Here is a 288,358-nt window from a genome sequence, read left to right on the forward strand (position 1 = left end):
CGCAATCTCTTAGTATTTCTGCACTGTTCTGTAACTCCGCCTCCCTATGCTATCCCTGATTACTCGTTTAGTTTCAGCGAAGTGTTTGCACCTGTCTCTAACTATCACTACTTCTTCTAACTATGCAAATGTCTACTCCCTAATCGGGAGCCGTATGTTTTACATGTTTTGTTTCGTGCATCCAGTCCGCGTTTTCGTCTCCCTCCCGTTATTACGTTATTACCCTATTATGTTTCCCCACCTGTTGTCTATTTGTTTAGTCCACCTTTTTCCCAGCCCCGCCTAGATTGTCACCTTCCCTCATGTGTTTAAACCTCTCTGCATTTTTAAAAGTCTCTGCATTGTTCTTTGTCAGAACGTTGATCAGTTTTAGTGCCGAATACCTCGTAAGCCTAACTCTTGAGATTCTTGATAGACACCCCTTTGCCTTTTGATTTCCGAGCCTGCCTTGCCCTTTTGTTTTTTTTGCCTTTCTGCTTTTCGACATTCTGCTTTGTTTTCTGGTTTTGATTCTTGCCTTCGTCCTTTTGTACTTTAGCCTTTTGATTTTCTGGATTTTTGACCCCCTCACCTGTTTTTTTCTACTATTCTTTTGCCTTTCGTTTCTGTCTTTGTATTGGATCTCTTGGCTACGATTTTGGACTATTAAACACGATTTTTGGATTATCCTGTGGTCTGTGTTTGGGTTCTCAGAGCGGTACATAACAGTATCTATTGTCGATTTGGTTGGCAAATGGTTGGCATTTATATAGCGCCTTTATCCGAAGCGCTGTACAATTGATGCTTCTCATTCACCCATTCATACACACACTCACATACCAACGGCGATTGGCTGCCATGCAAGGCACCGGCCAGCTCGTCAGGAGCATTTGGGGGTTAGGTGTCTTGCTCAGGGACACTTCGACACAGCCCGGGCGGGGGATCGAACTGGCAACCCTCCGACTGCCAGATGACTGCTCTTACTGCCTGAGCCATGTTGCCCCCGACATTGGTGCTTGATTGTTAAAAGACTGTTGTACTGTGATTTAAAGGTTCAATTTGCTCAATTATATTCAACTGAAAATATGCAAGCACTGTGTATTACAAGTTACAAGACTGCAAACATAATCATAATATGGGAGCAGAAGTCAAAAGAACAGAGAGAGAAAGGTTTCAGAACATTCCATTGCTGTACAAACACTGATTTGAAGAGCAATTCGTTTCACTGAGTAAAAAAACATTTCACATTTTTGCGTTGCTCCATCAGCACTTATCAGCAAATTGTAAAATATTTATGAGGAAAAAGCTGTCAGGAAGTATGTGCTATTCAAAAATGATCCAAACACCAATGGCAGGATAGGTAAAAAAAAAGAGTATCTTCAAAGCTTTCTTAGGTCTACTGAAACAGGAGAGATTATAGTGTTGTATGTGTTGTCAAATGCGATGTCAAAATCCGAACAACGTATTGAACATGGCATGATTATGACTATGTTACGGCACTTATCTCCTTTCCCTTAACCTGTCACATTTGCATTTCAATAGTCATACAGGTACGATGTGTGCAATGATGACATTTTACCCCAGTTGGTAGAGCCACTGGTGAATGAGACTGAATTACTTAGCTCAAAGAGATTACTCCCACACCCTTCATATCTTATTACACTGTCTCACTTTTAAATAATACAGGGGAATATCATTTTGTAAAAATCCAGAAGCTGAAAGTGACTGAGTCAGAAAGACATAATTTTTGTTGTGTTTTTTTTTTTTTGAGGCAATCGCTGCCTGCAGATATGTTATCCTTATATCATTATTGATGTCGGACATGGCTAAATAGAAAGGATCGTCCATTAACAATGTTAATTTTCTGTCATTAGTTAGTGTAATTGTGAGCTATTGGGCAGGGATCATTTTCATTAACAGTGACTGCTGCGCGCTTTAGCAAGTTAACTTAATCGATTACTGTGAGTGTAAACAGACCACTGCTACACCATTGCACGAATTACAGGCAGGTCTTATTTTGGATACCCGGAAGCGATTGTTGCTGGAAGATAGTTCAATGGATATTGTAAACTTAACTATCCATTTTAGAACATTCCTCTGATGTATTGTGTCTTTACAGTGCAAGCCAGACCTATCATATTGTTTTCATTATCTGTTGCATGGAAATATTTCAATTTTAGTTTAATGTTATGCCCCAGATTTGGAAGGATAGTTATCAAATAAATCAATAAAAAATAATATGCAAGTGAGCCACGGTGGCGCACGGCTAAAGTAACGGACCGTGATGCAGGCATCAGTTTGTTATGGTTGCACACCGAGGACTGAGGTGAGCTAAGTTTGGCCGGCTAACGTGAAGCTGCATAATTGGCTTGTTGCTGAGGGAAGGACTTGGCACTGTACATGCCTCCATTCACATTCTTCTATAAAATAGCCCAATAGCCTTTCTATTTATAAGTGAAGTATTTGTGAAGCAATGGGTTGGCTTATTACATGATTTGTTTTACCAAAGGAATATCAGATCCTGTATATCAGTGAGAACTCATATCCATTCTGCTAAAATGAATTTCAGGGATAAAAACCCATATGTAGTGCTTCTTATCCCTGCACTGATGGGCTGCATAACCTCAGTGAAAATTAAGGTTCAATGATTGCTTCGCTGTCTGGGAGTGAAGCCAGTTGCCTTCAAAAGCATACGTTGCAACTTAGATCAGTCACTGTTGGATATTAATGTCTGGGGATCAAGTGGATTATAAAGAGCTTAAGATATTACATTTTGAAAATGGTTTTATATCTGGAAATCTCAAAGTATTGAAATTATTTCACAGTTGAAGAATACTCAGATTGTATTTACAGTGCTGCATACTGGGTCAGCATACACCAGTTAAATGATGAGAATTTTTGGTGATGACCGCTGATTTGGAGAGAACAATGCAAATATGCCATTGTGTTTCAAGAAAACTATGAACACACTATTATATTTGGTTGCTAGCCAACTTTGGCAGTGTATGGAAGACAAACCACTTTGATTTGATTGTTCTTAGAGTGTTTTTTATTAAAATTGACATTTTAAATGAGGGTTGACAATTAAAACCTGACACGTTTCTTCATTTTGCAGTTAACATAAAATCCTCCAAATCATAACAATTTATGTGGGAACATTATGTGATTGTAGTTATAAAAGGGCGGTTGTCATTTTATTTCTTGTTCTAATTAAATTTCCATGGAAAGAGAAGAAAAAAATACTAATATGCAATCAAACAAAGACTCTCTTTACACTTGCGTCTCGTGTCTTGATTGTATGTAGATGTGATGTAGCCTGATTAAATTTACACGTGCCATTAACCACTGTCCGCCTTGAGATTCTCACTCCCTGCTTAAACTGCATACGTGATGTCCTGTCCTTTCAAAGATATTGTAACTGATATGTAGACTAATTGCTGTTATATTTGCAAACAAACAATGAAAGGGTCCCTTAAAAGGTAACGCTAGCCGTCCATGAAGCAATGTGAACACGTACATCTCATTGCAAAGTTGTTACATGAGGATTGAAGACACATTTGCACTTGTGTTCAATGTCGTCATGATGCGTCACTGACCACTTCCAGAGGTAGGTTGGGCAATCAGAAGACAAGCCGTCCTCTGTGTGTGTTGGTTACATTTACAATTGTATTTTTCATGTGGTCAAGCACTGTCCAATTACAATCCAATCACCTGTTAATGCCAGGTGTAAAGAGGTCAAGGAGTTGGCATGTTTAAGGAGCTTGCCCATGACATTACATTACATTACATTATTACATTATTGGCATTTGGCAGACGCTCTTATCCAGAGTGACATACAGTTGATTAGACTAAGCAGGAGACAATCTTCCCCTGGAGCAATGCAGGGTTAAGGGCCTTGCTCAAGGGCCTAACGGGTGTGCAGATCTTATTGTGGCTACACCGGGATTAGAACCACCGACCTTGCGTGTCCCAGTCATTTACCTTAACCACTACGCTACAGGCTGCCCCATGACTGATGATGGTAGATGTATCTCAGATGCATCAGTGAAACCCAATTGAAGTGATATTGTCTTGCATAACCACTCAGTTTTAAACAATTAGTGACATAAATCACAATTAGCTAAAATAAAAATGTATAAACTAATACAGCCACATTTAAGCCTGTGCACATTTTATCTATACTGAACTGAACGCATTCCGCATCCTCCTCCTCTTCTTTGCAGGCTGTCTTCATAACATTTTCTCAAGGCTCTACACTATGTTTGTGAGGCGTCTCTGTACCTTCTGAACAAGATATTGTTTACCCTTGAGAGAAGCACTCCTGACAAAGCCTCTCATAACTTGTCATTGTCTTCTCAGAAGACAATGAAATTGCCAGTTAATAATGCCATCAGTACATTGGAATTTAAGGGGGAAAAACTGCTGATCCCGTTTTAAAACTGTGGTGTACTGTAGGTGGCGCACTACCATCTCTGGTATTTTGGTTCTAATCACTGAACAGGGCTGAGAATATTTACTTTTTGCTCAGTTATATACTCAATATTATGTTTTTATAGGCAACTACTAGTTATCACATCACAATGGCAAATACTTCAGCATAACTACATTTGAGAATCATCCATCATCAAATATTGATTAAGCCACAAATATTTTTCTTTTGCCCTAAATATACTAATAGGTTTTCTACAAAGTAGCAGCCAGCATACTTTTAAGTGTATCTAAAACTTCCAATTGACCAATTTCATACAGTGTAAGAAACACACTGTCAATATCCAGTCAGTGATTCCTTTATTAGGTTGACCTGTACACAAGTTTTTAATGCAAATATTTAATCAGCCAATCATGTGGCAGCAACTAAATGCATAAAAGCATGCTGATATGGTCAAGAGGATCAGCTGTGTTTCAGACCAAATATCAGAATGAGAAAGAAATGTGATCTAACTGACTTTGACCGTGGAATTGTTGGTGCCAGAATTTCATGCGCAAGAGTCTCGAGTTTGCAAAAAATGGTGCAAAAAACTAAAAAGTGAGCAGCAGTTCTGTGGGCAGAAAATGCATTGTTAATGAGAGAGCTCAGAGGATAAGGGCCAGACTGGCATTACAACAGTGGTATGCAGAAGAGCTCTGAACACAGAGTCAAAACTCTAAGTGGATAGGCTACAGCAGCAGAAGTAAAAAAAAAAAAGAAAAGTCTAAAAAACCTAATAAAGTGCTTGATCTGCATGTGAAACACATTTTTGTAACACTGTTATGAATGCTTTTGCATGACCAATGATACATTTGTCATAGTTTTTGGCAATAGTGATCATTACCATGGGTGCCTACATTGATTTGATCCCCCTTTTATACCCCCTGTAAAAGGTTATGTTTGTAAAAACCGCATAGTACAGTAAGGCATTGTGGGACATGTATACATCAGGGCTGACCCTATTAGGGTCTACCTAACTCTTAACTCCCAGTGACAAGGGAAAAGCCTTGAGAAATCATGCTATCACAGTTATAGCTTAGGAGTGGAAAAGATAAAAAGTGAGAAATATTACAGCTGCCAATTAAGAAAGATATGATAAACCAAACAAGGGCAGTGGATGGTGTGCCCTCATATGTTTTGCTTTATCCAGACAGCTAAAATGCAGAGAGGGTGACAGGAAGAGAAGTGACCACAGCTTTAGTATTTCTTGCACTGTGCTTCAGTAGAGTGCTCTTTGTCATTATCATTACAGCTGTCAGAGAGTGCTGGCCATGTCCATGTGATTTCTGCTGGTCAGACCCTCTGTTGATAGACATATTTTAGTTTGGACTGATTGATTGCTCTCAGTGGCTAATCAAATCAAATGACTGGCCTTGGAACTGTGGTCCATGGCCTTGCTCTGTTCACTTTATTGAACAGAGTGGGTGGAGGTGAAACTGACCCTGTCATTTAATAAAAATGGGCCGGCCTTAGTCTCACCAAAAGGATCTTTAAAAAATATCCCAGCTAAGGCTTTGATGTTAACTGACTATTGGAAGATTGTGTGGCCCGGTCAAACTAACCTTCGAATATGCTGTGGTGCTGTAGCTTGATCAAACGCGATGGAAAAGTGGTAAGTCCTGAGAGTTTAAACTTTTAGTCTTGTTTCTCATATTTCTCTGTTTCTCATATTTCTCTCCCCCTCTAGCTCTCTTGCCTAAAAAAAAGAATTTCTCAGCCAGGTGTCATAATGCTCATTATTTTGATTGTCCAACACTGCACAGACTGTGAAATTTCAGGCAATAAACTTGCACCGATTTATTTGATTTGTTATTTTATTGAATTGAAAACAAACATACGTCAAAGCTGCCTAGACATTTTGCATTTACGACAAAATTGTTCATGTAAAGTGCATAGATTGTTATGTATGTTGGCATCTGCTTGTGACAGGACTGTATTATTAGCAGCAAAACGGTGAGAAGAAACCTGCCAGGAGAGGTTGTGTTGTTATAATTTCTTCTATTTCGAATGTGTTAAGAGCTAGTGTATGTATTCATGTAATCTTTACTTGTGGAAGAAATTGTAAAAAATCTAAATGGGTGCAAAATGTATTTCTCCAAATCATCCTTGTCACATTATGCATTTAAATATGTGGCAAATACACAAGCTATGTAATACTATAATGAATGAATGAGTAGTTCATGTGAGACTAGTGAAAATTATTGTTCTCATGTTCTCAGTAAGACGAAGGGTTATTACACATCAAAAACTAATACACAATGTTCCATTGTAGAATGGTTTCTTTAATATTCCGATCTGTTTATTGTAACAAGTTTTGCCGACAATAGTATTTTTTAGTTCATCTGCATTGGTTGAATAATTACATTTACTGATTTACTAATTTACTTTATTTTCAAAAGTATATTTATATTCATATATTCATTCCTATATTACCTCCAGATCATTGAAAATCTGTCCGTTGACATGGCTTTGGGTATATTTGTTTGAAAAAGCCACTTCTTCTGTTGCCGGTAGTCTTTCCTCTCTGGTAGCTGAAGGATGGCCATTGTCACACACAGCCCAATGAAAGGTTTCATCTCTTTCACTGAAACCGGTATCCACTTGGAGCTAGGGCTCCGGCTAAGTGTAGTTCTGCTCCTCTCTTGTTTCGCATACAAATTTGTCTCTGTCACAAGTCGTGTCCATAGCTCCTCCGTGAAAATTTGGGAAAACACTTGTAACGGCATTGCACCTGATTAATTTCAAATAGCAAGGCCCCTGGATGGACTGCAGAAATGACAGATTCTTTGTAAAGGTCAGACGTAACCATACAAAGTGTTGGGACTGATCAAACACCTGCTGGACGAAACCCACTTAGGAGTACGGATATGGATACAGATAATATAGTTGGTTGAAAGGATACATTACATTATTTGCATTTTGGCAGACGCTCTTATCCAGAACGACATACAGTTGTTTAGACTAAGCAGGAGATAATCCTCCCCTGGAGCAATGCAGGGTTAAGGGCTGTGTGGCTCTTATTGTGGCAACACCAGGGACCACCAACCTTGCGGGTCCCAGTCATGTACCTTAACCAATTCGCTACAGGCCACCCCTTTAGATAGATACAGACACAGATTTAGGCCCTAGTTCTATTAGGCCCTATAACGGTATTCTAAGAAACACAATCATGAAAAGCCACCCACTAATTTCCGACCACTCCCGCAATGCAAATGCAGTTTAAAATGCAAATGCACAGGCCACGGCTATTTGAAACTTAGGTTAATTTTACTGTAGCTTAGAATCATAGGTTTTTAAGAGAATCTGTAACTCTCCAATTTATATTTTGACCATGCGACTTTGTATGATAATAAGTCTGTCCAGGACATTGCTGTTGCTTCTCATAGCTTGGATGTGAGGTTTCCTCACAAGATTGTGATGGACAGGTGGACACGTTTTAAGTTATGTTTTAAGTTCAGTATTCTTTTCCCATGAAGGCTACGTTCACAGTTCAGGCTACATATGCAATGTGACAAGCATACTGGCAACTGTTCACAAAACTTAGCAAAGATAAAATATCTTTAAAAGGGGTTTAGCTGGCAAGCTGAGTCTAAGATTTTATTTAGGTTTCAGAAAGTCTAGTTTGAATAAAATGAACCTAGCCTGCTGTCTAGGTGATCAAACATTTAGCTTGGTTGCTAACCCAGAATAAATTGAGACCCCAACAATGGAAATTTCATATTTTTTTCATTAATATGGAAATGTATTTGGAAAACAAATTGTTTTATTTATTTATTTAATTACAGCTGGAACGTTTGGTCAGATAAAGAAAGGAACTGGATGAATTCAAGCTCTGCTCCTAACACCTCTACCTAATGTAATGGTGGATTTCCACAGTCAAGAACTCCCTGCAACCAATCTAATCAAGGGAGAACCACTTGAAAATCACCCTATGGACAGGACTATAGTACACTCAGCTAATTGGAGAGTTGTCTTATATTCATCTCACTTGTGCCAAAGGGACATTCATTTTAACAAATGTAATAGAAAGGTCTATTTTCCTTTACCTTTTCAATCTAGACTCTTTATCCTATGAGACTTCAACATGCAGGGAGATACTAATTAAAGTCTATATCAAATGCAAGGAGGCAGTATTGATCTTTGTGATCTGCCGGAGACATTTATGTGTGTTGGAGGTGATAAATGCCACAGCAAGCTGAATTCTGTTGAATCCTGGAAATATGAAGAAGCAGAACTGAGGTCAGAATAGGGAAGGTAATTTATCAGAAAGGCAGTCCTCATGGTATTAGACAGTGGCCCTTAACTCCTTAAGTATCATCCCTTTTCTTACCACGCGCTTGAAAATGACATACCCAAATAAAAATGGTTACTATTCTTCAACCCTTTTGATGGTAGGTGTAATCCTGGTCTCTCCTCATTCAGAATTACTCTAAATATTACTAAAACAAAGTTACAGAAGCTCAAACACAGTAAAAGTGTGTTTTTTTCTCACTGAAAAGATTTTATATTTTTGATTGGATACAGGTTATTGTAGCTGTGGCTGGTGTGCTTAGAAACACAACAGTCAGAACACTGGACAAATCCCAAAACGTTTGCAAAAGTTTGGAAATAATCTGATAATGTTTTGCAGTGCTGCCATCTTGTTCAAGATTCAGCCAAAGATCTAATGTGATCATAGACATGTTTCTCTTCTACCCAACCTTTTTACTCATCTAAGGGGGAGGAACCAGGGAGGAACTGGCCTATCACAAACCAGTGTTAACTTCATGTTATGCATTTGTCACTGAACAGCTACTGCAGCCAATGTAAAAAAAATAATAATAAAGCCGACCAATTCTCCGATCATGGATAATGATCCAATTACTCATACAACACTCATGCTCAGAAAAAAGTCAATACTTGTTATGGGTACTTGTCTAAAATGAGTACTCGGCTTACCCCTATCCATTAGGCTGCCATCTAAGGATAATTGTGGGCGTCCACTGGGTGGAGTCGTAATGTTCATTCTCGTGAGCACATTTTTAGGAATATTTGTGATTCATAAATTAAGCGTGTATATGTGTGATTTACGGAACTTGTTTCAGCTGTACGCCCATTTGATGAATCATCAATATGCCAAATTTAGTAACTGGTCAATAAAATGTAGGATGAGAGATTAAAAGATGAACTGACTTCTAGAGACTTGCAAAGCAGCCATGACTAACATTTTGTCTTGGCCATTAGTAAAAAGCCAAAGCTATGTGTGTGCATATGCGTGTGTGTGTGTGTGTGTACAGTAGAACCGTACTCTTTAGGAATGAGTTGTTCAGAACTTTATTATTTTGTTGAAATTGTTATTTGCAGTACACAAGCCATTTATTTATTTTCTTTTTTTTTCAGTTCAGTCAAACAGGCCACAAACAAGAGTTCATGAGACTATTAACTTTTTATGAAAGCTCTTTTAGCAACATAACAAGATGGAGCATAATAACCTGTCTATAGGCCGCAATGAAGGAGCTCAGTGTCTATGCTTTTTTTTAAAAGCATCACAGACCTTCAGTTGAAGGGCAGAAAGTGCCAGTTACAGAAGAACTCAAAGCTTGTGACTGAGAAGAGTGTTTTGTAGAGCAATACATGACATGGACTGTGAGTTCAAAGCCAGCCAGGGGTGATTCTTGTCCTGTCATAAAGGACATGGCATTAATGAGGAAACACTGAAAGGAGAGCTGTGGTCTGTGAAGAAGCAGATGGCTTCTGACTACACAGCTCAACAGCTCTCATCTGTTCGCACCCTTGGTAAAAATACACACAAAATACTGTAAAATAAAAATGTATACAGTTATTGACATGAGCTTTATTTTCCAACATGTGTAAATTAGTATGCTTTGTTCATTTTAATACTTTAATACTTTAATACTATGCAAACATCACTGGCAAAGATGATAGCCATGAGTCTTTTACTGTAATTTGTGATGAGGTTAGAGAAGAACATTTCAGAATAATTAATATCCTTGGGTTTGCACTTATGTGGACCCCCACTGTAGGTTTTTTTAATGGGATTTAAGTCTGGAGACTGAGATGGACATTGCAGAACATGGATGTTGTTTTCACTTAACCATTTCTTTGTGAATTTTGATGTACAGTGGTGTGAAAAAGTGTTTGCCCCCTTCCTGATTTCTTATTTTTTTTGCATGTTTGTCACATTTAAATGTTTCAGATCATCAAACAAATTTAAGACAACACAAATAAACACAAAATGCAGTTTTTAAATGAAGGTTTTTATTATTAAGGGAGGAAAAAAATCCAAACCTACATGGCCCTGTGTGAAAAAGTGATTAAAACATAACTTAACTGTGGTTTATCAAACCTGAGTTCAATTTCTCTAGCCACACCCAGGCCTGATTACTGCCACACCTGTTCTCAATCAAGAAATCACTTAAATAGGACCTGCCTGACAAAGTGAAGTAGACCAAATGATCCTCAAAAGCTAGACATCATGCTGAGATCTAAAGAAATTCAGGAACAAATGATTAAGAAAGTAATTGAGATCTATCAGTCTGGAAAAGGTTATAAAGCCATTTCTAAAGCTTTGGGACTCCAGCGAACCACAGTGAGAGCCATTATCCACAAATGGCGAAAACATGGAACAGTGGTGAACCTTCCCAGGAGTGGCCGGCCGACCAAAATTACCCCAAGAGCGCAGCGACGACTCATCCAAGAGGTCACAAAAGACCCCACAACAACATCCAAAGAACTGCAGGCCTCACTTGCCTCAGTTAAGGTCAGTGTTCATGACTCCACCATAAGAAAGAGACTGGGCAAAAATGGCCTGCATGGCAGAGTTCCAAGACAAAAACCACTGCTGAGCAAAAAGAACATTAAGGCTCGTCTCAATTTTGCCAGAAAACATCTTGATGTTCCCCAAGACTTTTGGGAAAATACTCTGTGGTCTGACGAAACAAAAGTTGAACTTTTTGGAAGGTGTGTGTCCCATTACATCTGGCGTAAAAGTAACATCACATTTCAGAAAAAGAACATCATACAGTAAAATATGGTGGTGGTAGTGTGATGGTCTGGGGCTGTTTTGTTATTAGGTTTAGGGGGCAATCCCTTTTTCACACAGGGCCATGTAGGTTTGGATTTTTTTTCTCCGTTAATAAAAACCTTCATTTAAAAACTGCATTTTGTGTTTACTTGTGTTGTCTTTGACTAATATTTAAATTTGTTTGATCTGAAACATTTAAGTGTGACAAACATGCAAAAAAAATAAGAAATCCGGAAGGGGGCAAACGCTTTTTCACACCACTGTATGTTTGGAGTCTTTGTCTAGCTGCACAATCTACCCACAACCAAATCTCAGCTTCTTAGCAGAGACAACCAGATCTTCTGTCAAAATGTACTAGTACTTTGTGTATTCATTGTGCCATTGATCTTAGATGGACCACTGGCAGCAAAACATCTTCAAAGCATCAATGACTGAACTCTTTCAGATATTTCTCCTTGCATGCATTCCTCTTTTGCCGCCAAATTTGTTGGTGGTGTGTATGGACAAAACTTTAAACATTCCAGATGCTTGGTATTGTTTGTTGTCTTCGGTTTGGGCTGTATTCGTGCCAACCTTCCAAAGAGTTGGCATGGCTTAGTTTTATGAATAACGCTTATGTCCGTTTAAGGAAATGTGTTTGTCAAAGTTAAGTTTTTTTATTTTTTTTTATTTTTTTATTTATTTTTTATAAATGAGGACCCATGAGCACTGTCTGCCATGTTGAATCTCAAAAATAAACAAAACTGTCCATGATTGTCTGCTTTTAATTATTTTATTTTATTTGTTTATTACAAGAAGTAAAGTCAATACGTAAACTTGCAGACCTGGAAAGTCCCGGGTCTGGTGTGGATCGACCTATGATGGCTCAAACACCGGTTGATCGGTTTTGTGTGAGAAACAATATAATTAACTAAAACTGAATGAGAGTACCAGCCATTTGGTTGAAACATCATTTGAGCCATGACCCACAGCTATGACCATTATGTGGTTGCAGTATATATGGTATAATGATACCATACATACTTGAAGTGCATTTTATTGACTGTGAAACTGTAAGTAACTTAATTAAGGATGATGATGATTATGATTATTCTTTGTTTTAATTCTGCTAAAATGTTTCCTTGCTCTCGGCAACTAACTTTGTGCTGAATTAATACCTGCCTTTTGGTAATCCCATTTTTAATGGGCTAAAAGTGTCATGTAATTAGTGTTGACCTTTGTGTATTAGTTGGAATAATGAACCTAAATTCCACAATCGCCTACCCCTTTTGAGTGGGAATTGATATGCAAATAGAATTACACATTAATCAACTGCAAATGCACTCTGTGTACCTATCAGTGGAGAATGGCCATTAATTTCAACTCTGACTCATTGCAAAAGCTTTGTGAATCCTCAGTTCATGTTTTTTTAAATTTTATTTGTACTTGATGTATTTATTTGTATACACTGCCTGCTTTTGAGAACCCATTTCTTCATGAATAACCTAGTGCTGTAGTCATACTCTTCTCACACTTATATACATACACTCAGTGAGCAGTTGATTAGGGAGACGTGGACACCATCTTGTTCGTGCAAATATTTAATCAGTTTTTATTAAAACAGCTTATACCCTTAAACAGCTATTATACAACGGATAGGTCCGGTCCATTGTCTCTATTGTTCAGTTCCAGCCGTGCCAATATCCAAGATATACGCACGGCTAAATGGAATGTTCACACATCTTTTAATATTACTCCGCGTTTGTAGATCACCGTTATCTACTTTATCTAAATGAACATAACTTAAAGTTATCATCATCTCGCCGCTAGTAGCCTACCAAATTAAATAAAATGAGTTAGTCTAAAGGGTCCTTTGATTTGGAAAGGGGTAGGAACAAAAAAATACAACATAGGCAACATCCTCAGATCGAAATAGCAGCAAGACCACCAAACGCCGGCAAAGCAAATGATGACTCATAAGAGCAATGAGTTATTTCAATAACTGCATGTTATCTGGCAGTGTCCTGATAAACGCCTACAACAAAAACAAATTACTTGTGTGTGTCAGTGTCGTCTGGTGTAACGTAAACTAGCAAGGTAGCTAACGTTAATGCAGTGGGGATACATTATTGCAATAGCGTTGCTTAGCTAAGGTTAGAGCAGTGGGGATACATTATTCCTACTAACGTTAGCTAATGTTAGTACCATTGGTTTGATAGTGAAGTGGGGGATACATTATTGCCAGCTGACATTCACAATACCGTTGCTTAGCAACCAATAAACTACTGTTCAGCATAAGAATACATTTAACATAGAACATAGTTCCATTAAAAATACATTAATTTAAAGATTGTCTTGTCTTCCTTTTGTGAAATTTATAAAGATAAAAGTGGTAACCGTTGTATAAAAGCATTATGGAACTAAACCTGTGGTATATTGTGGATATTGGCACAGCTGGGGGGAGTAACAACACTCTGCTTTGCATTGTGCCTTACCACCCCACTAGCTGTGCCAATATCCACAATATACCACGGGTACTCGTTCCATAACGCTTAAATATCCTTGCTTTAGTTTTGATCCCTTGGTTTTATTGTGTAAATCTGTCAGTCGGTGAACATCATTCATGTCAATTTTTTGTTGATCTTGAAGTAAAGATGTGAACTCCATCATCTTACTCAGCAAGATGACCCACTGCAACAGGAAAAATGTAAAAACACCAGTTTTTTCTTTCTTTTCAATTCGCGTTGAGAAACGGAAAACTTCTTTTTTTTTACCAGCGTAACAGAATGGTACAAGAATGCATGTTATGCATGTAAATGGATGTCATACCATGTCATTAAAGTTTTTAGCCAGCTGGTCATGGCAAATTATCTTTGAAAGTCATCTTTGCTGCACAAAAGCTATTTGGGAACGTTAACGTTACATTTGGAAATATAGCCGAACACAGATACTACTCACTATTTCGGCATAATGTCATACATTATTATCTATGGGTGGCATGTTATTATTTTGAAGCATATTTATATTTCTTAGTTTTTCCACTGAAACATTTATGGCAGCTGAAGTACCAAGATGTGCTGTGCTATTTATTGTATGTCTGGCTGGAGGGCATGGAAAGAAGCAGGGAAAAATGACTGTAAATCTGCCTTTTGCCGAAATCTCATGTATCTACTACGTATTGCTATGAAAATATTCATCCTTTCTCTTGTGCTCTTTTCTTGAAGTCAATTAGGTCTGATTAAGTTCTCAATGGAGACAGAGTGTGGTTTGGTTTGCCAGCCTCATTCACATCTCCCTCGCATGAGAAATCAAATATGCTGTACAAATCAGGCATGTTTGCAGTTAGCTTTACATGTCTGGCTAATTGAAATAATTCAGTAGAATAGATGAGAATACAACAAACAGAAAATCTACATGATCAGAACAGTACATCATGCATATATTTCAGTGCAAGCCTGCAGCAATGAACTCTTATCCTTGTAAATAATGTTTGTTGGGACAAATAACACCCATATGTGCGTGTATTTTCAATTAGAGGCAAATCTTTTGAATCAATGTGTCTACAATGCAAGGTTTCCCTGCAATATACATACAAGTTCCTGAGTGAAAAACTAATTCTCGAAGATTTTGTGTGCCTTTCACGTGCGTTTCATGTGATGAAATAAAATGTTGAATATGTTATGTATTTTCTTTGAGATGCATGTAAGATTAAACAAAAAAAACCCCACAGCATTAAGAGTATGTCATCAATAAAACATACACACGAAAGCACAATATAGTTCTGAATTGTTTTTTTTAAATCAGCATTTACACATTTACACACATTTTTAATTAGTGTCAGGTTGCCTGTATGAGTAAAGCTCTTGCGTTGTGGAATGTCAGGAAGAAATAAATTGCCTGATCTCATTTTGAGTGCAATATGTATGGATTAACCTTTCTCTTCTTTTTTCAACAATAATGACTAGCAGACACAGCGGTGGCAATGAAACTAGCTGTAAGCAATAGATTTATTAACAGTGTCAGGCTGTTTGCTGGTTTCATTACAACTGTCTGAGTGTCCTTTAGGTTTAACTTTGGCAGTATATCTATTTAACATTAGCATTATTGTGCTATTGTTTGTTCCATAACGCTTGTGAAAATGGATGATGGTAGTATTGTTGGTGTAAAACATTCCAGTCAAAACCTTACAATTCATTTCAACACCAGACCGGGCAAAAATAGCCATATGGCAAGCATGTCCCCACCACTACTTACATGTGCAACACAGTCATTGTACTCCGTTAGTAGTCCCATCTGAAAATTATGTAAAATGCTAAATGAGTATTCCACAGAGGCGATCGACACTGGCATGCCATTGTTCACAGCATCTTCAACAGTTTATAATTGGGTAGAATTCTGCCTTGCTGCTGGCTGCTGGTTGAGAGCTTTCACTGTTATCCCAGAATGTATTCCAGTTATCTATCTCTAACTTCCTCCTTTTCTTGTCCAATTGAAAGATATTTATGTTAGCTCATTATTAGTTTTTCTCATTTCCTCATAATTTAAAAAAGTATTGTTTTTGTCCTAGCATACAGTTGAAAGCTTGGTATAGTCTTCAATTTCAGTAACAATTTTCAGAATGTTTTTGTTTCTTCTCTTTGAGTTTATTAATATAGTTTGAGAATTTCACAATATAGTTTCACTATAGTGTCAATCTGGTTGATATTTCAGATTTGAAGATGATGATTTTTTTTCTTATTGATTTGGTTCTATCAGTGGGGAATTAAAAGTTAAAAACAACATTATTAATCCCAATGTTAAGCTACAGTTCCAACTGGATCCAGTAGTATAAAAATTGTATAAATAATATTGTCTATATTAGGCGTACGGGTGACTAATATAGATTACTAAGCGGGGATCGAGTGCCGTGGAAAGGAGGTACACACTGCTTGCCTCCAACTTTGACAGCTTCCATTCGGTGTCAATCTCGTTGTCTAGGGTGCCCTTCAGTGCCTTGATCGCAGTGCTGTCAGTGTCAGCTTCTAGCAGTGTCAGGTGACATATTTTGATGTTGTTCCGCATTGGCACGACAGATGACAGTGACACACCATTCTCCTCCCGAGACAGCAGTTCGGTGAGGGTAATTAACGGCCCCAACACTTTGGCAGTATCCTGCGCCAGATTCCAGTGGTCTGATGTCAGGTCCAGGGTTCGGTCACCTTTCGTACTGCTGTCACTGGCCATCTCTGCTCTCTGCTCTATCTAACATGGCATGCATGGAAATGGGAATTTCTGCCAGCTCTTACTGTCCAGTGCATCGGGTCTTGGCACAGCTGCATTGGCACAGTTTCTGTGCACAGTGACATTTTGCTTGCATTGTCTTGAACAATGGCAACTTGTTTAAAATTGAGTCTGCAACCTCCAAGTCTGTGATATTTTCTCCAGTGTGGCTTTCCCTCATCTATTTTGTTTCGAGCGCATAGGCCGGCAGCTCCCAGTCTGCATTAATTAAATGAGTAGTGATTTTCATGTATTCCTCCTTACTGACAGAAGTCCAAATGTCTGTTGTGAAAACCGCGGTACAACTCGTGACTTGCAGTAATACTTGGCTCCACAGTTTGCGGTGCTGAAGTGTGAGGGCTTCTGAGATAGTTAAACGTTTGGGGATGGTGCAGCTGGGCTCGAGCAAATTAACTAATTTCGCCTTGCCTTGGATTATGTTGATGGGCCTCATGTACATCACTACGAATTCTGCTATTTTACCTGTAATGTCTCTCTTTCTTTTGTCGGAGATTGGCTTCACAAACTCAAGGGTCCTTTGGGTAGCTTTTGAGGTTGATGCCGATGGTTGCGATTTAAGATGATGGACCTATAACATGATGATAATATTCTTTTGTAAACTCTTATAGTATTAGGTTATTATATTATCATAGGTACGTAATACTTATAAAGCTATTAAATGTGGTTGACTAAGCTACACAAACAAATAGGCTAGGGCTAGCATAGGCCTAATGCATAGCATAGCCTACCGAGCAGATACACTTACATATTTGAGATGATTAATGATGCCGTTCCTCCTTGATATACCAATTTTTTTTGCATATTTGCCACTGAGCATTTTTTAATCATCTGATCATTTAAAATGTTCCCACACTGCTGATTTCTTCTTCATCTTCAGCCAGCCTTTTTAACGGGCAAGTGGAAAGCAGTGGTTGTGCTTTCGAATAGTAACGAACCTAACGAATAGTAGAAAATTCTAATTAGCCCTATAGGCACAGAACGTGACAGGTAGGCACAGGAGGTGCATCAAGAGTTTGGATTAGGTAGACAATGCTGTTGGTGGTTGGGGAATCATCACCGTCTTCAGGGTCAGTTGAGGTATTCCCTTAATTTTGTCTGCCTCCCTTAAAAATATCTCCTCGCTCCAATATTAACACTGTTGTGGTACAAGGTGGGAAATTCTGGGGCTGTCATCTGATTCTCCCGTTACAATCTGTCTACCATGATAGATGCTTTTTTTTCCCACATTCTTAAAGTGATTACATAGAGCTGTGTGCCAGGCCGTTGGGTGTTATGTGTGGAAGATTGTGTTGTTTTTTAATTTTCCTATCCTTCGTGTAAGCACAGTACAGAGACTCAGGCCTGTTCTTGAGTGCGGACAGTTTATACTGTTTCCTTGGCGTGGGCATTGGTGACTTCTGCAGGGTGCTGTATCTCTGTGCTGCTGCCTACAGGCTGCTGCGTTGTCATGGTAACCAAGAATTGTTACACTGTAGAGGCACTCCAACTATAATTTTCTTCAAGTGCCTGTTGGCTAATGTTTAGCTTGCTAACTTCTTTTTGAGACCTTAGTTTTATTTGTTTCCTGTATTTTTTACTGTGATATTGTGTTTATTGATAATATAGTTGAGGCCTACCTTCTGTGTCCGTCTGTTTTGTTCTATTTTATTCTCCTTTCTTTTCAGCTGTCCAGTCCAGTTCGGGTTGTCACCTTCAAATGGAAAAAAATAAGGGACATCCCCGCCTGCAATGGCCCCCATCTTTAAAAATGTAGCCATTTTTCCAAATTCTATGGTATTATATCAACATCTATCATAGAAGGACAATGATTGACATTGTATAAGGTATAGAAAACACAAACCCATACAAATTTGAGGGGCTTCATTCCAAGATAAAATAACAAAAGCACTGAGAATTATCACGATTTGTAATACTGATTTTAATTGTTATTTGATCAGATTTGTAACTGATTTGTATTTGTAATACCGATTTGCTGACCTTGTAAATGGTTGGCATTTATATAGCGCCTTCATCCAAAGCGCTGTACAATTGATGCTTCTCATTTACCCATTCATACACACACTCACACACCAACGGCGATTGGCTGCCATGCAAGGCACCAACCAGCTCATCAGGAGCATTTGGGGGTTAGGTGTCTTGCTCAGGGACACTTCGACACGGCCCGGGCGGGGGATCGAACCGGCAACCCTCCGACTGCCAGACGACTGCTCTTACTGCCTGAGCCATGTCGCTCCCGTAAAGAATTTTTTCATTAAAATATAGGATAGAATAACAGATGAGATAGCTATTATTAGCATGATCATTTGCACTGAAATCATAAAGCTTATATAGCCTAATTACATTATTATTTTCTCTTTGTTGGTTCATGTTATTCAGAAAAATCCTTATCATTAAATACATAGGTATTCCCAACAGTAACATTGCATAGCCTAACATAAAATCAGCCCAACCAACATACCGTAGGCCTATCCTCAGGGGACGTCTGAGGTAGACTAAAAGGAATTGAGCGATTTCACTCTTCTGTTCATTCGCTGCTCTAAACATGCTTGTCACCTGCCGCATGCTGTCTCATGTCAGACAGTCCACCTTGGGCGACAGAAAAATCTCTACGGCAAACTGTACAATGTGCCTTATTTTCGTTTCCACTGAAAGGCCACTCAAATTCTGTCTCCCATTCAGACCTGTACCAGCATAGCCTCAATCTTGTTTCATGGGTGGACTTGCAGGCATTTTTTTTTAATCCCGCAACTGAGTCTTTGTAACTAGGGCAAAAAAGACATTGGCATAGAACGTGTATGTCATTCTCTTCTGATTTGGAGCTTCTCTGCTGTGTCTCGTTAAACTATTTTGGTTTTATTCAATATCATGTTATTCCCACCACTGTGAAGTCTAAGTGTACGTATAAAACAATGTGTATGAAAATACAAGACAAATCGCAGCCATTATTGATTAAAAAAGGGACGGTGCATTTCATTTTTCAATGTGGGACGTTCCCGTATTATAAGTGATGGTTGGCAACTTTTCTGTTTCTGATTTTTTCCAACTCGGTTACCAATTGTACCCTGTCTATTTCAGTTGCCAATGTTAGCCGTCCCCCGGCGGCCAGAAGGACCACCTTCTTCAAGTCACATCGCCTCAAGCTCACTCTTGACCGTCATTCCGGGACACTTTTTGTATGCGGCAATCCTACCCACCTAGCCCCTCCTCCCACCCTCGGGGGGTTTTATACAGCTCCCATGTGCGCCAGCTGTACTCGGCTTTGGCTGGACCGGGGCGCTTACCCCGGCCCTCGGCGCGCAACTGCACTTCCTGAAGCACTCTGTTGCTTGTATGTAGCATTTGAGTCACCTAACTGGGCACAGGAGATTCTCCTCCTCTGCACTCTGAAAGGGGGAGGGCAGAATGTAGCCATCTCTACAGGCTGGTTGATATAGAAAGGAGACAGAACTTTCGAGAAAAAGGCGGGGTTGGCCATAAGGTCACCCCTAGACCATCTGCTTTCCATCTTACACAAACTGTGCTCACAGAGAGAACATGTAGTATTGCCAAGAGAAATGATGTTTTCATGGGCAACCATTTCATGTTATTTCACCAATAGGTTCAAGTGGGGGCTAACCCAAAGCTTCCAGAACCAAGGGCAGATCCCAGGAGGGTGTCTGAGCGGTTCTTAGGTCACATATCCATCGGACCCCCCACAGAAAGTGGGATACACAGTGGGCTCAGAATTATTGGCACCCTTAATAAAAATGGATCTACAGTATATTTTATGTTGAAACATAATGGGAAACTTAAGAAAACTATTGTATTTAATAATCTATTTTTTTCTGAACACCACAGGTGCCAAAATTATTGCCACCCCAAGCAATTATCGAAAATAAAATCTAACTAAGTGAAATTGCCAATACAAACTTAGTTAATCGTAAGGAGTCTAAAGGAACTATATTGTGTCATTCCATCACTTCCTGTAGAAAGTAGAAAATGATGTAACAAGTATGCAAAATCCCTTTGTCAACCATCAACATGGGAAAATCCAAAGACACAGATGGTAATTGGGTACAAAAAAATACAAAAACGGCTAAATATACCACTTGGTATTGAGTAACCGAAGGATTGCAGTTTAAAAATTGCAGAGATAGGTTGTGTCTTTGGGTCACCAATTCTAAAAGAATATCATAAAATAAACCACAATAAACAAAACCAAGCATCTTGAGTTTACCAAACCTCATTGGAATTATGACTGGAAGGGAGTGCTATGGTCAAATGAGACCAAAATTGAACTTTTTCGCCATACACACCATCTACATGTTTGGCGGCAAAATGGAATCCATACAAAGAGAAGTACCTCATATCTACTGTCAAATATGGTAGTGGGTCATTGTTGAATCCATTGTGCCATTGATCTTAAATAGTCCCCCTGGACCACTGGCAGCAAAACAACAAAGTACCAGGAAATCTTGGCATAAACTGTGTTTCCCAGGGAGCTGAGACATGGTCATAGGTAGATTTTACACCAGTACAATGACTCCAAACTGTACATCAAAACTGTACATCACTGTACATCATTAACCAGAAATGGTTAAGTAAAAACAACAACCATGTTCTGCAATGGCCATCTCAGTCTCCAGTTGTACATCCCATGAAAAACCCTGATGATTGGTCAGGTGTGTTTGCAGAAAGTATTAAACCAGGGGAGCCAATCATTTATAATATTTTTTTATTTGAAAAATGTAAGACTTTGTTTGTTTCTTTTGAATAATATTTAATAAAGCGCACATACTGGAAAATTAATGTGACTGAATGTCACTATTATTTTTTATTTGAAAGCATTTTTTGTGCATATTTATCAAGGGTGCCAATAACTCTGGAGCCCACTGTAACATACTGAGACCCTATTCTCCAGCATTCATTTTTTCAGTCCATGAAGTCAAGGTCACAAGTCTACAGAGAGTCTTCTCTAGCCTAAAACCATCTATGAATAAAGATCTGCCCAGCAAAGCATAAAAGAGGAGTTATTGTTGTAATTTTCATTATTATTAGTATAATCAATTTAGCTGATGCCTTTATGCACTGCAGTGCGGAAATTTAGTAGATAATTGAGGGCTCTTAGAAGGGAAAGATTCCAGGTAAATAACTTTTCTAGAGGGTATGCAGTGTGATCTGGGGCTACACTTGCCACAGGTCTATTTGTCAGAAGCTTAACATTTTTGAAGCATTACCACACAGTGCCCATAAAGTGACCATACAGACAGGAAAACACTGTGTGTAATCATCTGTGGAGTGTCCCTCTACTTTCAACTCCTCAGTTCCTTTCCTCCACTCCCCCACTCCCACTAGACTTCTATCCAGAAGTATAGTGTGGTCTGTAAGTATTTGGACTGTGGTACAATTTCTGTTCTTTTGGCTCTGTACTCGCACATTGGATTTAAAATTAAACAATGAGCATGAGGTTAAAGATCAGACTGTCACCTTTAATTTGACCTAGTCCCTCCATTTTAGGGGACCAAAAGGAATTGGACAGTTGGCTTCTCAGCTGTTTCTGATTAGTCAGGTGTATTCATTGGCTTCCATAGTGCAGGTTGAAGCCAACAAAGCCCTTTGCCTGTGTGTTCTGGCCCTCTAAAAAGGTTATAGAGTCACTGTCTCAATAATGGGTTTGTGAGTAAATGCCTGAGGAACATAAGTTTTAAATCCTCTCGATGAAAGCTAGCTGCATTATCATCCAGTTCCTTTCATTAGATGGAATAATATTTACAAGTAGTCAAAGGTTGCTTTCCCCACAAATAGCTTTTCCACTTAGACATCAAGAAAGATTCAGAAACTTCATGTGACCAATGCTCACATTGAAAATCCTGCATAGGATGGCTTTAACCCATGACTGGACCAAACGATTATGAAGGTAATTTTCTTTATCCAAACTCAATCATTTTAATTAGGTGAAAACTAAATTTATTTTAAATTTGGCCCAAAAATATCACAATAATACACTATAATAGTCCTCAGCTGCATCAAAATAAAGGTCTTAATGTGCATAAATCATCATTCTGGCCACCATTTTTTTAGAACTATTGTACTTTACTACTGGGCATTCACAGTTGGCAGTTTGTATTGGCAGAATTGGCAGAAGATGAGCATTAACATAGAATGTGGAAATAAAAAACAACGGCAAGAAAATCCTTACTTAATACAAAAAAAATCTAAACATTAAGCTCCAATTTGTTCAGAATTGTCAACATGGATGTTCCTTTCCATTCAAACTACAGTGACATTTAATGTAATAAGAGGGAAAAAAACCTCCTGACAGCAGGCATCCCCACTGTTGTTTGACGGTAATAAATCAAAACCCAAAAGGGAAATACTGAAAATCTGAAGCAATCTTTCTGCCTATCTACAACCGTCAATTTCAAAGAGACTTGTAAAACACATTCATCTTTCTATTGTTTATAGGCAGACAGATAGTAGATACAATATGTTCCGTTGAACATTGACACAAGTTTTGCACAATACTTTGTCCATATTATGATTTAGGCTGCATATAAGACAGGATTCAGATTTTGTAATACCTTACAAAATCAGAACAATTCTAATTTATAAAAAATCTTTAATGAGTGCAACATGTTTAAATAAATCTTTGCTGTACCAGAAATATGTAAACTGAAGGACATATGTTACTGAAGGACAAAAATGGTTGCATAGTAATCTGTATGTACTCTATATGTACGAGTATAGAGAAAAAACAACAAAACTGTCCAAATACTTAAGGACTGCACTGTATGCAGTCGCTTCAGAGAGTATCCAGACCCCTTCACTTTATTGTGTTGTAGATTTCATTTTAAATGGATAGAATTGTCCATTGTTCTATACTCAATACCCCGTAAATTTTTGCTGATTTATTATAAATCAAAAACTGAAATCTCTCATTTATATAGGTATTCAGAACATACAGAAGTCTGTGCAAATATCGAGTTTTTCTGGAGGTATAACCACAGCTTTTCAGCTTCGGGATGGATTGAACATGCCAACTAATAGAATAGAATGCACTGAGGTTGTAGTGAGCGACAAGCACATCAGGTTTATTTCATCACTGCCACAAATGTTTATCTAAACAGAGCATTGCATTTGCTGTGCTACTCAGACTGTTCACCTTTCAGCACGTCAATGACCCAAAGCATACATAAAACAATGCTGGAATGGCCAACTAATAGACTTGTAGAGTCTTACCCAGGAAGACTCAAAGCTGCAATTGCTGTCAAGGGGGCTTCTACAATGTACTGAATTAAGGGTCTGAATACTTATATAAATAGTTTTTGATGTCTGCTAAAATAATGGGTTATTGAGTGTAGACTAATGGGCAAAATTATCAATTTCAAATGAAATCTACAACACAATAAAGTGTCAAAAAGTGAATGGGTCGGAATATATTCTGAAGCCACTGTATGTGGTTCTTTAAGATTCCATTGCTGTGCTGTGTGTTGGATTTGGAGTGCATGTGGTTCTTTAGATATCTTTATTAATCATCATCAATCACTTTTATTGGTAAACAGAATTAATTACACATGTTCCCAACAGGTTTCTGATTGTAAAATACAATGAATATGAAAAGTATATTGTAAAAGTTTTGTATGTATTATAAGTAGGGGTGTGCTAAACATTCAAACATTTAAACGAAACTGAGTTGAACACGTTTAGCAAAAATGGACAACTAATAACAGTTTTTTTTTTCTGAAGCTGAAATGGTAAACTCAGTTTAATTAAATAAATGCGCTTTCACCGCACAAAATGCACAAATTGGTTGGACAATTGAAAGAAAGATTCTGGCTAATACCTTCCATCAGGCTAGTCCGAGCAAGCAGTCTTTGGCTATTTCAGGGGGTTAAGTATGCAAACACCATAGGGAATTGAATGCTGCAGTATTCAATGATTTCTGTGATAAATCTGTAGCCGATCATATCCATTGGATATTGAAAATAAAAATTCCCTGCTTTAAAAGGACCACATTGATCTTGTCACCACAAACACTATAAAATCAAATTTGCTAAGTTTTCTATTACAAAAAAAAGAAGACTATCTGTACACCATTTTCATCGAATTCCCTGCATGAAATAGACCAGATTTATCATTCTCGGTATTATCATGTTACGGTATAGTAGGGCTGAGTGAGTAGTGCATTACCCATATCCGTTCCTGTATCCGTTAAACCATTTTAATTATCCGTTACTCGTACTCGGAAATGTGCGTACCGTAACCGCGTGTATGTGCATGAACGATTTTACAAGGAACACTTTCGGCTGAGCCGCCTGCCCATTCACAGTCACACTTGCCTCTTTAAACAACCACATTTTCTTAAAGCACTATACTGTTAAGCAACACATGTGTCAGTTTGTTACATAAATAAAATAATACAGATAGAAATCACTCAAATAATATACCGTAAATCACAAACACTTGTGTGAGCAGCGACCACACTCTCGTCCAGATCCCCGGACTGCTAACTCTCATGGCAATCTGTGACAGAAGCAATGGAGGCAATACACTTAATTCAATACACTGGCCTTGCATGGATTATCGGTATGTTTCAAAATAAGTAACGTCGGAACACAACTGCCCCATACCGTGCTATCGGGTGACGTCTATCCATCTCCCACACTACAGTACAGTCAGCCTAAAGTAGCCGACTAGGCTACCAACCACTAAGGTTACAATAAACAAGCGTATTTCAATTCAGCTACTTCACCACTTTAGGAGCTAAAAATTTATTAATTGACATGATCATTAAAACACTGTACTTACAGGTATGATTGATTTCTTTAGCAACCCCGACCGGAGAATGCAGCATGTTTGGGCCGTTATGGGTTTATTCAGAGCAGTAATCCTGATTTGTGAAATACCACCAGCTATACATGCATGTAGCAACAACAGCAATAAGCCAAGGTCCACCAAGATAAGTGTTTAATGTTATAATAGATCAACTGTTGGATTAACTACCATGATGGACCAGAAACAGTATTGAGTAGTTAAACTTGAATGGCTAGACATTAAGGATTTTCAGCCATCCTCACACATTAAAGTGTGTGATCACAGGTAATCTGACAGAAAAAGGGGTAGGACATAACAAGCAAGATCACTAGCTAGCTACATTAACATTACAACTTGAACAAACAAATCAACCCAATGGCAATCGCCTACACGTTCAGCACAATTGCAATGCCCAGCTAGCTGCCAAGTAAACATGTTTAAAAGTGAATAACTAAATAACTAAAATCACCACCACAAAAAAGCAAAATTTACAAACAATGTTCATGTCCACAAAATTGTGACTGCATCTTCCGTCCTTGCAATTAACTTTGGCATTTGAAATCCTGGATCATTTTTGTTTGAACGTAGCTCTGTACCGTAGCTTGTTTGAAGCACATACACTGTTTTTTCACATTTTTTGAAGAAGCAATATTTAGGCTTGATACAACTTGATTTATTTATGTGCATTCACAGAAAAACATGTATACATGCACACATACACACACACACACACATGCACACACAAGCTGTATCACCTCATATCGTCACTCGTTTCATGTACACTCCAGAGTGTTAAGAGAAGATAACTGAATCATCGCTCTTGCAAAAGGTCACTGCTGTATGTTAATTAAGGATGATTTCAACTGATAACGAATCCAGTCAGACCTTGTCAGATAACACCGTATCACCTGGTTTTCATCCCTGTTAGACAAATGCTCCAATCTCCTGATTGTAAGCTGCAGATGGGATGAGCTGACATATGGTTCACAGTTTTTGAACTAGCAATCAGAAAGTAATAGTGGATAAGGGTGTCAGTAAAATAAATGATTTCTTAGTGCCATATATGTAGTCCTAGAAATTCTGCCCCGTCTCTTCTCTTGGTACTTTGGTACTCTTCTCTTACCAATGCCTCATTTGTGCCCCATCTTTTCCTTCCGCTCCCTCTGCATCTCCAAATCCTTCTATTTCCTCTCTTCCCCAGTATTCATCTTGGTCCTCACCTCTTTTCTGCCAGCCCATGTGTTCTCTTTTGACATCCCGCACGCCCCCTGGTCCATCTTCCTTGCTTTCATATCTGCCACAATCTCTAATAGTCCTTGTATTCAGTCACCCTGTCCCTCAGTTTAATCCTCACCCATCTTCCCCTTCACCTCTGACTCACAGCCAATCTTTTCCTCTCTTTGCTGGGACTAAGCAATGCTTGAACTATACCTACTCTATCATGTGAGTTATAGATGTGTATGTGCTGTCTTGCATGTTGGTGCCCAGGTTGTCTGTTTCCAACCTGTGTTTGGTTTGCTTTGTTTCTCTAATGCCACTGATGTCCAGTAAAAAAATGAGCTACAGGAAAAGGACAAAGGATAAAGTGTCCACTGGGTGGAGTAGAAGCATAAAGAAGAATTATCCTGGGAGGCATTGATGAATCTAGTGAATGGAGCCCAGAATTCTACCCTGACAACTTTGTGTCCGTTGAGTTCAATGAGATTTAATATGTCAAAGAAAAGAAGAAAAGAAAATGTTTTTAAAAAGGTACAGATGAAAATCAGTTCAGCAATCATGACATTTAAAAAATGCACCATAGTCCAATATCAGGAAGAATTATCCAAAAAAGGAATATGTATTCATCTTTACTTGTTAGTTAATTTAAGCAAATTGTGTTATTATACTTCCCCAGATAATTCATTGATACATTCATACTTTTTTCCACATTTTTGTTTTATTTTAATTATTTTGTGACTCCAAACAATCCACCACAATATTCAAGGTGACATTGCTGTTTCTTTTAGTTAACATTATACTCACACCATGTACCACTAGATGAGAGCTAGGGTTATTAAGCATTTGATGGAACCACAAAATACAGTGGTTTTGTGTTTCGTTTGGCAATGCCGCCTCAAGTTATCTGCCATGCAGCAGCAAATTAGAATATATTTATTTGTTTTGCTGCGGTAACTACTTGTTGTTTACTGTGGGAACTCAGCAACTTTGTTTTTGCACGCTAAAGTTTGCGCTGAAGCGCACCAGTATTCTGGGGCAAACTGTTGTCTTCATTCTGTGACATGAAGGGAGTTCCTATATTGTCTTTCACGCCCGGCAGAGGCCAATCGAGGGAGTGAGCGGAATATAGATCAGTCGTGAGACGTGAATGTCAGTGCAGTAGCGCTGCAGTGTCCTATATGCTCTTACAGGAAGATGGGTGCCTCCTTTAGCATTGAACGTACTACTGTCTGTCAAAGCCAGACTTTCATCAGAAAATAATGAAAGACAATTCTACTTGCCCGGACACAGTTACCGAGTGCCCTCCGCAGAAGAAATAGTTGTTGATAAAAAAAGCTCTACTGATGTTTGCGAGTAACTGTGATATTATATTTGGAAAGAGATGTTCCTATTGAGTTTTTTTAAATGTAAATTGTTGGCTCATTGTTTACCAGAAAAGATCAGGTCCATAGAGGTCCATTATATCACTGTGAACTGCATCTAAAAATCTTGTCAAATTTTAAATATTGTGACATCTCAGCTAAACGATCTGGATGGATAAATAGTACTCTGTATAAGTGGAAACACACTTTAATTTCATTTTTGGATGAACTACCCCTTTAAGAGGTTTGGTTCTGTGTATTCTGTGTATTCTGGCTTAAACTGGATGTGTCCTGATGTGTTTCTCCAGGGCTAGCACATTCTGACCTTGAGTTCTTGTACCTATGATTTCCACTTGACCAGGCTACACACCCAGGAATCAGAAAAAAAGGTGCGTGTACAGTGAAATTACCAACAAGCTTGCATAAGGACTCTGCAGTGTTGGTGCTGGGCCAAAAATAGAATCTGACATCAGCAGTATATTTAACCTGTGTTTCCCTGAAGGTCATCTCAGTGGTGTTTTATTGCAGTGTCTCAACTAAATAAATATGTTCTAGGGGTACATTTGGAGTAGCCTACGGATCATTTTTTCAGAACCGATCCGAGTACCAAGTACTTCATAAAGTGGATCGGCCAAACCCGAGTACCGTTCCTAGTACTTTTTTTAATTCATCTTTTATGTTGACATCATTAGAAATGAAATGAAACAGTTACATGAATGTGTGCATCAGTTACATTTATTCAATTAATACAGTCTGCTAGGCTATCCTAAACATAAGAGGGTAACATAACACACTTGTTGCATGTGGTTCTCTGACCGCAAGGCTTTTTTTGAAAACAGCAGAATGCGAAAGTAAAAAAATAAATAAAAAAAGGTACATGGGCTGACATACAGTTGTTTTTTTTTTAATTAACTAAACTAACTGAAATAACTCTTCTATTGCCGATGGTAATGCCTTAGCCCTAAACATTAAATGAGTCTGCAAGTACATTAACTTGAAGCTATTTCATAGGCAAAAGAACGGTGTGGTATTTAGCCTGAGTAGCCTGGGCTCCTCTCCTAAACAATAGACTATCCATCCATCCATCCATTATCTGAACCCGCTTATCCTGAACAGGGTCGCAGGGGGGCTGGAGCCTATCCCAGCATACATTGGGCGAAAGGCAGGAATACACCCTGGACAGTTCGCCAGTCCATCGCAGGGCACACACACCATTCACTCACACACTCACACACTCATACCTACGGGCAATTTAGACTCTCCAATCAGCCTAACATGCATGTCTTTGGACTGTGGGAGGAAACCAGAGTACCCGGAGGAAACCCACGCAGACACGGGGAGAACGTGCAAACTCCGCACAGAGAGGCCCCGGCCGACGGGGATTCGAACCCAGGACCTCCTTGCGAACCCAGGCGGCAGTGCTACCCACCGCACCATCCGTGCCGCCCAACAATAGACTACGCCTGCATAATAGCTGAACTTATAAACTTACAAACAAGCCAGGTAGACAGTATTTAGCCCAATGAAATAGGGTATGGGAAGAGGAAGATTGTGAGAGGAAGATTTAATTTTTATGAACAGCAGCATTTCAGCATTTTTGGCAGTCAAGTTGCTTTGCCTCTCCTCCACAATGCAAGAGGCTTCACTGGACAGTTTCTCGCTGTCAACAGTGCTACTCGGTGGTGTGAGCAATCTCCCTGCCCAACATTTCTCTCGCTTCTTATGCTCTTTCTGGGCAGGAACAGTATTGATCCTTGTACCCGGAAATGTTAGTGTAATAGCCTATTACAGGCAGGACTTATACAATTAATAACAGAAATAAAAGAAAGAAAGAAAATTACAAGGCACGTGAAAACATTTATTAGTCTTATTGATCAGTTAGCATACTTAGGCACGGTAGAATCTTATTAAAACATTGTAGCCAGCTAACTAGATTTATTTCATGAAAAGATCAATCAAAACCATGTGTGTGCCATCAGGCAACAAGTCCCAGACCCCCGGTAGTGACAACTATCAGCTAAACAATTTAGCCTGTAACGCTAATATTACTTAATTGTTTTCGAATACTGTAGCTAAAAAGAAAACACACCTGGGGTCTAAGAGCATAGCAATGCAATATAGCATAGTGATGCAATAGGCAAAGCTGCTTTGCCTGGCTAGTGCTCAGTTGCTGCTGTTTAATTTCAATGAATTCAACGTGTTCATTTAGGTGACAAACTTTCAGATGTTTCATTAGGTTCAACATGTTGTGGTTTCTTGCATTGCCCACAGTATTGGTCCTGGTATCTGAAACAGAGAAATTAATTTGCTGATTTACATGTGTTCTCCACAAAGTTGCTGTAATCTAAATCTTGTCCCAAAATGCTCCCAAACATAATCCTATTGTACTTAGGTGCTTTATCTATGGTACAGATGTGGTCAGATTTATTGGTACCCTTACAGTTCATTGAAATAATGCTTCATTCCTCCTGAAAAGTGATTTAATTAAAAGCTGTTTTGTCATGTATAATTGCATGCCCTTGGTATATCATAGAATAGAAGCTGTGAAAAGAGATGAATTATTGCTTATTCTACAAAGATATTCTAAACTGGCATGGGCACATTTGTTAGAAAAGAAAAGATAATAAATAATTGGATTATAGTGATATTTCAAATGGATTAGTTTCTTTAATTAGTATCACGCATGTCTCCAATCTTGTAATCAGTCATTCAGCCTATTTACATTGAGAAAAGTAGTCTGTGCTGCTTGGTATCATTATGTGCACCACACTGAACCAGAGAAAGCAAAGGAGAGAGTTGTTGAGGAGATCAGAAGGAAAATAATAAGCAGGCATGATAATGCTAAGCGCTCCAAGCAGATTGATGTTCCTGTGACAACGATTGCAAATATTATTATGGAGTTTAAGGTCCAAGGAACTGTAGCCAACCTCCCTGGGCGCGGCCGCAAGAGGAAAATCGACCCCAGATTGAAGAGGATAGTGTGAATGGTAGGAAAAGAACCGAGGATAACTGAGAGATACAAGCTGAACTCCAAGGTAAAGGTACCTCAGTTTCTGATCGCACCATTCGTCGTTTTTTGAGTGAAAGTGGGCTCCATGGAAGAAGAGCCAGGAGGACTCCACTTTTGAAATAAAAACATGACAAGCCACAATCCTTTTGGGAGAATGTCTTTCGGATAGACGAGTCAAAACTGGAGCTTTTTGGCAAGTCTCTATGTTCACAAGTGAAAAAATGAAGCTTTCAAAGAATAGAACACAATACCTACTGTGAAGCATGAAGGAGGCTCGGTTATGTTTTGGGGTTGTTTTGTTGCGCCTGGCATAGGGTGCCTTGAATCTGTGCAGGGCACAATGACAACTCAAAACTAAAAACAGGCATTCTGGAGTGAAACGTACTGGCCAGTGTCAGAAAGCTCTGTCTCAGTTGCAGGTCAACAGCATAATGACCCAAAACACAGCTAAAAGCACCCAAGAGCGGATAAGAACCAAACATTGGACTATTCTGAAGTAGCCTTCTAGGAGTCCTGATCTGAATTCAATTGAACATCTATGGAAAGAGCTGAAACAGTCTGGAGAAGTTTGCTCAGGACAGAGTGGACCAGTCACCTGTTTACAGGTGCAGGTCTCATTGAGAGCTACAGAAAACATCCAATCATTTGTCTGTCTATTAAATATGGAATAAACAAGGGTGGATGCCTACTACTTTTTCCAGTTTCAATTTATTTCAGAGAAAATTATGCATTCTTAGTTTGTGGAGGGCTACCAATGAATTTGACCATGTCTGTATATCTCCTCTGATATTAGAATCTTGTTCATGCACGATTTTTTCATTTAAGTGCTGCTGCATACTGGGTAAAATATTATAGTCCAGCCTTTCCATGAAACTCGCTTTCCAATTACTCAATATTGTATTGGATGACTAATCATTTGAATGAGATATTAGATCGAGGTCCTGACTCGGTGTGCCCATTAACGATCCCATGGCAATTTAAAAAGAGTTGGGCTGTTCCCAGAGTTCTGGCAAGAGTCTCAACTTGGCAGTATAGAAATTGCCTAATCTAATTATCTTCAGGTTAACTTGCTAAATAAATCTTTCATTCTCTGCCTCAGTGTTTGATTCATTCTAACACAAAATAGATGAGGTGTATCACCCAGGTGGGCGCTACATGAGTGGCAGTGGTTGATTTAAGTTGAAATACTCCACCTCATTGTGAAACTCGCAAACACTTTATAATTGCAATTATATTTGGGATGCAGAGTACACATAAATCTGACACAAGGGCAGAGTGAGGATCTATATCTGCATACATTTTGAGATTCTAATTTAATAGGAATCCAAGGGGATGATAATGTATTGTGTGCTGTATTTTAACTGGTACACCAAGAAAACACCCAAATATTAACACTTAGCTGAGCAGACCACTGAATGGTTAAGAATAAATAGTACAAAAAATATCTACTTTATTATAGTGGCTCATCCTAATTCCGATAAATTCCTGACTATTTCAGAGGGGGTGTCCTGTAAGGCCATGCATATTTGGCTGTCTTCACGTAGGAAGTCGACTGGGTAAAGTGGATACTAAAATGGATACAGTCATTCAAAAATGACTGGTTGGTTAATTGGATGCCCGTACCTTTGCTGTGGGCATCCTGCGAGGCCATGCATATTTGGCCATGTTTCCTCACCTAGGTGCTAGTTTTGCTGTCTTTTCATGTAGTAACTGCTCAGCTGAGAGATTACAGAGGGGCTGCACGTAATTCAGAGGATGTATGTGTTCAAGTTTGCCCTACAAAATATACAGAGGACTTCATACACATTACATAGGCTGACAGTGATGACTTGCACATTTTGGGAGGAAGTAAAATGGAGAAAACAGAGAGCCAAAATTCAAAATTGTATGCTTGTGTTTTTGTTGAGAAACTATAGCAAGCTTGGCAGTAATATTGCCTATGAAAATAATAATAAAACAGGCTCTACCAAAGGGTTACCATGACAAATTGAAATGTAGCTTTTATTATTCTTATGTGTTCTTCTCCCAACAAACAAAAGGAAGTATTAATTTAACACAACAGTGACAAAAACACATGGAAGCCTTGTCATGAAAATAGTAATAAAATCATATTTCTCAATTTAAAAGAGTGTACAAAAGCATGCAAAGACACACATCTATACTCCTGTGTTGTCTAATCAATCCATATTGAGCCTTTGTGGGGGCAGGTTTTTGTTTTAGCCCACTACAATGACATCAGATTCAACTTATCAAGGCCTTGATAGAAGACCATGATTAGTTAATTTGGGTGTTGTAGTGCTGGACTATAACATAAGCCTGCACCCACACTGACCCTTTTTGAATACAATTTGACATCCCTGGTATGCCCACTTCAATGAGATCTTTTCATTTCAGCTATGTTTGCCTTCACGGTGTTCTGTGTTTTTTTTTTATCCCGGTCTTTACGGCCCATTCTTAAAGAAGACATAGCACGGTCTAATTAGGTATATCAGTGTATTCCATGTACTTCTCCTCAATCCCTTGTTCTGGTCATTTCGGGACAATCGCTCCATTGTGTGGCAGGCAGTGTAGCCTCGGGAGAGTGCATCTCAATATTGACCATATCAAATCCAATCCTACGGTGTCGGGGCGACCCAGCCAGGCCATTCTCGTTCTTAGGTTCTCTTGTGTCTTGCCCCACAGAAGATAGAGAGGCCTTGTTTTTCTCACCCCTGCTGGTTGCCTAAATCACCTCAATTTGTTCCAACAATCAGCCAGAGTGCAGCTGCTGGGGGGATGGGACAAAGTAGAGGGTGTTGGAGGGGGGTGGAGACAGGGTGGAGATTTAGGTTATGTGCGTATGTGGAGGAGAAGGGGGGGTAGGCTTTGTGGCGAAGGGAAGAATGTTTGTCCCCACCCATCAAACATGAAAACTGTCGCACTGTGGGATCGAATGAATGCAACCGGTCTCCCTTTTTTTAGCTTGGCCACCGATGCATGCATGGACACATCCCCCGGCAGCAGAGGAAGCAACCATGATGAAAAGCTCAGCATCCCCGCCCCTCACCCCCTTTTTTTCTCTCGGTGCTCAATGGGAGTTAAAGCTCGCGGGGTTCCACACAGTGCAGACCTTGCTGGCACAATCTTAGCAACATCTGTTATCTTTCAGCCGAGCCATGATTGAGGACAGTCTCTCACTTGACAAGAACTGCAGACAAAATGCAAGGGGGAGGATAACAAATAATGCTGACAGTTTTGCAGAAATAATTAAAAAAAACATAAAATAGTGTTCTCTTTTCTCCCCTTCTGAGAAAGTTACATTTGCATTTTATTTATTTTTTTAGAACCTCTTATGTTGTTGGGATTATTGTCATGTTGCTGTAATTATAAACAGAATTTTCAGAGACAGAGAGATAATAAAACAGAATAGCTTAAGGAGATGGAAAAAAAAAAACCCTCATATAATTATGAAGCTTAATAAACCGGTCTCATGGGGAATACACATTTTTGCTTCCTTTAGGCAGACATTTTCTCTTACACCCATCAAGAAATGTTTTAAACATTTTCATATTGTGGACAAGCGGAAAATAGGAAAGGCCGATTGAGCTATTATTTAAGTATTTGTCTCATTTCCCCGTAGCACAGATAAATTACTGATTGTCCTCTGTGCATTTGTAGGTTTTTGCAGAACTGCCTCAGTGTTCCCAACAGCTTGCTTTCACTTCATACCGTGCAATTAATCAGCCAAATAAATCTGGCTTGCAGCCTTTGGTGTGTTGGTGCTTTTCCTTTTGAATGCATGCCTCCTGTGGCACGCCGTTTTGAATGCCCGATGAGTCGGCATCCGGGAGATGCCTCGCGGCTAATACCCCTGAAAGACACGCCACAAAAGGCTCACATTGTACTCTTTTTCTTGCTTTCTCTTCCTTACCTTCTGTTCTCAATAGCATTGTGGCACAACAGCGTATTGTCCTCTAATAAGGCCCTCCCTCACACATCTATTTAGAAGCCACGTTTAGAAGTGCGTGGAGCGTGAGCCCATCACCGCCACGAGAGGCGTGGGGCCTCAGAGCCTTTTGTCATTATGATCAATAACTGAATGTATGTCTGGGTCTGTGTGGGTATGCATGTGTGCTGACGTGTGTGTACACGTGATTGTTTGGAACACTGCAAAGACATATTCAAAGAGTATAATTGGATTATAATTTATAATTAAAACACAAGTGCAGATACTTTTGAATCGTTCGCCAGAATAAAGTAATCGTGACATACTTGTGATTCAATTGTAATTAATCATGACATATGACTTGTAATGTTCATATTCGGTGGTGTCATGGGTCATTGAAATGCTTTAATTTGATGAGTATAACTCAATGTCAAACCTGGTCTCAGAACTCTAAAAAATCACTACAAATAACCAGTAACGTCACGTGACTTTACAAGACTCCACGGGCCACATCGAAATCATACGAGACGCTGCCATTTTTCTATCACCAGTGAATCAATACAGGTAAGCCAAGGTAGATATTTAATTTCAAACGTACATTTATATAAAATCTTTCTTATTGCATTTTAATGAGATATGATGAATCATTATCTAGCTTTGTCATGGCTTTTATTATGACATACACTCACTGAGCTCTTTATTAGGAACACCTGTACACTTATTTATTCATGTGATTATCTAATCAGCCAATTGTTTGGCAGCAGTGCAATGCATACAGTCCTGTAGGTACGGGTCAGGAGCTTCAGGTAATGTTCATATCAACCACCAGAATGGGGAAAGAATTTGATCTAAGTGACCGTGGAATGATTGTTGGTAGCAGACAAGGTGGTTTGAGTATCTCAGAAACTGCTGATCTCCTGGGATTTTCACACACAACTGTCTCTAGAGTTGGTGCGAATGGTTGCAGATGTGTGTATGTTTTCAATGTTTTTCCAATGAGAGGGAGCGGTGGAAATTGCCGGTAAAGGTGGGGAAGGAAGGAGGGAGGGAGGGAGAGGGAGAGAGACGGATCTTGCAGCCCGCTCAGTTTCCTGCCGGGTTCGGGCTTCAAGTGGCAAGCATTTTCACAAGGACTGGAGTGCCATTTTGTCTCCTTGCTAAACACAGACTGGGGGAGGGTGTGGGGGGTTGGCTGTTTTCTACTACATCTGTTCAAGGCCACCACTCTCACTCGACCTGACACCCCCCCCCCCCTTCTTTGTCACCCCCCCTCCTTCATGCACAGCTTAGAAATTCTCGTACATCCTCACAAAACAACTCAGGAAAACAACAGGAACAGGAGAGGATGTTAAGTTTTGACTCACTCTGTCTCTCCCTCTCTCATTCTCTCTCTCCCTCCCTCTATCCTTGTCTTTCTCCCTCTCTCATCTTTTTCTCTCTTTCACCCTCTTTCTGTCTCTCTCCCCGTCTCTCTCTCTCATGTCTCACTTTCTGTTACTTTCACTCGCTCTCCCTCTCTGTTTCCTCACTCTGCAGATGAAACAGGAATCACGTGTTCCCCGCCAGGCCCTGCCACAGCCCGGAGAATACCTCTCCTTTATCTCACGCTCCCTCCCTCTTCCTCATTCGCCAGCTCCTCCTCCTCTTTTCCCTCTACCTCTCTCCTCGCCGTTCTCCCGCTCCCTCGCCCTCTTTTCTTTCCATTCCTCCCGCACATCCCCTGCACTTCTCCATCGTTTGCTCCTCCTCTCCGTCTCTCTCAGAAGGCCTGAAGCGGGCCCCTCCCGTGTTAAACATTTCCAGTCAGTTTTCCTTCTCCTCCCCAGCAGGCAGCTGGACACTGCTCTGAGGCACAAACTGCTCCTCAGCTGTTGTTCAGACCAAATGTCAGAATTGTGAAGAAATGTGATTTAAGTGAGCGTGGAATAATTGTTGATACCAGACAGGGTGGTTTCAGAGACTGCCGATCTCCTGTGATTTTCACACACAACAGTCTCTAGAGTTTGATAGAATGGTGCTGAAGACAAAAAACATCCACTGAGCAGAATGTCAATTAATGAGAGGTCAGAGGAGAAGGGCCAGACTGGTCAAATCAGACAGGAAGGTGACCAAAAAGTCTCAAAAATAAGTCTAATAAATGCCTAATAGAGTGCTCACTGAGTGTAGGTATGGTAGTCAGTAAATTATAATACAATGTAAATGATACAATAGATATAGTAAATACAGCACCAAGATGGATACAAAGACAATGTAACAGTGCTTGATGAAGATAATGTGCAAGAAGACAAACATTCAACATGGTAGACAGCAAGGATCTTTTAAAAACAGTGTAGATTTAAAAAAAGACAAGTAATCAACAATAAAAAGTGCTTTCAGCTCACACAAAACATGTAAATATCGAGGGAAACTAATGTGGACTGTTTTCTATATCCAAGATAATTAGCCTGGCTCATAAAGCACACATTCAAATGTAAACTCATGCAGCATCACGTATTAAATTACACTGCTCTCTTCCAGATAAAATATTGAAAAATTACCTCAAGTACTACTTTTCCTTCACTTGTGATCTTTGAATTATAAAACAATGAATAAAATTGACTCTTACTTATGTGGTTTATTTTTGCTGTAATGTTTTCAATGGTGGGATACATGACTTGTATGTTTAGCCAATAATTGTCATACGAATGTGACCTGGCATAACACCACTCGATTACGCCACCTTGGGAATTACTCCCAAGGAAATAGTTTGTAAGAATGGAGGATTGGTGATCAATCCCCACATAGGTGTGTTCAACTAAATGAACAAGCAGAGACGTGGATTAAAAACAGAGTTTATTAATTACACTCCTAAAAACACAGTAAATACAACCCACACAAAAACCCACAGGATCCTCGAAATTATAAAATGAGCCGGTAGGTCTTCCCCGCCACTAGGGGCGCTACTGGGTGCGTGCGGGTACGGATCCGTGGAGGGTGGAGGACTCACCGGAAGTGGAACCGAAAGGTCACTGACTTGTGAAGGTGCCAGCAGACTTACACACACGCACTGTAAATCGGTGAGATACGGACACGGTGAATCAAAACATGCAGTTCCGACGGCGCTGTAGTGACCTCCACGCTAAACCAGATTCCAAACCACGCACTGCAACGTAAACAGTAAGCCGCCCCAAAGCCCCAACTCGATCAACAGTTGGTTTGTCAATAGTACGGGTATTAAAACTAGAAATAAATATGGAATCCCAGGGAAAAGGCGGATACAACACAGTTTAAAAACACAAACGCTCCACGTAGCCAGTTACCGGCGTATTAATAGAACTGGCGCCCCGCTATCCACGTTCCTTAGCTCTTTAATGAGCCTACGCCAGGGGTCGGCAACCCTGGTCCTGGAGAGCCGCAGGGTGTGCTGGCTTTCGTCTCCACCTTAAAATAAGCAACCGATTGAGACCCAAGAAACCAGGTGAGGTGAGTTAACTGTGTAATCAACGGCTTTCATTGATCAATTAATGCCAAGTAACAACGAAAGCCAGCACACCCTGCGGCTCTCAAGGACCTGGGTTGCTGACTCCTGGCCTACGCGATAAACGCAAATTCCTAATGTCGGCAAAACAGCAGCTAGCAATGCCCTATAATGGCAGAATAACATTTGTTAGTAAACGCGATATTGTCGCGCATTTTAACCATGACATTACCTCGGAAGCTAAATGATTAAAAGATTAAAAGAAATACCTCAATAGGCTATGCGCGTGCTGAGCCTCAAGCTCCACCACTTTGTCTATGGAACTTAAATGGAACATTACGTGGCTGCAAGTAACAGAGCAAACTGCGACATACCTTGAAGCCAGACAGGAACTTACACACAAGCAGGGAAGAACAAGAACCCCAACAGGTAAGGCATTTCCTTGTACCCAGTTGTTGCAGGCTATTTATAGGCCCCCAGAAATTAACTGCTGTGTACAGAAGCATATTATCTGTTAAAATTCAACCAAATGCCTCCACACTCATTGGACGGCGCATCAATCTACATCAAGACATTGATCCAAAATGTATTGCTAAAGCAACAAAGCTAAAAACTAGAAAATTCTTGACTCCACAGGTCAATCACTTGAACTGAATCCAATTGAGCATATGCTGAAGAGAAAAGAGCACGAGGCCTTGCAGAGCATGACCAGAGAGGACACTTGGAGCCGGGTGATGCCTATGGGTCTCGAGCAGTCAAAATTAATCTCATAACGCACCATCTTTAAAGGTACAATAGGTCATTTCGGACTCCTAATGGTCAAGAGAGGAATTGCAGTAACAAACACCCTCAAACCACAACACGCACTATTTTGGAAAGTTGACAGTAACAAAGGCGAACAGGAGACTTTATGAAATGAAATGTGGACTTTAGTGTGCTGCACAAAATTATTTATATGTTTTGTCTTTTTGAAGTTTTCACTTTAGCTAACCAACTATATTATGAGCACTCATTTGGCTATGGAACTAGCTGGCCATATAACTAAGATATGATAGTGTACCACACATGATGCAACTGCAACTTTGAGGCAAATAAAGGTTTGGCTAAACACACATGATTCAACATGTAAAGAGATAAAAGGAACGTGTAGCTGCCCAAATTGCACTCCAGACAAGCTATCACTGAAATTCTGTATTCTATTGCTTATTATCCAAGCAAATAATACATATCTAGGTATAAAACTATACCAGTTTGTTATCGGTAGCAACAAGCAAATTAGCTATTAGTTAGCTTGCCGTATTTACAAATATCCACCTAATTTGGGCAGCTTCACACAAACAATCTGAATAAGTCCCCAAGCCATTGGCTGTGTCAATTAGAACCATTCTTAAACCAATGAGCTTGAATTATTGTACAGCTGTGCAAGGTTTTGGTGAGTGACGGCCCATCAACTGTATATTTTGAATTTAAGGACTATGAATTTAGAGGGTGAGTCAACATGTCAGTGAGACAAGTAAATACAAAGTATGTCAAAGTGTGCATCGACAGCACCCAACAACATGGCTGAAAATCCTTTTTTTAAATAAATGTTTTCTTTCATTAGAAGTATTTTCAATTTGAATGAAAGCACTTCGTGCAACTGCACTTTGTACAAAAGCCTTTGTTAACGGCCTACAAACATTGTCGAAGGGAATCTTGAGGGTCGGTCTTATCATTCATTTATCAAGGCTATTTCCCTCCAGTATATTAGACACTTTCAATTAGCTTTTGGGTATGAAGGTACCTGACTTGCATGGATAGTACGGAAGTCACATTCCTGTGCTGAAAATGTGGAGAAAGTCCCAATGCGAGGCCAAAGACCGGCAACTCTGATTCAATAATTAAGCACGGGGCACTTGTAAATGTCATTTCTCCTCCAATCACGATCGGTGTCATCTTTTATGAAGACACATTTTTATGTCCATGTTTTACATTCAGATTTTTTTAGATTGTTTGAAGAAAGAAATTATCACCCCTAAAAATTATATAAATCAGATTGGCCAAGCAATTCAATATGAATAACCCCAAAAATGAATGTCGTACATAATTATTAGTTTCTGATTCACTTTATAACTATTCACTGACTGTGTTGTGTAACATTATTTGTTTCATACAATGCATCTCTCAAACTTGCTAATCATTACAGCAAGGCTTTTGCCGTGTCCTGTGATTACTGACAGCAATGTGAGATGATGTTCATCTCCAGATTCCCAAACCTACAGGTACAGGGAATGGTATGATGGAGACAAACAGCCAAATCTTGTTTTATAATGCTGAAGTGATCTTTTTATCGGTACTGCACTGTAGTTCTAAACTGTGCTCTGTTATGGTGTTCTTTGGAAGCATTGTGTAGCTTTCTACTTGGACAATGCAGACCTTTTTAATATTGGCATTGTAGGTTAAATGAACTGCATTTGGCACAAAGACTTTAAGGGTTTCCTGGCATGCATTAATCACACAACTTGCATTATCTCAGACAAATACAGTCACATTGATGAAATCCACCTCAAAGCCAAACAGATATTTCTCGATGCAATCTACAAATGAACAGAAATTTAAGGTTCACATTTGATGTCATTAATTATCCTTGCAAAACAAATGAAGCATGCAGTAACGTAATTGTCTTCGCCATTTTGACCCATCTGTGACTGCAGATAGGCTGCGGGCTGACTTGACCAGTTTCTTTTTATTTATTTATGTGCAAGTCCTTTTACAAATGGGGTTGCCCCTCAATTTATTGCATGCTTCTTGAGAAAGGCGTGTATTTTAGAGTTATCCAATTTTTTTATGAGAATGTTAGAACTCAGAAATGCATTGGTCAATTTGTGGATGACATTTATTCACCACTCAAGGCTCTGTTGTGCCTGTTAACAGATTATTCCCCTTTCCTGCTGGTCTCATTATTTTATTTTATTTTTTATTTTTGCAAATTTTGTGCGCATGAAAATGAATAGGTTTTTCTGAATGTCACAATTAATTGCATGATTAGTCAGGTGACTATATTAAGACAGTGCCTATGGGGACCCCATGAGGATATTGATTGCAATGGCAATTTTAATCACAAAAAGTGATGTCTATAGCCACAGGACAATATACACACTTTTGATATTATTTGTGTGGGCTGTCACTTACAGTGGTGCCATTGAAGTAGAAAGCAGGTTTTTACATACACTATAAAATACTTATTCTTACTTAATTTATCTCTTCTGGGAGGAAAATAAACTATGTCTATATTATTTTATTTAAAGGTCAAAATATTCCAAGAGACAAAATGCGAACTCATAATTATCTTAAGTATTGGTTTAACATTTAACAGTCATTTTAGTAATTCAATAAAATACTACAGTGTCTACAGTTTATGAACTAAGCTGTTCCTCTCTTTCTTGAGAAATGTGTTCATGCTTAACACTGTTAAAATGATACAAAGCACATAATAGTCTTCCAACCTATTACTCTGCACTTATTACTGCTTTTTTATTTATTTTTTATTTTTTATTGAATCTGTGAACTGGCATTTGTATGCCCAGTAAATCTGACTCAGCCAGACCAATGTTTGCCTTAGATTTGTTCAGTAACCCAAGGGCTGACAAGAATCTAAATTTCCCCATTTGACCTGGCTTATTTTTTGTGCTGGACCATTGGGACAACTGGGCTAAACAGTTGAATGAGACATATACTGTACCTAGGCTTGCTTGAACATCATGGGCCAGCGTCACACCTTCTCAAGCTGTTGGAGTCATTTGCCATATTCTTCCAGTTTTTAATCAAAATTCACAAACACTTTTTTGAACATCATCATGAGTTAAGGTGGTTAATTGCCATGGCATACTATTCATGTCAAATTGCATTTGAATCTTTGGAAGATCCACCTAATCCAAGCAATAAAGCAGCACATCTGCTGCTAAGTATAAAGTGATTAGATATTTCCTAGCCACATTGTTTATCAGTGAGATATCCTAATTGTTGCACGGGAGTTAGTCTGTGATTTATTCAGTACAAAAAGGAATAATCAAATCAGCATTAACCGCTTAAGTCTCACCGGGTTTTTTTTGCATCCATACCCTTTTTTAACGGTGGAATTTTTTATCACTATGGTAACAGGATATACCGTTTGAATGTAAAAACTCATGGTTCTATCTTTATAACCTATTTTAACATGCCATTGCTTTAACAGCAACAGTTCCTTATTTTGATTATGTGGGTGGCAAAACAATTGTGGGGGGACCTTGCCTTCTCTGTACTTTGGAAGTCAATGTACAACATAAAATAAGGGAATGTCAGAGTCCCTTTCATGGCAAGGGTCCAGCAAACCAAATGCGTACCAATGCAATTCTAAAAAGGTGCTAACTCCGAGAAACATCAATATTGGAATTATCATTGTTGTTCATTTTGCCATTGCATACTTCTACAAAAGTACTTGTACATAAGAATGCTATTATCTAAGTTTTGTTTGGGACTGTGGAACAAGAAGATCCCATATATGAGCTTATCTGACCAGTATTGGAAATCTACTGTAGATGCATAATTCCCACCTGTGATCAAAAAATACAGTATAACTTCTGCTGATCCAAGAACCGGCTCGTGGAATGGTATTGAAGTAATGACTGAGAAACATTTTAGCTAATGACATTACATTTCCAATGGTGTGTAGTATGGCGGCATTGGCTCAGGCGGTAAGAGCAGTTGTCTGGCAGTCGAAGCATTGCTGGTTCGATTCCGGCCTGGGTGTGTTGAAGTGTCCCTAAGCAAGACACCTAACCCCTATATGCTCCTGATGATCACCGTGAATGACGAGCATTGATTTGACAAAAACATTTTTTGCCTGCGTAACAAAATTGTAGCATTTTCAATACACATGCTCAGACGCTTCGGTAAAAACTGATCTTGAGATTTTATGCCCAAAAAGGTTGACATTTTACAACAAATTTTTGATGCCAAGTCTAAATAGAGGACTTTCTTTGGGGGACTTCCAAGGAATCTCTCATCTCTCTATCCTCTTGAGTATTCTCAAGTGAATATTTCTGAGGAAGACAGTGAAAACACCTTTGGCTCCACAATAGAGAGCATTTTCATCAACGTGAACCCATTTTGTATTAGTGATCATCTAAATACATTCTCAAAATATTGTATTATTATTCAGTATGCGTACAAATAAGGAGCAAGCCTGCTTTTGAACAATAAATAGCCTGTGTTTGACTATACATTGTGGGATGTGTTTGAATTGATATTGGGGGTTGGCTATTTGACAAAAATGTCAATCAATAGACCTCAATTAGTATATTAGTATACAAGATGTTATTATTGTGATTATTATTATTATTTTTACAATCTTATCAGGGGAAGTACAAACACTTCTTTTTCAGGATAAAAAGGGTTGTATACTTTAGTAAGCTTAATATAGTATTTTACATAATATAATTTTGTTTCCATGGAGCCTCCAAATGTACTTTAACTTAGAAAAATCATTGCAGAATGCTATTTTTGGTGATATTGTCATCAAATGTGAAAGGGGATTTCTGCAGTGTTTTGGGTGTAGTGCCATTATCTTTCTGAGCTCGCCAAGCACCACTACAATAATCTGCATCCAGTGAAAAAGAGAAAATCTTTTCAATGAGAAAAAAAGCTTCCATTTTCACTGTGTTTAACCTTCAGTTACTTTGTTTTTGTAATATGTGGAGTAATTCTGACTCTTGGAAAACAAACCCCAAAGGGTTACCTTTCAGACACCATGATTATGCCTGTAACCAAAAGGGTTCAAGAACAGTAGCCATTTTATTGTGGGTATGTCATTTTAAGCTTGTGTAAAGAAAAGGGGTGATACTTAAGGGGCTATGCCAAAACCCTTTATTACTGAGACAACAGTCAAAATTCAAAAGTGCAATCCCAGACACTTTAGGCTTGCTAATGGTATGGCTAATAGTTTGGGCACCATGCTAATGAAACTTTATCTCATTTTAACACAGTAGATGCAGGATGCTGAGGAATTAATTAATGTTTTCATTTCTAGTTCTTTCTTGGATTACCATAATGCCCTACTCACTGGCCTTCCAAAAAAGTTATAGAGAGACTACAACTCCGCTGCAAGTCTCTTAACAAAAACCAGGAAGAGAGCATTTCTCCTGTTTGAACTACCCTGCTGTGGCTCCCTGTTTATTTGAGAAATTATTTCAAGGTTATTTTACTTTGTACAGTATACAAAGCTCTCAATTGTATAGCACCTTCTCATATCTCTGACTCTCTAACTTTATATCACCCAGCAACGTCCTCTGATGCAGGTTTTCTAAATGTGCCCGGTATACTACACAAAAAAGCAGAGAAGCAACTTTTACCCACTACACCCCTTTGGGATACCTTAACTGAGGACATTAGAAAAACAGGCTCTGTGGGGATTTTTAAAAGCAAACTGAAAACCAACCTATTTATAAAAATAAAAAACAATTTTTTTTATCGTTTTCTATATAGTATATATATTTTTACTTTGTGCTTTTTTTATATTCCATTTTATAATTTAAGTCTGTTTCATCTTTCTTTATTTGTATTTTATTTGGTGCACTATGTAAACTTTGACCTACATCACTGAATCAAAACTGCTATACAAACAAAGCTTAAAGAAAATAAAAAAACATTTAATATACCTATTCTTTGTTGCATTCAACTGTCTGTCTTCTCAAGCATCCAACAACTCCTGGTACTTTTTTTTACCAGACACACCAGGGCACTTTCTGAGTCCACAGCTCTTTCCTCCAACAAGAGGAAAAAAACAAACACTTCACAACGCAGTGAAGCACAAAGCTTTCTCGCCCCCAACTTCACATACAGGATTAAAACAATCTAAGGATGGTCAAACCTTGACCACACTAAACACACCACAAAGAAATCATGTGTTCAGTATAGCGAAGAACGTAAACTGGTGCCTTTTAGCATTAATCAGTTTCATAGATAAAATAACTATAATATTTGTGGGCTGGTGAGACATGCCCCATCCCCATACAGCACAGAGAGTTTGGAACTTTTCTGGGTTTCAAATATGAGGATAACCACTCCTCGTGTTTACTTATGTATTGGCCCTGAACATTTTGATTGATTTATTCAACATATTTTAAGATGAAACGACCCTGAAGCTGTATCACTCAGTGACAGCTTACCGAGATTCTTAGTGTAGAACATAGGGCGATGGCTCTACAATAACATGCATCAAGGACCAACTATGGCACGCCCAGCTGATTTTCTGTGCCACCAACTATTGTTGGATGGTTGGCTGGATGTGCCCAGAGCTTTATGCCATGACAGAGAATTAGAGAAACAGAGTTAATCCAGATGGAGCCAAGACCTTGGAGGATGAGCAGAGGTAATGGGATTGTGGCTTTTCGGGCCCATGGATGGTTTGGCCAGCAGCAGGACTCAAAGTGAGGAGGAGGCATTGTACAAAGCACCTCTGGCACTTTATGACTCCCTGTGATTGATAGAGGGGAGCAGACCAGCAGAAATCCAATGTCAGTTTCCAATTAAATAACTTTCGCCACTGAGCTGCTCTCTCTGGCTCTCACTTTCCCTCCCTCCCCCTCTCTCCCGCATTTTAGTTCTACCGGAGAGAAGCTTGACTTTAAATTGGTTTCATTTTGCTTTTTTACATCAGGTGACTGCTCTTACATTAAGAGGTCTATGCTGGAACACAGTTGGCAGGGGTATAGAGGTAATAAGAGCAATGGCCATTACTTCATTTAATGTATAATTGTCTGATATCAAAACCACTATACTATACGATTCACAGTATATTGAAAATTATTGAAACACACAGAAAACATTGTGATTATCATAGGAACAGCTTGTAGAGTTGAAGCTATGAAAAAAAAAGGTTGGACTGGACCCATTACTTGGTGCACTATCAACTGCAGTATGCAGGCACGACACTGAATAAGTGGCATACCTATCACCACACAACACTAAGGTTTACAGGCACACATTCAGTTACCCGCAGGCTACTGTCAATATGACTGCCTCATTTTTGCAGCAAAAACCTTTTTTACACTTCTCAGACATGACTTCCAGTGCAGTTTAAGAAAGATTACAGAAAAGGGTCCTGGTATGGAAGGGTTTTAGTATATGAAAAGCTCAAACACACATAACAATAACACATTTCAACACACTTATTTTATTTCCATATAGCTCTATCCAGGACAAATCTTTCATTTGATTTATTTCGCTATAGGTCGCAGCGGATTTATGGCAATGTGTAGTTTGGTCAGTACCCCAAACAATATTCAAATTTGGAACCTTCTGAACACTTGTACAGATCCTTATATATTGTCCTATACTGCAACTAGGCTGATATGATTTCATCAATACTTGCATATGCATCCATTCAGGCACATGTGCATGTGCAGACACACACACACACACACACACACACACACACACACACACACACACACACACACACACACACAATTATACACAAAATATATCAGTTGTGTCAATACAATAAATTACTATGATTATTCTTTTAAAACTTTGTTTGACTCGACATTAGTAAAAAGGTACATTTCAGTTCAAATGTGCCAAACTGATTATCAGTGCCACTTAAGTTGTTTGTTTACATATGCACACTGGACCAATGCAGTTAAAGCAAATGTGGATGTTGTCTGACATGCTGACTGCATGATAACAAAATAAGATTCTATTCGGCAGCTCTGTTTATGGGCAGATTTTGAACTTCACAGTTCCCTACATATGGTAATGCCTAAAGAAGTGGGAGGGTACTTCATTCTAAATTTGGTTATCTGTTTTATAATTATTGATTCCCCCACCACCCCCACCCCAAACTTTGTTTTCTACCCTTGACAGAAAGGAGGAGTGAAAATCACAATACACGTTTAAAGTATTGTGAGCATTTTTTGAAATAGTAAGTTACTGTTTTTCGATAGTGTTAAGAAATAGTTTGTTTGTGGGTAGCACCTCATCATCCCACGGTGCTGTAGAAAGGAACAATCTCGTGCGTTGTGCAGCCGGGGGGCAGGGGGAGCTTAATTATTTTTCTTCTTCCTTTACTTTCTTGTTTTCTTTATTATAAAGGTCTAGACTGAAGTGCATTAGGGCGCCTGAAAATGTTTCGCTTGCAGCGGTCAGGAGCTTAAGGAGGTCTCCACTTCATCAGGCAGTTCCGTGCGTGGAGTCCGCTCGCTGCAGCTGCTACTTCTCAATGGAGCCAACATCAGCGAGAGTGCGTATGTAAAAAGGGACCAGCGCAGTCATTTCAATCACCATAGACGCGGTGCTGTCTCCAGCATCCTCCGAGAGAGAAAGAAGGAACCGGGAACGCAGAGGTAAGGGACAGTTTATAAAATATTTTTGTTTGCCGCTTATTAGCCTGTTTAATCGATTGCCTTCTGATTCGAATATACACATTTTGGATTTTGTCATCATCATTGATTTTATACAGTATTAAATGCTATTTGTATTTTGTGGGGGAAAGTACCGCGCGGAACAGGGATCCGCCAGCACGTAGAGCTTCCTGAAGTGCTGGAGAAGCAAATAGCATACCAAGAACTCAAGTTTTATAACCGTCAGATCTGCAGCGTTTGGGATGCACACGGCGTATGTACATTTCGGAAACAAGGAAAGTTGACATTCCATAGGCGCATAGGATAGATAGAGAGAATTACGAAACAAGTAAGTTAAAGTTGGAAAGCAACCACATTGTTTGTAGTTTCGGGAAATTATTGTTATCTCATGCGTTTTAATACGCGCTGGGTCCTTGCTAATGTTTCATCCCTGAGCGTATACTGACTCGCTAATGTATAATGCATGAATAAAGTGTTAAGTCGTTAATTCTTGAATTAGTAGACCGTGTACAAGAGGTTTTTCCGCAGAGGTGGCTGTTAAATGAGACATTGGCAGCCTTGTTTCTTTACTTTGTCATTTTTCCCCCGTCGAGGGTGTTTTAACGACTAAATCTTGTGGATCACTGGTTATATCCTAGGTGAAATACAGTTACTTGATCCCTTTTCCTGGTTATTTTGTCTTTCTCATTTTCAATTTGATTACCATCAATGCACGTATCCTACCAATTTTGACATGCAATTTGAGATTTTAATGAACAGAACGGCAGGTGCTTCGTGTTTTGTCAGAAGGATTCGCTGTATTCGCTCGACTGCAAGAGTGGAATATGTATTTCTTCAATGTGAGCGAAATTAGTAGCCTATCGTGAGAAAACTCTGATATTTTAAATGGTTTCCGCGCTTCAGACTTAGCTTCAGAAATATGGTTTGGTTCAATAGTGTTGGGTCTATCTGCCTGGAGAATTTAGTAGGTTAACGAATGTGATTGATTGTCCTACAGTACTGTACATAGAGGATATGTGATAACGGTTTTCCACAAATTCACTTGGTTGAAGTACACTTGTGTAGCCTACATGCTTCAAAAGTTAAGACGACTTTCGCGAGCTGTTTCTTGAATACCACCTAGGAAACCTACGAAATGATTCGCTTGCCATTCAGTCCATGCTATAGTTAAGCCAACATAAGACACAATTTATTAGAATGAAAGTAGGCTACTTAATAAACAATTAAATAAACAATATAATTGCTTATAATCAATAAATAGACTATACAGTAATACGAAATATGATTAATTGTGGCTTGGATATTATAAACTGAAATCACAATAAAAAATATTTAACAGATACAACTAACAAGCATAGTGCATTGCATTCAAGAAAGCTGAATTATATAGCCTATCGTATATAACATGTTTTTTTTTGCTGTTACGTTGGAATATTGATGCATAGGCCTATTCGTACTACAAAATACATCTAAGGAAAATATATTAATTGCAATGTCCGTTCGACCTACCGGTCAGAGATTATAGATTCTTTTTAAAAAAAAATGGTGTATTAATACTGACAGTCCTTATTTCAGATCTCGCAGTGATGCGGAATACATTTCACCTTAAGTGAGAAGTAACCATTGACACAGGGCGATCCCTTTTTAGTGGTTTCTGACAGAGCATCTGTCCAAACATAATGTCTAATATTGCCACCAGGTGGCGCGGATACTGGGTAGTGGTTTCGGGTATTTACATTCTTCAGCGTTTTTGATCCAGCTGCACACACTGCACACAATAGTAGCATCCGTTCATCGTATATAAAAAAGCGATATAGCCTTGTTATAATGTATACAGTACATTTTGTGCTTACAATTTCAGTTGTATTCATATGATATGCTAATTGACTTTTCGCAGTAGTCTACATTTGATGATCTACTTAAAAGGCAGTTTAATAAAGACAAATTAAATATCCCACTGCTGAAATTATCTGAAGCACCTAGGTTATTGTATTGCATCAGCTATTCCATATAATACACTCAAAATTAAGGTAAAGCTTCAGGTTATTTGCAGTGGATATTGAGATGAATTGAGTGAAAATGTACAGTCCTGATCAGTGGTAAAGCTTTTTGTTTTTTTGTTTGTAAGTGGGACTTGCCAAAGATCGGCAAGTCTGATTTAGAGTACTGTACTGTGTGCATTCTGTCTGTATTCAGAATTTAAATCTTTCAGCTCACAATCTTTATACTTTTCTTTCATGCAAAATGATAAATTAAAGACTGTTTAGGGTGAATTCAGGTAATTTGGGACACTTAAAAAAAAAAATCTGTTTCAGTCCGCTCTCACCACTCACCACCATCAGTCTTAATAGGATACCCATAACACTGCACATTTTTTAAATACTCCTGTTCTGACCAACCCATATATACTTTATTAGGTATTTTTCAGACTAATTTTTTGACTTATTAAGTTTTCTGATACTGTAGTCCATGCACATAGAGTTTTGACATGTTGTGTGTTCAGAGATGCTTTTCTGCATATGCATGGTTATTTGCATTACTGTCACCTTCATATCAGCTTTGACCAGTCTGGCCCTTCAACCACTCTCATTAACAACGTGTTTCTGCCCACCAAACAACTGCTCACTGGATGTTTGTTGTTTTTCGCACCATTCTCTGCGAACCCTAGAGACTGTTGTGTGTGAAAATCCCAGGAGATCAGCAGTTTTGGTGATATTCAAACCACCCTGTCTGGCATTCCATGGTCAAAGTCACTTCGATCACATTTCTTCCCCATTCTGACATTTGCCTGAAAAACATCTGACCCTCTTTACCATGTCTGCATGCTTTTATGCATTTAGTTGCTGCCACATGATTGGCTGATTAAAGTGATCAGCCAAGAGGTCTACCTATTAAAGTGATCACTAAGTGTATCTCGGCAAAATTGTGATATTATAACATGTGAAGGTATAGGAATCACTGGGCCAAAATACAATTTTTCCTTCACGTTTGGTAATTTGGGACACCATGTTAGATCATTTTGGACACAGCATGAAAAGACAAACATAAAGATCATCGACATTATTCATGCATCAGTCCTTTCCAAATGATTTCTACAGTTCCTTTACCATTCAATGTGTGATGTTTTAGGCTGTTTTAGGCCCATACTCTTTTATAAGTAAATTAGAAAAAAAACTATGTGAATAATTTGTGTCCCAATTCCTTGCAGTGTGATACATTTATTCAGATTAAAAAAGATTAAAAACACAGACAGATGTCATCAAACATTTCAGAAGCATTAGTCATTTGTGTCAAGCATCAAATTTTTAGATACAAATCAATTCACTTAAAATGTATTTACAAAGATTATTAACATCATACTTGATTCAACAAAATAAATTATGAATGTCATGATAATGAGCAAAAGTGATTCTTTTCAAAGTGGTAGCAATAGTTACTGAAGATCCCACATCTTACATTTGCAAAAAATGGACCTGGATAAACTCTAATTCTTTTGGGATAATGGATTTTGTGTCAAAAGTGGAACTTTTTGGATGGCACATGTCCCGATATGTCTGGTGTAAAGCAAATACAGCATTTCACAGTGAGAACATCATACCAACAGTCAAACATGGTGTTGATAGTGTGAAGGTGTGGGGATGCTTTGCTGCTTCAGGACCAGGACGACTTGCCATCACCTGAAAATTCGGAAAAAGAAAATCAGATGGTGTTCCCATTAGCTACTGTTAGGAACCATGGAACAATCTGATCTGTACCAGAAAGTTATTTTGGAGAATATCCATTCATCTGTCCGTGAGCTGAAATGTAATTTGGTTATGCAGCAAGTGGGTTTTTAAAAAAACAATTTTTTAAATTTAATTTGCACATAAAGTAAAAATGCCTGAAATTCAAAATAGGGCATAAATTACAATAAATAAATGACAATTAAATAATAATAAAACATGTTTTGTGTTGAACTCTAATGTTTTTTTTCTAATATTACATTTTGTCTAAAGATCTGAAACCATTCAGCGTGACAAACATGTAATAATGGTGGAAAACAGGAAGGGGACAAATACTTTTTTCACTGCAGTGGTATGACAGTAATCTAGGGACTACATTTTAAATTATGTCCATGTTATGGGATTCCATAGCCTGAATAATTCTGTTGTTTAATATTCTGGTTGGAGGCTCTGCAGTTATAGATTATGTTATATTGGCATTAAACCCACCGTGGCTTTCTTCTTGCAACTATAAACCTTTCCAACTGGAGCACAGTGTAGCTCCGTTTCCACAGGGGAAAGGGGCTTGTTCTTGAAGTCTGTTCCCATCCTCTCATGTCTTCTAATCCTTGCTTCCTGTTCTTGAAGAAAAAAAATGTGCAGCTAGTGACATTCCTGGATACCTGTCAGCTAAAAAGCTCCCCTAACAGTAAAAAAAAATGCACAGCTACTGTAAGTTGATGTCTGTCTCAACGCCTCTCTTGCCAGGCTAGGCTTTTTTAGTAGCGAGTGCGTGTTAGGTAGCAACGATATAGAGGCCATATGCCACCAGCCCTCCCTGCGTCACGTTGGATGCCCAGATGCCAGGAGCAGCATGCTCTCTCTGTGTTTGAGTGCTCTCCCTCAGGGACGGCAGGGCCACTCTAACTGTGGGGGAGGGCTCTGGCAACCATGCACTTCTTGTCAGATGGCACCGGAGGCTAATGAGACTTCATCATCCTGTCCCGGGCCATTTGGTCGAGCCGCACAGAATGTAGAGATATATCTAGATATTTATCCAAGGCGTACGACCACAAGATTCTGGGTTGGGGTCTTTGCAGGGAGGGGCAGCAAATGTGGCTTCTTTGATTTACAGTTATGATATAAACATAAAAAAACAGTTGAAATAATATGAAAAATATCAGACTAAATATAATAAGCAAGTATTCTATTTGGCTAAAGTAGCAATTTCATTTTGTAACTCCAGTGGAAGTAATAATTATTCAAAACTAACACAGACGGTACAGCTTCCCTCATTCACATTAATGCTAATGATTACCGTTGCAATTAATGATTATCTTTAGATACATTTCATGTATCAAGCTGGTTGGTGCCTTGAATGGCAGCCAATTGCCATTGGTGTGTGTATGAATGGGTGAATGAGAAGCATCAGTTGTACAGCGCTTTGGATAAAGGCGCTATATAAATGCCAACCATTTACCATTTATGTACAGGCCAGAATGATTGCTAATAAAATACTTCAGTGTTTTTAAAATGCAGTTTTGTGACATGCCAGTATGTGGAATTCTAACTTAATAATGTCTTTACAACACTTTGCACAGATGTATTTCACAGAATGTCGAAATATTGACCTGAAAAATGAAAATTAAAGCTGTACTGTAAATATATCACATATGCCCTAATTGTCACTGAAGTGATATGAGGTGTAGCCTTGAACCTTGATCTGAGGTGTAGCCTTGAACCTTGCTTTCACAGGAGATCATTGGTTGAGAATACATGTAGCTTTTATTCTGTTCGTATAGTGGAGATGGTTGTGTGCTAATTGACTGCGATGGGTAATGGAATTGGATGAATGGTACATTTGTGGATATGATTGAGGAGATGTGGTTATTTATGACCACAACAAGTTCACATTTAGTCTTAGTCCACAGGTTCCTTTGTCTTTTCTGTATAGGCTTGGGGTTTACATTTAGACACTAAATTCAAGGAAGAAAGGACATGCTCATCTCTCTCTCACACACAGACACACACGCACACACAGAATACTTTTGTTTCCGGAACAATGGATATCATTTATTTTGCAGCGGCAGCTGTGTGTATCAGACTTAATTTGAAATTGACAACATTATCTATTTAGAGTGGTGTAAAAGCAGAAAGAAACATGCAATGCCACTGTTCCCTAAAAAAAACATTATGATAATGCTTTTTCAGATATTCTCGTCAATTTGCCATATTTATTCTGATTCTATGATTTAAAATAAACCTCCATATAAGAATTCAGTTCATGCAAATGTGCAATTCCTTATTTTCTTTAGTCTCTTTCGAATTTGTTTTATTTTTCATGATCAATCTCATATTCATAGCCTGTTTCTAAAATGGCAAGAGATTATTTATGGATTATCTATGGCAACTTGAATATTTTGAGACCGCATATTTTGTGAATATTCTTTTTTTATGTTCGACAAAGAGTTAATACATTTTTAATAACTGTGATTGATCTCTTTTAACAATAGAAGTGCAGAATAAATCTGTATTCAAACATATTTGGTGTTCCCGTGTTTATATTGCATACAAAGTGAGAAAATGAATGTTTCAGACACTGGAGATTAAAAACCTCTCAATAAATTCATCAAGGTAGATAATTCAGAAATATGTATTCTCTCAAGGTCATTTGGAGAAAATGATATGGAAGTCTGGCACATCATTGGGCACAAGATGTATCTTAAAAACAACCATCCGCTTTGACTGTTCCTCCTTTAATCAGCAGTTCAAAACCTTTGTCTTTTGATTCGCACCACACCATCTGATGTTCATGTGCAGCTGAAAATTTCATTACAGAGTAGAATATATTAATTTTCATTTTGATGTGCACACACTGTAAATTGATCTTGATGAGGCTGATGATATTAAGACCGCAGGCCCCGGAGATCTAAGCTTGACAATGACACTTGATGAAAGAAAGCAGCCACTGTTGGAAGACCCTTGCAGTGAGAGATGTGTATGCAGGATGGCAGAGGTTGGGTGATCAGTCAAAGGGGATGGGAAAGGATGGAAGCGGTATGCTCTCTTTCCTGAGATCGAAACCGTGGGAGACAGGGAGCAGAATGGAAAGGAGAGGGGGGGGGGGGGTTGGGGACTTTTCCCACTGTACAGCTCTCCCCGGACTCCAGCTAATGCTTATGACTGATAAAAATGGGAGGAAGCACCATGTCACAAGGTATTAGATAGCGGAAGGTAGGATGAATAGCTGAAAAATACTAAATCCCCCAAAAATGCCAAACACCCTCCTTTCTTCTTACCCGTGATACGGGATATCTGGAGAAATCAAATTGGCCACTTGAACTAGATGCAGCCGCCAATGTCTTCTGTCAAGCATGAGCAGAACTGACAGGGAGGAAAAAAATGTCTTTGACTATTCCTGGCGTTTGGGGATTGAAGCGAAACTGAGCTATGCAAATCTCTTTTGGGTTCACACTTCATTCGTTCTCTTTCTTTTCCCTTCTACTTTGTCTTTTCCTTCCTTCCAAACACTGCGGAATACACTGACCAAGCTTTGCGGGACGAATGTGAAAAAAAATAATAATAATTTATCAGTTACTAAGCACTTGTAATCCTGCTGTAAAGCAAGGCTTGCAAATGAGATTAGAGGGTTTAGATAAGGCATTTCCCCCTGCGCCAGCATCAACCTGTCTCTGTTGTCTGGTCGGGGAACTGGGAGAGCCAATTCCTTCAGTCAGTGGCAGGATCTATTGTCTAATTGAAAGGGAGAATGATGTCGTTCCCAGATGGTTTCTCAGGGAATTTTCCAGGCGATAGTGTAAGTTCAATTCTCTCTCTCTCTCTCTCTCTCGCTCTCTGTCATGTGTCTTCTGTCATATTCTGTTTCAAACATAAATCAAGTAAACAGGGTATAATAAGAATGGTTGTGCTTTAAGATGTCTGCCTTTCACACAGGTCAGTTTTTTTAAGGAGCGAATCTTACCAGCAGATGCATTAAAGATAGACGGAAAAAAACTTGTATTAGAAGTGTTCTCTTGCCTCAGAACCTGAACTCTAGAAAGGAAGCCTACTTTGATAGTTCCTCCTGGGAGCTCAAGTGTTCTCAGTAATGCCTCTCTCTTTTTTGTCTGTTAGCATCGACTAAAAAGGTTCCTCAAAACACCTTAAAGGTTTCCGCATAGCAACGGCCCCAGGGACCCCTTAGGAGGATCTCGGAACAAAACCTTCCGCTGTTTAAAACAGAGGTTTTAACAGGGTTTTGCATTCACACTGCTGTTCGCAAATTGCGTGGCCGACCCGCTTTACTGTATATTCTCCCGAAATGAGTCTAGCCATTTCGCCACCCCAGCCAGATTAGGAGGAAATAAAAGGGCTTTACGGACAAAACTTTCTGCTGTCTGCAGCAGCATCAGTTGCAGAAAAAACAAAAATTGCTTCGAGCTCAAGGTTGCAGGCAGCTGTTTTGCTCCTCTTCTGCGTTAATGCATTATGCATTTTGTGGTCCCTGTGCTTAGACTTTTTTTAGGAGGGCTCTGGGTTACATGCAATAAGAAGCAATCATTTTCCTCCCCCCCCCCTTCCAAAGGCTGACCCTCACTGCAAGGTCCACCCGGACACAATAACACTACCACACGGCTTCCACAGTTCCTTATCCTCAAGCCGATTTCTGCTGCACCGATTTCCTCCACCTCCACTGGAACATCAGTGTCTTTCGTTTTTGTTCCCCTGCATTACCTGCAGCAGTGTTTGGCCCTGCTGTCTCCAGGCAGACGAGTCACCTTGAAAGTTTAACAAAGCGCAGAGTATAACCAGGAAAAAAGCTGATATGAGAAAGAACTTATGAAACACATCACCATGCCTTTGTCTCGTTGTGCTTGTTGGACACTCGTCTGCCATACTGTTCAGGCCACTGAGGAGGTGGTTTTGGGAACTTAACTCCAGCCAGTCGGAGGTGCGATTCTCTGTTAAGACAACCTTGTACAGATCCTGAAATTTCACAGTAAATAATCAGATGTAATCAGTGACTATAGGGTTGTGCCTATCCATGATTGATCAAGGGATTGATGATCTTCATGAGGGATCGACTATCTCTACTCCTAGAGTTGATTTAAAAAAAAAAAAATATATATATATATATACACTCAGTGAGCACTTTATTTGGTATTTTGTAGACTTATTGCTCTTCTGCTACTGTAGCCTATCCACTTAGAGGTTTGACATGTAATGCATGGTTATTTGCGTTACTGTCAGCTTCCTGTCAGCTTTGACCAGTCTGGTCATTCTCCACTGACCTCGTACACCATTATCTGCAAACTCTAGAGACTGTTGTATCTCAGAAACTCCTGTGATTTTCACGCTGTGATTTGTACAGGTCTACCTAATAGGTCTTGCGTGTATATCTATGGTGAATATGAATACTATGTATCCAAAGCAGATTACCTTATAAAAGGCGGCTTGTAGCGTAGTGGTTAAGGTATATGACTAGGCCCCGCAACGTCAGTGGTTCGATCCCCGGTGTAGCCACAATAAGATCCGCACAGCCGTTGGGCCCTTGAGCGAGGCCCTTAACCCTGCATTGCTCTTGGGAAGGATTGTCTCCTGCTTAGTCTAATCAACTATACGTTGCACTGGATAAGAGCGTCTGCCAAAATGCCATTAATGTAAGGTAGTATTCAGATATACAGGATTATTGTATGAAGAAAATTGTGCATCTTTTTTCTTCTGGCAAGTGAACATAATGTTCAGAAGATATTTGGAAGATGAGATTAGAGAAATAACAAGGCTTTACATGGAAAGTGAAACAAAGGTAATTTGTTGTGCACAATAAATATATGTTTGAATGCACCTCTTGACACATTGACAGATGCATGTATTAAATAACAGTGTGAGACAGACAGATAACTCACCCCTCCCACCACCCACATCCTTGGTTGACAGTTTGTCAGCACTGCTCCTGCTCTGAATACAGATACAGATCATTTTGTTGGTCGAACAGATCCAGACAGTGTTGTCTCAGCATACCCCTAAAACATAGTACACCATCATCCTTATCAGAACATGTGTGGGTGAATGTGCTTGCAACGATTTTGAGTTCCGAGTTCAGAATAAACTATTCCACAAAGAAGAAAGGTGCCTCCTCTGTGAACGTGATGTCACTTGCATAATCATAAGCAAGCAAACCCAGCGGAATCTGCGTCATCGTAAGATGCACAGATGGCTGAAATGAAAATAAATTTGGAATCATTCACACTAGACCCAGTGGGGGTGACATGCAGGGGGGCCGTAATTATTGCAGCCACTGACATGTGCAACCTGATTCTCATCTATGTGGATGTGCGTGTGCTAGTGTGTGTGTGTGCACGTTTTACTCAGTCCTAAATGACAGAAAAAGAAACGTGTGCACTACGGTGGTTTATCACTTCAAGGCATTTATCGCTGCTTGACAACCTCTTCGTTAAGACAAGTGGAATGTGCAGCATGAACCTATCACAGGATGTGATGTTGGCTGTTTTTATTTGGCTTCTGGGGAAAAGAAAAGTGTGAGGTTACCGTGCGCAGGAGCAATTATCTCACAGACCTCGACTCCTATCGCAGAGAGAGAGATAGAGAGAAATTCCATGAGAACAGCAACAACAGCAAGTGAAGGATGAACTTCTGAGCTAAATGTAAATGATATTGTATTCGAGTGGGATAGGATGGCATAAATTATAAATATGGACCAATATATCCAGGCAGAACACACAAAGAAAATCAACAACAACATTAGGATCAAAGATTCATACATTACAGTGAAGGCTAAAGGCTTGATCAAATGAAGAAGATAAAACAACACTCAGGATCTAAAAACTTTCCCAAACTCAAATAAAAAGGAAAAATTAAGTTGTAAGACAAAATTATATAAGGTAAGAAATACATTTTGTGAAAATACTTAAGGTTGAAAACATCCCTACACAAAAGTAATAGCCATTCTACTAGATTGTTCAATTCAGACAATAGCCATTTTGACAGTTATGAGCTATGAGCAATATGTTATGGTTTAACAGAGGAGGAAGGTAGAGGCCTAACCTGGACTGTGATCAGGTACCCTGACAATGTCACTAATGCTAAGGCCATAAAACATCATAAAGTACTGATGGAGAAAGTACAGAGGAACTGCAGACTGTGGTTATAATGCGGATAAGATGACTAAAACAAACCTGCTGTTTTACACCAACTATCCCAGTGCCTGGCACACACAACTTTTGCTCAACTTATAATGCATGTTATTTCTAAAGGATCCAGCTATGTAAGGGATAATCCATGATCTGCTTTTGTGGAATAATGACCTCAGTTCAGTTTGGCGGCCATCACATTATAATTATATAAGATTTTTATCGTTCAAAATGGTAAAAACATGTGTCTGGGGTACCTGATATAGTGATACAGTATACCCCAATTGTGGCATTGTGTTTTTTCCTTTTCCCAAGTAAAATAACATTTTCACAAATATGTTAAAGATCCGGGCGGCATGGATGGTACAGTGGGTAGCACTGCCGTCTCACAGCAAGGAGGTCCTGGGTTTGAATCCCCATCGGCTGGAGCCTCTCTGTGCGGAGTTAGCATGTTCTCCCCGCGTTTGCGTGGGTTTCCTCCCACAGTCCAAAGACATGCAGGTTAGGCTGATTGGAGAGTCTAAATTGCCCGTAGGTATGAGTATGTGAGTGAATGGTGTGTGTCCCCTGCGATGGACTGGCGACCTGTCCAGGGTGTATTCCTGCCTTTCACCCAATGTATGCTGGGATAGGCTCCAGCCCCCCTGCAACCCTGTTCAGGATAAGCGGGTTAGGATAATGAATGAATGAATGAATGAATGTTAAAGATCCCCCAGGAACTTTTCATTTTTAGAGTGTAGAAGTGGAGATTGATAAGTTTAAAGAGAGCAGACCGATGGACAATGACCAAATAAATCAACTCAGAGAGGAGATAAAGCCGGTAAAAGAGGAGGCAAGAACAGCCTCCTCACAGTTGGGCATTACGGACCTTTAACAGACAAACAACACCCTAGCACAATCTAGCCTTAGAGAGGAGCTAATGCAAAAAGTAAAAATAATACAGAGCCTGAAAGAGGAAATAATCAAACTCAGTGCCACCACACTACACAGTCAGGCACACTGCCAGCCACCCAGCCAAGGAGAGAACCACCACAGGCAGGGGGAGAACCAGCACAGATAACCACCCAGCCAAGGAGAGAACCAGCACAGGCAGGGGGAGAACCAGCACAGATAGCCACCCTGCCAAGGAGAGAGCCAGCACAGGCAGGGGGAGAACCAGCACAGGCAGGGGGAGAACCAGCACAGATAGCCACCCAGCCAAGGAGAGAGCCAGCACAGGCAGGGGGAGAACTAGCACAGATAGGCACCCAGCCAGGTCTACAGCCTGCAGAAAAACCAGCCAGATGCCCAACACAGCCAGTGAGAGAGCATAGTATTATGGGGCGACATTGGCTCAGGTGGTAAGAGCAGTCATATGGCATTTGGAGGGTTGCTGGTTCAATCCCGCCCTGGGTGTGTCAAAGTGTCCCTGAGCAAGACTCCTAACCCCCAAATGCTCCTCGGAAGCTGGCTGGTGCCTTGCATGGCCACCAATCGTCATGTGTATGAATGGGTGAATGAGAAGCATCAATTGTACAGCGCTTTGGATAAATGCCAACCATTTACCATTTAGGATTACCGACAAGAAGGTCGGGTACAAATGCCACTGAGAGACCCTCCATCATCTCATGGAGGAGAGAGACAGAGAGAGAGAGAAAGAGGGCAAGGCAAAAATAACTTTTACTTTTTGCAATTAAATTATTGAGCATTATTGAGCAATTATTGTAGATTGACCGTTATCCTTTCCAGAATAGCATTTTAGTTTGTCGGCCTTTCTGAAATTGAAGTACCATTGAGATTTGACAAATGTAAACACCGTCAAAATAATATATAAGGTAACTTGAAGTTCAAGTGGTCATTTAATCATAACATTACTTCACTTGTACATTACGCGTTTTACCAGGAGAGCGCTAAGGGAAAGCGCTATGGGAATGATCTTGATGCAGTCCCCTCATGTCCCTGTTTGCACTGCCCCGTGCTTATGGCATTGCCCTGGTCAACTGCGGCACTTTGGAGGCAGCAGACTTAAACTGCAGAGTCTGGAGGTCAGAAAGAACCAATCTTTTTATGTCAGTGACAGCTTAAATTTATTTCAGATCTTGTAGATGTGGCTCCACTACACTTATCACCTGGCTTGTTATTCTTGCATGAAAGGATATGGGGATAAGATTTTTTTTAGGTTTGAATGATAGAGAAAAAAAAAAAGAATTCACAGATGACCTTGCATTTAACTGAGCATTTTATTGGGAACACTATACTGATACTGGTGAGGACCTCCCTTTGCTCTCAAAACAGCCTCAATTTTTCGCGGCATGGATTTCACAAGATTTCCTTTGAGATTTTTTTCCATGTTGATATGATGCAAATCTCCCATTTACCACACCCTAAAGGTGTTCTATTGTATTCAGATTGGTGACTAGGAAGGCCACCGAAGAACATTGAACTCATTGTCATGTTCATGAAACCAGTCTGAGATGACTTTTGCTTTGTCACATGGTGCATTATCATGCTGGGAGTAGCCAAGAGAAGATTGGTACATTGTGGCCATGAAGGGATCAAAGTGTGTCATGAAAACATCACACATTATACATTGCAAGGAAAATTTGAGTGAAGTACAGAAAAACCCACCTATAACATGATAAGTGGGGTCCAGAAAATGCAATCGCATAAAATATGAGGTCAAGTTATTGTGAAGTTAATGAAAAATAATATTTTTTCAGTTGGTCTTCCAGTTACTGTGTGAAAAAAGGTGAAAAAGTGTTCACACATTATTTCCTGGTTTATAAGGCCCAACTCAAAATGCACATACACAAGATAAATTTATCTTGTGCTTTATAAGGCCAACCAGCTCGTCAGGAGCATTTGGGGGTTAGGTTAGGACATTTTGACAACTAAATACGTGAGTTGTCCTGACTGAAATATAATCATGCATAAATCCTTGCCAGAAATGGCATTGTTTTGGTTTTCTAATACAGTACCATAATACTGTATCTCTAATTAGCATACTAAAAGAGAGATGTTGGGTGAATTATAAAAACTTTTTCTCAGATATTAAATATCTTCGTCATAACATGTACTGAAATCGCATAATACTCGCAGCAATATAATTGCTTAAAGACATTGTCTAGGGTTTATCTGCTACACTGTTGAGTCCATGCAAAGTCAAGAGTGCTTCACAGCTGATGAACTTAAACATTGGATGGCAATCAATGCAATGATCATGCCAAGCAAGGATCACATGTATCCAAATTTGTGTCTTAATGGTGGGGCTTTGTGGGGGGTTTCTCCGTATCTTCTAATCTATTTTACAATCATTCACGTTTATTTGTACTTAACAGTAAATGATACTGAACTTCCTCTGTGTTGACCATTGAAAGTGGCCGCTTCTCTTTCTGGGGCTGATATTATTATATCAGCTGACACATCACCTATAAAGGGACTGTGGACACCAAGGTTATTTAGCTTATTTTGCTTTTGCTCTCTCTCACAATTTCTCACTCTCTCGCTCTCTCTCCTGATAGGTACCACTTACCGCAACGTGTGAAGAGGCCAATTTTGAAGCCACTGACCTGCGTCCCTACTGTGGCCACCTGCCATGCTTATCGCTTCATCCCCAAAGTGACAGGAATCACCCTTTGACCTGCGCTCAGAAGCACCTTCATCCGTCCTCCAGACATTCCACAGGGTTTTTGGCGTCGCCCTCGTCATCGTTTTTTTCCCGTGGCTTTTCCAGTCCAGGCCCAGATGCGGTTGCGCGGCCCGCCTGTGTGCAGCTTGGTGGGCGTGGTGACTCTACTGCTCCCCCTGTGGGAGGCGGGCTGCTTGGAGCTGAGCGTCGACTCGAGGCTTCGGCCCCTGACGGAGCCCAGGGGACACGAAGGGACTCTGCGCAGGCATAAACGCAGCTGGGTGTGGAACCAGTTTTTCGTGCTGGAGGAGTACACAGGAAACGACCCCCTCTATGTGGGCAAGGTAATGCTATCTTCATTTAGCAGGTTGGGGTTTTGGTCTGATCCGTGCGATTCCGGGTAGGGAGGCTTTGTGCCGTGTGGGCCTTTGAGCGTAAGGATTAAGCAGCCTGAATAACAGCTAAGTGACGCAGGGAATGCCAGGAGAATGCAATATTCCACCAGAGATTCTCTACTTTACATTATAATTGCACTACAGTATTCACAACACTGTACTTAAGGATACTTTTAGTGCACAGGAAATAGGAAACAGTTCCCAAAAGAACTGTATTGTACAGAGAAATGATGTTATGAAAGCTAGCTTTTTGAAGCTATAATTTGAATTGACTCTACTGTGGCAGGCACTAGTTTTATCTTCTCGGAGGGGTATCTGCTGCTTGATGCTATGTGTTTAATATTGAAATTCTCACTGATATTATAGTATATAATAGATACTACAGGTATCATTACAATTGCAAGTATCATTGAAGCCTCTATCAAACAAAAAGCACTGTGTTCAGTCATCATTATTATGCTATCAGTTACATAATGGAAAACAAGCCTGAGGGACATTCCTCTTTAAAAATCAGTACACACTGTGTTTTATAAGAGGTACATAATGGTGGATAGAGGGCTCCGAATTGGTTAAGTTGGCATAGTTCTTCCTCTGAGCTCAGACAGTTCCCTGAACATTATAAATGGTTATAGCTTGAGTCTGGTTAAATGTCATTAAGCATTAATGGTACACAATTGGCTGCATTCTGTTCTGGTAGGATGGGTTTAAATCAGCATGTTTTTCATTTTTATCCCCTAGAGTAGCATCTTCTATTGACTCATCTGACTTTGAGTGACTTTACAATGCTGGCCCCTGGAGAACATCGCTGAGATAATTAGTTGTTTATAGTATCACAGAGGACAATGTCTTCAGTATACTTGAAGTTATAACATATTCTATTTTCTTTTTTTTTCTTCTGAAAAACATGTTATGTATTCAACTTTATTACTGCACTAAAAAGGTTAATGCCACTTCAGATGTCTTTCCTTGATAATATCAGGTAAAGATAGGTATATAGCAAAGTTGTAGCTAGTTTTCTGAGAGTGTTGCTATTAAACAACTGATTTCTAACTCACTGTTGGTTTTGTGTATTTAGATTTTCATAGTAATAGCTAGCTGATAAGAAAATTCTGCATTACTATTGTATTGAATAGTATTTATTCACAATTGTTGTATAATATATAAACCTAGCCACTTGTCATGGCTGGTCATTATTGTTGACGATAGGTAGTTAACTATCTTCAACAATAATACTCTAATTTGATTATAGCTAACTAGCTACCGTCGACCTATTATTCTTTATTTACATATTTCATACTCCATACTTTAGGCGGCACGGATGGTGCAGTGGGTAGCGCTGCCGCCTCACAGTAAGGAGGTCCTGGGTTCAAATCCCTGTCGGCCGGGGCCTCTCTGTGCAGAGTTTGCATGTTCTCCCTGTGTTTGCGTGGGTTTCCTCCTGGTACTCCGTTTTCCTCCCACAGTCCAAAGACATGCAGGTTAGGCTGATTGGAGAGTCTAAATTGTCCATAGGTATGAGTGTGTGAGTGAATTGTGTGTGTGCCCTGCGATGGACTGGCGACCTGTCCAGGGTGTATTCCTGCCTTTCGCCCAATGTATGCTGAGATAGGCTCCAGTCCCCCAGCGACCCTGTTCAGGATAAGCGGGTTAGGATAATGAATTAATGAATGATACTCCATACTTTGAAAGTTGTACGCTGCTCAGTAAACATATGGATCCTGATAGTGTCCATACTGAGGCAGAGCTTTTCAGAGCCACTTTATGTGCTTTAAGATGGGTAAGCAACGTGGCCTGTCTGTCGCATGAACATGGTTCCATGGGATATATATGTCCACACCTGCTTCAGTGAGTGTGGGAGAGCTTCTGTGACAGTGTCAAGTGTAGAGACCCAGGCTGCATGCTCACACAGACACACACACGCACACACACACTCACACATTGGAGTAAATGGAATTGACTACTCACACAGGCTGCAGAGACTCTGAACATTAGCTCAGATTAACTTGTTTTCCCGTTATAAAGCAACACTTGGAACAGCAAGGAGGCATTTCGGCACTGTAGTTAAAATGGACAGCTCCCTTGTGGTTCTGTGCCCAGTCAATTGTTCTGCATTCAACTGCAACCAGCAGTAATAGTACAGTGTGGACACTATTCATTTATAACATACTTGAGAGCTGTTTGCCAATTGATCTCTATAGTTATGGTGAATTGTATACTCACATTTTGTCTTCCTTTGGTGAAATCTTAATTTGAGCACAGAGAAGTACATTGCTAAATCTTTAAAAGGTTTTTTTTTCTTCTCTGTCTTTCAAAGTGTGTATTCATGAATAGTCTTCAATTTTACATTTTATAATAAAAAAGTAATTATGAGCACCTTCATGGATTGAGCTTGATGTCCAGGGAAAAATTCCTGGCACTGCCACTGATGAGTTCAGAACAAAAGAGTTCAACTTCAATTGATCGTTAATGTGCCTGTACCTTTGTGCAGGTGTGCCAGTGCCTTGTGCTCTCAAGGTCCATTCATAGCAGTATCTGAGCGTGTTCTCTTTATGTTCTCCAGAAGGAATAAGGTTCTCTCTCTCTCTCTCTCTCTCTCTCTCAACACATAAGGGAAATCACACATACGGATTACTTTAATCATAATATTTAATAATGAAAAGACAAACCATGGTATAAACATTGAACAGAGTGTATGTCAGTCCATGTAATCAGTAGTGAACGCAAGTGCATGGCTGAAGAATGTAATATTGCATGTGTGTTGTATGCAATATATAAATCTAAAGACTGGGAGCTCTCTCCATAGCAGTCCGCTAATGAGAGAGAGCACAGTTTCCCAGAGAGCCTTTTAGCTGCCTGGAGCCCCAATGCACAGCAGGTGATGCCTCTGCCTACCCCACCCTGCAATCAATAACTTGTGGGAGAATATGAAAGAGAGAGAGGCGCGACAATACAGGCTGGGCCTCTCTCTCTCTCTCTCTCTCTCTCTCTCTCCTTCTGGTTGTGTATGTCTCTCGTTCTCATTTTCTCACTCATTGTCAGCTGACACCACAGCTCACCGTCGCTGGGCATGTCACACAAGCCCACTGCCAAATTGAATATCGAATGCAGTGCTGTGTACTGTATATCAGGTGTTTGATCTGGGATTAAATAGAGACAGATGTAAGGCTGGGCTCACTGCCCACTCTCAGGACTTGCGTTGGGGAAAGAAAAGGGAAGCCCCATTCAGCAGTTGGTCTGAAAAAGTATTAATGAGCTATTATTAATCAAGTTTTAAGTGTGATCAAAAATGTTGAATATATATCCAGCATTTAATGAAGAGGGACTATGCATATTCATTGTTATTGTTTTAAACAATAATCTGATGCACTGTACAGTAGCAATTATAGTTTCCCTGCATTTTAAATTGTTGTCACAGGCTTCTAAACAGATGTGAAATGCAGCCAACAAAATCAAGAAGATAACACACAACTTAGCATTGTAACAAATGCATTAAATGTCATTGATTTAACATACAATGAGCTCCATAATATCTGGGACAAAAGCCTTATTTTTTGCCATCTGTAGCCTATGAATTTGTAATCAAACAATTCACACATGCAGATTCTCAGCTTTTAATAAACACATAGTAAGAAATGAATTGAACATTGTTTGTATGCACATCCCACCCTGTTTAGCAATGTCCATGAGGTGACATATTTACATATATGTGTGGGCTTGTTCTACACGTGGATTTATTCACATTTGCAGTTCCATTTATGTATCATATCCTAATCCACATGAGATCAGTAGGCTGCATGTCAGAACAATAAGTCTATTCATACACTATTATATGCATAATTCCCTGCATGTACTGGTTTTCAGTCATCACTGTCCCTGTTATATGGTAGTTCTGTTAGTTGTTCCGGAGAAGTATGTTCTCTCATACTACCATATTGCATTAATATAAGCTTTATGTGTGAAGATCATTATAGTATTTAGTCACAGTTCATCTTCAGCAAGGATACAGTATATGCAAATGTCTTAAATGCTTAAGTGCTGAACATAATTGTATTTCATTGAGTGGTTGACAAAATACATTTTCAGACGTAGCCTACTATGATTACAGTCATGGTAAATAGCAGCTTAAGAGATGTGGCATAAAAACACTAATTTCACTTCACACATCTTTCAGATAGCTCTTGCTTTCCCACTTCTGTTTCAATAGGTCATGCAGGTAAAGAGCAGCCAATGTATCATGTGCTGCTCTCTGTGTGACTATGAGCATTTTTCTATGAATGTATCATGTACGTGCACAAGTCATTGGTGGAGTCTTAGCTTTATGGAACATTTTCAGGAAAAAAGTGAAAAGCACTCGAAAATGCAACTGTTTGGTGCAACGAGCACATACACCTTGTAATTCTCATTATGATTGTTTGATGCTGTACACCTAGATAAAGATTTTCACAGGGCTTTATGTTGTCATATACTACCCTCGGTGACATTTAATATAGGGGATGTGTGCTTTTTGATTTGACAAGTTCCATTACCGTACCTGAATTTGTTGGCATATTTATTTATTTGGTCCAGAGAGACTTACAAGCCATCAAGGCAAGATCATTTCAATGCAGAATTAATTTTATGATGGAGACAAAAGGTGAGATTCCATCGAATTGTGTGCTTCACTTTTGTTTTGCGATATTGACCAAGGGGATATTGACCAAGATCACTGAGACTGATAAGATTATAGGTATTTACTCATTAACTAATTAACACCAATAAAACAAAGCTATCCCCAATTCCAGCAACAAAGCTAGGGACAAGGGTTCACAAAAATTTTTAGGCCATCGTACCTTCATTAACAAATAAATCTACAATCTTAAAAATTGTCCAACAGTTTATTTCTGCTGTGGGAACTAGGCTACGCATTCTAGAGCTCCTAAAACTTAAACTTGTTACAAGATATTTAAGATATTCCTGAAGCCAAAAAATTTTGGTTTTTTGAGAATCTAGCCAATTTCTTGTGTATAGTGTAACCATGGAGAAAGCCAGTCGAGTAATTCAGTCTCCACCCAGCGAAAACACCCCCGAGCTCTACTTGAAATTCCTGGAAAGTCGCCCCTTTCCAGGGAGTAGATTGGTCAAAGGGCGGTGCTTTTATATTTTCAATTCGATAGCCTCAACATAACCTGCCCCGGACCAGGTTAGTCGTGGAGCACACATTGCCCCGGGGATATACCACGATTTAAAGTAGTCAGCTTCTTATACTACAGTCGTATGCAAAAAAGTGGGCACCCCTGGGCAAAAACATGATCTGTAAATGTTACAGAGTTAAACATGAGACCTTTCTGCTCATTTTAAAGCAAGATTGCTTTTTATTTTCATTTTTACTGTTTATAAATCATAAAACAGGAATATTTTGGATTATTCTAACTCTGACTAAATATCCTACTGCAGTGGCTGTTCTGTCCAAGTTGTCCAATGATATGAGAATGAAGATGGTTGATTTCCACCAAGAAGGTAAACAACTTTCAACATTTCAAATTACCTATTTCCACTATTAAAAATATTCAAAAATTGGAAGATAAATGGAACAGTTGAAGTCAAGGCAAGGTCTGCAAGACAAAATAAATGTTCAGATAGAATGGCCTGAGACCTGGTGAGAAATGCTCAAAAGAACCCACAAATCACTGCAAAAGAGCTGCAAAACGTAGCTGCAAAAGAGTAGCAGGCACAGGACAACAACACAACATACTTCAAACAATAAAGACCTACATGGCAAGAGTTGCCAGAAAGAAGCCTTTCCAAGACCTCAACACAACATTAAGCATCTGAAGAATGCAAAAGAAAACAATGAGAAGCCTGAAGCCTTTGGAACAATGTGCTTTGGCTGACGAAACCAAGACTGAACTTTTTGACCACCACCAAAGAAAGTATCTTTTGGAGAAAAAAGGGTGAAGAGAAGAACACCTTGCCAACTGTGAAGCATGGAGGCGGATCCATTATGATTTGGGGTTGTATAGCAGCTGGGAGCATAGCAAGTATTGTGCCAGTGGAACGAAGAATGGATCGACCAAATATTAAGAAATTTTAGAGTCGAATGCTTGAAGGTCAGTCCAGACGTTGAAGTTGAATAGAGGTTATTCCATCAAGACAATGATCCCAAGCATACCTCAAAATCAACCATGAAGTTCATCCAGGAAAGATGAAGGTTTTGGAATGGCCACGACAGTCCCTACACTTGAATATTACTGAAAATCTGTGGAGAGATCTCAAACATGCTGTACATGCAAGGAGGCCAAAGAATGTTTCTGAGCTAGAGGTGTTCTGCCAGGAAGAAGAATGGGGGAGAATTCCAAAAGCAAAAATTGAAAGTCTCTTTAGCTGGCTAGAGGAAGCGCTTGCAAGCTGTTATAGTACTAACTGGCAGGGTTCCCAAACTTTTGAGCAGGACCTTTTTCCTTTTTTATTATTTTGTAAAAATGTGTCAAAACTTATGTAAAAAACAATCAAAAGAATAATGATCTTGCTTTAAAATGAGAAAAATTGTGTCATGTTTAACTTTGTACCATTTAGTTAACTTCTGTTCACCAAGATATGAATTATATCTATATAATTATATAACGGCTTTTTTACCAGTTTGCCGAAATCTTTGCATATGACTGTATTTGTTTCATATAAAACTAAAAAAGTGTTCCCTATCAAGCCAAATAATCCTTTCAGAAACCTTTTCTTAAGAGTTGAATATGGAAAACCCAGGGTTAGAGCTTAGGTTAATAGTCCATAGTTCATAGTAAACCCCCCACACACACACACACTTATGCATCCGGATGACAAGTTCCCTGTTATGGTTTAGTAACTATAATGGAAAATTAAACATAGGTGAACTGTATGGTTGGACATAAATATCAAGCCAATGGCCTTCCATAGTTTGTTTAGTAAACTGGTGAGTCTACACAAATACTATCCATTGTTTTTATTTTCTTTATATCCACAAAATGTGCTGTATGACACACATGCCCTCTTGAATCAGCAGGAATTGTGAATTTGGCAGATTATCAATAAACACACTAGAATATCTGTGAAGAAGGCAAGAGAAATATTGAATCTTACTGAGGATATTTAAGAGCATTATCTTTTAGTCAGGTTGATATCAGTGAATCCTGTGTAGCCATCTTAACACGTTCTCTCAAACTCTTAGGTGTATTACATAGCTGAATAAATATGTGTGGTTTGCTGAGATACTAGAAAACAGATATTAAACTTTACATTTGATTCCTGCCACAGAGCTCTGCTGTAAAACCCCATGGAAACTGAATAAACCTGAACCCAGCAGGCGGCAAATAATGAAACCACCTCACCTCTATAGAGGCCTTTCTCATGACAAAGTCCTGTTGTAATACACTGTGGTCACAGCTACGCCTTTATGTTGTTAGAATCATACTGTACTGTGACATATAGAACAGAGCCTGATATGGCTTATGTTTAATTATAGAGCTAAGGACCCATCAATAATAAAGTAGCCAACTTCAGGCTACCAGAGAAAAAATATCTTTTCTATCTGAGAATCAGAAAGACAAGAAGAAAACGCACAAGGATCCATCACATCCACCTTTATTATGCGCCCTTCAGATTCTTGCAGATTTTTGCTGTGAGCCCTTTATTGTTTGACTTGTTCTGTGGGGGTGAGGCAGAAAGGGCTTCTGCAGTAGAAATTAAAAAAACGATCTCATCTTTCGGGCCAAGCTTATCCTTTCGCAAAAAGGTGGGATGCTCGCCTCTAGCGTTAACTGTCAGATTTAGAATTTTGGAAACGATGCTTCATTAAGGTCGAGAAAACTTTGCAGTTAGACTGAGGCAAGTCCACTGACCTCAAATTTTGGTTCTGCCACAATGTATGATAAATAGCATGTAAGAACTGAGGAAAAAGTCAGTGATTGACATTGCAAACATAATAACCCTCTAATTTAAGTGTTGATTAGGCCATGAGATAAAGCTTTTTCAAATGTATAAATGGGAAAAGAACTTCTCCAACTGGAGAATTGGAGGACTCATGGTGCATGTCCCTACTGTAAATAAATATTCATAAATGTACCTTTGAAACCTTTGACGTTAGCTAGCAGAGCATGGAGAGTTACAGGTATATGGAAAAGGTCACCACCTGACAGCAATGACATATAAGCCAACCAAATCTGAAATCTGGGTAGCTTGCTATATAGGTTTGCAATGTATTGATGTGTGGCAACTCAGGATGACATATAGCCTTCTACTACTACTTCCAGTAATGAAAACTAAGTTAGATCATTTAATTTCAATCTGGTAACCATGTCATACTATATCATATTTTTGAACCTTGGTGACATTGCTTGACAACTTGCCATATATTGACATGGTATAGCATTAATCAGCTAATTTAGTTTTCCAAAGATTTGTTCCTCCTTGCACACCTTTACATTATGCTTAGCCCATGCAGCTGCTCATACAACAAGCCATGCTGCAAGTATGGGCCCTATGGTGCATTTATCAAAGAAAGCAGTATACGTACTGTGTAAGCTATAATAATATGAAAGTTGCTGCGATGAGTGAGTAATCTGCAAATCCTTTTTGAAGTAAACATTTCTAGACTTCCCAAGCACCATGTTCTGAGCCCAAAGGTGTTTTGATCCATGCAAGCTTATGTGGTGCAGCTTGACAAGAAACATTTTGCTCGGTGATGATGTATGTTTTTTTTCTTAAATTTATTTTTACTGCATTCATTAGCATTGTGCCTTTTTTTGCTTTTTGAAATGCCCCAGCATGGCAGTCAGTCTGGATGCTCAGACAGTGTCCCTCTCTGACCCACAGTTGGATGTTCACGTTCCAGTGGACACAGTCTCTCCTCACCCCCAGGCAAAGAGCTCCCACACTGTGACGGGTCACCACCACACACAGCAGGCAGCACCTCTGTGCTGTGAATAAGTTATTTTTAGTCTTTGATTCTAAGGAAATGATGAAAAGACAAATAGACACCAGTTAAAGTTGGATGTTTGGAAGTTTAAAAAAGGTTGCAATTCCTACACAGAGCACCCAAGATAAATACCATCAAATTAAAGGTGACAATGTGCACTTCACCTCATAGTCATTGTTTCATTTTAAATCCAGTGCTGGAGTACAGAGCCAAACAGAAATTATACCACTGTCCAAATAATTATGGAGTGCACTGTATATCACCCCTGGCTTTAATATTCAAAATTCCCGGTATACAGAGCAGTAGATTAGCAGGATTACATAATGGCAAGAACAGGCCATTCAGCCCAGCAATGCTTGCCTTTTCCTACCACTAAAGTGTACCCACTGCTTAGGTTGCCTAAAAGCTAACCACTTCCCACAATACTCTGCATTACATTACATTAATGGCATTTGGCAGATGCTCTTATCCAGTGCGATGTACAGTTGATTAGACTGAGCAGGAGACAATTCTCCCCTAGAGCAATGTAGGGCTTTGCTCAAGGGCCCAACAGCTGTGCGGATCTTATTGTGGCTACACCGGGGATCAAACCACCGACCTTGCGGGTCCCAGTCATGTACCTTAACCACTACGCATATTCTTACCATTCTCATTTTGATAATGAGTTTGTCTGGTGGTACCTTATCAAATGCTTTTTGGACATCTAAATATTCAATATCATAAGCCCTGCTCACTTCAAAACACTTGGTATCATCCTCAAATAATTTTTATCATGCATGACCTGCTCTTACAAAAACCATGTTGGTTGTAGATATATAACACTGTCCTTGTTATATATCTTACACAGTTTATTTCTTTTTTCATTTTTCTTTTTAATAAAGTCCCTAGTTTAAATAATCCTGCGCATAAGCATACGCTGACCCAGTGCAAAAGTTCAGGTGCTGCCCATCACGTTCGTACAGCTCACCCCTGTCCTAAAAAAAGTCCCCATACCCCATAAATGTGTACCCCTCTCTCCTACAAACATTTTGCAGCCATGTGCTAAACCTGCAGATAAAGTTTGGTTTCCCTCCACTTTTACGTGGTACAGGTAGAATTCCCGAGAAGGCTACCACAGAGATTCTGCTCCTAATCCTTTCTGCTAATTCCACAACCTCAGAACTTCAAACCTGCTCTTACCTATGTCATTGGTCCCTACATGGACCATGACCACTGGATCCTTCCCTAATCTGGCCAGGGGCTTGTCTACAAGCTCCAAGAAATCTCCTACCTGGATACCAGGCAGGCAATTTACCATGCCAGATTATGCAAACTATGCTGTCTACGCCTCTATTAATTGCGCCCGACTATCACCCAACTCTCTCACCCTGCCTGGTTTGATGTCTCCCCCCTCCCTACTGGCTGTGACCTGCACACTAGCTCCTCAAAAGACGTACTATGTAGTTCCTGGAACTCTTTCAATTCTGAAATATGCAACTGGCCGGTGAGCTGGCCCTCCAGATCAACAGTCTTGCTCTGGCAGCTGACAGTGATGATAGATGAATGGCTGAAGGAAAATCGCTCATTCTACACCCCTCGCCTAGCTTAGACCACATTTTACCCCATCTCCATCTCTCCCCCTAAATCAACAAAGTTTCTGCCCAGATGGCGACACCAAATACCACTGCTTAAAAAAGCATGAGGTGGATCCAAACAATTAGTAGCAGTAAACTGGAGAGATAAAACGCCTCTTAGCTTTATAAGTTTAACTGGCTAAATTACTGCACAAAGAGAATGATTAGGTGCTAATGCTAAATCAACAATATCTAACTTAGTGTTGCTGCTTAACAAAGGCCAGCTCACCCAAATAAAATAAATCTTTGTACTAACTAGGTAGCTAATATTTTATATGTCACAGGACCAAATACAACCAACAATTTATCCGGAATCCTTTTAAAATATACTACAGCTAACGTCAATGTTACCTAGCCTAGCACTTAACAATGGAGGTAACCTATCCACAACAGTTAGTTAAGACTGGACAAGAAAAATGCCTCTTAACCTTTTAACATTATCTATACACTTAGTTTGACACAGAAGGATGACCAGATGTGGAATAAATGTGGTTACAGTCAGCTAACTAAATGGTGGTAGGTTAACTAAAATAAAATAACCCTTGTACTGGGTTGCTAACTAATTAGCTACCTAGTACTTTTATTTATCTCAGGACAAAATATACCCATTCATACATTTATAATTGACTACAGTTAACATTAACACTTAATGCTGGAGGCAAACTATTTGTGTCCAAGACGGCGAACAACCTCCCAAAAAACCTTGTTAGTTTGAGATCAGTTGGATTATCTAAGTGGCTTGCAGCCGAGAGCTTAAGGAAGGAAAAAAACGGTGGAAAAGTCCCTCTCTGTCCTCTAGTGGGAACAAAGATTTTCACTTTAAAAGTAAATACACTTGGCCTTGTTTAGCTATAATATGTTTTTTTGAAATGCAAACTACTATTAGCCTCCCACTTAAAAGCACAAGACAACTCCACTCAATGTCACTTGTCTCCATCAACCATAAAACTATATAACTCGATAAAACAGAATGTGCATAAGGGCATAGCTCGCACTCTATGAATTAGCCTATATGAGAGTTTGAATCTTAAGCAGTCTGCCTAGTGGAGAGTACATGTGGACAATAGGCTATACAGGGCTGTAGCAGTTGTGGACCTGTGCTCATACACCCTGATGGAGAGCAGGCTGATGTTAGCGCGAGGGCTGATCAATTTAATTTGGAAAACACAAACATACCTTAGGTGTGACATTTTCTCAGAGTGGCGGAAATAGTTGTGCTGACACAGGAACAAGTGACACAATTCATGAATTTCCAATGAGGTAGTTTTTGCCACCTTCATCTACTTTGAAGAAGCAATCTTTTCTGAATTGCCCCAGATTCCATGTGGTAATTAAATTGTGAAGTTATATTTAGTTTCTATTGATTGTGTGTGTGACTTCACTGACACAACAATAATATTTGCACCAGAAATATTTATGAAATCTTGACATATATGCATACATCTGCCTTCTACATTACTACAGGTGTTTATTTTTGTTTTGTATTGTATTAATGTTGTTTAATTATGGATATTATTGCTGTTATTGTTATGCAGCCACACCCCCACAGCACAAATGAGCAGCTATGGCATTCCCCGCTGCTTCTAAAAAAACCTATTGTGCTTCTGTGCAATATTTAAAAATACAGCAGCATGCCCACGGTAGTAAGTACTCAAACTGAATTCAACATGTGAATGGCACTTGTAAACATCACTGTCAGTCATCATCAGTGCAGGATTATGACTAAATACGGTAAAGTGGGTATCATTGAAAATGATGCCATTTTTTATCATTTTACATAAGATTATAAGATCAGAGCTACAAAATGAGTCATCACATGTCGGGATTGACCAATTAATTTTGGTGATATGGCTGCTTACAGTAAATTACTGTATATGTGTCTGACAGAAGTGGTTTTGAGTGAAAACCGGCCCAACAGCCACTATTGTGAAGGTTGGGAGCAGGACAGTATGGCTGCCGGTACTACTGTGGGTGCGAAATGTCGGTGGGAGCTTAAGATGGGAGGTTTAAGCTGTGTTTTCTTTTTTTTTTTGCTGCAAAACTGTTTCATTGAAATAAAGGACACAACTGAATACATTTTACTTTTTTATTTCTAAAATATTCTGGTTTGGTTGTATAGAGGTATGCTAATGAAAAATGTCATATCATACTCACATTGAGAAAAACAGTACAAAACTGCACTATTTGGAGTGCGCTTTTTAACTCTCTCTCATCTTAAAAATCGAGATAATGCACAGCTGGCTTGCTTGAGCAGTGACCACACACAAATCGCAGGGTTGCACTTCATGCATTTACCTTTAGCTTTATTCTGAGTCCATTTGCAGGCCTGATGCTGCATTTTCTCTCCAGGAGTGGGTGTGCGAGCTACCTGCGACGGTAACTTCATAGCTGCAGCTGCTGCCTCAGCTTTTGACTTCAAGCTAATTTCACGTCAGGTTCATTATGAAGTCTCCCCTACTCTCTGACTTGTTAAGACATGGTTTGAATTGCAAGAGAAGGTTGATATTGTAAAAATAAAACAGTATCCAGCATGAGTGGCTTTTCCAGTTAGTAATCCAGCTTGGTGAAAAACTCCCTGGATCCTTAAAATTTGGCTCAGGCTACTGAAAGAAGTAAAGCAACGCAACTATCTTAAAATCAAATATAGTTTTGATCAGTGGAGATGTTTTAAAGGAGCAAAGAACGTATATACTATATGGATAGATTTCCAAAATAAATGTCAACAGCATGTTCAAGTTTAATGGGCTATATCCAAACTCGTTTCAGGTATGAGCATATGTTTTGCGCTTGCTTCTGATTATGTCGCTTGGTAATGATGATCTAGAAAAAGAAACCAGTGCTACCCACAATAATTCAAATATGGTCATTTTAAGGCCAAATATTTAGGAAAAGTGGAAGGAGGAGAGTGTTGTATTTACAATGCTGCAGTAATTTCTATTTTAAAATCTAAATGCCATGGCATGGCCTCCAGCTTTTCTATTGTTAATGCAGAAAGTCAAAAGGGCAGCGACAACAGTGACTTTTCATCACCACTTAACTTGAATTAATTTTCACAGCTACAGCTGTTCCACCAACAAAGAAGAATGTGGCAGACCAGCAGGAAAAGCGACCAGACTCGGCTACATTTATATGATATTCTTTTTTTCCCATATGTGCAGATTGTGACATGTAATGGGTTTATAGCTGAATGATAGGAGAATATTTCAAGATTCCACATCTGTGCTTATCTCATTTTTGACCGAAATCTAATTTGACAATATTTTTCAAGCATTATTTTAAGCTGAGAGCTGTGCATTTGTACTCCCTTTACAATCACAGTCACAATTTAGTGTCAATTACGTTATCGGGAAAGACGATTGAGGTGATGCAAATGGGATAATTGTTTGTGAAGGGACCTAACAAAGAGCCTATCACGACCTGTTGGCCCTAGTGATGACACTTGCATAACAAGATGAGAGAGAAAAATATGTTTGTGTTGACTCTATTCAATATATGACTTTGTATATTGGACAGCAGTAAAAAATATATATGCCAAGCAATGTTTTGGTAAACCCACTGGTATGTGGGTAAGCCTGATGATGACCACAGGTGAATACTTTTCACACATTTCGGATTTTGTTAGCTGTTCCTCTGCAGGTGAAAAAAAAGAAAAAGAATATCCCCTTTTGTAGAGGAAGGGTAGAAAGTCACTGTTTTTTATTCATTTTTTTTTTTTTTTGAAGAATGACTCAAGCCTGACCTTTACTTTAGGACAAATATGTGAATAGGGAAGGAACACGGATATGAGGGGGTGGCAGTAAAAGCTTGGAGTGCTATATAGAATAAGATCTTGACAAGTTGGTGGGTGTACACGATTGGATTACAATGCAATGAGGTGAGAGTTTTAGAGTTTTAGAGTTGTCAGGTTGTCAATGAAAGGAGACTAATGTGATGTTTTTATTATTGCTGAGGTAATTTGTGGGGTGTACAGCTCTGTTTGGAGGACACCGGGTTGTGATGAAAATGTGGACAATGACAATTTTTGAGAAAAAAGGGAGAATTGTCAGCAGTGAGCATGTCGTTGGAAGGAAGACAGTGGGAAATAAATTGTAGGCAGGAACCGAGTGTGATATTACATGTCGAAGATAACAGAGCAAAAGAAAAGGACTGAGAGGAATATTTGTGGCAGTATTGGTTAATATACAGTTTTCATCAATGACTGTGCTTGATGCTGACTCTTTCTGGAATGTGATAGAATCTTCAGAAAGTCTCACAAAAGAGCCTTGTTAAGGCAAATATGGACTGTATGAAAAACGTCTTCTGGGATCTTCTGCAGCATTTTATCAGTAGCCAAGACTCTAGCAGCTGAAATTCAAACTGCAGGCTAGGCTCACAAGAGAATTTGAAGTGGTAGAGCCACAGAATGTAAGTGAAGGTCAGGTGCTGAGAAGTGGTGGTCATGGATGAAAGAAAGGAGACTGACAGAGCGGCTTCTTCTTCTTTCGTATATCGTCAGATGGCCAACTCAGTGTCATGCAGCCACGCCCTCGTCTCCGGTCCTAAGTCGAACAGGCCAGCTTCTGAGGGTGGGCTGTATAGGGGGCAGCCGGTGATTATGTGCTCGGCAGTCTGTTCAGGCTCGCCACACTCGCATGCCGCACTGTCCGATAGGCCCCACTTCTTCAGAGATGACTTAAATCGTCCGACGCCAGAGCGCAGACGGTTTAGTGAGGTCCATAGATGGCGTGGCATGTCTTCTCCTTTTACACCGCCTCCTGGGTCCCGGATGTATCGTTGCATGCGGGAGGGCCCAGCCGTCTCCCACGTCTGTTTCCAGGATGCTGCCAGCCAGGCGTCTCTGGACAAGTCCTCAGGGATAGACTGTAGCATCTCCTGTGCTGCCTTGTTGTAGGGGTGGCGAGACTTAAGCCTGCATGGTGGTGCCGGTGTTGTTGTGGCTTTGTGTAGGATGTGCCAGTCGTGCTTCTGGGCTTTTCTTGCCAGGGCAAGGGTAGCCGCATCCCGTCGGAGACTGGCTGGGGCGATTCCAGCTAGGACTGGCAGGTAGGACACAGGGGTGGGTTTCAGACAACCAGTAACTATACGGAGGGCGCTGTTGATGACCGCATCTACCTTTTTCACATGTGGACTTCTGCTCCAGGCTGGGGCACAGTATTCTGCTACGGGTAATACCAGGGCTTGCGTGGATATGCGTAGGGTCTGGGGGGAAGCTCCCCAAGTCGAACCCGCCAGGCGACGGATGAGCGAGACCCTTGCTGTTGTCTTGGCCTTCACTTCATCCAGGTGTTGCTTGTAGGACAGTGTCCGGTCCAAGCATACGCCGAGGTACTTGGGGGCTTGCTGGAACTCCAGGCGCTTGTTGCCAACATGCACGTCCAGTTCCCTTCTTGCTTCCCGATTGTTAAGGTGGTAAGCTGCAGACACTGTCTTGCCCATGCTGAGCTGAAGGTGCCACTTCTGGAGGTAGTCTGCCAGGATGCCCATGTCTCGGTTGAGGCCATCTTCCATCGCCTTCCATGTTGGGCGGCGAAGCGTGATGGCCAAGTCGTCCACATAGCCATACTTGGTAGATGTTGTATCTGGCAGGTCGTGAATGTATATGTTGAACAACATTGGTGAGAGGACGGAGCCTTGCGGGACACCGTTCTTCAACTTTCTGAGCCTGCTGGTCTGGCCATCGCTGGTCTGTAGGATGAAGCTACGGTTCGATAGCATCTCCATAATAAACCTCACCATGTGCCGGTCCGGGATTGTCCTCAACAGTTTCAGATGTAGTCCACGGTGCCACACGGTGTCATAGGCGGCTGTCAGGTCCAGGAATACTACTCCAGCTTTTTCGTTATCCTGAAAGCTGTCCTCGATGTCCTGAGTGAGTAGCGTTACCTGATCCACTGTTGACCTGCCTCGGCGGAAGCCGGCTTGTTCCGGTGGGAGTTGTGGGTCCACCACTGGCTCGATGCGGCTGTGAATCAGCCTCTCCAGGATCTTATATGGGACACAGAGCAGAGAGATGGGCCTGTAGGACTTCGGGTCTTCGGCGGGTTTGTTTGGCTTTGGCAAGGCTATGACGGAAGCACGGCGCCAGGTCTTTGGGAGCTTGGACCTCCGGAAGCATGATGAGAAGAACGAGCATAGCCAGTAAGATGTTCTTTCACTTTGGTGTATGACAAACTCTGGGTGGATATTGTCTCGACCTGATGACTTGCCCGGCTTCAGTTTGTTGATTGCTGCACTTAGTTCGGCTACTGTGAAGTCTCCTGAGAGGTTAGCATCGACGCTGGCTGCCTTGGAGAGAGACGATACCTCACACGAGGTCAATCGTGTGACGTTTCTGTCAGCATCAGGGAAGCGACCATTTTTCAGGAGCTGGGAAGCAATGGCATCTGCTGTCACTGGACACCTGCGGGGGGTTGTTTTTCTCCCTGAGAGCAGGTTGATGGTCTGCCACGCCTTCCGGCTAGAGTGGGTGAAGTCGATAGCTTCCACTACTTCAGTCCACCTGGCCCTTCGGGTGTCGTCCAGCTTCTGCAATAGGGTTGTTGCTGTTGCGTCCATTTCTTCCCTGGAGCTTGCCTGCTGGTGTTGGCGCAGCAGGCAGCTGCACTCCTCATCCCAGCCCGGGATGTAGTTCTTATTGTAGCCACGTGGGATGTTGTGCTTTGCTGCCCTGAGGAGGACTTCACAGTAGGCGGCGTATGCAGCATCCACATCAGCTGCTTCTGGGTCCAGGAGACCAGCAGTTCTTCTTTCCGTTTCCGCCATAAACTGCCGCCAGTTCGCCTTCCTGAAGTTCCATCTCCTGACCGGTTTGCCAGATACCGGCTGTACCAGTGATGGTACTTTGATGATGGATGGCCGGTGGTGTGAACGAGGGAACCTGTCCAAGACACGTCTCTCCGGTTTCAGGTCGTTACTGCGGCATACGGCAAAGGCCAGGTCTGGGTTGGTGTGAGAGTTCCAGCGTGCAGAAAAGAAGCTTGGGGGCTCCTTTGGGTCGAAGAGCAGCAGTGCCTCAGCGTTAGAAGCCCACTCACTCAGCGCTTCACCATCCTGTGATGTGTGGTTGTAACCCCAATCTGTATGTTGGCAATTGAAGTCACCTGCATAGATGGCGGGAGGAGTCACAGATGGTAGTGATGATACAGTCAGCACAGTTGGTGGGGGCTTGTATACATTCACAACAGATGTTTCTTGGATTTTGGTGACCAGCCACTCAATGTTGCAGCCGGGTGGAGATTGACTGGTGGCTGACCAGCTCAATCCTTCCCGGACAAAGGTTGCCATTCCATGCTTCTTGCTGTGGATGGATCCGGTGAGGAAGAACCCAGGCAGTTTGAGGTTGTCGTCAGAAACCCAGTGTGTCTCTTGCAGGAGAATAGCTGCCACTTTGTTGGAATCGGCAAGATGCCTGATGACTTCGAGTTTGGCGATGGTAAGGCCCTCGACGTTGAGTTGGAGCACCGACAGACCTTGGTTTTCGACGGTGGGGGTGTCCGCCCGTCCTGGCGAGGACGTTCTCTGCCTTGGTCTTGACCTCGGCTTGTACCTTGGTCCGCCAGCTCGACGATTCTTTGGCGACATTAGTTTCATGAGTTGGTCTCGCACCATTTCTCACTACTCACAGGAGAGGCCGCGTGAAGGCTGTCGTCTTCAGCGGCTGAGGCTGTCAAGGTGCACAGTGTCACAGAAAGTCACAGCCAGGATCACTGCACACAACCAGGAACACTGTGTAGGATTACTGGCGTGTCATCCAGAAGAACACAGTGAAAGCTCATCAAGGAAGGTGATGAGTGGCATACCAGTTGATATTTTACTGGTGGTGCAATGTAAAGAGCATAGGAATCAAGTGAGGGAGCAGCCAAGGAAGATGGAGAAGAAAGGAATAAGACAGCCAGGAGAGAGGAGCACAGCTGTCTGAGCAAATAAGTGACGTGAGGAATAGACAGAGGGGTGAGCTGCCAGACTTTCCAGTGCATGGAGGTTCTCAGGAAAGGGCAGTGTCCATATCTATGTGAGAGCAGGGATCTTAAGGGGATTGTATTCCTTCCTGCCCTCAATTAATCCTGGAACACCACACACACCTTATAATCACCTCGAACCCGAAACTGGCCCAGAAGCAGTGCCTTTGAATCTATCTGCATCAGTCTGAGCAGAGGTGTGAGTTTTGCCTTGTCGAATGCTGATTGACAGCCCTAAACTCTCCTCAAGTGAGCGACTGCGAAAGCAGAAAGCGAGCCAGGTTAGAATGATCGGTGCTGCACGCACTGACAGATGGGACTGGAATGACAGAAAAGAGGACAGAGAAAACACATTCGGCAGTTTGTGCATAACCAGAGAGGGAGACTTTTTAGCAAACTGTTTTCTTCAAATAAACTGTTCAAGCCTAAAACTAGGTATGTCAGACCTATTTTGAGAATACATTGTATTAGTGAACACATGTCTCCATAGCATTGATATATCTAATGAAATATTCGCAAATAAATACTCAATGATGATTCATTAATCTACTCATTTATCATCAAATTGCCACCCTGCACAACCATAATGTAAAAGCTAATAATATACACAAGGCACAAACATATTTTTTCTCTTTCAGGGGAATTATACATAATGATATGAATATTTCAACAGTCAGGCTCACACAATGGCTTGGGAGAGAGGAAAATGGGGTCGGATTGAATCATTCTGCCGAGCCCACCTACTCTAAAGCCGCTTTCACATGACGAACGCTGCATTCAACAACAAGTAAGGCAGTGACTACACAAGAATCGAGCATGGCCAGTTGTTGAAACTTGTTGTTATCCAACCAGGAAGCTGTTGGTTTGTTAAACTGTAACAAGCCACAGCAATATGCGATAGTAGTAGATTGTCTGCAGTTATAAAAGGCTAAATTGTGTACTTGCTTTGCAAAATCAATAATTTTGAGTTTATCCCAAAACGTCAAGAAACTAACTGGGCTAACTCAGTTAGCCATGTAGTCTATGTGAAACGGCTCTGTGTTGCTCGGTAGCACAGACCTGCTTTAAACAAGGTCAAAGTTTAAACAATTTGAACCCTAATGGTGCTCAACTTGGCTCTATTTTCAGCTGTGCACTATACCAGGCTTAACGTTACTGCCAAGTCTGACTTCCAACGCTCCCTCTGTAGGAATTTAATGGTTTGACGTTTCAACGCTGATGATATGAAAGCAGCTTTACACTTCAGCAAATCACTCTTGGCTTTGAGGGCATTTCATACTGTCCAGGTACATACATCTTCCAATTTGTAACATTTGTAACAAAGAAAACGAGGAGTTATAGATCCACAAGATACCTGGTGAGAGTGAGTTTACAAGGATGGGAAAGGAAATGAATTGTCTGAAGTTTACGGCCGGCTATTCTCAGTCCCAATCCTTTTCCTCACAGCGTCAACTCGAAGTGAAATATCTGTCATTAATGCATGGACCCAAATGTGGAATGGGTGTGTTTATTGTTTGGTTGGATACTTCAAGAAAATGTATGCAAAATGCATATAAATATCAAAAATACACTAAATTGGAAAGCAGCTCATATTGTTATTATTACTGATAATTAAACATTGCTCTTTATGTTTTAAAATTTAAAACATATTTCCCTGTCAACATTAGCAGTGTGCAAAGCGTGCTAATTGATTTTCTGTGGAGAGTCAACATCGCACTTTTGAATGTGATGTGTCTGCGTTTGAGCCATTTTACTGCAGCCTGCTTATTTAGAGCTGCTTTGAATGGGAATTGGTTTTCAAATAAAAAAGAAAATTCCTCTTAATGAGTTGGCCCTGAGAATGCTGCACCCTAATTATCAAACCACTTTTTCGATATGAATACAATCTTTCTTAGGCCATGCTCATTAGGAAAGGTAGACAGGTCTTGGGCACCATTTCAAGCTTGGGCACGGTTCTCAACTTTGTAATGGTTGTATCTTTATCTGTATATTTTGTCTGGAAAACAGAAGCTTACACTGAAAAGCCAGTGGTCACACTTATGTTCCACCCATACTAAAATAACGGTATTACTTTGGAGCATTGCTTTGGATGATTTTCACAGACTTTGAAAGTGTTTGTTAACTTGATTTCTTAACGCTGGGATTTACGTTTGGGAGGGAAAGAATAATATGAAACAAATGGACACACTAGAGTGTTCAGCAGTACATATTATAATATTATTTCACACTGTGTGCACATTTAGTTTTTCATGGCTTCCACAGGAAATCAGGAATTTCCATAGCAGATTATATTCATTACACTTCAGATTCACTGTCATGCATTTAAAGTTCCAAATAAAATATGAACTTAAAATATAGGCAATTTCAACTTATTTGAACCTCTTGAAATCTTGAAATACTGAACAGTAATCTGTTAGTAATAGGTTTATAGGTAATAGGTTTATCTAATTACATTTTGTTGAATTATGCTATATTCATGTTAAACATTTGAATTATATGGTTGCACCAACAAAGCGGCACAGTTGATATTTCAGTTAACATATTTACTGTAGGTAACTCTGTGGGGAATAATGTGCTTTATCTCTGTTAAGTCAAATGAAGTACAATCAAAATGGTTATAAATTTGGTTGTTATCAGGTGTATCTGGCTTTACATGAGGGATTTCATAACATAGGCAACAGTAGACCGTTGGTATAATTAATGCACCTGCCTGCCTCTGATTTTATCTTTCCTTAACCTGATTAAAGTATTTATTGAAATGATTGTTGCCTTCATATTTATATCATACAAAAAAACAAGACAAGAACAGCAGTTTAGATGCTTATCAGCCTCTTATTTGCAAAGCAGGGCAATAAAACTCCAGCTTTCCTCTTGCCACGCTCACAGTTTATGACCTTGTATCAAAAAATCTGTTTTAATAGAAAAATAATCAATCTTGTGTCTGAACAAAAAGATATGCACATGTTTTGTATTTGGAGAGATTTGGGGACACTTGAGGACATCTGGGTGTAGTTTTGGGAAAACTCATGTGGAATTTGTATGTCTGTCGATATCTTTTGGAAACCACAACAGCATCGGATTTTGTACACAAGTTGCCATCAAGTTATCTAAAATATAACTTATAACTAACAAATATCTAAAAATACAAACATTCTTCTTGTATTTCAGTGTATCTTTTGTGTACACTGTATGCACATGCCCTGGGTGCCGTTAATCAGGGCTCATAAGGGGGGGGGGCAAAGTGGAAAGGGTTAACTGTTCTGTGATGTCTTGTTGCAAGTGGAAATTTTCTGTTATAGCGTTGTGTATGTAAGGCGTGCATTTCATGTACAGCAAAGGAGATACAGAGGGTCTAGCATGTTCTGAAATAACAAGGCTCTTTTGTGAGACTTTCTGAAGATTCTATCACATTCCAGAAAGAGTCAGCATTCAGCACACTGTCAGCTCTGCTGTCAAATGAGTTTTTATGCTTTTCCTTTGACCAGGCCTGTGTCTGAGGGTGCTTGCATACCTGAGCATATGCCTGTGTGTATGTGCATGCTTGCTTATATATTTTAATTGCCTTGTGCTTACTGTATTTGTTCAATGGCCAATTACAGATAGTTCCTGTTTGCTGCTAATTTCACAATTAGCTTTACGATGTTTTGCTTTATCAAATGAATATTGGTTAAGGTAAATGACTGGGACATGCAAGGTCGGTGGTTCTAATCCCGGTGTAGCCACAATAAGATCCGCACAGCCGTTGGGCCCTTGAGCAAGGCCCTTAAACCTGCATTGCTCCTGAGGAGGATTGTCTCCTGCTTAGTCTAATCAACTGTACATCACTCTGGATAAGAGCGTCTGCCAAATGCCAATAATGTAATGTAAAGTAACAATTGAAGGCTGCTGGTCATTCTTAAGTGCACCTTTTAGTACTCATTGCCATGCTGTGTGGGCCTCTTCTACCATGGCTCATTGAAGAATAGCATTTATTGCATGAAGATGTGATTGAGGAGAAAAAATTGTCACCATTGTCAAGCTCTGTATACACTGGAGAAAACACCTAGTGATGTGAACAAGCAGTAGAAGCACAGTGAAGCATCTATTCATGGCCTGGATTCAATAAATATGTGTGCCTTAACTTTGACTTTCAATAAATGCAAGTGTTCTTTTTCTTCGCAAAGACAATTTGGCAACTTTTAATGATCACTGAACTCGCCAAACTGTAGTTTTGAAGAAAAAAATACAGCAATCACATTTATGTTTAAATCCAGAGATGTTTTGATTTAATTCAAACGTTTAGTTTTTTCAACATTTATTGCTTTGAAAAATCACCACGGGGGAAAGCAAGGGTACAAACGTATACTAGCAGATGTGTTTCTGTTATCGTGTTATTCTGTGTCCGATGTTGTTGGCACAATATTTAGTTGGGGAATGTAATTTCTCACACTATCTTACACTGAGGAGAGAACTTTTGCTGGATCTGAGACAGATTTTACACTCTGAGTTACAGATTGTGGCTCAGACTAAGAATAGCACAGAAATCTGTAAAGACCACATGGGAGGAGTGGGATCTTCTGACACTGCCAGGCATTTCTTCTCAGTATTATCAATAAATGAACATTTCACATAATATTACAATTTAAGTTCTCCCTTCAGATGCACACGTCTTAGTTCTTACTTCATTTACATCTAAACTGTGGCGATGCATTCCAAATAGATGGCAAAAAAATAGATGGTGAATCACGGTGAATCAATAATTTCAGTCAGTTTATTACTGAATGGCACAAGGCATAGCATTCCGTAATAAATCTGACAGGTTGTATTGTATTGTTTTGTATGATGTTAAGTAGCTTAGCCATTGACTGTTTGCAGCAATGGGCCTGGCAGCATAGTTTTCCTGACTTTGGTCTGTTCGATACAGACTTTTTTACAAACTTAAAAACAAACATTTTCTCTTTATTCCATCAAACCCAATGGCACCAAGTGCAGATGAACATTGTATTATATGCACTTTCTGGATTTCACTTTCCACACAGTTTCTGGATTATTGGGCCTCATGCAACTTAATGTCCGATCTTGTCAAAATGAATGGCTGCTCTGGTGGGAGTTGACTTAATGGGCAGTTCTACTTATGTGCTCTCGTATGACTTTATATGTCATGTCACTTTGTATGTCATTTCTGTCAGTTGTCTGAACAGGCCTGAGTGACAGGCAATATTTTCAATAGCTTACATGATGAATCCCACCTTATTATTTAAACATCTTATTGCTTAGAATAATAGGAAAACAGCATTAGCCATGATTCAATAAACATTTAAGCATTCTATACTGGTCTGAGACTGTTAGCATGTTAATGTGAGTTTAATATTCTGTGCTGCTAAAGATAAGCAAATGGTTTCAGATAGAACTTTTGATAAAATAAGTAATGTTAAATATCCGTATTTGTAGGCTATTCCTTGCAATGGGCTTCTATACTGACTCGCCAACTATGTGTCTAGTTCTCCTACACACACTGCTGTCAACCTTTGAAAGATCCGTTTTGTCACCCTTACTGTTTTTTCCCTGTCTGTTTGTTCTCAGCACTGCCTGTACATTCTGTCTCATACCTTGTGGCTTTCAATATTAGGCACAGCAGTCCTTGATTCACCGTAAATGTTTCCCCATAAACATGCCACTTTTCCATATACTTTATCTCACTTTCAACCAGAGATATCACTGTTGTACAATATGAAAATACAAAACACTTTGATTTACAGAGACTTTTTTAAAATTACAAATGCATGTGCGAGGGAGACAGGCTCCGGTTGGGAGATAGGAAATGTCTCTCTTGCCCTGCAATGAAAAATCATGCACAAATTATACTGCCATCAACTGAATCTGTTATTGCAAGCAGCCGCAACAGCATCTTTAAAATGCAGATAGATATGTATTTGAATGGGGCTCAATAGATAGGTCTTGTAGGAGAGAGCCTGATGCGGTCTCTCTGAAGGAATCATGCTGAGATGAATTATGCATGTGGTTTCAAGTCTCCAGGGTTAATTTAGTTATGTCAGCAATTATTATGGATGACCACAGTGTCTCCTTGGCTGCCACATCTTCATTAGAAAGCTAACAAGTGTTGGAGCTTCTATGATGGGTGCACAGGAACTGCTGTCCCTCAGTTAATTGCTGTAGCACTTCTCCTTTTGAGTTAAGCATTTGGTTCTTTTTAAGGTTATACCCACAGTGATCACTTTATTGGGTAGACCTGTACATCAGCTTTTTAATGCAAATATCAGCCAATCATGTGGCAGCAACTAAATGCATAAAAGCATGCAGATATGGGCAAGAGGTTCAGCTGTTTTTCAGACACTCACAAAGTGACATTGACAGTGGAATGTTTGTTGGTGCCAGACGGGGTGGTTTTTTCACGCACAGCAGTCTATAGAGTTTGCCGTGTGAGAAACAACAACAGTGAGCAGCAGTTCGCAGAGATTTGTTAGACCAGGCATGTTTTTTCAATCTTCACTTGTCATGTTTTGGTGATCATATGTCCACTGTAGCCTCATCATCCTGGTTCTTAATTGATGGGAGTAGAACTTGGCATGGTCTTCTGCTGCTGTAGCCTAACTGCTTCAAGGTTCAATGTGTTGTATTTTCAGAGATTCCCTTCTGCACACTACTGTTGTAAAAATCTGTTAGTTTTTTGTTATCTTGAACAAGTCTGCCCATTCTCCTCTGACCTCCTTAGTGCTTTGTCAGCCACAGAAGCACTGCTCACTGGGTGTAATGCCTAAATCACGATCACTCATCTTGCTCATTCTAATATTTCGTCAAACAAAAACTGAAGCACAACTCTTCACCATATCTGCATGATGTATACTGTATATTGAGTTGCAGCCACATGGTTTACTGTTTGGAGGAGCAGGCTATTAGCATTAAGCATGAGTACCTAATAAAGTGGCACTTGTTTCAGTATAATGCATCAAATTCCATTGGAATTCAATACAGGTCAGAAACAACCTGGCCGATGTAAACTTTGGGTAGTAATGAAAAACACATCTTTACGAAAAGAAAGTTTGAAAGAGCTTATTTTTTCTAACAACAACATGCAAATGGGTCATTTTTGACCAACATATGCATTTAAGGGTTAAGTATTTTCTGTAAAAATTAATTTCATTAATGTAGTTTTTGTCTTGCCTGGGAGCTAATTCCAAGATATAATCAAAACACCACCGTGCCAAGGAAGAGCAGACACAAAGGTTCAGACCTTTCTCCCTTCTCAGAGTCCACCTTTGATCTGTGCATTCCCAATGAACCGTTTGGCCATATTTTCATCTCTCCTTGCCTGCCCCCCCCTGGAGCATATCCTTTGAACCCCAATATAATTGGTATGGATCCTTTGATGAACCTTTGCTGAAGCATCAGACAGTGCCGTCCTGCTGCTGAGATCCATTGACACGATCTTACCATGGCTGCCAAAACCCAAGAAGAAAAATGTGGCTTGGACTCTCCTTTTATTAACCCCCTTCATCCAGTTTATAAAATGGCGTCAAGTCAATTGAACGGTGGGGAAGAGAAAGATTTAATGTTGGCAAAGATGGCCCTCAAGTCCCACTAGGGGGCTGCTCATGACAGGTTTTTTTTTAATTGAAAGTATGCAGGAGGGCCTTGCTTTTCCCTTTTAATCCGGTTCTTCAGTTTTGCGATGCTGTGTCAATTTGTCACCGATGCAGATGAAAGTCACCGTCCTGGCAATCAGGATGCTTTTCTCCTGGCTAGCCTGCTGCTTTCGCAACCATCTCAAGAAGCACAGAGGAATGGAGAACATGAATAGGCTCCCTTTCAAAGAGTTATGGAAGGCAAATCAAGCCTTTACTGCTAACCGCCTCCTTCGATACAATCTGCCCAGCTCCTTCTCCCGCTCTGACAATGATACAGCCAAGAGCAGACATCTCGGATTCTATTGACGGAGGGGAAAAAAAGACCTCTCTGAGCAACAGGACGTGCATGGCTGAGAATGGCAGTGCAACACAAAGGAATCAGATACCATTAGCATTTACATGGTGCAGTTCAGATATTGCGAAGCTCGGTGCAGTTCAGTTATTGTGAAGTCAGGTTACTTCGCAATAAAAGCAAGGTTCGATGGGAAAAGACTAAGTGAGAATCAATGTGAAATAGTCAGTTATTCACCGTAGACAGTTAACATAACCATTTATTGCAATGGAGTGCCTTTTATATGAAACACTTATACAGTGTATCCCGATCATTTTACAACATTAAAACCACCTGCTTAAACCAGTTTTTTTTATGATTGAGAATGCTCTAAAATGTATAAATATGTCAATAAACACTTAATATTTAATTATATGATATGTCTGTTTATATAAGCCTATAAACATAAGTGAATTGCATTCAAAAGTTTAATTTTTAAATGAAAATGGATGTGCTTTTCATTTAAGGGGGGAGCATTGTTTTGTTATTTATATATCTTGATACATACTGGTGTTCATGATGTTGTCTATTTTAACAGATGCTCCAGGACCTGTACAATTTTTCATATTTAAAAATAATAATATTTCAAAATGCATGGGATCTATTCCTACATAAGTTTCACCACATGCAGTACCATGTAATTCCAATGGAGGGAAGAAAGTTGAAACTGATTTCAGAAAAAGTGAAAAAGTGCATGTGCCACATTAATTCTTTATATTCATCACTTTTTTCCATCGCCTGATTGCAGAGGTGGTTTAGACATTCTTTGAGGATTACAGTTTAGGTATTGCAGAGATTGGTTTTCTTGGGGTCACCAAGTCAAGTCATAAAATAGCACCTCCATACATAACTCTTTTGAAGGGTTGTATGAAGACAGCCCTTACTGAGCACAATAAAAAAAAAAAACTAAGCATCTTGAGTTTTCCAAACTTCATTGGAATTATGACTGGAAGAGAATGTTATGGTCAGATGAGACCAAAATTGAACGTGTTGGCCATCAACATGTTTGGCAGCAAAATGGAATGCATACAAGGAGAAGCACATCATACCTACTGCCAAATATGTCAGTGGGTCATTGATGTTTTGGAGATATTTTGCTGCCAGTGGTCCACTGGCACTATTTAAAGGTACAATAGGTAAGATTTTTGTGTTAAAACATTGTTACAAGACCATTAAATCCCGTCCTATCACTGATAAGGCTCGCTGACATGTTGACTCACCCTCTGCCTGTGTTTATAGTCCTTAAATTCGGGTTTCGAAGTGTACATTTGTCAGGTTTAAAAAAAACCTAAGTATGAAAAGGATATACAGGGTTTATGTAAATTTTTACAAGCATTGCTAAATCTTGGTGTGCAATATTGCCTACTTTCTCATTAATAATATTTTGAGCATTAGCCTATCTTTTTAGAAGAAAGGAACGTTTTCTAGTTAAATAGCTTACCACATAAGGTGTCATGTGGTTAGAACCCTGTTTTTCTCCAAGGGCATGAGTCATTTTATGGAAAAGAGTGAAAGTGTAAATTAGTCTGCTGAATACTACTGTTGCTCTGTTTCCTTGTGGGGGTGCATGGTTGTGCAGTGGATAGCAGGACAAGCAAGTTGAAATCCCTGGGCCTTTCAATGTGGAGTTTGCATGGTCTCCCTGTGCGGAGTGGGGTTCTTTTGGGTAGTCCGGTTTTACAGTCAAAAGACATGCAGGTTAAGTTAATTGGAGAGTCTAAACTGGCCCTTGGCAAGAGACCATTGGTTTCTCTGTGGACTCTCTTCTCATTGCAGTGCATTGGATTTGGGGCACCTGTGCCTGACATGAAAATTTGGTTATGGGATTGCAGATTAAACAACGGCCTGAAGTTTCTTGCAAGCCGTTATATTATATATATAATTATATATAATATTCTGTTCAATAATGCTTTCATTGCAGTGATAAAAAGTGTTAAAAGCCCAATCAGAAAACGAAATAAAACCATGACAGCCTTACAGCTTGGTATAGGGCTAGTGGCAAATTCGTTTACGAAGTGTCTGTGTTTATTCAGTATTTTTTTCTTTAATTATTTAATTAGTAATTTTTAAAATACATATTAGTAATTGTTCCTTCATCTCCACCTGCGAGTCTGGCTGATTACAAAGGTGCCTTTTTGGTAGGCGAAAAAAAGGAGGGGGAAAGCACTCAACCAAAATTTCAGGAAGTAGAACATTCCGGATACTAGAGGATACACTGTAATTACCTTCCCCGAATACTTGACCTTAGTGCCGTCTATGGACACATCTCCTCACTGTCAGGTATATTCTATCAATCTGTTACTGTCTAAATGCATTTCCTCCACAGGCTGTGTGTCATGCTCGGGTCATCCCAAACAGCTGTGTGCAACACCTATATAATGATCCAGCTCAGCTGTCTCTGGTCCCCTCCGTTTCTGTCACGTCAGTAAATTCGGCAAAAGACCCGCATCCTGGAAGAAGGTACGGCCACGGTAGCGGGTGCCAGATACACACTCCCGGAGCTGTGAAAGTGCGCATAAATAGTAATCAGAATTTTGAAAATCAATCCTGACTTTGATGGAAGGCTGATTCAGTGATGTGAGAGCAGGGGAGCAGCGAAGCCTGCTTTATTCTCTCGCCGGCTGCCTGCATATCTTCCCCAATTCATCCCGGAGAAGGATTACCCTCTGACTCACTGTCGCTTCTACTGTATCAAGCTATTACATGCACTGCATGCACAGCTTGCTGAGCCTTCAGCCCATTGCCGTGCATTTCGCACATGCTGAAAAAAGTTGTTGTGTCTTCGGTCTGATCTTTTCGAATTGTGTGCAGCTTTTTTTAAGCCTTTTTTAAAAATCAATTTACCCTTATTTTTCATTTTCCATACCATTTGGAACATCCAGTCATGTCTGTGAGCACATTCCCCAGTGTCCTGTGTCAATTTGGAAGAGCGCAGACTGTCATGTGATCCCCTAAGGGTGTGCTATAAGCCAGGGGCTCTAAGCAAGGAATCTGGGGGTCCCTATCAGTAAGTGAACTGGGGGGGATTGCTTACTATGGGCTGGCATGTTGTCAGTATGATTTTCGACCCCCCTACATTATCTCTAGTTGAAAACTCCATGGCAACTCTATGACTCTATGCAACTGTGACTTCTCACTCAGCAGTGCATCAATTCTTTTCTGCATTCATCACTGGGGCGAAATTGTCTCAAGCGGTAAGAGCAGTCGTCTGGCAGTCGAAGTGTCTCTGGGCAATTCAGCTAACCCCCAAAATGCTTCTGACGAGCTGGTTGTTGCCTTGCATGGCAGCCAATCGCTGTTGGCGTGTGAGTGTGTGTATAAATGGGTGAATGAGAAGCATCAATTGTACAGCGATTTGGATAACTATTTACCGTGTACCATTCATCATCTCGGAGCGCTGCACTTGCGTATGTGTCTCAGGCAGTCTGCCGGTGTCTGACTGAACTGAGTTGCACAGTGAGGTGGGGGAAAGGCAGCCAACTGACACCCTTCAATCCATGTAATGCTATAGCTAGTTTAACAGTTTGTTTCCCCTTTTCTCACATTGTACTTCAGTCCTACCGGAATATTCTATGCTATACGTAAATCGTCTCTAACAGGTTCTTATTGACAGCAATGTTTACAAGCGATGCTTATGTGTTAAATTCAATTTGATTACTTACTACCGTGGACACTGCAGTATTTTGTACAGGAGCGTGATATGTTTTGTTAGAAGCAGTGGGAAATGCCCCCCATTAAAAATTGGAGCAGTTAAAACATTTAACTTGCACAAAAAAGTTAAATAAAAAAAAACTATTCATGATTCAGCCAATTAAGTAATCATTGTCTTAAATCAAAGATTTATCACCAGTACCATTTTTCATTTTTCTAGAAATGTCAGATTTTTCATGAAGAAAAATTTAGAAATTTCTGGATCTAACAGTTAGATTTGTGATACTGCACCTGCCCCATTAACATGAAATTAATTGGCTCAAAACACTCTCCTGGATATGGAGTAAAGGTTTCATGATGATAGGATGACTATGCACTGAGAAAAATGGTTTGGAGTCCTGTGATATCGTCCAAAATCTGGTTTTGAGACAACCGACTCCAGAAATAGAAACGGTAAATAAGTCTACAAATTTTCCCATACAAATGGCATATTCAAAAGGTGGTATTATCTTGAAAGTTGAATAATTGACGGATGATTTGCAGTAGTAAACAGAAAAAGATACATCTGACTGAAAATGTCAGGGCTAAAAAAAACAGGAACCAGTTGCAAGACCACAAGATTGAATTCAGAGTTTTTATTGTAGACTTGGCCGCAGAGTATACAGGCGAGGGTCGATTGCCAGCAAACAGAATCAGCAGGGAATTGGCAGTTTGTAAATAAGTGTCCAGGCAGAGGGTCAGTGCACCAGCAAACAGAGATAGCTGGGATAATCCAAAATGAAGTCAAAGGCACAGGCAAAGATTCAACAACAAACAGGCAAGCCAAACAAAAACAGAATCCGGAAATCCAAAAATCCAAAATGGGTCGATAAACTACAGTTCCAAACAAGACAGAAGTCTAGGACAAAACAGGTCGTAACAGGAATCAATCAGAAAATAATGCCGGAGTATGGTCAGGACACATAACAATCTGACAACAAACTAAACTAAATAATACAATCATACAATCTGTTACGACCGGCAGGCAAGCTGTCAACAACAAAACATGGAGACCAGACCATAAATCCAATCAGGAAATGGGAGATGGGTGAAACGAATGACAGGGAATTAATGAGCTGACAAGACAGACTACGGTGTGCACAGAGGGTAACAATGAATGAAAAGGCAAAAGACTTAGAAAAAACAGATAACACAAAACCTGACAGAAAATGTGATTTCTTGGATTGTAAACTTGGGTTTCAAGGAGGGCTGGCCCCTCTCAGGCCGCCAACAGTGCCTCCATTCTGCTTTCAACAGCAGCTTGGGCTGCTCAGGATGACTCTCATCGAAGCCTCAACCTAACCAACCCATTCTCAGCTTCAGTCATCTGGTGAAAGTATGATACAGGGTGGTAAGGCAACTGGTAGTTATGGTGGTTTCAATGCAGATATCTTCTCTGTTTAAAAGTTCTTTCAGTTGGATCATTGGATGACCCAAACATGGCTAATATTGAATGAAACTTCTGACTATTCAGGTGACTAACATCCATTAAATGTTAATTTAATCAGTTCTGCCTTTTTAAAATAAAATAAAAGTTCTCTCACTACCCGGAGGCTAAATAATTGCCATTTTCATTGTCTCTGCAGTACAAAATGAGCATGAGCACGTTTCACACAGCCTTCAAATGCTGTGTGACAAAAGCTACATCTATAAAAGATCTACAACCATAGTTACATTCCTCAACATGTTTAGTATATATGAAGTATAATTTGTATAATTTGTGACTGTTACACAAATAATACAGCCATAATAAAGAGAATGGCAATTTATACCTGCGTGATGTGACTAGAAATAGTTGGCTTTGGCATGTCTCTGTATGGAAATATATGCAAATGCAATAGCATCCTAATTAATGCAGAGATGTTCTGTAACATCATTTTCTGTAATATTCTGTAATATAAGTTTTATCCTCTTAAGTTAGCTCAGCCTTCTGCAAAACACTGAGCTTCAGACTGTGTGGGATTAAGAACATGCGAAAGAACATTTTGCGAAAGGTTGGTAAAGGGGAGTTATATTTTAAAAAAATATATTTTTTAAAGCTCTTTGATACAAGTTATTATGAAGATTTCACAGTATTCCGCACAGAATATACAGGGCTGATTCTTTTTCACATGGAACACCTGCACATTTGAAAACACATATTGTTTGTTCTTAATTATTTAACAGTTTCCTTAACAATGGTTTCCTTCTCCACCATGTTGGACAAGCAGCCATTGGAATCTGTTTATATTGGTGTCAAGCTAATGCTGGATTAGATGGCTTCAATTAAAAATGATCAGAAAACATTAGAAGGTGAAGCCTATATATTTAAAAAAAACAGTTGACACAATTCCAAAGAATGGGTGAATCTGAAATATTGATGAATATCCCAGAATATCAAATCCATTAGGCCAGTGCCCCATTACAGCGCTCAATGTCCCTTAATTACATGTACTGTAACTGAGGTAGCTAAGTGTCTTCTGATATGCATCCAGAGGCTCACAATGACACGTTTACTGATGATGACTGTCATATAGAACTCAGGACCCACCTGCCTTTTTCTGCCTTTTCTAATTCATTAATAATTGTTTGATTTGTTATCAAACAATATGTGAATTGTGGTCAAAGTGCAGATTCTCAGCTTCTCAGCTCTCAGAGTATTTTTTAATATTTTGATTTCAATAAAAAAAATAAAACCATGTTCCGAATTGTTTGCTGGTTTAAACATCCATGCAGAATATACTGATTTGAAAATTGGATTGAAATAATGCTGATTTCTGGGATAAATCTTTTATTTTAATCTTTTAACCGTAGGCTTTGTTAATGGAACTGCATATTTAATGGCGTTCGGACAGTGACATATACAAGAAATAGGCCAAACATTGCCGTAATAATGACAAAGTCATTATATTACAAAATACTTTGGAATCCTGCTTAATCCCTTAAACCGCACGGCCAGAGTGCGTTTATATCCATTCAATCATTTTTAACAGTGAAGGCAATAAAACGAATGTTTCTGTTTGTATACACTATTTTACAATACCATTGTTTTAGCAACAAGAGTTCCTTATTTTATGATATGTGCGGTGAAAAAAAACAACTTCTAAGTGTGTTATTAGAACTTCACAGACGACATGAATCAGGCTTAAACCCTTTATTACAAACATGTTTTCTTTATTAAACCTACATATTCATGCGATTATTTAATCAACCAATTGTGTGGCAGCAGTGCAATGCATACAATCATGTAGATACGGGTCAGGAGCTTCATTTAATGTTCACATCAACCAGACTTCAAATGACTTTGACCACAGAATGATTGTTGGTGGCAGACAGGGTGATTTGAGTATCTCAGAAACTGCTGATCTCCTGGGATTTTCACACACACTAGTCTCTAGAGTTTGCAAAAAATTCATTGAGCAGCAGTTCTGCAGACTGAAACGCCTTGTTAATGAGAGACGTCAGAGGAGAATGGCCAGACTGGTCAAAGTTGACAGGAAGGTGACAGTAACGCAAATAACCACACATTACAACAGTGGTATGCAGAAGAGCATCTGTGCACACACAACGCATCACAACTCTTAGTGGGGAGGCTACAGCAGTAGAAGTCTAAAAAAGGAGCCTAATAAATACCTAATAAAGTGAGAATGGAGGCAAACATTTACTTTAATCAGAAAACATGTCTTATAGTATATGTAATTGCAGTTTTACAGAATGTCACAATGGTTATGCTAAAGAGTAAAGAAGTTAATTTCTGTGATGAAGGCCATGTGATGAAACATACAAGCATATGCCTATTTTTGCATACTTCTCTAGTGGATCTAGAGGTCTCATTTTTGGGCGAGTCATAGAAAGGCACCTGTGATTGGCCAAGAGAGATCCCGTAACATGCATGTTTAGGATATGAGCAATGTACCAAGCTTCTTAGTTCTTCACCTTTTCTTCTAGACACATCAATCAACCCCCTAGCTACTTAATTTTGTATGCAGACAGTCTGCCTTTGTATCAGAGCATCATACCTATAATGCATGATTTGTATGACAGGTTGTATGAAGGCCCCATTAATTAAATAGTGATAAAACTTTATTTGCATATATTAATGATGTTACCATTATTTATTTGCTTTACAGTGCGTGTTGACATTGCTCACCCCCATGAATGCTCATCAAATATCAATTAAAGCTATAAAACCATACTTGATTTATGAATATGTAATTTATGTATTTATTTATTTTTGCAGTGCTCAAGCTGAAGTCATATTCACTTGGTGAAATGACGGTTACATTTATGTTAAATTAAGTTTACATTACATTACATACATATTTTTCATGTATTAATGAATAGTAAGTCAATCAAGCCTGTTACTCATAACATGCTGAAGATATACTCATCATATCATAAAAGGCATCTCAGTTTTTTAAGATTAACTATGACAGGGTATCAATATATGTTTTTGATATATTGTCAAACAGTCCAACCAGATTATTGAAACTGGTGAAATCTGGTTTGTCAATGACAATGTACGGTTAGACAGTGAATGCAATTATATAAACTGACTTAATGTTCTGTATTTGAGAGTCCGAGCATATTACTCTATTACGATTCCCATTGTTCGCAATTATTTTAATTCAGTCTGAAGTGGAATGAGCACTTTTCACATTTTCAGATTCAATTTCTAAGGCCTGATTAAAATAGATCTCTCCTGTGAGGTTTTCAGCACAATACTACACAAAGAACTGAAAATGTCCAGTTTTGTGCAACATGATTTTGTGCCTAGCTCCACCTTCTACACGAATAAGAAAAAAATGCATTCTGGGGTGGGTGTCATCTGCATGAAGTATTCTCTAACCAAAGAGGTTCTGGCAGTGTTCAGAGTAGTATTGATCCATAACAGATGGCTTTCTGATAAAAAACAAACATTAAAAGTAAACCAATTTGTGGACATTAACAATTTTCCGACTGGATATCCATATATGAAAAGGGTACTGTGACATCATGACTTCGGTGAGGCCAGAGGTGACTGAGGAAAGCTTTTTTATGGCAGTAGAACATGCTTTTCTACCACTTTCTTATGAAATGATATTATTTCACAAATGTTACAAACATGTTTAGAGCTAAAAATAGTATGTGATATTAAGTGTAATTATGTGGAGGATGTTATCCAAACTCCACATATCACATTCAGACATTGTCACTGAAGTCAAAGTCGCTCTGGGTAAAAGTGCTAGGTGACTGTAATTTGTCACCATGTCACCATGTCAATGGTGTTCAAAAATTACGACTTTCGCTAATGGTGAATACAGTGTTGTATTGTCTTGAAAAATCCCAGTGTCTTTCCAGTATATGAACAGAACTGCTTGTGCACTATATTGGGACAGAGGATAGAAAATGCTGACTGACATTCTTACATTTTTCAGATTATTGTTGTAGAACTATTTATTCTATAGTTTACGGTTTAAAAAGGATCAAAAGGTATTTGCTACAAGAGTGTATTATACCATAGGGTATGTGATGTGATTTTCTAATGTACCTTAAAATTTCACCATAAAAGTTGACTACTGGGTAGCTCATCTTTTCACTGTACTGTTCCAGTGTAAAAGATCCAGTTTGGCACTGATTGCTAGATTGTGTCAGCCTAACAACCCAGCAGTCCAGAAGGGGGTTACGTAATTAGATTTGCCTGGGGAGAGATTGCTCACTAGCAAGAGAACTTGTCAATCAGACTCTCGGTATGTATGATAAAGCTACACGTGAAGTGTTTTCCTCCACATCATGTCTGTGCATGCGTGACCTGGGACCGCAGTATGGCCTGAAGCTTTGGCTTCAGTGACATGTTCCAGAAAACAACATGCTCTACATCTGTGCTCTCCTGAATTGATTTCAATGGCTGCAGCCGGTGAATGCTGGCTAATATGATTAGAAATGAGAGATTAGAAGAAAAAAAAGGGGGGGGGGGGGGTTAAATATGTCAGCATATCAAATTGATATGGGAGTCTTCTACACAGGAGTAAAATTTGAGCTTACTAGTAATTACAGAAAATGAGCAGTGGCACAAATGACCCTGCCTCTGATGATTCCTCACCCTCATATTGCAGAGCCACCATGATTTTTTCTCCTTGTGTAATATAGTATATCTTAAAACGAGAAACAATGCCCTGGCTGAGGACCCCTGTTGCATAAGTAGGCAATGCTTTCCGGCATATCAACCAGCTCAGGATTCATAATGCCAGACAGCTTTCAGAGGGGACAGGAGCATTAAGGGCTCTCCGCTGGATGATGTGAGCCTGATAGATGAATGCTGAATTACACAAATATAAAACCAGCGGTACTGTATTTACAATTGGTGGCATAATTGCCTCCGTGACTGCCAAAGAAAAATGACATCATCCTGCTACAGGGTTGTAATGGCATTCTTCGTTTGTTTTATTTATCATAGCACAATATGTTCCTGATAACCTGTCTGCTTTTCCAGAAATGCAGAGGGATTTGAGGACCTTTTCCTCTAAAGCAAATTCTGCTTTGTCCAAAGTTGGTTGGTGAAAACCAAGTAATTACAATATCATGGTATTCATGTTGGGGATCTCATGAATACCTTTATAAAGGCAGTGACAAAATAGATTCTAGTAAAGATACAATATAGTGCTGAATATAATTACACTTTCCATCTTTTCTCATTTACAGATATCCATTTTTTGTTCATATTCTTGAAATGCACATTTAGCACACAACGTGGACTGCATGTCTTACTGGACAGCATTGCAAAAGAGAAATTAAGGAAGAGAACACATACACAGGTGGCATGGATGGTGCAGTGGGTAGCACTGCCGCCTCACAGCCAAGGAGGTCCTGGGTTCGAATCCCCGTCGGCCGGGGCCTCTCTTTGCATGTTCTCCCCGTGTTTGCGTGGGTTTCCTCTGGGAACTCTGGTTTCCTCCCACAGTCCAAAGACATGCAGGTTAGGCTGATTGGAGAGTCTAAATTGCCCATAGGTATGAGTGTGTCGGTGTATGGTGTGCGTGCCCTGCGATAGACTGGTGACCTCTCCAGGGTGTATTCCCGCCTTTCGCCCAATGTATGCTGGGATAGGCTCCAGCCCCCCTGCAACCCTGTTCAGGATAAGCGGGTTAGGATAATGAATGAATGAATGAATGAACACGTATACAAAACTGAAACGTTAAAGACAAATGTAGTACAAAGTATGGCTGCAGAGTTATAAATAACTATGACAGTGTTATTTAGCAGAGTAGAATCTTCTACTCAATCTGCATCCATTCTGTACTCATTCATCTTCAGCAGACCTCCGTGTTGATGCATGCATATGGACTTGATGCTTCACGGGTTAAGAAACCCGCTCTCTGATCCATCCGTACTGTACGAGGCAGCTCACGAAGACGGTGCAGCCGGACATCTATTTACCGCAGGGAGGACACAGATTGATGGACGGGGAAGACCCAAGCCGGGCTCCCATCTGGTCCCCTGGGGGCAGGGTAATTGAAGCATGCTTACAGAAGAGGAAAAACTCGTTTTGGGTGCTGTGCCGGGCACCAGCACCATTGAAAATGAGAAAGCGTGAGGGGGAGAGTTGGAGAGAGAGAGAGAGCAGTGGCAAACCAGTGCCATTCATCCAGGACTTCTCTGCAATGCAATGCAAACACCGTCAGTCGTAAAAAGAAAAACGAGGGAGGGGAGAAAGTGAGCATGCTGTGCCAGAGAGCTAGTCCCGGGCGTAGGGCTCTGTTGAGGCCCACAGGGAAAGGTATAAATGAATATAAAAAAAGCCGAGCACAGCAAGCGCGGGGCTGAAACGACTGCACCATTGCCCTTCCTCGCAGTTGCATCTCTTTCTCCTTTCTATTTCCTCACAGCAACTCTTTCATTTTGTTATGAAAGTGTTTAGTGTATGATGGCGATTGGTAACCACTGGCTCAGTAAAGGGTCATTCCTGGGCTGGGGGAAATTCCTGGGCTGTGTTTGTGGACTTTGATTAATTTGTGGCCATGAAGTGTATGCCTGTTTAAGCCTTAAAATACAGCGTAGTTTCCATGTAAACAAACAAGCATGTAAGTAAACTGTATTATATTGCACGTTTCTAATCACAAAGTGCTTCACAAGCAAAACACGGATAAATAAACATGGATGAAACATGATAAAATTATAACAGAAAACAATTACAGACATAAAGGGAACTAGACAAAAGCCAGTATGAATAGATAGGTCTTAAACTGTTTTTTAAAGCAGTAAATACAGTCCACAGATCTTAGTTCCGAAGGGCTGTGATTCCAACTATTTCAAATGCTCGATCACCTTTTGTTTTTGTCTAATCAGAGAGACAGCCAACAACTTTTGGTCAGAAGACATAAGAGACCTACTAGTGAGGTTTGAGTAAATCACTAATATGGGGAGATGCCAGGCCATGCAAAACTTTATAAGTAATAACATACATTTAAAACTGAACTCTAACGCTATTTCACTTGGTCAGAAGCCTGGCAGCAGAATTCTGGACCACTTGTAGACAGTCTAGGGATGACTTGCTGAGGCATGGAAAAATGGAATTACAATAGGGGCAATCCATAAATAAATGACTGGATAATCATCTCCAACATGGGTTGTAACAAAATAGGCTTGAGTTTTCCAATGTTCCTCAGTTGTTTAAAAACAGGAACGAGCCAACCACTTAATATACTGATCAAAGCTCAAAGCCTCGTCAAAAATGGTTTCTAGGTTTCTTTGGCTGGACTGAACAGATGAAGAAAGGGAACCAATACACTGTTTAACCTTGGGAGCCATTTTGTCTGGAGCAATAATAAGAACCTTGGTTTTATATGCATTCAGCTGCAGGAAATTGTTTGCCATCCAACCCTCAATGGCAAGTAAGCAATCATGCAAAACAGTCAGCTTGTCAGGTTTATCAGGCTTGAAGGAGAGGTCTAATGGAATATCATCTGCAGAAGCATGGTAAGAAAAACCTTTAAAGTGACTAATAACCTGCCCAAGGGAAAGCATGTGTAATGCAAGCAGAGTAGGGCCCAAAACAGGTCCTTGGGGCACACCACAGTACAGTGAAGCAGATGCAAACATAAAGTTACCAACTGACACTGAAAAACTCGTATCAGAGAGATATGAGGAAAACCACTTCAGGGCCATCCCAGTGATACCAAGCGGCCAAAACTGGTCTTATTTTTTAAGGCTAATTTCCTGGTTGGCTCTAGTATAGGTCATTGAGACCCGTTTTCATTGTGAAGTCAATGATACAATTCCAGTGAAAATACGAAGCTAATCTTTTTTTCCCCGAAAGAAAATGTAGTCACAATTGGTGTTTTTTTCTGAATCTAATGTCCCATGTACTAATTTTCTTTCATGAAAATAAAACGCAATCATTTGTGGACGAGTCAGGGACATACTGCATTTACGATAGCCATACAAAACAGAAATTAGGTTATTATTTAATGTGCAAATAAATTACTAAACCATTATGTGAGCAGCCGTGCCACCATGCACTGCTCCTTACAACTGTAGCTCAGCAGATGGGCTCTGGTTCATACATGGGATGGGAGACCTCCTAGGAATACTAAGTTGCTCATAGAAGTGGTGTTGGTGGGCCGGTAGGGGGTGATCTTCCCTCTGGTTAAATGAACGCCAATGTACCAGTGCAAGGTTGGGGCACTACACTGTAGGAGACACTGTCTTTCAGATTAGACATTAAACTGAAGTCCTAAATGTGGTCACTTATCGAAAATACTAGATGATTCCCTAGTGTCCTAGTCACATACATTCACAACCTGGTCTGTTACCTAATCATTCCCCAGTTTAATTGGTTTAAACTTCTGAGGCAAATTGGCTGCTGTTCATCACCCAGGTAGATGCTACACATTGGCTACTCATTGAGGCATGTTTCTCCCTTATCACTGAAAAGATATTTGAATGTGAGAAAAGCACTACATGCAGTAAATGCAAGACTTTATTACTTCTTATTACAGAGGGCAACGCTTCCCAGCCATTGTATTCCCAGCTACCTGTTGTCAGCACCAGCATTTTGCAAATCAACACTACTTTTCACAGTCAGTGCAGAGGCAATGCAGCTGAGATGAGAATTGGCTATTCAGAGAACAAAATAGATGGCTAATGGCCCTGACTCTACTGAACTGCTGAAGTCCTTATTTGCAAAATGCTGTCAGGCCAACACTGATGGTGATCCAGTAGGCGTTAGGGTTTCTGGGTTTGGTCTCAATAAAAATTGTTGGTCTATTGCTCTTAAATTAACCAGGAACAAAAAAATTCCTTGACACAATAACAACAGATAATCTAATTGTTTTTATTGAATATCACAAAAAATTCCTGAGTGTAACATTTTGAATAGTTCATTTTATTTATCTTGGATTTTTGTAATGCATTTCGAAGCAGTCATGATAATGACTCATAGCTGTAAATCAGTAGAACATATGTTTTGTGTTTAATGCCACCCTAATGGAAGGCCTAACTGCCACTATCTCAGTCTGGAGAGTCTGAAGAGTTCAATTTATTTAAATTTATTTAGAATAATTACTTTCAGTCAATATTGAATTTGTGAAATGTCACATCCTAAACATAATTTGTTTTCCAAAATCTGCTTCTCTGTGTTTTCTCTGTGTTAGACCCATTGCAACGTGACACCTTTCTTGCCTTTGTCCAGATTATGTGCCCTTTTCTCTCTGGAGTTTTAAGATGCCCTTTTATACAAGCGCCCAGTGATTGTCTGGTTTTTCCTCAATATTAAATTGCATTGATTTCAACAGGAATTATAATGAGGAAAAGCATATCTTAGTTTGTTTACCATTTCATGCTTTGCACTAATGTCAATCAAAGCCCTCAGAGCAAGTAATTATTCCGGTAAAAATTGATCAACACAGAAATCTGCTGTCTCTTGATAAGATCAAAACACCAAATTACTACACTGGCTTAGCAAACTGGTCTGTCTACCGTGTCTTCCTCTTCTTTATCGTGCATTTTATGAATTATTATTTTGCTTTCACAACACAAAGGAGCGCAGGTGTTTTTTGTTGGGTAAATGCTTTTCCCAAGAATTGAGGAAAGCCCACTGTGTAGTGTACATAGTTCTGGCAGGCATTTGTTCATTAAGGGCATTGAGCAGTTCTGTGGAGACCAGTTTGGTGTAGTGCTGCCAGCCTTGCTTATAGGATGCTGGTGGGTATGGACTATTTTCACTTTGCTCAACACTGTGTACACAGTTTGCTGAATAGAAGAAAACCTCCTCTCCCGAGAATAGAAATGAAAGACTTTTAAGACTTTTATCAGACATTTTTTTTTTCAAAGCCTGGGGCCTTCTTTGCAGCTAAGGAACCTCTTGAGACCACTGTTAAACAAAGTTTGCAAACCACAGAGTAGATTTGATAAAGAACAATGTCTCAGTCGACAAAGTGGAAGTAGAAATTACAATCATAAGCGCTGAAAATTGGAACCAAACAGTAAAAGGATGGTAGCGTTTCGTAATTGCCCGCTGCGGTAATTTGAATATGCCACATGTCACAAGGAATGAATTGCAAGTTAGCAAGCCCGCTTATTCTTTGAGTTTCGCCCTGTGTCTGATGCGCAAGAGCAATCGCATGAACATAAACACATGCTGCCGTTTCCCTTAAAGATTTGTTTATGCACAAAGCAGTGAATCACTGTCAGCATCGATTTGACCGGAATTTTATTCCATTCACCTTCTCACACCCCGATGGTGCTTTCAGCAATGTGTCCCTAAATAGCGCTTGTGAACTGTGCTCTGTACTTCTCACGGGAATCCAGAGGAAGAGTCATGTCCCGCTATTTATGTTTTGCAAGGGAAGCAAATGTGGCACCTGATGACAATTCAGCATAACGCAACCGGAAGTTTGAGACATTGGCGCGCCAAAGAGCAGGTTTTTATTAAACTATGCATAAAATATTTATTCCAATGAGAAGCATTTTGCTGTTTGTTTTTGTGAAAGCTCTTCAATTTGTACTCGGGCAATAGGGGCTCTTCAGATGTTGGGCTCATTCAATATTGATTATGTTTTACAAGAAACATTTGTAAATTCGCTTCACATTTATATTCATAGATCCAAAGGCTCACACAAGGCTCATGTTTCCGTCATTTTCTGATAAACAAAATAACCCATTTGTAAAAAATAAATTCATAAATACTACTTATAACCTCTGTCTCCGGTTTTCCGAAATGTGGCATGTCTTCTTTATAGCCTTATAAATATTCATGTACAGTATTAATGGGATTCGGCACTTCAAACAAGGAAGCTGCAGTTACAGTCCTGCTTTCTATTTTGAATCACAGATTGGAAATCCTAAAATATTCTGAAAGTTTTAAGTTACAGTATGTTTTTTCCCCCATTCTGTTTCTCATTTATGAACCTGTCCCTTCCTTGTAGCTTCATTCGGATGTGGACCAGGGGGAAGGAAACATTAAGTATGTGCTTTCTGGAGAGGGCGCCACCTCCATCTTCACCATCGATGAGAACACGGGAGATATCCACGCCACCAAACGGCTGGACAGAGAGGAGCAGGCCTACTACACTCTGCGTGCCCAGGCCGTGGATCGAGCCACCAACCGCCCTGTGGAGCCAGAGTCCGAGTTCATTGTCAAGGTCCAGGACATCAATGACAACGAACCAAAATTCCTGGATGGGCCGTATACTGCTGGGGTTCCAGAGATGTCTCCCCTTGGTGAGACTCGCTCCTCTATGTCTCTCTCTCTTTCTCTCTTTCTTGCTCTTTCACATATAAGCACACACATACAGTACATCCATGCATCCAAAAGTGCATCCATTTGCACATGTACTTCCCCTTTCACAGACATGGACACACACACATGTACACACCAATGGCCACAGTGAAAATGATAAATCTTTTTTATAATGGTCACAATTAAAATGTCAGTTAGGCTTAAAGATTGTAATATGTCATAGTCAAAGATTTTGCAGTGGTAGAGAGGGTAATAATTGTAATAGCAGCAGGTCAGAGTGATTAATAATCAGCGATAGCATTTTCTGCATTAGGATCTTATTCTTGTTCTTTAGCAATGGCATTTTAAGTACCTAAGTTGGCTCAATCAAATTCATGAGCATCTGTCATTTTGTAGTACCTATCCATACTTTTTATACAGAACAGTCTCTATATCATAGCAGGTGAGGACAGAGAGCATAGAAATGGCAGTCGTTGAAGAGTAACACCTCAGGCCTGTTTCATAAAGCATGATTACTACCACCTGCCATATTTAAAAATGCATTGCATCTAATCCTACATCAGTTTCACCCTTCTTCCCTCCATCGGAATTACATGGTGAAACTTTTGCTTAGTGTTACTGTCACCTTCCTGTCAGCTTCAACCAGTCTGGCCCTTCTCCTCTGACCTCTCTCATTAACAACGCATTTTTGCCCACTGAACTGGTGCTCACTTGATGTTGTTTTGTTTTTCGATATTCAGATATTCAAACCACCTTGTCTGGCACCAACAATAATTCCACGGTCAAAGCCACTTAGATCACATTTCTTCCCCATTCAGAGATTAGATCTGAAGAACAGCTAAACCTCTTGACCATGTCTGCATGCTTTTATGCCTTTAGTTGCTGCCACATATTTGGTTTATTAAATATTTGCATTTACAGGTCTACCTAATAAAGTGCTCAGAATATGCCTTTTATTGTCTGAGTCTGTGGCGAGGTGAGGGTTGTAAACCGTGAGTGTGGCATGGGGGAGGCTGGAGTTTTATTGCCCTGCTTTGCAAATAAGAGGCTGATAAGCATCTAGACTGCTCCTCTCGCTAGCGGAGAGTCTTTTTAACAATCTGGCATTGCCGTTTTGTGGTTTTATCACGTTGCGGTTTTTGTATTCTATAAATGTCAATGCAACAATAATTTGGGACATTGACGACTCAACCACAAGGGGGGAAAGTGAATAGGGTTAAAGCATCAGATCTGAAGCTGTAAGAACAAGAGCAGATTTCTTATAGCTTATTTCAATATTACTATATCTGAGGCAAAAAAGCATTCGACCATCGAAATGTACAATTACATTTTCTATTATTAATGATAATTAAAATATCCGTTATTTACTACACTTTACTACAGTACTACTTTTGCACTTTGCAAAGCTGATGGCAAGTCAATGTCATATTTTGATATAAGCACAGCTTGACAAAATGATTAATAGTAATAATACAACTCACAGACACCATGTATATGGGGACATATACAGCCTGAAATATAATCACGATATAAGTGCATAATAGAACTGCCACAGAAATACCAGGAAACAAAATGAATGTTTCAAGCTGGATACTTAAATAGCAGATTTAAGTAGGGCAGTATGTGTAAATAGCACCTCCTGTGGTATTCATGACAGACAAAAAAGCACAGCTTACTTCACTTCAAGATCTCTCTGCTGTCTGCATGGGAAAAAAGGATTATGCATCCTTTTGAAATGCATGTGATATTCTGCCCAGAATAGGATAGCAGATATTGCAAGCTGAAAGAGAGACAAAGTTTGTAAGTCTCAGGGTAAAGTAAAGGTCGCTAACACATTGGGCACGGTACTAATTTTGTTTATGGGAGGAATGACATTTTGTGACTTTGGCAGGAACTCCAGCGCATTTCAGACTTTGCATAGATGGATGTTGCTTTATCTGAACAATTAAGTGCAGTAATGTCTGTGTTTCCATCCAAGTACTAACCTAATACATACCTACTCAGAATCAACCACAGCAAATTGTTCACATAGAAAGGATGCTAAGTTAGAACAAATGTAATGTCACAATAGCCTATATCTCAGAGAAAGCACAGGAATACAATTCAAAATCAGATGTGCCTAATTTTTTCGGTAATTCTGCCTTATGTTTCTTCAGTTTGTAAAATTAGCACATCCTTTCAATATTTAAGTAACTACAAAGTGTTTTGGCTGAGACTGAATATACATTAGAGCCAGTTTGTATTACAATTACAGGATATGCTAAGGAATAATATATAAAATATGCATACTTAAAATAATTCCTAGCCTGAAGTAGAAAGAGCTGTATTTCATGGTAATGATTTGCATTACTGAAGCATCAATAATCATTGAAGGTGTGCTCGGATTGTTTATTGAGAACATTATACAATGGTTGGTTTCACTGGTTTGTCAGGTGCAGGGACCGAAGAACCAATCGCAGACCCAGGAATAAAGTGAAACGGCAGGCTTTAATCAAGATCGACAGAATTGGGTCAGGGCACAGCAGAACAGGGCAATATGGGTAACCAGAGTTTGTGATCAAGTCCAGGCAATGGGTCGCAATCCAAACAAAATGTGTACAGTAGATAAAGCAGGTGGTCATCAATGGACAGGCGGAGGTTGAAGCCGGGAGATCAAGAAACGGGATGGAGAATAGGTCTGGGGCAGAGAAAGAGGTCCAGGATGATTGAGGGTCGGATCGGAAGGGATGAGGAGCAGGCAAGTGGCAGGATGGGATACAAAAACAGGCAGGGGAAAAGGGCAGGCAGGTCAACAGAACAAGGAGGCAGAGGCTAGAATCACTGGGAACAAACATAAGCAAGAAATAAGATGAACTAGTACCGAACCAAGAATCAGGCAGGCTTATATGCCACACTAACAGCATGACAACGAGAAGCAGGTGAGACAGTTACCAAAGAGGAAATACGTATATGGGAGAAAGAGAAATCATGGAACAGAGCACAAACACAGAAAACACAGAAATAGGGAAAGAGGGAAAATAACTAAGACAGAGACACGGGGCGTGACTAGGAAAACATGAAACGGAACAGAACTAGATTCATAAATTCATAAAACAGGGAAATGAAGAGCTGACAAGAATCAGAGACAAAGGCACAGAACGTGAAAGCTTTTATTATAGCCAATACAACAAGGAGAAGGAAAATATGGAGTACTTAAAGTTAATAAAGAAAAACACATTAGAAGTTTAATGTTCATGAACCAACTCTCAACATTATCCAACTGAAATAATTCCACAATTTGTAAAACAAATTGCTGTGATATTACAAATTTTGATGCAGTTATGCATCTGCGTGAATCAGTTGATTTTACTTCCACACACACACACACACACACACACCCTACAATGTCTTTATTTGTAAAAGCTCTTGTGAGTCATGTTCAGGTTATATGCAGGAAATTAAACTCGTAAATTAGTTCAAGATTTCTTATATAACAAATTCCTACTAACATTTTCATTTAAAGTCTTATTAATGGTGTATGAATAATTGATTTCATCTTTATAAGTATCCATATAAAGCAATTTACAGTGTCATAAACTACAAGAAGGGTAGACAACTCTTGTCCTCAATGACTGTTTTATAGATGTGTTTAAATCATTAACGGTTGCAGAACTGGGCTGAGTGATAAATGGGCTCAATTAAGAGGGGAATAATTAATTTAATTAGACAATTATGTGCAGATTTGACATGTAAATGCAGAGACCCTATAGGTCTGAAGACTGTGCTCTATAACTATACTTCAAATACAAGGTATACATCTATTAATTGATAGAATACGTTAATAGATGCATTTGAAGAGCAGCTGCAGTGATCAGTGCAATTTCAACATAATGTCAACTCAAGGCTGGAGGCCTAAACCCTAGCCAGATATTATATTACACCTATGATTTTGGCATTGATCAAATAATAAATAATAAATTATATATATATATATATATATATATATATATATATATATATATATATATATATATATATTATTTATTATTTATTATTTGATCAATGCCAAAATCATAGGTGTTGTGCAGTGACAATGGCCATACACGGTTCACTGTAAAACCTGTGAATAACAGTTGAGCTATGAGTATTTATTTACTACAGTGGTTAAGAACGGTTGGATGTTTTCCCATTGAAACCAATGTGAAACTAGCCTCAAAATGATTAGGTTATTTCTGAATCTATATACATTTTGTAAGTTACTTTTTTTTATGATAGCAAAATATTGCGTTTCCGGTTCACATGCAAGGCAGGAAACTTGTTACATGTCTTATATTTATATTTTCGAAACAAAACCTAGTCAAAATCCCACACTAATCACAGTTCAGCTTCAAAGTCAAAGAAAGCTCTATTTCTTGGAATTGCAGAGATAAAATAAAAATAAATAAAGAATACAAACGGCCTTTATGTGACTTCATGCATTCTCCAGTTGTGGTTTTCAGTGGTAGGTCTATGACATAAACTGGCTCCCCAAACCTTTAATACCATCTTTATGACTGGAAAAAGGGAGTTCAGATCTATATTTTCTGCAAGCAATAAATTTAGTGAAAGCCAAAAATACAGTTCTTGCAAGTGACTGACAGTTCTTATTACCCACTTTACTGTAAAAGTAAAATATAACCTAATAGTGAGACCAAGCCTTCTTTTATGTGCTATGAGCTTCAGAACAGTTAGTGACCCATTAAAATACAAGTTTTTATCATAGTATCATACAAAACAGCAAAGGGCATTTTCAAAGAGTCACACACTTGTCAAAAGACATTTTTATGCAATTGCCTCTTTATCTATCATTTTTTAACAGACTCTGTGGTACAGTAACTGATTCATAGTATAACTAAGTGGCATTACTGTATGTGTGGATTGCTTTTAGTGAAGGTCATCGAAGACAGGCCTTATTTTTTACTATACAATCTGAAATGCTATGGTTAACAAAAACAGGTTCACAGTTGCTTTAGCTGGATTCATTTTGGTTGTGGCCAGACTGAGAAACCAGCTTAGATTAATTCATTAATCATTAAAAATGAGCATGAACACATTAGTTGGCAGTTGATATCATCTAAATTCCTGTCGGTATAAAAAGGTTTTCAAGTGGTGTTTAAAAAGTTTATGGCCCACAGCACATATCTAATGTCCAAACAAAGACTATTCCAAAACGTAGGAGATACAGTGGCAAAAGCCCCTTTTTTAAAATGGAGGAGAGTGTCCTGGGGATGGCCAGTAAAACCGGATCAGTTGGCCTAACAGTCCAGTCCATGAGATAAGGGGGACGGCCTGTAGTGTAGTGGTTAAGGTAAATGACTGGGACACGCAAGGTTGGTGGTTCTAATCCTGGTGTAGCCACAATAAGATCTGCACAGCCGTTGGGCCCTTGAGCAAGGCCCTTAACCCTGCATTGCTCCAGGGGAGGACTGTCTCCTGCTTAGTCTGATCAACTGTACGTGGCTCTAGATAAGAGTGTCTGCCAAATGCCAATAATGTAATGTAATGTAATGTAATGTAATGTATAAGGAGAGGACAGGAGTTCAGAAATATAAGGTTAGAGGAAACTCGAGCATGGAGCGCCCTGAAAGTGATTAGCAATATATTAAAATCAATCTTTCATTGCAGCAGTACCCAGTGCAGAGGCCAAAGTGGGGGCTATGTGAGCTATAATGCTAATCCTACACAGAGCCGTGCTGCAGCATTTTGAACTAACTGCAGTCTCTCCGGAGCTGATATGTTGAGGCAGATGAAAAGAGAATTACAGTGATCCTGTTGGGACAAAACAAAAACATTTAAACTGATGCAAGTTCTTGATGAGAAGAAATATTTCTTAGATAACAAGAATCTTTCCTAAATCAAATGGAAAAAGTAAACAAGAAAATAAGGGCCTGAAGAAAACATGAGAGGACGTTAACATGACAGGTGCACAGGAAACTGGAGAGAGTAAAAGATTCAGGAAACATGGGGAGCTGGCAGTCTCACAGGGAAGGCAAGACAAAGACTCAGTGAAACACAAGAGCGGGGAACATATAAATCCTGGGAAACAGCAGACAATAATGAACGAGACAAGGGCACGCGGATGAAATCCACTAATAGATTAGTCATGAACAATTAACGAAAACGAGATAAGGAAACACAGGAGGAGGGAAAACAGGCGGCCCCCTGGTGGTCGCCAGGAGCTCTGATGATAACTATGCAGGACTTTTCAGCCTTGCTGTGGTGCTCTGTTTACAGTTCTCTGAGCTCAACCCCACCCACTCACCACTTACCTTTTTATATTTCAAATCCATTTCGCCGTTTTTATCTCAATTTCACCGTTTTTCAATTTCTGTCACCAGCGAGGAAAAGCAATTCCTAGGTTGACTCCGGTTTTTGAACAAGCCCTGTCAGCTTGTGGTTTTGCTTCGCTGTACTTTTGCTTTGTCACCTCCATCATTGTCGTAGCTACCTAGCCATAAATGCTCTGCTGAAACCTGATCCCACCCCACAGGCTCTGTAGCCACACATAGAAAAGAGTGGCATGTCCAGAAACGTCCCGCACGTGTTTTAGAATAACAAATACACGAAAGGAGCACGAATTTGGCAAAGGTGCGTGATGACAAAGATTGCCAGTACATCATACGTATGCCTCAGTTCAGTATTGTCCATGCAACAGTGGTAACAGACATATTTAAAGCTTTTAAAATAATCTGACCTTGAGGAAGTATTTACATAGTGAACAGGATTGGCCCAAGAACTGAACCCTGTGTAACTACATGAAACTTAAGTGGAGCAGGAGATGAGAAGTAGTCATATATAGCGATTGAGAAACTCCTATTAGAGAGATAAGTTGAGAACCATGGCTATCCCCACAATACCCATCAACTGCCTAAACCTCTCAATGAAAACACTATGATCAATCATGTCAAAAGGCACACTAAGGTTTAGCAACACCACACCTATGCAACTGCCCAGGGTCTGCACCCATTAACACATAATTACAGAATCCGATTCATTGCAGTGCTTCTGATTGAAACCATTTTGGAATTTCTCAAGGAAATGATTAATAATAGACATTAACCAAGGACCAAAGAGAGGACCAACTTTTAGACCTAGTGTAAGCACTAAATCAAGTGTATGGCCCCTTACATGAGTAAGACCAGACATGTTGAGTAAAGTTGAACAACTCAGTGAAATTTAAAACGTGGCTCTTAAAATCACCAACAATGATGACCTTATCAAGCCAAAAAACATAGCTACTGTAATTAGATTTGAACTCTCCAAAAATAACTGAATTGTTCACATAAATATCATGGTAGGTTTAAATGAGCTGTCCTTCATTATCAGTTTTAAATACTGTATATACAGTATAGATTGTCCTGTGCTCTGGATTGTAACGCACTTTGTTTTGTATAAAGGGAGGTATGGTATTGGAGATAGATTTTTAACAGAATATACAGTATCTGTCACAGATTGCAAAAATAATAGTGGGAAATTACATTATAAAACCAACGGAATACTTTGCTGTAATCACAGCTACAAATAAGCAAGTCTTCTGAAACTATTCCAACAAATATATTATAATATAGATTATCTTCTCAAAGTTTCTCACATACATAATTTCAATCCAAAATGTCAAAATCTTAAAAACTGTAATCAGTGTTCCTATGATTTTCTGCATATTCAGATGGGGTTTAACTGAATATGAAAGATTAGGCATTTTGTTGCAGATCATTCATAATTGCCTTTCATATACCATATTTGGTATATTTTTAAATACTTAATTGCGACAAGTATGATTTGCATTCAAGTAAACAAGGGGCAAATGATTACTGAAATAAAAACAAAGTACGTAGATCCATATTTATAAAATTTGAATCTGTATCTGGAAATGGTTTCGAGTTCCATATGAAGCTGATTTTGAATATCAATTTAGCCTTGAGAAATGTGTACTGCAAGTGGCTGTCAGAATAAGAAGCATTTTTCTCTTGCATGCAGAACATCTACGTATATTAAGTTAATGTTTTCAGGATGTTGTTAATGTTTTCAATGTGGAGAAAGGAATGTAGAGTAGGTAATGTATGTTCAATTAGAAAAATCATTATCATAGACATGTACTGTATGTAAATGTTTTGTTGAGGGAGTGACAAATCAATGTGATCTGATTACAGGAACGTCTGTAGTCCAGGTGGCAGCAACAGATGCTGATGACCCCACATATGGAAACAGTGCCAGAGTGGTCTACAGTATTCTCCATGGACAGCCCTACTTCTCAGTCGAACCAAAGTCAGGTAAACAAGTGAAGAACTCTCACTTTTCTTGTGCGCATGTTACTCGGGTGAAAATGAATACTCATACATTTGTTGTAGCAAAGGTTTTGCTGCAAATAAACCGTTGGGTCCAAAAGTCGGAGACCACTAGCGAAAATGCGAAAAAAAGTTGAATCTGTGAAAGAATGTCAGCTTTGATGGCAACGTGCACTCGAGCTGGCATGGACTCCACAAATGTGTGCAAAATCTGACGATCCATGTTATCCCAGCATTATTTCCTAGTATTCTAAAGACCATTTTGTGATGTTACTGAATCCTTGACTTTTATTAGTCTTCGAGTGTCCTCATAAATGTTCAGTGGGGTTGAGGTCAGGTGATTGTGGATTGTGCAGCACTCCTTGCTCTTCTTTGTTTTTCAAGTAGTTCTTGCAAAGCTTTGAAGTAACTTTTTAAATTGTCGAAATCCTTTATTTCCATGATTACATGAAAAATAAGTCCCACATTTTCAATGTGGTCTCAGACTATTGGACCCCACTGTACATACAAAAGGGGAGCTGCTTGTAGCATGAGTAATTTAGATTTTGTATCAAATATGTAGTCAAATTGGCATTCTTGACATTCTAGTTAATGTCTCTGATACTGTATTGATGACAAGAAGCCAGAAGCAGAAAATGAAAGGACTTATGGCATATCTTTATCACACTTAATATCAATGTATTAGGAACTGAAATAACGATAGCCTTTTGGGGAAATGACACAGTATTGCCTTTGTATTTTTTCCTTGTTTTGGGAGATGACAGGATAAAACATAGCTTTATTTCCTATCTTCATCTTTTCTTTATCTTTACTTTGTTATATCTTGCATCCCCTGTGACAGGGGAGAGGACCAAAAAAATTGCTAACTCAGCCAGTTAAACATCAATTGACACCTTTTTTTGTTCTTCCCTGATGACTCATGTGGTCTGAATTTAACAACGCTGTTCTAAAAATGTTAAGAGGCTGTTGTCTGGAATAAAAATGCATCTCAGTGAATTAAAGCGGCCCGTCATGAATACTGATGCGCCTCTCACCTCTGAGCCAAAAGTGAGGGAGAGGGGGAGAAATCTCCCAGAAGCCCTGAAAGCAGAAAGGTTATCCTCCTTCTGTCTTGTTGAAAGTTGATTCCCAGTATAATTGGAGAAGGGCACTACACACACACACACACACACACACACACACACACAAACACATGAATGCGCACACACACACAGACGCACAAACACTCAAACAAAACACACCAGTGAATGCTGTTGGAAATGAACCATTTCTGATTTGTGGGTGTTTGTTGCTCAGAGGAAAGCACCAATTTATGGCGCATTTCCCAGGCTGGTGACGAAGGTTGTTCCATTGCCGGGTTGTCACGGGGTGGTCGATGAAGCAGTCAGAACAAGATAGAGAAATAAAGTGTCCGTTGTTAAACACGCCAACAGCTGTGCCATTCTCTGCCAATAACGCTGTGTAGAAAACGACCCTAATAAATGAAACAGAAAGTCTGAGAGAAGAGTACTTTGGCCTTGTTCCAGTCAACTCCAGAGTTATGGCAACGGTTTTTGTCAGTTACTGTATAATTCACTCACCTGTTGACTAATCATAGCTTCTCAAAAAGTATCTATAGTAGAGAGCAAAGCTTTACAATAAGGTTACATTAATTGGCATTAACTAATGCAATGAATGAACTACTGAAAAGTTGATAAAGCTTTGTACATCATTAATTAATGATTCATCTTTGCACTTTGAGATTGTTCACTCAATTAATAGTGCGTAATAAATGCAATATATTATTATTATTATTATTATTATTATGTTAACAACTGTATTAGTTGATGACAGTTAGGCATGCTCTTTTTCATACTTGGAAGATTGTGGCTTTATAAAATAATCACTGTCCACACGCAGAACACATACTCCTGGGGTCCGTTCCTGAAAGCAGAATGTCTATTCCGGAAACCTCGGAAAAGACATTGGACCATACAAATTCATTAGAAACTACCAGTAAACTTCTTGATCTATCTCTATCTATCAATAAATAATACGTATCCATAACTGGACTCTCTTCTCTCTCACTAGCCTTAACCCTTGTGTAGTCTTAACATTCTGTACACTCCCCTTGTCCGAAGGGTAAAAAATGACGGGCCTTCACTAAACCCCTAAAGTAAATAAGCTTAATTGAATTTATTGAAATTGAAATCTATTTTGCATGAAGAAACAACCTGTCACTCATCACAAATTTCAAGATTAAAAAAGGGGTTTTCTCTGCTGTTAAACATAGTGGCAGATCATTTTTGACCCTTAAGAGAACACAAGGGTTAAACACACTGGCACTTGGATTTCTGTATGTAAAGTAGTGTCTGACTCTGCTCTGTACTCCCACATGTCTCATGGGGTGTGTGTGTGTGCATATGTTCAAGAAAGAGAATGTGTCTTTGTGTGAGTGAGTGAGTGAGTGAGTGAGGGTCTTACAGGAAAATAGTAAGGACCCATTCTTTCTCTGTGCAAGTGAGTGACTGAGTGAGTCACTAAAAGAAAAATGATTACAGGGAAATGTATCTATGTATGTGTATGAGAGAGAAAGAGAGAGTGAGTGCGTGAGTGTGTGAGTGAGTGTGTGTCACAAGAGTATTAAATTGGGTGACTCAGCCCCGTTGTCATAGTACATAGACGGACCCCATCTGGTGTTGAATCCACACTGTGCCAGGGCCGACTGTGGCTGGCAGTCCCGCTCTCCAAAAAAGTCTTAGCATGTGTTTTAGTCTTGTCAGGAGACTTAGGGCCAGTTTCAGACGCAGATTAGGCCTAGTAGGCATGGGACTAGATTCCTAGATTAAATTAATTGAGATTCTCCATACAATTCTCAGTTTAGTCTAGGACGAAGCTTAATCTGTGCCTGTGGAATTGGCTCTTAAAATCATATTTCTTTCTCTCAAGAATAAAATAGGTTTTGTTCGAAGTTACTTTTTTTGCTTGACAAGTGAAATTGTCTCACCGCATTGGCAAATCTTGAAATTAGCCAAACTGTCACACCTCATTGGCAATCATTTTCAGAATAGATTCCATATTTCTTAAGTATAGCATTGTTATCTGATTATGTGCGGCAGAATGCTGAGTTGTAAATAGTCAACATGGTAATGTTGTAATGAAGTTACTCTCCCTCAACAGAGCAAAAATTGTCAAGTGGTGCAACATGACATTAATTACAATCAGAAAAAAAGCCTCATTTGATTAAGGGAGATGGATTCTTAATGCACAATCAACACCTTTCCTGCATGCTGGCCCATTACATTTCTGGTGGAGCCATTTTCACTCAAGTACCCACTAATTAAAACAATAGGGCTTAATTGAACACTTTTGAGCTATGAGTATATATAGCTCCGGAGTGGTCAATTAAGGCTTGTGTTTTAATTAGTGGGTACTTGTCTCTTGATTTTTCATAGATGTTCAAGAGCCCCTTGTGATTGGTGAAATGCATTATATAAGGCTAATTGACAGTGGCACTTGATTCTTGATTTCAGTTAAAAGTATGTATTTTAAAAAAGAGAGGAAAAAAAACAGACCTAAGTGAATATGAATATATGCATTGTCTCGTCACGCATATCTGCATCTGTCATTTTCTAATTAGGTTGTTTCTGAAGCTTATTTCACACATTAAATGTACAGAATGCAAGTTACACACACACACATACACCACACCACTCACAAACTTTTTCCAATCAGCTTGACTGCTCCTTACCTTAAAACTACCTTCTTAGCAAACAGATGACCATCTGTCATTCAGCGAAAAGTCAAAAATCACCTCGCTTTACCCACTTAGCTTTCAGATCTTAATGAAAAGAGTATGAAGAAAGGCCAGGCGGCTCTGAGGGAATTAATTATCCGTTAAGGGGATATTTAAGTGGGAAAAGCCATGCATTTCAATTTGACATACATGATATTTCTAAAATGGCAGAGCTTAATGATTCTGATTTATCTCTGCCTGCTCCCATCGTGTGGAAAAAGGACTGTTTAATTGAATGTGAAATACTCAAATAACGAGAGTACGAGGGCCAACAAAGGGAAAAAGTGAGAACAGGTCAATCCTGTTTAGATTTCTTCAGTACAAGACCTGGCTTTCTGGCCATCTTGTCATAGAAGAGCAAATAACAAGCATGGATGATTTTTGTACTAGAGTGACTTCAGTAATAATAATCCCATTCTAATTAAGGTATACGTATGCCCTTTCAGTCATTCGGCAGTGTGATTGCTGTAGCTAATCCATTTTGTTCATGAAGCGCTGATGGTTGAGAGGTAACTCACAGGACATGTAAATAAGCTGGTTACATGCACCAATTCTGAAATGGAGATAAAATAATGCATTGAACAAAGGGATTGTTTCACATTTGCATCCTTAGTCAAGCACTAAACTTTGGAAACTCAATTTAGTTTCACAGTATAGAATGTGATAAAACAAATACGTTATGTGTAGTTCTCATGTGCAGACTTCCTGTGACTCTATTGTATGTACAGTAACCACACTCACTGAGCACTTTATTAGGAACACCTGTACACCTACTTATTCCTGTGATGATCTAATCAGCCAATCGTATAGCAGCAGTGCAATGCATAAAATCATGCAAATATGGGTCAGGAGCTTCAGTTTATTTTCACATCAACCATCATTTCAACAAGTGACTTTCACCATTGATTGATTGTTGGTGCTGGGGTCAGGGAAACTGCTAATCTCTTGGGATTTTCATGCAGAGTTTGCAGAGAATGGTACAAAAAACAAAAAACATCCAGTGAGCAACAGTTGTGTGGGCAGAAATTCCTTGTTAATGAGAGACATCAGAGGAGAATGGCCAGACTGGTCAAAGCTGACAAGAAAGTGACAGTAACACAAATAACCACACATTACAACAGTGGTATGCAGAAGAGCATCTCTGAACACACAATGCATCAAACCTCTAAGTGGATAGGCTACAGCAGCAGAAGACTTAATAACTCAAAATAATACATTGAATATATACCTAATTAAGGGCTTACTGAGTGTATATACAGCATATTTAGACTTTTATGTGGACCTTAAATAGCCCTTCTATTTCAAATTATTCCAGTGCCTAAATTATGGAAGATGTTATGAATAGTTAATTTTGGACGTAGCTCAATTTTTTAAACACTTTAAAACATTCTCTTACAAACTATGGCCTAACTGTTTGTCCTGTTGCAGAATTTGTGTGACCACCTGGGCAGGAAAACAACGGTTGTGTTTCAGATTGAAAAGCGTATAGATCAAAAGGCTTCGCCGACAGCATCTGAAGCAATCTTCTGTGCTGTCCCTGAGAGCTCAGGCTTGTTTGCTGGCATGAGTTGCAAGTCATATGCAAGCTGACCCGCATAATCACATTAAAGTGCCATCTTCCCCACCCCATCCTTGATAAATGTGACAGAAAGAACAGAATGAAAGAAGGTGCTTTGCAGCTAAGGTGGTTGTGCTCTGTATCACAGCGAATCTTATACATGCTGATTGCAATTAGTTCCTAAGTTCCCAGTTCTCGATTAATGTATGGGAGCACTGGGAATGGATGTCGGCCCCTCGATTCAAATGTGAACCCACATTTGTCTTCTCTGAGTCTTTCTACATCTGGAGTTTATACCGACATACATCAAATTAAGTTTCAATGCATTCATATATTTTTGCGAGGTTCAGGTTTGTACGCTATTAGCATAAATGGTGGCCATAATTGCTGCCCGGGCCAGGTAAATAAAAATGCGGTTTGCACCAGAGGCATACTGGCATGTCACTGTGATGCACAGGCTGGGAGTTTAATCAGTATGTTTCAGTGACAGTGACTAAAGGTGCAAGCAAAACCAAGGGGAAGAAATTGGGACGGGGCCATAGCCCTCACTTTGACAGCACAGAACATTGAAGCCTTGTGAGGGTTCAGCTGTATTGGTAACACTGTGTGGGTCTGTCAAGGGTCAAGGGCTTCTGGCACCATTAAAGCATATACAGTAATATCTAACTCAAACAAAGCTGTCTTCAACATGTCATGCAGGTTCCCAAGGATTTCAAAATCTTTCCTCAAGACTCTCAACCTTAGTGTGTTCATAAAATGTTTTATTTAATTTGAAGTGCACATTCATCTTAGGTCATCAATAGATAATAATTGAAAAAGAAACAAAAATAAAAAGGCTGAACCAACGGTTCTATGGATTCGGAGTTAACAGCGGTTCTATGAATTCTGGATGACCATCAGAGGACAGTGCTAAAAAGCAGTGAATCTTGTCACGCCCATATCACGTATGCGCAGGTTACGATCTTGTAACCACAAAGTAACCTTTGAAGTACATGACGTAAGGCAGTACACCTCCCATAAATACATAATCTACGCACCTATTCATACAGAATCTTCTAGCAAGTCTCAGAGCGACAGGGAACTCTTAATTGTCTTCCGGAATTCATAGAACCATATTTACATGCATAACTCTGGCTCTATTTCCTTCCCCCTGATCTTCAGAGAACACAACATAGTCACAAGTTAACTCATCCATCTTATGCAAAAAGGCTAGGGTAACACAGCCACTGCAAGCTCATCATGAGCAGCTACGTTGACCCTATAGGAACAGGCTAGGGCACATGGTGAAGAACAGGTAGCCGCAGTGCATTTATCCTTCCGTGGTAAGTCATCTGAGACAGCCTCGGCAGGGCTCTGACCTTACTCTGACCATCATGACAGACAAAAAGGTTGTCAGGCCTACGAAGGCTGGCAGTTCAACGTATGCGTAAGTGCATACACTGGCCGGTTTTTCCCTGGCTTTTTGGAGGGCTTAGATGCTGTGGTGCTGGGAAAGGTGGGTCGGGAGTTGGGGGGGAACCCCAAAGAAAATTGTATGTTATTTGATTAAAAAGATCAAGTACTTATGGTTTTTGAAAAATATCCCGCCAGGTTACACTCTTGCCCACTAGACAACGCATACAATATACTGTATGCTTGAATACATAACAGATTACAAAATAAATTGCTAACATTAAAGGCATTACTAATGGCAAGCGTGGTCTTTATTGATACATAATTTAGACCAATCGTGCAATTAAAAAATTATAATGAACAGTCAGCAAAAAGTCGGAATGAACATTAACAGTCGCAAATCAAGTATTTACTCACCTGGACATGAATTGGATGTTCAGAGGATTTGAAAATGAAATCCGTCGCGAGGAATGAAATAGAACAAATAGTTTCAGTTGGATTCATGTAATTAAGCCGAACGTTACAGCTTTGCTCATTTGTTTATTGTTTACTGAGACATACTCTAGCAAACATTATGTCTGGCAGCTCTTTTCTCGTCCCGTCTTTGTTGAAAAATGACGGAAATTGACGGTAAATTTAGGTTGAGGTTTGCTCATGCGACTTGTGTGCAGCTTGCTTGTCTGAAAACGGGAATAACCTCAGTTGGATGGAAGCCGTGTGCTGTCTAAACTGTTTCGGCATGGTTCACAGGCATCACAACAAGAAAGGAGACACTATTGTGCAGATGATATTTAATTGGCACCTGGGCTACACTGTGCAAAAACAGATTGATGTAAAGATGGATAGGCAGATGACAGACAGATGGATTGGTATATAGAAAAAAAGTCTGGAGAACTTATTGCAAGAGAGCAGGAAAGAAAAAAGTTATATTCACAAGGGGCATGAAGGTGTAGAGACATAGCCAGTCACAAGCTATTGGTGTTTTGAATTCTTGTCTAAAAGATGTGAGAAAAGGAGAGCAGCTGTCAGGAATGTTGGGATGAAGTGTCAGATTAACAATGCCCGGTCATCTTGAGAGTGTTGAAAGTTTTTTGCATTTATAATTTATGGGATGATTTACATATTATCACTTAAGACTTTAATACTTCTCAATTTTTTAAAGCTAGCCATTTGCATTGTATAAATTGAAATTTCACTTTCAAACTGTCAACCAAGCTGCAAGGTAAGTAAACTATGTCTAGTGAAAATATATTAGCACAGTGACTTGTCTTTTGCAACAAAGGGTTGCATATCCAAGGAAAATATTATTTCATGAATTGAAAAGTTTAGCACACTGGCACCCTTTATCAAATTTATCTAAATAGAGCCGTCAATTTCAGAGAACTCCTTCAAAGCATAGGTATGTGCTCTATCATCAATGCTGACTCTTTTTTGAAGTTGATGGAGATGCCAATTCTGTGCTCTGAAAAATATCCTTCTTCAGCTCAGGATAATGGTTTAATGTAGGTTGTTGCTGTTCTATAATATTGAGTATACAGTATTATTTACAGTCTATGGGGTTATACAGTCTTAATTTAAATTTAGTAATTTAAAATGTACAGTGAGACAAAGTTCATATATTTTTTCTTGATTTTGCTCTGAACATGCTCTGATTTTTTATTTTTAATGAAATAATTCCGATGTGGTTAAAGGGCAGATCATCAACTTTTATAAAAAGGTGTTCTTATACACCTTATCTGGTTTCATGTAGAATATACAACACTGTTTATCCCTTCAGCATGTTTTATGAGCTGACGATGGCTGCAGTACAGGTTTGGCATAGTATCATCAAAGATGCCTGAACACCTGGTGATGATCAGTCACAGACTTCAAGCAGTTATTGCATGCAAAAGATATGTGACAAAGTGAAAAACACTTTAATTTAAGTAACATTACTATGTCCCAAACATTATGGTGCCCTGAAATAGGGGGGCTATGTATGAAGGTGCTCTAATTTCTACATGGTGAAACCAAAGATATATAAAATACTCTAATAAAAGCTGAGAATCTGTACTTTAAACACGCGTGAATTGTTTGATAACAAATCTAAAATTGCGGAGTATAGAGCCAAATCAAGAGGCAAATAAACTTTGTCCCAAACATTATGGAGCTTACTGTGTATGGCTATATAGCTGGAGGTAAGAATCACACAGGGCAGGTTATCTTTTCTTAGTTTGACACAGCCTCATGGGCTCAGCTATTTTCCCTCTCATTTCATTCATTTCGCTCCCCTACACCCCCCCCCCCACCACCACCACTACCCACGCCCTCCTTTGTCGCAGTCGACGGCATGCACTTTAATGAGCTCTATATCACCTATTCGGTCTCGCCGAGGGCGGGGGACCGCGGGGAAAACAACCTGCTCCATAATGATTCCCCCGCTCCGTATCAGAGGTCTTGAATAAAGAGCGAGAGATCAGTGGCGCTCTCTGTGTAATTCCCATAATTGTTTAATTTGGTAAATTTGCCAGCAGTGCTTTTCATCTTAATGGCTTCTATGGCATCAGCAGAAAGATAAAGAACAGGAATGAAAAATCACTGAGAAGAGCAGCAGTCGATTAACAATGAAAGACAGGCACCAGTGGAGAGATACCTGTTTGAAAGACAATCCTCCCCCGTTTTTGTGAATTTAGTCCGACGCCATGAGTGTGCCGTGGATCATTTGCAGCCACAGGTCTGGCTTCCTTTGGAAATATCATAAGAATGCAACGTGTGGGTGTGAGATTTATCACTCTTTGTGGTATGCTGTAATTTGCGGCATTTTATTAAGGGAGATGGCGGGAGTAGGGGTACAAACCAATAAATCGTGCTTGCTGCCTTTTGTCAGTTTTCAAATTAACGCAGGCCCTGATCCTGCCAGGAATGGTGTTTACTGCTTCAATTTGACTTTTTTTTTTATCAGTGGGGTTGGCATATACCAAATAGGGACAGAGGGTGGAGGGGCTCTGTCAACCATAAAAGGTGTGACCAGTGTCTTCACACCTTATAATTTTCACTCTAGTGAAAGTACCTTTTAACAGAATTTACCAATTTTGCATTATCTCGAGTTAAGGATAAGTGGGACCTATGAATATGCATAGACGTTTTCTAAGCTTAAGTACATTGTTGTTATCGTGTTATGTGAATAGGTATAATAATTTATACACACAAACAGGTAATATTAAAATGAGTTTACAGTATAAGACTACACAGTTCTCTCTTTGAATCACACAGTTTATGTCAAAAACAGTTCCCCCCCCCGCCTCCTCTTTCTTCTTTCCACAACAGGCATAATCAGAACGGCGCTTCCCAACATGGACCGGGAGACTCGTGACCAGTACGTGCTGGTCATCCAGGCCAAGGACATGGTGGGACAGATGGGGGGGCTGTCCGGCACCACGTCCGTCACTGTCACGCTCACAGATGTGAACGACAACCCGCCACGCTTCTCTCGCAGTAAGACCGCCCCTCACCGCCGATGTGTGACCTCTCCGCGTTTTCCGAAGCTTGCCGCCTCCGGCTCCCGCCCGGGGTTTATAAGCGAATCGCACTCTGCTCTTTTTACAACGTTAAATCCAATCCTTTTTTACGATACGCGCGCGCTGTGTGACCTGTCACCCATTTTAGAGATCAATAAACACTGCATCCTGTGCCTGTCACTAATTCCCTGAAATGTGAATTCACCTTGTAAAACTTTATTCTGAGACAACATTCATCTGACAGAGTCAAGATGGTTTAATCTCCTGATTCATAGCTACAGTATCTCCTTCCGCTTTGCAGTGTACATCATTGGCCAGAGTTATTGGATTGAATGTATACTAGCATTTATGTTTTTATTAAGTAGAATGTGGCCAAATGATATGTAAATGATTGATATAGATGCCTCCTATTTTTATTTTCGTGATCCTTTTTAATTTCTATTTGATAAATTTATTTGATCCAGCACCCATTCAGCTCTGTATTTACAATGTTTATTTAAAATATCCTTTGGCGTGTTGTGGTTTTCATAGCCAGAAAAAGATGCTTTTATACTCACTGTTTAATGCAAAGACTTCAATCACATTTCCCCCAGGAGTAAAGGCCTTTGCTCTCTCTCAGTCAAAGCTTCAAGGCTCTTTCTAGGAGAGCTTGAAAACATGGATCAATCAGACACTTTTACCATCAACCTATGTAACCCCCCTTCTAATAGCCACCAGGCTACGTGTCTGGATTCAAAACAACAAGGTGCCTGTGTTGATAATGTGGATTACCAAAAGTCTCAGTAGTTTTGACCACAGAACTGTAATGAAGTCAATCGTCGAACTTCTGGAAGGAGAGTCTGGCTCAGGAAGTGGTAGACACTCTTTAAAACAAGTGCAGACATGTTGTGGTGTGGGTTTTCGTGATGCCCACAAGGTCTCTTGGTGCCCAGTGACCAGTGCTGATTGTGTCTGAGAATCCACACACGGAGCCAAGGTCAAGTCAAGTCATATTTATTTATAAAGCACATTTAAAATGACTACCATCTACCAAAGTGCTGTACAATTTGTAATTACTGTACATGTAAAAAATAAAAACAGTGGAAAAACGAAACCCACAGTACTGCAATAATGATAGTAATAGTAATAGTGATAATAAAGATACAACAAAAACAACAACAAAGACAGTTCTCATGGGGAATTAAAAGCAAGGGAAAAGAAGTGAGATTTGAGCTGGGATTTGAAGGTGTATATGGATGCTGCAGACCTGATGGAGAGAGGCAATTTGTTCCACAGTCTCGGTGCGGCCACAGCAAAAGCCCTGTCACCCTTCAGCTTTAGCCAAGACTGAGGAAAAGAGTGGAGCAGCTGGGTGGAAGACCTCAGTGACCTGGGCGCGAAATATAGGTAGAGATCAGAGATCAGAGATGTAGGAGGGGACCACAATGGCCCAAACAATCCCGCGTGTGACATTGTGTGCCCGGGTGTGGGAGGGTGGGAAACAGGAAAACATGGAACAGCCATTAATTCCATGGTAAATTAAAAAACCATCACAAAGATTACGCACAAGCGAACAGCATCGGCAGGATATTAGCACTGGGAGTGCGACTGATGGAAACGCCGGTGTAAATAACAGGGAGACGAGCATCGCTGCTACAATTGGGCAGAATATGATTATGAATATGATTTAGGGGAAGAAGGAGCATGTAATCCTGTTTGTGGTGGTTCAGGATACCAGGTGAAGGCCTCACGAAAACAAATCCATTCTCTGTTCGAAACTGCGGGCAGGCTCTACTCATTCCCTTTTACATTTTTATTTATCCAAAAATGTGCAGGTCCAGCACTCAAAGCTGTATTTTCTGGTTATCTCAGGTAGTAGATAAGGGGGATAAGGTGTTAAGGCTTCCACACTCATTCATGGGCAATGTAAATACAGCTTTTCACAGCCACAGAGTAGAGACAGAGCAATAAACACCCGGGGCAAGCGAAATGGAAATTATTTTGTCTTGCGATGGACGTGCGTTGCTTTCACATGAACTGTATCGCATGAGTCTGGGAGTGCAAGTACTCCTGATCAGAAAGAACCCACAGAAGCCCTACAGCAGTAAGCCAAATGTGAATGATGAATGAACCTGTAAATAAAACGTACTGGCCCCACACTCCTCTCTCTACCCGAAACAGCACACCAGAGCGGTACTGTATTTGGATTGTTCAAAGTCCCCGTACGGGAAAAACTTTTTTAAAGCGAATAAAGGAGGACCGTCAACCGATTACTCTGAGCGATGTGTACAAATAGCTTTGAGAACATGTGACCAAACGAGCAGAAGGCATCTAGAGCGTGGGAAGGGAAACGACGTCCATCAATAAGACAGGTCCAGTCTTGTGGAGAAGAGGTAAAAATGAAGCTAGCATGGACAGAGTTTAATAGCCGTGTGATAAAATAGTCTCATTGATAACTGTGTTGTGTTTTTCTGCAGAGTCCTATCAATACACAGTACCAGAGACCCAGTCCGTGGGATCCGTGGTGGCCAAGATAAAGGCAGCCGATGCCGACATTGGCTCCAACGCAGAAATGGACTACAGGATTATTGACGGAGACGGTCTCGGGATGTTTAAAGTGTCCACGGACAAAGACACGCAGGAAGGAGTCATAGCTCTGCAAAAGGTATGGATTGTATGTAACTGAGTCCCGGTAAATAAGCATAAAATATTTCTAACCTTTCTGAAAGATTTCTAACCTTTCTGAAAGGGCTCGTTCATTGCAGAAGATTGTTACTGAAATGAGCAAATAGATAAATAACCAATATGCTCTTAATAAATGCCCTTAATACTTAGAAAGTGCAGTTTGATTGTTTAATACCCTAGGGTATCTGGGATCCCATCCATTTATCTATTCAGACTTATTCATTAGTTGGTATTTGCTACAGCTGGTAGCATACCTGTAGTAATGCATTGCTGGGCCAAGGCCAAATGCCTGGATGGCACAAAAGCATTTATAGATCAGCCAAAGTTGTTGAAATAGATTGTAAAATCAACCACATCCATTCGTGCTATGGATGATTCAGCACCACCAGTAACCACCGACTATGTCCAAGGGATTTAAGATGATGAAAACGTCTCTCTCTGCATTACTCATTCTCGCAGAAATAAAGGCAAGTTTATTAATGCAACAGCTTTAAATCTGTGACCTCCATCTTTGAACCGCTGCCAAAGCCGTTGACTCCCTCTGCCCATCTTTGTTTTATTGCTGAAAGCAATGAATGCGACTGGCAGAATGAATTGCTAATGGTCGCAGAAGTCATGTCTCAATGTTCTCATTTCAGGCAATTCCTGCCGAGATGAAAGAAGACCCTAGAATATCATACCGTCAATTGTGTCACATTGCCATGTATGCAATCTCAAAAGCATTTATTTGAGATTCATGAATCTAACACAGGAAACAAATTAAAGCCTCAATTAAAATATAAATGTTTGAGGCTTTCTCTTTAATAACTGTCCATGTGTTTCCTTCTTGCCACACAAGATAATACAAATATCTGGATGAAAAATGCATTTGCATGAGCTAGTGATACAGTACATTGGTCACTATGTACTCAAATACTGCCAATGATACTGGGAGGCTGTCTGCTATGCATTTGGAGTGCATCAACTGAAGAATGTCTTTCCTTTCCAGATCCAGATATCTTTACAGTCTTTTGCCTTCTTTGACCTTTTTTCATGTGTGATTTTTCTACACACAAATCTATAGCCCATGGACTTTGAGACAAAGGCAGGCTACTCCCTGCGGATCGAGGCAACCAACCGGCACATTGACCCGCAGTTCCTGAGCCTGGGCCCGTTCAGCGACACGGCCACTGTGCGGGTGACGGTGGAAGATGTGGACGAGCCGCCCATCTTCTCCTCTCCGCTCAGCAAGATGGTGGTCTCCGAGGCCGCTAAGGTGGGCACCATCATCGGGACCGTCTCTGCGCATGACCCCGACGCCTCCAGCAGTGCCATCAGGTGAGATTATTAATATTTCTATTGCTCAACCTTTTCTTTTATTGAAAACATATTTTGTGTTTTCAGACTCCCTATTTTGAATGCCAAATTTTTAATGTATTTTAAGAGTTGTGCCATCCTGGCAGCAACCTCAATTTGGTAGAGCACAGACTATTTAGAGTTTTCAGACTCCCTATTTTGAATGCCAAATTGTAATGTATTTTTAGAGTTGTACCATCTTGGCAGCAGGCTCAATTTGGTGGAGCACAGACTATTTTGAGTTTTCAGACTCCCTATTTTGAATGCCAAATTTGAATGTATTTTTAGCGTTGTCCCATCCTGGCAGCAAGCTCAATTTGGTAGAGCACGGACTACAGTAGCATGAGGGACCCCTTAACCCGTGTGTAGTATTAACATTCTGTATACTCCCCTTGTCCTAAGGGTCGGAAATGACCCGCCTTCACTGAACCCCTAAAATAAAGCAGCTTAATTGAATTTCTATTTTTCCATTTTGTCATCAAATTTCAAGTTGAAACTGTTAAACATAGTGGCGGGTCATTTTTGTTCAGCCTGTTGCCTTTATCTTTCATTTTGAAGTCCATACCAGCTGAATTGTGGAGTAATTTTTTTGGGAAGATTAGCACACTTCATGTTACTGGTACAGGCACCCTGCAAGCACTCGATTGACCAGAGTAGCCGTTCTTACACGATGAGGTGGGGGATAATTTATCGACTGAAACCCTTGCTCCTTGGGAAACACTAAAGCTGATTATCGACTGCGGGTGGAGCTGTCTTCCTCAGTCGATACTGGCATGGTTTTGGCTACGTCACTCCACAAAGGATTTGTGCTGTAGGCGCATACATCACCTGACTAACCTGTTCCCTATTGACTGGCGCCTGCCTGTTCTTTTCTGGAAGGACTCATGAATGTGTTATTCGTGCAGGATAACACCATGGACTGCTTCAGGGCCAGTTACAGATGAATGTGTAATGATGGTGATGCCAAAAACAGCACACACTGCTTGTTTTGTTTTCTCAAAAAATAAATTGTTTGGGGGGGGGGGCTGCTGTTCTATTACACTAATCAGCAACAACACTTTTTTTATTTTGCTTATGATGAAGCATCATACAAAAATGCTTTCACAAAAAAGCTTCCACTTGCACTGTGTTTGAGCTTCTGTAACTTTATTTTTGTCATATTTGGAGTAATTCTGACTCAGGGTTATGCCTGTAGTCAAAATGGTTCAAGAATAGTAACCATTTTATTTTGGGTATGTCATTTTCAAGCTTGTGTCGAGGGGCGATACTTAAGGTGTTAAAATAACAAGTATGTGATTAATATCTGAAGGTCTAATCCACATAATTACAGCTTTGGCAGCATTGACTCTGATTCAAAAACTGGATTTTGGCTGTCAGAATTGGACACATTATGTCTTTGGTGTCCATTCAGTATTTTACATTGTGGAACTCTTGAAATACAAGCCGAACTTGACCTAAAAAATGAATGCATGTATTCCTATTGAGTTACTGAAATACTAAGAATGCTAAAAGCTGTCTGGGGCTTTCAGATACTCCATAGACCGCAATACCGACCTGGAGAGGTTTTTCAACATTGATGCCATGACTGGAGTTATTAGCACAGCCAAACCTCTGGACAGAGAAGTCAACGCCGTGCACAACATCACCATTTTCGCCATGGAAAGTCGTGAGTACAGAGCATTTCTTTTGTCATACCAACCACTGCCCACGTCACCCCCCCATCTTCACCGACATTAAGATGCAGAGACATGTAGGTTGCTATGGGAACCTTGGGGCTCTATCACTGTCAGTGATGGGGAATTTTAATTTGTCCACTTAAAAGTCACTTCAAGACACGGCAGCCCGGGAGAAGGCTGAGTCAGAGCAGGCTCGCACTCTGAGCGAGCTGAGCTACACAAATAAGACTGCTGCCCCTTGGCTGGAAACTCATTGAGATGTCATAAAAGGTGCCTTTTGTGCTCTGGAACTGGGCAGATATCCATCTTATGTCGTAGTGAAAGCAGCACTTTATAAAGATTTGTTTCAAAAACAGGCTTGGACTATTGAATCTAAAAGATGCGTCCAGTTGTTACACGAGAAAATAAAGCAGGTTTGACGTACAAAACTGTTATAATCAGCCTTTTAAAGGAAATTCATGTGGAATGCATTTAGGCTGGTTTAACAAATGTCTTTACCAGGATTCATTGTCTAGTAGTTGTATGTGAAATGTTGTCATATTGGGCGGCACGGATGGTGCAGTGGGTAGTACCCTGCGACCCTGATCAGGATAAGCAGGTTCAGATAATGGATGGATGGATGGATGGATGTTGTCATATTTCATTATAGACTCGGTGAGCACTTTATTAGGTAGACCTGTACACCAGCTTGTTAATGCAAATATTTAATCAGCCAATCATGTGGCAGCAACTAAATGCATAAAAGCATGCAGATCCAGCTGCAGTTGTTCAGGCCAAATGTGAGAATGGGGAAGAAATGTGATCTAAGTGACTTTGACCGTGGAATGATTGTTGGTGCCAGACAAGGTGGTTTGAGTATCTCTAAACTGCTGATCTCTTGTGACAAAAAAAATAAGCAGCAATTTTTTGGCCAAAAACGCATTGTTAATGAGAGAGGTCAGAGGAGAAGGTGCAGACTGGTTGAAGCTGACAGGAAGGTGACAGTAATGCAAATAACCACACCTTACAACAGTGGTATGCAGAAGAGCATCTCTGAAGACACAACACGTCAAACCTCGAAGTGGATAGGCTACAGCAGCAGAAGACCAATAAGTCCTAATATAGTCCTAATACCTAATAAAGTCCTCACTGAGAATAACTTTAAGTACACTTGTTAAATGATAATTGTTAGAACTGAGAACAACAGTATTTCCAGAGAACAGCTCTCAATATCCATTATGGCGTCAATAAGTTAGATACTACTCTGAAGAATATGCCTTTTTTTGTCCCTTTCTTCTTTGAACATTCGAACATAAAAAGGTGAGACGGCGATGAGCCATTTAACCCAACTTGGCCCGTCGTGTTCTTTTTCATATTCATTGTATAACATACAGCACTGTGCGGAAGTCTTAGGCACCGGTATTACATTCAGCAGGGAGGTTGTTCCAAGCATGTTTGAGAACTTGCCACAGTTCTTCTGCAGACTTTGGTTGGCTCCTTGCTTCTGATCTCAGACAGCCTTGATCAAGTTTTTATGTAAAAAGTAGTTAATTGCTTACAGTAATACGTTACTTTTTTAAATGAAATACAAAAAATGTCAAAAAATTACATCTTTTGGAAAATGAATATTTGGAAATCCAAAATGTGGTCTTTTATACTAACACATACAAATAAATTAACATATACAGTGGGCTCAAAAATTATTGGCACCCCTGACAGAAAATGAACAAACAATACTCAAAAAAAGTCTAAACAATATATTTATAGACTCGAAATACCAACATGTGATAAATACTGTGCTATATTAATGTTTCAATGGAACCAACCAAAATCATTTACTGATTTAATTAAAAATCAATTTCCACCAAATCAATGTTTCACAATTATTGGCACCCTTAAAGATTATTGTAAATAACACCTACCGAAATTAAACCAGGTATTAAATTCTACTTATTTAAGTTTATCTATATGTAAAGGAACTGTATTGAGTGATTACATCACTTCCTGTTTCACTAGGGTATAAAAATGAGGTAACACACATGCAATATCCCTTTGTCATCCAACACCATGAAGAAAACAAAAGAATTGGCAGTTCAAAAGAGGCAGATGGTCGTAGACCTTCATAAACGTGGTAATGGCTACAAGAAAATTCACAAACAATTGAATATGCCACTGAGCACTGTCAGAGCAATTATAAAAAAGTTCAAAAGATATGGAACTGTTGGAAATCTCATGGGTAGAGGACACAACTGCATTCTGCCCCCCAGGATACTGAGGAGAATGGTGAGAGAAGCAACAAAATCCCCAAGGATCACAGTGAAAGAATTGCAGGCCTTGGTGGCATCTTGGGGTCACCAGGTTTCAAAAAGCACCATCAGACGCCACCTCCATAACCACAGCCTCATTGAAAGGGTTGCCAGAAGAAAGTCTTTTCTGACCACAAGACACAGAAGAAAGCGCTTGGAGTTCGCCAAACGTCATTTACATTATGACTGGAACAAGGTTCTCTGGTCAGATGAGACCAAAATTGAACGTTTTGGTCAGATACAGCATCGGTATGTTTGGCGTAGGAACAGAGATGCATACAAGGAGAAGTACCTGAAATATGAAATATGGTGGTGGGTCAGTCATGTTTTGGGGCTGTTTTAATTCCAGAGGTCCAGGGGCACTGGTTAGGATTGATGGCATAATGAATTCCAGCAAGTATCAGGCAATTTTGGCTGAAAATCTGGTTCCCTCTGCCAGAAGTCTGGGACTTGGTCGTAGGTGGACTTTCCAACAAGACAATGACCCAAAACACACCTCAAGATCCACACAGAAATGGTTCCGTGACAACAAAATCAACGTTCTGCAATGGCCATCTCAGTCACCAGATCCAATCCAATCGAAAACCTGTGGGCTGAGTTGAAGAGGTCAGTTGATAAGCACAAACCCAAGAACGTGAAGGATCTTGAAAGGATATGCAAAGAGGAATGGTCCACAATCCCTCCAAATGTGTTCCTTAATCTTGTCAAAAATTACAGGAAGAGACTCCATGCTGTTATCCTTGCCAGAGGTGGTTGCACTAAGTACTAGGTGAAGGGTGCCAATAATTCTGAAACCTTGATTTTGTTGAAATTTATTTTTTATTAAATGATTGTTATGATTTTGGTTGTTTCCATTGAAACATTAATAAAGTACAGTATTAGGCACATGTTGGTGTATTACCTTTCTCTATAATTATATTATTCTTTATTTTTAAGCCTTGTTTGTGCATTGCTGGTGAGGGGTGCCAATGATTATTGAGCCCACTGTATATAATAAAGTCTAGGGTGCCTAAGACTTCTGCACAGTACTGTATATGTTTGATATTGTTTATATTCTGCTTAGCGTCATTCTCTTCCTCACCTCACTTCTTGGTGTAGAAGTAGTGGTTGTGGGGAGATGCGTGTGTGTGTGTGAGGGGGGGGGATGGGTGATGGAGGGAGTGGCGGTCAATATTTTACGTGTGGTAACCGCTCGGCTCATTTGCCGCACCTCATCTCCCTCTGCGGCGAAGCGGATCTGACAAACCGAGAACAGATGCTTTTCCCGCAGAGCCGCCCGGGCGGGGTGGCTGGGGGTTGGGCATCGGCGGGTGGGGGGTGGGCCGGCGGTCGGTTCTCTGCTCCTCCGGAGGCCGTGGAGTTTGATTGAATCTTTCCCTAATTCTTCCGGATGGTTCAGGCTCCCCCTTTTCCCCCGCCGCGCGTCTTCAGCTTTCACCGCCGACCTTCGGCGGAGAGACCCGCGGCCCCTCGCAGGACGCCTGCAGCGGAGGCTGGGAGGAATATCGATTGGGATGATAGGCAGAAAAAGCGCCACTTAATTGTTATTTATTCTCCTGTTTCCTGGGGCGCTCACGTGCTCGGCAGATGTTCCAAGGTTTCCAGCTCCGCTGTTGGGGGCCGACTGCTTCCCTGCATGTAACATATAACCAGACATGTTTCTTTTTACACACACTCATTCATGCACACACACGTATGTATATTTGTACATATGTCACTTATGTATGCATGCATGATGCATGAATGTAAAAAAAATTATCAGCATGGAAGCAGTAGGCATCCAAGTAAGCTTAAAAACCTTTAAACTATCACACATGTGCATCTTACTTTGACTCCATTCAAGTCTCCTCTAGCTTAGATGTAGTCCACAGAGTGATCTGGAGAGGTGATCATGAAGTAATATTTGTGCTAGCCACCTCCCAAGTAGTGCACAGGTATAAGACAAAAAAAGTGCCCCCTGGCAACCTCGATGGTTAAATAGAATCTCAACCATGCACAGCAGGGTGAAACACTGACTTACTTATTTGAAGAGGTTGTGGTCTTGACTTTGGTTAGAATGTGTGATGTGACATTCAGCTGACCTGCGAATCACATTTTGGACCTTTGTTCTGACTGGATAACATATATTTTGGCTCCAGCAAATCCTGTCACATTACGGTTGTAATAAAACACAGATTTTGAAGTGCCTTTGTGCAGTGAAACCATCATTAAATTAAACCATTAAAATGATTCAGAAGCAGAGAATTTAGTTGCATTCTGCTGCCTTCTGGGACAAAACATGCAGACATGACCAGCATATGCACTCATCAGCCTTTGTGTTCTGACAGTGGCTTTTGTCCTAGTGTACAGAATGCCTTAATATTTATAGCAGTGTTTTTTTCTCTCAAACAAAATATCCCCTGTCTGGCAGAACATGCTGATTCAAGCTGGGATATAACTTACATTGACTTTCATCTGCATACAGCACAGCAGAAACAACAATTCTATGCCCTCAGGTTGCACTTGTCTTTTTTTATTGCATCAATGCAAAAGGCCCATATGTCAGTGTATTGTCTATCATTGTAATGTCATGTAAGTATATCATTTCCTGTGGGTATATTTTAGCAGTCACAATGCTCTCCAACCGCTGCTATGCTGGAAAAAAATTTTTTTATAATTAATCACAGCAACTCCTCCTCCACCTTCTCAGGAAGCAAGCAGGAAACAAACTGAAGCTGTTCTTGACATTTATTTAGTTGGTTTTTAACAATAATTAAAATCCACATATGAGTCATTTTCATTGGAATCTGGAAGTGTATGTGTACTAAGGGTATGGCTTTGAGCTGGTTCAAAATATGGCTGTTGCACATTTTGTTTTGTACTTAAAATAGAAAACACTATTGACTTTAGACTATTGATATGCTGTCATAGGCTTTGGTTCAGACAGCAGGGGAATGTTACGTTGGCACTAAGGGGAGCCTAATGATTACCAGAGTCACAGAATGACTTAAAAAGTGGAATTGCTATGAGATTGTCCTTGTCTGTTGATCCCGTAGCAGTTTGTCATATGGACATATCAGTGTGGTCTTAAATCAGAGTAAGAAGGAGGTTGGATATCCTAGTGCACATACACAAACATGTATGGTGGTTCAGTTCTGAAGAGCACAAACCAAAACAGGTCCTGGTGGCAGGTTCAGTGGTGTTTTGGATCTTACTACCTTACTACCAAAGATATGGTCTCACAGGCATTTGAAAATGGCATTGGTGTTTCCCTAGTGAGGTGAGGCAAACAATGGAAGTTTTCACTCAGGGTAAGCCAAGCTTGATATCACTGCGCTTAAGCATGTCTGTAATGGGCCCCTTGGGGTGACATCACCCCTTGGGTTTGAATAAAAAGTGCAAGTTTCAACCTTCAAAGGCATCCATTTTGCTACCCAATGAATCACTCTAAAAGGGCATTTGCCATGTGTGTAGTGGAAAGTGAGATGCGCTGAAATCAATCACAACCTAGCAATAAGGTCTACACATGGGCGATGTGTCAGTATCGCCTACGTGTATCCACTTTAGGAAGGAAAGGGGGAAAAAAAATCTCCATTTCTGTCATGCTCCAGATGGCTTGCTGTTAGCGCAGTCAAATCCGTCAGTAATGCTGATGAAAATGACATTGTAATGCTGTTAATGTGGATATAGGGGCATCAATCACACCATGACACTGAATCTCAATTTTCTCGCGAGATATCTACTGAGGCCTGCCAGTAAAAAAAAGTGCTCAGCTTGTAGCTGAGTGTACTTGTGTTGGAAGATATTTCAAACGTTATTCTCTAATAGAACGAATAAAGGATTTGGGGAAGAAAATGTCCTGTTTGTGACATCATGAAAAGATTAATCATAATTTTGAGAAATGTATGCAGAAAAGAGTAAACCTGATGAAAACAGGCTTGCGGAGAGCCCAACCGTGCTTGTCTTCACTCCTCAAACAGCGAAACCTGACGCCCGCCTGCCTGGCTGGCATCTTAATTAGAACGCTCCCTTTGGAGCAGTGACTTTCTGTGTTTTATAATGATGAATTAGCTCATGCAGCTCTATCTATATTTCCTCCTCCTTGTGTTCTTCATTGCAGAGGACCCTACCCAAGTTGGAAAGGGCATTATTGTTATAACGGTGATGGACATCAATGACAACGCCCCTGTCTTCGCCATAGAGTACGAGACCTTCCTCTGTGAGAATGTCAAGCCGGGAAAGGTACAGTACAACTGAACCCTTTCTGTTTATTCTGTCAAAGGTATTCTCATTGTCTTCCTCTATATTTATTCTTAAGGAAGGGCAGAATCAATATTCAGGTAAAAAAAAAAAAACGGCTACAGCTATTAAATAGTTCCCATATGGTATTAAAATAGTGGCAGCTTTGTGTTATTTTATCCAGCATAGAATCCATTTGGACTTTTCATATGTAGCTTCCTATTTTGAGATATCAAATTCAGAAAGATATTGCTGTATTTTGTGATAATCCCTGGTGTTAGTCAAAAACTCTCCTGTTGTGTTAATGTCTGTTGATGTTAATTATTAAAGAATAGCATTTGAATCACACCAACTAGCATTTGCATTGGGCCATTCTTTGTGTTGTATATTTGGGGTAAGTGGCACAATGCACAATCCTTGCTTTTCAATAGATCCAACTGTATAAACAGGAAGAAAATGGCGTCCAGTTCTAGCTGATTTCTGATTCTAGCTATTGTAATTAGGACACAAAAAACACTGCATGATGAGATAGAAAATGCATTACTTTGACATGAAAATGGGACGAGGTGACTGTGGCATGAAATTGGCATTTAGTTGTGTCAAGTGACCAGAGTCGCATAGCAGCCTGTGTCACTTTCCGATTTAGCGTAGCCTCACGCGTAGCTTCATGACCAGAGTGTAAATTTCATTGATCTACACCTCCGCAGATGAAATGCTGTTGCAAGAACTCTCCGACTAAGAAATTAGTTAAACAGAAAAAATTGAACAAAGAAACAAAATAATGTATTCATGTCATTCAGGCTTTCACACAACGAAGAAAAATGAGTTTTGTGTCATGATAGCCTGCATTCAAACATCAAGGTTTCATTTTTCTTAAATCAAAATATTTTTGCCTGCATGTTCACTCTTTGGTAATGTTTGGAAACAACTAAAAGGTAATGTTTCATTCATGGCAGTATGTCATTTTGAAACATCAAAGCATAGGCACTAGTTTGTGTTTGTCAGGAGCGCTCACCATTTAATGCTCGGGAACATTTTGTATGTTTTCAGACAGCATGTCACTTTGACTTGTCAAAGCGTAGCCACGCGTCCGTGTTGTCGGAAGCCCTCGGCATCTTAAGCAGATGGCTATGCAAATGACCGGAAAGCAACAGCATGTCAAAGCACAAATGCTGCACTGCCGCGTTCAGGACTTTGCTGTCAAACGTGATGTTGGCCGTGTCGCTTTGTCCTCAGTGGCAGTTTGATCCATTTCCGTCTGATGCGGGCCGCCCTGTTTCACTCACCTTTGATCTCTGAGATCGGCACCGCAGCCCCTCCAGCAGAGCGACCTTCATTTGTCCAATACGATGTCCTCGATTGTCCTTGTCACATCATCATACGCTGTGAAATGAGGCTTGTGTTTACATGGAGACTCTTTCAGCCCCGCGCGTGTGCAGAATGCATTATGTGGGGCCGGTGCTGCTCGCTGTGTGCTGCTGGCTCACAGGCTGGTCTAGCCACCTTCGTTAAATGAGCCAAGTCGGCAAAGCCCAGTTTTTTCAGCTCCTGAAGTTTGGATAATTGAGCCACATTTTGGGGGGGTGGGTGCAGTTTTCACATCGCCACCAGTAAACATTACGCGGCGGTGCAGCCCTATCCCAACAGCCATGTCCCCTGAGAACGATCTTTGCCAGCAAGGTTGTTTCAGATGTTCCTGGGCTCGACACCGGCCGCTGGATTGCGCCAATCAAGAGAAATAATAACATTACAAGCCAACCGCTTCGCTGTCCTGACTCTGATTACAGTAGAAGGGATCGTGAGTCTAATAACCTGTCATCTTTCACCCTAATTAAGCCCTGTGCATGGTAATGGCCGTCCCTGGAGACGCTTCTTTTTATGGATTGTTGGCGTGTCTGTCCTCTGCCATAATATTAATTGATTTTATGTCCAGGGTCACGCACCGTGATAATTTCCACCGATGTAGCCATTACATACTTCAGCAAACTCCTTAAGCGTGTCATTTCATGAAACTTCCTGCCTCGGCAGTGTAAACGGTGAGACTGCCTGAATGTAGATGTGGGAGAATGATTGTGCTGAGTAGGTAATGTTGCACGTCTACCTCTGGAAATGCAGATAGAGGACAATGGGAAACAGCTCAGTAGCATGTCAAAACATTTTATGTGGCTCTGTGTTTTCCCTGTAATTGTATTGCCTCTTGCTAATTGCTGTAATCCCTCTTTCATTTGATTTATGAAGATGGAGATGACACTTTTGTGTTAGCATACAGTCTATACATGTATCACAGTACGGATTACATACACTTCTGATAAAGTTAGTGCAGAAGCTGAGTTAGCCTCATTCGACTTTAGTGTCTGTGGGAAAGATTTGATTATTTATCATGAAAAAAAAGGAAGAACGCATTTCTAGGATCTTAATCAGAGAGAAAGAATGGTGTTAGACTCGATGGATGGTCTTTCCAGAGAAACAGTGTCTGCGGTGACCTCTTGAGGTCTTTGTATTGAGCTCAGAGTTCCACGGATTGCTCTTTTCGACTGGGAGAGTGAACACACACCTCTGGGCAGCAATCTGCTGGCACTTATTGTTCCGCAACTGACTGGAGTAAAACCAGTAAAGCATCCTTGAAATGGTCATTGTGCATAACAAATTGTGTAGAATTATTCTCCGTAATGGGACTGGCGCTGCTGGTTAAACCAAATAATTCACAACATGTCATAATTTCACATACATATACAATTAGCACAATTGAAAGGATGTCCGATAAAGTGGTCATCATAAAAATAAACAAACACGTTAATCGGATGTAAAATCCAAATTAACATACACAGTAAACAATGATATATTACTTGAACCCATCACCATAAGGCTGACATGATACTGTCATACACATGACATAACAGTAACAAAATGGCATGTTTTGTCAAATGACATAAAACTGTCATACTTTTATCGGTAAATGGTATGACAGTAACATCTGCGTATGTCAAAGTATGACACTTTTATAAAATACTAGGAAATAAATGCTGAAATTCTGAACTGTCGTGTCGTGTTCATCTTTTTATCTCGAGCCCAAATGTATACAGTGTATTGCAAAACAAAAAGGAATTGGCCTTGCTGTTCGAATACTTTCGGAGTGGACTACAGATGTTTGTGTATACTCAGTTTCCATTTTTTAAAATAAATTGAAATATATGAAACCTACGGACTCCCTAAAGAGACATTGCAAAAAAAAGAATTAACTGCGCTGGTGCACACAAGTTAGTAACTGCTTTGCCTTATCCACTAGGCCAAGTGCTTGACCACGTCTATTTAATCATTTTAGTATCTTGTGCCCACAAGTTAGTTTTCTAACGAGAAGCACCCTTCATAAATATGCACAAATATAACAGTTATTTACATCTGCTTTATTTTACAACATGATTTAATGATTCAATAAAAGAATTTCCCCAAAAAACAAGTTCCACCAGATTTTCTGCAAAGATTTCCTACTACTGTGTTCAATTATTTAAATTTCGGTCTCATCTGACCATAGCACTTTCTTCCAGTCATAATTCCAGTGAGGTTTGGCAAACTCAAGTTGCTTGGTTTTGTTTATTATGCTCAGTAAAGACCGTTTGTGCCCCTTGACAGGGCTTTTCCCATGCTGATGGTTAGAATGTTGCATGCTTATTACCTCATTTTTATAATCTAGTGATGGAATGACACAATATAGTTCCTTTAGACTGAGATTAACTAAATTAAAGTAAGTAAAGTTGTATTGCCAATTTCACTTTATCTACAATAAATGTTGGGCGTGCCAATAATTTTTTGACCTGTGGTTTAGATTACTAAATCCCTTCCTATCATTTAAAAAGGCTAACTGACTTGAATTTGGGTTTCAAAGTGTACATTTGTCGGACCGTCACTCTGTATCAAAACATTGTACAGCTGTACAACAATTCAAGAGTTTATTGGTTGAAAATGGGTTCTAACTGATACAGCCAATGGCGTGGGGACTTGTTCTGATTTTGTAGCTGCCTAAATTGCACTCCAGACAAGCTATCACTGAAAATCTGTATACTGTATGCTTATTATCAAGCGAAGACTACATATCAAGCGAAGACTACAAGCGACATGGCTCAGGCAGTAAGAGCAGTCGTCTGGCAGTTGGAGGGTTGCTGGTTCGGTTCCCCACCCAGGCTGTGTCGAAGTGTCCCTGAGCAAGACACCTAACCCCCAAATGCTCCTGACGAGCTGGTCAGTGCCTTGCATGGCAGCCATCGGTGTGTGAGTCTGTGTATGAATGGGTGAATGAGACGCATCAATTGTACAGAGCTTTGGATAAAGGCGCTATATAAATTCCAACCATTTACCATTTACCATTTATATCTAGTTATACGACTGATAGGTCTGGTCCATTGACTCTATTGGTCAGTTTGCGTTCCATCTGTGCCAATATCCACGATATACACACGGCTAAATGGAATGTTCACACATTTGCTGATATTACTCTACATTTGTAGATCACCGTTATCTACTTTGTAATCAAAATGAACGTAACTTGACGCTATCATCATCTCACGGCTCATAGCCTACCAAAGTAAAATAAAATGAGTGAGTTTAAAGTGTCCTTTGATTTGGAGAGGAGTAGGAACAAAAAAAATACAACTTAGGCAACATCCTTGGATTGAAATACCAGCAAGACCACCAAACCCTGGCGAAGTAAATGATGACTCATAAGGGCACTGTGAGTTATTTAAATAACTGCACATTGTCTGGCAATGTCTTGATAAACGTCTATACAAATATGTGTGTCAGTGTCGTCTGGTGTAACGTAAACTAGCAAGCTAGCTAACGTTAATGCAGTGAAGATACATTATTGCAATAGTGTTGCTTAGCTAAGGTTAGTGCAGTGGGGATACATTATTCCTACTACCGTTAGCTAATGTTAGTACCGTTGCTTCGATAGAGGAGTGGGGGATACATTATTGCTAGCTAAAGTTCACAATACCGTTGCATACCTACCAATAAACTACTGTTTGGCTGAAGAATAAATTTACCATCATGGATATTGGCACAGCTAGGAGGTGTAATGGCTAGCTGTGCGAATATCCACAATATATCACGGGTTCTCATTCCATAACGCTTAATTATAAAACAATACCAGTTTGTTATGGTAGCAACAAGCAAATTAGTTATAGTTAGCTTTATGAATAATTTTACAAATATAAAATATAGGCAATACGAACATAGTAGCGATTGCACAAGCATTGTGCTTCAGGTGGATATTTGTAATTTTGGGAAGCTGAGTAGTAATAGATAATTTTCTTGTTGTTACTGAAAGCGAACTGGTAGTTTCAGTGATCGCTGTGCAATTTGGGCAGCTACTGGTTCCTTTTATCTATTTACGTGTTCAATCATCTGTGTTTAGCTAAACCTTTACTTCTCTCAAACTGTAAGTTACAGTTGCATCGTTCATGGCGGACTATCATATCTCAGTTATATAGCCAGCTAGTTACATAGCCAAGTAACTTGCTTGCTCACAATACAGTTGCTTAGCTAAAGTGAAAACTCCAGAGTCAAGATTTCATAAAGTCACCTGTTTGGCGAACATTTTCTTACAAGAACACTACAAAAAGATGGCAGGCTATGTAGTGTTTGTTACTGTCAGCTTTCCAAAATAGTGCATGAGAACACTGAACTGTATAATAAAGCTTTATATTAGACTTTATAGTCATATATGTTGGGAAGCATAAACCACAAACGATGAAACTGTAACTTACAGTTTGAGACAAATAAATATATATATGTATACTATTGGTTATTATCGAAGCAAAGAATACATATCTACTTATAAAACGTGTTGTGGTTTGAGGTTGTTTGTTGTTGAAATTCCTCTCTTGACCGTTAGAATCCAAAATTACCTATTGTACCTTTAAAATAAAAGTATATAGTTTTCCTGTAGCTTCCTATAAAACATATATATCACTATCCATGTTGTTTATTAAATGCAGCCTTTTTCTCCCACCATATGTTTGAAGCATGTACTATGTGTATTCATTCTCTTTCATGTCATGCTAAATTGGTAAACGCATGCTCTCTTCCAAAATGTACAGTGCACTATGCAACTGACTCTGGTAAATATATCAGAATTTCAGGATGAATGAACTTTATACGGTTGACTCCACCTGCAATACAATGGTTTTAGATTAATCAGTGTGAATTATCACATTTATCTCTCATAATTATTCTGAAATTAGCAGGCTACTGATTATAGCTTAATGTCACACATTATCATTGAATGGACCTGGTCTAATAGTTTTGATAGAGTCATCACACATTGTCACCAAAAAGCCGTCTTCTAATATTTTTGATACGCTTCAAATCAGAACAATTCTCTGCCAATGAAACCTAAAGCACAGGCAGACAATATAACCACTGGCTGAAATGGTTTGATGAGATTGGTTACATTTGTGATTTTTTTTAACTAATTTTTTTTACCAAATGCACCAAATGTGTAACAATGGCAGCTTTTTTTTACACGCCAGATTTACAAGAAGTCCCAAATTGGGAAATGCATAGTTTTAATGTTAACTGAGGTATTCAATATTTGGTACACCAAAACACCAAAAGACAAACTGTGGCTGTTATAGTGTTAAAATGGGAAACTACATTGGAACTAACTTAGAAATTACTTTAAGAAGACCAATTTTGCAGACAAAGATACTTGATTGTACTGTTGATTGTAAGCTGTAAAGTAGTTTTAAGCAGCCTTTAATATAATTACATTTCCATCAGCGTTCTCTTCACAGAGAGAGAGAGTGAGTGAGAGAGAGAGATGTATCTCTCCAGAAATATTACAGTAAATTGTAGGCAAGATTATAAATGCACACCAGCTTCAGAGCTGTTATGTGGGAGACTGTATCATTTGATCATTTAAAAAGTGGGTTTTAATAATCATTGGAAACAGCTGTAACAAAGTATAATTGTCTTTTGAATACCTTATGAATCAGAATGAATCAAAAGCCATTTTGAAGTGAGTCTAAATTTGGTTTCTATTGAGACCTGAATACTGTCTATGTTTGGCCTCAGGATAATGAGGAATACCATTAAATAAAGTATGACATTGCTCTATGAATACGTTAGTCACTTACTTCAGGCAGGTATAATTGATATTTTTGTTAATATTTGTGAGGTACAATATTTTTAAATTGAATCTGTAAATGAAAATTAAATTCGAAGTCGACTGAGGGAAGTACTCTTTACTCTGGTCCAGTGTTTTAGTTGTGAGGGAGAATGCTTCTCTGTTGCCTCTGCCATGCCTTTCTCTGTAGCCGTTTGTGATAATGAAATGATGGCTACAATAAAGACTTAGTCATTAATTAGAAAACCAGCAATGCCAGACAATTCTGTCATTAGAGCAAATAAACAGATGGTATGTTTTAAGAGCAGGTCCCCACAGCTTTAAAACATGCTACCTTGAGAGCAGTAATTTATATTGTCTGCCTGTACCTTATGTTTCCTGGTTATGGTGTTTCCATTCAGTATAAGTGGTGCTGCTGATAGAACTCAGTTGTGTCATTTTGTCTGGCAATGTGGTTTTGGAATATGATGACCTGTAACCATATGGGAAGTTTGGCCTTTTTATTTCATTTATTTACTTTCTTCAGGTGTTTACTGTCTGTAGCATTTGTAGTACCTATGGTAAATGATAGTCGGTATGCCTATTTGTTCTTGTACATTGTAGTGTGTAAACAAAATCCCATTACATCCATGATTTGTCTTGCTCCTGGGAAATGGCTTCTCAACATTAGGGGCCGGTCGTTTCTGGCCCCACCACTAGTTGGCGGTATTGCGTTCTTATCTCTGGGTGAGTTTCTTATCTCTGAACCACTGCAGTTCATGAAAATTCATTTTGAATCACTTAACCTTTGATAGATATTAAAGGTTGGGACCCCTCTATTCAGAAAATATTACTATCACCCGAGCAGGAAAGGATACAACTCGTAATTTCAATCCGGAGTGGTTCCAGAAATATCCCGTCGGGCTGTGGTAGGCTAGAGTAGCTTGGTCAAATCCTTTACAACATAAATTTAAATTTCACCACAAAAAAAATAGACTGATTTTGTAGTCTATTTAGCAATTAATTTGCTGTTCTTATTCTGTGGGGTAGCCTAATATTTGACTGTAATAAAGCGTACTGAAATGACTGTTCATCTGCTTTAATTGTCCACATTTATTTCACCTTTTCATCACTGCATAGTGCAGTTTCAGACCAGTTTTCCCACAATATAGGCAGGTAATTATACCAGCTAACTTGATGAACTCATATTTATGCCAGCTTGATTACCCTCATGTGTGATCAAATACTTACCTGGCAATCAGCAAGCCAAATCTTGAACCACGGTTCATGTTGCCAAATTTACATTTGAACGTAATTTAACGCTAGGTCTATCTGTGCTCCCCGGGTAGGGTACCGTCTTTTAGACCTATTTTGCAAGTGAGCAGCTAGTGATCTAAGTGTGTGTTCTAAGGGTTTCAACACTGTGTCAAACTAGCAAGGTTGAGGCTCACAATAGTCACTGTTCGGCTTGACAAGCTGATTGGTGCCCCACCAGAATTGATATGCCAAAAACACCAGGGCTCCTGGGTCTCATACCAACAGGAACAAGCTAGCAGTAAATTTATGCCTGTTTGTAATTTTATGTCTCTATGTAATTCTCATTTCGCCTTGCCTCACAATGAAATCTCTTCGAAATACATCACAGAACTCATGAAACAGGCACATCTGTGTTTCTCTAGTGGCACTGCACTGTACCTGAGAGATTGGAGCAACATTCATATATGTATTGTGCATACTTCAAGGCCACTAATACATTCCATGAAGCATAGTAATTAAAAGCAAGTTCATAGATGGGTGATCACAACTGATCTGCTATAGGCTCATGGGTGGGTTTTCTTCAATTAAAAGAAGTGTTGTTATAACAAGGGGAAGATAACGTTAAGCAGCTAAGAAATTTCACCTGAACATGTGCCTTATTATAGAGTAGTAAATCATTCAGAGGCCTATTATTTCTAGTGGTAATTAAAGAGGAACTTGAAATACCAAATGGACATAATATATACATAGGTATTTTTTATGAAAATGTCATTCCAAATGTTTAAAATAACATATTGCGAATATCATCTCTGTATAGATAGTAGGCAGCTTTTTAAATCCTTGATGTCCTAAAATATATTGCTAATATATCTTGATAACCACAAGGTCATATTTGAAAATAAAAAAGATAAGCCTATTTTTTCACTCATAGTGAGAGTTGATCATAGGTTGAGTCTGTGCTTAGACCAGCACTTTGAGATAGAGGTCAAGGCCCGACAGATAAAGTGTAAAATCTACTGAATATGATAAGCATTTGTATCACCCTTTCAGCTCTTTTTATATTCTGAATTTTCAATTTGATACTAAGCTATTGATGTCATTACATACTCTATGTGTGCTGCACAATATGTTTCACTACTCACACATTGTATATGCTCCGGAATGTAGATTCTCACCAACTCACATTCCAATCTTGTATTGATAATGCATCTGAAATACATCCTAAGGAGTATGTTGTAAGTTGTCAGTAAAAAAAGCAAGATGAGTCAACTGCAAACCGTGCTCTTATGGGAATAACATAAATAAAGTGTAGTATTTCTGGAAAATACTTCTGTTCCAAGACTTGTTTACTTCATCATTGAGTTGCAACTGAAGTACCAGTAAATGACATGAAAGAAAGCAAGCTAGAATACCTTCTGATTGTGCGATCCGGTCATAATCTTGCTTATGGCTGCTTCCTTGATATTTAATTCCAATTTAGCTGCTCCAACTTGGCTGCTCCAAATTTCAACTGGACATGGCAGACCTAGCAATAATTAATTATTATTATTATTATTATTATTATTATTTATTCAATGGCATTTAGCAGATCCAAATGCAACATACAGTTGATTAGACTAAGCAGGAGACAATCATCCCCTGGAGCAATGCAGGGTTAAGGGCCTTGCTCAAGGGCCCAACGGCTGTGCAGATCTTATTGTGGCTACACCGGGGATCGAACCATCGACCTTGCGGGTCCTAGTCATGTACCTTAACCACTTAAATGCTTAAAACATCCAAAGTTATTTCGACAGTGCTATTTATTATGGAACTGAAAAGTTTAATTATGGTGAACTGTTTTCCTTTTGGCATGTAAGCTCGTCATCTTAGCGAGTGCCAAATCAATCACCACCAACAAGCGTGATAAAATGCAAAACAGGGTGATCACCTATCCAACAATCACTTTAACGAAACACTGTAATAAGGTTCAGCCATAACCAATGAAATGAAGACATTTCAGTTTGTGTTTGAGTTTGAGCCCCCAAATGTTTTTTTATTTTCAATAAGATAAAAGATCAGGCTAATCCATTGTAGCAATGTTTCTTCCATTTTGACATTTTGATTCACAAATCAAATCGTAGTTTGCTTAATTTGACATGATACGCATCACATTATCGCGGATTGTTTAAGCGCCCTGGGCCCCGGTCCACCAGTTACTGCCTTAGCTGGATAACTGCACTGAGCAAAACCTGGATCCTGCTCAAATCTGAAGCACGGACTTAAGTAAAAATAGCTTTTCCGAGTTTGACTTTGTGCATCTATCTAGCTCACTGAGTGATCTTGCTTTGTGGAACAGACCCCAGATGTTCCAAATATTGTCTTTAACTGGAATCATAGACTTGGTTTTGATCTCATGTAACTTTTAAATGGTCATATCAGTAGACATAAACAATCTCAGATTCTGGCTTTGGTGGAACTTCTAAGACACCACTAAACAGTCAACTGTGTTTTTCATTTTTCATTTCATTTCATAAAATATATGAATTGTATTTGTTTCAAAATTAATATAATTTATCCTATATTTATTTCAATGTTCTGCTAATATAGAAGGCAAATAGCCCATACGTCAATATGAATACATTTTATAATGATGAGTACAAAAGAGTTGAAGTTATTTTACTAAGAACACATTTCCTTCTCTGTGTCATTGCACCCCCATGGTGTACACTCATTCCTCCTCACATTTGACTATTCATGTTGATTCCAATTCTTACAGAGCACAGTCTGTAAACTGCTATATTTTGCATTTCTATTATTTTGACTTGCTGCTCCCAGTGTGTGGCTTTTAAAAAGAAACCATAAATGTGTGTCACTGCAATTCACTAAGGACACAAAGGATTCCTCAGCATGTCATTCCTTTTTCAAAATAATAATAATAATAATAACGCGCCAAAGAATGTCTTCAGATTAAGTGAACACTACAAGTGAAAACAATGACTGCACCTGTATAGCAAGTTTGGTGGCTGTTGAATTTGTCTTTGCTGGGAGGGAGTTAAAGAGGGACTAAAATCATTTTTGCCCGTGAGGTTGTGGCAACAAAAGGAGCAGTGTGATTTTCCCACACATCCCCATCCCACACATACCCGTAACATCTAAGATGTTAATAGCATTAACACTGTTTCATTATATTGGCCCATGATATTGGCAATAATGTTAGCTAATCAGCCAACACTGATTCGTTTGTCTCAAGACTCCAATATTTTCCTGCATCCCTGTATGTGTTTTTTCTCTAAAATAAGAAAAACTGAAATAGTTCTTGATCCCAGTACTCAAAGTTGTGGCAGGGTGTGAAATTGGGAATTACTGCTATGTCCTATCAGGTCATCCAGACCATCAGCGCAGTGGATAAAGATGAGCCACCCAGCGGACACCGTTTCTTCTTTGCACTCAGCGCAGAGGCTGCTGGAAACCTCAACTTCACCCTCAGAGACAACAAAGGTAGGCGGACTTTCTTTGCATTTATTTATTGCCAATAAATATTTATCCTAGCAACTTTACATTTATTGAAGCACGACGATCATAAGTGCTGCCGGTTTGGCACGGTTTTAGCATACAGAGGATAGAAAAATGCCTTTATCGTTGGTAGTGGGCAGGAGAGGGGAGTGGAAATAAATCAATACATTAGATGGTGGGGTGAAATGAAAGAGTTATAGCAGAGGGGGGTTCTGCCAGTCTTATGTGCAGTTGTTCAATCTGGGAGCTAGAGCCCTTTATCTGAATTACAGCAGGAGCATTGGGGTTATAAGGATGGGGGCCTCTGTGGGTCTCATAGAGCATCAACATGCGAGACCCCTGTGCAGTGACAAATGAGGCAGCACACACACACGAGGACAGCAGCCACATGTCTCTATAGGGGTGGCTTCTGCCTTCTTTGCAAGTGCTGATAGTAAAACATGGAATAAGCTGCATGAGTAAAAATTAAGTCAAAAGCCTTTGCACGTATGATTAAATATTGTTAGAGAATATCTCAGTCTTTAAATCCCAAATTAGATGATGGACAGTAAAAACAGAAAGGTGTTGATTAGGTCTGATGAATGCTGAAAACAAAAAAATCTTAAAAGGCCATCACGTTCTTTTTTTAGTAAACACAGCCTGGTTAGGCATGGTATGTTGTACATTTCCATGTTCCTTAATGTCATGCTGATGAAACCCATAATATAAAAAATAAATAATGGCTGAAAAAAATAAAATTCTCTCTATTGTGATTATGTGCCAGGTGGTTGAAAACTGAACATATTTTTGAGATTAACACCAGGGGTGGAACATTTTAATTATAATGATCATCCATCTGTTGATGTTCTGCAAAACTTTTGTAATATATATATTTTTTTACAGTATCCAGGTATTAGGTGGAAATTTAAGTCATGTATTTTCATAGCTCAAAATGACACCATATTACCAGGGCAACCAATTGTAAAAACAGCTTATATTACACATTTCAAAGATCCTACAAATGCTGTATCTATGCTGTATGTTACATTTTTACATTTTTGTCATTCAGCAGATGCATTTAATCCAAAGCGACTCACAAGTGCATAGGTTCTTCCACAGTTTAAAAGCATCAAATCCATAAATAGTAAAACACGCATGAAGAGCTGATACATTTGAACCGTCAACCTTCTGCTGTAACATCGCGACAGGGCGGCCTGTAGCATAGTGGTTAAGGTAAATGACTGGGACACATAAGGTTGTGGTTCTAATCCCAGTGTAGCCACAATAAAATCCGCACAGCCGTTGGGCCCTTAACCCTGCATTGCTCCAGGGGAGGATTGTCTCCTGCTTAGTCTAATCAACTGTATGTCGCTCTGGATAAGAGCGTCTGCCAAATGCCAATAATGTAACGATCGCTCTGTGCTGCTTGTTCTACCCAGACAACACGGCCTCCATTCTGACGAAGCGGGGGGGGTTTCGACGCCAGGAGCAGTTCCTTTACCAGCTTCCCATCCTGATCCTGGACAGTGGCAGCCCCTCTCTCAGCAGCACCAACACGCTGTCCATCCGAGTGTGTGACTGCGACCCTGATGGTCTCGCCCAGTCCTGCAACGCCGAAGCCTACATGCTCCCGGCCGGCCTCAGCACCGGTGCCCTCATCGCCATCCTCGCCTGCATCCTCACACTGCTGGGTAAGTCCCCATCCTTGTGCTGATTGGCTCCTTGATTTACCATTTGATTGATTGACCAATTGATGGACCGAGTCAGTGGTTCTTGATTCTTGATGGTGGGTGACCGTCTCTACTGTGCCGTGAGTTTGATTGCTTCATCCTTTGATCCATTAGTTCATGCGTTGTTTAGTGTCCGTCATCCTGCCGCACGGGCACCTGATTAGCTGATTGGCTGTCCTCTCCACAAGTGCTATTTTGTGTTATTAGATGGCCGGTTGATTGTTGAATTGATTGCGTGACCACTTGCTGAATGAATTGTCTGTCACCATGCAATTGTGTTGTGAGGATCTGCAGTCACGTTGTACTCGGCCGGGTAGACACCAAGCGCTGTATTGATTTGCTGGTGGATTTTTCTCACTGTCCTAGACAGACACAAGGCCTTTTTTGTATCTGGTTCAATACTGGTATGTAATTAGCAGACCTACTGTATATTATCACTTGAGTTAGGTGATTAATTACCTAGTTTACGCATAGTTGTTAATTACTAATTCAATTGTACTGTGTGTGTTATTATCATTATGGCGGCAATAATCAGCAATATTCTATAGACTTAGTTGCAAAATATAAAATTTGATGATACAAGGGCATGTGTGTCCAATCTTACCGTTACAGGTTTTGCTGTTAGCCCGGCACTAAGACACCTAATTCTACTTGTCAAGGTTTCAATTGAAAACCATGATTAGTTCATTAATTAAATCAGGTCTGGTAGTACTGGGCTAAAACAAATACCTGCACCCACACTGGCCCTTTTTGGATAAGATTGGACACCCCTGATCTTGAGGTTTTAAAAACCTTATGTTTGTAATTAGCATACACCTTGAGCTGAAAACATAAGACGCTGCCACACAGATAATTTTGAAATGATTTGTACATCCAAACAAACACCTTCCCTGAGGTTCTCTTGAAAGCTTACGTCTTACAGCTTTTTCAAAGTGAAAAAAAGGGTAATGTGCATTATGACAAACGGCAGGAAGCATCACTCCCAGCTGCTGTAATGAAACACCTCTAATTGTTCTCGGCTCTGTGCATCTGTTCCATAGTGGGCGTCTCAACCTGCCAAAAACTGGCCTTCAGTAAGCCACAGCCCACAACACTCTCTTTTTCCTGCTCCTGAAAGCCTATGCCTAACTTGTAGGGGTGTAACAGTACATGCATTTGAACCAAACCATTTGGTAACAGACTTTTGGTTTGGCACACACTGCCACTCAAAGTATTGTTTTTTGCTTTAACATTAACGTTGCTTTAATGTATAGTGTGGAACGGTTTTGTTTTTTCCTGTGTGAAAATTATATTCAGTTCCCCCTGGCGACTTAGAGTTCATTATGTTTTAATTTCCATAATGAATAAAAAAAGCGATTTTATATTTTGCATTTCATTTCTTTACGTACCAAGGTTTTTTCTTCCTTTTTTTTTCATTACAAAGCATTTTGTGTACCATTACACCCCTACTAACTGGTCTTTTTATCCAGGCACCCTGCTCCAGTGCTTAATCTGTCTCTGATAAGGCCTCATTCAATCAGCAGATTGCAATCGTGCCGCATTGTTTTGCTGATAGGAGGGAGCAGAAGGTAATGGCAAGACTGCAGTGGCCCTCAGTACTGTTTCTCCTTGGCTGCTGTTCATTTGCACGGCTGCTACAGAGTGGATACACAAAAAGTTTTAGCTAGTTCCTGGTTCAAAAAAAAAAAAAAACCTTTGTGCATGAATGCTATTGCACTAAAGTCATTATTTTCTGTATTGCATCATATATTGCATATATTTATGGATCAGTAGTATTGTGATATTGATACTGTTTATATCTTTGTGGTACATCCCCCATTTTGGAAAGGTGCCATGGCACATCAGCAAATACAGTACCCTGCGGAAGGGTAACCTGTTCATTTGATATTTGTAATAGAATCTGGGACAGGCATTGTCATGAAGGGGGAAATGTATTCCCCATGTTACTATTGTTGAACCCTTTTGATTGCAGGCATAATCCTGGTTGTTCTGAAAGGTAACCATTTGGGGTTTATTCTCCAAGAGTCACAATTACTCCAAATGTTACTAAAACAAAGTTACTGAAGCTGAAGCTGACAGTGAATTTGGAAGCTTTTTTTCTCACTGAAAATATTTTTTTGTTTTTGACTGGATACCGATTATTGTGGCTGTGGCTGGATCGCTTTGAAATGAAATGCCACAGCCACGACACTGAACAAATCCCTTTTCAAATTTTATGACAAAAATGAGCATTCTCCATTGTTTTTTTCTAAACAATGTCTAGGCAGTTTTCCAAAAAGGGCATTTGGAGACTCCAAAAGGATACATGGAAACTAAATCATATTATGGGTCTTATGAGGTATAAAATACTCCATTTTGCTTACTAAACTATACAACACTTTTATCCTCCATTTTAACCTCCCTCTCCCAGTGCTGTCCTCAGACAGAAACATTCTCTCAAAGTTTTTTCCGAGTTAGCACATTTTTAGAATTAGAAACTAATGCGCTGGTTTGCTGGACCCTTGCCATGAAAAAGATACTGGCATTACCTTATTTCTTGTAGTATGTGGATTTCCAAAATGCAGAGGAGGCAAGGTCCGCCCACACTTGTTTTGCTATGCACATACACAATAAGGAACTGTTGTCACAATGACATTTTAAAATAGCTTATACAGATAAAACCGTGAGTTTTATCGCTTTCAAACGGTATATCCTGTTACCATAGTGATTGAAAATTGGACAGTGAAAAAAGGAATGAATGCAAAAAATGCCTCACCGACCCAGCCCTGGGTTGGTTAGACTTAAGGGTTTAAATAACACATCTCTGCCTGTGAGAGCTGCTGCTGTTGTTGTCACTCTCAGTGCAAAATCATGATATCAGCTTCCACATTGCCCTTGGGCTTGAAAGAGTGAGATTGAGGGAGATGAGGTCAGGTGAGAGGTGAGAGGTTATGTGTGTATTCTTTATTATTCTATACCTGAGGTCTCAAAACAGGCTATGAGCTATTCAACATGTTATCTCAAGATTTAAAACTGCAGTTTTTATGGGGTTTTTTTCTTGTTAATATATCTGTAATTCAGCTACCATTGGAATGAACCCCTTATACGGCCCTGTTTTGGTGACAACGGCAGCGTTACCACATTAGCTACTGCTAATTTTGTCCTGCACATGGGATATTTTAAATTTGTGCCTGGTTTGGTTTGCAGACTGCAATAAAGATGCTTGAGTCAACATACAGTCAGGTCATTGACAAAATGATTGTTATTTTAACTGTCTACTGCAGAATATTGTAGTTGGTAAATAAATAATGGACATGAGTTCAAAGTAAAGCTTTAATTTGTGGTATTTACATCTAAATCAAGTGAATGGTATAGGAATTACAGCCCTTTTTATGCAGTCATTTTAAGGGCTCTGAAATAATTGGACAAATTAACATAATCATAGATTAAATTGTAATTTTTTTATACTTGGTTGCATATCCTTTGCATGCCATGACTTCCTGATGTTCGTGACCTGTCAACATCATCAGAGTCTGGATATCTTATTTTCAGGTTGTCCTACAAGCGATACTAAAACTTTCCACTTGAATGGATCTCTATAGGAATCGGGGGATGGGATTAGATTTAGCTGTAAATTATGCTGATACAGTATAGACCACATTTGTTGCCTAATTGGCTTTAAGTTATGAAGGGTCCAAGGTATAAAATGAGCCTCAAACCATCATGCATGCTATTTTTCCACTGGGTTCAGTAGGACAATTTTGCAAGAGAAACAACCCTTGAAGTGATCCATCCATAACAATTGCATATCTGGCGGCAGTTGTGGTAGATAGCTAAAATAACAATAACTTCAAATATTCAAATATTTATGGACCTGACTGTAGATTGGGCAGCGCACTAGGGATATGTTAATAAAAACATTTGGCATTGATCGATTCAACTGACCCAGACCACCTTTTGACTTGACTTATGCTGTTTTGGCATCCTTACCAATTCATTGAGCATATGGGTCAGGCAAACAGCACTGTTTAATGTTGAGAGAGAGATAATTCATTTCTACACATAGGACATTTCCTTAGACATACATTTGTTAAATAACTGTTTGTATGTAAGTACAGTAGAACGTATATGATACTGAAACTATAGGTTTTTTGGAAATAATATTTCTACCGTAACTTGTGCTAATTTAAATAATTTTCTGTCACATTATTTGCAATTGGCCTTTTTTATTTGTACCAGATACCTTAGCTTAAGGTAACCAATAATCAAAACAGCAGTAATTGACATATAGAAAATATTTAGAAAACAGATGGCGTTTAATTGTAGGAGTCAGTTATAAGGTAGGGCTACCAAACAGCATAACCCAGTGATGTGCTGAAAAGTGCATAATAGAGGTAAAAAGCATTACCCAGATGCAGGTGCATGACAGTCTCTAGTCATGCAATTCTAGGAAATTGACTTTGGCATGCCTTAATTCACCAGTGCTGTGAGTTGCTGCTGTAATTTGACAGTTGCACCTTTCCTATGAAAATAGCGTCCTTATTGTGTAATTGTGTGACTTAGTGTTTAAAAGAAATAGGTATGCTGTGTAGTTCACCCAGTAGTTTGCCAATTTTACTTCAGATACAAACACATACAGACAAGGCATGTAGATACACACACAACATGGGAATTATGGGAATTATCCCATGTATGGCAGTTCTGCATTAGTATTATTTTAGTATGACTGCTCATCCACAAAGAGAATTATATTTCTTCAGCTAAGAGTTGAAGATCTGAATCACTGTGAAGGGCCTTGAGTCATCCTACAATTTTCTTCCCCCAATACATGAGCATTCCAATCAGTTATCTGCCCAAATTATCAGCAGAGAAATGATGACAGAATTTGCAAGATGGGTAGAAGTTCAGGACTTTATTGAACTTGAGTTTGATTCCTTATTGTCATTGGCAGTATTCTTTACAAGATTAAATTAAAACTGTAAACCGTAATCTCAACGTCTCAGTATCCATAGAAAGTTCTAGCCATGTCCCTTGAGTAGGAATGCTTGGAATACCAGACAGTCTTCCATATTCACAGCGGTGCCAGGTGCACTGAGATGACCAAAAAGACTTGCTGCGGGGCATATAGAGAAGCCCAACTCCCTCACCAGACCACAGTTGTTAAAAACCATGTTTGACAAGAAGAGATGGAGTAGAGAGTAAGAGGGATCAGCAGGGAGCTGATCTGGCAGTGGTGGGTCGTGATACTAGGGCATCACCAAACGCTGTCCTCAAACGGGAATGATTGCGCATGATGGATTGTTTTCACAATTCAATTACAGCAAATCGGGGATAATGTTGAATTGATCCATTTTGTCTTTGTACATCTATCTCATAGCGCTGTAGCGCAAACAGCTATTTACTCATGTGTACACTGTACAATTTGTAAATGAAGTTCAAATCTGCTTACCATAATCGGGCCACATAATCATCCGTACAATTTCATTGGCTGCATGCTCTTCTTTCACTGGTTCTGTAATCCAAATAGACCTCTGTGCTTAAAAATCCATTCCCATCTCATCTTTGCAGGCAATTCTTTTGTAAACAATTTCAGTAAATTTGAATACACACCAGAATATACAAACAGAATATACATCAATTGCAGTCATGAACGCAACGATTAAAAAGGATTGGCTTCCAACATGACACCAAGTAGTACCAATATATTCAGACCAATCTTAGTTATTACTTTCATGCCAAACTAAACTTTCACCAGTGCCATATGATCCAGTTTATGAATTTGAAAAAAGTTTTAGGTGAAATGTTTGCATTGGCCAAAAGCCTCACATGACAGGTACTTAAATTGATCTGTCCTAATGCTAATATCAGCCTGCTCTAACATCAACCTGCTCTCTGTCAAGGTGTATGAGCACAGATACATCCCCGAATATGTCTAAAACAAGTAGGGCTACTCACCCCTGGGCATACTGCTTAAGATTCATGCCTTGTCTCAAAGAACCTAATTTATACTCTTCAGACAAGTGACAACCACATTTGCACTGTGAAGAACATTCACATTGTGGCAGCTTTCTGGAGGAATTGTTGAACTGTACTTATACCTTCCAGTGTCGTGCTTAGAGTGCAGGCGATAAGAATAATATGAACAGAAAGTACTGTTAGGTAAACGGAACAAACAACCTTGTGGTTTTCACTCAGCGTTTACCCTCTTTAATTTCTTACACAAAACCAGCATGACAAATTGGTCATCCTTTTGACTAATACATTTGACAAATGCAAGTGTCTTTTCAATGAAGGAAATACAATACAAAGCAGCTAAATCGCTGGCAAAGTGTATCTGATCCACAATTTAAATAACCTACTACCCTCCACCCCCCGCCCCCCTTCTGCCTTTCGATTATGTGTTGGGAACTGCAGTTTCCCCTCATTTCCCTGCCTGGGGAAAATGTATATGGTAGAGGAGAGAAATATGGGCCTATGGAGCAATATTTCACACTCACTCTGCCAGCGCTGATGGATGGATCATTAGGCATTCGCCTGTTCGCTCAGGCACAGGAAGTTATTTTGAGCCCTTAATACATCCTCAGGGGTGGGAGGGGCATCCGGAAAAGTTGTTTCAATTCTGATATTTGGATCCTCTCTTCGAGATCACTTCTTTGTGCAAGGCATTGCAATCTGGAAATGTCCGTTTTACAGTTATGTTTGTGCCATAAGGAGTGTCTGTTGTTTGCTGTTGCAGCTTTTTCATTCTGTGAATAGCGACAGGGAGCAACTCATACCATAAGCTACAGTTTATGCACAGAATATCTAGAATAGCTTTATACCCTAGAAAGGCAAGACCTATAACTAAACAGAGTATCTTCTCTCACCTAGCAACCAATTTTCATTTCTTTAGCATCATCATTGAGTACACTTTCAGAACTCAATTGACCAAATGCTATTGAAAGTTGAAATGGCTATTATAATTATAAACCTTTCCATTTCCTTAAAACCATACCGAACCATACCATTTCCTTAAAATAGAATGGAGGCATGGGGTTTTATAAACAAAAATGCAAATATAATCTCACACCATACATTCTGATATGCTAGATAAGGGGAATGTGTGCCTTTACTATCATTATCTCTGAAATTATGTATAATGGTAAATGGCTGGCATTTATATAGCGCCTTTATCCAAAGCACTGTACAATTGATGCTTCTTATTCACCCATTCATACACACACTCACACACCGACGGTGATTGGCTGCCATGCAAGGTGCCAACCAGCTCGTCAGGAGCATTTAGGGGTTAGGTGTCTTGCTCAGGGACACTTCGACACAGCCCAGGCAGGGGATCGAACCGGCAACCCTCTGACTGCCAGACAACTGCTCTTACTGCCTGAGCCATGTCACCCCATATGCATCTGATGGCATCAGAAAAGAAAGATATGATTTGATTTGATTTAAAAGGAAAATTTGTGTTCTGCAAGTCAGGTAGAAATGTGTCCTTGGACTCTTTTGATTTTATTATACACTTTGCACAAATCATATTTTTCCGTGTTCTAATTCACCACTGATGACTACCAATTTGCAAGTTCAGTCTTGGATACACATAGTGTGCTTTGTTTCCATTATACCCACTAATTGCTTCATTTAGATAAGACTTGTAATATATTTTATTAGCACTGAAAATGAGGTGGTGTGGAACATTAGTTAAATACCTGGACTTGGTATTTCATTACATTACATTAATGGCATTTAGCGGATGCTCTTATCCAGAGCGATGTACAGTTGATTAGACTAAGCAGGAGACAATCCTCCCCTGGAACAATGCAGGGTTAAGGCCTTGCTCAACAATGCCTTGCTCAGGGGTCTTATTGTGGCTACACCGGGGATCGAACCACCAACCTTGCGTGTCCCAGACATGTACCTTAACCACTACACTACAGGCCATCCCCTATTTCACCTGTCCATGTGTATAAATGAGTAGATATGCTTATTCATAATTAGAAATGTCTATTCATAATTCAAATGTTATAAGCCAATAGCCTAAAGTCACTCCCAGTGTCCATTAGAGATATCGTAGTCTTTGATCCCTGTACTGTAAAAATACTTATTGGTCCAACTTCAGAAAGTTAGTGTCCGAGCTGCCTTAAAATCGGAAGTTAAATGAACTTGAGAAGACAAGTTATTTACACTACCGAAATTCACGTAGTTCACTTAACTTAAACTTTAAAGCCAGCCTGAACACTAACTTTTAAAAAGTAGAAACAGTAAGTTCGGTTTTAGGTTGTAGCGTGCGTGCTAACGCTATGCTTTCCTCTCCGCTTCACCGCAGTTCTGGTGTTGCTGATTGTGATGATGCGCCGTCGCAAGAAGGAGCCCCTCATTCTGGAGGACGAGCGGGACATCCGCGAGAACATCGTGCGCTACGACGACGAGGGCGGCGGGGAGGAAGACACCGAAGCCTTTGACATGGTCGCCCTGCGGAACCTCAACGTCATCCGAGACCACAAGGCCCGGCGGGACGTGACGCCGGAGGTGACCTCGTTCTTCTCCTCGCGGCCCGCCTACAAGACCCTGCCGGACAACGTCATCTTCCGGGAGTTCATCTGGGACCGGCTGAAGGAGGCGGACGTGGACCCCTCGGCGCCCCCGTACGACTCCCTGCAGACCTACGCCTTCGAGGGAAACGGCTCGGTGGCGGAGTCCCTCAGCTCGCTGGAGTCCCAGAGCACGGACTCTGACCAGAACTACGACTATCTCAGTGACTGGGGGCCTCGCTTTAAGAAGCTGGCTGATCTCTACGGCAACACCGAGGGCTGTAATATATTCTCATAGCCCCGTTTCAAATTTTGAGTTTGACTGTGGAGTTGATGGGGGAAAAAAACCTAATGCTATTATTGCAACAAAAAAGGACTCCACAGGTAGAGAATCCTGAACTGACTTTCGTTGGATAGGAGAAAACTACTTTTGTCCAAGAAAACGAGATGGAAATTGTTACAAGAGAACAATTTTTAAAAAAGGCTATTTAAATTCAAAAGGTATTACCCATCAATCCCCCTGGATAGGATTTTCTCAAAGAATCCAGGGACGTCTTGACAAACCGTAAATGTGACAACACCAGAGAAAATGTACGAGACATAGACCATGAATGCTGAACCTGGCGGGAACCAAAGATCTCACCTGTTGGACCCAAAGGGTGCATTAACCCTTCACTCCTGTATCCAACATGGACCATGTTGTGCCAGAATCAGTGTTAATCGCCAAATGCTGCAATGCATCTTACTGCTTTTGTTGTTCTCCAAGTATTTTTTTTTAATTGTCTGTAGTGATTAGTCAGTACAGCAACAGTTTAACAAGTTCAGTGGTCATTACAAGTGTACACATTGATCAGTATACGATAGATGTTTTTTTCTGCCATTGATTTTTAACAGAACAATGCAAAATGTCACAACGATTTACTTGCTTCGCATTGGGGGAAAAAGGGGAGGAAAATTCACAAGTATGTGTAAGCCAGATACTGTATGAATCTAGTGAAAGTAACTGCTCTATTACTGTGTAAAAGAGGCTTTACAATCTCCCTCATATCAAGTGGAAAATGGGGATCACTAGCTGAAATAAATAAAAACACATGCTTCCTGTTTTGGTATTCTGATGTTTCATCTGATTAATGCAGGAGAAGGAACACTTTTGCTATTCTATTGGTAAACATTGTGACAAATGTTGTGATTTTCAAGAACAAAATTACCTTCTTTAGTAAGTGCCCCCTGGTATAACTCTTAGGTTCAGATAAAAGTTAATACAGGGTGTTGATTGAGAGTCATTATTCTGCTATCCAGTCTAGTTTTAGACGTGTATAGCAAAACAGACTTTATGACTAAATAGTGATTTCTGAATATACTTGGTAGATAGATCTTGAACTTGAGTGAATCTTGTAAAAAGAGCATTAATGAATTGCAATTCACAGGCTTGTTATCAATATGAACAATACATTTAATCGGTATTATACCCAGTATTTTTACTGTGGTATAATTTTAGCTCTTTTGGCTCTTTCCAGCACATTGGATTTTAAATTGAATATGAGCTTAAAGTGCACACTGTCACCACATTTCAGGGTATTTCCATCCATATCTGGTGATCAGTGTTGGAATTACATCCTTTTTGATGCATAGTCCCTCCATTTTCTAAGCAATTACTTTTGGTCCCCTAAAATGGGGGATGTATATGTATATGTATAAAATGTATGTAATTCCCATAGTACATCACCTGTGGATATAAATACAGGTTAACCTCATATCCATAGTTTCATTTCAAATCCAGTGTGCTGGAGTACACAGCCAATACCACAGGAAGTACCACTGTCCAAATACTTATGGACTCCACAGTAGGTTCAAGGATAATATGGATAATATGGATATGGATAATATTCTTATTAAACACAGAGCTTATGTGCCACAACGTCACGGATGCCTGCGAGTCAATTTGAGCTCAACGTTTATGGATAATAATTCTGAGACCAATGTAAAAAACAGAGTGAGAAGTTTTGCTTCAAAACATGCTTTCTGAATTTGACTATTGAACTTTTTTCCTGGATATGTTTATAATAACAGCAGTGTTTACAAGATACTTGTTTTTTATTTTGCAGAAGCAAAAATATGTGACTGATGTTTTTCCCAGTTTGCTGACAATAAAAAGAACATTCTGTTCCTCAAAACATTGAAAGCAATTCAATTACTTCAATTAAGACACATGGCAATAATATGCTTATCTGTTTTCTTATCTTATCAAGGTAAGACAGATATTTAAAGAAATTAAGAAAGGGTGCAGAGATGTTTCCTTGCTTGTAGTGAACAACATCATCAAAAAAGCAACTTGAGCTCATGAAGCGTGTTGTTTCTCTTTTCTGGATGGATCTGTGTACTTGAAAGGATCGTCGGAGACAGATGAAGCTTGAAGCTTGGCAGTTAGCAGAACCGGCATTGAAAAATGGTGCTGGTCATGTCAGACTGTTTAAAAAGCTTTTGCAAATTAGGGTGTTTATATATAAATTAGAATTAGTGCATTTATCATTTGCTGCATTCTCCAACATATAAATTACATGAATTTAAAAACCGGATTATATACAATGACTATTCAGACCCCTTCACTTTCATTGTCCATACCATTACACCACTGCCACCAGCCTGGACTGTTGTTGGGTCCATGGATTTATGCTGTTGGCTCCAAATTCTGACCCTACCATCTGTATGCCTCAGCAGAAATCAAGATTCATCAGACCAGCCTACATTTTTCCAGTCTTCAACTGTCCAGTTTTGGTGAGCCTGTGCCTCAGTTATTTGTTCTCGGCTGACAAAAGTGGAACCCGACATGGTCTTCTGCTGTTGTAGCTCATCCGCCTCAAGTTTTGACGTGTTGTGCATTTTCAAATGCTTTTTTGCTCACCACAATTGTACAGAGTGCTTATCTGAGTTACCGTAGCCTCTCTGTCAGCTTGAACCATTCTCTGTTGACCTCTATCATCAACAAGGCATTCCCGTCCACAAAATTGCCACTCACTGGATGTTTTTGTTTTTCACACCATTCTGAGAAAACTAGAGACTTGTGCATGAAAATCCCACTAAATCAGCAGTTACAGAAATACACAAAGCAGCCTGTCTGGCACCAACAATCATGCAACAGTTGAAATAACAGATCACATTGCCCCCCATTTTGATGGTTGATGTGAAGATTAACTGAATGCATGTTTTTATGCATTGAACTGCTGCCACACGATAGGCTGAATAAGTAGGTGTACAGGTGTTCCTAATAAAGTGAGTGAGTGAGTGTATACACTCATATCGCAGACCCTACAACTAATGCTAACTAATTTCTTAATTACTAAAATAATAATTTCGTACTTTTGCTTGCAATGTGAAGATAATGAAGATTGATTTTACTGTCTAAGAGGGCTGAAGCCTTAAAGCAAATCTAATTATTTGTTAACTGGTTTGCTTAACGTAATCTAAAAAGGCAATCAAAATCTCATTCGGCTCTGCACAACGTCCGGATAAATACCATTTTAATGAAGTGAATTAGTAGAAACGAGCCTTAGTATCCCCATATAAAGAGAGGATGAGAGAAACTGTTTGCTTTCAACTTGCATGGTTTCTGATGCACAAAATATAACCAATGGCTTTAGAAGCACCTCTTCAAAAAATGGAAAAGAACATGTTACAGCCGGGTTGGGACAAGTTGACATTAATTCTGTCAGTTGGCTCATTCTGCTAAAGTAATGGCTTTCAGTGTAGTGGCGCACCCAGCAATTGGTACTGAATCCGGGCCGTGCAAATGCCACCTGTGGCAGATGGTCTTGCAGGGCAGTACAAAATTGCCGGTAGTGTAACCCAGGGAGGGAGGGATTTAGTTAGCATGATTTCCCATTGTCATCACACATGAGAACATGTGCTCTTCTAAAGCAATGACTGCACACTTCTGCCGGTGGACTGGTGAGAAACAGATGTGCCAGCCTCAGAGGACAGCACCCGCCTTCCCGCCTTATTCCAAATTAGGATATACTGTAGGATGTTGCAGTGATTTTACGGCCCAGTGAACGCAATAGACTATTTCAATCAGTCCTTATTATTAGTTAGAAAAAAAAGGTTGTTAGCAACTTGCAATCAACAGCCCTCATATCTTTCATATTACTAGTGGGCTGTGATAATACTGATAACTGATACATTTATTTGAACTGATAGTTGGTATATAGTGTTATATTGAGATTGCTTTAAAAATGTAATAGCTCCTTAGTCTCAATACCCGCATAGGCATTAAAAGACATATTATTTAGCTTCAGTGTGGCTGAGCTTAGCCAAGAGTATGCTAGTTTGCTATTATCATTATCTGAGAAATTTCAGTGAGTAAAATGCTTCATACAATGGGCCAGTGTCTGCATATACTTCATTTAGCTTAAGAAGTCTCTGATGCAGCATTGCTTGATTTTTTTTCAGTCTAAAGTGTCATAATTTCCCTAATGTCAATGTACATACCATTACTGCTGCTTCTGTAAGAACAATTAGTGTCTGCGATTCATCCATTAGGCCTAATTTATTGCAACCTTGCGGATTACAAATTGTTGTTACTTGTCATTGCGAGTGTGATTGACTACACATTCCTGTAATACCATTGGTATAACTCTGCTGGTCTTTGACAGCAGCTACTACTGTCAAAAAAATGCAGTTATAGAAATAATAAAATAGACAATAAAGGAAATATAAACTACATGATATAACTAGAGTACCTTCTGCCTATTGTATTTGAGTTAGACAACATATAGAAATACAGAATACAGATATATTCTATAGAAAGTCTGTTTCATACTGTAAATGTGGACAATTACAGAGTCCATCAGTTTTGCCAACACAAAAACACACAGGTCATATTAATTGCAACACCTAGACCAAGCCTAAGGTTGTTACCAAATTAACTCCAAAATTAAAAATCCATTGTAAATGTGATTGTAAACTCCCCAGACCTGTTGTGCAAACACCTGTGCTTAATATTAATTATTTTCATGACCCTTAAAGAGTTTATTTTCAGAACATATTGTGATGATGACCTTGACATCCATCATCAGTGGCCCTCTAGGACAGTGGTCTGATGGTGACACAAGACTGTGATCACCCTAGTCAGAATGCGGGTTCCATAAGATGCGCATCACTGCTTCACTACATCCACTGCAATCTAAGTATGGCCCACACTGAAGACACATCACCTCCTCAACGTATGTTCAAATACCTTATTGATTGTTTTAGAGGGTTCCAATTTTGAGACTGTTAGGATCCAAATGCACTTTGTTCAAACCTGACAGCAAGATTTCACAGTCCACATAGCAGACATCTGAAGAATTTTGTGTATTGTCCTCCTTGCCTTCACCATGTCCCCAATGGTTGCCCTCTCTATCCTCCTGAACTACCAGGTCAGAGGGTAAGACATATTGGGATTTTTTTCAAGAAGAGAACTTGAGACAGCAATGTCCATACCTGAGGGTTTGTTTGACTTGAAACCTATGCCCTCCAAATAAATTATACACTCAGTGAGCACTTTATTAAGTATTAGACTTATTAAGTGTTCTGCTGCTGTAGCCTATATCACTGTTGTAATGTGTGGTTATGTGTGTTACTGTCACCTTCCTGTCAGCTTTGACCAGTCTGGCCCTTCTCCTCTGACCTCTCTCATTAACAAAGCATTTCTGCCCCCAGACCTGCTGCTCACTGGATGTTTTTTGTTTTTTGCACCATTCTCGGCAAACTCTAGATACTGTTGTGCATGAAAATCCCAGGAGATCAGTAGTTTTTGAGAGACTCAAACCACCCTGTCTGCCGCCAACAATAATTCCACGTCAAAGTCACTTTTCCCCTTTCTGATGGTTGATGTGAGCATTAACTGAAAGTCCTGACCCGTATCTACATGATTGTGTGCATTACACTGCTGCCACATGATTGGCTGATTAGATAATCGGATGAATAAGTAGGTGTTACTAATAAAGTGCTCAGTGAGTGTATATTATGTGAAGACAAGACCATCATGGTTCACTTACAAGATTGCTTTGGTGAATAAATTATTGACATTTTATTGAATGAATTGCCTAATTACATGAGTATTAGTCAAGAATGTGTTTTGAGAGTGATGTTCTCAAATTTACCTTGTCATGTATTCCTTCTTGTGCAAAAGTAAATGGTGCTACAAGATAAAGGAAAGTGAACGAGCTATGTCAAATGTAAACGGCTTAAAATTGAATTGAAAATTGAAGCACAATTTTAAAATACACATACATACACAAACACTTGCAATTTGCAGCTTTGAAGGCTTCCTCATTATGTATATTACATTTTTTTCTTTCTAACCATGCTACTGCAGAAATAATAGCAGCATAATACCTCAGCAAACAACATATAGGGATTATCATATCAAAAACAATGCTCTGTGATACTGCTGTTTTTCCCTCTCAAGGCAAAGTAAATATATTTTATTTGTCCTTCGGTTTTCTTTCTCTACCACTCGCAATGATAGCTGTTCTTCAGGCAATTTATCCATGTGTTTATTTATTGAAGAAAGCAGAATTGTGTTCTGTTGAAGAGGGGAAACTGTAAATGCATTCTGTGTTCCTGTAAGCGTTTCTGAAATGGCTGTCTTGTAGAACGCCGGTTATTCAGGTACTGAAGAGGATGCAGTGAGAAGGGTGATGGCAGAAGAGTTGAAGAGGATGTATACTTTGGATGGAGCCTTCCACTCTGTCTTTCTGTGTTTCTACAGCCCTCTTGTTTGAGTTTTAATAACCTTGTACAAAACAACACCAGAGGCAGTTGCATTGTTGAAATAAAGCTTATGTGTGGGGTTTACTGCTCTTATTTTGTGCTGCCTGCTAGGTGAAAACAAGTTTCTGCTCAGATCATTTTTGTTGTACTTGCTCAACAGGTAATTCAAGCAGTCAGTTTGTTATACCTTCATGTGACAAGAATCCTCAGCAATTGTTCAACGTTTGCTTAATGTTCATTCTAATTATAATATAGACAATTTATCTCACGGTCCAAACAAATATAATAATTCAAGGATGTACTTCAACCAACTGCTAGAGAAAGTAAAGAGTCAAAGTGCTGGGTGATAGCCAACAGGAAGAAGATTAAACTTGAGTCCGGTCTATTTCTTCATGACTGCATCTTGTGAATTTTTACAGTCAACTGGGGTAGATGCAGATGAAGCCATGCACACTGCAGAACATCCTGACAAGAGACATGATTATATCACTGAGGACTGGTGTCTAACACAAGGGAATAATCAAACTCTTACTGTGACTCTATTGGATGACATCATTGCATGTAGCAAATTCAAGAACACATGAAACATACACACTCAGGCAAAAAGACCTGTGTGAAAGTTGGCATTGCGCTTATCTATGAGTATGACTTTCCTATTTCCCCTACATCCTCGGTAACTGCATACGATACCTGCCTACAGGTTCCCATAAAGTACCTGTAAAATGCTAATGCGTTTATAATGACAGGTGTGCACAGTCAAAACTGTGCTGTAATAACATGTTTGATTGAGCTGCAGTTAAAATGACTCCCCATTGCTCCTTGTATGGAAGTAACTGCTGCTGGTAAAAAAATAATAATTTCTAGAGTAATTTGGATTTTTGGTTTTGTTTGCAGGCCTGTAAGTGCACAAACCATAAATGCAGTATGAAGTACCGCTTACAAAAACAGGATATAACAATGTTTTGGTGCTTGTGTTTGTTATGTTCGCTGTTTTTTTTTTTGTTGGTTTTTATTCAGTCAAGCAATGCCTGATTATATGTACAGCCCCATCTGGTCACTAAAACCTCCCCCATCAATTTGGGAGGGTGCAGAACAGGAATTTGCCTCTTCCAAAGTGTGTCCTGCTCGCTGGTTTTTCTTTAACTGTGGCAGACTGCTGGTGCCTAGGCCACCATACGAGGTCCTCCGCTTGGTGATATGAGAAGGATCATGCTGAATAGAACTCCCTCTCCCTGGACCATTATGGGCCACCCCATGGGGCTGCCATCTCAGTCAAAGATGGTCAGGATACCATTCCAGAACATTGGGTGTAACAATGATCAAATTCCTATGTTCCTCCAAAAGTTTTTACTTTTTGTCCAGTCTTCTTCACAGCACACGGTTCATACACAGTTCATATTACACCAGCTTCTGCAACTGTAACCACTAAAATTCTAAACAGGACTGACTTTCACAACTGCTTGAAAAATGTATATGGGAATACAAATAAAAATTCATGAAAGTACCACGATGCATAGAAACAGGTGATACGGACAACCAGGTTGAATGAAAGTTATCAGTACATTTAGAGTACAGATACATTCAAAGTGCAACCAAAATAAATGTACATTTGTCCTGTGCCATATCTAGTTATTTTCAGAAGACAACAATGAAAAATAAATCCTGAGTTCAAGGAACATTATTCAATAATGTCCCTACTGGTGCTAAGGCAGAATATTAAAAATTTGAGTTTACTGCTTTGGCCCAACCTACACCTCATACACAGTGCACATAAGCAGTATGGGAAGCCATTCTTATGTTCACACCAGAACCAGAATGGAGCCTGCTTTCCAAATCTTTGTGTGGATGTTTGGGAACCCAGAGTGTTAATGACAGCTCACAAACTTCAAACAGAGGCTGAAATTGTTGCTGCACAGCAGTAGTTTCTGCACATTTTTACAGAAAGCGTTTTGGACAGTTTATTGACTTATGAATGTGATTAACGATCTGTTGTAATAACACGGACAATTACGATAATATTTAAATTAAATAATGAAAATGCAATTAAAGAAAATAAAGAAATCAATACAATTTGTTTTATACGTATATCCAGATTTTCATCACTTGTGGAGTGAGATAGAGATCAAGTTAAAAATCAAGTGAAGCAGTATTTCTAAGTAGCCAGTTCTAGTATTGAGTTTATGGTTTCGCTAAAGGAATTATTGGGACATTTTACTGCTTTGTTTACTGTGCTGTTTTTTAGCGGGTAGCTGGATTCTGTGTTATTGATGGGTGAGTTTCCATGACAGTGGCATTTAGTTTCCATAGTAATGGTGTTTATTAATGTGCTGATGGAACAGCTGAGTCGAGTGCCTTCACAGCTGCATAATTCAATTAGCTATTAACAGTGCAGCCGGTCAGTTGAACAACTGTGGTAGCTGCAACTACAGCCACTTTTCCACGAAGACCTAGTTGAACTAAGACAAGTCAATATGCAGGACTACATCAAAGGAGGACCCATGAAGGGTGTGGTGCATCTTCAAACAGTGTTGAGGTCATCTCAAAGGTTAAGTTATGGTTGCACTGACACCTCACTGATCAGGGAGTGTTGTTGGCCAGGTAAAGTATTGTTGTTCACATAACTCTGGTGGATGCGTTTTGATTCTTTTTCATTGTCAAATAACTCTGGATAACATGACTGCATAATAATAATTAATAATTTATATATATATATATATATATATATATATATTTTTTTTTGGTTTTAAGATAACTTTCATGGGGTTTGTACAGTGAAAATAGTGAAAATGTGATGGAGCACAAAGTGGAAGTTGGAAGGTGATTGCCCCGTGCATATAGAATTGTTCAATTTTTCTGCAGCAGTTAAAATGAAAAAATGTAAAAACAGCAATTAAAAAGACGTAGAAGGGCCACCATTGACATTTTGAATGAATCCAGTGTTTAGTTGCAAATTAACCAATTTTAGCTTCCTGGCATCAATGCATCTTGAATGGTCTGTTTGCAATGGACATTCGTTGCTGCCAGGATACATTTCTAATTTACTATCGAGCTAATGATATTATACAGAGTGGGTGCCAGAATTATTGGCACACTTGATAAAAATGAAGAAAAAAGGTTGTAAACAGAATCAAACCCAGGGAAATTAGCAATATAATTTTATTTAATTCAGTAAACCTCAGTCCAACTATGCTGTGTCATTCCATTACTTCCTGTTTCACAAGAATATACACTCAGTGACCACTTTATTAGGTAGACCTGTACACCAGCTTCCATCCATCCATTATCTGAACCCGCTTATCCTGAACAGGGTCACAGGGGAGCTGGAGCCTATCCCAGCATACATTGGGCGAAAGGCAGGAATACACCCTGGACAGGTCGCCAGTCCATCGCAGGGCACGCACACACACCATTCATTCACACACTCATACCTACGGGCAATTTAGACTCTCCAATCAGCCTAACCTGCATGTCTTTGGACTGTGGGAGGAAACCGGAGTACCCGGAGGAAACCCACGCAGACACGGGGAGAACATGCAAACTCCACACAGAGAGGCCCCGGCCGACGGGGATTCAAACCCAGGACCTCCTTGCTGTGAGGTGGCAGTGCTACCCACTGCACCATCCGTGCCGCCGTACACCAGCTTGTTAATGCAAATATTTAATCAGCCAATCATGTGGAAGTAACTAAATGCATAAAAGCATGCAGACATTCAGCTGTTTTTCAGACCAAATGTCAGAATGGGGAAGAAATATGATCTTTGACTGTGGAATTATTGTTGGTGCCAGATAGGGTTGTTTGAGTATCACTGAAACGGTTGATCTCCTGGGCTTTTCACACACAGCAGTCTCTGGAGTTTGCAGAGAATGGTGTGAAAAACAAAAAATATCCAGTGAGCAGCAATTCCGCAGGCAGAAATGCGTTGTTGATGAGGGAGGTCAGAGGAGAAGGGCCAGACTGGTGTCAGGAAGGTGACAATAACGCAAATAACCACGCATTACAACAGTGGTATGCAGCACAGTATGTCTGAAGACACAATGCATCAAACCCCTAAGTGGATAGGCTACAGCAGCAGAAGACTTAATAAGTAAAAAAAAACAAGTCTAATAAATACCTAATAAAGTGCTCACATTATTGGTGGCAGAAGAGGAATGCATACATAGCATACAAAAACCTCATACCTACAGTCAAATATGATGGTGGGCCATTGATGTTTTGGCGATGTTTTGCCGCCAGTGGTCCATCCCTAAATTACATCCCCATAATCAAGGACAGAAAGAAAAGTAGATTAATTTAATTCCTTCTCTTAAACAGAGAGTTATGTTCCTAAACAAGAAGCCAAGCTTCACCTGCAGCCTTTTTAGCAGATTCTTTATGTTGAACTTAAGTGAATTTATCATCAATGCCCAGGTTTTTATAATGGGGGATTCAATGGGAGTATTTCTTGAGTGATCGCTCTGAGGTGAACTAACGGCTGGATCAATCCTTGATTCTTATTTTTATTTACTGGAGCATGTTTATTTACTAATTGAAAGTTGAAAGCCAACTTAACCTCTGGAATGTCTACAGAATTATGAAGGTCACTATGATAGAAGTAATGCATAAATGCTTGCTTAATGAAGATTAAAACATAATAACTTCAGATTCAACATGAGGAGACAGGGGTTCAGCAATTTTAACTAGAGAACCCTCAACAGCAGAATTTTTTTAGTCATAGATCAACCTTCAAGGCAATGAATTCAAAATGTTTATGTAAAGTGACAGCTTTCAAGACAGTAAAAGGAAAACATGACCCCACGTAAACAACTGCACCAACCCCTTTCCAACCCCATCTATTGTATATACATTATAATTAGGTATGGCAGTATCAGAATCAGAAACACTTCTTTTAATCGAGTTTCAGTTAGAATAAGGACATCAGGGTCAGCCTGAGAAACCAACAAATGTAAAATGATTTAATTTGTCACACTGAAGTATACTTCTAACATTTAGATGCAATTACCAAATTCCTTTTCTTGCCTTGAATACACTTGGATCATTCATGCAAGACTGGGTGGACACAGATTGAAGCGGTGAAGCTAGCTCCTCAGGTAGAAGCATGATGATGGATGTTTATCACGTGCTTAGATTTCTTACTTGTACGGAGACCATTTTCACTGACTTGCTACACTTAAGTAAAACAGGAATATTGGATAACTGAACCTGTGCTTGTATTGTGAGGTTCCCGCCTGCAGGGAGAGCCCAAACCCATTTCCAGAATGAATAGGTTTTTCACATGAGCCAACAACAGCAGAGCTTGAAGCAGAGAGGGCATCACTGAATCATGCTTGAATGCTTGAATCATATTCAAAGGCCAAATATACATTTTTACATCAATTGTGGGTGAACTTTCAAATCCGATTTCATAGATTTGAGTAAGCATCAAACACAATCTTTTATAGAAAATAAATATGCTAATGTAATGCAATATTGCAGGAGGACAATAAATACTGCATACTGATGCTGGTGTTGATGTGGAAACAACTGGGAATTGAATGGATCCAGCGACCAGCCTACGGTTATCAAATCAGGGGAAATCGGCTCAGGGGAGCCATCCCTAGGGGTGCCTCTCAGAGCAATCAGGGACATGCGGCTATCACAAACCCAATCTCTTTCTGCTCAGATTAGTCCCAGCAGCCTGGGGGCTCTGTCCAAGGGACACTGCGGATACTTTGTGTCGCTCTTATCTTCGCCCTAGATCACCTGCAAATTGCCAACATTCAGCAGGAACGTTTTCAGGAATGGGAGAGTGCAGGACTCCTCTCTCTGAACCAGATAAATTCTCCCAATCATCGCGAGTAGTTTAAAGGTCTGCTGAGGGTTGCTTTGTGATGTGGAATATCCAGGCAGTCTTGTCAAGCTGCAGGATAATACTGATATGTGCTGCCCTACATTATTTTCTAAAGAAACGATTTCAAGTGAATAATAACTTTTTTTTCATAACATGTAACAAAAAGTGAACCTGAATGGAATTCCATTTGGTTATTGCCATCTGAAAAGCGAAAAGTTTGAAAAATTCCAGATGATTTAAACTCTATTCATGTATTATATTTATAACTCCAATTTATCTGTATTTGTTAGTAACTAAGAGTCGTGGCATTTGAGTCTGACCTCAAGTGAAATGGCAGAATAAGAACGCTCCCCATGTCATTTATAAAGAAGGATGAATTATCACATCGGCAGTGCACCAGCACATTCTCAGCTTGAATCACATACAAAATTACCCCTACTTTATGTTATTTTGGACGATTTTCTTGCTATTCCTATAAATATTTCCTATTTCTAGTTTCTGAATTAGACAGTTACAAAAATGTCCATAAAAATATTTTCACTCTACTTTGCATGAGCAAGATAATAGATCGTTCTTAATACACATCACAAATCATGTGACTCTTCCACTATGTTGGAAGACAAGCAGTCCAGACAACTGCATGTGTTTTTCCAGCAAAAAAAAAGAAAGAAGTTTTTAAACCTCAGCTACAGCGAACAGAAAAATGTTTGAATATGTTTGCAAACGTTTGCTATCTGGAATGCACCTCTGGTCACACTATGACAAGACACTAGTTAAGTTGTTATATCATTAATCTACAATTGGAACAAGTAGGCAGTAATTCTTACTGGGAACCAGGGAGGAACTGGCCTATCACAGAACAGTGTAAACTTTATGTTACACATTTGTCACTGATGTACAGCTAATAATAAATAAATAAATAAAGCAGGCCAATTCTCCGATCACGGATAATGAATCGACTTACTCATACAACATTCATATTCGGAAAAAAGTCAATACTCGTTACGAGTAATCGTCTGAACGAATACTTGGCTCACCCCTAATGAATATAGCTAAATAAAGTGACCGGGTGGAAAAGTGTTCAGTACGTTGGGTGCAAATAATCAAGACCAGATAAGATTGAAGATGCAATCAAGGTGTTATTTTATTTGAGTGCAAGTGAAGTGCCATTACATATTTACAAGTATTTACACAAAAACAAAGACTAGGTCCCAAGGCCAAGGGAAACAGTTGTTGCCAAAGAAATGATATAGACAAAACCAAACAAAGCTAAAACAAAAGATGACTAAATATTCAATCGAAGAAAAGACTACCTATCTGACTACTCTGGCCAAAAATACACGGTTGGCAACCACCCCTTACCTAATGTGTCTTTACACAAGTTCCCCCTACATGTAGCAATGGTGAACAGAGGCCTCCGTCTTACCTGCCCCAGGGCCTGGACTAGACACAGACAACCACACATACACACAAGTAGGGGAATTACAATATACTATTAAAATATTTCTGGGTCTCTATACGTGCACACACAGTCAAACTTGGGAGAGCTGAATGAGAGAGAGCGGCAGCAGACACACAGCTTTTATCTTCCAGAGGAGGGACATGATTGGTAGACTAGGGACCAGGATAATGATGATTGTCAGCAGGGATAGTGAATGGAATGGTGAATGACCCCCCTGCAGAATTACAGAGGGAAAAAGAGAGGGAAACACAACACACAGCGACGTGGAATGTAAGAGGCAGAAGCCCCAAATGAAACACAAAACCACTGTTTGTACAGTATATTCTTTATCAGTTATATCAGTGGTTGTTATGACATGGAAGTGACAGTGTCAGTGACCAGTGTTCAAATCCCACCTCGGACCCTCTCATTCCATATAATGCACTAAAATAAAAAAGGGAAAACATCTTTTCAGACTGCCGCTCGGAGCTGGACAATTTCCAGCCGGCGGGCCGAGAATCTGCTTCTTAAATAGACCGAAAGTCACATACTGATTCACCAAGTCATTTCAAAATGACTAAGTCAATAATTAGTTTAAAGCTACTAGTCACTGTGTGCTTGTTTGCCCAATAGTGATATTTGATGCAAACCACCTTGTCATGAGTTCTTATTTATATGTAGGATGGTAGTTCACTAGGTATGTTTCACAGCAAATGAACATTGGGACCTAACCTGTCACGATGTTCACTCATCCCAACAAACATACAGTATGCATAAAACACTGCACATAGGAGACCTTGTTATGTGATGGACGAAGACCAGGATCTAGCCCTCTTTTAACCTCACCCCTCAAGATGTTAATTTGATATCAATATCCCCATACCACATTCATGAATTCAAAATAGCCTTCAGGGAGTGCATCTCCAGCACTAGTAGTTATTTTGCTTCTGCAGATATTTGGTAAGCCTGACAGACTGCTTGAATATCAAACATTGTTCAGCGATAAGGTCTCCATTTATACAGTATGTTGGAATGATTATTTATTTCCAGGATTACACACAAAATGCTGAATTTCCACTTTGCTCAAAGAATTCAAAACTTCTTACCAATGTCCTTAACCATGCTTCCAGATGATTTGTTCTGTGGAAGAACTCTCAATGGAACACACTTTTACCACACTATTTCAAACAAGGTTCCTTTGAAAAAAGAAAGGAAAAAGATCAAAGAAGCCTTGTAGTGGTATGTTTTATTCTCTATCTTTCTGAACAAATTCCACATGCCTCATACGCCCACAGCAAAAGAAATGTCAAGCCCCAGGCTTGCGTATGGTTAAACTCAAATTAATCATATTTCAGACCTGTGCAAAATAATTCACTGCAGCCATTCAAATATGGATTCATACAAAACAGGTCAGCGTCATTCAGTTTTTCTAATGTTATCGGTCAATTTTCTTAATTTTACATTTTATTCCTTGATTTTTCTCAAATTTTGACTGCTGAACTTGTTGATCTCCCAGGAAGAAGCTGCTGCTGCCGACTCCTCCGATTCACATGGCACCTATTCTAATTTTCCACACTGCAGATGTACTACCGTTGCCCTTGTTCCTAGAGGATTAGAGGTCAGTGTATTTTCAGTGTGTGTATCTGCAGGTGCCTGGTCTGACCAGGAGTGGCCGCTATAGAGCAATGCAACCAACAGAAATGCTGGCTGTTTTGCTCCCCCTATCAATTTTGGGGAATGATAGTGGGGCAAAGCAGTGGGCTTCAGCTGTTTTAAAGAGTCAAAAAGAACATTGGCATTTATACAAAGCAAAAAAATGGACTGTGTCCTTAAATGTCCTCAGATGTAGAGGAAGTGTCTGGGCTTCCTCAGAAGTTCATTAAATTGCTCAATTATTGGAATGGAATGAAGGCCTTTGCAATTTCATTGGAGCGAAGAGTGCATGTTATTCATCACGCTCAGGTTGTGCTTAATGTGATCTTTTGTTGTTGTTGTTTTAATATTAGACTATCATAAAAACTCTTTTACTAAAATATCTTGGTTTGAGTGAATTTCTCATCAATTTATCCATGGTAGCGAAATAGCCTGCAGTAGCCCACAATGTGAATGGGTTTTCACTGTCTAGGTTTTAGCCTATAGGCATACAATAAGTCTTATAATAGAGTACAAAAATGTTGCACAGTAAGCATCATTTTTGTGAAATGAAAGCAATTTGTATTCAGCAGGGTGGATACTGGTATTAAAAGGGATTTTAAAGGTTTGCCATTCACATAATTCTGTATTTAATGATAGGCAGATAATTATTTATGCACACAATACGAATATCCCTCCTCCGATGTTATATCAGAGAATAATGTCCCCCTCCCCTCCTCCATAATTCACTTGCTGAATAGAGGAGTGACAGACACATTTACACATTTACACCAACAACACTTATATATTTTTCTGTTTGGGGGCATGCGCTCTCTCTCTCCAGCTGCTATCAATATACAGTGGTGAAAACCAACATTTTCCGTATCTCCCTGTGTCCAACTCTGTCCTTCCAGGGATGTGTCACGGCATGTGACAATGTGTTTATGGTAATTTTCCTAATTTTATTTTTTTTGAAGGTCTTCAAGAGTACTCAACTATCATAGAATGTCGCGTCGATTGCAGAGCTGAAGGAAACGTGTTTCTTGGGTTTTTTGGGGATGACTCTCAGAAACCATGCTGATTTGTCCCTACCACAGAGTAGACCTACGCCCTTGAGTACAGGGCATATACGGATGTCTCTTTGACTGCAGAGACACAGTGCACTTTATTTTGGTCAAATATGCCACCTCATTTAGATATTACCATGTCTGGCTAAATATAAACAATGTATCTCTAGTTTGCTGGCGTTGCAAAATGAGGGGGATCACTCCATTAATTTGGCAGGAGCCCAATAATTATTCTCTGGGTTAATGGATTTGCAGGTTGCATGCAATTTATGCTATGTATTTATTCATATTGCATTCACATTATTGCTTTCATATTTCCCACTCCTTGCTGACTGGAATATGATTTCCGCTTTCATAGATAGATAATCGCTTTTCTAATGTTCACACGACAGCAGTGCAAGCATTGCTGGTAGCAAACAGCAAACTCACAAAATTGAACTTGACCCCAGGAATGACCCCACTGAATTTTCACATCATTTGATTTGATAATGACTTTGTATATTCATGGCTCAGAGGTGTTGAGTCGCATTTTGACCATGTAAGAGTCCAGTGTTCACTCACAACGAATAGAACAAGGCCCTATAAGTTTGTTAACGAATCGTGTCAAGTATAATCATGCAATGATTCTGATACACTCAATGCCTACAACCCACTCCTGTAGCCTAGTGGTTATGGTACTTGACTGGGTTGGTTGGAAGGTTGGTGGTTCAAGCCCAGGTGTATCCACAATAAGATCCCCATTGCTCTGGTGGGATTGCCCCCTGCTTAGTCTAATCATCTGTACATTGCCTTGGATGAAAGCATCAGCTAAATAACAGATTGTTATTACCATTAAAACAAACGGGATGCTGTTATTATGCCTTTGTGGTTTTAACCATACCACCTTTTTAACTGTATATACTCTAAATAGTGTTGTAATGTGCTGTTTCTGTCACCTTATACCAATGTGTACATAAGCATATAGATCATATTGCATTGATAAGCAATCATAAAAAAAACTGTTCTCAGAGTTAAACTGTCCAGTGTACACTTTATCTAAGATATCCAGTATATTTATTTCACAGATGTGCTACACCACCTTAATTCACCACCACAGTAAGTACCAATTAAGCTAGATGTTTGCTCATTATGAAAATATGGCCCCAAATGTGACAGAAGAATGAATGAATATTCTACAATGTGACTGCAATTGCTAATGGCACATGCCTAAATGCATCTGGAGAAAAAACAGATAGGAGAGGTCAATGTGGAATATGGTTGACCCTTTATACAACGCAATGCATACAGACACTATGCAAATGCACACAAAGCCACAAGCTGTTATTGTCACCAAGCTGAAGCCCATTCAATGAAATTACATGGCCATTGGTTTTTAAATTGAAACTAGAAAACATTTAAAACCATCTCCATAGATTGATTTGTGCCCAATGTAATTGGGTCTTTTTTCAATTTAACAAACAATATTGATAATAACCTTCCATATTCTATTTTATCTGGTATTTATCTCTTGTATAATGTTTTGATTTCATGTCCACTGAGCATATAAATCTATAATTTCTTCATTATAAAAAATGCTGAATCATATTTAATTATTCGTTATTTGAGGTAATACAATAAACCAATATCACCAGACATTTTAACAGCTTTCCACATATTGCAGCATTGAATAATAAAAACAAGTTCAGCCTGGAAAAGTCCAGGAAACCATTATAAGGCTGAGAAATAGAGAACTATAATCAGAGACATTGGCCAAATCTTAAGCTTACAAAAGTATACTGCTTGGAACATCATGACAAAGAAAGAGAGCACTGGTGAGCTCAGTAATTGCAAAGGGGCTGGGAGGCCAAGGCAGACCTATACAGTTGATGACCAAGAAATCCTCACCATTAATGAATAAAAACCCCCAAACACCTGTCTGACAAATCAGAAACACACTTCAGGAGGCAGCCATATATATGTAAGTGACTACACTACAAGACAAAAACCACTAGTTACTGCAAAAACAGAATGGCCAGGTTACAGTTTACTGTAAGTAGTACCTAAAAGAGTTCTGGGAAAAGGTCTTGTGGACAGGTGAGACTAAGACTGATGGCGTGTGGAGGCTAAAAGGAACTGCCCAAGAATCGAACAACCCCCCTCGTCCGTGAAACATGATGGTGGTGGTGTTATAAGTATGGCTTCCACAAGAGCTGACTCACTTGTCTTCGTTGATAATGTAACTGCTGATAGCAGCAGAAGTGTTCTGTGATCTTATCTGCCTAAGTTCAATCAAGTGCCTCCAAACTCATTGGACTGCACTTCATCCCACTGCAAGGCAGTGATCCAAAACAAATGCTAGTGCTCTTTCATTCTTAATGATGTTACAAACATTTTAGTAATAAGCTTATTATTTTGCCTATGTCTTTAACTCTGTTTTCTTATTTCTTTGTCTAATAATGGCTTCCTTGTCTTTAATTGGCACAACTCTGGTCCTCATGTTGACAAAAGCCAATAACAGACAAATACTTACGGACCTCAATGTATCTATATTTCCTTCTGTTTTTTTATGTTTCACATTTGAAGTCAGCCTAATCTGATTGTCATGACAACAAAAAACCTTGACATTATCTGCATTTGTTTTGAGCATATTTGCTTGCATCAAATCTGAAATAATAGAACATTAATCCATTCAAGAAGTCTTGTCTCACATTTGCAGTGCTTCTGTAAATCACTGTAAATGGCATAGCCCAAACATATAAATAGTAAGCTGCTTTTTGGATGGATGTCTTTTGATAAAAAATAACCACAATAGCCTGAGGGTAATTTGATCTATTTGCAGTGTTTGATATGTACTGGGTGTCTTCTAATCCTCCTGGCTAGATTCAGTATTTTTCATCTGGATTTATTGGAGAGTAGGATTGCAACTTCAACCATTTTTATATTTTATTTTGTTTTTCAATAGGAATAGCCCCAAGCTGAATGCAAAACACTAGCAAAAAATGTTTCATATAAAGCAATATGATATCAGTGTCACAAAGGTTCGTTGTTCCCTCATAGGCTCCAATTCTCCCTGGAGTACACCCTAATGACCCTATACATGTAATTTCAAATATCATTACTTCACATAATACACTATCATTATGTTACTCATTCAAAGTATTATTTAAAGGGAATACCATTATAAAAAATGGTAAGCATCGTAACATCTTAACACTTTCATATAGACATAATCGCATACATAACTAGTTACGCTACATTAACTTCAAATCTACATTTCAAATCAAACTATCAATCTGTTTGTTCCTGTAATGTGTACTTTTTGAGTAAACCATTCATTGTCACAAGGTCTTAACACACCAGCTGAAGAATATATGCTAATTAATGCAACTATATATAAATGTAAAATAAACATCCCAAACCACATTTGAGGCACCCCGACCACGGATAACTGTCTTTAGCAAGGCATAGTGGCTGCACAACTGTTTCAGCTGTATGATGTGCTGCATACAGGCATGGATTTTGGGCCCCACCCCCACTGGCCCCTGTCAGCAGGGACCTTGGAATTGTCATAACCCCCCACCGTCCGGGTTACATTGGCTCAGGCAGTAAGAGCAGTCGTCTGGCAGTCGGAGGGTTGCCGATTCGATTCCCACCCAGTGTCGAAGTGTCCTTGAGCAAGACACCTAACCCCCAAATACTCCTGATGAAAATGCTCCTGATGAGCTGGTTGGAGCCTTGCATGGCAGCCAATTGCTGTTGGTGTGCGAGTGTGTGCATGAACAGGTGAATGACAAGCATCAATTGTACAGCACTTTGGATAAAGGTGCTATATAAATGCCATCCATTTACCATAAGGAGTGCCTGGCTGCATGCATAATATCATGGTGCAAGTAAGTTTCTGTTTTCAAACTTGGAGCTGAAATAGGGCTTACAGCAGCACATGGTTACAATTTTCAGAGGGATCCACAGTACACAGGGGGCCGCTGCATCTGAGCTCAGTCCATTTTTGTTTTATTTAATTCTGACTTCAAACCTCAATGTTAGACAGCTTGTAAGAGATTTTGGGCCTAGTTTGTTGGGGGTTAGCTTAAAAACCATAGGAGACGATGCACATGAAAAAGAACTGCCCTAAAAAATAAAATTGCCTCCATACACCCCGCAAGCAAAATACTGCCTGGACAGCTGACCAACAAAGCTTGCTCTGAATGTGAGGTGGGCCTGTTCCCACTGAGCCATTTGCTAATCGATACAACTACAAAAAGAGGACTCTGCGAAAATGAATGTTAAGACAGCGTGTAAGAGATTTTGCACCCGGTTTGGTGGGGGTTAGCTTGAAAACCACGGGATATGATACACATGAAAAAGAAACGCCCCAAGTAAAATGGGGGAAAATATTTGATTGCCCTCACCCATACTCACAAGCAAAGTATTGCCTGGACAGCTGACCAACAGAGCTGACTTGCCCTGAATGTGAGATGAGCCTGTTCTCACAGAGCCATTTACAAATAAAAACAATTTCAGAAATGGGAGGTCAGGGGTTGCTAAATAAAATCAATTAAATAGAATAATGAATATGTGAGTGTGGTGTCCTTGGTAAACATTTATATTCTCTCCTTTCCCCTTTTCCAAAGAAAACTCAAACGTCTCGTCATATGCCATCAGCAGAGAGAGTAAAATAGGATAGAAAGATGCAGGTGCACTCAATTTAGCATCAGTTGGTTCAGTAATGAGTGTCAAAGAGCAAATCTATCGTTGTCAGTGAGACTTGGCATTCACACAAAGTTTCTATAAAGCATGTCAGACAGTAACTGTCATGAATTTAATTATTTCATCTGAAGCACGTGATGTCAGCTGTCTCCGTTTTCACACTCAGTGTGGCTTGCTTTGTTAGAACTCACGCCACTCAAATGAGTGTTGGAATCCCCTTGCAACAAAAGATTACACACTTCAGAGTACAGAGAATTTGACACAGTGTGTCACATGTATTTTACATTTTCTTTCAATGTGATGCCAATATTTCATCTTAATTCACTAAAAACAGGAAAATATATATGCTTTATAATGGATATTTCTATTGGACCCCTAGCTATTTTAAGACCCTGTGCTGATGAAAAGATAATAATTCCCATTTGGAAATTATGTTTCATGAATCAAAACAGTTAATTTGTAGTAAAACATATGAATACATAATGATATTAAAGCAATGCAATTTAGGCATTTTAGATAGATTTGGAGACACTAAGGGACACCAGGGTACACTGCTTAAATTTTGCTTCATATATCTTCATTAGTTTCGCATATCACCCTCAGATTTTGCACACCTGTTTTCAAGGAATTTATGATTCAACCCTCTCCTGTCATGTCACCATGTTCTGCTTATTCTGTGCTGCTTCTGTTTGCTGGCTTCTGTACCTGGACTGTCTGACCCTGGTTAATAAAAATCCCTTTTCCCTCAGTTCTGAGTCTGTGTGTGGTTCCAGATATTCTGTTCCGTGAATAATTCCTAATATTTGAAAATAAATACTCAAAGCTTTGTGTTCTTACACAGATACACACAACATTAATTTGGATGAGTTAATAGCAATGAAACCTGGGAGAGAGAGATGCTTTTTGTCATTGGAGATGATTTCAAGGATTTTCGAGAGGAATTATCGTTGAGTAGAGACATGCTGGTTGCTCAGGAGGGTTATAAAAACCAAACAAATTCAGGTGACAATGACAATAACACTGTTTAAATTACACTGAGATAAGTAACAGTGTGTGTTTTGTGGTCTTAATGTCAGGTAGCAAGCAGATGGTGGCAGCTAAATGTGACAGAATGAAAATGACAGAAATAAGAACATCATTCATTCACACTTTTGTGCTATATTACGTTTGTCTTTTGCATGTGCACTTTGAATGCCTTAATTAGCCTGTTATAGCAAGCATCTTATCAGCTTAGTTCCCTATAGAAAGAGAGAGAGAGAGAGAGAGAGAGAGAGAGAGAGAGAGAGAAAGAGAGAGTCCAAAGCCATTTCAATTAACACCAAATCTGAAAATGAAATCTTTGCCCCTATGTCTGCCCTCCTTGAGGAATGTGGGGATGGAAGACACAGAGCACGCAAGTTTTGGTGGGGCATTCTAGTCCCATATTTGATGTGATCAGGATAAATGACATTATTCTCGCTGATGGTTTTTCTCATTAGGCCTTAAGGATGGATACGAAGAAGTAGGAACACAAAACACTCATAGGCGAATAGTAAAAAGTAACACTGATTCTGCCCACAAAAATTGCTAATAGTGTCAATTTGTTAGATAAAAACTTATTTAGGCTATCATAGTGCTCTTATCAAATACATTTACAATGTCATAAATTGTCCTACACTTTATTTCTGCTGCATAAATGAGGCTACACATTTTAGAACTCCTAAAACATAACTTTACAATATATTTACAATTATTATGACTGACGTTAAAAAGGTTTTATTCTATTTTTAAACTCACACCAAAGTTTATTCTTAAACTCACAAACCTTGAAGGGCAGTAGGTAGCTATTGATGCACAGGTTTCAAAAATCTTTGTAAAACCCCACGCTAACCAAATGACGGAATTTAGCGGGGCCGAAGGGGGTTTTGTGTGCTTGTCCTTCTGGCTTTGCTGGGAGAACATTAGTAGGGTTAATTATTATCCTCCGTACAAGAACAGAGCACAATTATGTTTAAGAATATACTGGGTCCGTTGCCATGGGTCGGATATGGATCGACCTGCTCCATATCCCACTTACAGCTGGCCAGAAACGGATCAGTACAATTCTTAATATTCTCCGTTCTCAAACGGGGCCGTATTGTACGCTTAGTGGTCACTATAGTTTCACTCGTTTATCTGACTCCATTTAAAATATAATTTAGAAATTTGGGTTTGCAACTTACGCGGACCTCGGGAGTGATTACATTCGACTTGTACCTGCGCCACCATTACTCAATAGATGCTCCCGGGATAAGCATTACTGCTGAAATCTCAGTTCGGTGGAGAACTCAGAGGCTGAGGGTCCAGTCAACACAATACATGCAAACCTGCCATGTAATTTAGGCTGAAAAGGATGAAGATGAATTAGAGTCATGGAGATCACGCAAGTTACAAACAAAATAGTTTATTCGCAGACAGGTAGGCTATTAGCTTTAGAATATCACAATCAGTTACAAAATACACAAATTAAAAACAGAGATCGAGTAAATAATCATACCTAGCCTGCTTGGACTACACACAAACACAGAGTATAGAATATCCCGTGTGGAAAGTCGAATACGATCTTCCGCTGCTACACATACATACCTACATACATACACAAGACATGTTGTGTGGGAAGTCGAATTCGATCTTCCTGATACTTACATACACGTACAATATGCTGTGTGGGAAGTCGAATACGATCTTCCCGATACTTACATATACATACAATGTGCTGTGTGGGAAGTCGAATAGGATCTTCCCAGATTGGTCTGTCTCCCTTGCTTTTATGCCAAATCATACGTTTGGAACCAGGCGGCAGTGCCATAAATCAACCTGGAGGGGTGGTCAAATCTGGAATTTAGACCCCCACCCTTGGTGGTTGTTAAGTAGGGAAAATGAGATGATTACCAAGAGAGGACGTGTAGGTTTTCCCTTGAGTTACTGAAACTATGGTTTATTAAACTCCATTTGGTATGAAATGTATCTCATCCGATTCCTTGATTTTACCAGATCACATACATACCAAACAGATTACCCTTATGTTTTATTAGGTTGCAGTTACCATGAAACTTCCCTCCTGATTATCCATTTTACATGCACTCCCTGTTACTATTACATAAGACTTAATGCAATAATACAAGGATCACATGGGCAATGTTTTCAAGGTGTTACCGGGTCTATTTACTATCTTAATAGCAGTTTTGAATATTTAATCTAGGAGAACAGTCACCGGTGTAATGGCAGCAGTGCCCAAATGAGGGCACTGTGGCATTGTCCGGAGTCTTCCCCCTTGGAGGTGCCCTGGTAGTCGGTCACGATTCCCATGACTTATTGACCCCTCAACTAAAACATCTTCCCCTTATCTCCTTTGGCCTGACAAAGCTAGTTTAAACAACATTGACCAGAAACCCCAGTTCTCAGGCCCCTCACAAATAGCAGCCCTTCCTGACCTTACTACTACGCTACAGGCCGCCCCATCATATCTATGAATGCTGTAGTTGGGAGTTTTCAAGATAACTGCATTATGCTGTAAATATGTATTTGTGCCTCTCATGGTAATATACCTTCTGGATAAACCTGATTTGGGTGAATGAAAGGAAAAGAGACAAAACCCCCAGATTGCTTGGTTTCTTCTCCTTATCTCCGAAATCCAGGCCTTAGTTCTCGACCCTAAAAGTGAGTCACCCATCTGTAATTTACAGTCAGCCCCACCAGGCAGTGTTCAGGGGGCTAAAACACATGGCTTCTACAGAGACAGCTTTTGCCCAGTTTCCCCTCGGCTCCTGAATGGTTATGCTATCAAAGGTAGACTGTTACAAAAACTAGACCATTACACCAGTCGTACTGAACCAATCAGAATAACACCAAACATTACTATATTCTGACCTGGGATTATCATGAAACATCTTTATGCCATCTCCAATATTCCTGTGCTCTAACCTGTCAGGAATGTGAGAAAAGGGGGGCCCCCAGGGCCCAAGAAGGCGCCTCTAAGAATCCTTCTCTAGCTCTCCCCCACAGGCATGTGTGCCAACGGTGGGGGCTAACAATGTATGCTCCAGGAGGGGGAAGTCAGCAAGCTGACCAGCGCATGAGACCAAATGTTACTTATGACTGGCTTACATCTTCAAAAAAGCATTATTTCAGCTACTATATTCTCTCCGTTGAGAATCTAGCTTACATTTTTCGTATAGTGTAGCAAATTTTAACCACAAAGAAAGCAAGCCGATTAATTTTGTCTCTGCCCAGCGAGAAACCCCCAAGATTTCCATTTCTCGGGACCATGTTAGCCGTGCAACATACAAATATGTTGCCCCGGAGATATAGCTACATTTAAAGTAACTTCGTAGTACGGGAAACTCAGGGTTAATGCATAGGTTACCTCACTAACCCTGTAATATAATAGTATTTAGTAATAGTAATAGTATTTTTTGACTAAGTTTGCCGGGTATTGGAACAAATTAAATGATCCCAAAAGTGTAAACCCCACCCATTTGCTCCTCCCTGCAGGTTCCATTGCATCAGGCAAGATCAATAGAGCAAAAGCATTTGAATCCAAAAAAAATAAAAATTGAACCTTGGTCTGATAAATATGCTATCATTGTCTGTCTGCAGTGACTCACTGTCCCTGTTCCAAATAAAATAATGTGACAGGAATTCAGGAATGTGAGCAAGCCACTGAGCTCTTCTTAGGTCTACGGGCAGGCCAAGAGAATGCAGGTTTACATCCCAACCAATACACCAGCTGATTTGACCAATCAGTTCCTTCCTCTCTTGTTGAATTTGTGTTAATTAGTAAAATCAGCAGGTGTAGTCATTGGTTGGAATGAAAACCTCATTGGTTGGAATGGCTTACCCTCGGTGAGGCTGACAAGGTGCTATTTTCAGGACAAACAACAGACAGAAAGGATATAATCCATCATAATTGTGCACTTTGAACACTAAGTAGAAGCTTAAGTCTCACAAATTATTTGGTACTACAAATAATTTAGTAATAAACTGAGGAAGGATAAGAAGCACTCATCTACGATGAGAACTCTAATGGGTATTTTTCTCCTTTACTCAAATTTGTAGCAAATTTGCATGTATAACTTCATCTAGAATAAGGAAAAGTAATTATAGCTTTCACAAACTGAAGTGTTATCCTTGAAACACATCATCATAGCTTCATTTTAGAAAATGGTTGTGTGGCGTTATTCTGACATCAACCTTGTAGTACATTACATTACAGTTATTTCGCTTTTATCAAAAGCGACTTAAAGTTGCAAAGCAACTTATTGCTGCAAATTATAAAATGGGCATCTCTGGTCCTGGATGCTGATATTCACAGACTAACATGGCTGCTGAGAATGTTCATATCATTGCATCTTCCACCAAAAACATCCAAAATATCCAAAAACTGTAATACATTAGACATTTGACATATCATTAAGCTTCTTCAGGTCAGTGTTGTGGTCTCCAATGCAGGCTGTCCAGTGTTTTATTTATTAGTGCACAGAAAAGGTCAAAATGATAAGATTCTGTGTGAATGCAAATAAAGTTCGGAAATGAACCATGCAGATAGATACCCTTTATATTCCCTTAAAGGCATACTATGCAGGTTTTTCATCTAAATATTATAAAACAAACATTCTCAGTCATTACTATCATACACTGACAACCTGTGTCTGTATTCACTTCTGCCAAATACCTTGCTTGTCTACTTGTATTAGTTATTCTAAAACCCCTTCAGGCTGCTTCTGGGCGTGAGCCTTTTTTATTTTTGTACTGTATCTGAAAAGCATATGGAACATTGAACTCATACAGCAACGTTCTATGATCCGAGGGAAGGAGGGCAAGAAGAGACATGTATTGATTGTCTACTACAGTAGTGAGCTGGGTTTGTAAGTGATTAGCCTTGGTGGCTAATCATTAAGTGCCTGGCTGGTGTTCGGTAACATTACAGTAGGCAACTGTCATGATTAGCCAACTAAATTCAGTTTCGTATGTCAGTAAGCAGGCCACGATAGCTAGTCCCACTGCACAGTAATACTGCTTATATTTTTGGGAGATTCTACCAGCTTATTTCCTCTCCTGGGCAGGGAGCTCATGACTAGCCTACCAGACTTTCACAAGATTGAGATGTCTGATCAAAATCAAAGCAGTGAGTAGATGTGTTTGTGAGTATTCGTGCTTACGTTACAGAATTGCGCTTCCTTCCAGGCAGGCTAGAGGCAGACTGAAATCCACTGATGTAATTGGTGGCTAGTATCACCTGTAACCCTGTTTAGCTAAATACAAACATGAGTAACGTCAGTTAAACCTAGCTAAATGGCTTGTGTGGAAAGCTACTAAAGCAGATGTTTTACAAATTATATTAGACCATGGTTTTGTTAGCTTATTGTTATCATACCATAGTCTGCAACGGCCAGAATCATTGTGCGGGTGTCGGCAGGCGGGGTTGAGAATGGGAGTGAGCCTTTTTTATATGTAAAAAAAGGTCGCATCAAGGCCTAAAAATCTGCATAGTCTGCCTTTAAGGGTTTCCTTTTAAAATAGTATTGTTTACTCTTTTCGAGTCTATAAAGTTTTGTGTTGATAGGTTTACCATAGATGGGTATTTCTGTATGCCAATGTGTATAATATAACACAGGTTTCTATGGAACATCATCTGACATTTATAGGCAATTCAGTATACCTTTCCATGTTGGATACATTACATTACAGTACATTAATGGCATTTGGCAGACGCTCTTATCCAGAGCGCATACTCATAACCAGGGAAAAGTGCGCTGAAAGACCCTAGAGGGAAGTACAATTTCAACTGCTACCTGTACAAGAAAGATAAGGACCAGGGCCTATTTGAATTTTTATTTATTTTATTTTTTTATTTTTTTTTAACAAACAAATAAACAAACAAACAACAAAGCAAAAGTGACCAAACTTAACTATCCAACACTGCTTACCTAGCCAACTAAAAATACCGATACACAAAGTAAATCACAAAGACAACAATTAAGGTTCACAGGGAGGTAGGGAGGGATGGGGAGAGGTGCTGCTTGAAGAGGTGCGTCTTCAGTTTGCGCTTGAAGGTGTGGAGAGATTCTACAGTTCTGACCTCAACGGGGAGTTCGTTCCACCACCGTGGAGCCAGAACAGACAGTAGTCGTGAGCGTGAGGTGGAGGTTCGGAGAGGGGGAGGTGCCAAGTGGCCTGTGGAGGCTGAACAAAGAGGTCTGGCAGGGGTGTAGGGTCTGATGATTTTTTGTAGTTAAGCTGGGGGAAGACCCCTTAACTGTTTGGAAGGCTAGCACCAATGTTTTGAATTTGATGCATACAAAAACTCATATGATAGGCATGAAAGTATGTTGCAGCATAGTAACCCCTTAAGTGTCACCACTCTTCCTCACACAAGCTTAAAAGAAAATAAGTGTTTGCACTTTCTCCCCCACCTGTCACCCTCCCCTACCTCTCTGTCCCAAACTCCCTTGCAGCTATCCTCAGACCACAACAGGTCGAGAAGATCAATACATTTTGTGTTGTAAAACGTCAAGATTTTATGGCATAAAGTCTCACCAACTGTTTTTTCTGATGCGCAACAGACTGCTATAGTTTTGTTAGGCAGGCAAAAAAATATGGTGTCGTTTTATGCAAGTCCAACAAATTATACACTGTTGGAAATGTAATGTTATCAGCTAAAATGCTTTTTCTTCTGTTCTGTTTCTTCTATAACACTCCTGTAATCGGTTCTTTGATGAGCTGAAGTTATACTGCATTTTCTTACACACGGGTGGGGGTAACACATTTTCTCCGCAACTACGTTACAAATACTGGTCAGAGATGGTCGTACTAGGGCTCATCGTGTTCAAGAGAGCCTATACAAAATGTAGATAATGGCATTTCTATGTACATGTACTTTTGTAGAAATATACAACGGCATAACGGACAACAATGATAATTGCTCCAGAGAAAAGTAGACAATGGACATTCTATTAACGTTTCTCTGAGTTAGCACATTTTTTAAATGAGATTATTATGCATTTGGTCCGCTGGATACTTGTCATGAAAATGACACTGACATTACCCTATTTCTTGTCGTATGTGGATTTCCAAAATGAGGAACTGTTGTTGCTAAAGCAATGGCATCTTAAAATAGATTATACAGATAGAACCAAAACCAATGAGTTTTAATGCTTTCAAATGGTATATCCTGTTACCATAGTGATTGAAAATTGCACCCTGGGTTAAAACTGAGAGTAGATCCCTGTAATATTAGTATTCTTCTTCAGAAGCTCTTAGAGAAAGTTCTGGCCACAGACTAAACCACTGCAAATACAGTTGACATTTGTAGAGACAGAGGGAGGGCAGAATAATGATATAGATGACAGGGGGGATTATGTGCTATTGGGAAATGCAAGGCCAGATGGCAGCAAGGTGACCGAAGGCAACACAGAATCCTGTGTGAAGTAGTGGATGGGTCTCTTGGGAATGGAACATGGAGCATATTGGTTAAATGGGTGAGAAAGCTTGTTTTGCATATAGTAAAGCAACATAAATAGGAAGAATATAGTTGCACTGGTGAAAAACCATGTTAACAAAAAACTAACTTTGCTTATTGAGTTTAGTCATTAACCTCTGTGTTGTTATTTAAGAAATACTGGTGATATGTTTGTGGTATATGTAGCACTGATGCTCAGTTGGTGGTATTTAGTCCTGACAGCGCCAGTGATGACTATCCATCCATCCATTATCTGAACCCGCTTATCCCAAACAGGGTCGCAGGGGGCTGGAGCCTATCCCAGCATACATTGGGCGAAAGGCAGGAATACACCCTGGACAGGTCGCCAGTCCATCGCAGGGCACACACACCATTCACTCACACACTCATACCTACGGGCAATTTAGACTCTCCAATCAGCCTAACGTGCATGTCTTTGGACTGTGGGAGGAAACCGGAGTACCCGGAGGAAACCCACGCAGACACGGGGAGAACATGCAAACTCCGCACAGAGAGGCCCCAGCCGACGGGGATTTGAACCCAGGACCTCCTTGCTGTGAGGCGGCAGTGCTACCCACTGCACCATCCGTGCCGCCTGCCAGTGACTATAGCTGACAATACCCAGGGGTGATCCATGGTCCTCTGGTAATAGTTTTGCCCCTCCGCTGATTGATAGCAGACAACTTGCGCATTTCACAGAATGCTTGCCTACACCAGACCGAGGTCAAATGCGTAAATGTTTTAGATACGCTTTACCGAGCTTGGCTTGTGTATTGGAACATATTAAATACTCTCAAAAAGTGGAAAAACCACACTTTCTGGTCCTCTTGGCTGGACCAATTGCATCAGGAAAGATCAGTCGAGCACAGAAAAGTATTTGAAATCAGAACAGTTAAGTATTTGTCCCAGGTCTGGCCTACACCTCAACACTGTTTAGTATGTTGCATATATGGACAGGCTTGAAAGAACAACTGTAAATGCCCGGGGGTTATGCATTAATGAGCCCATGGTGATGCTTTTGGAAACCCTATGGGACGAGGTACCAATGCTGTCTTTTGAAAGCCAGAGGTGAGTCCATTACCTGACCACTGGAAGGCCAGTAGGACAGTGAGGTAAAGTAGTGGAAGCATGGGTGGTACTGACAACAATGTAGTCTGAAGAACAGGGAAGCCTTTGGAGCAGAACAGATTTTGATTACTTGTGGCTGAGGAGCACTGGACACCTGGGGCCTCGTGACACTTCAGGGACGCTCAGGGACACTTCGACACAGCCCGGGCGGGGGATCGAACCAGCAACCCTCCGACTGCCAGACGACTGCTCTTACTGCCTGCGCCATGTCGCCCCAACTTGATGTGGTACAATACATTAATGACATTTGGCAGACGCTCTTATTCAGAGCGACATACAGTTAATTAGACTAAGCAGGAGACAATCCCCCCTGGAGTAATGCAGGGTTAAGGGCCTTGCTGAAGGGCCCAACAGCTGTGTGGATCTTATTGTGGCTACACCGGGGATCGAACCACCGACGTTGCGGGTCCCAGTCATATACCTTCACCACTACGCTACAGGCCGCCCTCAACCTCTAGGAACATCATGAGTTTGGGAATGTATGTTTTATAATGCAGAGATCTTTGTGAACATGTTTATTGATAAAAAGCGATAAGCAAGATATCCCAAAGAGCCAGGTGGAGATATATATTTTTTATATTTTATATAAATTGCATTTCTTTGCTCAAATCACTTTACAGTACACTTTATGCTCAAATCACATTTGACAGTGATGAGGGGGAAACTCCCCTCAACCAGCACCAATGTGTGCTACACATTTTGCACCAGAATGATCACCACACACTAGCTGAGGTGGAGACGAAGTAAAGAACTTACTTCCACATCTGCTTAGCTTAGGGTGCATAATGGTATGGAAGCTGGCTATATTTTAGGCAGTTTGGTTTGAATGTTGCACTTCAATATTATTTGAAAAGAGGGAATTCTGGGTGGCTCATCCTGCCGAGGTACTGTCCTAATTTGTGAATGGCAGCCCCACAGGACAACTGAAAACTGGCACTAGGTTCGCCTACAGAGAGTTTCAGTCAAGCTCATTTATTGAGCAAAATAGCAGCGTTATTGCTGCCTTTGTTGATAGTGTATGTGAGTACACATCCACTGGGTCCTTCAGCACCTGCAGACTGAACACCCCTGGCTTTAACTACTGCTGGCTTGTTCCTTAGCCAACATTAGTTCAGGCTCTTAGGCAAGGGTGTGTCAGAACTAATGAGAGCCGAACTGTTTCCGCAACTTCTGCTCTTGAATATTTAATTAGGCCAATCTTTTATTTGTTTTCTTCAAGATTGCACAGGTATCCTTGGGTGACAGTGTTGCACTGTGGTACAATATAAGATACAAGCTGCAAAGTATAAATCACTTAGTTTGTTGCTTTTTTTCTTTTTCATCTTTGGCTGCACTATTAATGACTGTAGTGTGTTGACTGTGGCATACAGTGGGCTCCAGATTATTGGAACCCTTAATAGAAATAAAGAAAAAAGACTGCATATAATAAACAACACAGATAATAATCTACATGATATGTTCAAACATATGGGAACACTATAGACTTTTATAGCAATACAATCCATCTCATGTTTCAATATATTTTTTTAAGTATATATTTTTGAAAACTATAGGTGTCAAAAGCATTGGCCTTCCTGACAAGTATCATAAATAAAGTCAAATTGACAATACAATTTCTATAAAGTAGGTCTTCCAGTTTGACTACAGTACAGAAATTAGGTAACAAGCATGCAAAATGCCTTCCATCAGCATGGGAAAAGCCAAAGAACTGTCAATTCAGAGGAGACAGATGGTAATTGACAGTCAGAAGCATACTGCTTTAATAGTGGCAATGGCACTCTAAAAACAAAAATAAAAAAATGCAAAACATATGGAATGGTTGCAAACTTGGTGAGGGAGGCCATAAAGAACTTTAAGATCATAGTTTAAGAATTGCAGAGATTGGTTACATCTAGGGGTCACCAAGTCTCAAAAAAGAACCATAAAATGGCACCTCCATACCAACAAACTCTTTGGAAGGGTGGCACGAAGACCTTACTGAGCACAATAAACAAAACCAAGCATCTCGAGTTCACCAAATATCAATAATTGGAATAAGAACAGGAAGAGAGTGCTATGGTCAGCTGAGACCAAAATTGTGGCCATATACACCGTTGGCATGTTTGTGGTCAAGTAAAAACAACAACCATGTTCGGCAATGGCCATCTTAGTCTCCAGACTTAAATCCCATGAGCCCAGTGGTCTAAACTGAAGTCGGGGGTATCCCAAGGATATCATGATTCTGAAAAGTTCTGCATGGAGGAATGGTCTCTAACCTTATCACAAATTGCCAGGGGAGTTTGCACAAGGTAATAAACCAGGGGTGGCAATTGTTGAAATATATATATATATATAAATTTTTTTTTTAAAGCCCACAGTATGTCACCAAAAATGTTTTTAACAAATTTTAACAAATGCAGGTGGTCATTCATTTGAACACCTTTTTCATGTTCGGAGCAGAACATTAACAAAATGCTGGAGAGCATTCCCATTCCATTTCCATTTGGTTGTGAGACAAAATTCAGAGTACACAATTTATGTGTGTATCCCTGGGACAGGCCCAAAGTGGCAATATGCTAACACAACTGAATTCCACTAATTGCTGTGCAGCCTTTCCCAAAGTACATTTTTGCCCAATTTAACTGCATGCAATATGCAAGCCTGGCCCTGAATCTAAATTGTCCAAAATGCCTTGAACTTCCAAGCGATCATAAACAGACTTATTGAAATTCTGTAATACAGCCAATTGTTTGTAAACAAATATATGAGAAATACTAGACAGGCTAATTGCATTACATGTGAGAGAACACTTTGGTCATGAGCAGAAATCCCCCCTAGTTTCCTCTTTGATAGGAAATGTGATCTGAATACTGTGATGGTATAAAAAATGGAAGACTTTCAGAGTTGTTCAATTTAATGCCTGGGATAAGGTAAACATTTCTTATTGCTGTTAATGACTGGACACATGCATATGAGAACTTTTAACGAGTCCATTGACCAAACTGCATTTAAAATATGTTCATTTCCATGTGTTTGTTGCAATTATTATTAATGCATTCTTATTATCCTTATTAGTTTTTTTTCTGTTATCACCAACCACACCATGTAAAGTCTGTAAATGGGCAGCCAAACTGCATTTTAAAATGCTATTTAACACTTCAGCACCTTTCTGCAGTTAAAGAAAATAAAAAATGAGTGTAATTTAGTCAGCATTGAAGAATGCACCCACATTCAATAGTACAGCCAACAAATTGCCTAGAAAGTACATATTGTGTGAATACCTCTGTTGAATTTGCAAGAAGTGCAAGAACAGTGGTTTCACCTGAAGATCTATAACATTCATATTTCAGACGATGAAGGCTATAGATAATCATTTCACATCACTATTGACAACACAGCTAAGTAACTGACATTAATTCACAAGATATTAGCAATCTGTAGAAACTAGCTTTCATATTCTAAATTGGTGTTAAAGACATTGGTGCACAGTGTCTTGATTTATCATGATTTGTTTAATTGATAAATGCACATCCTCAATAAAATACACATGTCATTGATAGGAATTTCCTGTAACTAATAACATATGGTAATACCACGTATTCGGAGTAATTATTCACTCTAATTTAACTGGTACAGGGCTCTAAACATCATTTGGCAAGGGAGGCCTAAACTGATAAATTGCTGCAAAACACATAAACGACACAAATGAGAAACTTTGGGGAAATGACTGTGGGCGAGCCATAATCTTGAGCCATCAACATGATAGATTGTCATCCGGACAGGAGAGCTGAAGGGTATAGAAAGTTAGACACCCTTGAGGGCTGGAAATCTATTGTTTGTTGTGTATTTATGTTTGTTCTGAATTTTAATTGAGAGCAGTACTTCATTTCATATTGTTTCTGTTTGTTCCTTTGTTGTGTTTCGTTTAATCATCTCAAGTTTGCCATGATTGGTATTAGGAATCATCTGCTTTTCCAAATCTAGATAATTATTTAAAAGTCAATCATTCTTGATTTTATTCAATGCATGCTTTTAATACAGTTGGGTCTAGGGTTTCAGTTGGCCAGGATGAAGATGTCTCAGCGCACAGCAGTGACCCCCCACTGGGCAGTTGAGTGCCCCAAGTTCATCTGATAAGCTATACATGAAGCATCTTCCTCTGACTCATGTCTTATAACACTGCAGTTTGCAAGTCTGACTGTGATGGCCAGTGTTGCATGATTCAGAGGATAGGGCATGCTTGTGTGCGCTCTCTCAATTCAACATTTCATTCGCATTATTGGGCATTGAAAAACATATTTTGTAAATGTACAGATGTAGAATAATATATATAACAAGAAGTAAATAGTAACAATAATAATAATAATAATAATAATAATAATAATTTTCACTTAATGAACACTTTTCTTTTTTTTTTAAATGTATATGAAATTTCTCTCTGCATAGAATAATACATGTATGACTCCAGAGGTATTATTCAGCATTTTTCACATAGAAACCTGCTTGTGGTTTACAGTGCGAGGCTATCTATGGTTTAGTTCTTGGAATCTTATATTGGATTTACCTTAAAAAATATTGTAGTTACTATTACCTGACACACCATTTCTTTGCTAATTTCAATTGTATTCTCCCCACGTGGTGCAGACGTGTAAGGAAGACGGCGCCTATGGGTCACTGGAACTGAGGTGCCTCTGGCTCTGGCCTATCATCCCAGATCCGGAGGTGTCTCTCTTGCGCTACTTTCCCGGGATGGCGAATTATCGCAGCAGTGGTAGAGCAGATCTCCGGAACCTGTGACTGAGACCCGGCTCAATGTTGGCGAATTGAGCCCACTTTCTCCAACTCACTGTCATTTCTTTCAGCTCCCCCAGGTCCGCAGGTAGGGACAGGGGACTAGCTGTGATATTGAGGAATCGCCTCAAATGCTGTTTGTTGTTTGTAGAAGCCTAGTCTAGTTTCGAAGTGCAACTAATTGAACTGGAACTGTCAAATCCGGTGCTATGTACCCCTGTATACAGACCACCTAAATCAAATGGCTATTTATTTCTGATTTATCTTATTTTTTGTCTTCAGTCATTCAGAATGTTGATCCTTGGTGATTTTAATATTCATATCTGTTGCCCCTCTAAGCCTTTGGTTAAAGAGTTTTTACAGCTGGTTGACTCAGTAAATGGCGCAACATATCAGCAGGGTAACACACTTGATCTTGTTTTCTTTGAGCCTTCCCGTTTGTAACTGCTTGCATCTCTGATCATAAACCCAAATCTACCTTGCTTAGCTCCTCGGTCTGTCATTCCAGGTCACTGCACTTGGTATTTTAACCCTTCAACTGCCAAGGGTTCTCAGATGACTACATAGCTGCTCCTGGCTCCCGCCTATTGAGACTCTGCCTTTGCTTATGAGCACAACAGAGCCGGTTAATTGATTTAATGCCACCTGCTTAACTATTCTTGACTCCGTAGCCCCTCTTAAAATCAAACTGCCTCAATCTAAAACAGCCCTGGCTAAATGATTCTACCCAAGCCCTTAGGCAGGATTGTAGAAAAGCTGAGTGCAAATGGAAAAAAGATACTATAAATTACAAGTGCCCTTTGATATTCTGAGAAACTGTCTGGTAATTAAGTTCCAGGAAGAAGTTAAAACAGCCAGAGCACTGTTTTTTTCAGATATAATGTTAAAATTCCGTCACAATACACAATGAATATAGTAATGAATACTTCTGTTATGGTCAGCCCTGACATTTCCTCTGTAATCTGTGATTATTTAAAATTTCTTTATTTCCAAGATGACATTAGATCTCACATGTTTCCAGCTTTCCTATGCCCACTGTTGTCTTCAGTCAGTTTGAGCCTGTCTCTCTTTCTGTTCTGATATAGTGTCTCTTATGAAGCCCACTGTCTGCCCTTTTGACATTATTCCCTCACACCTCCTTAAAATGGTATTAGACACAATTGGTCCCAGCATTCTGTCTATTATATACTGCTTTCTAATCTCAGGCATTGTCCCATCCTGCTTTCAACACGCTGTGGATCAGCCTGTGTTAAAAACGCCCGCCAAAAAACCAACTCTTTCACAAATGTTCTTTAAACCAAAATAACATCTTTGAAAAATTCCAGTCTGGCTTCAGAGCCCTTCACAGTACTGAATCTGCCCTCATTAAAGTGTCAAATGACTTGCTGTTGACAGCTGACTCCGGAGATTGCTCTATTTTAGTTTGCTGGACCTTAATGCTTTTGACACGTTCACCCATGATATCCTAACTGGCGGGATTATGCATACAGCACTGGTTTGCCTCTTCTCTAAAGAATAGGACCTTCTCAGTCAATATCAAGATCTCCTCGTCCTTTTCTGCTCTTATTCCATGTGGAGTCCCCCAGGGTTCAATTGTAGGGCCTATTATTTTCTGCCTATACATGCTCCCCCATGGTTCTATTGTGTAGGAATATATGATATATGATATTCAGCTTTACCTCACAGTAGAAGCAAATGACAAGTGTTCACTGAAGAGCCTGTCTGATTATCTTGCTGACATCAAAGACTGGATGTTTAAAAACTTTTTCCAGCCAAACGAATGTAAGATGGAGGTGATCCTGTTCGGCCCGCCTCACTCTCTTAGTTGTCTCTCCTTTATCCCACTGTGCTAGATCCCATGCCAAAAAATTGGGTGCCATTTTTTATTGAGCCCTTACATTTCAGAAACACATCAATTCTGTTATTAAATCCTTATTTTCCAACTCCAAGCCATAGCCAAACCGTTTGCAGCTCGTGAAAAATTCTGCAGCAAGGCTTTTAAATGGTACAAAAATATGAGAACACCAATTCTCGCTTCTCTGCACTGGCTCCCGGTTAGTTTCAGGATTGATTTAAAAATCTTGTTCATTTTTAAAGCAATTCATTGTTTAGCCCCCCCTAAATCTGAGGTCTTCCACCCAGCTGCTTCTCTCTGTTCCTTGGTCTTGGCTAAAGCAAAAAGGTGACAGGGCTTTTGCTGTGGCCGCATCGAGACTGTGGAACAAACTGCCTCTCTACATCAGGTCCACACCATCCAAATACACCTTCAAATCCCAGCTCAAATCTCACTTCTTTTCCCTTGCTTTTAATTTCATGAGAACTGTCCTTGTTGTTGTTTTTGTTGTATCTTTATGTATTATTACTGCAGTACTATGTTTGCTTTTATAGTTTTTTTCCTACATATACAGTAATTAGAACATCACTTTGGTTGATGGTTGTCATTTTAAATGTGCTTTATAAATAAATGTGACTTAGCTTATCACTTCAAATACAGGTATATATTTTTAGTAATGTTAAATACTTCATATCTTCCAATTTAAATGGTGTAATTAGAATCACTGATGTCCAATGCAATATGTAATTTAAATGTCAGTGCAATGGCAATATTAATGAGTTATCATAATTGGTTGTCAAATTAGCCCCACATTGTACTCCTCAGCATGTTTGCCATCATTAAGCTTAATGTTGATGTGTGGGTGGTTTGCATTGTTGTTTATTATATAGACATGGAAAATGGTTACACGGAACAGAAAACCAGCACTAATTGATACTCACAAGCCTTTGCATTAAAACACATTTTAAACATCTCCCTTTTAAGCACACAAATTCAAAAGCGCCTAAGACTGTTTTTATATCCCATAGCTTTAGCAAATCCTGCAATTAATTATTCATTTATCTTGTCATGTGAAGAAAATGCAAAAGTTAACAGAATCCAGCCTAGAAGGCTACTTAGTTCACTATAAGTTCATGACGGTGCCTTGTGATTAAAAATGTTATCAAATCGGCATTCGATCATTGGCAACCTACAATACGCTGATACAGCATATTTGTTAGATTGATTGTCCAAATCCACAACACATGACTAAACATGGAAATGTTTATTACATGTTATATGTTGTTTTTAACACATCTGTTTTGAGGGTACATGCTCATAATAGATCAACAGCGCATAGCTTAGAGCATAGTGCAGTTCTGGCAGGCCACAAGAGTCACGGAGTTCCGGCTGAATGGCTCAGCTGATTAGTGATGTTGGCCTATCACAGTCCATTCACATATCCCGGAGAAGCAGCGAACCTTTTTGCAAAGCTGGTTGACATTTCCACAGGTTGAGAGTCGAACGATGACAATTGCACAACAAAATTGCGATAGCGACAAACCAATGTAACAACATGGGCATAAACATGACAGTTGGGACAAGTCTGCCATAAATGTATGGATGAGGGAGAGTACATTAGGTGTCCCCTTGCTATCCACATCAAATTAAATGAAACATGTGTTGGTATGGTGTAGTGGGTGGCACTGTAGCCTCACAGAAAGGTCATGGGTGGAAGGCCCAGCCTGACCAAATAATGATAATAATAATAATAATAATAATAATAATAATAATAAATACTGAGCAATAAAATAACCTTTTCATACTTTTATAAGTCTATAAGGATATCTATGGATGGATAAGTTTAATCAAAGTGATATGGAACTCAAATCTGTGATGTTATGAATATGAAGTCATGAATATCACCATGGTTATAGGATGTATGGTTTTCTGCTTGCTCCCCCAAGCCATGTACACTGTAGATATACATATATATATATATATATATATATATATATATATATATATATATATATATATATATATATATATATATATCACAGGTTTAAGTTCCATATCACTTTAATGAAGGTTCTGACAGAAAGCAAGATTTCTTAAGTCTCCTGTCTTTAGATATAAAAGTAACAGAATGTGCTATGTCTGACACATTTAATTTGATTGGGTCTGTTTCAGCTGCAGATTCCTTGCCACACTCTGACTAATCTCTCTGCAGAGTGAGCTTGTCTCCCTGGGAGAAGAGAAAGGCCATTAAACTTTGCTGATCATACCTGCGCTGTATACTGCCTGCATTATTCATGATGAGGGGACTAGAGGATCTTCAAACAGCCTGCCATTTCCCATTATCCTCCATCAAGGCAGCCATATGCTGCAGCAGTGTGAGTGAGCCCAAGTGAGTCAGACAAAAAGGAAGCATAATTTTCTCTTTCTCACACACACATACACACACACACACACACACACACACACACACACACACACACCCTATCACTCTCTCACACACACAGTCTCACTCTCTCAAACTCACACATACTTGGGTAGGGTCAGCAGAAGTGAGAATCCCTGTTTCCCTGTTGTGTGATTGTAATGTCCACATGCCTCCTTTGAAACTTGTTTTTGTACAACCTTGCATTTGAGATAAAACACTGTACACCTGGACTCCTGTGTTTCTCAGGTGTTTCTCTGTCAGCTAAGAAAAAATATTTTCCTCTGTTTTAACAATCTGGGGCAGAGGCTGAAAGAATGCTGATGCTGAACATTCATATTTCAGTTAAACAATGACATTATTTGACAGATATTTCTATTGCATGATACACTTATATGTTGAATTGTGATAACTTATTAAATAAAGTAGGCATGTAAAATATAATCCATAATATTCAAATTCATTATGTAAAAATAATTTTCCAATGCCATCAAATGCTTAAATGGAAAGTCATGTAAACATTAGCATTGGCTATTCATTTTTCAATGTTTATACAGAGAATAAGCAGACTGGAAGAAAATGCTTTTATTTAATATGTGTTGAATTGTTTTGAGAAACCCTTGAAGGAGCAAAAAATTCAGTGATGGAGTGTTGTGCAATTAAACCCACAAGTAGTTTCCTAATGTTCATTGAATAAATAGATGAAAAGAATAATTGCATGGTTTTGGCAAAAGCACTTCAGTTTAATAAAAAATAATGCAATGCAGCAAGACTGCTGATCAGCTATGCCACACATATATATATATTAAAAAAAAAAGATTTCTGATCTATTTTTGGAGGCCAGTTACGGTCTAATGAAGGCAGGTTGCCTTCCTTTGTGATATCGTCCACTTGCCCCAGAAATGTTTTTTTATAATACTGCTGGCATGTTCACGTCTGGAATTCACTGAACCCTAACGTGAAGCACATTGATTTGAAAATGGAATTCTGATTACAAATTAAAATGATACGAGACTCTGCAAATCAAATCACAGCCATTCCCCTCATTTTATTACTGGCTGCACAGTGTGGCTATATTCCTGTCTGTATAGATGAACATATTTTAGCACAAGAAAAATATCTTGAAAATACTTGGAGGGAGGATATTTAACCTTTTTATTCCTGAAGACAAATATATACATGTAAATCAGACCTTTAGAATACAGAAAGACCGAGGGAGCAAGAAAGAAAGGATCATAATAGCAAATTGAGCAAAGCATCACAGCAGTAGTTTGACTACCCCCTCTTCTTCCCATAAATCTGGACAGCACAGTTCGAGATCAAAATCAGGCCTGGGCCAGTGAAGGCTTCTTTGCATTCATTCCTTTATCCATGGCGCAATTTTCTAACACTATGGTAACATAATAAACCATTGAAAGCATTAAAACTCATGGTTCTATCTGTATGAACTATTTTAAGATGCCATTGCTTGAGTGACAACAGTTCCTTATTTTGTAACATGTGCATGGCAAAACACGTGCAGTGGGACCTCGCCTTCTCTGCATTTTGGAAATCCACATGCTACAAGAAATAAGGTAATGGCAGAGTCCTTTTCATGGCAAGGGTGCAGTGAACCAAATGCACAATAGTTTCTCATTCTAAAAATGTGCTTTGACAGAATTTCAATTTTTTACTAATAATTTATCTGGAGGAATTTTCCTTGTTGTCCGTGTCACCATTGCATACTTCAACAAAAGTACTTGCACATATGAATCCTATTATTTACATTTGGCATAGGCTCTCTGGAACATGGTGAGCCCACATACGAGCTTCTCTGACCAGTATTGGTAATGCAGCTGGAGAGAAAATGCATTACCCCCATCCATGTGTAAAAAACAAATACAGGTACATACACAAGTTACATACAAATACAAATTCCAGCAAATAACCGACTACAGGCATGTTATTGAAGTGACGACTGAAAAGCATTTTAGCTAAAGACATCACGTTTCCAACAGTGCATAGTTTCTTAGGCTTTCCTCAAACAACCCAGCATTTTTTTGCCTGCGTAACAAAACAGTAGCATTTCCAATACGCACACTGAGATTGATATGCTTCAGTAAAAACTGTTCTTGAGATTTCATGGCCAAAAAAGTTTACGTTTTACAACAAATTTGCAATGGCTTACGTCTAAATAGAGGACTTCCTTTGGGGGACTTCCAAGGAATCTCTAGTCTCTCTAGCCTCTCGAGTATTCTCGAGTGAATATTTCTGAGGAAGACAGTGAAAACACCTCCACAAGAGAGGCCATTCTCATCGTAGTGACCCAATTTTATATTAGTTATCATCTAAATATATTCTCAAAATATTGTATCATTATTCAGTATGTTTATAAATAAGCCTGCTTTTGAATAATAAATAGCATATTAAATTGTGGAATGTATTTGATTTGTTGATGGGGGTTGGGTACTTGACAAAAATATCAATCAATGGACCTCAATATATAAGTATAGAAGATGTTATTATTGCGATTATTGTACTTATTCTTTACACTCTTCTGGACCTGTTGCTATCTGAGGACAGCAGAAGAGGAGGGAGAGGTAGGGGAGGGTGACAAGTGGATTAAAAAAATAATTTCAGGATAAAGAGTGTTGTATAGTTTAGTAAGCAAAATGCAGTATTTTACATGTCATAAGACCCATAATATCATTTTGTTTCCATGTGTCCTTTTGGACTCTCCAAATGTTCTTTTTGGAAAACTGCCAAGATATAGCTTAGAAAAAACAATGCACAATGCTCATTTATGATATTGTCATCAGATTTGACAGGGGGTTCGTCCAGTGTTTTGGCTGTGGCTCCATCAAATTTTTAAGTGCACCAGGCAATGCCACTATAATCTGTATCCACTCAAAAACAAAATCTTTTCAGTGAGAAATAAATCTTTCTGTGTTTGAGCTTCTGACAAACCTCAAAGGGTTACACTTCAGAAGACACCAAAACTAGGCCTGTAGTCAAAAGGATTCAATAATAGTAGGCATTCTATTTTGGGTATGTCATTTTCAAGCTTGTGTTACAAAAATGGTAAGTATTTCCATTTTCGGAGACTTTTACTTTCACTCAGCTTCATTTCAAAGTAAAATATATTCATTTTCACTCCACTACTTTCTGCAACGTGTTGTTACTTGTTACTCTTATGTGTGGAAAAAATGCATTGTCTAATATAAAGAAATCTGAAAGAATAATGATGTACTTTTAAAGTTTATATTGTTTCAAAATACAAAAAAATGATCTGAGGTAGAATATCCATTCACTTTATCTGTATTTCAGTGAATATGAACCATAACGCTATATACGCTTATATACGCTTATATTTTAAGGTTCACCGAATGCATTCACAATTCCTTTCTAACACAAAAAATCTACCCCGTAGTTACCGCAATATGCAGATAAGCTTGAGTATCATTGAACTTTGCCATCGAGATGCAGCCAACCCGTTTCTGATTTAAAAATGCTCTCTGTATCTCTGTTTACGACTCTGCTACAAAAGAGCTTTTACTGGTTATGTAGTTAGCCGACCCTATTTCCAAAAATCATTTTAAATTGTAAATGTGTGGTGCAGGCTAGAGCTCATCCAGACTGAAATTTAAAATCTGGAATACAATTTATTCAGTACTAGTGTTATACAAATGTGGATGTTGTTAATTTTAGCTCATCAGTAAAAACATTAATTTACCATTCAGTAAACAAATGTTTGTTAAACATACAAGTTAGCTAGCCAATGTTAGCTGTTGATATTCCAAAGTCAGACAGGGATGCAATGTTACAAGCAATATATTATAAAGTTTATCAACTTAATGCATGGATGGAACAATTGAGCTTTTTTCGTTCCAGGTCAAAATGCAATGCAACTGCCCCAACTGTCGGAACCTCGCAATAATATTAATCCCAGCCGACAAAATTCTTATTGCAGAAGCAAACTGCCAAATGGAACACGAAACCGCAGTAACACCAGATCTAGAATCGATTCCCCTCTTGAAGGCTGACCGACATTTTTGACACACTGTGCCAAAAAAGGTCATTGATAATATATATCTCAAAATTCCTCTTTTGTCTTTTCTTGATTATCAATCAAAAAAGGTTTGCATTTGGAGTGGTTTTGAGATATTGAACCTAAAAGATATGAAAGGGAAAGGGCTCCAAACAGATACAAACTTTTAGATTCTGCATTTCTTCATACTTTTAAACAGTATTTTGTGTAAAAACTCACACATATAGTGCCCTATAAACAATGTATTTATAACACAAACTAATTTTTGTCAAAGACTTCATTTTCAACTTTATAAGGTCTCGAAATGTTGGAAACAGCAGGTGAACCACTTAAAATGTATTTCTTCACAATAATTGCTAACCCTCCACTCCATGCCATCCCATTAGAGACTAGTCGTAATGGTAGACCTGCTGCCCAGCTTTCAACCTTCAATCAACAGGAATGACTGCTTAACAATAGTTTCTAAAAAGAAGTCAGATGGCTATGTCATCATGGCAAGCACCACTAAAACTGTGTGGTTTTTTCTGTTCCCATTCAATTTATGAAAAGCAACAGAATTCTAGAATTGTGTCGCAGTACCAGTGCCAACAGTGTAACAGTGCCACTCTAAGAAACAATTGGGCTAATTGTTCAGTGGAATACTGTGGGGGGTAGAACCAGACCTTCAGTAACCTTGCCTTTAAATGGTTGATTACTCTCAACCTGTTTCCATTTGTTTGTCCTGATTATCAATCAAAAAATAAAACGAATAACAAATACCTATAAATTGTGTTTTTATGTGCTAGCATTTGCATTTAAATATGAAATGGGCCTCATGCTGACAAATGCCAACGACAGACTCCATGGCAATCAAAAGCCTAGATACTGAAAGCTTCCTTATACCTGCACTAAGGAAGTGATTTAATACACCTGACTATTCAGAAGCAGCTGAGATGCCAACCATCCCATTACTTTTGGCCCCATAATGTATAAAAAGGTATGTGATTCCTACATGCATCACCCAATATGGATGTAAATGCCCTCAAATTAAAGGGGACAGTCTACAACCTCGCATTTATTGCTTTATTTCAAGTCCAATGTGCTAGACTACAGAGCCAAAAGAAGAGTCCAAATACATATGGTTTGCACTGTAGCTACTGTTTATTCAGTTAATTAATTGCTTGGTTGATAATCAATATAAATGAAAACAGACTGAGAGTGGTCATTCAGTTAAAGGTAAGGTTACTGAAGGTATGGTTCTAGATTCCATGGTACACCATTGTCATTGTTGGACTGTATTACATGTCCTAAAAAATAATGTTTCATAAAAAATCCTGTGCTGACATCAAGGTCCTAGCAATTAATGAATGGTGCCCTTAAAAATAAATCTAAAATAGAAATAAAAAAGAATTTTATTACAAATAATAAAAATACATAAATTAAACTCTTAATATAAAATAAAATGGAAAACATCACTTAAAATTAAACATTTAAATACATCCAAGTGTACAAAACAAGTGTGAATAATAAATCCATAAAAGTATTTTAAAAAAGACAGATTGCCAAGAATAGATATAATATGATGTGAATACAGTTTTCTTTGAAATACAGTACCAGGAAACAGTCTGACAGTAGTCAGACGTTCCCATCTTAATCTCTCTTGCAGCAAATTGCCAAACTTTGAAGAAACACAAACACCATAAGTGAAGAATCTTATCTCAATTCTCTAATTAAATATTAATGACAATGTCACAGATTCTACAACCAGAGTAATGCATGTTGAATGAAGATTAGAGGGAATTACCTAAAGTTATTAAATGATAGCCAAAATAAATTGAAGAGGATTTATTTCCACAATCTGTCATATCATTAAATATGAATGCTGATCCATTATAATGCATGAGCCTTTAAATGATACACATTTAATGTTTCTTATTAAAAGGCCTGAGACAAACACTGAAATAGAGAACTTGTTAGGCAATTATTATACATCTGGATCATATGAAAACGTTTAAATTCAAAGTGTAACAAATTACAATGTACAGTTCGCTAAAGTTATGAAATTATTTGTCCCTGAATTGATTCTTGCAAGAGTTGCATTTATGAAAACGATGCATCACAAGAGTACTGTAACACTGAAACAAAGCTACTGTAACGCTGAATCAGAACTACCACACAGGATATTTGAAATTTTATAGCAGTTTTTGTATCGTAATTTTCTGTTGGCAGCTGCACATCTTGTCAACTGCTTTTGACGGTTACCAATTCTCAGTGGTGTTCAATATTTTATTTACTGAATTTATTGACTAAAGGCCACCATTATTTTCATAAGAAACTGTGATTGCTGTCAGGAAACATGCCTGCATTTTCCAGGCATTTTTTAATCCATTCAGGAGTCCCAAGACACTGACTTTATTCTCAATCCCTACTTAGACACATTAATGTTTGATAAAAGAATCTGTGTCGTGCCTAGGCCCAGGTTACTGGGCTATAGCCCCAGGTCTGTCTTTTTTCATTAGCCCTGGGTCTCTTTTCAGTGCAAAATTATTTCGGGATGAATTATTGAGAACGCAAAATATAATGTTAAAAGCACACAAACTGCTCAAGAATGCGTGACTGTAGGTGACAAACGTGACTACTCCACTCCACCACTTCATAGGTGGAGGGTGAACCATCCATTATCTTAACCCGCTTATCCTGAACAGGGTAGCAGGGGGGCTGGGGCCTATCCCAGCATACATTGGGAGAAAGGCAGGAATACACCCTGGACAGGTCGCCAGTCCATCGCAGGGCACACACACCATTCACTCACACACTCATACCCATGGGCAATTTAGACTCGCCAATCAGCCTAACCTGCATGTCTGTGGGAGGAACCGGAAGACCCAGAGGAAACCCATGCAAACACAGGGAGAACATGCAAACTCCACACAGAGAGGCCCCGGCCGACCTGGATTCGAAAATGTTTGTGTTATGTGGCACCGTTGAGGGGCTCTCTTGCTCTGATTGACATGGAAATGTAAAACAATGGAGCCTGACTGCATTCTGGTAACTCTCTAAATATGTCCTGTCTTATTTATATTGTTTTATTTTAATTTATAACTTTAGGTTTACTAGGTTTTCCTGTTGCATACACAAGGACACTAGCAGGCTAATGTTATGCATTTCAGTTCCAGCTATCTGCTGTAATATTAACTGTGCATTTTACAAATGAACTTTGATTTGATTTAATCACCCAACTCACTTAAGCTAATAGACTAGGTACAGTATGTTATGTGATGTTATTAATATGCAGAGTAGCCAATAGCTTACTATATTGACATTTTAAAAGTTTTAGCCACAACACATATAACTTTGTGACACTCGCAACATTTCCAAGTTTCTCATTTGCCTTTGGGAATGGAATAAAAATTTCCCCCCTCCTCCCCACAAAGGGGTGGGTAGTGGAGGTGATAGAGTGGTGGTGGGGTGGGTAGTGGAGGTGGTAGAGTGGTGGTGGGGTGGGTAGTGTTTGCGATAACGTGTCCATTTTGCGAGTTGCCCAACAACAGCTTTTTACCATCTATAGAAGCTTTCTAACTTGTACTTTTTCAGCTACAATGAGTCAATCATAAATCACAACGATTCTGGTGTATGTGTTATGCCTCATAGTAACTACCTACGAAACCAACAAGCTTCCCAAATTCACCAACAAAATTAAGTCTTTCTCCCGTCTGGCTAACTAACAGAACTAACAAACTGTATGTCCAAACACGGTCCAAAGCATTGTGAATCAGCTAAGTGAACAAATACCATAAATATTTCCAACCAGCTGTAACATTACTGCTTAGCTACTTCATGGATGCCTGTGCTGTGCACACAGGATGTGAAACTTAAGGGACTACCATGGGATTCTTAAAAAAACAACTATGCTTTTGTTTATTATTGTGGGTGATGCATTAAACATGGTTGAACAATGGCTGGATTGTGTATCATAATACGTCTTAAATGTTCAGTTTTCAGTAATAATAGGTTCTGTAATAATAACCTCACAATTAAAAGATGACCCGAGGAAGTCACTTTTTTGTGGTTTAGTCAAACCCCCAGACAGAATACATCCCTGGCAGTTAATGTTCTATTTATGAAAGTAGGTATTCTGTGGCTCAAATGTATCCTCTTTGTTTCTCTGGAGGTAAGCAGTTAAGGCTATGGATATGTTGTAAAATAAAAAAATATGCCTGTATATATACCCTAGATATGAAATGTACTGTCACTGCAAATCATTAAAACCAAATCCTTTCCACTACATTTTCTTCTTCGGAAAGGTTAACCTTTCCAGAAAAAGGTCATGTTTTAATTATTTCAGTCTCTCCTTATATTTAATAAGCAAACACTGGTTTTGTGTCACAACAATATACTAACATTTGGCAATTCATATTTTAATTCACCTTTTGGGGGGCAGGGGTTGCTATAAATGAAAACTATACACAGAACTGAGCAGCTGCTTTACAGCTGAATTAAAGGCAGAGACTAACTGTGGTCAAGGTTGTGCTCTGTTTTATTACAAAATCAAAGATATTTTATGGAGCACTGCCATATGGCCTTGTTTTTTATTTCCTAAGAACTGTTTTGCATCTCAAATTTGAACACATGAAAGCCATCAAAATGACACTGAAACTCAAAGCCAAGGTTGAAATATGGGGCAAGATATAAGCAAAACGTAAGGACAATTAGACAGCAAATAAATACATTTTACTTTGCAAAACTTGGCAGATATAAGCCAAATTAAATTAGGCTTAATTTCATGGTGCTTGGTAGTGTAATATGGTCTGAATTGATTACAACTTTAATGTATTTAATTTGTCATTAATAATGCATTTATTTGGGAAAAGTCACAAACAAGCAACAGCTTATCTTTCACTGAAAAATCCATTTTAATTCTAAAAAGTGCCTGGAAACAGTCATTTTTTCCCATAGGATTCACTGCCTAACAGTGAATTCAGACCATCAGCGGCATTCCACTTCCTGAGAAAGTGGCAGGTAGCCTTGCATTGTCTATGGCCAGGATCAAACTCACTGGGACAGGAGGCAGAGCCTCAACTTTTTTGCAGAGGATTGTGGCGAGAAAAAGCGGCAACCAAACAGAAGCTCGCTATATGTTTCCAAGAACTCCTTCCCACCAGAACATGGCTTGGACATAACGAGCTGGCAAATAATTGGCCATGTGTAGCTAGACAATGCATCTTCCCTATACATAGAATATCACCGTCATTGGCATGATTGGTGAGTTTGATCATACAGTTTTGCAATAAATATTTCTTATACAACATACAAACATGTCACTTGATATTCAAAAAAGCATGAATGTACAGTGATACATGATGAAGTAGACTTACATACAGTCCAGTTCATTTAGCTACTTTAGGATTTTTAGCATTTCGATAATTATTGCATGCTTATAAAACTGGATTTGTTTTACACATGTATGTTAGTTCAATAACAAACAGAGGAAAAAAGACTCTGCGGAAAAGTGGTTCTGCGGCTGTGCCAGGCAAAGAATGGAGATACATGTGGCCATGTCCTTCATGGTGCTGTTCATGGCTGCGAGACTGACTTCTGATAACATAGGGAGAGGATCTGCCCACCCCACCACCACTCTACCACCTCCACTACCCACCCCACCACCACTCTACCACCTCCACTACCCACCCCACCACCACTCTACCACCTCCAGCTACCCACCCCACCACTCTACCACCTCCACTACCCAACCCACCACCACTCTACCACCTCCACTACCCACCCCACCACCACTCTACCACCTCCACTACCCACTTCACCACCACTCTACCACCTCCACTACCTACCCCACCACCACTCTACCACCTCCACTACCCACCCCACCACCACTCTACCACCTCCACTACCCAACCCACCACCACTCTACCACCTCCAGCAACCCACCCCACCACCACTCTACCACCTCCACTACCCACCCCACCACTCTACCACCTCCACTACCCACCCCACCACCACTCTACCACCTCCAGCTACCCACCCCACCACCACTCTACCACCTCCAGCAACCCACCCCACCACCACTCTACCACCTCCACTACCCACCCCACCACCACTCTACCACCTCCACTACCCACCCCACCACCACTCTATCACCTCCACTACCCACCTCACCACCACTCTACCACCTCCACTACCTACCCCACCACCACTCTACCACCTCCACTACCCACCCCACCACCACTCTACCACCTCCACTACCCACCCCACCACCACTCTACCACCTCCACTACCCACCCCACCACCACTCTACCACCTCCAGCAACCCACCCCACCACCACTCTACCACCTCCAGCAACCCACCCCACCACCACTCTACCACCTCCAGCAACCCACCCCACCACCACTCTACCACCTCCACTACCCACCCCACCACCACTCTACCACCTCCACTACCCAACCCACCACCACTCTACCACCTCCAGCTACCCACCCCACCACTCTACCACCTCCACTACCCACCCCACCACCACTCTACCACCTCCACTACCCAACCCACCACCACTCTACCACCTCCACTACCCACCCCACCACTCTACCACCTCCACTACCCACCCCACCACCACTCTACCACCTCCACTACCCAACCCACCACCACTCTACCACCTCCAGCTACCCACCCCACCACTCTACCACCTCCACTACCCAACCCACCACCACTCTACCACCTCCACTACCCACCCCACCACCACTCTACCACCTCCACTACCCAACCCACCACCACTCTACCACCTCCAGCAACCCACCCCACCACCACTCTACCACCTCCACTACCCACCCCACCACTCTACCACCTCCACTACCCACCCCACCACCACTCTACCACCTCCAGCTACCCAGGGCACCCCAGACACCCCACACTCCGAGGCCACTCCAGACACCACGGAAACCCCAGACACCCCACCTGAGGAGGAGGACCATCCCAGTGGAGGAGGACGAGGAAGAGTATCTTCCCACTCCGCGACCACCGCCACCGGGCACAAGAGCAACTGACCTCATTTGAAGACGGCCTTCTGCAGGCAATAGAGGAGACCCCTGCCCCTTCTGTCCCTGCAACCGAGCCTCTTTCCAACCCCAATAAAATGTTTTTTATGAGCCTCGTCCCCACCGTTAAAGGATTTTCAGCAGCGAGGAAGGCCATGGTGAAGTTTAAAATTCATCGGATCATTTATGGGGCTGAGACTGAGGCTTTACTTGAGTGATGAAATGATTTAAATGTTTCCCTCTCGTCCTTCTCAGCTTAGCCTTGTTCAGTGTGGAGTGTTTTTTTCCTTCTTTCTTTAGGGCTTCTTACTGACCACAAATGAGGCAAAGCTGAGAGAAGGATGTGAGGGGTGTCTCGTAAGCATGTTTCTCTCGCATCCCTCTCAGCTTTGCCTTGTTCAGCATGGAGCCTTTTTTTCTTTCTTTTCTTCATGCTGACTTTAAACAAGACAAGAAGGACGAGGGGGAAACTTGCTTATGAGACACTTATTGCCACAACATCCATATTTTCACACTTTTTAGTTGCCCAGTCATTAATTGACTGACCTTGGTAGTGGAACAAAACTTTTATTTTGTTAAATATATTGAACACTTAATCAACATACTTATGTTGCTTTGTCAACTAGCTAAATGGTAAATGGTCTACATTTATATAGCACCTTCACCCAAAGTGCTGTACAATTGATGCTTTTCATTCTCCCATTCACACACATACTTTGACACACCCAGGGCAGGATGGAATCAGCAACCCTCTGACTGCCAGATGACTGCTCTTACCACCTGATGGTTTTATTGTTGCTTTTGCTTGGCTATGTAAGCTATTTATTGTTGTTCCTACATAAGTGTATATTACTTACCATTGTGTTTTATAGAAACAGGTATATATATATATATATATACACAACAAAGATGAGGACTTGGGCTTTGTAGATAAATCTGACAAAGGATTATATATATATATATATATAATCTACAAAGCCCAAGTCCTCATCTTCGTTGTATTCTTAGCACTTGAAACTGTCCTTCCCTCTAGGAACTTTCAGAGCACTTGCCCCTGGTCATAGGTATGCACTTTGTTGTACGTTGCTCTGGATAGAGCCTCTGCCAAATACCTACAATGTAATGTAAAGTATGAATTTAATATCTTTTTGTTAAGAATATGAATGAAACTGGCGAAACAGTCAGTATGCTGTTTATATAGTAGTACACAGGCTCATTATCATTCACAATTATACCTCTTTTCACAAAGCTGGAATATAAACTTTGTTTGCTATTCCCTGTATTATTTAACTTCTTAATGACTGTGTTTAGATTTTTAGTACTTAGGGATGACCTGTTTTTTTCATATTTAAGAATGATTGATTCCATAGAATCATCAATAAAGCAAACTATTTACACATGGGAAAGTAATTATTTTTTTAGTTTACAACATTTTTGTCAGATCTTTAGTCATAATTGCATTACATTATATGTCATTTGGCTGAAGCTTTTATCCAAATTGACTTACAGTTGATTACACTAAGCAGGAGACAATCCTCCCCTGGAGCTATGCAGGGTTTAGAGCCTTGCTCAAGGGCCCAACGGCTGTGCGGATCTTATTGTGGCTACACCGGGGATTGAACCACCAACCTTGCGGGTCATGTACCTTAACCACTACGCTACAGGCCGCCCTAATGCCTGAGCTGTATCTAATGTAATATAAGAGAAAGGGAACCTTCACACAAAACATATTGTTGAAGTTATTTCATTTATTTAATGAACATTTATCACCCTTATTGCCCATGTGAAAATGTAATTCCCCCCTTAAACCTAACTTGTTTTACCACCATTAACTGCAACCAAACACTTCCAATAATGTGATTATCTTGATCTTTGAGGAATTTACTCTAGAGAGGCCTGTAGTTCTTTGGATGTTCTGCTTGGATCTGTTGTGACTTCCTGGAGCTGTTGCTGCACCCTTGGAGAAAGTGGTAGGCTGACTACTCCTGAGAAGATTCACCACTGTTCCAAGTGTTCTCCATTTGGAGATAATTGCTCTCATTGTGGTTCTGCAGATGCACAGAGCCTTAGGAATGGCATTGGAACCCTGTCCAGATTGATATACTGATAGATTTAACATCTGAAATTTGCTTTGATTGTGGCATAGTGTGCTTGTAGAAACTTTGTGGTGACTACTTAACTCTAATGGTAAGCTTCAACATGAGTGAGGTTTAGATTCAACAAGGCTGGCCGTAAACAAACCTTGCTCTGTTCAATCAGCTGAATCTAATAATCAGTTGTGGTTAATTGGTTGATTGACAAATTAAGAGAACAATTATATTTTCAAATAAAATAATACTTTTTTTAAATTGTGGTTACTTTTCCCTTTGTCTAATATTATGTTTTGTCAAAATATCTTATGTTTCAGTAGAAAGGAGTGTATATCACGTAGATGTTGGAGTAACACACTGGCTTCTAAAAATGCCAATGAGCCCTCTCTCCCCAGTTACTGACTGCAGCTTTGCAGAGATGAGTTCCAGGCCCTCATCGCTACTGCAGACCGCCTAATTGGGAAAGAAGAGAAATAACAGAACATTGTACTACTCACTGATTCCTTGTCAGTGATACAAGCCCTTGTGTCAGGACCTACAGATCTTTTCACGAGGCAGCTGCTAGGCCAGAGACTGTCAGCATGAGACAAAACCCAGATACCATGAATTTCTTAGGGTATTGGAATGACTGGCAAAAAATCTAGCACACTCTCTTGTGTATTATGGAACAAATGCGATGGATACAGGACTCATCATGACTATGGGAACCACAAGCAGCAAGACAAGCAAAGCCAAGCAATGTGCACACTGGCATCGAAAAAACATCTTAACTCACAGCAGAATGAACTCAAGTCTCCAAAGAGTGGACTCTGTGTAGTGCATCAGTGCGCGCCTGTCAAAACCTGGAGGGTTTAAAGAAATATAGCAGCCACCATTGTTTTTCACTTCTCAGCTAAGCTGTTATTGTATATCCATTTTATAGAAATGTATTGAAGAGGCGGCCTGTACCGTAGTGGTTAAAGTACATGACTGGGAGCCGCAAGGTCGGTGGTTCGATCCCTGGTGTAGCCACAATCTGCACAGCTGTTGGGTCCTTGAGCGAGGCCCTTAACCCTGCATTGCTCCAGGGGAGGATTCTGCTTAGTCTAATCAACTGTACGTCGCTCTGGATAGTCATCAATGTAATGGAATGAAGGATAGCCCCTTAAGATGAATCATCTCATTTATAAGAGGGTCCAAAAATACAGATATATTTTACTGTATGTATATCAGACTAAACACATAAAAACACATGCAGCGTTACACTAGGAGTAGGAAGACTTCAAGGAAGAGATTGACCACAGAAGTGATTAGATATAGAGAGTTAGTTCTGAAACCCTCCCTACTACTTTCCACCACATTTTAAAGTTCAAATAATTCGGCAAAGGTAAATTGGTGAAAATTCTACTAAAGTACATTCTACTAAAAAATGAGACATATTTGCACTGATGTTTTAAATGTGTCCTCTGTGTCCAAGCTTTATGGTCTGCAAACACATTCAAGGCAACAGGCCTTTCACAATCCCAAGCACGTAATTCATCTGACTTTTTCTTCAGATATTTGTATATATAATGCATAATGTTACTGCAGTGATTGAATCAGTGGTGGGTCAGTTAATGGACAGATCCAGGGGGCAGCCTTCTAAGTACCTTTGCATAGTTATATTGGTGCGCAGTCCACACAGAAAAGGGTCTATTTACATTCCAGCTCAAATATTCACTGTATCAGCCGCCAATCAATTATTTTCTTATCTCAAAAATCAGTCTCAAAAATCCCATATCGGGCAGGCTCTAATATTTACCTCTTGAACAATTATCTTTGAAATAACCGAGATATTGAACTGGACCTCCAAGGATTTTGCCTCCTTGAATTTGACCATTAGTTTATTGTCAGAAGTCATGTTATGTTATGTACAGTTTTTGTCATTCCTGAAACATTTTCTTGTTTTAGCGATTTTGGGCCTGCATTTAATGTCATTTTTCTAATGTAATTTTATTCCTGGATACCTATGTAGGGGACTGGCTATCGTGATTTGTGAACACACCAAACTGTGGTTTTTAGAAACATTGAACACTTGCTTTTGTGAATCAAATTGAAATAATATTTAGGCTCTGGCATGAAGGGAAAATGCTGATTGATGGATCATTGGCACATGTATATAATACCTGAGAGAAAGTGCACAACATATGGATTATTCTGATTAGCCTGAATGAGACATGAGAACCAACAAACAATGACATACAGGGATATTTTTTAACCGGAGATGGGTTGTCACATAGTATTAAGAGTCTATAATGTAGGACTGTTGCAAGATAAATCTTTTATTTTATTTTATCAGTCTTACAAAATATAATATCACATTATGAACAAGCAGTGTGAACCTGGTTCCTAGGACTGAACCCATCATGCAGTCTCCAACTCTTGTATAATTAATCTCTCATTTTCCTGATTTACCATTGGGTCCTGCTTGCGAATGAACATATGGATAATGTAGCAATTGTGAACACTGAAATAATTTAATGAAGAGTGGGCTTTGCCAAGGCCAGTCCCTTCTTTCTTGTTCAGTGCCACTATTATACGTATTATCCTTTAAGGCTTTCTTTAGGTGCTTTCTCTCTTACCCTTGACAATGCAGAAAGGGATGCTTTGAAATGTAAATGATGTAATTAATTATACTGGTCCCTCAGCCCTTTCAGATGTGGCATAAAAGGCCATTCTGCTTTATAATATACCACATCCAGGCCCCTCCAAAAAACATGCAGGAATGTCATAGGCTTGAAACATATTGGAAGAGCTATATCCAACCTGACACATTCTTGACACATTTTTTCGGTACGCTGCTATAGCTTTTCAGCCAGTCCTACCGAATTTGGCCAGTAGCTTCACCTAGTATGGGCGTACACTGCTAGTGATTTGAGTCAATAGCTCAATACAGTGGGCAGCAAAGATTTTGGCACCCCTGGTTTAAATGTCTGTTATAATGAATCTGTATGTGATAGAAAGCAAACTTGAAATCTAAGCAGTTAAACATGAGACCTTTCTGCAAGATTGCTTTTTTTTTCTTTTCTTTTTTTTTACTGTTTATAAATTCTAAAAAGGGAAAGGGTCCTGTGCAAAAGTTTGGGAATCCTTTTGAATTATTCTTTGTTGCCTTCCAGAGTATCCAACAGCAGTGCCTGTTCTGTCTGGTGTTAACAACCACAGGTTCCTCCAGGCAGTTGTCCAAGGATTTCAGAATGAAGATGGTTCATTTCTACCAAGAAGGAGAAGGCTACAAAAACTCTCGCAATGTTTGAAACTACCTATTTCCACTGTCAGAAACATTGTTAGAAAATGGAAGATAAATGGAATAGTTGAAGTCAAGGCAAGGTCTGGAAGACCAATAAATATGTCAGATGGAATGCCCAGAGACCTGGTGAGAAATGGTCTGAAGAAAGAAACCATAGCAAACACAGGTTGAGTTGTTCACAGGACAATAATACTACTAATATTGTACTTTAAACAACAAAGACCTACATGGCAAAGTTGCCAGAAAGGCAACACAACACAAAATTTAAGTATTAAGTATGCAAAATAAAACATTGAGAATGTCATGGTTTTCACTGTCTACTTCTGGAAATTCCAGTATTTACCGCTCTAGACCTCTAGAGGGCTTGCCGGCCTAGTTCAGTAGGAGAAATTACCTCCCGCATGTGGAATGCGGGTGTAATCATGGCCGATTGCAGTCAGCTGCTTGGAGAGCTATTTAAGTCTCTTCCTGGCACTGCTCTGAGCGTTGGTGTTTCAGTTTGACACGTGCACAGAGGAGGTCTAGAGGTCTAGAGGTCTAGAGGTCTAGAGGTCTAGAGGTCTAGAGGTCTAGAGGTCTAGAGGTCTAGAGGTCTAGAGGTCTAGAGGTCTAGAGGTCTAGAGGTCTGAATTGCTTTTAGTCTTGAAAAGCATTCAGTTAGAAATTAGATAAGAAGTATAGGGACCTATATTGTTTTCCTTTGGGTTGGTTAGTTCTCGAGAACCTTCCTTATTTCTGTTGCTCATTTCCGAGTTGGAGCTTCAGGTTTAGCCCTTTCGATATTGCCAGTGAAATCTTGTTTTGTTTTTCCTGGCCATTATAGTTCAGGTCAGATTTTCGGTTGGCGTATCGCCGGGGAGTTTTGCTGAACTTGCCCACTTCTTTGGGGATTTCGTGCTAGTTTGCACTTTCACGGTTTTGTTTTGGTGGGTAGTTCGCCAGGGAGTCTTTTCTGTTTTATATTCCTCGCCTATTTTAGTGATTATCCAACTTATCGTTGGTAACTTTGTGATCCTTTCCCGGTCGGTCTCCCGCCCCTGCTCCCTTACAGAGAAGCCAGAAGCCTTTTGGAACAATGTGCTTTGGACTGACAAAAAAAAAGAACACCTTGCCAACTGTGAAGCAAGTAGGTGGATCCATTTTGCTTTGGGGTTGTGTGGCAGCTGGGGGCACAGGAAATATTGTGCGAGTGGAAGGACGAATGGATTCCACCAAATATCAAGAATTCTAGAGGCAAATGTTCAAAAATCAGTCCAAACACTGAAGTTGATGAAGATTGGGTATTCCAGCAAGACAATGAACCAAAGCATACCTCGAAATCAACCATAAAGTACCTCGGAAAGACTTTAATATTATTTAAAATCTGTGGAGAGATCTCAAACATGCCGTACATGCAAGGAGGCTGAAGAATATTTCTGAGCTAGAGGTGTTCTGCCAGGAAGAATGCGGAAAAATTCCAAAAGTGAGAATTGAAAGACTTAGCTGATGACGGGAAGTGTTAACAAGCTGTTATAGTTGCCCAAGTAGGAGTTACAAAGCATTACATTACATTATTGGCATTTGGCAGACGCTCTTATCCAGAGCAACGTACAGTTGATTAAACTAAGCAGGAGACAATCCTCCCCTGGAGCAATGCAAGGTTAAGGGCCTTGCTCAAGGGCCCAACGGCTGTGCGGATCTTATTGTGGCTACACTGGGATTAGAACCACCAACCTTGTGTGTCCCAGTCATTTACCTTAACCACTACGCTATAGGCCGCTACAGGGCAAAGCACTAACTGACAGGGTTCCCAAACTTTTGCACAGGTCCTTTTTCCTTTTTTATTATTTTGAAACTCTAAAAAATTTAAATAAAAGGTATCTAGCTTTAAAATGTGAAGAAATGTGTCGTACTGTTATGCCATTCAGATTTACTTCTGTTCACTGTTCACCAGGGGTGCCAAACTTTTTGGACACTACTATATATTCCATCCATCCATTATCTAACCAGCTTATTCTTGGTCAGGGTTGCAGGGGGTGCCAGAGCCACTTCAGAAAAAACAAACCCAAAGTCAGGTATTAGTGGGCAACTCTCTCTACTGGTACCCTATGTTGTTCCATGCTGTGTGCACTGTTCCTCAAGTAGTGTCATACCTAGCATATGTACAGCCTATTGCTGAATATCTTTAGTTAATTGATCTTTAGAGTTCCTATTTTTATGTAACTAGCCCTTGTCAATGTCATGCCTTGGGAATATTTGGAGTTATTTGGAAATATTGCCTTAAACAATGCTATTGGCATTGTTGTCTTTTGTGTAACTAAATTCATTACATCTTCTCTTGTTGGTAGATGGTAAATGGTTGGCATTTATATAGCGCCTTTATCCAAAGCACTGTACAATTGATGCTTCTCATTCACCCATTCATACACACACTCACACACCAACGGCGATTGGCTGTAACAATAGTACCATGTAGCTCTAGAGCCTTCCTTTGTTGTCGTGCATCTTTACTGTCTACATGCCTGTGAGGAGCCCAAGGTTGTTTCCAGGCCAGATGATACTTGAACTATCAAGACTGACAGTTGAACAAAGGTTGGCCATAATGGAGTAATAGCACAGCTGTTCAACTTGTGCAGCACTGAAACAGTGTGCTGTATTAGCACATTGTAAGCGAAGATTAGAGGGGGCTATGTCTCCAATACAGAGTAAGAGTTAATAATGAATTCTACTAAATTGTACACTTGTAGTGTATGATTTGGGGGAAAGTGTGCTATCTTATGGTGTGATGGTACACATTTGACACATTTATACACATTATGAGGTCATTCAGCCTCAAAAAAATCTGTACATTTTCAGAAAAATGTTATTCTGATTATTCTTGCTTTTTATTCACAAATGCAAAGAAATAGTCTCTTGAAATAATGCTTTTAACAACTGTATTGCAACCACTGTACCTTCCTCTAGAGTTGTTATTAATAATAGTGATTTATGTATCCATTTCATCTGATACATAATATTACATGAGATTTAGAATCCTGAAATATGCAACTCAAAGGACAAAAAGGAATGGGTATGAGGTCATTGGCTTAATAAAGTTACTTTTATTTTCACCCTGTGATAATGCCGTTATTCTCAAGCTTTTATTACTTCAATTATGTCACCATGAGCATAATATCCTGAAGGAATATAAAATGACAGCAGCAACCCATTCCTTGCATTGCAATTTTTATTAACTGATATACACTCACTGAGCATTTTATTAGGTAGACCTGTACGCCAGCATGTTAATGCAGACCAAATGTCAGTCTCTAGAGTTTGCAGTGAATGGTGCAAAATGCAAAAAAACATCCAGTGAGCAGCAGTTCTGTGGACAATGAGCGAGGTCAGTGGATAAGAGCCAGACTGGTCAAAGATGACAGGTGGGTGACAGGCAAATAACCACACAATACAACAGTGGTATGTAGAAGAGCATCTCTGGACACACAAACCTCTTAAGTGGATAGGCTACAGCAGTAGAAGATCAAGGAAATAAGTCTAGTAAATACCTAATAAGTGCTCCCTGAGTGAATATAATTGGGTGGGTTTGGGTAGCCCAATTAAAATCTTGCTTAATTCCCCTCAAAAGCTAGGCCTGGCGCTGCATCCACACACAGTAGTTGGTGCAACAATAACAATGTCATATTTATTTCTATCACAGCACAATAAATAATGGAATTTATTTAATGGTTCTTTAAGGATAATTTAACAGTATATCTTTGCTGCAGGCTTTTCATAGAAAATAAAGATATCGGAAAAGATATGATTGAAAATTGAGAGAAAACAAACAATGACTCAAGGGAATGTTATGTTATCAGCTAAATAATTTCCATGCCTCACAAATCAATAATGCCAATGCAGCCCTGCTGTTCAGGCAAGCAAGGCAGCCAATACCATCACATGCAGTCACCTCAAGGTTTGCTCAATTCAAGTGAAACTGCAAAATGTTATCCATTTCGAGGAAGGTGACATGCGAGATAACAATTTGAAAATCTTAATAAAGTCAAATAAAATAAACGGGCTCATAATAGTCCTATGGGATAAGCCCTGGTCATGAATGTATCAGAAATTACCCCTGGAGCCAGGTTTTAAATCTGGTCAGCATTTTAGTTTAACTGAGCACATACTGGGTGGCACAGATGGTGCAGTGGGTAACACTGCCACCTCACAGCAAGGAGGTCCTGGGTTTGAATCCCGGTTGACCAAAGACATGCAGTGAATAAGCAGAACCTTTAATTGAACCTAATAAGATGCTTCAAATTTGAAATGTCAATCAGGTACTATGCCTGATTGCTTCACAAACTGACATAGTAACTAGCAGCAACAATGACATCCCGACCAATGAGAGTAAGTTAATTGAATTGTGTTCATTTGCAGACACACTAAAACTCTTTGATAGGAATAACATCCTGGACAATACTCCCTGACCTTCAGAAATATCACCGGTCTTGTAGTGCAGTGTAGTACATTACAATGTCCATCAACATAAAATATCTTCGAGGAAGTTGAAGATGTTCTTTTAAAATGAAAGCAATGAGAGAATTTGTAACACATGGCAAGCATTGTGTAAAGAAAGATTAACTCTCAGCTGCATGCCACTGATCCAAACCGTTTTTGACACTTTCTCTAACCTTACTCATTTTAATTTAAGTTCAGAGAGACAGTCCTCATCAAAGCCTGAAGCAGAATTAAATGGGAAGTTCTCTTCATCCAGACTATAAAATTGTTTAGGGCAAAAAATCCTAATAGCCATTTTTGAGCTCTTTGACTGAACGATGCCTTCTTTTTCCTCTGATATTATGTGAACCTTTCAGTCACATTGTTAAATGAAAGACAGATCATTGTTCTGCCTGTGTTGTGAAGTAGTTATGCTAATGTTCCATATGCCTTCTTCAGCTCCTCAAGTTCATTGTAGTTTATTTGTTAATTCTTCCTTTAATTGTCATTCTAATTCAAACCAGAGCAATAGCATAAGCCTTGATCATGTAGCTTCAGTTGTCCAGACAAAAGCAACCACAATGCATTAAAATAAACTTCAAATGCATTTAAACACAGTGTGTAGTAGATAGGGGTGATCCTGAAGAATACCCTGTTCCAAAAGGCAAGTAATAATAAAGACACACACACACACACACACACACACACACACACACACACACGTATGCATACTCAGGAAGAGAGATGTTTGATTATTTGATTGCTACCAAAATCAAATAAAACTGGTATAGCCAGAGCTACTGCTAGTGTTGCTTGACATCTACTGTTTACTCAGTAAAATGTAGTTGCATATACTGAACTTGTAGTACAAAGTAAATTAAAAGCAGGCCATATAACTCTGTTATATTCTTTGATGTTGTATAACCGGTGATGTAAGTGTGTAAATTGTCAAACAATTGCTGAACTGTGAGTGCCTATGGGGCCACCTGGAAGGTTAATGCAAATTTAGCCCAGATAGTTGTGCACTCAAGACTAAATCTTAGCCCTGTGCATTACAAATGGTGCATGAACCATGCAGCCCATGTGCATTGCATCAGTTATTGTAATTAAAGTACCGAGGTTTTGAACACAATACCTTTCATGTGTGCCAGTGCATGTCCTACCATTTCATTTTCCAACTTTATACTTGGAAATGGCCAATAGACCAGTACATTTCATGCAACTTCAGGTTTGTTTTTTGCATGCAGTTGTGGACATATTTATGGGGTGCAGTCATATTCAGGGTCATTGACTGTACCCTGCATGGACAGTACAGTTAGGTTTTAGACTTTTTTGTGTGATAAATATAACTATACATTTTCATTCAATAATTTCATTTTCACTTACGAGTAATATCATATTTCAAAATGCAATTATACATGCATATTATATGATAACAGAAAGGTCAGAACAAGGCCTTCAGGATTTATAATTATTACATGTGTAACAAACCTAAACATCTTCAAGAAAGGAAAAAAGGAATAAACTTGTATGTTAGCTGCAGAAATGACAATTTTGCCATTTGTAAATAAAAAGAAATGAATAATCACACTTTTTGAAAGGAGAAATCCATTAGAAATAAATTCTAGGGAAACATTGCTGCACATTAAATTTAGCAGAATAAATCATTGCATCCAAAGATAATCTTAAACCTTTCAATAGAAGGTAACACAAAAACTAAATTAAAGCACCATATTTTGGGCATGTGTTTCAAGCTCATGATGAGTATCTGTGACCTCTAGCTCCTATTCTTCCAGGCCCCGGTGGGCCACCCAGTATCACAAGCACGGCACAATAAATATTCATGAACTCGAGAATGACTGCAGACATTGTACTCAGCATGTAGATTATCGCTATGCCTTTTGTTTATTATCTATCGTAATGAGGAGATTGAAAAAGTATATGAAGAAAATAAAACTTGATACTCTGAAAGATTTTTCCTTCCTCACCTCCTCCCCTCCCCCCACCCCTCATGTCCTTAACATGAAATACCAAATACCAGAAACATTGAAATGATATTTAAAGGTCAACACTACCCATCTCCGCTCAGCCCAGATGACAAAGCCTAATTTTGCCACAATGGGGAATTACTTGGTCCCTGCGTAGAGAATCACCTCAAATGGCTGGCAAACAACATCAGGCATTATACGATCACAGCTGCTGATATTACTGTTATTCTGAACATGACAGGTATCATGTTCTGCTTCTTGCAGATGTTTATTTAGGGAGAATAGGAGATTTGTCAGCAGTATTAATCCTCATGGGGAAACTTTGGCGCCAGGCTTGTCCTTGCAGATGCATAGGACAAGGCTTGATGATATGAAACAGGAAACTAGATTTGCTTCTGCATTAATGTCAAAATGTGCATGTGGTTACACCAATAAGATGTAGTATGGTCCATGTGCTGAATTAGAGAGGTTACAATATTTGTCCTTCCACCAGCATTAAGCATTTGACAGCACTTTTCTGTGCTCCTTGTTTCTTTAAAGCCTTTATTTAAAATATTGTACAGTATTATAAAATAGATTTCAACTCCCAGTGTTATCCCAGGCTTGCCTGGTTAAATAAATAACCAATGTTAGCATGATAACCTGTATTTCCAATACACATTTCATAAAGGCACATGCACTCAGTAATCACTTTATTAGGTATTTATTAGACTTATTTTTCTGTTGCTGTAGCCTATTCACTTAAGAGGTTTGATGCGTTGTATGTTCAGAGATGCTCTTCTGCATACCGCTGTTGTAATGTATGATTATTTGCATTACTGTCAGCTTCCTGTCACCTTTGACCAGTTTGGCCATTCTCCTCTGACCTCTTACAAGGCGTCTGCAGAACCGCTGTCACACAATTGGCTGATTTGATAATCACATAAATAAATAGGTGTAATAAAGTAAAAATGTTCCTAATAAAGTGCTCGGTAAGTGTATAAACCATTAAATAACATTTCCTTTTGCAACATTTTCAGTCGAACCCAAAATTATAATGAACACAAGCTGATATTTAATGAATGAGAAGCCAGAGGATCTGCAGTGAATATTCCTTTGAGGTGCAGCGGGGGATTGCAAATATTATTTGATTTAATGTGTCAGCGGATCATTCATCATGCAACACTGCTATGACAAACATGCAGTGTTTGGCAGTTTTACATACATTCTTCATATGCAAACAGCTATCATTAATGTGAGGCAAGAGCGCACGACAAATAAAATGGCAACAACGCATTGAGTCCAATCACATTCTTACCCCCCTGTGTGTAATCCTGCTCAGGCCTGGGCTGTAAATCACCGTTCCTCAGGGGCGAGAAGCTGGAAGCGCATCGCCATACCCAGCTGCTCTATGGACCCGGAGGCTCGTCATCATTAGTGACACCTCCCACTCGGGCGGGTTCCCCATCCCCATCGCCATAGCGATAGCTCGTCGTCAAGGAGGGCAACAGTCTCACACGTACGATCTGTCATCGCCCAGCGCTCTCCGGTTCCCCACGGGATATCTCCCGTTTATCTTCATAAACACGCAAGGTGTTGAGGGACACGCATGTCCATAAACTTATGCACCTTAAGTGCGAACCCACACCCGGGTGCTCTCCGCATTAGAACGGATCAGTGCACTCGCATCCAACCCGAACCGTGACCGACTCAGTCGACATTTTGATTGACGTCCATACCGTTTTATAGAGAATGGGAGAAACGGATGCTGCATTCCGTATTTAAAGCCTCCAGAATTGATAGAATGATGTGGTGAGATGTGCCTTCTCGTTATTGTTGCTGGCACCAAAATGGATTTCTCATTTTCTGCAGTTGGGGGTGCCGGTCACAGGAATAACCAGCCCAGATGGCTGATGCAGTGACTTTGAATGGACAGCCAAAATGAGACTTCAGCAGACTAGTTTCACCAAGTAGCACACATATGGAAACCAAATATGTGCATTCTGTGCATTTTCATCACTAATTTATTCCTAAATATATAATTACAAAATGACATTCAGCTATATTTTTGCACTGCCATGTGCTTGTATGTGTTATTTGTACTGTAAAAAAGCATTTTCAATTTAGGGTTATAGATTTAATTTACTGATGCATTACAGATAATTAATGTGTTGCTAAACACATTAATGAATTTAAATGATTCATCAACAGTGTTTTAATATTCATGTAAAAAATGTATGTAAATATCCTGTAAAAATAAACAAGGCAATTAGAGACTGTAATGTTCATAAGTGGTGAAGTGGCAATCTGTTTTAAAAGGCTGCTTTTTCAAGGCTAAGTTGCTTTTCAAGACGCTTCAATTTCAATGCAATTTCAATGCAATTTCAATGCAATTCCAATCAACCTTTCAGGTGATCATCTAGCAAACCTTAATGCCCTGATGTATTTCTGGTTTAAAAAAAGAATTGAAAACTCCAAACTGAAAATCAAGTGCACAAAACTGAAAAGCAAGACCTGAACTGAGAATCAAGAGTGCAAACTTGTGAGAAGTGAAAACACGGACTTGTGAGAAGCAAGCACAAAACTGAGAAGCGAGAGCACAGTTCTTGTTTCTGCTTGTTCCCTTCCTTTGTTTTGTTTGTTTTAAAGACAGTGTCTGTCTTCATTACTTCTGATCCCATCACATGTGCAATCCTCAACAATGCAAGAGGATTTGGTATCCTCCAAGAGAGGACAAATTATTTAGGAAGAAAATTGCGAGTGATATTTATTTTGGTTGAGAAATAATTTATTTAAATATTTTGCATTTATTAAAGATGTTTTAAATGTATATCATTGCTCTAATTTCCTGAAAATATTAGGTTTCTTTTTGCACCATATTACAGCATGATAAATCCATCCTTTTCTATTGAGGCACCTTGTAGAAAGGAAGCAAGCAAAAGCTGTGTAATGTCCTCATTATTTTTTTAGATGCAAAAATCACTATGCATCATAGTGAAAATCGTAATATAAGGTCCACATTAATACAGCCAATGCTTATCTATCAGACAGTTTGCACAATATACTGGGGCCTACCATAAAAAAGAAAGAGACTACTTTGAAATTGCAGTTTTTACAGGAATATTTCAACATGAATTTGCCCCTCCAAAGTATCTCATTGCCCCCCCACAAACAAAGGCAGTGGCCTAAGCACAGTATCAGGATGTATAATTCCTCCAGGGTTTGTAAAAAGTAGACTAATGGTAAGGCAGTTCTCTTTTGGTCTGAAGGAGGTGTTATAATTTGCCAATCATTGTTATTTCAATGCCAGAGCACAGTGTCAAGATGTATATGTTTTGTCTAAATCAGACAAGTGGAGTCTGAGTTCAGAATAGTTTGATAGTTTGATCTTTAGTTTGATCGATAGTTTGATCTTTCTGTGCACTACGTGTCTATTAAAACTTAGCCTAACCATTTTGCTTCTTCACTAAAATGAGAAAAATGGGAGACATTTTTGGTCTATTTTTTCATACTGCTCAAGCCAAGTCTACATATTGATTTTTCAAATATGAAAGAAAATGAACTATATAAAACATTCAAACGTCTGGACTAGTGGTCCTCGCTCCTGGTCCTGGAGAGTCTGGTTTTTGTTGTTACTCAGCAGTTAATTGATCAATTAAAGCAGTTAAGCACACAGGTAACTCACCTGACCTGGTTTTTTGGGTCTGAATTGGTTGCTGATATTAAGGGGGAAACAAAAACCAGCACACTATGGCTCTCCAGGACTATGAGTGAGAACCACTGGTCTAGACCTTGAATGCTGGGATAAGGGGTCACATGATTTTTAATGACTAATATTATATTATTTATATTCACAGTAAACAAACCTTTTTCTCCTCTTTTAATAACAAAATAAAACTGGCCCCTGTTGTTGGAAACTAAATCAAGATTTAAATAGAACACAGAAGTGAAATAAACTGAATGAAGTACCTCAGAGGTATATTGCTTCCAGAAATTGAAAAGAGCAGGACACCATCCTCTTGAAAAAGCATGAAATGCTGTCCTTGATATTCTTGCAAGATAAATACAGTAAATCAGGTTTCAATTTCTTTTGACAAGATTAATGGCATCATCAGAATTATTTAATGTGGTGCTGTTAGCTATTAAAATATGACTCTGTATGATAAATTAGAGGGAAACTTCAAATACATCTGGGATTGTTTCTATCAGGAAAGCTCACTTTTGCATTTACCAATAACAATTTGACAGTAGTGTTATTTGAAAAAGATAATCTTTGAATAGATTTGTTCTTAAATGCTCTTCTATGATTTTGTAATATGAACAAATACTGTATTTTAGGCATATTCCCACTGGCATTTCTCTAACACTGACCATTGAGACTATTTGCATTGTTTAATTTCAATTCCATGAATAAAAATGTTAAGTTAGTGGAGGGCTTGCCATTCCCACCCTATATGGAAATGTACGCACACAAACCACTTGCAGCAAAAAGCCTTTCCACCAAAATGTGTTATTTTCTTCATATGAATGTAAATGTATACCTGTAAATATCTTTATCACCACAAAAAGGGTGGCACGGATGGTGCAGTGGGTAGCACTGCCGCCTCACAGCAAGGAGGTCCTGGGTTTGAATCCCCTTCGGCCGGGGCCTCTCTGTGCGGAGTTTGCATGTTCTCCCTGTGTCTTCGTGGGTTTCCTCTGGGTACTCCGGTTTCCTCCCACAGTCCAAAGACATGCAGGTTAGGCTGATTGGAGAGTCTAAATTGCCCATAGGTACGAGTGTGTGAGTGAATGGTGTGTGTGCCCTGTGATGGACTGGCGACTTGTCCAGGGTGTATTCCTGCCTTTCGCCCAATGTATGCTGGGATAGGCTTCAACGACCCTGTTCAGGATAAGCGGGTTAGGATAATGAATGAATAAATGAATGAATGAACCACAAAATATTTGGCCCCCTTCATTCAAATATGAATATCCATACACACTCCGCAAGACCCTCAGTCAAGGACAAAGTACAGTACAAGTAACTGCACTATACTAGCAGGATTTCTGTTTAACCCAGCCTCTTCACTGCTACCAATCATTTGGCAGGCTTGGTTGAGTTGAAGATGCCACAATTGCCCACAAACCAAGCAACACAAAGAACCTACATGGAACTATTTTTCTTTTGAAAAAATATATACATATTGTGGCGCCCCTGCTCCTGCATGTTGCGCCACGTGGGTAGAGAACCCCAGAAGGGCCCGCACAACGCAACCCTGCAACCGTTATGCATTGGGAGAGGTATGCGAAGGGGTCTATTTTCCTAGGGAAGTGATGGGGAGATCAGCACCATGGAGAGAGAACCCTCTACCTGCAGGTCCAGGACCCCGGACAGCGCACGTAAGTGAACACGGTGGAAAACTACTGACTCAGCTGCAGCTCTTTTCCCTAATGAGCAGGGGAAGATATTTAAGGCGCGGTCGAGGCTGCAAACGGAGTCGGTCGGCGCCTATGCTGAGGAAGGGAGAGCAGAGGAAAGAGCCTCTACCGTACTGACCTGGAGGATTCAACCTAAAAGGAGGCCCCACCATTACCAACGGACACGTGAGGATAATTGAGCCCCCTTACCTAACCCTATCTCTGTGTGCTTCCCCCAGCCCTGACGCGGCCCCGGAGTGAAGAAGGAAGGAGGCCCTGAAAAATACCCCGGTCTGGGAAGAACCTAATTTAGTTTTGCCTCAACGGCCCTTTTATTTTCTCCCGTTTTACTACCCTTGCCCTGAGGGGGGGCGCTATCAGCAATACCCCAACGGGAAAAAAAAAAGAAAACAGAAAAAATAAAAAGTCTAATTTTTTCTGGATTACTGACTCCTGTGTCTTGGATTTCAGCTGGGCCCACCCACGGCCTCAGGATTTACCCCCAGGCACCACATATGGTGGAGAATGCGGGCACACTGATGCCACGCTGGGAAAGTTGGTCTGGACGGAAGAATCAACGCGACTGAGGTCACCGCGAATGGAGGCCACACCCCCCAGTGAAGGGAGACGAAGGACACGGCTGGCTGCACCTACCCTGGCCGAGATGCAAGAGGCAGAAGCAGAGGAGGAGTCCCGAGGGATGATGTTGGAAGCGGTCATCACCGAGCTGGCAAAGTCCCAGCGGGCCCTGCAAGAAGCGGTGGTTGAACTCTGTCGCCTATCTCCACGCGACAGGTCGAGATGGATCCCACGAGATGTATTGATGAAGATGACGGGCGACGATGACGTCGAGGCGTACCTCCACGTGTTCGAGCAAGCAGCTCAACGTGAAGAATGGCCGCCGGCAGACTGGGCGGCCATACTAGCCCCTTTCTTAATGGGGGAGGCCCAACAGGCCTACCGGGATATGGCCGTGGCTGATGCCACCGACTACCTCAAGTTGAAGAAAGCCATCCTGGCCCGATATGGGCTCAGCCTCCCCGCACGAGCCCAGCGCTACCACGAATGGTCATATGATGCCTCCCAGCCTACCCGGTCCCAAATCGCCGCCCTGACCCGCTTGACTAAGAGCTGGCTGGCCGAGGGAGAGGGGCCACCCCCGTTGGAGAGGGTCGTGTTGGACCGATGCACCCGCGCCCTACCGAAGGAGGCCAAACAATACGTAGCCCAGGTGGGACCCGCCTCGGTAGACCTCCTAGTGGCCCTCCTTGAAAACCATCAGGTAACCCAGCAGATGCTCCAACCAGAACGCACCGAAACCCAGAGCCAACCAACCCAGGGCCCACAACCTGTGAAGCACCCACCGCCCCTCCCTAACCCAAATCGCCGGGGCAGACCCAATACAGGGAGACCACGGCCTGAGTGGAGATGCTACAACTGCGGAGAGGAGGGGCATCTAGTCAGGAACTGCCCTGGGAAGGAGGTATCCAGGCCCACCGCCAGTGGTGCGAGCAGCCCCGTGCACCCCTGCCTGTACCTGACCACCTGCTGGGCACATCAGAGTACGGAGGCCCCCAGATTCCCGGTACGAGTGGGGGACCGGGACACTGAAGCAGTGCTCGACTCGGGCAGCGCCATCACCCTGCTGCGACCAGAATTTGCGGGAGAAGAGAGGGGTGAAGAGGTGGCTGTGGCATGCATCCATGGGGACACCAGGAAATACCCCACGGTGTGGGTGGACCTAATCACCCCACGGGGAACCCACTCGGTGAGAGCAGGAGTGGTACCAAATCTACCCGTACCTGTGTTAATGGGAAGAGACTGCCCTTTGTTCCGGACCTATTGGGAGGAGGGGCCCCGGTCTCCGAACGAGATGAGGCCACGACGGCCCCGACGGGCGGCCCGCCGCACCCCCCATCCAGTCTGGGCAGTGACATCTGGGGACAGTGAAGTAGAGGCCCCGCTACCAGAGTGGGAACGCCAACCAAACCCCCCGGCCACCAGTGGAACCGTCACCGCGACCGAAAAAGAGCTTGGGGAGGCCCTGCCCCCGGAGAAAGACGTCCGTCTGGCCTTCTCGGATGGGCCCCGAGAGACGAGCGAGGAGGCCGAAGCGCCCACCCGCTTCGGCACTGCCCAACTAAACGAGCCCAAGTTCGCTCAAGCCTGGAGAGACGCCCGAGACATTAACGGGGTACCCCAAGGGGCGGTGAGTACACCAGCTTATCCCTTCTTCAGGGTAAAACGTGACCTGCTCTATCGGGTCTGTAACCCACAGGGGGAGGAAGTCGAGCAGCTGCTCGTACCCCAACCGTTTGTGTCCCGAGTCCTCTATTTAGGCCACACTCACCTACTGGGAGCCCATCTGGGAAGGGAGAAGACCTACGAGAGGATCCTGGCGAGGTTCTATTGGCCCGGGGTGAAAAAGGCTGTGGAGGACTACTGCCGCCACTGCGCTGTGTGCCAACTCCATAGCCCTAAGGTAACCCTGAGAAACCCACTAATCCCCCTTCCTGTTATCGATGTACCCTTCAGGAGGATCGCGATGGACATCCTGGGGCCCTTGCCGAAGTCCAGCCGGGGACATCGGTACATCCTGGTGATCTTGGACTATGCGACTCGCTACCCAGAAGCTATCCCGCTCAGGACTGCGACAGGAAAGGCAGTGGCCAAGGAGTTGTTCATGCTCTTTAGCCGGGTCGGGATAGCGGAGGAACTCCTGACAGACCAAGGGACGTGCTTCATGTCAGGGGTCCTAAAAGAGATGTGCCGGCTGCTACACGTGACCCAACTGCGGACCTCCGTCTACCACCCCCAAACCGATGGGCTAGTGGAGAGGTTCAACAAAACCCTCAAGTCCATGCTGAGGAAGACAATCGAGACTGACGGTAAGGACTGGGACCTTTTCAGTCAGAGAGGTACCCCAGAGCACGACCGGCTTCGCTCCATTTGAACTATTATATGGCCGACGACCTCGGGGACTACTAGACCTGGCAAAGGAGGCCTGGGAACAGCAACCGTCCAAAACCCGCAGCCTGATCGAACACGTGGAACAAATGGACCGGCGGATGGCCCAGATCTGGCCCATGATGAGGGCCCACATGGAACAGGTCCAACAAGAGCAAGCCAGGCTGTATAACCGGGGAGCGCAGGTGAGAGAATTTGTCCCAGGAGACAAGGTGATGATCCTAGTCCCCACCAGTGAGTGTAAATTTCTGGCCCAATGGCATGGGCCGTATGAGGTCGTGGAGCGCACGGGACCAGTGAACTACCGGGTGAGGCAGCCGGGGCGACGACGCCACCTCCAGATCTACCATGTTAATCTGATGAAGAGATGGTATGAGCCACCCCCAGCTCCGACCCCAGCCCTCTCCGCCCAGTGTGTCCCACCACCGACCCCTGATGTGAGGATGGGAGAGCAGTTGAGCTGCCGGCAGAAGCAAGCGCTACGTGAGCTGGTCGACCGGAACCGGGACGTCTTCTCGACTATGCCTGGCCGCACCCACCTGATCACCCACGACATCAGCACCGAACCAGGGAAGACGGTGAAGCTACGACCCTACCGAATCCCGGAAGCTCGCAGACACGCCATACAGGAGGAGGTGAGGAAAATGCTTGACCTCGGGGTCATTGAGGAAAGCCGCAGTGCCTGGTCCAGTCCCGTGGTGCTGGTCCCCAAGCCGGATGGGAGCTGGCGGTTCTGCAACGACTTCCGCCGGCTGAACGACATCTCCCTGTGTGACGCGTACCCCATGCCGAGAGTGGACGAACTCATCGAGCGGCTGGGACCGGCCCGATTCATAAGCACCCTGGACCTGACGCGGGGATATTGGCAAGTTCCCCTAACCCCCCGTGCCAGGGAGAAGACGGCCTTTGCGACCCCCACGGGCCTCTACCAATACACAGTCCTCCCCTTCGGCGTACATGGAGCCCCAGCCACGTTTCAGCGACTGATGGACCAGGTGTTACGGCCCCACCAGATGTATTGCGCAGCCTACTTGGATGACATAATCATACACAGCACCGACTGGGACAGTCACGTCGGCAGGATCGAAGCTGTGCTGACGTCACTGAGGGAGGCCGGGCTGACAGCTAACCCTGCGAAGTGCCGGCTCGGACTGGAGGAAGCGGCCTATCTTGGCCACACTGTCGGGAGGGGACGGGTGAAGCCCCAGTCGAACAAGGTCGACAGCATCGTCACCTGGCCCCAACCGGCCACCAAGAAGCAGGTGAGAATGTTCCTGGGTCTGGTGGGGTACTACCGACAGTTTGTTCCAGAGTTTGCAGCACGAGCAGCCCCGCTCCACGACCTCACCAAAAAGGAGCAGCCCAACCGGGTCCAGTGGAACCCCCTCGCCACTGCAGCCTTCCTGGACTTACGGGCAGCCCTGGGGGAGGAACCGGTACTGATCACCCCTGATTTTAAGAAAACCTTTGTGCTGCAGACCGACGCATCGGAAGTGGGACTTGGGGCTGTACTCTCGCAGATCCAGGACGGAGTGGAGCACCCAGTGACGTACATCAGCCGGAAACTCCTCAGCCATGAGAAGAATTACGCCACGGTCGAGAAGGAATGCCTCGCCATCAAATGGGCAGTAGGTAAATTACGCTACTACCTACTCGACCGTGAGTTCTTGTTGGTGACTGATCATGCCCCCTTAAAATGGATGTACCTTAACCGGGACAGCAATGCCCGAGTGACCCGCTGGTTTTTAGAGCTGCAACCCTACAGGTTCAAGGTGGAGCATCGTGCTGGGAAGCTGCACCAGAATGCTGATGCGCTATCCAGGAGAGAGGATGGCCTAGGGGCAGACGCTCCCGCCCGGGGCTTGGAGCTGAGGGGGGGAATATGTGGCGCCCCTGCTCCTGCATGTTGCGCCACGTGGGTAGAGAACCCCAGAAGGGCCCGCACAACGCAACCCTGCAACCGTTATGCATTGGGAGAGGTATGCGAAGGGGTCTATTTTCCTAGGGAAGTGATGGGGAGATCAGCACCATGGAGAGAGAACCCTCTACCTGCAGGTCCAGGACCCCGGACAGCGCACGTAAGTGAACACGGTGGAAAACTACTGACTCAGCTGCAGCTCTTTTCCCTAATGAGCAGGGGAAGATATTTAAGGCGCGGTCGAGGCTGCAAACGGAGTCGGTCGGCGCCTATGCTGAGGAAGGGAGAGCAGAGGAAAGAGCCTCTACCGTACTGACCTGGAGGATTCAACCTAAAAGGAGGCCCCACCATTACCAACGGACACGTGAGGATAATTGAGCCCCCTTACCTAACCCTATCTCTGTGTGCTTCCCCCAGCCCTGACGCGGCCCCGGAGTGAAGAAGGAAGGAGGCCCTGAAAAATACCCCGGTCTGGGAAGAACCTAATTTAGTTTTGCCTCAACGGCCCTTTTATTTTCTCCCGTTTTACTACCCTTGCCCTGAGGGGGGGCGCTATCAGCAATACCCCAACGGGAAAAAAAAAAGAAAACAGAAAAAATAAAAAGTCTAATTTTTTCTGGATTACTGACTCCTGTGTCTTGGATTTCAGCTGGGCCCACCCACGGCCTCAGGATTTACCCCCAGGCACCACAATATTAATATGTAGCTCTTTTATTTACTGTTGAAAGTCAGCAAGATGATGCGCCTGCTGGTTTATCAGTTACATCTGCGTGTACAAGTCAAGAAATATAAACAGCCAGAAGGTGCAAAATAGAGATATGTACTTTAATTACAGTGTTAAGCACTAATTGCAGTCTTAATATCCAATTAAAATGGGATTACTTTCTGGTATGTTTTTGTGAGTAGTCTTTTTCCAAAATAGCTATATGGTTGTTGTTTTTTGTAAATGTATCATAATGATGCTGTCATCATCCTGTGCCTTCATAAATCAGTGCTGATTGACTTGAGGAGGTCCACACTGTTGGTCAGTTGTGCAAGCCAACAAGGTTCATTCATTCATTCATTATCCTAACCCGCTTATCCTGAACAGGGTCGCAGGGGGGCTGGATAGCATACATTGGGCGAAAGGCAGGAATACACCCTGGACAGGTTGCCTGTCCATCACAGGGCAGACACACCATTCACTCACACACTCATACCTATGGGCAATTTAGACTCTCCAATCAACTTAACCTGCATGTCTTTGGACTGTGGGAGGAAACCTGCATGTCTTTGGACTGTGGGAGGAAACCGGCATGTCTTTGGACTGTGGGAGGAAACCGGAGTACCCGGAGTAAACCCACGCAGTGCTACCCACTGCACCATCCATGCCGCACCAACAAGGTTGTCTTATGTTATATTCCAACCCCCCAATCTATGTATTCAACTATTGAAAATGGTACATCTGAAAATGTTATATTTTAAATCCCTGTCAAGCCTGTCCCATTTGTCCAAGCATATAGGATGTAATCACGTGGCTAATTATACAATTAGTGAACATTGTGGCCCTTATAAAAGCAATTAGTAGATAGGCTAATTACACCTAATAGTAGGCTACTCCAGGTGAGAGGAAAGAAAATGACATTGACAAAACTTCAAACATAAAACTGTTTTGTGAGTGACCAGATGCAGCAGTGCCCTCCTGGTACAATGTATATCTTTGAAGTTGATTTATTTACAGAGTTTACAACAAATTGATAGAGGTGCAGAAAACCACAACAAATCAGCATTTACTGACAAAAACATCAATTAAATAAATAGCAAGGGGAAATTCACTGTCATTGAAAAAAACACAATTGAACAGCAGTCATGAGATTTGGCAGATGCATTTTTGAGTGGAACTATAACACACGGAAATAGTTGACAATCCTGAATTTGTACATTTTAAATAGGCATTCAGGAAATGGTGGGAACATTCCCAGAAAACAATTTGGGCAAAAATGCCACATTCTGCTTTCTGACATAAAGAACATTTGGTCACCGAAGAGTCAACAGATGGCACAGACAATTATGTTTTGCACATTTTATGGCACAGTTTAAGTGTGTTAAGTCATTATTCACAATATTGTGTACATTGATGCCTTAACTTATGGTTCACTTGTGGTTAGCATCACACAATGCCAATTGTAATGCAATATAATTATATTTGTCTTGAATAATGCAAGTCATATGTTGAAAGCACATGAGGAAACCCACAGGCTTGATGCCAAATGCAGTTCTATTTCATATTGGTCAACACACCACCATGGGTCAAGCCTCATTGGGGGTTGAGCTGTTTGAAGACAGAATAATACATTAACCACTTCCACCACCTGCGGGGAATCATACCTCATCTTGCCTGTGAGACAGTAAAGTGTGCTCTTCAGGAGCACTTTGTTGGGTTGTTTGGAAAGTTAGCTCCCTTTGCGCTTTATTTTGGTTCCTCTGAGAGTATAGAGGTCGAGTATAGCATGGTCGAGTATAGCTTCTTCTCCCTGAAGAAGTCAGGCTGAGAGCTTTGATGTTTCGCAGCCGACTGCGAGAGAATGTAGCTGATTGAGTGTTAATCCTCTCATTGGGCAAGTTAATTGGTTCTGCTGAGCGGCTCCTCTTCCCCAGTCAGCGACTGTCTTGGTTATAGTTGTCGACTGGCGTCTCCCCCCATCAGGACAGAAGCGACCCCCAGTATTTCTGCCTCCACTACATGTCCTGCCAAGCTATTCCACACAGGGGCCACTCGCTGTGTGAAAAAATACTTCCTAATATCTGTACGGAATTTCTGCTTGGCCAATTTCCATTCGTACTGGATAACCAAACTCACCAAGAAGAATCATCTATAGTTCACTTTAATTTAAAAGCCTCAATCAAATCCCCCCTAAGTCTCCTTTTACTAAAAGTTATGAGATTAAGCATCTTAAGCCTATCGTCATAACTTTTATACATGGAATCAATCCGGTTGCCCTTCTCTGAATCTTTTCTAGCGCCTCTACTGCACACAGTACTCCAAGTGTGGTCATACAAGTATTGTATAAGGTGAGTGTAACTTCCTTGGACTTATATTAAATACTCTTGGCTTTGTATCATAGCATCCTGTTGGCCTTTTTTACTGCTACCTCACATTGAATAGAATCTGAAAGGCTTCGGTCAACGATTACCCATTTCAACTTGAGCACTTTCCAATTTTGGTAACACACCCCAATTTTAAAACCTTCATGTTGTTCCCCAATAAGTTTAATCCAAATATCCTCACTAGTTGGTCAATTTCAGGAATCTCTTGCACATTAAGATTTTATCTTACATAAACAGCCACACCCCCACCTTTCTTACGGCATCTATCCCTTCTAATGAGTTTATACCACTCTATATTATATACATCCCCATCTTCATCCCCAAGCCATGTCTCTGTAATCCCCACAATGTCATAGCCCCCACTAATAGTAACAGCCTTATGTTCCAAAAATGTATTTGTAATTATTCTAGCATTCAAACAAAGACATTTCATTCTATTGCTTCTGCACATCCACTCCCTGCTGTCCCTAGCTACCATTACTAGAATTTTGCCCTGAAAAGATTTTATTCATGCTCTCACCATTTTTTTACATTTCCGTCTGGGCAGTCTGTGCCTCCCAGCCCATTTCACTCTCTGTCCTCCCTAACCCCCAAGTCCCAAATTTAAATAATCCTGTGCTACACTAAGCATACACTGACCCAGTGCAAAGGTTCCCCTCCAGTTCAGGTGCAGCCCATCAAGCTTGTACAGCTCACCCCTGTCCCAAAAGGAGTCCCAATACCCCATAAACCTGTACCCCTCTCTCCTACCAAAAATTTGTAGCCACATGTTAAACCTCCAGATAAAGTTCTGCTTCCCTCTGCTTGCACGTTGTACAGGTAGAATTCCGGAAAGGACTGTGGAGGTTCTGCTCCTAATCTATTCTGCTAATTCCACAAATTTGTCTTGAGGAGCCTCAAACCTGTGTCACTGGTCCCTACATGGACCATGACCACTGGATCCCTCCCTGTTCTGGCCAGGAGCTTGTCCGTGCACTTTAGGATATCACCTGCCTGGGCACCAGGCAGGCAACACACCGTGTAAGATTCCTTTTTGTGTGCACAGTCTATGCTGTCAACCCCTCTAATAGAGTCCCCCACTATCACCAACTCCCTTTTCCTGGAGGATGTGGCCATCAGGGTGCCCTGAGGCTTGTCAATCCTCCCACTCTCAGGGACAGAGGCCAGGTCCAATTCCTGCAAGGACTGGAATCTGTTGGACCCCCCCACCTCTGGAGATGCCACCCCTGTGTGGTGTGCACAACCTATTTTCACCAAACTCGCCCTGCCTGATCTGAAGTCTCTCCCCCCCCCCCCCCCAGCTGTGGCCTGCAGACTAGCTCCTTAAAGGATGCACTGTGTAGTTCCTGGAACTCTTCCAATTCTGAGCTATGCAATCGGCCCGCGAGCTGGCCCTCCAGATCAAGAATCTTGTTCTGGAGATGGTCAACAACAAGCTAACAACAATGACAGACGAATGCCTCAAGGAAATCACTTTCCAGCAGAGCAATCATTCTACACCCCTCGCATAGCTTAGGCCACATTTTTACCCCTATCGCCTTCCCTCTCCCTAAATCAGAAAGTGAAGACACAAAAACCACAGCTTAAAAAAGTGTGAGGTGGCTTTGAACAGTTAGCAGCAGAAAACTTGAGAGATTGCTCATTGAGTATATAATGGTAACTATAACAACAACAATAAAAAAAAAAAATCACATGGCTCCGGGCTTCAAAACTGTATTGTATAGCATAAAAGCTAATCACAGAGGGTTTCACCAACAATAAAATCAACCAATGAAAAATGTAAGTAAGTAAGTCAAAGTACACTTGAGATGACAGCAATAATTTGTCATCATGGGTGTACTTTGATATTTCAAACCACATCGGTGCAAAATGGATGTCACAAAAAATTAATCTGAGGCTCAGAAAAACCCAGTTCAGCATATAAGCAGTGATGTTCACATTTATTTCAGCAACTGACGCTTATATTCATTATTATGTGTACAAACAATGGTGTCAACTGCTCAGTTAAGTAGCTGGAGCACCATACTTCTGCTGCTGTATAATGATGAATAAAAACATGGAATCCAATGTGTCCATAAAATATCTTAGTGAGTTCGATTGAATCCAGAAGAACATTTTTTTAATGATTTTAAAATGACGTCAGCTAAATCGTATCTATAAAAAGTCAGTAAAACTAATTCACCTGACATTTAGTATGAATGCTTTATTGCACCATGAAATCCAAGGTTGTAGTGGGCATTCTGAGGGATAGTAAAGGTAGTGAGAAAATGAATTAAATATTGGTCAAAGTTAATATTGACTGTTATGACGAATGCAGTCTTAATGCTGTGTCTATATTGATTGTCAGTGAAGAATCAACATGGACCATATGCTTTATAAGGATATAAAGTACAACATCAATTTTAGGCTTTTAAATGATCACATTTCATTGTCCATCCCCTGACAGAGCAGAGATAAGGATAGGTGTTAAATTGGGCTGAAATTGGACATTGACTGGGTCACTACTCCCTGCTTATTAATTGCATGCTCTATTTTAACACAGGGATAATGCTGTGTAATGTCAGTGCTCTCTCAAACATGTTGAGTAGATAGTTCCCATGCAATGCAGGACCTCTTGCTCTGCTTAGTATTCATATACTTGAGTTCCCTAAAGGTTACCAAACCTAATTAGACATTTATGCAGGAACTTCAAAGGTCTTTCAGTTATTAATGACATACTGCAAGCTGCATTGATGGCATTTCTGCCTACGAATGCACATCCTTCACAATATGAATACACAATAGGGATGGTTATTGTGGCTCTGTCCTGGGACTGACTGCTGTGTCATGTTGCAAGCAATCAAAATAAATATTGTTGGCTTACCAACTTACACTCACTGCTCTCAGTCTAACATAAAAGAAAAGAAAGTCAAATCTGGTCATACAAAACAAAAAGTGTGTCAAAAAAAGAGACTGAACAAAAGAGATGGAGATTCGGCCAACAAATTCACACAATGTAGCTAAAGAAAAAGGGCCTCTGAGGTATGTCCTTATATAGAGCCCCATAACAAGCCCATGGGCAGCTGGCTGCGGCTGCTTGACTGCCAATTAGCTACAGTTGCCACCATGCCTGTGAGTGAGTCTGACGCCTTTCAGGCCTCCCCGGTACTTGAAGCACTGGAGGTGCTGAATGAACATAGGGCTTTCTGGCTTGCAAATGTCAGCAGGCCCAGAAGGTGGTCTCTGTGGAAGGCCTTCTGGACCAAGGCCCTCTTAGAAAAAAGTGATTGTAAGTTGTGCAGTGTGCAAGGGGTTTAGTTTCCGTTCTTGCTTTTTTTTTGTTATTCGAAATGTGTTTTGACTTTTCTTTACCCCTCGTCACGTCTGGCTAGACATTTGAGTTTGTTACTCCATTTTAAACTATTAATAAACTAATGCCTTTCTATGGGGGATTTCATTTTGTCTTTTGTTGGTTGTGAAAGAGAGTTGGAGAAGCGACACTGCAGACACTGCAGATACAAAACCTACAAAACCAGCAGGCCAGTTCACAGCTAAAAGTTCAAGAATTTGGAGCAGGGTGATTTTCTACAGAACTAGTGACTGAGAGACTGTACAGCGAGTGAGTGCAGAGCCGAATGTCTTCCATTTTTTGAGGACAGGGAAGTTCACCCAGACAGATTGTGCTTGAAACCTGCAGAGAAACCGGGCCTACATTGGATGGACTCATTTTCCTAAGGAAATAGTTTTAACCACAGACAAATCTTCACTCTCCCTCCAAATATTCTCTGCAAGGAGTGCACTGGCGACTAGGCTCCAATGATATTGTTTTTATTATCACCAGGTTTATTTCGTACTGAAGAGTAGCTAGCTAAAAGTTTATTTCACCATGTACATTTCTGGCCCAGGTCCCTAGATTCAAGTCATAAATGGATACACTGTCAATGTCGCTGTCACGGTTTTTTTATCCGGGCAAGAAGTACATTTTATACTAGTTCAAATGTATTCTTTCTTCTGCTGGTTCAGTCTCATCAAGACAGGTGTTACACATATTTTGTAAATAAGCTTCCTTTTGTCTTTAAGAGAGCAGTTGTTAAAATAGAGGAGGTATTAAGTTTCATAATGCTGCACTAATGAAAAAAAATGTTTTTTTGTAGTGAAATGAAACCACAAATATAATAACATTAGAATACATAATGCTGAGAACAGGTTATTCAGCCCTTTTAAGCTTGCCATGTACCTACAGTACAAACTAAAGAGTATCCAACACTGTTCAGCCTAGACTTGAACACCAGAAGGGTCTTGGCCTCCACAACATGAATTGGTAAGTTGTTCAACACAAAGATAAAAAAAAAAAAAACCCTCCTTGTTCTGGTGTAAAAATCTTTTGTAGGACATTTTGTCATTTTTATTAATTTAAAAGCATCAAAGCTTCCTTGGTCTCCTTTTGATAATACTTAGCATACATCAGCTTACACATACCAGGAAGCTCTTTAGCTGCTCTTTGTACTTTTCTCAAGAGCTTCTGTTTATTTTACTAGTGTGATACTCAGAACTACTCAAACTATAATGGGGTCTGGCACAGGCAGTGAATAACATCAATATAACCTCTGAATCATACTTTCTGTTGACCCTTTAAAAATAGGCACAATGACTTAAGAAAATTAAATGTCATTTTCCAGGTTTCTGCTCACAAGGATTCTGGATAATGGACAATCTTGCATATTTAATTTCCAATTAAGTAGAAATCTAAACTAATAATAATAATATCCTAAATTATTCACAATGTTCATACAAATTACATTCTGATCAATTTACATTAACATATAGATGTGTTTATTATACATTTGCATAACTAAAATAATATTTCCAAATTACGATATTTATTTAAGATGAAGTTTGGTTTAGCAAGCTGAATAGCATACTAGACCATTCAGTCCATGGCATGCTTTTGTACTGTAACTTCCTGTGTTCTTGCTATAAGTTCAAAGAAAACTACCCGTGCTAAATCCATGTTCATACTTTTTATTAGTATTGTATGTTTATTATGGTACTTCTAACCAGCATATACTGTAGTTGTTGAACATTATATTATAAAACATACTTTTCTTTCAATGGACTATATGGAAGATTCCCAAATTTTCAGGCAATACCACAGTACAGAGTGATTGAGCCTGCTTGTACCATGACTGCGTGTCATGGGAATAAAGATTATCAGAAAAGACTGAATTAAACAAAATTAACACTTTCCTCCTATGTTTGTTTGCTTTATTTATGTATGTATTTTATTTCCAACTATCCTGGGTCAGTCTTTGTCTTTGAAATCTATGTGTCCTAAGTTGGTTGCTATTGTCTTGAGGTAACCTTGAGGTAAGCTTTAATATGGCATAGGGAGAACTGTTTGTTTAATATGAATATGTACTGAAATACTACTTTTGGGATGGGGCAAAAAAAACCATGACAGTGGCACTCGTTTGATTGCAACCTTTCTGATTGCTAGTGGTGTTTTGCCACCACATTAAATGAACAAAAAGCTACTTTGAACAAAAGCATCTGCCAACTGATGAAATTGCTGTGTCAGTGTAAGACTCACTGTGTGCCTTTATTACTGACCTGTCAAAAGCAACAATGCCCTTCAACTTCTGTGGCCTATGGACAAGAAGGTCTCTTAGGCTTTGGAGGCAGCTGGAGGCTCTGACAGCAGCCAATTCCTCAATGAGCATCAAACAATGTTTTAATGTTTTCTTACAAAACGTCTAGAAACTGTCTTGGTTACTATGTAGATATGCCTCATAAATTCACTTACAATTATACAGCAAATGTCTTTTGCTAGGCTTGCAATTTTTTAGGACAAGGCTGTCTTGAACAGTGTAATCCCAGTTCTGTTACCACTTGGATGGCCAGTTCTGTTGCCATACATATGAAATGGGGGGGGGGGGGGGAGGGTTTAGACAAGAGGGATAGGGATATCAGAAATGCAGGCAAAGCTTATGTTTTTATATTGAATGCTAGGGACTGTTGTTGACAAAAATGGCCCTGTTTTTTACAAATCCTGTTAAATTATTGGACTTGCTTAAATCTATGTAAACTGCATAGGTAAGACTGGTACCACATGAAGAACAAAATCTGCTATACAAACTCAGATTGTGTGGTATCTTATGACCAAAATCAACTAATTTACCCCTCAAAAAAAACAAAAACACTTCCACTCCACAGAGCACAGCTATCTCTGGAAAACGGGAAGTGATAATTGATTGTTCTTGAGAAGAGCAGGCTATTTGTTTTCATAAATGTGTTGAACTCAAAGATCATGAAATGAATAAGAATGATTGATTAATTATTGAGAATGATTTGCACAATAATAATAAAAACAAAGTTATTAAATATATTTTTAAAATACACACAACCTGGGGTATGCCGTGTTGTCTGTGAAGAAAGTTTTTGCACTTTTTTATCTTTAATGTCTTCAGTGGTGGAACTGCTGCTGCTCACTGGATGTTTTTTGTTTTTCACACGATTCTCTGCCATCTCTGGAGACTGTTGTGTGTGAAAATACCAAGAGATCAGCAGTCTAGTCCCACCCACCAATTCCCATTGAGATCCATTCAAATACAAAGAGTTTTAGTATCGCTTGTGGGACAACCTGAAAATAAGATATCCAGACTCTGATGATGTTGATGAGTCACTGACCTCAGGAAGCCATGGCATGCACAGGATATGCAACAAAACATGACTCTTATTTTACATGATGTTAATTTGTCTCAAACATTGGGGGACTGCATGTAAAAAGTGCTGTAATTACTACATGGTGAAACCAAAATGTATAAAAAATAGCCTTCAGTAAAAGATCTGAGCACTTTGACCACATATGAATTGTTTGATTACAAACAGAGAAAATAAAATATAAAAGCAGAGAAAGACACGGCGACCTCAAACCTTTGAACGGTAATGTATGTTTTCTTTCACTTTGTTAAATCTGACTTCTCAAAAAAAAGAGATTCGCCTGGCCTCTATTCACACAGACGGTGTATTTTGTTCAGCAAACAAAAAACCTGACATGCACTGGGAATTCCAGTTTGGCTAATCTGGGAAATCTGCTACTTTATGCATTACATCCCTTGATGTGCCCCTGGCCCCAGTCTAACTAAACACGGTCTCTTTACACCAACCCTTCAAGAATGAAGTCAGCTGGACACAAACAAATTCAATATTAGCCTTTTTGGCATGTTTTATTTTAACAAAGCCCGTTTTGGGTAATTTATGCAGACAAACAAATGAAACCAAAATGGGGATAAGCTCCACAGGGATAGTGTCTAAAATCACCTCATGCCTGTGGCTGCATCTGGTAATATTTAATCATTAGTGTTATAGAACAGATACTCTTTTTCTGTATTGTTCCTGAACCCCCCCCCCCCCCCAAAAAAAAAAAAAAACACCTGAAAATAACAAACAATAAAAAAATAATTTTCACATAAGTACTCTTATAGTACTTATACTCTAATAGTGTGTACCAGGCTCAGCAAATGATCCAGGGAATAAGCAGTTTCCCTGCCATATACATTAGTGTGCAAGAATTTGAGCACCTCTGGTCAAAAAGCCTTTTACCATTAATATCTACATGAACAGAAGCGAACCTGACCTCTAAATGGTACAACATGAAACATGTTTCTTCAAATTTTAAAGCTAGATTACTTTTTTATATAAAAAAAGGAAAAAGGCCCTGGGCAAAAGTTTGGGAACCCTGTCAGTTAGTACTTTGTATCTCCTCCTCAGGTAACTATAACAGCTTGCAAATGCTTCCTGTAGCCAGCTAAGAGTCGATTCTCACTTTTAGAAGTTTTCCCCATTCATCCTGGAAGAACACCTCTAGCTCAGAAATAGTCTTTGGCCAACTTGTATGTATAGCATGGTTAAAATATTATTTTCAATAATATTCAAGTCTGGGGACTGTGCTGGCCATTTCATCCATCTTTCCTGGAGGTACTTCAAGGTTGATTTCAAAGATCATTGTCTTGCTGGATGACCCAACCTCTCTTCAACTTCAATATCTGGACTGACCTTTGAACGTCTAGAATTTTGATATTTGGTGGAATCATTTCTTCCTTCCACTCGTATACCCACAAGTATTTCCAGCTGCCACAAAACCCCAAACATAATGGATCCATCTCCATGCTTCAAAGTTGGCAAGGTGTTCTTCTCTAAAAAGGCTTCAGCCGTTTTTCTCCAAACATACCTTCTTTTGGTGGTGGCCAAAAACTCAGTCCAGAGCATATTGTTCCAAAAGGCTTCAGGTTTTCTTTTGCATACTTCATACTTTAATGTTTGTTGATGTTGTTGCGTTTCTGGCAACTCTGCCATGTAGGTCTTTGTTGTAGACAACAATACAATCCTTTTTATAATTTATAAACAGTAAAAAATGAAAATAAAAAGCAATCTTGCTTTAAAATGAGCAGAATCTCATTATAACAGAAATATAAATCTGGGGTACCCAAATTTTTGCACCCCACGTTACAATATATATATGCAATGGCTTATTTTACCATTATCCAAATGTAAACTGATTGTGATTGACTAAGATGACTGTACTGTAACTAGTCAATGTCAGAGTCCTATTGTAATGCTGGAAGACTGACAATGAAATGTGTAATGCTCCATGCAGCACAGGAGAACTAGCAACAGATACCCCAATCAAGCCCGTTCAAGAATGGCTGCCATCCGTAACCAGAAGTGGAAGGAGCATTGCACTTCAAGGGCACTGTGGATGTTGCAGACCTGAACAACAGCTTTTGGCATTTAATAGAATGGCTAAAATATTACTACAGGTACGAGGCAAGACTGAGTGGCACCTGACTCTCACATTCCCTTGGCTTTCCCATGGCACTTTCTGTACTGCAATCCCACCCCGTTTCTACAGTGCCAATTATATTTTTGGAATCGCAGCAAGCAGCAGTACTGATTATGAAATGTGTAATGCCACAGCATGGATTTACACTTTTATTTCAGATTCGTCTAAAAAATTACATTTATATTTATACATTGTTAGACAAGATTCGAGGCACTGCAAGATTTTGTTTTAAATTAACAGTTCCAGAATTATTGATAAATATGCAAAAAAATGCTGCAAACTAAAAAAAAATAGTTATTGACATAAGCTTTATTTTCCAACATATGTAAAGCTGTATGCTTTATTAATGAGTCCATAGAATCAACCAAGTCTTTTTCAAATAAAACAAATATTTCCCCAAAAAACAGGTTCCACAATTATTGGCAACCCTGGTTTAATAACTTCTACAAATACCACTGGCAACTGGATTTTTGACCATTCCTCCATGCAACTTTTTAGAATTATTGATATCCTTGGAATACCCCCCCTCTTCAGTTCAGACCACATGTTTTTCATGGGATTTAAATCTTGAGACTGAGATGGCCATTGCAGAACATGGTTGTTGTTTTTACTTAACCATTTCTGTGTGGATTTTGATGTATGTTTGGAGTCAATGTCCTAGCTTCCTAGCAGAGACAACCAGATGTCCTGGTACTTTATTGAATTCATTTTGTCATTGATCTTAAATAGAGCCCCTGGACCTCTAGCACTGCCTCTGCAAAAACATCAATGACCCACCGCCATATTTGACATTAGGTATGAGGTGCTTCTATTTTGCCGCCATTTCACTCTCATCTCTTTCAGTCATAATTCCAATGAGGTTTGGCAAACTCAAGATGCTGCTTTCGTTTATTGTGTTCAGTAAGGGCTGTCTTTGTCCCACCCTTTCAAAGAGTTTGTTGGTAGGGAGGTGTATTTTAGTTTTTTCATTCCATTCCATAGATTTTTATGCTCTGGTGATGGAATGTCACAATATAATTCCTTTAGACTGAGATTAAATAAATTAAGTAAAATTGTATTGCCAATTTCACTTTGCTTGATATTATTTACAATAATTGTATAAAAAATAATTATTTTGGCACCTGTGGTTTTCAGTGAAAATGAGATTACTAAATAAAAAACACTGAAACATGATAGTAAATGTATTGAAATAAAAAGACAGTTTTTGAACATAAAATATAGATCATTATTAAATGTAGCCTTTTTTCACCATTTGTATGAAGTAATTATTCTGGAGCCCACTGTGTAAGACTGTCCAGCTACTGTGTGAGGGGAGGGGTCCGCTGGTCTTAATTTCTTACGACCTCTCTCAGAACGTGGTCTGCTCCTCTCCACCCCCGATCCACGGGGCGAGCCGCATGAACTTCGGCCCCGGATCCCGGGGCCTCTCTGAGTTGGGCTCCGAGCCGCAGGAGCCCAGAGAGCTGAGGGACCCGGCGGAGGAACCAGTCCCCTCGAAAGCGTAGGCGTGCAGGCAGTCGAAGGGCGGGGCACAAGGGTCGTTGTCCGCATCGGCCAGCCGGTCCAGGATGAACTGCTGAAATACCTCGTCCTCAGGGCCGATGAGGTAGGAGTGGCGCAGCGACATGCGGATGCTGGCCGTCACTTCCTCCCTCCGGAGCCTGCGCTCCCTTCGCCGAGGGTGCGGCCTCAGGGGCACCGTCCGGCAGGCCACCGTGTCCGTCTCCGAGTACCGCAGGACCTTTTCCGAAACGAAATCCCAGCGCTCTGCCCCCTTCTCCCGACCTGGCTCCTTCTTCTGTCGCTGCCTTCTGTGTATCCACACTGCCAGCGTTAGTACGGACAGGACTGCAATCATAAACGGACAGGAGGGTGTTAAAGGGCCAGTGCTAACAACCAGGAATCCCTTATGGAAATGGAATATACTGCAATATATTACAAATATGTGGATATATTTGAAAGTTGAAACTTCCTAAATTTCCCAGAAATTTAATCTGTTGGTATATTATATGGCAATAATTAGTATATTTGCCAGTATACTGCATAATGAAGCGTTATGTAAAGGTAATGTAATGTATTTCAGTATGAGTTCAGTATATTTTACAATGCATTCCTGTTTCATAAGGGATCACCAGTGTGAATAAAAAACTATTTTTATTGGTTCAATCTATTTTTTTCCCTTCAAAACACATAAATATTTGCAGTGAGGAGGACAGGGAATGCACAGAGCAGCAGTAGCAATTGTAAGTATGATATAAACTTCAGCAAAGCTTAATGTGCTTTTCTCTGATGGCACTTTAACATTTCTGCAACCCAGCATATCACAGAACAAATAATTTGTTAATTTTAGTGATATTTAGTTTGTTAAGAACATTCTAGCAAACATGAGTAGCTGGTATCAGTTGAAGGTAACTGAATGATTAAGAGGCATTTCTGTCACACACTTCATACTTGCCAAGATGATGAGAAGATGCCTAGTTGTATTGCACTAGCTGAAACTAATGCAACTGCTCTGTTCAAAAAAATAATTATTAGGCAAAATGAAAAGATTTCTTATCAAACTGAAAGCAGGACTTTTCAGAGCGACAGCAGTTTTTTGCACTGAATGAGCCAATCCTCTGTAGCACTGCATAAATAAACACCCTATTTCCTCAGAACCATTTCATATTCATCCGAAGCTTTTCAAGTACACACATTGACACACATATGCGCATGCACACACACACACACAACATCATCACAAAGACTTTACCCCACCATGTGCATGCACGCATAGAGGAACACACACACACACATACACACACCCCACAAACAAAACGGCCTTCAGAACACATCGGCCTTTCTTCTAGAAGAAAAACAAACCTAAAAAGAAAAGGAAAGCTAATGGGCGAGCGGAAGCCCACTCTGGTAAACAAACACATTGCTGGTTCCCCCTTTCTCCGAGGCGCCCCACTCACCCGTGAGCATGAGCAGGGAGACCAGAAGTCCGACGAGCGTCGGGACGCTGAGGCCCATGGAGAGAGCGAAGGCCTCCACGCCCCCGGTGGGGCAGTGGCCGGCAGGGTGACAGCTGCACACGCTAACAGTGAGGGTGGAGGTGCTGGTGAGGGCGGGGCTGCCGCTGTCGGTTATGACGACGGGCAGGAGGTACTGGGTGCGGTCTTGCCGGGTGAAGGAACTCCTGCGCGTCAGGATGCTGGCGGTGTTGTCTGTGACACGGCAGGACGGCACAGGTCGAAAACGATTTATACTCTTTGTAGGACTCCTTCCTTTATGTGTGGTTAAATATACAAATAATGTGGTTTTAATCTCAGGATCAGGAAGCGGGATTAGCGAGCTGGATCAATTCACTGAGCAAAAGCCGGAACAGCTGTTTTTATTTCAGTCACGGTTTTGGAAGTGTTCCAGCTTTTCCGCAAGTCAGTGTTAACTAAGTCAGTAATCCTACTTTGTGATATACCCCCCCGGATCCGGTGTCGTAGGGAGGCTTTCTGTTGTATTTCCATTGTAACATTGAACAAACATGCCCTGAGATGTGTCACCATGCACCAGAACCACAACAGTGTTCTTATGTCGTATTTACTTTTGTGTACTTTACCTTGGTTGTCCCTCAGGGTGAAATTGGGGTTGATGCGCTTTTCCGGAACCATGGAAAAATAGAAATGGTGTCCCCCTGGAGGTTCATCCTGGTCCACAGCGCTAATTACTTGGACAAGCTGAAGGATTGGGACACTACTTTCAGATCAGAAGGGTTGAGAATGTCCAAGTACCACAAGAGAAGGGCTTCAAACCCAGAACAAGCACTTTATTACTTATTTAATAGATGTATTTTTTGTGAAATGGAGAGATGATTCAGGACTTTGAAGTACAGATTAGGGCACTGGCCTCATTAACAGAAAACAGTTATTAAAACCCTAGATGTACATGATAGCTCTGCCCTCAGGGAAGATAACTCCCTGAATTCCTCAACTGAAATGATTTCATGTTATAATGGATTCCAACACATGTGTTAGGTTGAATTATAGTTATGGAACATGGGACCAAAGAGTTGTAGGTTCAAGACTTGAGTGTGCCACTAATATTGCTATATACTGTGAGGCATATGAATCGTGTCATTACAGATCCAGTTTTGTCAATGTATAATTTATAAGCTTTACACAGTGTGATTTACAATGAATATTGCAAAACAAATTTTGCAATACCAAAACAAAAATGAGTGCAGATAAAATTTGTGAAATACCACTCACCTCACCTGACTGTACCCCTTCACAGATGTATGGCTGGTACTCACGGGAGAGCTGTGGGGCATTGTCATTCACGTCCAGAACTTTGATAAAAACCAGCGCAGAAGAAAATAGAAAGTTCTTTTCTGGAAAAATAAAAATAAATCATAAAAATTGTAGGCAATTTGTAAACTGCCTCGAGAGTATAAATGCCTCCGTCAGAGACTAAATGCTATTCACCTGATATCCACAGAAGAAATGCAAATGAAGGCATCAGCTCATTGTATTACTACATTGTATACATGCAAGGTGTGCTGCATAGTGTGCGTAGCATGTGGCTTACTTTTCTCTTTGGCTGTAATGGTTAAATTGTGCCAGGCTGAAACCTCTCGGTCCAGGGATTTTGCAATCATAATTGTTCCATTGTCTGGGTCTATTTTGAACTCTCTTTTCATATCAGAGCCTTTATCAATGTAATACCTGGAGGGAGAAAAGGGCAAGATGTGACTATTGAGTATCTCACAAAGCCATTTCACACAATACAATGGCCATTTTTTTGCTATCATGCAAATTGCACAGCCTTTTGCAAGCATTTCTGGAGTCAGTCCTTTGTTGTAGGTTGAGACAATAAAGCCCACTTAATGGAATAATGTAATCACTGTTTTGACTCTTCACAGTTGGGATACTATGGGACTTGCCGGATTCCCCTCATGCAATATATATTTCCACGACATTAAAAAAGGAAGGTGTATGACGATAAAAAACATTTTTTTTAATGCTTTATATTTATTTTCGTTATTTTACTAAGTATCAATGTTTTTTATTATTTCAAATAATAAAAATGTCCATAATCAAATTAATAACCAAATGCCATTCAATGGAAATACATTTTGGACAAGAATCCTTTTCTGGTTTTCCATCCTGAAAAACACAGTGATATTGTGCACGGGAAATGAGGAAAAAAATCTAAGAGACCTGAGAGGTTTTTGCACAGTGTAGGTTAATACAATGTGCAAATCAGAACAGAAGTCTTGACAGAAGTCTATTGTTAAAGTAATGATGGCAGTGATTGCAAAGATGTCCAAAGTTGCACTAAAAGTACCCCCCCCCCCGCCCCATGAAATGGCACCAGCCATGATTAGACATTATGCACCAGTTGGCCTTTTAAGCAGTCTGTAAATCAAAAGGATTTGATGCATCTAGGCAAATTATTCCACTGTGCAGCTGTGTATCACTCAGCACTGACAAATTAAAAAAACTGCATGCAGTATGAATACTGAATGCATCCACGCATTGTGCATCACACAGTTTTTCTCCCCCTGTATTTATTTTTTCCACGCAGTAGATGGAAAAAGCCATTGAGGAAAAAAGTGGACATATTTTATTCGGCAGTTTTCATTTCATGCTAACGTAAGACGAGATAAATATGAGCCAGGCGAGATAAAAGCTAACTGAATGCAATGAGCTGGTAATGCAGTTGGAAATAAATTTGTGCTCCCCTGTGCCAAATGTCTCACAAAGCAACCTTCTGAATTACCGTATGCTGAAGTGAATCCTGAGCTGATAGAATAGATATTTATAGAGAGAACACATTTTCAAAAACGTATCACCTGGGTGGAAAGCAATGTTTAATGAAAGTCAAGGTACAGTTACCTAACAGGATTATTTGCAGCGTCTGAGTCCCTGGCACTTACGATGCCCACCGTAGTACCTGCCGCCATGTTTTCCTGAATTTTCCACTCGTACTCTCCGGCTGTGAACACTGGCGGCTCGTCCACGTCCTCCACAAATATCTTCAGGGTCGTCCGGTCGCGGAACTCGTTATAACTCAGGAAGCGAGTGTCCACGTTGTCGTTGAAAGCCTCTGCGGCCATTACAAACCGTTTCTTGGTCTCGTAATCCAGAGGCTGAGGAAAACAAAAACAGCAAATTGAATACATTTTTCGCACAGCGTATAAATGCTGGTGACCCTATCATCCAACACATGTTAGCTCCATGATTGCTGCATAATTGATTTTGAAATTAATTAGCAATTTTTAAATGTACACTCACCAAGCATTTTATTAGGAACATTTGTACTTTAGTACACCTACTTATTAATGCGATTATCTAATCAGCCAATTGTGCGGCAGCAGTGCAATGTATACAACCATGTAGATATGGGTCAGGAGCTTCAGTTAATGTTCAACCATCAGAATGGGGAAAAATTTGATCAATGTGACTTTGACCATGGAATGATTATTGGTGGCAGACAGGGTAGTTTGAGTGTCTCAGAAACTGCTGATCTCCTGGGATTTTCATGCACACTAGTCTCTAGAGCTTGCAAAGAATGGTGCAAAGAAATCCAGAGAGCAGCAGTTCTGTAGAAAGAAACGCCTTGTTAATGAGAGACAACAGAGAAGAATGGCCTGACTGGTCAAAGCTGACAGGAAGGTGACAGTAAGGCAAATAACCACACATTACAACAGTGGTATGCAGAAGAGCATCTATGAACACACAAAGCATCATAACTGTAAGTGGATAGGCTACAGCAGTAGAAGTCTAAAAAATAAGTCTAATAAATACCTAATAAAGTGCACACTGAGTGTATATTAATAATTGCTCGCACTGAAACAAGCTAGTGGCCCTTTTACTGTCTAAAATTCTGGGCATCAAGCAACCATTTAGATTTCTACCACAACATGATATATGGTCAATTTATGGTCAATGAGCCATCTACATTGGACTTGCTTGTGTGTCATCTGAAATGTCTATGGACAAAAAGTTACTAACTATAGCCACGTTGCTTTATTTCCCTGGAGCTCGTGTTCAGCCAGCCATTTCATAACAGGTCCATTTCTTCTGAATTCATTTTAAAGTGTACATGCAGTTAAAGGTTTCCATATTGGTGTGCACTGGTATGTGAAGTGTACCTGCACTAATGGTGCCCTTAACAGTATCACAGATCAGAATAACCTACAAGTGATCCTGGAAGTGATGTTTGAATTTAAAATGAAAAGCTGTATCCTTAGCATGTTTTTCAGGCAGTAATGCAATTTTATAAATAGAATGAAAGTGATTTCATTAGATCTTCATATTTCAACTGATAGTGATAAAATATTATTACAAGACCATTGTAAATCCCTTCCTATCATTGAAAAAGGCTCAGTGACATGTCGACTCACCCTCTACCTGTGTTTATAGTGCTTAAATTCAGGTTTCATATTTTGCAGTTGACGGGCCGGCACAAAACATCGTATAGCTGTACAATAATTCTAGCTCATCGGTTGAAAATTGGTTCTAATTGCCACAGCCAATGGCGTTTCAAATTCAGCGTGTTCAAAGAGAAGGGGTGAGAAAAACAGTGTTGTGGTTTGTTGCTGCAATTCCTCTCTTGACCATTAGAATTCCAAAATTACCTACTGTTCCTTTAAATGTATTAAGATGAAGTACAGAGAAATATACTGAATTATATTTTATTACAATGTAATGGTCTTTCAATTTAGTACAATCAAGTACACTCATTACAACTTTAGTACAACCTTAGTACAACTCAAATGCATTAAGTACAAAAAAGTGGGTTCAAAATAGTCATTTCAAATTTACTTATCATTAGCACCTGGAAATATAAATAAGGGGTACTGTTTTCACCTGGGATATTTCACAAAAAGGGAGTTTGGTCCTGCTTGCCAATTTACCCAATCTGTTTCATTTTTTATTTTTTTTATTTTATGTTGCCTTTGTTTATGTCTGTTGTCAATAAGCAAGTAAAAATATGAAAAAATATGAAATATTCTCCCGGTGCGGTCAATACAGCCTCAGATGTTTCTCATTGACCAAGTTTGACATTGAATTGCCTTATGTCTACCTCAGGGTGCTGAAAAATCTTTTTTAACTGAGGCCTTGCACCCAGTCCAAGCTTCCAATGAACAACAGGAAATCAAAAATTCTGTTTTGGTAGAATCTCAAGAGAAGAGCTTCAATTACATGGAAATACAGTATGTGTTTTGACAGGTATAAATATACAGTGCAAATATATACAATATTTATAGTGCCATAAAAAAGTTTTGCCTCCTTCCGGATTTACTCTATTATATTGCATATTTGTCACACTGAATGCTTTCAGTGTGACGAATATGCTTTCTTTTGACAAAATACATTACATTAGAAAAATGGAACCTGAGTAAACAATACACATTTTTATAATTATTATTTTATTTTTAATGAAAAAGTTATCAAACACTCATGTCACCCCTGCAAAAAAGTAATTGCCTTCATAAAGCTAATAACTGATTGCACCACCGTTAACCAAAATAATGGCAACCAAACACTTAACAAAGTTTGATATCAGTCTTTCACATCACTGTGGATGAACTGTTTTAATTCAGACTAATTGATAGTGTTGGCTAAGATCTGAAAGCACTCAGTTTGACAAATATGCAATAATAGAGGGAATCGCTGACTATCCAATCAAAATGGTGCCATTAAGAACAGACACCACCACTGCACCTACTCAGTATGTCTAGGAGCATCAGTAGGTTGCATACATTTATGTACTGCAGTCTAACACTACAAGAATGGCTGTGTTGATGTTCACCTTGACGAGCAGTATCACCCCCTCCTGTGTCACAGGGTCGGTGCGGATCTGGAAGGTATCGCTGCCGTCCACTTCCTCAAGGCTGTAGTTCATCCTGGCATTGATGCCAACATCTGGGTCTTCCGCCATAATCCTGCCTACTGTGGTACCCACAGGGGCAGACTCAGCCACGGCGAAGGTAAAGAGATCTACATGCGTTCGGGATTACAAATCACAGGAATATTTTGAAGCTGTTTAGTTTTAAGAGTTATAGATTAACACCAAATGTTCATACGGACCAATAACTGACTATCCAATGCTTTGCATCGATTAACAGCGAAGCAGAAATAGTGGTAACCAGCTACAGGAGTATTATCAATGCATTCAAATATAATTCACCCTCATTCATCACTGACAATTTTGTATTAGTCTAGAACACAGAGTGCTTTCAGTTTAAAGAGCCAGTTAAAGTGCTGTCACTGTCAGGATCGCATGATCATTGGAGACACACTGCTCACACTGGAATGGTAACTGGGTACTTTTCCCACACTGTAACAAGTTGAATTTTAGTGGTTCTGGTTAGTATATAGTATATGGTATCGTATATAGTAAAATTAGCTAATGTTCCCTCACTCACTAGCTGGCTTGTTTAATGATGTTCTTTAAGTATGTACTAAGAGCTGTAATAAGAGCGCTATAACATCTTGGAAATGGCAATGACTGATTTTGCCATTTGCAGTTGGATAGTCATCTGTCAAAAGTTCAGCTCCTTTCAAAGTTTGAGGGATGTAAAACTTTGTAAAAATACAAAGCTGTGGAAAAACTAGATTAGGTAGTCCTCCACTCTCTCCATCCACTCAATGTATGAGCCCCACAAAAACAGCATGCTTATAATTAGTTAGAAAAGGACTACATTCTGCTTGATGCCTTTTGAAGCAAAGTTGAGGTAGTTTCACTATGACAAGCAGCATGCTATGCTATTGTATTAATTAAAAAATAAATAAACAAAACAAAGTCTAAATGCAGGGAGTAGTTCTTCCAAGTGACAGGCCTACTGTCTACAGAGAATGGCCTTAATACGTATGTAATTTATAAAAAATTTCATTTATTGAAAGAAACAGAAGAAACAGATTTAATGTTCAACTATTTATCATTAATACAGACTTACAACCAATTCATAGTGTGAGCAGTTTTTTTTATCACTTAACATGTGTATAAGGTTGTAAGGCGGAAATTAATTAATTAATAATATTAATATCTGGCATTATCACTCAGGGCTGGTCAGCTTGCTGGCTTCCTCTGGTATTGTGGCAAAATGTGGCTGTAAAGTAATTTAACGCAGGAGCATGCACCATTAACCCCCACTATCTCTGCACCCATACGGGCAGGAGCCTGTGGGGGAAGACTCAGGCCTCCAGCCGTAAAACTCGTTACGACTAGGCAACATCCTTTACGGCATTACGGCACGGGAAGGTTTCAGAGGGCACGGCCTGTTGGGCCCATTATTCCCTTCGAACCCCCCTTTATTGCTCTCTCCCTCTTTAGTCACTAAATGATGTGTACAGCATTGGATGTTTCATGACAAAGTCAGTTTAGATAATATTCATGTTTGGTATTATTCTGATTGTTTCAGTGCGACTGGTGCAATGGTGTTATTTCTGCAACAGCAAACCCTGGACATCATAACCAACCAGGAACCAGAGGAAAAACTGTGTGGAGCTCTGCCCCAGTGAAAGCCATGCGCCTCAACCCCCCTGCGTTTCCTGGGGAGGCGTGGCTCCAAATTACAGATGGGTGACCCATTTTTAGGGTTAACATCAAAGGCCAGATTTTGGATTTAAGGACAGTGAACTAAGCAATCTGGGAGAATGCAATCAGCCTCCCGTGCACTCCGTGCACGTAATTTCTACGTACATGGTGTCTGTAGCCAGACTCCCGTATGTAGCTTTTATTACCAGGTATGACTTTTAAGACTCCGTAATTTGGTTTCCGTTGTGATGTTTTTTGATTTGGAACTAGTATGTAATTACGTGTATGTAACCTGCCTGGTAAAATAAATTGTTAAAACTTGATCTGTTTGGTTTCGCTTACTGACACTCAAAGTTATACAGGGAATGCATGGTTTACCCCCTCGAACTGGTCTAGGGAGGATGATTATTTCCACTTAATGTATCACGGCGTATAGCACCCGTAGACCTATGTTGGTAAATCCCTCGCCTCCGCATGGTAGTTCATTCATGTCGAGCACAGCCGTAGCTAGGTTGGTCTGCTTGGGTCCCTAGGCTATAAACAGATATACCCAAGAGTAGCTATTCCTGCGACCTCTGATGACTACAGATAGCTAGTCAGTTCGTGAGACGTGCACATTACGCGCGATGTGACATGCGGTGGTACCAGCAGAGGACTGTTCGGAGAGTAAATCTCAGTACAGGATTCCTATAGCGATCAAGTCAAAATTATAAATACGACATCCACTAAATGTGGACAACTAATCTAAATAATTATTCTAAAATGGAGTCAGATAAACGAAGGTGAATCTATTGGCCCTATTGTGGAGATTCTTGGTCAGCCCGGACCAGTAAAGAGCGGAAGGCAGAGTGGTACTACTGTCTTTGTATCATGGTTTATTTATTGGCTGATCTAGAATCTCCGCATAGGGGCCACTAATTTTTAACCCTATTAGTATTCTTTCAGCAACACCAGAAGGACGAGCATGCTGATACCTTCAGCCCTCGCTAAATTCCGTTGTTGGGTTAGCGTGGGGTTTTACAAGGTCTTGTAAATTGCACAGGTCAGTGCTTAGCCAGTCTTAATAAACAAGATGGATTATGTCTATATCACCTCCCTGCCACTACTGGTGATGTCATGTATGGACCCTGCATTGCTCCAGGGGAGGATTGTCTCCTGATTAGTCTAATCAACTGTACGTCTCTCTGGATAAGAGCGTCTGCCAAATGCCAATAATGTAAAATGTAATGTAATGTTACTTTAAGATGAAATGGCAAGTGACACAAGAGAACTGGGGGGTAAATAGTAGTTGAAATAGTAGTCACGTTCATTTGTACGTTTGAGTGGTGATTTTTTATTTTTAAACTAATCTACATTACATTGCAGGCATTGAGCAGACGTATAATGAAGTGCGAATCAAACCCAAGGACAAGTGCGTTGAGGACCCACTAGCATGATCACATAGATACAACTTGAACCCTTGAAGAGTACATCAACTTACCAACTAGCATACCAAGGTTGGAAGCTAGAATACCCAGAGTACTACAATAACTATACATAAGTGCTATTATAATCTATGGCATTCACAAGGCTTATCATGGTAGTGAGGTAGGGAGGGAGAGGTGCAGCCTGAAGAGATGAGTATTCAGTCTGCACTTGAAAATGGTGAAAGACTCTGCTGTTCTGACGTCCACAGGAAGGTCATTCCACCACCGTGGGGCCAGAACAGTCAGCAGTCGTGACTGAGAAGTGCAGGTGCAACGAGGGGGAGGTGCCAGGTGCTCCGAAGTAGTGGAACGGAGGGGTCTGGCTGGTGTATAGGATCTGATTAGTGATTGAATGTATACAGGGACTGATCCCTTAACTGCCTGGTATGCGAGCACCAAAATTTTACATTTGACGCGAGCCAAAACAGGCAGCCAGTGGAGGTCACTGAGCAGGGGCGCGACGTGAGAATATCTGGGGACATTGAATACCAGACGAGCTGTGGCGTTCGGGATCAATTGTAGGGGTCTGACGACAGACGCTGGAAGCCTCATTAGTTTAAGGACTCAACAGGTGAGATCAATGTGCAGTGCACCACTGGCAAAGCCAGGTGACAGCTAGCAACAGTGAAAGAGCTCATTCCAGACAAAGAAACAGCATGTATTGTGTTCAGTGAAATACTGAGTGAATATTTTGGTTCACAATGAAAGATAAGAAAGGGGGTGCCCAGGCTGCATTTGCCAGGTAAGTGAGGCAGGCATAACTTACTGTGTTGGAATGTAGGTCCATTATCATTGACATCAGACAGGCTAATGGTAACTGTAGTAGTGGCGGAGTAGCCCCCAGAAAGTCCCATCATGTCTTTCACCTGTACAATCACTAGGTATCTCTCTTGGGCCTCCCTGTCCATGTTGGGCCATGAGGTCACAATGATCCCTGAGTAGAACACACAACACAACATTACACAGGGCAACCTTAGGGCTGTACAGATATAAAAACTCTAAGGTTTTCTTTATAAATCAAAAGAGCGAATGTAAAAAAGGTACTAGGAGCATTTTTTTTAATTAATCATCAGTATTATGTAACATTGTCTTGACTATTTCCAGTGTGGACTCCTCTTTATAAAAAAGGCTACGTACTGTACTAGCCAGTCAACAGAACCCCTGTAGTAGCTTGTTATTATCATGGAAGGCAACCAAACATTTTATTTATGGAAATCAGCATGAATATTTTGATTTAAATATCAGTTTAGCCTTAAATTAACGTGTTGTCGACAATACTTGTCTTCATGCGGAATTTTAATGTGATAAAATAAAAGTTTTTGTTGCTTTGAAAACAAACAGATTTCACTGAACATTCCATTGTTTACATTTATGGGGTTTGGGAACAGTAACATAACAATAGCTCTTACTCGTTGATTTAACATGCTCATTTATGGTACTTGGTGCCACTTTAAACTCTCAGAATTCTGACTGATTGCCTGGACAATATTTGTGCAGGAGTTATATAATTAATTCAATCCTCATTACATCCCCCTTAAAGTCCCAGCTGATTGGTGAAAACTTTAAATGGATTATGATGGCACAATGGCTACAAGTGTACAGCAATGTTTAAGTAGCAAATAATGCTGAATCCTTCTGACGTAATTTACATAGCAACTGTACTGTAGAACATCATTCTAGCGCCATACGGTGATCAGTAAAGGCTTACAACACACTGGAACTTAGTTAAATATTTGCAGTCTATCCGTCTATCCATGCTCTACCACGGTGTATTACAGGATGATCCACCCAGCAGCCCCTGCACAACACTCACTGAAGCATCATAACAATGCCCTATATTGTATCACCATGTTCCTTTAACTTTTTTGTTTTGTTTTTTTGCCCTTTCGACATTCAATTCAGGCCTATGTATAATGTCCAGATTTTCTGAAAACAAAAGTAAACATTGATGTGGATGTGAATATTGGTATTGATTGCAATATTTCAGACATATTTCTGGACAGAGTTTGTGTTGTCATAGCTCGTGGTCACCTGTCTTGGGCTCCACAGAGAAGTATGGCTCCCCCTGCTGTATGGAGTAGATGAGCTTGGCGTTGTTCCCGTACGATGGATCGTCGGCATCTGTGGCTGTCACCTGCACCACTGTGGTCCCTGTGTAAGGAGACGTCACACGGGGTGTTATTGGCTTTATCCGTTGTTCATGTCTACAGGAGGAAATAATTATGCAGGCGCCCTGCTGAGTTGGACTATTGTCAGCTTTGGGCAATGCAGACACTCCGAGCTATGCTCCGACGTTGCGCTGAGATTCACAGGTTCCCGTAACTGCCATTACCGTCCTGCCGTGACAAATCTCTGTCTCTGGCCCCAGTTCAAAAATCACAAAGCGCTTCGCATTTAACTTTGATTAACAGAATTAAGCAGGCGATTTATTTAATTCTATTTTACAACACTATTGATTGAATTCATTATGATAAGACTGAAGCCTGCATTATTTCCCTAATTTGGAATAGCTAATCTTATATCAGCGTTCATTACTGGATACACCGCTATCAATTTAGAAGAGCACAAACACGCGCGCTCTCTCTTCCGAAGCACGCAGTGTAAAGTGCCACTTCTTATCGCGCTGCAGCTCGCGAGACGGACTTGCGCAGAGATGAGGTGGGGGACCACTCTTCGGTTGCAGTTCAGCGGCCGGACTTGCCGGTGCCCAATCAACCAGTGTAGGGGAGTCACCGGAGATTGATGATGTGGATCCCCGCTGACTGAACCCTCCCTAATTACGGGCAGTGCTACCACCAATTATGTGCCTCCCTATGCCACACTGGCATGGTCAGACTTCTGAGGCCTGTACCTTATCCACTTGAGTGATGCTTCACTTAATTTCCTTACAAATGTTTCTTTTAACTTTAAATATTTTGGTGATTGTTGAAATCAAAGGCATCAAAGGAAAATATTTAATCCTGTTCTTCAATGGATATTAAACCTTCAGCTTCACCTAAACCATCTATTGCAAGTTTGTATTTTCAGAGGCTGTACTCATGGACATGTAATTCTAAAGTAAACAAATATTGATAGTTTTTTTGCTGGTACTTCATTACTTGACTGTAATGGTCTCAGGTGACATAGGAAATATCAGTAACTAAAAATAATATTGGATATTTTATTATAGTATAAGAATAATCGGGTACATATGTACAACCCCTTGAAGCAGTAACATCCCTGCTCTGAAGTAAGTTGTAGTCTCTCCCTTCAGACCACAAATCCCAAAATTGCCTATACATGCTATTATAAAGTGGGAAAGTCATTAGAAACCTTATAAATATTTTAAATATCCTTAATTGCATTCAGAAAACATCGGGTCAATTGCACTAAACATACACTAAACCTGAAACAATAACAAACACTAAAAGTAAACTATTGCATTAATCTGGGACCCTCTTTGTGAATTTTAAACAAGCTTTGCATTACACTGGAAAAAGCCCATTTATTAGAATGACTCATGCTACTCATATTCACACCCAAATTACACAGGAACACATTTGTGACACCTATGGATATTATCTGTATTGAATGTAACTGTTAAAGCATCAAAATAATAATATTACAATGCTATTTCAGATTTACACAATGTTTTCTGACTTACCGACGGGACACATTTCGGGAATGCTGGACACATAGGGTTCATTTATGAACTGGGGCATTTGGTCGTTTGTATCCTGCACACGGATGATGAATTCTGACTCTGGTTCCACTGGCTGGTTGGACCTTCTGTCTAAGGCCTGGCCTCGAAGGACATAGAAGGCTTTCTCCTCTCGGTCCAACTTCCTCAAAGTGATAATTTTACCCGTGTTCTCGTCTATGTGGAACACCTCCCCAGCACCTTCTCCTGACAAAACGTACATGATAGACATGTCCCCTTTGTCAGAGTCTGATTTGAGCTGTCAAAAAAGACATGGGAGAGATGAATGTGAGGAACTATGTAGTTATGTTTTCTGCATATGCAAGTACCTGCACACACCCTCACACACAGCCACAGTTAGTATCAATTTCATAGAAATCACTGCACACACAAGCTGCACCCACAGATTTGAATTAAAGATGAAGACAAAAATCTGACCGGATCAATCATTAATGGAAGAATGACAAATTGCAGCTTCGCTCTGTCATGGAATGTTATATGTGCAGATACTTGAATGCGATTTGGTCTGTGCTGATCTTGTGGACTTGTGGTTCATCAGATGTCCAGATGACTCAACAGACACTGCAACTTTTTCATCAGTCATCTTGTTTCAAGTTGTACTGATAACATCACATTTCAATATGCATTTTAAAAAATTACATGGACTGGCCCTAACTCATTGATACAAAAACTGCAATATGTGGACATACGGGTGATTTATAGCATTTCCTTTTTTAAATATATTTTTATATAAATTTACTGCCTAACTTGGGGCTTATCATATCCAATTCCCACACCAATTTGGAATTGCCAATTGTCTCCAACCGCAGATGTGTACATGAGCAAACCCCACTGCCAAGTCCAGCCATCCAGCAGACCCTGATTTATGGTGAAAATGGATGTATGGATACAATGACAATATACACTCACCGAGCACTTTACTAGGAACATTTGCGCTTTATTACACCTACTTATTCATGCAGTAATCTAATCAGCCAATTGTGTGTCTGCAGTGCAATGTATATATGGGTCTGGAGCTTCAGTTCAACCATCAGAATGGGGACAATATGTGATCTAAGTGACTTTGACAGTGAAATGATTGTTGGTGACAACTAGGGTGGTTTGAGTATCTCAGAAACTGCCGATCTCTTGGGATTTTCACGCACACTAGTTTCTAAAGTTTGCAAATTGCAAAGAATGGTGAAAAAGAAATATCCAGTGAGCAGCAGTTCTGCAGACAGAAATGCCTTGTTAATGAGAGACGTCAGAGGAGAATGGCCTGACTGGTCAAAGCTGACAGGAAGGTGACAGTAACGCAAATAAGCACACATTACAACAGCGGTATGCAGAAGAGCATCTATGAACACACAATGCATCATAACTCTAAGTGGAAAGGCTACAGCAGTAGAAGTCTAAAAAATAAGTCTAATAAATACTTAATTAAGTGCTCATTGAGTCTATATTGTATATACATACATTCAAATGTAGTGATTCTTCTGAGTGGTTATGAAAGCTGCTATAGACAGACATTCATATCCAATTGACAATGACTATTTACTGCAAACATGATCATATGCTATGATGCTAAAAACAAGTACGTGTATGGCTTTTGAGAGAAAAAATTGCTTCCATGTGTTTTATGCATGTGCTTAATTTTAAATATATCTTCAACATGTACCTGCCCAATATTTTGAGGAGCTGGTTCTTCTTCCTGTATAAAGAATTGTGTCCAAATCCAGCCACGTTTTACACGGTGCCGCATTGTGTGTGACTTTTTGATTGGCTCGTGGAGATCCACACTCCGTCTCATCGCCCGCGCCTCATTCGTTACACAAAAACCAATCACGAGCAAGACGATTAGCATGGCCAGCAAAGCAGAACAAGTCATTGTTCAATTTTGGCCGTGGCTTTTTTCCGTCTTTGTCTTCCACTCAATAGTTAGCAAACAGCAAATGGTGTTACTATTCCATTAAAACATCCTTTCTTTGTGTCACAGGAATACACCAAAGAACTAATATCTGAAGGGAGACGTGCCCCACGGCATTAACCTGTATTCCGTAGGGTTCCATCTCTCTGTAAAAATATCAAGGAAAATATATATTTAGGAAAACATACAGCATAAGAAATCTTTACAATGTCTAATAACAAATGATTCACAAATGATGCATTGTGGAATTTTAATGTATTTCAAAAGTGTGGGCAACCACAGTCTTAAGGTTTGATGTGTATGTGTGAATGTGTATGAAGCAAACCAGCAACAATTGGAATATTCTGTGAAGAGCAAGATATACAGTATAGCCCAAATTATTTTATTATTTTCAGCCCTACTATGAGCTAGTCTTCCAATAGTCCTGACATGAATACACAAGGAAATACAAAATAAAAGAAAATCACACACGCACACACACATCCAAACACACACACACACACACACACACATCTGTACAGTACGTAGTGACAAACAAGAGTAATGCAAACACAACTACAGTACCCTCCAAAAGTATCGGAACAGCAAGGTCAATTGCTTTGTTTTTGCAACAGTATATACTGAAAACAATTGAGTATTAGGTCAAAACATTTGCGTGAAATGACAGATCCGAATTTCCGCTTTTATTTGCGAGTATTTTTATCAAGATTTGTTAAACAACTTAGAACATATTACCTTTTGTATCAGACCACCAATTTTTTAGGAGAGGAAAAGTATTGTGCTCTTGTTGCCCAGATGTTAGTTCTGAATGTCTCCTCTCGGGTTTAACCTTGGGTTTTGCCTGTGAATATTGTATTTGTGTTAGAAAAGATAAAGCAACAAAAGCTGTCTTTGGGAGAAAAGCAAAGTTGAACAAACAAAACAACAGCAGTTGATGACTGAAAACTTCTGAGAGCCGTGAAGAAAAACCCCAAAACATCAGTCAGTGTCATCACAAACAATGTTCAAAGGGCAGGGGTGAATATATCTCAATCAACCGATCGAAGAAGACTTAGAGAGCAGCAATATAGAGGCTATAACACAAGATGTAAACCACTCATCAGTAGTAAGAATCGGAAGGCGAGATTACAATTTGCGAAGAAGTACAGAGATGAACCACAAAAGTTATAGAAGAAAGTTTTATGGACTGATGCAACCAATAATAACCTCTAACAACATGATGGAAACAAACAACAACTGAAAGAGGCTGCAGTAAAAAAAAAGCATTACTAAGGAAGAACAGTTTGGTGATGTCAATGGGTTGCAGGCTTATTTACTTTCATTTACTGAAATACTCTCTGTTCCAATACTTTTGCTCACCTAAAAATTGGGTGGTTTGATACTAACTCTTGTCGCGTGGGTGGCCTGTAGCGTAGTGGTTAAGGTAAATGACTGGGACACACAAGGCTCTAATCCCCGGTGTAGCCACAATATGATCCGCACAGCCGTTAGGCCCTTAACCCTGCATTGCTCCAGGGGAGGATTGTCTCCTGCTTAGTCTAATCAACTGTGCGTTGCTCTGGATAAGAGCATTTGCCAATAATGTAATAATGTGTTCATCTTTTTATCCCAACCCCAAATGGATAAAGTGTATTGCAAAAACAAAGGAATTGGTCTTGCTGTTCCAATGCTTTTGGAGGGGACTGTACATTGATTCATTGTTTTCTGTAGGCTGTGTTAGCCTGTTCTAGATCTGAAAATAAAAATGGCAATTATAATCTAGGTCTTGGTAGTGTATAATTGCCATAGAGCTGATCCTTTTGCTTAGAGAGTGCCTGTCTGTTTCAAGTTGTAATTAACTAAATGGTTTTCATAATCACATTGACTGTTGCTTCCCAATTTGCAAGATCACAGCAATCAAAATTTAACTAGGCCCAGAAATTGAAAGCTAGCACCCTGGTACTTGTGTGGGTTGGTAGGCTGTTTCCAGCTTTCCATGAGCTGAAACTACCGTACCCTGTGCCAAGAGTTTGATCAAGCAAACGGTGGGAGAACACAGTACACAGAGAGAGAGATTTGTACTTCCGCTGAATGCAAATGTAAACATATGGCAGCAAAAGATGGTTACATTTAGACAGTAAATGGGTATATAATGATAACAGGCCTGTCAACCAATTCAAAAAATTGGTTGGTTGATTTCTTTTTCATTAGGTGGATTAATCGGTCAATTAATGGTTACGTTGTAAACCCGTTCACTTTAATGAATTTGAACATTTTATTTGCATTTTGCTTCAGAAATCTAATTTGATTTCACTAAATAGTTGTGCCCCCATTACCTCAGTTCCACTGAAAAAACAGGTCTTTTCTTTTGTGAGAGCAGGGACCACAAAAAAGGGACCACTTAGAATATATTTTTCCTGTGTTCAAGCTTCCTTGTAGAATGTATTAATCTACCCAAACAAATAGAGCTAACATAATGGTCTTGCATAAATGAGCAGTTGGTACACATTCCCTGACTGTCATTCTGTCGCTCGGACAGGGGTAATGGTTGGATTTAAATGGCAAAATACGAACAGCGGAGCTGACAGACCTTACAGTTGTCGTGCTGTGCTGCGTTCTCAGTCAGTACAAGTTAACACAGTCGCCTAATGGTACGTCACCAGTGATTTGACATATTATGGAAAAGACAAGAGGAAATGCATTCTGAAAGCTGCAGGATCAACTGTCAGTTTCATTTGAAATTATACTGCTTTTTGGATTTGTATCTTGCCAGTTATCTGTATTTCCTTGAGCGGAGCCTCCCTGTGTGTTATTAGCATCTCTATCATAGCATGCCGTTGCCATTACCCTGTCAAAGTGACAACTCGCTGCTCATCTCCGAAGGCGCTAAGGTGTCTGCGTGGATGTATCTGTTTCTGTGGGTGGGCAGATGTGTACATGAATGAGTGTGAATGCTTCTTTTGATAAAATATAATATTTTAAATTGCATGTCTTGATATATTTATACTTATAATGTAGGAAAGTATATGTCAGTAAAAACTGCCTGCATGAAAGGATTGTTCCCAGGATTAACAGACACTCAGAACGATGCTTTGTAAATGCTTTTTTACCAGGAAACAATATTTGCAGATCTTCAAGGCTGTTTGACAATGGCACACTTGTCCTGATTGACAGTTGTAAGACAATCAACCAATTGTTGTGGATGTATCATCCAACTCATCACCTTTTGAACAACTCTTAAACATTTATGGCTTTAGGATGATTACATTTGACTTTAGGACAAAATGCATCTTAATTCCCTTTTTACTAATTGATAGGCTATATTTGTTTTTTTGTTGCTATAAACCTATCCAGCAATCAAATCAGCAGCAGCCTTTTTTATTACATGTTTTAAGTCCCATTGTTTTATTCATTATTTTATGTTGATTGGATGAATTAACCATGGATGTGGATATGAGTTTTAGGTACATTCATCATGAACATGTTTTTTTGTATTTGCCTTTAATGTGTTTTCAATTGAATATTTCCTTATTTATAAATAATCCATGTGAGGCCTAACTTCTAAGCAAATGTATTATTTTAATGGATAAGCTTGGCCTTCTCACTTCATCCAAATATCAGTTTGGGCTTTTTTCACATACACTACATTTTCAATATAGTAGCTAAAAAGAACACTGAAATAATCAATATTTCCAGGAGTAATTAAAAGACTGAATTGTATGTGTAGGCACATAAAAAAAAAAAGCTAAATGATGCAATTTTAGAGTTGAAGAAGTCTTACTTCGATGGAGAAGCCTTGAGAAATGAGAAAGAACAAAACATGTTATTGTGCTTCATCCGAGGAAACATGACACAAATTACATTCCTCGAACATTACATAGTGTTCCAGCTGTTATATGGCTAATTTAATTAAAGCCTTTTCAGCAAAATGGATAAAGACAAGCTTTTGATAGAAACAGCGTTTAAAGGTATTTATGCAAATATGATAATTTTAGAATGTCTGCCTTGTGGTCAAAAGGGGAATAAGCATGTTTCCTAAAAGTTCACTTTGTCCCAAATGTCTCTCTGTAATCCTGTGTGATGAGGGGTCCTCATAGGAAAGAATTCTGGATAAAACTGTGAATTGAATCAAGAGAAATAAAGAATATGACTAATTACAAACCATTTATCTTACTGTATCTATCAATGTGATGGTCTGAACACATAAATCTGTGGTGCATTTTAATAGTATGTAGATGATTTAACATCTTTATAATAATATATTATAAAGATGTTAGCTATATTTGAGCTGCATAACACGAGAAAACAAAGAGAATCTGGACATGCAAGAAGTAGTCCTGTCTCCATAGCAAGAGAGGGAGATACACATGTTTATATATAAATTCACAGTCTGTTTTTTTTATGTTGGATTAAAACAATTATAAGAAACCATTTGCAAAACAAGAACAGCATTTTGCATTTTGATTCTGCAATTAGCAAACTAGAGGCAAATTAAATTATGCATTATAAGCAACCATAAACATCTGTCTCTGAAGAATTGTATAATTTGTTCTATGTCTTGTGGAGTACAGGATTACCAGTCAAGCACACTCTTATGCTCTTATATTCATATTCATATATTCCCGGGAATGTCCCATGTTTGCTGTTGGTGTGAAAGGGTCAGCCAAAACAAAATTAAATGTTTACCTCATAGGTGAATTTGCCTATGCTTCGGTATGATATTTTATTGTGCTTCACAGTAGACGTTCTCAAATTTGACATTGCCCCTCTCTCAGGGCCATGCACAGACATTTTGGGGGGCAGGGGCTCAAGCAAAAACAGGGCACTCACCCCACTGACACCCACTATTCCCACCCCGAAGTCGCCACACCGCCGCCATCCATAATCACACACCATGTTCATAACATGGGCCCTGTTTAAATTATACTGAAACACGTAATTCCATGAGGAAACCACAGATTTGAAGTAGTCCTACTCTGACATGCTTGATACATAAGCCCCCTGAATTTAGACTTTCAAAACTTTCTTCTGTTTTCACATTCTGTATCATTTTGTTACAGACATATATTGTATCAATGAGACATACTGTACTGAACTACAATTTGATTTTAGTAACATGTTTTTGAACATCATACTGAGAGGGAAAGAAACCACAGTATTATATGATATTCAAAAACACATATGCGCACGCCCACACACTGTTGTATTTTTTACATCTATGCATAATGCCGAAAAACTGATCCAGGGTCAGGGAAGTGAGAGCTATTTTGCCTTTCATTGGAGACACGTGTATATGTGTTTATGCTGCTTCTTATTTCCCAATCAAAATTGATTGATTGAAATTTTATTTTTCCCTATAACAGGGAAAACACACTGCAACATGCCCAAACAATAATACAGTTTTAAACATCAGGTTTTTAGAAAACTGCCTATAAAGAAAAGGAGGTGACTAATCACTAAACTACCAATACTATGCAAAACTACAGAAATAAAACTACTTTCAGAAATTAATTGCGTATTTGTGAGCTGTGCATGAGGGAGATAACATTGTTTTAATGATAAATGAAATTACAGTGTGAAGGTGGCAACTGGCATAGTTTTTTAACAGATATACAACTTCAAAAGTAAGTGTTGTTTAATCGTGGTTTCATAATTATGTCAGGTTATGTGTTTCTCGTTGACTAATCTTTACTCAGTGTTTCCATGTATTGTTACCCCCATGCTTTCCATAGTCTGTCTGTCTCCCCATTCATTCCCATTCATTAGTTTCACCGGTTTTCATGCACACCTGATTGTTATTTTCCCTCGTTATCTCCCTATATATACCTGTCTGTTTTATTAAGTCCCTGCCAGATTGTTATGTGTCAATACCATACTCTCCAGCGTTTGTATCGCATTGATTTTTGTTACGACCTGTTTTGTCTTTGACTTCTGCGTTTTGTTTATCCCGTCTGTATAGTTTTGAACTGCAGTTTATTGACCTGTTTTGGCTTTTCGACTTTCGTTTTTGGACATCATGGTGCAGATCAAAAGAGACTTTGTTTTTTATTTTCCCTGATATATCTGTTTGCTGGTATATTGACCCTCTGCCTGGACGCTTAACTACAAACTGCCTTATCCCTGCTGATTCTGTTTGCTGGCTATCGACCTCTGCCCGTTTTACCTGCTAAAGTTACAATAAAGACTCTGAACTGAATCTGGTGGTCCTGTGACTGGGTCCTGTTGTTCTGAACCCTGACAAATTAAACCAGTGTGTACCTGAGTGATATCATTCACCATAACCAAACTGGGGCTGGGGATGCGGTGCTTTTCATGGCAAGTTGTATTCAGAATGTCGGAAGAAGTGACGTTGATTGATTGAGAGAAAACCATTTGGAAGGGGAGTTTGGAGAGCGTAGTACTTTTAAATTTCATAAGGTGTATTTTTTTGTGGATACTAGTATACATTTCCCTCTTAATATTTGATAGAATTCTAATAATAAATAATAAAATACAAAGAACACCAGCCAAAAAAATGGCACTTTTTGACTGCAAAAGGGCAGGGGCTCAAGCCCGCCTTGGGGCCAGTCTGTGCACATCCCTGCCCTCTCTTGCCATCTAGTAATTATCTTTTTGTTACGATGTGAAAGAGATTTGGCAGACTCCTGCTGAGTGAAATTCATATAGTAATGAGTAAGCAATCACAAATAACAATGGTCTAATTTATCTAATTTGAAGTTGCCAATGGGCACATTTGAGCATTAGGATTCAAGGTTTCTGTCAATATTTTTGCTGTGTCTGTATGATAAAATCTCACAAAGTCAATCGTTAAAATAAAAAGGAAAGTTAATCTGATCTCGTGGGCAACGAAGCTTTTAACCAGAGGGTCAAAGAGCCTTTTTATGCCTCCTTTCAATCAGCCAAGGGGAAGAGAGATGAAGGATGTTTGGAAGCATGTTCTTTCTTTGGTGGAAGCTGAAAAGCAACAGTGAAAATCTTTTGGAGTCTGTCTGATGGCATTAAGCCAGCAGGACACAAGGGGGATGCAGTCTGGAACTAATAATACTGTAAATGATGCACAACATTGGCAGCTTTGATCCTGTCATCGTCGGAAATCTCATCTCATGTCACTGCGGTAGAGTGAATTAAGCTTCAGCGAGAGCCGACTATTAAAAGCATCTCAACGTTATTTGCAGTGTGATTTAGAGGTGGCTGTATGTTTGTAAGTTGTGTTTTACGAATATACAATTTGTGCATTTGGTGCAACAGATTCAATTAATAATGAACAGCCATAGAAACTTAATTACATGAGATTAGATTAGTCATCTGCATGTGGCACCAAGTAGACGCCAAAAATAAAGTTTGCAAATGATTAATTAGAGTTCTGTTTAAGTTGCATTTTAATAATCTTTTCTGAAGAAACTTGGTGTTTGCCCACATTATTAGTTATTAAACAGGCTGTCTGAAATTGTACAGGAAATGTTCAGAGTGAAGTGCAGTAGAGGTAGCAGAGTTGATTTCAGCTGTGTCTTCCCTCTTGTCTGTGGATTGGCTCTTCTTAGTGAAGGCTGTTGGCAGCTTTGTGACAGCTCTTCATTAGCCAACGATTCATTGAGCACTAATTGAAATGTCATTCCGCAAAGTGGCAACTATGAATATCTAGTTTAGATACACACAAGCCCAGAAGTCATAAAAGCTACATTTTATTCAATTGTATGAAGGAAATTGATCATCAATAATTGATGGCATTTAAAAGAATGGGAGTGTTAACTGCCAAATAGTTTAAAAATGTCTGTTATACCTGTATATGATAGAATGCATTAAAAGTAAACTTTCCAGTGGCAAAGTGATCCAAAGAAACTTCTGTGTATATATATATATATACACAATATATACTATATATATATATATATATATATATATATATATATATATATATAATATATATCGTATATATCGTGTGTGTGTATATATATATATATATATATATATATATATATATATATATATATACACAGAAGTAAGCAAGATCTTACAAAAATAAATTTTGAATAAGATCTTGCTTACTTATATTTCAAATTCACCTTGCTATTCTTTCTGTTGACAAACTTTCAGTTTCTTCTCCCTGATGATGCTCAGCTTGATTTGAGCAACCAGAAAATACATAATGTATTGTATATATTATAATGTGCTGTATTTATATGTGCTGTAGCTGACCTGAGATTTAAAAACAATATTTTGATGGACGAAAAAATGCAGTTGTATGGACCGGTTGTCCTCCAGCATATCAGATGAGTCAAGGTCAGATGATTTGTCATGTCCATGCCAAAATCACGTGACAAATGTTTTCACTCCCCTTCCTAATATTTTTCCTTTGCATTTTGTGTCTCATGTCTCTGTTCTATTTCCGAAGTCATTTCTGCTCATTCCTGTCTGTTCATTCAATCATTATTAATTTCACCTATGTCTCCGTCTTCCACTACTTATAGGTATTTCCTTCCTGTCACTTGTCATCGTAGTTAGTATTGTATTTAAGCCTGTCCCTTTTTAGTTTTCTTGGCTAGTTTGATATTCCTTTCTAGCCTCTGCTTCCCCGGTCCTTCACCTTTGTGGTATCTGCTCTGTTTTGATCAGTCACAGTTTTTGCGTATATTTGCTCGTTTTGATTTTCCTAATATGTATTTAAGCAAATAAAAATATATAAATATTTTTTATATTAACATTTAAAAAAAAAAGTGTCTATTGTTAAGTTTGGTTTATTGATACTTTTTTTTTTTAATAGCTGTAAAGTGGGGATTTTTAAGCCCCCATTAAATCAATGGTATTTGGCTGTTATTTAGCTACCTTTGATATTATTTGACTTTCTTTAGATAGTAGGCTAGTTTTGGAGGAATTAATGGACTCTTCTTGAAACTTTTGTCTATATAAGAAATATGCTACTCTGCGGTCCCCTACTGTCTGACATTGCAAGTATTTCAGACAGCGATGGATTAGAGTGCTCACATTTGCCATCTGGTCGTGGTTGTGTGAGCAACAACTAGTTACTGTGAGAAAAAAAAAAATATATATATATATATATGCACATTTTTCATTGCCCGGCAGATCTCCTGAGGCAGAAGTGCCAAATGAATCACAAAATCACTATGTGAAAACTATATTTCAATACATTTTCTCTCGTTTCAATCAAATTTTTTTCTGAAAATCACAGGTGCCAAAATTATTGGCACTGTTAACAATTATTGTATTGTTAAACATACCACTTAGCATTGTAAGGACAATAATGAAAAGGTATAAAACATATGGAATGGTTGTAAACTTGCCAGGAAGAGGACACAAGTGCATATTATCCCCACGGACAGTAAGGAAGATGGAGAGAGAGGCCGTAAGAAACCCAAGGATCGCAGTTTAAACATTGCAGATTGGTTGTGTCTTGGGGTCACCAAGTCTCAAAAAAATCATAAAATGGCACCTCCATACCAATAAACTGTTTGGAAGGGTGGCACAGAAAGACAGTCCTTACAGAGCACAATAAACAAGACCAAGTATCTTGAGTTTGCCAAACCTCATTGAAATTATGATTGGAAGTTCTATGGGGAGACAAAAATGTAATGTTTTGGCCATACATATCATCGACATGGAATGCAAAATGGAATGCATACATAAGGAGAAGCACATCATACCAACTGTCAAATATGGTGGTGGATCATTGATGTGATGTTTTGCTGCCAGTGGTCCAGGGGCACTATTTTTAATATCAATGGCACAATGAATTCAACAAAGTACCAGGAAATCTTGGCAGACAATCTCGTTGCCTCTGCCAGGAAGCTAACTGTATTATGTTTTAGGTTACAGCATTTTTTACTGGATGCCAATATTTCTGGAGCCCACTGTAGGTAGTGTAACACCTGGAATCATGTTATGTCTATAAAAACCCATAAAAAGTCCACCACTGATGGTAGGTAATATGAGGAAGCTTCATAGATAGAAGGATGGAGTTTGAAAGGTGGATAAAGTTGTCCTATAAAGATATCCATGGAAAATGCCCTCCACTTTACATGTTTGATTAAATATTTTGTTACTTGTGTCTGAATTACTTTTAAATGTAATTAGTTGCAGTAGTGTTAATAAATGTCATTGTGGATGCTGATCCAGAGAACACATTGGTAAAATTGTGTATTAGTACTGGGGACAAGCTATTTATTAGTCTTAATGCCATTATTTCATCAAAAATAAAGCATAGTTTTAATTGGTCTTAGGGGGCCTAGCACAGCCATACTGTTTAATGTTCCAAATCACTAAACTATGACACCTCTTCTTTTCTTAGATACAGTGCTGGCTGCCCCTTGCAATACTAGTTCACCATAGCCGACAAACATCATAAAAACAAAATCGAACAATGCAATTATATTTTCTTTGCAGTGGAACAAATGCATAAGAAGGAACAGAGGAAAATACATATACTAATTTAATATCTAATGCATCATGAATTTTGTATTACTTTATCAAAAGTTAGAAATTCTGACTGCAGGACATTGTTTTCAACAACATTCCAAGCTTCATGCAGTGTTAGATATTTATTAGTCAGGATAAATAAACTGTATTCACTGCATGAAACTATACTGCATAATACCTGCCACAGAAATTAAGGCTTACGACTTAACAATTACTTTAGCACTGTTACACATCAGCAACAAAGACTAAACATTTTAGATAATATACTGTATAAATAATATTCTATATTAAATTACATTCCATGCAAATACATCAAAGTTCCAGTGAGTAGAGTAGGGGGAAATTTATTTTTTGCTCATTTCTGCTGGAGAAAAGAGGGTTCGGCCATCACTTTGCAGTTTGACCTAGGTTTCATGCATCTTATGCATTTTTCAAATTTTTCTAAATATTATCACATCATGAATAGCCTGTGCACGATTCATTGCTGCATTAAATCTTCTATGGCTCAGAGAAAAAAAAGTCCATGATATCAAGACATTTTTCCACAGGAGGCCCATATATTGGAATTGGAATTATTGAAAGTTCATCATGCTCCAATGCCAGCTCCCTCATTACAGCATTCTGGGTTTGTCCTGAAATGTGATTCAAGTAAAAGACAAGCACATGTTCTGTCGCTGGCTAGCAAGGAGTGCATGCTATTATTGTAATTTTTTATACGGATGCACAGTAGCTACCCTACAAGGTGACTTGAGTGTTACATTAGTTTTCTGCTTCATTTGGAGCTTCTGCCTCGGGAGATCTGGTGGCAAATTTGCATATATTTTTAGTTTTTTCTGTAGGAAATACTTGTTGTTCAGAAAACCACCACAAAATGTGAGCACTGTAATTGCAATAGCACTGTAATAATCACTGAGGCTGTCTGTTTCAGGAAGTGAATACAGTACCAAAATACTTTCCATAGGGAATTTTATGAGGAAGGAGCGTGCATTATTTTCACAGAACTCTCATACAGTTCTCAGAACAGTTCTGTGGTAATCAAATTAAATCTCTCTTACCTTCCTGCCAACTCGGACAGAGGCCAAGATTCTACCACGCAACTTAGCTTACTTCACATTAACTAACACTTTAGGACATCCACCCAGGTGAACTAGTGTACGCGCTACGCTAGATAGAACTTCCAAACAACCTGGAATTTGATAGACGCTGCGCTATGCTGTATCACGACCAACAGCTAAACAAAAGTTTGCGACCTGTGACCAATGCCACCAGCATTGCCTAGGCCAAAGGACTCCAACTGACAAGCAGCTTCTCACTGAAATTCCTGACGGCTCCACCTCTCTAGGAAACCCACGACCAGAGAAAACAACGCATGAACGGACTCAGTAAGACTGACCAAACATCCCAGGTTTAATTGTGGTTAGCCTGCTGTGAATGTATGTGTTTCTGTTTGTCGTTCACCTTATTATTTAAATACACTCTTTTAGCTGTGTAGCTTATTTATGTGAATCGGTTCGCCATATGTAACCTGAAGAGTTAATCACACACATGTTGCACTCCTAACCAAAGCTAACTCTTTTTTCGAACTTCACTAATAACTAGTAACGTGCACGCACACTACACAAACACACTGTATGTCCTCCCCTCTCTTTGTCCAAAGACAAAAAGGGTTACTGGTGCAATCACGTGCACACCCGCATTGACACACACCTCACTTTTCCTTTGTCTAAGACAAAGTGTATGTACGTGCATACATGCACACACATGCACACACCTCCCGTTTCTTAGTATTGTTCTCTGTAATTCTGTAATTGTTAGTCCATGTCTACTGTCTGTTTGTAGTTTTGTTTCATGAATTATTTTATTAAACCCGGTGTCTGTTTTGGTGTTGCATTACATGAGAGCCAAGTCAAATGAGTGTTCCGAAGAATATTGGTTATTTTAATTATTCATAAAAATACTACATTTGTGAGATATATACGTTTTAAATAGTCATCCTCACTATTTTGAAGAACGTGAAAACCCAACACAAGATATTTCAAGAAAATGCTATGCCTAGGCAACTTAAGTCTATTGCGCTGGCAAGGGTGGGCTCACAACAAATTTCTTGCTACAAATGACTGCTCCGCCGAAATGCAAAATGGCTGCCCCCTACTGTCCTAACCTCACAAGTATTTTTTCCCGGCCGGCAGCATTCTTGCTGCAGAGGCAAAAGGTCAGTAGCTAATTAATTGTTTAATTAGAGTTGATGCCAAAATACACTACCGTACATTAGGTCAGATTACAGTCCTATTGTCTCCAGCTAGTGTTGCATTGTACTGATAAAGGGATCATGAAGTTTGTCAGCTTTGAAACAATGATTGAGATAGTGAGGTTATAATGAGAAAACATGAAATAATTATCATGTTTGACATGATCAATGGTGATGGAAAGCCAGCAGGACTTTGTCTGGTCCAGTGTCTGGTTGGCTGTATGTCTATATTCCCATCCCACACACTGCCAATAATGTGGCCTACTAAGCCTTGAAAGAGAGTGAGAACACATTAAAATACTACAGACAAAACACATAGACTACAGAAAAAAGATTGCAACCTGAATGGTTTCTATTACTACCTGCCTAAAAGTCCAATTGATTCTTTATAAGGTGATTTCCGCTTCCAAAAACACTTGTATATAAAACACTGTGAAAAATATATTTGTCAAACCTTAAATAAGCTTGTAATTGATTTAGTAAAAAAGAAATAAACATAGGGCAACTAAAATAGAAAACTATTTTCCTAGCTTGCCCAAAACCTTCCTTTTCATAAACTATGTACAGCTAGAACTTGAAAAAAGTCCACTAACAACAGCATTAACAACAGCAAGCTGAGATTTGACAGTAAACAATGAGTTGCCTACCTTTGCATGTTATGATCAGTATAAATCACACCTTTCCTGATCTCCGGGAACTGCCGTAAAACATTAGTGTAATTTGTACAAAGAATTCTGAATCAGTCTTGTTGAGGTGTTTAAAGGATTGCAGAGTTAGTGAAAATCTCTTGGGAGAGAAACTCTGGTCACCCACACACTGAACACTCCCTACCACTGAAAACCTCCTCCCCTCTCTTTCCCTTTTTTCATTTTCTGAAACTTCTAGAGGAAGAGCAAACACAGGCACTTTGTCTGGGGGTCACATCTGAACTGGGCCGTACATTCACTGCCTTCATTATGATGCAGACAGCTAAGGCCTGGAGAGACAAATGGATTTCTATCTTTTTTTTCTGATTTGTGAACAATACAGCGCTTATTAGAATCTAGCTGGTGGGGCTGGATGGTAATCCATCTTAAGTGAGTATTTCTGTGAGCAATAAGAGGGTCCAGTCTCTGTTTTGACATCTGAGTTCAAGGAACAAATCCATCGATTTAGGCCCGCCTTGACATCAACATGTAAAAAAAAAAGACATGCTTCCTCTGACCCCAAGTTTTGACTCCATTAGTATTTTAGAGTAAAAAGTCTTTTGGACACAGAGAGTTTCTGTGGAAGACTTATATGATGTCAGTTTCAGGAATCGGAATTATTATCCTTAACAATAATATTTTTTTCTAAGATTAGACTCTTCGTTTTTAAAGATGTTTGCCAGTATGTAATAAATGAATAAGATTATAAGTCACATTTCTGGTGATTTTCTTTGTCTCATAAGTTCAATTTAGTGTGTACTGGACCGCATGACTAACCATTTGCACATTTGCATTTCTGTGTAGCAATTGCAGCTACACACATACATTTAAATTGATATTTGTGGCAAATTATAAATGAATATGTACGCATATCTATAGTGATGCTAAATAATAAATAAATAATAATAATAAATGAATAAATTCTGAAATACTATTGTGTACATTGTACTATATTTTATTGAAATATATTTGTTGTCATCCACTATAAATGTCTCATTAGTAACTTCCCTCCATATTTTGTCCTGCTAAAAATAGAAATCCCTGTAATCCCTCCAAAATCAAAGTTTAACATACTCACAGACATTTTAGATCACCACTGTTCTTGATGCGTAATTCAGATGGTCTTGATGGAATATTGCAGAACATTCATCACTGGAGAGTAGAATGGCAACAGACCCATCAGACTTTTCCATCCCTGAAATAAAGGCTACATATTCCATGGAATGTGCTGATGGCACTGTTTCGCCATTAAGTGTAGTCATGTCACATTTCTCGCCACTGAGCCAAGGAGCATAAACACATCCTGAAAGTCTCTGCATCATTTGCTTCCCAGTGCTGCGATGCGCCTCCCCCACCCGCCTACCACCCCAGGGGCCTGGGGACAGCCGTGCATGGCCGGTGATGGCAACCGTGGCCTCCACAATGAAGACAAAGCAGGTTCTATGATCCAGGAAATGAAGCCCATCACCAGTCTCCCGCTTGGTGAAATCATGGACAGCAGGGCAAAGACCAGGGCAGTTTAACAGTGAGGTTCCTAGCTTCAGCCTTAAGAAGCCCTGGACTCAAATTTACCCAGAGACGGGAATATTCTCGATTTCCTTTCATGGACACACATGAGCCATGCAGTATATAAACTGGAAACAATATACACTCATTGACCACTTTATTAGGTAGACCTGTACACCAGCTTGTCAATGCAAATATTGAATCAGCCAATCATATGGCTGCAACTGAATGCATGCAGACGGGGTCAAGGGGTTCAGCAGTTTTCCGACCAAATGTCCGAATAGGGAAGACATCTAAGTGACTTTGACCGTAATGATTGTTGGTGACAGACAGGATGGTTTCTCAGAAATGGCTGATCTCCTGGGATTTTCACGCACGACAGTCTCTAGAGTTTGCAGTGAATGGTGCAAAAAACAAAAATCAGCAGTTCTGCAGGCAAAAACACGTTGTTAATGTAAGAGGTCAGAGGAGAAGGGCCAGACTAGTTGAAGTGACAGGAAGGTGACAGTAACACAAATAACCACACATTCCAACATTCCAGCATCTCTGAACATACAACCACCTGTCAAACCTCTAAGTGGACAGGCTACAGCAGCAGAAGTCTGATAAGTCTAAAAAATAAGTCTAATAAATTGCTCATTGAGTGTATTATTATGTTTGTTTTTGATACGAGAGTTGTTATGACAAATACCTTTGACATTTATAATAAAACATTTGAAAAGAGAGGTAATACAACATATACATATTTAACCCTTCTATTGTGTTAGGGTCAAATCTGACCTGTTTTCAAGATGTGTAATACCATCTCGTTTTTTGAATGGAACAAGGCTCCATGATATCCTCAAAAACAACAATATAAACACAACAAAACCAATGATCACCATTTTATTCAATTCTGAAGGTCTCTAAAAAAATTAACCCGGCAGAGAATATTGGCTGTTGATAGTATGGCATGCAGCACTGAAAAGGTGTGGGTATTTCTGTGAATCAAATGTGAATTCATAATTGAGTCTGGATACCCTACCCCCTGGAGCAATATGCGGGTTAGGGGCCTTGCTCAAGGGCCTAGCAGCTGCACTGATGTTATTGTAGTTATACTGGGGTTTGAACCACCAACCCTCCAGGTCACCAACCCACGGTATCATCCTGTGGGGCTAGGCATGAATAACATTACACAGATTTCTCACAACATTAGTATCTTTCAATACAGCTTGGTTGAGTTCTTTCATTCTGCAGCAACATCTGTCTAATCAACAGATTCACTGTCTTTGAGGTTATTGATCATATCTTCAATCATGACAATGCTATGAAGGATAAAGAGCACACACACACACACACACACACACACACACATACACACACAAGGAGAAAGAGACACATCCTCTCCAATGGTAAAGATATTCTTTAAAGATCTTATTCTTTAGAATCCTATATCTGGTATTATCTTGTTACAAATATAATTGTTTAGTGTTTCTCACAGTCCTTTTCCCAGTCACTGTACTATGACAGGAAACCCAGGCTGGGGGTTGGTGAGGGATATTTTTATTTTGAGTCTTGAATCATACCTTATGTAAGCATTGGCAAAGAGATGCTGCCGTCACATATTTGTTTAAGCCTTCAATTGAGCTTTGAGTATGGATTATTATTCAGACATTCAGACATATTACTCGGATCTCTATGAGTTTAAGATCTACCAGCACTACACTGAGATGAATTTGCTATATGCTGCTGGAATTACTACTTCCCAGACCCAAACATCGGGGCCCTGCTTGCTAATTTACTGTAGACTGTCAAGGAGATGTTCCTATTGGTCTAATCATAGCAAAAAGATCTGCGGTGTAAACTGGAATAATTTGTATCCAACTGCTCGCTGCAATGTTCCCTTTGGATTTCCGTTGCCTCAGAATCTCAGATGCGCATTGTTCAATACACAATCACAAACAAGTCTTTTATTGTTAATTACTTTATTGGTGATAATGCGTTAGATGTCATTTGTCTGACAGAGACATGGTTACTGCTTTTTAAATGAAACTAACTTGTAAGCACGAGATACTAACTTGTGCGCACAACTTAGTAAGGGAATAAAATAAATAAAATAAATAGAAAGACAGTAAAGTACTTGGCCTAGTGGATAAGGTGTTCGTCCACCTGGAAACCACAGATTGGCGAAAATGATCTAATTTCAGTAATTACTGAAAAAAACATCAGTTTGTTGTTGGTTAAAACTTTAAGAATAATTAACATTCATATTCATCCACATATACTGAAGGAAGACTTCATTTGTAATGTCATCCTACACCACAATTCTAAAATTAATTATCAAAACAAATATTTTTTCAGACTTGATATTGTAGTAAATGTGACTCCAATATCAAACCAATAGATTCAACTGACCAGTGAACCACTGGCTAGAAGATAGGGAAGAAGGCATCAAGGCAGCTGAGCACAGATTTAAAAAAGCCATCTACAGAAAAACCAAAGTATGTTCTCAAATAGAGTGAATGAGTGTTGGGGAATTTATTTTCCTCTACCGCGTGTTCGTTTAGGTAGGGATGAAGACAGGACACTTGAGACCAAATTCAATGATAAACTATTTAATGAGAACTTTAATGAACTTAGTAAGCAAGGAATACAGACTGAGCAGACTCTCAACCAATTTGCTCAGCTGACATCCAGGAGCGCGCACACCCTTCTTCCAACTTCAAACCACTCTTTATTTCCTAATGAGCCTATGCTGATTGGTCGGCGTCTGTGCTGAACTGACAACATCTGCTTCTCCTCCAATCAGAAGGCATCCTTATCTTTAATTCCAAGAAGCCACAGTATTTTCTTGTGACTTCAAGACAGTTATTTTCGACTGTTAAGAGCGATCTGGGTGACCTAGGTCACCCGCCTAGAAGTTCTGTTCTCCTAACAGTTCTAAGTTTTAAGGTTGCGGTTAACACCATCTGGTTGAAACTTCCTGCATGCAGCGTTTGTGCAGAGATTGCCTGGGTCAGGTTCAGGCCTGGGTCAAGACATTTTAAAATAATTCCACAATGAGTGAAAATGATACGTGCTGAGAAATGTTCATGATTATCCTATATTCACTTTTAACACATTGAAAATATTAAATGCTAACGTGAAAGCTATTCTGAAATGATGGCTTAAGGTTCTGCTGAAAAAAGCTCAGCAATTTCTCATTCTATCATTTTATAACGAAATCCAAGGTATTTTCAGAAATTACTTGAAAGAGTTCTCACCCGTGTAAGAAAGCACAACGGTCTGGCAGGAATGATTTAGTTGATAAGCAGAGGAGTCTGATCGATTGCTGAGAAACACTGCTGAGCTATCAATTAGGAGACACTGGGAGGTAAAAAGCCAGCATTAACATGGATAAGCTGTTGTGTCCTGACAATGACCTCTGTAGGAACCTGAAGTTGCAATTCAGGACCCAGACTGGAGATGCTGGTTCTGCTTCTGAATGTATTTTTCTCCCCATGCATAACTCGACTTAAAGTAGATAACGTAATAAAAAAATGCTTACTTCTAGCTTTTAAGTGAAAATAAAATCAATCAAATCAGAAATTGTTAGACATACATTAAGACATTGTAATTTTGAAGTAACAATCAGTGGAAAATTAATATGGGGTTTCCTTTTGCAAAATGCCAACGGCCATAAATAACTGTACTTTAACCCTATGCAGACTGCTCCCTTGTGGTTGAGTCATCAACGTCCCAACTTATTATTGTGTTTGTATTTATATAATAATATAAATGTAAACGTAATAAAACCGCAAAATGGCAATGCTGGATTATTAAAAATACTCTCTGCTAGCGAGAACAGTGTTTGAGATGCTTATCAGCCTCTTATTTTCAAAACACAGCAATACAGCCTCCCCCTGGCCACAGTTTACAACCCTCACTTCCCCACAGACTCAAATAATAAAAGGTATATTCTAACAATCCTTGATACCATTTCTCTATGTCAAGAAATCCAATTATGCTCCAATATACAAACAAAAATATACAATTCAGAAGTAGCATGAATAAACTCACATTTCTGAATTGTACAACCTTCTTCTTGAATGTAAGTCTTCAACCATTTGTGTGCTGTATATCATTTGAGATATTGACATTTATAGCACTAGTATAAAATACGTGGAAATTGCCCTCTAGGGGGGCAAATTGGAAAGGGTTAAAGTATCTTAGGGAAGACCCTGCCACTGCCAAGCACTTGCGTAAAACAGTATGTTCTGCAGTATTGCCATCAACAATTTTCTCATTTGTGCTGACGTACATATAATTGTCATGCTAATTGTCCATTTTTCTAATTTACAGTTGCCTTCTTGTTGGAAAAAGGCTATATTGTAAGTAACAAAGAAATCGTTTTTTGGGACATGCACAATAGGCTCTCTCTTCTCTCAGAGGCCTCTTGATTTTCAATGCTCAGTGTTAAGTACAGAGGCTATCTAAACGTTCAGTGCTACTTCTGCCTGATACTGTCGTAAATGTGAAAGTGCTGCACTGAGGATATGTTTCCATAAAAATATAGCTTGCTCAGAATACCTTCAACTGTGCACAGATGCTGTCCAAATTATGTGCGCTCATTTAAGCTGACTTACAAAGACACAATTATTGGTGATTAAAATTCTACAGGGCAGTCACTTTTTTATAGCCACATGCATATGGATATGAGCATGACATGCAAGGCAATGTTTTAGAGCCATGCAGTGTCATATCATAGTTGCTCATATAGGGTAGCGAGTGCAGTGTAATGGTTAGGGAAAAGGGGTTTGTATCTCTGAGGTTTTATGTTTGATTCCCAGAAGCAGCACAATTGTTGTACCCTTGAGTACTTGGAATGCTTCTGTAAATATGTAACTGGATTGAATGGGTAGACTTGAATAATGTACTGTAAGCTTTGTAAAATTTGCCCTGGATAATTTTGCTGAAGACCTAAGAAAATGCTAGATAATTCACACCAATGATTATGATGAGCAATGATGATGAAAATTGTTTGTGAAAAATAGTATTACTTGTTAAACCAGATATTTTCCCCAGTGCAATTTTCATCTTTTATGAGCATAGAATATACTGTAGCTCATCACATTTTGTATTTTATTGATGTATTTATTGATAGCCTTCTTTGTTAGTTATTTCACGGTTGTGAACATTTTAAGAGGTACTGTGTCTATGGAAAAAAAAATTCTACACATATTTTACATTATTACATTATTGCCTAATAGTATGACCTCACTCCAGTACATTAATCTGAAACCATCAAGATCGGTTTCAGTGACCTGTTTCCTTCCTTTCCTTCCTGTTTTCCTTCACTAGTGGCTGCTACTCTGCACCATTAAAGAGACCATCAGTCTGAAATGTTGAATGTCTTGCGTCTTTGCGTCTTGGGGTGTGTCCCAATACAAAAAGAAAATGCATACTTCCAGAGAGGAGAAGGAGATGAGTGGAGAAGAGGAAGATACATTCTTAGAGTATTGGTACGCACCCTTGCTGGACACAATACCAGGTTGAACAATTAACCTGCAAATGAACAAATTAATTTTGTTTAGTTCAAGTAAAACTGTAGAAACTTGCATTTTCTATAATTAGCTGCCACTGAGTGTGAGCGTACATGCCTATACAAGGAAACATTATGGATTAATACAATTTTAAGTCATTTAAAGATTAGTGTAACCATTGACTGAACATCCCCTGTACTTCTTAAGCATAGCAGTGACACCCCCATCCCACCTACTCTGCATACCATTAGCTCCTTCAACTCCTGGCCCCCCATGCTTCATTGGGACCATTACACATTTTTAATCCATAACACCACTGGGTCTATCTGCCTCACTTCAGACATTGGCTGCTTATTGATCAAAGAACCTCATCAAGTGTTCTGTTTCAGTCCACCAGAGTGGCTGGGATTGACTTTGTAAATCCCCCCTCAAAGTATTTTCATCCCTGTATTGCTTCTCTCGACTTGTACTACATTGCATTCCTACTGTTTTAAAGACTCTTGTCTTGCCTGTGCAACAGCATAAATCATTCCATGTTAATACTCACATTTATGTATCCTGTTTTGGGAAAATGGAGGTACAAAAGTACATTTCTTTCTTAAAACAGCATCTCTTTGTAGAATGGATACATGTAGAATGATGCTAAACCAAAGTCAGAAATGATAGAATCAGCACAGCATTGTTGTGGGATGCATTCAAAGACTGGAGACAAAGGGTCTCTGCATCTGAGAGTGTGGAGTAGGCACAATCAATTTTGAGACAAAGCTACCTTCTGAAGTTTATAAAAAGACAATCTCTGAGTACACCACCCTGAAGGAGACAGCTGTGCGCATGGATCAAAATTCATAAGGCTGAACAATGTCAGGATGACAGCCGAATTAGCCCGTCACTCCACTATCAAACAGTTGCACCCTCACAAGTGTTTATTTGCAGCAACAGGAATTAGCATCACCGTGTCAGGGGGGCTGGCATGGGGCGGTGGGAGGTAGAGCTGGGTTTACCGCTGTTTATTTACACTTGCTCTGAGAAAAAGATGTAAAACTTTAGCTCTCTCATGTGGCATTAATGCAATTCCGTTTTCAAAGCCTTAAACCAAAAATAAAAGACTGATTTGATTGTCATAGATAGAATAATGTCATTTTTTTCCAGGATTCACTTGAGTTTACTGTGCATTGCTGTTCAACACTGACAACTGAATGATGGATTTGCAATTTTGTGTTACTGAATACTGTGAAACAAACATAGAAAATGCATTGTGAAGCACAAGGTTAGATTGATTATTCCCTTCAGAGAGATACTGACATGACCTTGAGATGTATTTTACTGATAAAAAGCGACATTTTCTGTTGACATCAGGTCATGGATTTTCAAATCCCAAAATAATACACATTCTTACTGGGAAGGACAGGCTGCTAAAGGTTGTGTGTTATATATATATATATATATATATATATATATATATGTTATGTTGCTATTAAAATCCAGTCTGCATTCTTTGTTCTTGTAGGTTTTGTCTTAAAAAGGGGAAAAGGATCAATCTGGGTGCTTCAACTTCAGACCTAGATTAGAATCAATGCTAAGTCAAAGGAACTGAATACAAACCTTACAATTTCTTTCTCATTCTAGAAAATAACTGTTGCAGACCAGATTTTGAATCAACCAACTTTATTTATTTTAAGGACTATAAAACTAAAGGGGTAGGGTTCAGATTTCTATGGTCTTGTTATCTTTTCAATTTGTTATGACAACATTAGGCCAAAACCCGTTTAAATACAGTGGGAGTGTCCTTACAGAAGCAGTGTCACATTCAGTTCAGTTGAGAAGTTGTTTATTTCCCTCAAAGAGAAGTAGCATCATTAACCTTTAACCTAAATGAAGATGAATGAAGATTGTTGTAGATTTTGTTTTAATGTTGCAGATTTTGTTTTGTTTTAGAAAGGCCACTGATATCTGACCTTATATATTAGGTAACTATACAATTTATGTTATAAAAGATTCCTTTCAAGTAATTCAGAGTAATACTCTGAGGAGAAACAAAAAGTATCCTACATATTATTATTGTATGCACCCCAAGTGAGGTGCAGGGGAGGGATTATTCAGTCAATTTAATTGGGGAATAATTAGCTGGCTATATTTTGAGATCCGGGTTGAGAAGTGTCAGGGTACATGGACAAGTGTTTCCCCCCCCTGGTTTCATGTCTTCATTAATTTCTCCTTGGTCTGCAGGGAAGACTACCCCCTACCAGCCCGTCAGCACCAGATTTAACAGCAGATTATTCTTCCCGGAGGGTCTCCCATCCAAATTCTCATCAAGCACAACTTTTCAGCCATCTATTATTACCACCATTATTATTTACGTGCCACTACTTTTCAGCCAACAGGCTAGAGAAAGTCACAGGGTGGTATGGCTGTTGTTAATTTTAAAATCGCCTGGCAACCACACCTGAATGCTAGGGAACCTGCAAATGTAATTTTATACAGCAACTTTAAGCTGTCAGAATAATGAAATACCATCTACCTCAATGTTTAGTTGCTAGATGAAGGGTAACATTAATCTCAAAGATAAGCAACATGACGGAAGAACCTGACCTGCAGAAGCAGCCTGATTAGAGAGAATCAGGTGGATTATACAGGATTAATTTTATTCCAGCAGGGAAGCCCGTTCATTCAGCTCAAACTCATCAAAACTGTAATATTAGGCTACTGAGATGAGTCTGTTTATGTGTTTCATGGGAAAGTCCAAAAATTCTATAAAATTACATTTGGTGAAATGTTTTTACTGTTTTACTTGATCCAAAAGGTACGATATGTGAAAACACCACAAATGATGTTCAACAGTCATATATCATACTTAAGTGTAATGGAACAAGAACCCGTGGTATATCGTGGATATTGGCACAGCTAGTGGGGTGGTTATGCACGACGCAAAGCAGAGCAGTTTAAGACTTGCAGAGACTGGTTATGTCTTGGGGTCACCAAGTCTAAAAAAAACATAAAATGGCACCTCAATACCATCAAACTCTTTGGAAGGGTAGCACAAAGACAGTCCTTACAGAGCTCAATAAACAAAAACCAAGCATGTTGAGTTTGCCAAACCTCATTCAAATTATGACTGTAAGAGAGTGCTATGGTCAAATTGAATGCATACAAGGAGAAGCACCTGATGCCTACTGTCAAATATAGCAGTGGGTATGGATGATTTGGAGATGGTTTGCTGCCAGTGGTCCAGGGAAACTATTTAATATCAATGGTACAATGAATTCAACAAAGTACCAGGACACCTTGGCAGAAAATCTGCTTCTGGTTCCCTTGCCTTGCAAAGAAGCAGAGTCTTGGTCGTAGGTAGTGTCCAGTAGGACAATGACTCCAAGCATACATCAAAATCCACACAGAAATGGATAAGTAAAAACAACAGCAATGTTCTCCAATGGCCATCTCAGTTTCCAGACTCAATCCCATGAAAAACCTGTGGTCTGAACTGAAGAGGGTGGTATCCCAAGGATATCAATAATTCTGAAAGATTTTGCATGGAGGAATGCGAAAGTTTTGTCTGAAAACACAATAAACACAGAGAACAATACACACTGGTATTCTGCTCATAAAACTGCCTCCAGGCAATGTTCCTTTCTGAAAGTCCCTTTCAGAACTAAAAATGCTTAGATATTTGAAGGACGAAAAGGATTAGAAAGACTCTTTTTTTCTCTGTGTTTGTGAGGGAAATTCTACTAAATAGAGAAAATCTTAGTCATAAAAATTGGCCCATTGCCTTGCATGTTTATTAGTTCTTTCACAGGGAGAAAGAGACCAGACATTTCTTGCTTTCTCCAGCAGTAGACTAGAGAGAGTTTGTACTTCAGCAGTTGGTGGCATTGGCTAGGTCAGAGGTGGAAAAGGCAGAGAACCATGCTGGATGTGCTGGCCACCAAGATGAAGAAATTAGGATTTACTGTGAGAAGGGTGTAAAGTGGGCTTTCAGTATTACATGTAAATACTGAAATGGGCTATTCTCAGTTTTTCCTGATAACAGCGAGGGAATATGTTTGCTTTACCTATTTCATGGTTTGGTTTTTAAATAAAAAGCTCAACAGAATATGTCCAAGGAATTTACCATCATACATTCCTCCAAGAATCCAGGAGGAGGACACATTGAGTTCTGCGTAGTTTGCTTTTTAAGCAAGCACAGCTTAGGTAATTAATGTCCCTACCTTCTTGAGGTAGGTTTTCTGCTGTTGTTGTCACTTGTTTTGTCAAATGCACAACGATGGATACCTACTGACCTATGCAGTTTCTATTCTAGTGGTTATAATAATTTACATAAGCAAGCAGAAAAAAAAGTCAACAGTAAGGGAAAAACTCAAAGCATGATTTTTTTTTTTCATTTACAAATTCTGTGTTTAGACAGTTAATGTTAAAAATAACAAACAATAAAAAAGTGTTTTGAATTGAAGCTTGGATGAGTGCCAGTGACCGATTTTCTGCAAGCAATGTTTAAAGTTACCTCTGCTTGAATGAATAATAATGTTTACACAAACAGAATTTATGTTGGAGTGCTTATATAACAGGAGAGTTGACCCAAGAGTGTGGTCTCAGGGGCACTGCAATAACCATAGGTGAGCTGGAGCAGAAACACAGCTGTGGTCTATTGTATTTCACTGTCCCCTGAGGAGCTTTCACTGTCTCCCCTTCCCCTCTGCTTCTCTCTTCTCGGTCAAAGGTTCCCATTAAAACTAAATGAATAAGTAACAACCAAAGGGAGCCACATAATTACTGGAGATATACGTACACATTGCGCTTATTTTTGTCTGGCATGCAATAACTAGAATATCAAAGTTTCTTTTAGTTTTGCTGGCAATGAGTGACTAAGTATATATGTGATGACTTGATTACAGTATATGAAATTGAAGTTATGTTTTATTTGCATAATATTATATTTATAGTAATCTCATGACAATAGCTTCATTATGATTATCAGAAAAAAAAGTTTGCATTGAAATGATTAAGAAAAACAATTCAAGAAGTTTGCCTTCTGGCAGAATGTTTTGCTTTTGATTGAATATTTTCTTGCCCATGAGCTATGCTCTAGATAGTGGCTGTGTTTACAGCTTACCAGATGGTGCAAGATAACCACTGACCATGGAAAAGAGTAAGTGAAAGGAGGCAACCATCTTGCGTGCCAAGGGTGGGGAGTGGGGGAGGGGTGTGGGATCGGAAAAGCATTTTCCACTCATTTTAAAGGACAGCCAAGCTGAAGGAATGACATGCTCAGAAAAGTGTGTAATTAAAGGGCCTGCAAGCTCAGCAGCCATATAGCATTAAGTTCAAATCCACGGTTCACATTTTATAATAACACTGGCAACACTGCCGTCCCCTGGCTGACTCTAAAAGCAGCCCAACAGGGGGCTGATGTCCAGAGGGAAAGTAAGGGCAGGCATTTGGCTGAATTATACCCACCCCCAATTTCCTCTTAGTCATGCTCATTAACATGGGCTGCCAAAAAAAGGCAGTGTCTGCAGGAAGCTGACCTTCCCATGGGGTTCAAATGTCCAAATGTTTGGGTGAAGTTGTTCAAGGCATATCTTTGTGTGGACTAATTAGCATGATGAGAAAGAATTTGATGACTACTGGAAATTTTCTTCCAAACCCTATAGACTTGGCTGACTTTGTTAACATCATCCTGAAACAAAGTTTAATTCTGCGGGCTCTGCACAAAAAATACTTTGAATATAATATAATTGAGGTAAACTCAAAACATGTGAGAAATACAGGACTTATTGGCAACCCTGGTTCAAGACTTGGTGCATCCATATCTGGCAAGGATAACAGTATGGAGTCTTTTCCTGTTTCAGTGGCTTCATGTATCATTTGGCACTCCTCCCCCATGAGATCTGCCAGGCAGTGGCAAATTTGTATATATTTTTCATTTTTTCCACAGAAGCTACTTGTTGTTTGCACAACCACCACCAGGTGGCAAATGTGAGCACTCTAATCCATAAATCTGAAATAATTGCAGGTTCCGACAGTAGGGAGGCAGCAGTGCCCTTTTTCATCACAAGGAGCTTGCGTTAACATTATAGAGCTGAAATGTCTGTTTCAGGAAGTAAAAAATGTAATTGCACTTTGTAATTGTAATTGCACAAAGTTAACACTTTGAAACAGTGCGAACCTTATGTTACGCATTCGTCACTGATGTACAGCTGCTGCAGTCAATGTAAACATTTTTTAAATAAAGCAGGCCAATTCTCCGATCACAGATAATGATCCAATTACTTATACAATAGTTGTGATCGGAAAAAAGTCAATAATCGCTACGGGTACTCGGCTAAAACGAGTACTCACATTACTCCTATTGTTTAAGATCAATGGCACAATGAATTCAGTAAACAAAATCAGCTGTGTCAACAAAGACTTGGTTGATGGTAGATTGTGCAGCAGGACAATGATTAAGGGAAAACAATATCCATGTTCTGCAATGGACATCTCAGTCTCCAGACAACCACCTGTGTTCTGATCTGTAGAGGAGGGGGTCCATAAGCGCAAACACAAGGATATAAATTATTATATAAATTCTATATTCAGGGATGATCACAAATCCCTCCAATTGTGTTCTCTAACCATATCAGAAATTATCGGAAAAGACTCTGCCAGGGGCGCCAATAATTGTGAAATATTTTGTAAAATGTAAGACTTTTGTTGATTCCATTGAATCATTAATAAAGCACACTACTTTACACAAAATAATACTAATGTCAACAACTATTGTCAAATACAGTTTTTTAATTTCCAGTATTTTTCGTGCATACTGAACTGTATGCACAAACTGAACTGTGAGAGGAGTTTGTTTTTGTTTGCGCCTCTGCAATTTTGGTGCAGTGATCAATAGCACAGATGTTTATCAGTTGCAGTTTGCTACAGGAATTTAATAGCAATTGATTACTTGGCTGTGCCATCAATTGTATTACCAACTTTACGGTCCACAGTTGGTATTTAATCTCTAATTTAATGTATCAGTAATTCACAATTGCTGA

General features: G+C 39.8%; 3 protein-coding genes across 4 annotated transcripts; 2 read left to right on the forward strand and 1 right to left on the reverse strand.

The window, feature by feature from the left end:
* Positions 1-47,775: 47,775 nt before the first annotated feature.
* Positions 47,776-160,503, forward strand: LOC133126006 (cadherin-7-like). Its single transcript, XM_061237790.1, has 12 exons — positions 47,776-47,856; positions 62,227-62,677; positions 105,252-105,546; positions 113,734-113,853; positions 123,900-124,067; positions 126,547-126,734; positions 127,818-128,071; positions 129,619-129,755; positions 136,150-136,271; positions 147,987-148,104; positions 149,538-149,789; positions 158,125-160,503. The coding sequence occupies exons 2-12, from the start codon at positions 62,450-62,452 to the stop codon at positions 158,625-158,627; spliced, it is 2,385 nt and encodes a 794-aa protein (XP_061093774.1). The 5' UTR covers positions 47,776-47,856; positions 62,227-62,449; the 3' UTR covers positions 158,628-160,503.
* A 47,409-nt stretch (positions 160,504-207,912) lies between these two features.
* On the forward strand, positions 207,913-209,340 carry LOC133126647 (uncharacterized). The gene has a single exon (XM_061238989.1). The coding sequence runs from the start codon at positions 207,913-207,915 to the stop codon at positions 209,338-209,340; it is 1,428 nt and encodes a 475-aa protein (XP_061094973.1).
* A 34,179-nt stretch (positions 209,341-243,519) lies between these two features.
* On the reverse strand, positions 243,520-274,418 carry cdh19 (cadherin 19, type 2). Of its 2 annotated transcripts, none has more exons than XM_061239607.1 (11): positions 274,288-274,418; positions 259,020-259,314; positions 257,408-257,527; positions 256,143-256,310; positions 252,183-252,370; positions 249,260-249,513; positions 247,950-248,086; positions 247,631-247,752; positions 246,982-247,099; positions 246,341-246,592; positions 243,520-245,231 (listed from the first exon to the last, which is right to left on the reverse strand). In XM_061239607.1, the coding sequence occupies exons 2-11, from the start codon at positions 259,285-259,287 to the stop codon at positions 244,732-244,734; spliced, it is 2,127 nt and encodes a 708-aa protein (XP_061095591.1). In that variant the 5' UTR covers positions 259,288-259,314; positions 274,288-274,418; the 3' UTR covers positions 243,520-244,731. The 2 variants fall into 2 exon arrangements, with proteins under 2 accessions (XP_061095591.1, XP_061095590.1); XM_061239606.1 differs by lacking the exon at positions 274,288-274,418 and adding an exon at positions 260,734-261,017.
* Positions 274,419-288,358: the final 13,940 nt, after the last annotated feature.

Source organism: Conger conger, chromosome 4 (genome assembly GCF_963514075.1).
Source record: "Conger conger chromosome 4, fConCon1.1, whole genome shotgun sequence".
NCBI classification, from domain to species: Eukaryota; Metazoa; Chordata; class Actinopteri; order Anguilliformes; family Congridae; genus Conger; species Conger conger.

Coding starts and splice junctions, on each gene's coding strand:
- LOC133126006 (XM_061237790.1), top strand. CDS start 62,450: ATGCGGTTGCGCGGCCCGCCTGTGTGCAGCTTGGTGGGCGTGGTGACT. Junction 62,678..105,251: donor ACCCCCTCTATGTGGGCAAG/GTAATGCTATCT, acceptor CCTTCCTTGTAG/CTTCATTCGGATGTGGACCA. Junction 149,790..158,124: donor CTGCATCCTCACACTGCTGG/GTAAGTCCCCAT, acceptor GCTTCACCGCAG/TTCTGGTGTTGCTGATTGTG.
- LOC133126647 (XM_061238989.1), top strand. CDS start 207,913: ATGGAGATACATGTGGCCATGTCCTTCATGGTGCTGTTCATGGCTGCG.
- cdh19 (XM_061239606.1), bottom strand. CDS start 260,943: ATGACTTGTTCTGCTTTGCTGGCCATGCTAATCGTCTTGCTCGTGATT. Junction 259,315..260,733: donor CTCCTCAAAATATTGGGCAG/GTACATGTTGAA, acceptor CTTTTTTGACAG/CTCAAATCAGACTCTGACAA. Junction 248,087..249,259: donor GCTGCAAATAATCCTGTTAG/GTAACTGTACCT, acceptor TTCTCCCTCCAG/GTATTACATTGATAAAGGCT.